Below are 288,358 nucleotides of genomic sequence, written 5' to 3'. Positions count from 1 at the left end.
GGACTCCTCAAGCACTCAGCCTTGACCCCTCATTACTGATGATAGCACAATGTTCGATACCATTCATGATTCCTCAGTTATAAAAGCAGTCCATGCCCAAATGCAACAAAACCTGGACAATATCCAGGTTTGGGCTGACAAATAACAAATAACATTTAAGCCACACAAGTGCCCAAAATGACCATCTCCAACAAGAGGGAATCTAACCATTGCCCTTTAACATTCATTGGCGTTAGCATTACAAATGCCCCACTGTCAACATTCTGTGGATTACCATTGATTAGAAACTGAAATGGGCTGGTCATGTAAGTAATGTAGCTACAAGAGCAGGTCAGGAGCTAGGAATCCTGCAGCGAATAACTCACCTCCTGGTTCCCCAAGACCTGTCCAGTATCGACAAGGCACAAGTCACAAGTGTGATGGAATACTCTCCACTTGCATGGATGGGTGCAGCTCCTATAGCACTCAAGAAGCTTGACACCATCCAGGACAAAGCAACAGGCTTGATTAGCACCACATCTACAAACGTTCAATCCCTCCACTACTGACGCTCAGTAGCAGCAGTGTGTACCATCGGCAATTCATTGCTGAAATTCACTAAAGCTCTTTAGATAGCTTTGAAACACTTTCAAGATAAGGGCAGCAAATAAAGGGGAATACCAGCCCCTGTAAATGCCCCACCCATCCACCTGACTTAGAAATATATTGCCATCCCTTCACTGTCACTGAGTCAAAATCCTGGAACTCCCTCCCAAATGGACTGATCATAGAATCCCTAGGGTGTGGAAACAGGCCATTTGGCCCAACAAGTCCACACCGACTTCCGAAGAGTAACCTACCCATTCCCCTACCCTATTACTCTACATTTACCCCTGACTAATGTACCTAACCTACACATCCCTGAACACTGTAGCAGTTCAAGAAGGCAGTTCAGCACCACGTTCTCCAGGGCAATTAAGAAAGGGTAATAATTGTATGCCCGGCCAACAATGTCCACATTCTACGATGAAATTAAAAACATTTCTGTGGGTCTGGAGTCACATATAGGCCAGGCCAAGTAGGGACAGCAGATTTACTTCGCTAAATGGGCCTTAGTCAACCAATGTTTTTGCAACAAATGATTATTGTTTCATGGTCACCATCACTGAGACAAACCTTCAATTTCAGATTAATTAACTGAATTCAAATCCCAACAACTGTCATGGATATGCACTCCAAAGTTCATCTGCTCCTCTACAGATCTGCATTGTGTTTTTGGTCACTCAAGGGATTTAGGCTTTGCTGGTTGGGCCAGCATTTATAGCCTGTTCCCTAGTTGCCCTTGAGGAGGTGGTGGTAAGCTGCCTTCTTGAATCGCTGCAGTCCACCTGCTGAAGGTAGATCCCACAATGCCCTTTGGGAGGGAATTCCAGGATTTTGACCTAGTGACATTGAAAGAACAGTGGTATATTTCCAAGGCAGGATGATGAGTGGCTTGGAGGGGAATGTGCAGGTGATGGTATTTGTTGCTCTTGTCCTTCTAGATGGAAGTGGTTGTGGGTTTGGAAGGTGCTGTCTGAGAGTCCTTGGTGAATTTCTGCAGTGCATCTTGTAGATAGTACACATTGCTGCTACTGAGCGTTGGCAGGGGAGGGAGTGGATGCTTGTGAATGTGGTGCCAGTTAAGTGCTTTGTCCTGGCTGGTTGGCGCTTTGAGTAGAATAGATAAGAATAGAATCCCTTGAGTGGGGATTAGGCCCAAATCAAGTCCACATCGACCCTCTGAAGAGTATCCCACACATACCTATTCCCACCCTATTACTCCACATTTCCCCTGAAAAATGCACCAAGCTTCTTCAGTCTTGCTGGAGATGCAGCCTTCCAGGCAAGTGGGGAGTATTCCATCACACTCCTGACTTGTGACTTGCTACCATATACTATCATTTATTATAGATTCACATGTCTTCTTAGCCTCCAGATAAATTATCTAACATCTCAGCTCAGAAACAGAGCATTTGGCCCAGCTTGTCCATGCTGGCGTCTATCCCTCCCAATGTCACCCCATCCAGATACACTCCTGCTCCTTTCTCCCTCGTGGAATTGTCCAGAATTTCCTTAAATGCATCTCCGCTGTTCACCGCTGAGTTCCACTCCCTACGTAAATCAGTTTCACTCAAAAGGTTAGCACAAGAGAAAGGCACACGAGATGGAGCTTTTCAATGAGAAACGCACTCAGTCAGTGCATTCATGAAAGGAAGCAAGAAAACAGTAACAAGTGAAGAAATATTCAAAATAGTCTCATGGAATTGTTAATTTGTTACAGCTTAGAAGTAGGCCATTTGACCCATCATGTCCATGCTGTCCTCCTAAGATGCGATTGTTGTACTGCTTCTTCACGACCTCTCACCACATCCCACACATTCAGATATTTACTCTTTCCAGGTATTTAGAAACTCAGGAACTTTCATGTCTCTGCTTTCAGATTAGGAAGAGAAGTCAAATTCTGCTTACCAACCTTGACAACACATCTGTCCACCATGGAATCCAGCCATTCAATGTAGGACTCAGTGGGTGATTGCTCCTCTAAAAGATGATCAAATTCCTGATACACTAGAGAGATGGAAAGGTGCAGAAAAGGCCAGTGAGCTACGGTGGTGACAAAGACACAGGAACATTACTGCAATCACACAGATTGGCAGACAACAAACACATTGCAGAAGGAGATCCAGCTTCACACCAGACGGAGATCAGTCTAGCTGCAGAGGGAGATCCAGCCTCACACCAGAGAGAGATCAGTCTAGCTGCAGAGGGAGATCCAGCCACAAACCAGAGGGAGATCAGTCTAGCTGCAGAGGGAGATCCAGCCTCACACCAGAGAGAGAGATCAGTCTAGCTGCAGAGGGAGATCCAGCCTCACACCAGAGGGAGATCAGTCTAGCTGCAGAGGGAGATCCAGTCTGACTGCTAATGGAAATCCAGTCTCTGCAGGGGGAGATCTAGTCTCTGCAGGGGTAGATATAGTATCTGCAGGGGGACATCCAACCTTTGGGAGGGGAAAATCCAGTCTCATTGCAGAAGGAGATCCAGTCTCAGCAGGGAGATCCAGTCACTGCATGGGAAGATCTAGCTTCTGCAAGGGGAGATCTAGTCTCAGTGCAGACAAAGGGGGCAGAACATTACCTGGACATGTCTTCAATATGGAGATGGTGATAACACGGCACCATAGCAGCTAGGCTTTAGGCTGCCCAGAAATGGGGCATTTCTTGTCACTGACAGACTTGACAGATCCCAGAACACAGTTTTGTAGGGACCAGGGCAGTTCTTTCTAGGTCTCTGGTCCAATATTTATCCCTCAGCTAACCTCACCGATACAGATTAATTGAACATCTACCTTTATGCAATTGTGATATCTTGCTATGTGCAGTTGAATCCTGCCTCTGTATTTCAGCAGGGGCCACATTTCAAAGACAACTTCAGGAAGATAACTGGACAGAGCATGGTAACATAAAGGAAGACCATTGAACCTCCATCATTTGTCTGCCAGATCCATCCAAGTTAAACACTTGTTTACTAATAACTAGGCATGGCTAAATAATTCAAAAACCTTTAAAATTTGTGACATTTTCTGTTGTGCGTTGGGAGAAATGATTGTGCGCAAGGGCTATTTGTTCTGGGAAGTCTTTTTGACAAGTCTTTAAAAGGGAAAGCTTAAGGCAGATGTCAGTGAGTGGAGAGACTAACTGTGAATATCTATCTTGTGACTAATTCATTCTTACATTTCACAATGAGTTTCCTGTGCTCCTCTCGGGAATTCTCCATGGTGTACAGGGTCTGTTTAGTGATGCTATTCAGATCCACATTTCTCCAGTCCTCCAACATTTGGAAAGTTATATCTGCACTGTGAATGACTGCCCGTGATGCCTACAGGGTTCAAATAACAGGCTTCTTTAATTATTTATGGTTATTTATCATTGTGTGATAGCAAAATAATCACGATTGATGTGCACATAAGAAATAAGTATACATGTTGAAAGTTTTTACCTTGCACTCATCAGGACAAATGCAAGAATACCAAATTTCAAACAACTGCAACAATTTATACTATAGAATAAAAGGGTGCTGATTGGTTGGCAAGCCAAGACTGATTGGCTGAGGCATCATCAGGTAAAATGTGAGTCCAGCCTCTGAGGTAATTAAAAAAAAGCACACAGCTTGAACATAATATTTTTGACACAGAGAATGGGTTCCTGTGCATGAGTGCTTGTCACTTCCGGCAAGCATACATGAGCCATATTATGGGCTAAACTGATTATTGTAAAGTAGTTGTTTGTGTAGCTATTAGTGTATTCAGGATTGTTCAGCCAAGCGTTACCCAATTGGAGAATCATAACTCTAACAGCAGACATTTTATTTTGGGGTTTGCAAGCATGGGCTGATTGAGTTCAGTCTTTACTCTACCTGTTATGAACAGCAGAAGGAACATTTTGTTTGATTCAATCAGCCATCTTTGGGATTTACACTGCATTGCACTGACACTGAAATTCATACAATACCTGGATCAATTGTGTGGTAGCAGCATCCAGTTAGTGGGAAATATCACTCGTGTTGCCATATTATTATAAGAACACGAAATGGCTTAAGCAACAATTTACAATATCCACTGTAATATGGGACTCCATGGTTGAGTAGCAGTTGCTGAATAATCCTGAGAGTGCTAATACCTTCATCAACAACCAATCACCCCAACTCAAACACCATTTTGACTTGTGTCATCACAATCATTCTCATTGCTAAATCCTCTACCCCATATTACCATCGGAACACTATCACTACATGGACTCCGGTGATGAACAAAGACCCAGCACTACTTTCTCATGGTAACTGGGGTGCCAGTGATAATCACATCCAGAGAATGAATCAAAGAGATGCTGAGTGTTATAAAACAAAAGTTTTTAATTCCACATCAAGGCAGAAGAAGCTATAATTTTGACAAAGTCATACCATTAGGATTATATAAAATATCTGGCACAAAAACAGGCCATTCAGCCCATAACGTCAATGCTGACATTTATGCTCCATTTGAGCTTACCCCATCCTTCCTCATAGAAATTGGTCAGTGTAACCATGTTGACTTCTCCCTCATCTGCTTGTTTACCTTCCTCTTGAAAGCATATTTAAAATTCATGTCAAATACACCCATTGGAATGAGTTTCCCAATCTCACCACTCTTTGGCTAAAGTAGCTTCTTCTGAATTTGATATCTTGGTGACTATCCCATATTGCGATTTCTAGTTATGCCTTCTCTCACAGGTGGCATTATTCTCTCTACCTCCACTCTATTGAAACCTTCCAGAATTTAAAGACATAAAAGGTCACCCCTTGGCCTTCCTTTCACTCTGCCAACCTTTTCTGATGTGTAAACCCTTGTAATCATAACTGCTCCTTCTCCTGAGGTTATAAGCCCCTATTACAATATGGAAGCCAGAATTGTGCACTGTGCTCTAAGCATTGCCTAATCAAGGTTTCCTTCAGACTGAACGTAACTCGCCTCCTTTCCTATTTGATCTTTCCAGAGATAAGCCCCAGGACTAGGTTTCCTTTTTTAGTTTATTGCCTTCTTAATCTGCAGAAACTGGGCAGCATGGTGGCTCAATGGTTAGCACTGCTGCCTCACACTGCCAAAGACCTGAGCTTGATTCCACCCTTGGGTGACTGGCCATGTGGAGTTTGCATGCTGTCCCCAAGTCTGTGTAGGTATCTGTTGGCTGCTCTGGTTTTCTCCCACAGTCCAAAGATATGCAAGTTAGGTGGATTGGCCATGCTAAATTATCCATAGTGACCCAATATATTCAGTCTCTCCTCATAAGACAGTCCCTACTCCATTCCGGATGTAGGTTTGCTCGCTGAGCTGGAAGGTTCATTTCCAGACGTTTCATTACCCTACTAGGTAACATCTTCAGTGGGCCTCTGGGTGAAGCACTGCTGATAATTCCTGCTTTCTATTTATATGTTTGGGTTTCCTTGGGTTGGTGGTGTCATTTCCTGTGATGATGTCATTTCCAGTTCTTTTTCTCAGGGGGTTGTAGATGGGGTCTAACTCAATTCCCTGTGAGAAAAATGCCAACAATCCTGGGCCTTCCCTTTTACTCATTGAATTTAGCTTGTTTGTAATTCATGGACTAGGACTCCCAAATCCCATTGTTCAATAGCTTTCTGCAGTCTTTCTCCATTTAAATAATATTCAGTTCCTCTATTCTTCCCAACAAAGTTTATAACCTCATACTTCCCCACCTTAGATTCCATCTATCCGTTTTGCCCACTCACTGAACTGTTTATTTGCCTCTGCAGACTGTGTGCCTTTCCACCACATTTTGTTGCGGAGCTGCCCGTATTAGACTGGGCTGGACAAGGCCAGAAGTCACACATCAAGTGTTGCTCCTTCATCAGGTGCTGTGACAAAGAGGTAGTGCTCCAAAATCTTGTGATTTCAAATAATCCTGCTGGACCAAAACCTTGTGTCGTGTGACTTCTGACCTAATTGCAAACTTGGCTGTAGTACATTCAGTTTCCTCATCCAAGTCATTAATAAATATTGTTAATACTTGTGCTTACAGCACTGATCCCTGTGGCATGCTATAGTTTTTTGCAGTATTATCCCGTTTATCTCTGAATAGTCTTATTCCCAGCATAGGCTTCCTTTTTCTATTAAGTTCCTGCAAAACATTTTACTATTTTGTTTAGTGTTTAAATTTAGTTTTATGTTTCATTTTTCTCTTTCTAATTGCTTTGTAAATTTTCTCATTATGTCTTCATTTCCCCGCTTATCCTGCACTCTGTTGCCTGTGTAAACCAGATCCTAAACCTTGATTGTTACTATCTCTTTTTATTCAACTCTGGAGTCTTACTCATGTTTAGATTGTTCTTTCTTCTTAGCAGTACATATTTCATTTCACTCTGTTGAACATTGTTTTAAATGTTTTCCACTGTTGAGTTACATCATTTTATGTCAATATTGTCACCTATTTTCTTTTCTCAAGTTCTGTTCTCAGGTGCTCAAAATAAATTTTTACCAATCTATTAACTGTTTTTTGTCATACTAATGTCCTTCTCTATCATCACCTTAAAATATTATGGTCACTACTATCTAGATGGTACAAATTGTTTAGTTCTCTTACCTGCTTTGTCTCATTTTCTAATACCAGATTCAACAGCATATTATTCCTTACAATTTTCATAATATATGGGTTGGAAGGGAGTCTTGTACACATTGTAGACAAATCATTGTCTCCTCCCTTTTACATACCTCTCCTGTCTAATTAATAAGAAGATAGTTGAAATTCCTCCAAACCTTCCCCCCATGATTATTATTCTTTTTTTAAATCTCAATTCCCTGTCTGCATACATCTTCCTCCAACACCCCCCCCCCCCAACCCCCAACCACCACCACCTTTCACAACTCAGTAGTCTGTAAACTCGATATAGGAGAAAGTGAGGACTGCAGATGGTGGAGATCAGAGCTGAAAATGTGTTGCTGGAAAAGCGCAGCAGGTCAGACAGCATCCAAGGAGCAGGAGAATCGATGTTTCGGGCATGAGCCCTTCTTCAGGAATGAGGAAAGTGTGCCAAGCAGGTTAAGATAAAAGGTAGGGAGGAGAGACTTGGGGGAGGGGCATCGGAAATGCGATAGGTGGAAGGAGGTTAAGGTGAGGGTGATAGGCCGGAGTGGGGGTGGGGGCGGAGAGGTCAGGAAGAAGATTGCAGGTGGTGCTGAGTTTGAGGGTTGGGACTGAGACAAGGTGGGGGGAGGGGAAATGAAGAAACTGGAGAAATCTGAGTTCATCCCCTGTGGTTGGAGGGTTCATAGGCAGAAGATGAGGCGCTCTTCCTCCAGCCGTCGTGTTGCTATGGTCTGGCGATGGAGGAGTCCAAGGACCTGCATGTCCTTGGTGGAGTGGGAGGGGGAGTTGAAGTGTTGAGCCACGGGGTGGTTGGGTTGGTTGGTCCGGGTGTCCCAGAGGTGTTCTCTGAAATGTTCCGCAAGTAGGCGGCCTGTCTCCCCAATATAGAGGAGGCCACATCGGGTGCAGCGGATGCAGTAAATGATGTGTGTGGAGGTGCAGGAGAATTTGTGGAGGATATGGAAGGATCCCTTGGGGCCTTGGAGGGAAGTAAGGGGGGAGGTGTGGGCGCAAGTTTTGTATTTCTTGCGGTTGCAGGGGAAGGTGACGGGAGTGGAGGTTGGGTTGGTGGGGGGTGTGGACCTGACGAGGGAGTCACAGAGGGAGTGGTCTTTATGGAACGCTGATAGGGGAGGGGAGGGAAATATGTCCCTGGTGGTGGGTCCATTTGGAGGTGGCGGAAATGACGACGGATGATACGATGTTTGGAGGTGCCGGAAATGACCACGTCATTTCCGCCACCTCCAAACGGACCCACCACCAGGGACATATTTCCCTCCCCTCTCCTATCAGCGTTCCGAAAAGACCACTCTCTCCGTGACTCCCTTGTCAGGTCCACACCCCCCACCAACCCAACCTCCACTCCTGGCATCTTCCCCTGCAACCGCAAGAAATGCAAAACCTGCACCCACACCTCCCCCCTTACTTTCCTCCAAGGCGAAAGTGAGGTCTGCAGATGCTGGAGATCAAAGTTGAAACTTTATTGCTGGAACAGCACAGCAGGTCAGGCAGCATCCAGGGAACAGGAGATTCGACGTTTCGGGCACAGGCCCTTCTTCAGGAATGAGCAGAGAGTGTTCAGCAGGAGAAGATAAAAGGTAGGGAGGAGGGACTTGGAGAAGGGGCGTTGGAAATGTGATAGGTGGAAAGAGGTCAAGGTGAGGGTGATAGGTCGGAGTAGGATGGAGGCGGAGAGGTCAAGAAGAAGACTGCAGGTCAGGAAGGCGGTGCCGGGCTGGAGGGATTCGGCTGAGACAAGGTGGGGGGAGGGGGGATGAAGAAACTGGTGAAGTCCAAGTTCATCCCCTGTGGTTGGAGGGTTCCCAGTCGGAAGATAAGACGCTCCTCCTCCGACCGTCACGTTGTTGTGGTTTGGCGGTGGATGAGTCCAATGACCTGCATATCCTCGGTGGAGTGGGAGGGGGAGTTGAAATGCTGTGCTACAGGGTGGTTGGGTTGGTTCGTCCGGGTGGCCCAGAGGTGCTCTCTGAATCGCTCCGCAAGTAGGCGGCCTGTCTCCCCAATATAGAGGAGGCCACACCGGCTGCAGCGGATGCAGTAGATGATGTGGGTGGAGGTGCAGGTGAATCTGTGGCGGATATGGAAGTTTCCTTTGGGGCCTTGGAGAGAAGTGAGGGGGGAGGTGTGGGCGCAAGTGTTGCACCTCCTACGGTTGCAAGGGAAGGTGCCGGGAGTGGAGGTTGGGTCGGTGGGGGGTGTGGATCTGACATCTCCTCCACTTCCCGCTCCTCCGCCCTTGAGCCCCGCCCCTCCAACCGCCACCAGGAAACACAGATGGCATCCTTCTTCAAGGACCGCAATTTCCCCCCCGACGTGGTCGACGGTGCCCTCCACCGCATCTCCTCCACTTCCCGCTCCTCCGCCCTTGAGCCCCGCCCCTCCAACCGCCACCAGGACAGAACCCCACTGGTCCTCACCTACCACCCCACCAATCTCCATGTACAGCGCATCATCCGCCGTCACTTCCGCCACCTCCAAACAGACCCCAGCACCAAGGATATATTTCCCTCCCCTCACCTATCAGCTTTCCGTAGAGACCACTCCCTCCGCGACTCCCTTGTCAGATCCACACCCCCCACCGACCCAACCTCCACTCCCGGCACCTTCCCTTGCAACCGCAGGAGGTGCAACACTTGCGCCCACACCTCCCCCCTCACTTCTCTCCAAGGCCCCAAAGGAAACTTCCATATCCGCCACAGATTCACCTGCACCTCCACCCACATCATCTACTGCATCCGCTGCAGCCGGTGTGGCCTCCTCTATATTGGGGAGACAGACCGCCTACTTGCGGAGCGATTCAGAGAGCACCTCTGGGCCACCCGGACGAACCAACCCAACCACCCTGTAGCACAGCATTTCAACTCCCCCTCCCACTCCACCGAGGATATGCAGGTCATTGGACTCATCCACCGCCAAACCACAACAACGTGACGGTCGGAGGAGGAGCGTCTTATCTTCCGACTGGGAACCCTCCAACCACAGGGGATGAACTTGGACTTCACCAGTTTCTTCATCCCCCCTCCCCCCACCTTGTCTCAGCCGAATCCCTCCAGCCCGGCACCGCCTTCCTGACCTGCAGTCTTCTTCTTGACCTCTCCGCCTCCATCCTACTCCGACCTATCACCCTCACCTTGACCTCTTTCCACCTATCACATTTCCAACGCCCCTCCTCCAAGTCCCTCCTCCCTACCTTTTATCTTCTCCTGCTGAACACTCTCTGCTCATTCCTGAAGAAGGGCCTGTGCCTGAAACGTCGAATCTCCTGTTCCCTGGATGCTGCCTGACCTGCTGTGCTGTTCCAGCAATAAAGTTTCAACTTTCCTCCAAGGCCCCAAGGGATCCTTCCATATCCTCCACAAATTCTCCTGCACCTCCACACACATCATTTACTGCATCCGCTGCACCCGATGTGGCCTCCTCTATATTGGGGAGACAGGCCGCCTACTTGCGGAACATTTCAGAGAACACCTCTGGGACACCCGGACCAACCAACCCAACCACCCCGTGGCTCAACACGTCAACTCCCCCTCCCACTCCACCAAGGACATGCAGGTCCTTGGACGCCTTCATCGGCAGACCATAGCAACACGAGGGCTGGAGGAAGAGCGCGTCATCTTCCGCCTAGGAACCCTCCAACCACAAGGGTTGGACTCAGATTTCTCCAGTTTCCTCATTTCCCCTCCCCCCACCTTGTCTCAGTCCCAACCCTCAAACTCAGCACCACCTTCCTAACCTGCAATCTTCTTCCTGACCTCTCCGCCCCCACCCCCACCCCCACTCCAGCTTATCACCCTCACCTTAACCTGCTTCCACCTATCGCATTTCCAACGCCCTTCCCCCAAGTCCCTCCTCCCTACCTTTTATCTTAGCCTGCTGGACACACTTTCCTCATTCCTGAAGAAGGGCTCATGCCCGAAACGTCGATTCTCCTGCTCCTTGGATGCTGCCTGACCTGCTGCGCTTTTCCAGCAACACATTTTCAGCTGTAAACTCTATATATCAGAGTCATAAGAGTCATAGAGATGTACAGCATGGAAACAGACCCTTCGGTCCAACTTTTCTATGCTGACCAGATATCCCAACCCAACCTGCCAGCACCTGCCCCATATCCCTCCAAACCCTTCCTATCCATATAAATGTTTTAAATGCTGCAATCTAGTATCTATTACCTTAATCCTGGGAACTGGGCGTTTTCAATATCGACAGGTAACAACCCTACAGCTGAGCCAGAGGCTCTTGGTTTGTCACATGTTGGCCATGAAAGGCACGTACATGACACAATTCAAACTGGTGGGCAATCAGCTTGCTAATCCTGCCAGCACTTCCCCGGAAAAGAAATGCATGTGAATATTTGTGACAAAGTTCTGTATGCATTGTGTGTTGTGTTACTGATAGCGGTGTCACTTTTTTCTACTGCCATTACTGTTCCTAATAATGACAGCTACATACCCTCCCTTTTTACCTTCTGTGTATTTTCTAAATATGTTATATTCTCCAATGTTTAACTCCCACCACTAATTTTTTTTGTGCGGTAATGTCGCAATAGTCCATTATATGGCTCCTCCCCAAATGACTGCCTTCAGCTCTCTGTTTTAGTACATTGTGCACATTGCTGTGTGGATATTTTAACTAATTTTGAATACAGCTGTCTTTTAGTTTATGTTAAACCATACTTTTAGGCCCTTGCTCTATAATTATTTATTCCCTTGATATCAAGTTCCTTCTGGGTTTGTTTTGATCAAATGGCTTTCTTAAATACTTGAGATCGTCTCACATTTTAAAAATGAATTCTAAAACAGATACAAATATCAAGGAGGCACACCATGACCCATAATATTCAACTTTCCCGTTGAGAGTACTTTAAACAATGTTAACAGTTCAAAAATGATTTGCAGAGCCACGCCAAGGCTTTGAACAATGGTGGGGAACTGATTAAACAGGTTGACTACCTCTCCTTTGGCAATACAGGTCTTTGAAATTATGAAAGAATCTGACGTAGTTGACATGGAGAAGATGTTTCTACCTTTTTTGGGGGGGGGCAGGTCTCCAAAACTAAAGGCCATAAATGTAAGATACTCACTATTACATTAAATATGAGAATCAGGAAAAATTTCCTTGGTGAAAATATGAATGGTTTGTTGGCAACCCAGAGCGATATCAAAAGCATGGGTTCAAATCCTGACTGAGGTTACTATAAAGTGCTCTCCTTCTAAATCTCTCCCCACACCTGAGGTGGCTCTCAGATTAAACCACCAGTCATCTCTCTAATGAGAGGGAGCATTCCTATGGCCCTGAAACACTACGGCAGCTTAACCTGTGAATTCAGTACTATAAAGAGTGACAGAGGCAAACGAGAGAAATATATTTCATGGGAAGCGACATATACACATGTGAGTGAGGAAAGTATAGGAGGATATGCTGCTAGGTGAGAATGACAAAGGCGGAAAAGGCAACCTAGACAGATTGGTCCAAATGGATTGTTTCTATTCTGTACAGACTATGGACCTCAGTGTAAGGTTTCTGCAACCAAAGTGAAGATTGCGAGGAAGTTAGTAAAGGTGGAAGAGGAGAGCGAGGACATTCTTTCAGTCTAGAGTCAAATGGCTAAAGACTGTGCAACCAAGCACAGAGTGAAGAATGGGTTTGGAAACAAAAGCATCCAGAGTGGGAATGTGGAGCATGTGCAGTACTTATGGGCTGGAACATGTTGCAAAGGGAAGTGGTGTGGCTGTGTTACTGAAAGGCAATATGGAGGCCTGGAACAATAATCCAGAGAACTTGGTTCAATCCCCTCATGAGCTTGAATTGTATTTTTTTAAAATGGGGAAATAGAAAGCTGGTGTCAGTTAGAGTGATCTTGAAGCTATCTGATATTGTAAAATCCAAAAGGGCTCATTAGTGTCCTTCAGGGAAGAAAGTGTGCCCTTCTTGGTACTCTGGACATATATTTGGGGTCAAACCCACACCCATGCGAATCTGAAGTGTCTTCTCAAGTGGCCTGCAAGGGCATGTTCTGAAGGGCAACTGGTGATGAGCAATAGCATTGGCATTGTCAGCAATGCCCACATCCAGATAATAAATGTGAAATAGCTCACAACTTAGAATTAGAATGTATAACCTGACACTTTGGTTAGGATGGGGGAGACATGGATTGTTGAGGAGAGGACATGTGAGTGGACGAGTTACATTTGATGTAACCTAAATGTCTACACAACCTGCATTGAAACAATTCATTTGAAAATGTCTTAGTTACAAATATTAAAAGAACATAAAAATAATGTATGCTGGAAAAGGATAGCAGTTCAGTCAGCCACAGAGAAGTATCAAGGTGGACTCATAACTAGCTGAATGATTTACCTGACAGAGGTGATTTAATGAGGTCTGACGTCTGAGAACCTGCGAAAATCTTCTTGCCACTAAAAGGAGAACAACAAGAGTTTTCAGATAAATAACAAATTAAAGCATGTAAAATTTTAATGGATTAAACTACTTGTCATTCTCTCTGGTCAACAGTTGCTGAATCATCTCAAAATAGCTCCTCCGTTGCCAGACCCTAAATACTCAGCAAAGTAAAATGACCAATTAGCCTCCAGCGATCACCCAGCACTGATACATACCCAACAGCGTTTCCCAGCGCCAAGAAAAATCAGGCAGTTTGACCATTTTCAGATATCCATTTCTTCCTTTTCACCAAAGTTGGCCCATGCTTACATGTTAAACGTTAAATAGAATATTATGAAAATGGAGAAAGAGATTGCAGAACTCCAAGATACGGAGATGTCTGGGTATTCTGGTGTGTGAATCACAAAAAGCTAGTGCATATGAGGTAAGTGAAATGTTGGAATTTATTGCAAAGAGAATCAAGCATAAAAGTAGGTGACTGTTGTAAATGGAATCAGGTGGCCCAGTGTCAATGTCACTGGACTCATAACCAAGAGTTCCAGTGTAATGTTTGAGGGGCAAGGATGAAATTTTAATTCATAAAATATCTAGCCACATAATGACCATGCCTAATATCATAAAAGCCCATCTGGTTCACTAATGTCTTGTAGAGAAGGAGATCCTTACCCAGAATGGCCTATATGTGAGTTGAGGCCCTCTTTGCAATTACTGATGGGAATGAAAACTGGCTTAGCCAGTGACGCCCTCATCCTGTTTATGAATGAAACTATGCAAGGCCATGTTGAGACCTTATCCGGAGTACTGTGTACAGTTCTGGACACCTTGTTTAAGAACATAATGGAATTAGAGGCAGTTCATAGAAGATTCACTTGACTGACTCTTGGGATGGAAGGATTAGTTTACTTGAAATTGAATTAGCAGATAGGGCCTATATCCACTGGAGTTTAGATGAATGAGAGGAGATCTCATTGAAACATGTAAGATCCTGAGCCGACTTGACAAAGATCACTGCTGAGATGATGTTTCCCTTTGAGGGGAAGTGGGTTTAGAATTAGTGGAAGTAGTTTAAGAATTAGGAGTTTCCCATTTAAAACTGAGATGAGGAGAAATCTTTTCTCTCAGAGGATCATGAATCTGTGGAATTCTCCTCCCACAAAAGCAAGGGAGAATGAATTATTGAATTTATTAAAGGTTCAGTTAGATACATTTTTGATGATCAAGGGTCTCAAAGGTTAGGAAGAGGGAAATGACAGGAAAGTATGGTGAAGGGAGAGGGGATGTGCTGAAGACAAGAAAGTGGATCTAAGGCCACAATCAGATCAGGCACAATAAAACAGAGAGGACTTAAGGAGCCAAATGGCCTACTTCACTCCCAAATCTTATGTTTTTCACTAGTTTAGGAGTGGAGAAAGTGAGGTCTGCAGATGCTGGAGATCAAAGTTGAAACTTTATTGCTGGAACAGCACAGCAGGTCAGGCAGCATCCAGGGAACAGGAGATTCGACGTTTCGGGCACAGGCCCTTCTTCAGGAATGAGTCATTCCTGAAGAAGGGCCTGTGCCCGAAACGTCGAATCTCCTGTTCCCTGGATGCTGCCTGACCTGCTGTGCTGTTCCAGCAATAAAGTTTCAACTAGTTTAGGAGTGGCACACTATAAATCAAAGTTAAAAATCACATAACACCAGGTTATAGTCCAACAGGTTTAATTGGAAGCACTAGTTTTCGGAGCGCCGCTCCTTCATCAGGTGATTATGGAGGACACGATTGTAAGACACAGAATTTATAGCAAAAGTTTACAGTGTGATGTAACTGAAATTATACATTGAAAAATACCTTGATTGTTTGTTAAGTCTCTCATCTGTTAGAATGACCATGATAGTTTCACTTCTTTCATATGTAAATCACAAACCTTTTTTTTAAAAGTTACATTCTCAGGTTAACTGTAACAATTGGTGTTAGCCAGATAACATGTTGAAGGTGTTAGCCCCCTGTGCTCCCTGTCTGTGCCATAATGTTTAGACTGATTCTAATCCAAAAAGTGAGTTAACAGAGTCTTACATGGATTCACTTTTTAGATTAGAATCAGTCTAAACATTATGGCACAGACAGGGAACACAGGGGACTAACACCTTCAACATATTATCTGGCTAACACCAATTGTTACAGTTAACCTGAGAATGTAACTTTTAAAAAAAAGGTTTGTGATTTACATATGAAAGAAGTGAAACTATCATGGTCATTCTAACAGATGAGAGACTTAACAAACAATCAAGGTATTTTTCAATGTATAATTTCAGTTACATCACACTGTAAACTTTTGCTATAAATTCTGTGTCTTACAATTGTGTCCTCCATAATCACCTGATGAAGGAGCGGTGTTCTGAAAGCTAGTGCTTCCAATTAAACCTGTTGGACTATAACCTGGTGTTGTGTGATTTTTAACTTTGTACACCCCAGTCCAACACAGACATCTCCAAATCATGACTATAAATCAATAATCTGTATTATTTCAATGTGGGTGGACATTGGTCATGACTAGAATCACCAGTAATTTTCAATTCCACAAAGTGGAACAAAGTGACCAATAGATTGCTTACCATTCATAGAAACACCCAGTATTTATCCCATTCAATTCAATGGGTTGAGAATCAAGGTTTCTAGAATGTTGGCAATCCCTTCAACCCCATTCATACTCCCCGACTACTTCAATCATTGCAGCAATTTTTATTTGCTTGATGATATAAAATTACATATATGCCACACTTTCCCAATTATGGCCTCAGTTTTAACTCTGCTTAGGTGAATGGATTTTGAGCGAATTAAAATCTCAACATTTCTTCCAGTTACCCTTTAGTGATTCGGACCTCTGAACCATGATGAAGGGCTTCTGTCCGAAACATCAATTCTCCTGCTCCTCGGATGCTGCCTGACCTGCTGTGCTTTTCCAGCACCACACTCTCGACTCTGATCTCCAGCATCTGCAGTCCTCACTTTCTACTACTCTGACCTCTGACCCCTGCTTCATCTTTAATGGTCATTACAGCCCCCTCAGCCTCCAGTTTCAAAAATCAAGCTTCGAGGGCTTTTCAATACAGTAGGTGTGGACTATTATTAACAAAAGAAGCGATTTTGGCTACTGACCACATTTAGTTCAAATGCCAGCTGTTTTACAAACTTATGGGAACTTTCTTCGATTTAACGTTATTCTGTCATGGGCCGTGGGTGTAGCTGGAAAGATTGGCATTTTTTGTCCATCCCTAATTGCACTTGAACTGAGTGGCTTACTAGTCCATTTCAGAGGTCAGTTAAGAGCCAACATCATGGCTTGGAAGTGATGTGTAGGCCAGACCAGGTAAGGATAGCAGATTTCCATCTCTAAAGGACATTAGTGAACCAAAAGGGTTTTTACATTACAGATTTATCAATCCCATCAGTTGCCTTGGTGGGACTTGAACCCATATCCCAAGAACATTAGCTTTAGTTTTGATTCATAAATCAGAGACTTGACCATTACACCACAATTGCCCCCCTTACTTAAAAAGGACCTGCAAAAGTTAATTTCCATTTCTAAACAATTTGTGAAAAAACAATCTTGAAATGTTATAAACTTTGATGTTTGTGCATTCACAATCCTGATAGAAGGTTCATCAAAATGTGCTTTTCCAGAGATATATAGCATAAAAACATAAGCAGTCAGAACAGGAGTAGGCCTTTCGGCCCTTCAAACCTGCTCCATCATTCAAACCTGCCCCATCATTCAAACCTGCTCCATCATTCAACATTGTTATTTCCAACCCCACAGGTCACAGAATTGTTATGGTGCAGAAGGAGGTCACTCAGCCCATCATGCCTGCACCAGCTCATTAAATGAGCATTATTACTCCCCCGCCTTCATTATTTCCATATCCCTTAATTGGCTTGGAAACCAAACATCTATCAAGTATTGCCTTGAAAATACTCATAATTAGTGGAACATTTGCAAAAAATTCCAAACATTCACAACTCTCTACGTGAAGTAATTTCTCCTCATCTCTGTCTGAAATTAGGCCGAATCAGACTGTGGCCCCATGTCTTACATCATCCAGCCAGAGCAAAAACATTTTTCAGTAATCTCAGGAACAACAATCTGGGGACTCAGAGCAGATCAAACTGTCCGTTAAAAAGGAGAAAGTGAGGACTGCAGATGCTGGAGATCAGAGCTGAAAAATGTGTTGCTGGAAAAGCGCAGCAGGTCAGGCAGCATCAAAGGAGTAGGAGAATCGACATTTCGGGCATAAGCCCTTCTTCAGTTAAAACACTGTATTTGAATTTTTCTATCTGGACTGAACTTATGAACAAAAACTTCAAACTGACATCTCCCCAACTCTTGTGAAAACATGGTGGAGTTACAGTTCAGTCAAGCAGTCTGAGTTGCTATGGGAACGTACACACTTCCATGCACAACTGGAGTTACTGCCGTGATGGTAAAGACTCCATTATGTGGTTGACCAAGAACCTCTCCTACTTTTGGAGACTGCCGTTGGAGGATTTGCAGGTTCACCCTCAACCTGTTTGGCCACGTTATGAACACACATTCCTTTGATATCAAATCCACGAATGAGACTTGAGCCCTAAACTTCAGCAGTGACACTACCAACTGCACCATTTTATATATATATATGTATATGAATGAATGAATTAGCTTTATTAATACTCCCCCACTAACCTCACTGACAAAGTAAGTCAGTTAATACTAAATATTTGAACAGAAATTAATTGTAGCTTGGAATTGGATGATTTACCACAGAGTCCTACGCCCCAAAAAGAATCAACTAATGAAAACTTGTAAAATATTATTTCATGCATCTTCAGGACATTGTTAGAGAGCGAGAAAAAAATAAGTTGAATTCAAATAGTGCCTTTCACAGCCTCAGAATGCCTTGCAGCCAATGAAACATTTTTGAACTTTTGCCACTGCTGTAATGTGGCAAATGCAACAGTAAGTAAACAGCAAGATCCCATAAACTGCCTTGTGATTGTGGTCAAATAATCTCAGTGCAGAATTCCTAACTGTTGACCTGTTCTTCTGGGCACAGTATTTATTCGACTGCTTCGATTAAGTTTCTGGTTAATGGTAGGTAAACACCTGCAGAAGACAACGCTGGACCCTTGAGGAGCTCAGATCAGTTACAATATAGTCCAGGAAAAGTTGCCAATACTTAGTTAGCACATTCTCTACTGCTCAGTGTTGCTACAGACAGATATTTAGCTGTGGGTCCAATCAAGGAATAGATGCAATGTGTGGGTATTTAGTGCTTCAGAGAATATGAGTGCAAATCTCACTGCAGTTGAACATGAATTGATATCAGAGAGCAGACACTGATGGAAATGACCACACGTCATTGGATTGTGATTAAAACCTAACCTGAGACAAAGAATTCGGTTATCTTTGCTCAGTCTGGCCTGATATGCGAGTTGAGCTTCATGTGTTGATAGTTAATTGGCTATTGAAATGAGTCAGCCACTCAGACTGGTCACCACCTTCCCAGGTTTTCCAGGATTGGGCCGTAAATGCCAGGCTGACATCTGAGGAGATAGTGCTTGATGAACCAGCTCAAATGACCAGTGTCTGTGAGCCTCATTTGTCAGAGTTCATGCAGCTAGTTCTGAATTGAATGTTATAATTGGCAAACACTGAACATAGGAATGGAATTTTACTTGCTGTACTGAACTGGAGGAGCCAGGGAGCAACACCCTGACCCTATCCTGCCCCTGGATACATTTCCACATGGGGTCACATTGGCTGCCTTTGGAATGGAGAGTGGCAGCTAATGTGAATAATAAGGAAAAGCTCAATAAGGAGTTTTCCCAGATCACCATCATTTTGCAAGTAGTTAAGGAGCTGCCCCTCCCTGTTGGCTGGGGTAGTCACCAGTCATATGCAGGGAGCCTCCCTGCTGTATCCGGGGGGTGGGCAGCATGTAACATTGTAGCCTGAGGCTTCCTGGCCCAGGCAGGCGAGACCAACATCAGAGTCTAGCTCCCCCACACATGAGGATGCCTCCATGCTGAGGCACCTGGTATTCCCCTTCCTGCCCTCAGCACAATTGCCCTGCAGCTCTCTTTGGTGGCTCCTACTGAGGCTTCAGAGCTGCTAGGCCTCTGATTGTGCTGGAAGCACGGTAGACCTGCAGCAACTCCACCCTGCCCCAATCCCTCCACACCCCTAGTTAGATACCTGACACCACCAGCTAGCTCTTAATTGCCACCTCCTGGGAAAACGATGGCCGAGTGGATTGTATCCAAAACAAGCAGATCTCCAATGTTTTGAGAAAACATTTGCCCCTATACTTGTTCCAACTGGCTTGCTTTTCATTAGGGAATTACATCGCTCTGCTTTGTTTTCATTTAGATAACTGGCATTTTTTTTCCAGCACAAAAGCATTAAAGATTAAGCATTGAAAGTGAGTTCATTTTAGTCTGCATTATCCGCCCATATGGTTATGACAGGTGAATGTGAAGATTATCAGACAGTGATACAGCACAAGGGAAAACTCAACATGTCTTCAAAAGAATGCTCCATTTTGACCATTCCTCTCCTCTGATCCCACAGACTTGCAATTGTTTCCTTCTCAAGTATTGATAAAATTATTATTGTGTTTTATTAGTGATTGTTAATTTTTTAAATTCATTTATGGGATGTGGATATCTCTGGCTATGTTCGCAGTTATTAACCATCCCTAACACTCAGAGAGCAGTTAGAGTCATTACTGTGGATCACATGTAGAACAGGTAAGCATCGCAAATTTCCTTCTTTAAAGGACATTATTTACAATAGTTTCTTGTTGGCATTCACTTTCAGATTTTTATTAATTAGTTCAAGAGAGATTTGAACTCATGGCCCCAGAGCATTAAATTAGAGTCAACTTGATTATAATCCACTGGTATTACCAGTGCAATCATCTTTCCAGGAAATGAGGATGTGATGTGGAGTGGTAGGTGCTGTTTGGTCTTCTAAATCTTATGAGAGGAAATTCCTCTTTCTTCCAGTGATGAGAACAGGTTGTGAGTTATCTGGTGCCCTTGTGCATGTTATTACATGCTGCATGATCTCTTACAGCGTAATGTTTGTCCAATCTGTTAATGTTTGATCAAATGGTACATATCATATGTTCTACCCTCTCCTCTAAAGTCATTCAAAAGTTTCTTCTCAAGAGCTTTACAATTGCCTCGAAACTGGAACTTTACTTTCTTCTATTGTGTATGGCTTTTGCCTTTGAACTTAAAACAGAATGGGATGATTTCAGCATTGCCATTTGCTTCCACCAGTACATTCTTTCTCCAGTAACATTTTTATTCCCACTTCCGATATCTTACTGTCCTGTCAGTCTGATTTTGTTTAGCAGGTCTTTGGAGGTGATATTATTTTCTTGGGCAGTCCCTTGGGACCGAGGCTGACTTTCTCTGACTCTGATGATCGGGATCCTGAGGTGATTAAACAGCCCAACCATTGGATCCACACACCGTCCCATCAGTGGGACAGATGATGTTTGAAGAATTAGGTGGGTTGGTGGGTGAGATACTCAGTGCTGCTTCCCCAGTCTAGACAGCCTTGGGCTACAGATTCCCACAGGTTGGTATGAGGATCGCATTTTTTCAGTGAGGCTCTGAGAACATTTTAAAAGCATTTTCTCTGCACTCCTGGTAACTGTTTGCCATGACAAAGGTTGCAGTAGAGAGCTTAGGGTATTTTATTTCGCATGTGGACTATGTAGCTTCCCAAAGGAGCTGGTTGATTGTGACCAATGCCTTGGTACTGGAGCTATTGGCCCAAGAGTGGGAGTATCTATCCTTCCAGTGAATTTGTCAGATTTGCAGAGTCATTGCTGGTGATGGCTCTCTCAGATTTTGATTTCCTTCATGTACATTGTTCAGAGGGTGATGTAACATGGATGATGCGCCTTCATGCACTGCGAATTTACTACAATGTTAAGACAATGCCCAACTCTACGTTCTTGCCTTTGGCCTAAAATCTTTAATAGTTTTGCTTTAACAACAAATTATCTATCTCAGATTTAAAATTATACACTGATCCAGCATCTACCACCCTTTGTGGATAGAAGTGCTTCTTAACATCTCTCCTAAACAGTCTGATCCTAATTCTCACACTATGCCCCCTAGTTCTAGAATCCTCAACCAGCGAAACCCCAAAGCAGTAGTTTATCTTTATCTATCTTGTCTTCTCCTGTTAATATCTTGAAGGTCACCCCTTAACATTCTAAATTCTAGAGAAAACAAGCCTGATTTATAAAATTTCTCCTCATAATTTAAACCCAAAGCCCAGGTATCATTCTTGTGAACTCCCTCCAAGGCCAATATATCCTTCCTCAGATGTGGTGCCCTGATCTGCTCACAGTACTCCAAGTGGTGTCTAACTAGAATTTTGCAGCAGAACTTCTGCATCCTTGTATTCAAGTCCTCTAGATATAAAGGCCAGCATTTCATTAGCTTTCTTGACTATTTCCTGTACCTGTTCATGACATTAAAGAGCTATGCACCTGAATAACCAATTTTCTTTGGGCATCCACTGTACTTAACTTCATACTATCTAAAAAGTTCCCTGATCTAACTTTCATTGGTCCAAAATTGATAACCTCAGCACTTGCTTACAGTGAACTCCATCTGCCACAGTTTTGCCCATTCACCTAATCTATCAATATCTCTTTGTAATTTTAGGCTATCATCTACACTACCTATAATGCCGCCTAGCTTTGTGCCATTACAAAATTTAGATATATGACTCTCTATGCCATTATCCAAGTCATTAATAACTGACTTGAATAACTGAAGCCTTAACACAAATTCTGGGGGACACCACTCCGGTCACATCCTGTCAATTAAAGTACCTACCCAAATTCCCTACTTTCTGTCACCTGCCGCTCAACCAATCTCCCAGCCATGTCAGTAATTTGCCCTCAATTCCATAGGCTTCCACCTTAGCTAACTGCCTCTCTATCAAAGGCCTTCTGGATTTCTATACAAACAACATTGATAAACATTCCCCTGTTCACCATCTTAGTCACTTCTTTAAGTGAAAACTCCATGATTTTTTCAGCATCCAGCCTATCAAAGTTCCCTTAAGTACAGTGAAGACCAGTTTTTACTTGGAACCTGACCAACATCTCTCAGAAATAGGCCCCAGATCATGGAAAGCGTGACAGTGATATTAAAGCAAAATACAGAAAATCCATTAGATCTGAAATATAAATGTTCGGAGAAACTAAGCAGGTCTGGCAGCATCTGTAGAGACAGAAACAGAGTTAACATTTCAAGTAGAGTATGACCATTCTCTGAGACAGTGACGGTGTATAATATTTCCTCGAAGATGTGCCGGCCTGTGTCACTCCAAGGTTCCACTCATGCTGAACAGTGAGAGATTCATTGATGTCCAGTTATGGAAACCACCGAGCACGGATCTCAGAAAAGTCTGCACATCTACAAGTAAAAAAAGATCGGGAATCTGATTTTCCACCCAGTGATTTCCTATGCTCGGCAAATTAATGAGCAACCAGTTAATGCACACTAGATTGTGGATTGAATATTCAGTCAGGGTCTGAGGGAAGAGCTTGTTACCATAAAGCTTAGCACATATTCACTAGAGCAAGAGGGTCTGGGTCTGAATATCAGCGCTTCTAACCACACTGCTCTCTTTCAGTACTACACTTCAGAGTCTGAAGTATTTGCTACAGTGGGGATTGAACTGAGAATGTCACTCTCCTACTTCAGGTGAACAATCACTTTTCTTGCTGCCTGCTGGAATATTGACACTCTTGAAGCAACATCACTTGCCAATTAAAAATATCACCCTGTTCACTCAATGCCAGCACTGGCAGAAATCTGTGGAACATTCTAATTGTGACAGGATGGATTTATCACCTTTAAGCCATGCAGCTATATTTCAATTTGATTAAATTGCTGTTTGTCCACTTGGGAGGATTAGGAGATAGTGAGGACTGCAGATGCTGGAGAGTCAGAGTCGATAAAATGTGGCACTGAAAAAGCACAGCAGGTCAGGCAGCATCCGAGGAGCAGGAAAATTGACGTTTCGGCCAAAAGCCTTTCATCAGGAATTGATCTGTCCGGTATCAACATCCCTACAGCACCACTTTCACTCTCTCCTCCCTCTTTCAGCAACTTGTCCTAGTCTACATAACCTTTAATCATTCTCCAAGCTTTTTTTCCCTGTATTCCAAAGGAAATGCTTACTATTATTACTGGGGTGATGATGATGAAGCAGTAATATCATTTGCCGAGTGAACCACGTGAATTCTGTGTGAGCCTGGGTTCAAGTCCCACTGAGGGAACTGCCATGGTGAGATTCAAACCCAGAACATTACCTTGATCACTGGATTAATAACCAATACCACTAGGCCGTCACCTTGCAATAAAAATTAAGAGTTAAAACTTCTACGGGTCTGGAGTGACAAATAGACCAAATTGGGTAAGGATATCAGATATTTACCACCGGAGAAAAGGGAGAATTATTTGTTGGCAAGTCAACATTGATTGGCCAGAATACTGCCAATCTTTATTGACCCAAAATACAGGTAAATTTCCCTCAGCAATGCACCACAATCTCTGCCTTGACTTTTAGGGTGATGTCATGGAGTGGCTACCCAAGGACAGTATTCAGTGAGCCACGACTAACAACAGAGCTCCCTTGTTAATGAGGAGACAGCTACATATAGCCAACAGTATAACTCAGGTTCCCCTACTGTACCTGTATCAGAGACTAGACAGTAACAGACAATTCATTATTTATTTCTTAGAGCACTTGTTTGTCCCCACACAGTGAGATGGGTGGGTCAAAGTGCAAGAGTATGTAAACACTTTATATGCATGTAAATGGTGTAGCTCTTGCCATTCAAGACAGAATAAAATTATTGAGTATTCTGTTTGCTGCAGTCAAATTTCACTCTAGTGAAGGTGATACACAGGTAAATAACATGGATGTCATTTCTCAGGTGCATATACATGCACATCTGAGGTGATATATTTATACTAATCCACAACTTACATTCGAATTTGATATTTCTTAAATTTTCAGGAAGCTCATGAAGTGCAACTTTGAGCCACTCGTCCAGCTGTTTCGCAAATTTACGAATCACTTGTGTCAGACTGAAATGACAGATAAAGGGAATGAATGAAACACATGTTGTTGGATATTGCCTCAGAAAAACAACAACTCGCATACATATAGCAGTTGTAGTGTACTGGGACAATGCAGCACACTCTAGATGTCACACTTTCCTATGAATGAACAATTATCTTCTCTTTGCAAAGGTGGAAGTAATTCAATCCTTGTTCTGAAACATCACATACAGAAAGATCTGGCTTTCTGCAACTGGGAACTTTACACAACCCCAATTATTCACATCTTCCACCAATATTGCAAATTATTGTACTTGGTGAATTGTTCACCTACCTCTTCTCTTTTCAGTTGCTGACTGACCAATAGAGTGTTTCCTACATTTTATGCACTCCTTACTCAATAAATTAGACTGTGCTAATGGCAAAGGACAAATAAAATTAGGTACCATTGTAGGGGAGTCAACTGTTGAACAACACCTCTGAATCCAGAATATTGTAGGCTCAAGTTCTGCTCCAGAGATCTGAACTCAAATTCTAAGTTGATGCTCCCAATGTTGTACTGAGGGAGTACTATCATAGGATCAGAATTGAGGGAGTATTCACTGTTGGAGGGGAATCACCAAGAGGGAGCTCTCAGAGAGACAGTACTGAGAGAGTGCCGCACTTAGAGAAGTACAGAGCAAGTACTGAACTGTTGGAGGGGCGGCATGAAGGGAGTGCCGGTTTGTCAAAGGAATAGTATCAAGGGAGCACCACAGGTTGAAGGGCAGCATCAAGGGATCACTGCTCTGTCAAAGAGTCAGTGCAAAGGGTGGAGTGCACTGTTAAACAAGCAGTACCAATGGAGTGGTGTTCTGTTCACAATGCCTTCTTTTCAATGAGACATTAAATTGAGACTGTATCTTCCTTCTCAGGTGGATTCAAGAGGAACTATTTTAAAGAACAGGGGGCATAGATTAACTTATACTATTTGTTTCAAGAGATGAATAGCCCAGGAGAAGGTAGTGGCGAGTTGCTTTCTTGAACCACTGCAGCCTATTTACTGTAGTAGACTCACAGCGCTGTTCGGGAGGAAGTTTCAGGATTTTGACTTAATGATACAAAGGAACGGCGATATATTTCCAAGTCAGGATGGTCAACCCTGCAGGTGGTGGAGTTCCTATTTATCTGCTACTCTTGTCCTTCTATATGGGAGAGGTCATGGATTTGGAAGACACTTTCTAAGGAGCTTTGGGAAGCTGTGGCAGTACATCTTGTAGATTCAATCATTGATTAATTTAATTAATATTAAGCAAATTAATTTGCATCTTTAGCAAAATGTGACAACTGGAGAGTATTAGAGCAATCACTGGTATACAAAAGCATTTAATTTGTAAACAATTATTTCCAGATTAGATTGGACTTGAAGCATTATCACAAACTGATCTGGAGGCACATTCTTCACTTGTTTAGATTCAGTAGATAATTGAATGGGACCTTCAATGAGACCAGGTCAGTCTGTTGGAGGGACTGGACACTCCAGACAATAACATTGCAGTATGTAGAAAAGGGTTTGTTAAATCATTGAAGTGTGTATGTATTCCTGCCCAATCGTGATTTAAGGAATTAACAAAGTTCAAAGCATTACCACATACTGGAGTTCCATTTCAGTTTACCCAAAGCTGTTCCCAATTCTGGTCATACATACTGAGACAAAAATAACTTTTTTTTCAAGTGTATAACTTCTGGGCAATGGATTTGGCTTTATTATTTTGTAGGATGTGAGCATCATTTTGCAAGGCCAGGATTTATTGCCCTAACCCTAGTTACCCTGAAGAAGGTAGTACTGAGGTGCCCTGCTTGAACTGCTGCAGTCCATAGGGTGCAGAGTCATCCACAATACTGTTAGGAATTGAATGCCAGGATTTTGACCCAACCACATTGCAGTCACAGTGATTAGATGCTTGTCGTGATTTTTCTGCCAACCAAAACTAATAAGGGATAGTTATTTAATGGGTTGGTGCACAATCTGACTGGTGGAGTGTGCAAAGAGTCACTGATCCTATATCGATTGAGTACCCTGGCTGGTATTGGACCTTTCCCATTGGAGTCTGGAACTGGGGATCCAATGCTGTTGGAGGTATGGACGATGGTTTGACCAACCTGTCTGGTAATGCCTGCAGCACAGTGGGCATCAAAACTCCGGAGATTGCCTTGTACAATATGGAGTCACAAACACCAACAATGTTCACAACAGTGGAGGAGCCCAGCACCGGGAGCATGTGGGGGGGCATTCCTTGCCAAAAGTGTAGAAGGAAGCTTTGAACCTGGGTCACACAAGGAAGAAAAAGAAAGCAGCTTCAAAATGTGGCTTTAGCCGCAAGTTACTGGAAATTGGCTTGAATCAAACAGAAGTGCTTACCTCATCGAAATTTGCCCTGATCACTGTGTCTAGGATTCTCTGACAATGAGTTCTATACATCATAATGAAGGTGGAAACCTAGGAACAAAAGGGCAGAAAAATCTGGTCATAACAAACACCAAACTTATATTGACATAACCTCATAGTGTGATGGTTTTTTTCCAGTTCTAAGGAATAATTTTACATCAAAACCTTGTGGATATTGAAGATCATCATGGATCATCACCTCATGGATCATTAGACAGCACCCTCACATCAGAGGAAGTACACTATCAAGTCCCAATCCAAAGATTCAAACCCATAATCCAGGTTTAACAGTGCTTGTGTAGAATTGAAGGAAGTGCTCTTGGTTTGTTTAAATCGATGTAGATAGCCCTTTGGCATTAAAGAGTCTTGCAGCACAGCAACAGTTTCCCTACCCGTCGGCCATGAAGTCTTGGATTCAATTTTGGAGACTTTGAAGAGTGTGCAGAAGAGGTTTACCAGGATGCTGCCTGAACTAGAGGGTATGAGCTGTGAGAGAAACTAGAAAAACGCGGCAGAGGCTGAGGGGAGACTTGATAGAAGTCTATAAAATTATGAGATGCATAGATAGGGTTGACAATCAGAATCTTTTTCCCAGAATTGAAAAGCCTAATTCTAGGGGGCATATATTTAAGGTTAGAGGAAAATATACAGGAGATGAGAGGGGCAAGTTTTTTACAGAGAGTGGTAGGAGTCTGGAGCGTGCTGCCAGGGGTGGTGATGGAGCCAGATATGATAGGGGTGTTTAGGAGACCTTTAGATAAGCACATGAATATGCAAGAAATGGAGGGGTATAGACCAAAGGCAGGCAGAAGAGATTAGTTTAATTTGGCATCATGCTCTGCACAACATCATGGGCCAAAGAGCCTGTACTCTTCTATGCTCCATGTAAATTCAAAGGCTGCAATGATCATGTAGGCATGTCATACCATCTCCAAACATCCATGGCATACTTAAAGAGCTGGAAATGACACGAGGGCCCTGGCCAACTCTCCTACTTCAATAGCCCTACATACGGATGGTTAGTGGAACTTCGACTATTGTTTCTGCTCACGAGAGCATTATCTGTCTCATTCTAATCTTTGCAATGACTGACAGCAGTAGGGGAGTTTAGGAGAAATTAAAAATGAAGTTTGCATGCTTCAGTCTCTTTAGTACAGGAGGTGGATTGGCACACATATGTGGAATGAACACAACACGCTTAATATGGGACAGTGGAAATCAAAGGGCGGAAAAGCCACTGGCAAAGATTGCCAAGAAAATGGCTCAAGATCAGGTATTAGCAGACAATGAGTCAAGGACCTATCTTGGGGGCAAATCACACACACCACATTATGTGATACCAACAAAACTATCTCTGTTTGGGTGACATTTCACAAAGAATTTATGTTTCGTCAGAACATCTGAGTCTTTCTACAGGTTAGTTGTGAATATGTTCCCTTCAAGTTGAGACCACGTCCCATGGTTCTGCTGTTTTGGAGAAAGTGAAGCAGCTCCTTATAGCCAACATTATCCAGTCCTTTTATGAACCTAAAAACAACAATCAAATCACTGCTCAACATTCACCTTTCCAGTGTGAAGATTTTATATTTTCTCCTCATAATCTAGTCTTCCATTTTCTCAACCAATCTGGTTTCTCCCTATATCCATGAGAGTACAATGAACCTTAAAGTTGAACAAGGGCAAAGGACAGGAGATGATTATATTTAGGAATTAGACAGGTGGATACAGATAACATTCGATGTTGCAAAATATTTTACATGGAAACAAAATGTCCAAGAAGGCACAGTTACTTAACTGGAGGGAAAAGAATGTGGATTGCGAATAAGAGATGGAATCTCGTCATTCTGACTGGCTATCGCTAAATAACTTTGCAGTGAGTGAAGCAAATCAGATATTAGATTGTATTGAAACAGTCAACATTAAGCTGAAATGGTGGGGCAAATCTGCCACTTTATAATCACTGGTGCAACCCAGTCAATGTACAGTTCTGCTCACTGCAATGCAAAAAGGATAACACAACTGCTGACAGGATATAGAGAATAACCAAATGATTCAGGGGACGGAAGAATTAGGTGATGAGGAGCAAACAAATAAACTAAGCATATTCTTACTAGAAAATAGCAGATTATAATGTGATTCAACTACTGCTTTCAGTTGTAAAGGGCTTGGCTTGACGAGCTGGTTTATCTTGTTCAGAGAATGGATCCAGAGGATACAGCCTACAATTGAAGGTGGGAAATTCAAACTAACCTTTGGAAGGACTGAGGGGACTGTGCTGTTGTTGATTCCCATGTTTTCTAATATGTAAAGTATTTAAATATATTAATAACTGTAATATATTAATTAAGTGCCTATCATCATGACCACAGATCATAATCCCAGATCACCTATGGACATATTGAACTTTTAATTGCAACAAATGATTTTTTCCTAAAAGAAGGAGATGTAACAAAAAAGTAATTGCAGATGTTAATTCAATGGATTTCTGGAGAGGGAGCCTAGACTGCCACACCTGAAAGTGTCAAGTACGTTTCAAATGGAGAAATACAATACAAACTGATCTGTAATCTCCTGTAAGTTATCTTAGACTGAGAGTATTGTGAGGGACATATTTTATCCCATCAAGTATACATAAGCTTAACCCTCATCTTGTGTGCACTAGTGAGCTGAAGTACTTCTGTGTGCCAGCACAGAGGTACTCATGTGCTAGCTTGCATTCTAGTGTTAGTGTGCTATAAAAGTCAAAGTCAAAGAACCATTCACGAGTCACCCCTACATTGCAGGTAAAACATTTTCCACACTGAGGCATGACAGTCAAAAGGAAATAAGAAAGAAAACTATCAGCTGGCCCTCAAAGCTAAGAAGTTTGGAACAATTGCCTTTAAAAAGTTGAAGGCATGTACTGTACCTTTAAGAGAGGGAGAATGCTGTTCTAAACTGAGAGATTACAAGCACCTGTGTATATGACTAGATGGCAATCCCAGAGTGTACTGGAAAATTGAAAATATGTAACATTTGGCTGTGAAATGGATAACTGAGTTTTGTTTTGACAGCAATTTGAATCTAACCAATCAGTTTAAATTATGCCCCAAGATACTAAAACCCAATCAAGTTTGAATTTATTATTTTGTCACTATCAAACCAATGAGACAATCTGATTTTGGGGGGTATAAGAATCACACTCCTATGAAGGGCTTATGTGATACACCGATTCTCCTGCTTTTCAGATGCTGACCTGCTGTGCTTTTCCAACACCACACTTTTCGATGCTGATCTCCAGCATCTGCAGTTCCCACTTTCTCTGGGAATAAAAATGCAGACATTTTGAGAATTGGTCAGAGAGCAACTGCCGTAGAGCCAGAGAGCTAACTGCCCATCTAATACCTTGCTCTCCAAGAAATTAGAAAACACTCTCTCCCAAATGAACCTTTTTATGTGAAACATACTCGCAATTAAAAGAAAGAAGACGATGCAGGGAGATCCACAGCAGGAAGAACGAAGACACAGAAGAAGACAGAGACTGTGTGATTTTCAAATTAAATTGATGTAATTTTAATAAGTGTCTTATTGGAACAGCATATTGTTCTGGAGTTGGAGGTAGATAATAAGTAGTTAAGAGAAAGGGGGCTTCAATCTGTGAATAGTTGTTGTTTAATGTTCACTGTCAGAGTTAGAAAAACAATTGATGTTATTTTCTTTAAATAGTGGAATTTGGGAGTTCTCTGTCACTCATTTTAACACGTTACAAGGTGAGGTGAGCTTTTCTGGGTATTTGGTTTTATTAACAGAGGGATTCACCTCTGTGTCGTAATACTGCTCATCTCTCAATGTTAAACTATTTGCTCTTCATGAGAGACCCAATGACTAATCCATATCTTTTAACTTTAATCTTCTTTTTGACTCGCTTCCCATGTGTGTCCTTTTATTACTTCACATGTTCAGTAATGAATAAAATCACTACTTGTTAGCTCATGAAAACCTGGTTAAATTGGCTTTAAAACATAAGTTCATTAGGATCTGGAGGCAAGCAATCCACAAAGGAAGGGATCCTATTTAAATTAACGCTGTTGCAACTAACCAAGTGGGTAGATGATTAAAGAGGCAGAGCTTTCCTGATGAACGGCTTATGCTTGAAGCGTCGATTCTCCTGCTCATCGGATGCTGCCTGACCTGCTGTGTGTTTCCAGCACCACACTTTTTCACAAAGAGGCAGAGCCAGTCCATCCCTCTTCTTCTGGGAGCCTGACAATTTGGACCATCTCACCTGCACCAGTGATCATTTGAGGGACCTTGCCTGGGGTCTTATACATTGACCAGAGATAAATACTTTGTTTAGGTACCTCTTCATGGATAAACCCACCAATATTCATTCTAAAAATCCATGCCCAATTTTTAATTGTTAGTTTGCAATCTGCAAACTGCTCTATTAAAACCTTTGCTATTGAGTTCAAAACTCAAGTGACCTCCTGACACTATTCTTCATGATCAATAAGGTAAGCTCATTCTGAAGCCTTCTTCTCATTGACCAGCACAGAAATAAGAGTTACACAAGTGAAGAGGTGTTGGGAATCTGAGAGGAGATGAACTACTGAGTGGAGTTGGGAACTAGGAATGCCCTGTTTGCTTCATGACAGCATGCAGAAAGGAATTCTTCAGGAAGTAGGAATCACATCCCTCACAAGATCTAAATCCCCAACCACCAACTTAGCAGTGACAAAGAAGGAATTCCCTCCATTCTTGATGGTTCAGAACCAGTCGGACCATACTGCATGACTTTCTGTGGCAAGTCACTTTGACACAGTCTCTACTAATTGCATCTCCTCAGCCTCTCAGTTCATGTAGATCTAGAAGGAGAACCCTTCATGATAACCTTAGCTAGTGTGGGGATTGAACCCATACTACTAGCATCACTCTGTATTACAAACTAACTATCCAGTCAATTGAGCTAAACCAATCCCATCCATGTAGCTCTATGTGGTGGGTAATTGAAAGGTAATTGAGTGATTTGCATTCTTCAGAAATGGCCGAACCTAGTCCCCCTTTCCAAGATCTCAATATAAAATCTTGGTTTCTTTTCTAAGACTTTTTTAATATCAGAACTATACTGCACCTTATCTAATCACTCTAGTTCATCAGCACTTTGACAGAACATAAAGCATTAATGCAAAATAATGATTACTTGTTGCACTAAATTAAGAGCAATAAGTAAAAGGTCGTCTAGTGTTAGTTGTTCTGTGTTTGATTAGGGGACCCTCTTTACAATTATTGTTCACTTTGCTCCATTAGTGAAGCCGGATTATGGATTCAAGGAACAGTAAACCAAGACGATGAAGAAACAGAAAGTCCGAACTAACATGTGAAGCAGATATTTAAAAACATTGCAAATAAAACCTGTTACACACATAGAAATTAGTGGCATCTCTGCACTGATGTAAACAGCGACATGGTTAGCATGTGAAACTTGCTGCCACATGGAGTTGTTTGGGGTGAATAGTGCAGATGTGTTTAGGGGAAGATAAAAAAAAACAGATGGTGGGAGCAAAGGAATTGAAGATATGCTGTAATGTGGGATGAAGTGCAGTGAGAGGTGGCTCACTTACAGCAACAAACAGGAGTGTGGCCGAAAGGCCTGTACCCATTCAGTGTCTACATTTAATATTTCCACTTCTTCCAATCTTTGTTTTGGATAGCTGGCAGTGGGCAGATGCTGAATTCTCATTAAAAGCTAAGCTGCACTGTTTGTAAAGAGGCTACATGGTTTTTATTATCCCTTCATTTTATCCGGGAGACAGGATGATCTACATTTAATTTGTGCACTGGCGTGAAACAGCACAGATAATGGATCAGTCACTCATTGTGTGTTTACCTTCTCCTCCGAGAGGCTTGCTGGCAGATTTAGATCTTTGACATTTGGAAACTCTGGCAGCAAGGTGCCCAGCTTGGATCGTGGTGAATACGCCACCGTCTGCTTCGCCACTTCTTTCTTCCCTGTTTCGTTTACCCAAGCTGCTCCTTTTTTGGAATACATCACATCGTAATAAGGTGAGCTCTCCTTCACTGCTATCCCATAATAATGGTATCTATTGGCGGCAAATTCACCGGGTTACAGTTACACAATTGAACAACGAATAAATTTGAAAAAAACTCAGAATAAATGAATCAGTCAGCTGGATGGCAGGCTCTACCAAAGAGCCAGGACAAAACACCATGGGCTGAATGGCCTTCTTCTGACTCTATTTGCACAGAACTCGGTGAGAGGGACTGAATGTATGCAAGATGAGGAAAGCAGAAGTTATTCATCAGTATTTTGCAAATTTATAAATGAAAGTCTCTGAGATGTCCACCATTACACATTACCCTGCCAAGCAGTTTAGCAGTGCACCGATGCTGCAGTTACAATTTAAGGTACAGCATCAATCTGGAACCAGGGATGACCCTGGACAGAATCCAGTTCAAGCATTGACAAAATACCCACACCATGTATTTAGTCACTTGGCAAAATAATGGCTGATATTAAACACTCTAACTCTGCAGCCCTCTATTTGTGAAACTCCTGGCCTTTGCTTTGGACAGTGTTAGGTTGGGACTGGGGACTCGCTGGATAAAGATATTGCCGGAGAAATCCTTGCACAATCTCCACGTGGAATGCTGTATTGCACTGAACTGGAATTTGCTGTCTTACTTGGGAAGAGCTCCCTTAATAGAACTGTCCATTAACAGTGAGACTGAAATGAATGAAGATGCAGCAAATTACAGGCTAACTGCAATGCTTGGGCTTTAACTCAGGACTAACGGTCTAAGTTTTGAATTGACATGACACAGATCATCATTGCATTAAAGCTCAGCAGGTCTGGCAGCATCTATATTATTCTGCGGAAGGATCACTGGACCTGAAACATTAACTCTGATTTCCCTGCACAGATGCTGCCGGACCTGCTGAGCTTTTCCAGCAATTTCAGTTTTTCTTTCCGAATTCTAGCATCGCCTTTTTTTCAGTTTTCACCATTGCATTAGGCAGGTTTGCAGTCATGATGCCACCTTTGACAGCCTTACACTGTACAATCTAAGTACAGTGTTCAGATCTAAATACAATTCATATCGAAACACAGTCTATATCTAAAAACCGTCCACACTTACGTACCATCCACATCGAAATATAATTCATATCCGAACACCGTCCACATCTAAACGGTGTCCACATCTAAATACTGTCCACATCTAAATACTGCCCACATCTAAATACAGTCCATTTCTAAACACCGTCCACAGCTACATACCATCCATATATAAATACAGTCCATATCTAAACACTGTTCACATCTACATACCATTCACATCTATAATCCAGATCTAAATACTATCCATATCCAAACACTGTGCATAGCTAAAAGCTGTCCACATATAAATACTGTCCACACCTAAATACTAGGTGGAAGTGAGGACTGTAGATGCTGGAGATTAGAGTCAAGGTTAGAGTGGTGCTGGAAAAGCACAGCAGATCAGGCAGCATCCAAGGATCAGTATTATCCACAGCTAAATACTGTCCATATCTAAACACTGTCCAAATCTAAACACTGTCCACATCTAAACGCCATCCACATCCAAACACCGTCCACATCCAAACACCGTCCACATCTAAACGCCATTTACATCTAAACGCCATCCACATCTAAACACCTTCCACATCTAAACACCTTCCACATTTAACAACTTCCACATCTAAACAATTTCCACATCTAAATGCCATCCACATCTAAACACCTTCCACATCTAAACACCTTCCACATCTAAACGCCATCCACATCGAAACACTGTCCACATCTAAACGGCATCCACATCCAAACACCATCCACATCTAAACGCCGTCCACATCTAAACGCCATCCACATCTAAACGCCTTCCACATCTAAACGCCATCCACATCTAAACACCATCCACATCTAAACGCCGTCCACATCTAAACGCCATCCACATCTAAACGCCATCCACATCTAAACGCCTTCCACATCTAAACGCCTTCCACATCTAAACGCCTTCCACATCTAAACGCCTTCCACATCCAAACAACTTCCACATCTAAATGCCATCCACATCCAAACACTGTCCACATCTAAACACCTTCCACATCTAAACAGCTTCCACATCTAAACACCTTCCACATCTAAACAACTTCCACATCTAAATAACTTCCACATCCAAACACCGTCCACATCCAAACACCATCCACATCCAAACACCGTCCACATCTAAACGCCGTCCACATCTACACGCCGTCCACATCTAAACACCGCCCACATCTAAACACCGTCCACATCTAAACAACTTCCACATCTAAACAACTTCTACATCTAAACGCCATCCACATCTAAACGCCATCCACATCCAAACACCGTCCACATCCAAACACCGTCCACATCTAAACAATTTCCACATCAAAATGCCATCCACATCTAAACATCTTCCACATCTAAACAACTTCCACATCTAAACAATTTCCACATCTAAATGCCATCCACATCTAAACACCTTCCACATCTAAACACCTTCCACATCTAAACACCTTCCACATCTAAACGCCTTCCACATCTAAACACCGTCCACATCTAAACGCCATCCACATCTAAACGCCGTCCACATCTAAACACCATCCACATCTAAACACCATCCACATCTAAACACCGTCCACATCCAAACACCGTCCACATCCAAACACCGTCCACATTTAAACGCCTTCCACATCTAAACACCGTCCACATCTAAACGCCATCCACATCTAAACGCCGTCCACATCTAAACACCATCCACATCTAAACACCATCCACATCTAAACACCGTCCACATCCAAACACCGTCCACATTTAAACGCCGTCCACATCCAAACACCATCCACATCTAAACGCCGTCCACATCTAAACGCCATCCACATCTAAGCGCCTTCGACATCCAAACAACTTCCACATCTAAACGCCATCCACATCCAAACACCGTCCACATCTAAACACCGTCCACATCTAAACACCGTCCACATCTAAACACCTTCCATATCTAAACACCTTCCACCTCTAAACACCTTCCACATCTAAACACCTTCCACATCTAAACAACTTCCACATCTAAACAACTTCCACATCTAAATGCCATCCACATCTAAATGTCATCCACATCCAAACATCGTCCACATCCAAACACCGTCCACATCTAAACACCATCCACATCTAAACGCCGTCCACATTTAAACACCACCCACATCTAGATATTGTCCACATCTCAATACTGTCCACAGCTAAACACCGTCCACAGCTAAATACTGTCCACACCTAAACACCGTCCATACCTAAACGCAACCCACAGCTAAACACCGTCCACATCTAAATGCCGTCCACATCTAAATGCGGTGCTCAGCTAAATGCTGTCCACATCTAAACACTGTGCAAATCTAAATGCTGTCAACATCTAAATGCCATCCATATCTAAGCACTGTTCACATCTAAACACTGTCCACATCTAAATGTCGTCCAAAGCAAAAAACTGCATATCTAAATACTGTGCACATCTAAACACCGTCCACATCTAACGCCATCCACATCTAAAAACTATCCACACCTAAACACAACCCACATCTAAAAGCCATCCACATCTAAATGCCATCCACATCTAAACACTGTCCATATCTAATTACAGTCCAGAATGAAGGATTGATCAACTTCTGACCTTCTCTCCTCAGTGCAAAACCCCACGATTGGCAAAACCCCGAACAACATAAGAATACGGGAACAGCAGGAGTCCATTTAGTCTCTTGAACCTGTTCTATCACTCAATGAGATTATGGCTTATCATTTTTCTAACTCCAATTAGTTCAAATGCAGTTGTATCTTTTCTTAAATAAACACTCCAAAACTGTGCACCATTCTCCAGATGAGGCTGTCCAGTCCCTCAATCATCTCAAATCTTATTTTCCTGTATTTCTGCACTTACCTATTCCTGTCCCTCCCAGGACCATGATAGGGTTAATCTTTTCCTCAATTTCCACCCTAACATCCTCAGTATTGAAAGGATCTTCCTCTGCCATTTCCACTATTTCCAGCCCGATGTGATCACCAAACGTCTCTTGCCCTCTCCACACCTGTCAATATTCCACAGCAACTGTTCCCTCTGCAACACCCTGTCCACTTATCTAACCATGACATCAATCTGAGGAAGTGTCACTCTATCTGAAATGTTAACTCTAATTTCTCTCCACAGATGCTGCCAGACCTGCTGAGTTTTTCCTGCAATTTCTGTTTTTGTTTCTGATTTACAGCATCCACAGTTCTTTCGGTTTTTATGACATTTTCCCATGCAATTTCAGGAGGTATAACACCTTTTTTTATCTTCCTTCCTCACTGTCCAAGGCCCCACATATTCTTTTCAGATATAGCAGAGACCGACTTGTACTTCTTTCACTTTAGTCCACTGTAATTGCTGCTCACGGTTGGGTCCCTTCTACACTGAAGATGAAATACAGACTGGGAGACCAATTTGCAGAACACCTTCTCTCAGTCCACAATCATGAGTCTGGTCATTAGTCATCTCAGATTACCATCTTGTTCTCATGCTCACATTTAATTTCTGTCCGAGGCTCACTGCAGTGATCCAGCCAAACCCAGTGCAAATTGGAGGAACAGTACCTCATTTTCACTTTATGTATTTTACCATCTCTTGGATTTAACATTGCGTTCAACAATTAAAGAGCATGAACATTGTCCTTTATTTTGTTATTTCTGGATCCTTGGTGTCTGTCTCTTGTTTTCATGTTTTTGTTTTCAGAGAGAACTGTCCTTTATTCTGCTATTAACACTTACTGTGGACCAACGTTTAATTTCTTCACTGCAACCATTACCAGTTCCTTTGCCTTTTGCTCCACAACAATGTTAATCTCTATCCTTCCTTGCCCTTTGGTTCCACTTGCCTCTCCTCATTTTTTAACATTAAGCCCATCACAGTTTTTCCTCTCTTCAGTTCTGAAGAAAAGGCATATTGGACTTATTAATTCTGTTACTTGTGCCCCACAGATGCTACGGCGGAAGTACAGAAGAACTTACTATTCTTATTCTGGATGTGGTTTTACTAACCGTAGCAAAAATCCCAACTTTTATATTCCATTCAGCTTGTGATAAACAATATTCTATTCATCCACATGATCACTTGCTGTACCTGTATGCTAATATTTCAAGATTCGTGTAACAGAACTCAGATCTCTTGGTAAACTTCTGCAACCTCTCTCCATCTAAACAATGCTTCTTTTATATCCTTCCAACAAAATGGGCAAGTTCACATTTTCCATATTATGTTCCATCTGGCAAAGTTTCATCCACTCATTTAACGAGAGTTAGAGACAAACAAAAACTGCAGATGCTGGAATCCAAGGTGGACAAGCAGGAGGCTGGAAGAGCACAGCAAGCCAGGCAGCATCAGGAGGTGGAGAACTCGTTTAGCCTATCTGTATTGTTGGGAATACATATATTTATGGATTATGCAAAATGGACATTTGGATATTACTATGTTGCAAAGCATTTATTGTTTGGAGCTGCAAAATGAAAAGATTAAAGGAAACAAAGAAACAAGGGACTTTGGAAAACAATGCCCACCAAAGTTTGACGAGAAATAAGGGCAGAATTTAATTGCTTTAATTGTTTATATTCATTTGTGGGCTGGGAGTGTTGCTGGCCACAATTAGACTCAGCGTTTATTGTGACATGCGCTCGAATGAGTGCAGTGAAAAGTTTGTAATGTCACCTTTCAGTGCCATCTTAGGGACAGAGTACCTATGTACAGATACTTCTAAGTATAGTTACAGAGCAAAAAAAAAGATTAGAATGGAGTTGTTGAAAAAGTCCAGAATGAACATAAGTGACCCTAGGTACTTATATTCCAGTCTGTGCCTGCCGACTCCAGAATACAAGGCCTCCAGATGCTGGCCTCCATTCAGGAATTCACTCGGCTACCGCTCTGGGAATTGGTCCCTTCACTCCGCTGCTGCAGGACTTGGCCTGTGCTCACTCTGTCACCATGGGACTCAGTTTGTCCATCGCTAACTGGCCTTGAGAAAGTGGTGGTGACCTGCCTTCTTGAACCGCTGCCGTCCACTTGCTGAAGATTGACCCACAATGCCCTTGGGGAGAGAATTCCAGGATTTTGACTCAGCAACAGTGTCCAATTCAGGATGTTGAGGGGCTTGGAGGGCAACTTGCGGGTAGTGGTGTTTCCATGTATCTGCAGTATTTGTCCTTCTAGATGGAAGTAGTCATGGATTTGGAAGGTGCTGTCTAAGGATCTTTGGTGAATTTTTGCAGAATGCCTTGGAGATTTTTCACATTGGTGCTACTGAGCATTGCTGCCGAAGGAAGTGGACCCTTGTGAACGTGATGCCAGTCAAGCAAGCTGCTTTGTCCTGGATGGTGTCACGCTTTGCCAGAGTTGTTGGAGCTGTACCCATCCAGGCAAATGGGGAGTATTCCATCACATTTCTGGTATGTGCCTTGTATATGATGGATAAGCTTTGGTCAGTCAAGAGGTCAGTTACTAACTTCTGGCCTGATCTTGCAGCCATTGATTTTATGTAGCATGTTCAATTAGGTTTCTGGTCAATGGTAACCCCCCCAGGATGTTGATAGTGGGGGATTCAGTAACTCTGTGTGAAAAAGTTGCCCCTTAGGACCTTTTACCCTTTCATCTTAAACCTATGCCCTCCAGTTTTGGACTCCACTACCCTGGGAAAATGACCTTGGCTAGTCACCCTATTCATGCCCCTCATGATTTTATAAACCTCCATAAGGTCACCCCTCAGCCTCCGATGCTTCAGGCAAAATAGCCCCAGCCAATTCAGCCTCTCCCTATAGCTCAAACTCTCCAATCCCGGCAACATCCTTGTAAATCTTTTCTGAACCCTTTCAAGTTGAACAACATCTTTCCTATAGCAGGAAAACCAGAATTGAATGCAATATTCTAAAAGTGGCTTCACCAATGTCCTGTACAGTCACAATATGATGTCCTAACTCACATACTCAATGCACTCACCAATAAGACAACCATGCCAAATGCCTTCTTCACTACCCTGTCTACCTGTTACACTAGTTTCAAGGAACTGTGAACCTGCTCCTCTAAGTATATTTTTTAGCAACACTATCATTAACTGTATAAGTCTTGCCCTGACTTGCCTTACCAAAATGCAACAACATCTGCCAGAGCAAGGGAGTCCAAAACTAGAGGGCATCGGATTAAGGCGTGTGGGGAAAGAATTAAAAGGGACCTAAGGGGCAACCTTTTCATGCAGAGGGTGGTACCTATATGGAATGAGCTGCCAGAGGAAGTGGTGGAGACTGATACAATTACAACATTTAAAAAGCAGGTGGATGGATATGTGAATAGGAAAGGTTTAGAGGGATATGAGCCAAATGTTAGCAATGGGACTAGATTAATATGGGATATCTGATCATCATGAATGAGTTGAACTGATAGGTCTGTTTCTGTGCTGTATGTCTCTATGGCCATATGCCAATCCTTGGCCCAATGGCCCACCTGATCAAGTCCTGTTATACACTGAGGTAATCTGCTTCACTGTCCACTACACCTCTAATTTTGGTGTCATCTGCAAACTTATAAACCAAACCTCCCATATTCACATCCAACTTATTTATATAATTGATGAAAAGCAGCGGACCCAGCACAAATCCTTGTGTGGCACACCCCTGGCCATAGCCCTCCATTCCGAAAAACAATCCTCTACTACCACTCTCTATCTCCTACCTTCAAGCTACCTTTGTATCCAATTGGCTAGCTCCCCGTGTACTCCATGTGATCTAACCTTACCAATCAGTCTACCATGCGGAACCTTAAGGACTGAGTGGTATTGGTGGAACCCAAGCTGGGCGTCACTGAGCAGGGTTATTGCTGAGCAAGTGCTGCCCAACAGCACCGTTGTTGATGCCTTCCATCCCTTTACTGATGGTTGAGAGTAGACTGATGGCGTGATAACTTGTCAGGTTGGATTTGGCCTGAGATACTTAGAAGCTACGGACTATTGCAGGAGAAGTTTGCAAGAGAGTAATATTAACTATTTCAGTCTGTAAAAGGTAGAGCTTGGAGCTGAAGACAGCACTCTTTATGTATCTCAATACATCTATGAAGTAATTTGAAAATAAAAGCTGAAAATAAAATCTAAATCTGAAATCTAATTTGGAGATTTCCTATCATTTTGTGATTCGCAAGCAAATGAGCTCATTAGCAAGAAACCAAAGGGTCTGTAAGTTCATCTCATTCTCCTATTTCAGCTTGAAATCTGGATCCACAGTCTTTGCCCGATTCATTTTAGCTCTGCCAAGTTTGCCTTTGTCCTGTCTGCTCATGCATCTGTGCATGTTTGGGATCGAGGGGAATGTAGTTTCATTCACTTATTAGTTTCTAACCAGTTTGCCATTTGTTTGAAAAATAAGTTTCCTGTAACAGTCTATATCTGAGGGACACAGTTTAAGGATACAGGGTCGAGCATTTAGGATTGAAATGAGGAGAAACTCCTTCCCTGTGACAGAGGTGAGCCTGTGGAATTCTTTGCTACAGAAAGTAGTTGAGACCAAAAGTTTGAATGTTTTCGAGAAGGAGTAAGGTACAGCTCTTAGGCTAAAGGGATCAAATGGGGAGAGATGGGGATTAGGGTACTGAGTTGGATGAGCAGCTATGATTATACTAAATGATGGAGCAGGCTGAATTGTCTATTTCTGCTCCTATTTTCTATATCTATATGTTTGTACCTGCCTTTTTTGTGAGTGCCTATCCACTTATGTGTGTATGTCTGTTTGTGTCCTTGTGTATCTGCTTGTCCATGTGTTCTCTGGTTGGCTGGCCAGCTGGCTTGTGGTGCAGAGTGACTCCAACAGTGCAGGTTCAATTCCTCCACCAGCTGAGGTCACCATGACGATCCACCCTTCTGATCCCTGTCCCTCACCTGAGGTTTGGTCACCCTCAGATTGAACTCACCACCAGTCATCTGTCTGTAATGAGAGAGCAGTCCTCTGGGACTATGGCAACTTTATCCTGTCTTGTTGTACATTGTCAGGTCTAGAACAGCCTGTTCTCTGATTGAGTCTGGTAGTTGCTGCTCTGATAAACTGTCCTGAAGGCACGTTACAAACCAATGTACCTTTGGCAATCTATATTTTATTAAAATTACCATATCATCATGACTTGCATTATTTCCTCACTTATACCCTGTCTAACAGTGACAGTAGTCAAGAGTGTGGTGCTGGAAAAGCACTGCAGGTCGGGCAGCATCCGAGGAGCAGGAGAATTGATGTTTCAGCCATAAGCCCTTCATCAGGCTGCCTGACCTGCTGTGTTTTTCCAGCATCACACTCAACTCTGATCTCCACACTATGAATGCTACATGGATTCAAGTGCAGAGTCTATTGTTCAGCCTTTTCACTATTTTTTCCACCTCTACCTTTATCTTCAGTTGTACTGTGAAGTTTTTATTCTTTATTCCTTCCTGCCATGTTCTGATTAACATTTCCCTTATTTCTACTTTGCTCACTTGCTTTATCCTCTTCCCTTAATTGATCACACCCCCCCTCACTTGATGCCTCACCCCACTGTTTAGTTTAAAGTAATATAACCATTGGGGGTGACTGTCTGTGTGGAGTTTACACAGTCTCCCCGTGTCTGCATGGCTTTCCTCCAGGTGCTCTGGTTTCCTCCCACAATCCAAAGATGTGCAGATTAGGTGAATTGGCCAAGCTAAATTGCCCATAGTGTTAGGTGCATTTGTCAGAGGGAAGTGGGTCTGGGTGGGTTACTCTTCGGAGGGTCGGAGTGGACTTGTTGGGCCGAAGGGCCTGTTTCTACACTGTAAGAAATCTATCTAATCTATCTATCTATCTCCAATGTACTCCCTCCAAGGGCAATATTATTTATATGAGATGTGGGGTCTTGAACTGCACATAGTGACTCTAGTTGTGGTCTAATCAGAATTTTATAAAGCTAGGAGATGATTTCTATCCCTTTGTATCCTCATCTTCTAAACATACAGACCAACACTGTATGAGTTGGGTCATCCTGTTCCCAGAATTCACTTCTCCTTTGTCCAAAATGTTTGTCCAAACACAAAGAGAACTCTTCAAGCCCAACACAGCTAGAGAGGTGGCTGCACCTTTTGGATACTGGAGCTTATCACCACTTTTCCCATATGGGCTTGGGGGTTGGGGGAGCAAATGTTGGCCTAGCCAGCAACACCGATATCCTCTAAAAGTTTAAAAACATTGGACGAAAGGTACCATTGATGTGTTGCTGCATGTATTTCCAATCACCAACAGAACTCAGGTGGTTAAGGGGTCACTGACTATACTTCAGCCTATTTACACCACATGGCTGAAATCCATTTACTGTCACTGGTTGTCTTGAAGAACCTTGCTGTCAAAAGGTGTTTGAGAATTTGAACATCACTGTCCCATTAGATGCTCTGACCTGGTCCGACAAAGAATGGGCACGCACATCGTCCTCTTCCAACACTTGGGATCTTTAAGTCTTACTGGAAGTGAAGAAGGAGACAATTGATACTCTTTAACTATTTAACCTGAATGAGGATACAAGCTCAGCGGACTTTATAAACCAGGTACAACTCTGCAACGATACCCAAAAGAACTGCAGATGCTGAAAATCAGAAACAAAAGCAGAAACTGCTGGAAAAGTTCAGCAGGTCTGGCAGCATCTGTGAAGAGAAAATAGAGTTCAGGCTGAAACGTTAACTCTGATTTCTCTCTGCAGATGCTGCCAGACCTGATGACTCTGCACTGGATTGACATTCTAAACCGATCCTCCTCCTTTGAGAATGTATCAACAAATTTCACTGCAGGCGCAGTTCAGCCGATTGCTTGCCTTTAGTAGTAAACGTGCAGCATAAATTCACAAGCCACAGTGGTTGGGGTGGCACAGCAGTTAGCACTGTTACCTCATAGTGCCAGGGACCCGGGTTCAATCCCAGCCTTGGGTAACTGTCTGTGTAGAATTTGCACATTCTCCCCATGTCTGTGTGAGTGTGCTCTGGTTTCCTCCCACAGTCCAACGATATGCAGGTTAGGTGAATTGGTCATGCTTATAGTGTCCAGGAATGTGTTGGTTATAGAGTCATAGAGATGTACAGCATGGAAACAGATCCTTCGGTCCAACCCGTCCATGCCGACCAGATATCCCAACCCAATCTAGACCCACCTGCCAGCACCCGGCCTATATCCCTCCAAACCCTTCCTATTCATATACCCATCCAAATGCCTCTTAAATGCTGCAATTGTACCAACCTCCACCACTTCCTCTGGCAGCTCATTCCATAAACGTACCACCCTCTGCGTGAAAAAGTTGCCCCTTAGGACTCTTTTATATCTTTCCCCTCTCACCCTAAACCTATGCCCTCTAGTTCTGGACTCCCCAACCCCAGGGAAAAGACTTTGTCTATTTAGGTGCATTAGTCAGGGGTAAATGTTAAATAATAGGGTAGGGGAATGGGTTTGGGTGAGTTGCTCTTTGGAGGGTCAGTGTAGACTTGTTGGGCCAAATGGTCTGTTTCCACATTGTGGGGATTCTATGATCTGTGTTGACATTATAGTTTTACTACCTGTGTAACAGCAAGTACACCCAAACTGACCCTGGTACTGGCAAATGACTTTTCTTACCAGAGGATCTTAATGCAGGAGTGGAGGTGGCTTACTGCAATTATACAGAGCCCTGCTGAGCCCTGGAGTAATGTGTGCAGTTTTGGTCATTTTACCTACTTCACATAAAGGGAGTGCAATGAACATTTGTCAACTAACTCCTAGGACAGAGGGACTGTCTTATGAGGAGATATTCAGGAAAATAGCTCAGTATTCTCTAGAGTTTCAACGAATGAAAGGTGATCTCATTTGATTACAAATTGCTTTACAGGGTAGATACAGGAAGGACATTTCCCTGGCTTGAGGGGGTGGGAGTAGGGGGACACAACCTCAGAATAAAGAGTTTATGACTCTTTATGATTGGCATGAGGAGGAATTTCTTCACTTAGAGGGTAGTGAACCTTTGGAATTCTCTATTAAAGGGCTATGGAGTTATTCAGTATGTCCGAGCCCTGGACAGGTAGATTGCTACATATTGAAAACATCAAGGGATGGCATGGACTGGTTGGACCGAAGGCTCTGTTTCTGTGCTGTCTGATTCTATGACTCTAGACTGGGATAGTGCAGGGAAATGGTGTTGAAGGAGAAGGTCAGCAATGATCTCATCAGCAGGGCTGAATGGCCTCATCCAGCTACAATTTCTTACATTCTAATGATATGACAGACCACAGAGATATCACCCCCAGACTGGTTGTACACCAAGATTGTTAGATTGATTACATCATGCCAAGATCACTAGATTAGTTACCATGCCTATGTGGACCTACATTAGCATCACTTCAAAGTTATGCCAAGCTAGAGGCTTGCTCAAAACAGCATCAGGACATTGTGACTATGAAGCTTCAAGTTCTTTGTTCATTCCGTGTCACTTGAATCAAGTCAAGCAAAGACAAGATTGACTCCATTTGTACACAATTGTATATTTTAATCAGTTTCACCATGATTCTAATTCCTAACTTTTAACACTGAGCATTCAAGACTTTTTATTATGTTTGATATTTCTCCTCAGAGATCTTTAAAGAGAGACACCTAAATCACAAGATTTTTGGTGACTGAGGTCTCCCTTGAAAGTAAACCTGTTTGTTGTCTATTTCTGTTAGAGATGTCTCGATCACCAACTGGATTATACCAAACATCATCAATCGCTGACATGTAATTTGACAAAATTGTTTGCAAATTTAAATATTTTACATTAAGTGTCTTCCCTCACATTCACCCCTCTCATCAGCATCTGGGTGTTACTATTGATCAAACCCTACAGAATATGGTTTTTCAAATAGTGCAGCTGTAGCGTTTACACTGTGAAAATGGTTCATCTCTTAGGTATTCAAAACGCCCTCTCCACCAGCTGTAAAACTCAAGTCAGGAACATGATACATACTCCTCATTAGATAGATGGGTTGAGACAGAACAACAGTCAAGAAGTTCAACAACAGCCAGGACAGAAACAGTACATTTCACCAGTGTGCCCCTACCTATACACTGGCCATCTAGTTTATTTCAAAGTGCCAATAATATGCAATTGGTTACATCATCCTGACATTACTAGATTGATTACAATGAAGAAACAGAGTCATTTAATAACGTGGTGGGTGATTGGCCCTTTAGCCCATCTTGTCCATGCCATTCATCAAACATCCATTTATTCCATTCACTATCCAGCTCTTGGCCCATAGTCTTGCATGCTTAGGCCTTTCAAGCATTCATATAAATAGGTGTTAAATGTTTTGAGGGAACTGTCTTTACAACGCTTTTAGGCAGTGAGTTACAAATACGCACAACCCTCTGGGTTACAAAGGTTTTTCCCTAGATCCCCTGAAAACCTCTTGTTCCAACATGAAACCCTCATGTTCTCTGGTTATTGACCTGTCTACTAAGGGGAAAGGTTTCTCCTTATCTATCCCCCTCAGAACTTTGTACACTTCAATCAGATCCCTCCCTCAGCATTCTCTGCTCTAAGGAAAACAACCCCAATGTATCTTGTCTCTCTTCATAACTAAATCACTCCAGCCCAAGCAACATCCGAGTGAATTTCTTCTGCACCCTCTCCAGGGTAATCTCATCCTTCCGATAGTGTGGTGACCAGACCTGCACACACGACTCCAGCTGTGGCCTGAGTGATGTTATGTACAGCTCCATCAGAATCTCTTATGGCATGTCACTAGACACAGGCTTCCAGTCGCAAAAATATTCCTCAACCATTAGCTTCTGCTTCTGCCATCAGGCCAATTTTCAGTCCAATTTGCCAAGCTGATCTGGATCCCATAGGCTTTTATATTCTTATCCAGAGTGTCAAAGGCCTCACTGAAGTCCATGGAGATTACATCAACACACCACCCTCATCTACACATCTTGTCATCTCCTTCAAAAATGCAATCAAATTTGTTGGATATGATCTCCCCTTCACAATGGCATGCTTTGATTATCCTTGATAAATCCTTGCCTCTCCAAATGGAGATTAATTCTGTTCCCCAGAATGTTTCCAATGATTTCTCTTTTGTTAATGTTAAACTCTCTGGCCTTTAGTTTCCTTGTTTATCCCTACTTTAGGTGACCTCTAGCAGCCTTCCTGTCTCCAGAAAGGATTTCAAAATGAATGTTAGAACTTCTGCAATCTCCTCTGTTGCCTATGACAGCAGCCTTGGATACATCTCGTCTGGTCCTGGGGAGTTTTCTATTTTCAAGTCTGCTAGAACTATGTATTCAGGAATGTAGTTTCCTGAAAGTTACATCACAGGTCGACAGGGTGGTAAGGAAGGTGTTTGGCATGCTTGCCTTCATTACTGAATCCGTTGAGTATAGGAATTGGGACGTTATGTTGAGGTTGTACAGGACGTTGGTGAGGCCATTTTTGGAGACTGTTCTGATTGCCCAGCTATAGGAAGGTTCTTATTAAACTGGAAAGGGTGAGACAAGATTTACAAGGATGTTACTGGGACTGGAGGGTTTGAGTTATAAGGAGAGGCTGGATAGGCTAGGACCTTTTTTCACTGGTGCGTAGAAGGTTGGGGAGTGACCTTATAGAGGTTTATAAAATCATGAGGGGTATAGATAAGGTAAATAGCAAAGGTCGTTTCCCTAGGATAGGCAAGTTCAAAACTTTAGGGCGTAATTTTAAGGTGAGAGAAGAAAGATTTAAAAGAGACCTGAGCAGCAACTTTTTCACGCAGAGGGTAGTTTGTATGTGGAATGAACTGCCAAAGGAAATAGTAAATGCAGGTACATTTACAACATTTGAAAGACATTTGGACAGGTACAAGAATAGGAAAGGTTTAGGGGAATATGGGCCAAATGCAGACAAATGGGACTGGTTTAGTTTGGGAAACCTGATTGACATGAATGAGTTGGTCTGGGGTCTGTTTCCACACTGTATGACTCTATGACACTATTCATACCTCCTCTGCCTTAATGTTAATTTATTCAAACGTGTTACAGTTCCCCTCCCTGATTTCTACACCTTCTATACATTGTCCTTTTATATGGTGAAAACTGATACAAGTACTCATTTAAAACCTCAGACCTCCGATGCATCGGGGAAGGTGGTACATAATGGAAATGTCACTGGATTGATAATCTCGTGCCTCAGGCAATTTGGATTCAAATGGGTTCACGTCCCATTATTACAGCCAGTACTCTTTGAATTCAATTAATAAATCTAGAATTTAAATCTAGCCTCAGTAATGGTGACTATTATCAATTATTGCAAAAACAAGGCCCATCTGTTTCACTAATGTCTTTTAGGGAAAGAAATCTGTTCCCCTTACCTGGTCTGGCCCATATATGACCCTGGGAGAAATGTGGTTGACTTTTACCTGCCTTCTGCAATGGTCCTGACTCAGCTAGTATGCCCACATCCCATGAATGCCTTAAAAGAAAGGCTAAATATATTTGTTTCAGGTCTCCATGAGAGCATTTTATCGAGACCTGGTCGTCCCCTTTCTTTCCCTGCAAATGTGTTTCTGTTCAGTTAATTTTCTGAATTACATTTGAAAGCTATGTCCAGCACACATTCAGGAGATACATTTTAATTCCCAGCCACTCTCTGTGGAATATTGTTTTTCCTCATGTCACTTTTAGTTCTTTTATTGATCACCTTAAATAAGTGTCCTTTGTTTCTCCATCCTACCACCATTGACACAATTTCTCCTCATCCAACCTGTCCAGACCCCTCATGGTTTTTAACATTTCAATCAAATCTCCATCTCAATCTTCTCTTCTCTGAGGACATCTTCAGTATGAGACACATGGGAGCAGTGATGGGCTCGGAACACGTCAATTTCAAATTCTCCTCCAAGTTGTACCTTATCCTGACTTCGAAATATACTTAAGGTATCAATGTATTTCCAACATCACTGGATCAAAATCTTGGAACTCCTGATTTGGTGATATTGTAGGATCAGCTTCGTCATGTCCATTCTAGTCACTTACTTGGAATTACTTGGAAGATACATCACGGAAACAGGCCATTCAGCCCAACCAATCCATGCTTCAATCAATCCTCCTCCCATCTTCCCCGGTCTAAATCTATAATTATAACTCTAGTCCTTTCTCCCTCATCTAATAGACTGGCTTCCTCTAAATGCAGTTATACCCCTTGATTCAACCACTTTCTGTCATAACAAATTCCACATCCCAACCATTCTCCAGTAAAAATGTTTTTTATTCTGAATGCCTTATTTGGATTTCTTGGGAACCTTTTGACATTGATGGCCTCTAGTTATCATTTCTATTTTCTCACAAGTGGAAGCATTGAGCTGGCTTTTACAGGATGCTATGTTCTCCATACCTCTAGGGCTAAAATGTTGACAGGAATAACTGGGTACAGTATTACCTGCTTCAGGGATGACTTTATCCCAGTCCTGGATGGAGAACCTGTCCTTCAGCAGCTGTCAGCCAGTCAGAAGTGCTGTAAACCCACCAGCCCCACCATGGGCCATTGCTGGGATTATGGGTGGTCCTTTCACCCAGGAGAGTCCAAATAAGTCAGGGGTCTCAGCAGGGGAGGGTGAGGGTTGTATGTAGTGAGGAGGAAGGGGCTATGTTCAAGTGACTGAGTTGGGGATGGATGATCTTTGCTGGAGGATCTCTAATGGGACCAAGGAGCTTGCAACAAACTATATAAGGCATTTTTCAACCATAGCTGCAATACTGGGAACATTTTGGGTCCCTTATCAAACGAAAGATATACTGACACTGGAGACAGTCCAGAGAAGGTTCATTAGTTTGCTATCAAGAATGGAGACAGACAGTTATGAGGAGAGGTTAAGTGGGTTGGGCCTGCACTCATTGGAATTCAGAACAAGAGGAGACTTGATTGAAACATACAAGATTCTTGGAAGACTTGACAGGTCAAAAAGATTGTCTCCCCTTGTGGGAGAGTCTAACACCAGAATAAAGGGTTATATATTAAGACAGAGATGAGGGGAAATTTCTTCTCTCTGAGGGTAGTGAATCTGTGGAATTCATTATCACCGAGAGCTGTTGAGGCTGAGATTTAAGTATTTTTAAGGTTGAGATAGACAGATTTTCAATCAGAAAGGGAATGAATAGTTGTAGTTAAAAGACAGCAAGCTGGAGTTGAGGATTGTCACATCAACGACGATCTCATGGAACAGCGGAGCAGACTTGAGAGACAGAATGGCATGCTCCTGTTCCTAGAAATACTAGTCTAATGGTCTTATGATTGTCACCATTTCAGCTGAAGGTAGTTGCCTCAGTTGTGAGCTGAAGGGATGTCCTCTTGCAGGGGCAATGATGGTTGGGTTCTGCCTCTCAGGTCCTTATTGATGTGGCAAAGGATTTCTCTAGGTGTGAGAGGCACTTGCCGGGCACTTAGTGGACCATTTGACAAGCCAAGGTGTTCACCAGATAAGATGGGTAACTGATTACACCATGTACATGCTGTACACTAATGGGTTATTATTAGGAGATACTGCCATCTTACTGCCCGGTGGTCACAATCCAGTCACTACAGGATGATAGCTAGAACCTAAACTTGATTTGGAGATGCTGGTGTTGGACTGGGGTGTACAAAGTTAAAAATCACACAACACCAGGTTATAGTCCAACAGGTTTAATTGGAAGTACACTAGCTCCAGGTGGTAGACTACCACCTGATAAAGGAGTGTCGCTCCCGAAAGTTAGTGTGCTTCCAATTAAACCTATTGGACTATAACCTGGTGTTGTGTGATTTTTAACTTAGAACCTAAACTGGTAGCAAATTTGGGCAACAGCACATTGTACTGTAGACAGAGTCAGAAACTCCAACTGGGGGATTTCCAAGTGGGGATACACCCCACTGTGTGGACATTTATATTGATGGATCAAGCTAAACAGGTTACAGTGAGAGAAAGATGGCAATGGGATCCATGATCCTGAGAGACAGGTGGGGTAAAGTTAAAGTTGAAACTTTATTGCTGGAACAGCACAGCAGGTCAGGCAGCATCCAGGGAACAGGAGATTCGACGTTTCAGGCACAGGCCCTTCTTCAGAAATGAGCTGAGAGTGTTCAGCAGGAGAAGATAAAAGGTAGGGAGGAGGGACTTGGAGGAGGGGCGTTGGAAATGTGATAGGTGGAAAGAGGTCAAGGTGAAGGTGATAGGTCGGAGTAGGATGGAGGCGGAGAGGTCAAGAAGAAGACTGCAGGTCAGGAAGGCGGTGCCGGGCTGGAGGGATTCGGCTGAGACAAGGTGGGGGGAGGGGGGATGAAGAAACTGGTGAAGTCCAAGTTCATCCCCTGTGGTTGGAGGGTTCCCAGTCGGAAGATAAGACGCTCCTCCTCCGACCGTCGCGTTGTTGTGGTTTGGCGGTGGATGAGTCCAATGACCTGCATATCCTCGGTGGAGTTGGAGGGGGAGTTGAAATGCTGTGCTACAGGGTGGTTGGGTTGGTTCGTCCGGGTGGCCCAGAGGTGCTCTCTGAATCGCTCCGCAAGTAGGCGGCCTGTCTCCCCAATATAGAGGAGGCCACACCGGCTGCAGCGGATGCAGTAGATGATGTGGGTGGAGGTGCAGGTGAATCTTACCTTTGGGTATGAGTGCTCAACAAATAAATTAGTGGGACTCGGATTTGTAGTAACTTATCCGAATGAATTACCAAAGCCAGACTCAATGTCCTCACGCAACTCCTGAACTAAGTACCTGGCAAAATGGGCCAGGCAGTGATTCTGGAGTGGGGGAATCTATTCACTGTCGCACCCTTTTGCATAACAGCCATTAGTCACCAATGGCACTCGCCAAGACAACAGGTAGTTCTTCTATAACGTGATGATTGTGTTCTTGTGTGACCCCCGCATTTATAAAAGAACCGTGCTTTAGAAACGTCATTTAAGGTGTTGGCAATGTAACCATGTTACAGCCAACACACACTTTAAAAGTTTGCACGATAGAAACTTTGTCCCCGATTCATCAAATCATGTTCCAGCAAATTTGCGTTAACGAAACACGCGTTGTAGCAGAACAACCTGTATTACATCCACAAGGTCAAGACACACTCAATGACAGAACTCTGCAGGGAAGAAATAAAGAGGACAGGCAAGATGGAAAAAGAGAGCTGGTGGATGGGATCATATGGGATTCCCTGGAAATCTGGAGTAGTGATGGCTCTTGAGAAACAGCACCCTCTTTTAAAGAATGAAGAGATGAGTGATTCTAAGGGCAGTGATAAAAGTGAAAGGTAGAAAGGCCCTTATAGACGTCAATCTAAAGGATAGGATGTGGCTTAAGGAGGATTGTGGTTAGTGCCATTAGGCAGCAGGGAGGGATTTTACAGCTAATGCAGGGGAGAATCAGGAGTAGGATTTGGGCAAGTTGAGTATTCAAGTGGGGAGTGGAGGAGGTGGTCTTTGAGGAAGTGGATTCTCTGCACCCTCTTCCTTGCTCAACACCAGCCTGTGTATCTAACGTTGCTGGGCTTGGTGGCGAGGTGGTAGCAGGAAGGTAACCCACTGGACTTTATGCACTTTGCTCACCACAAACCCCCATACCTGTAGCCCCACCCCTAGCCTTCAAACTTTGTCAGCAGGGTCGGTTAAAATCAACCCCAACCTCTCCACCAATATGGTTAGGGCAACATCAATAAATGTCACCTTGCCAGGGGTGCCCACACCTTGAGAGGAAATGAAGCTGCCCTCAGCTTATTGATTCCTGTTCATTAGACTCCCTGATCAAACAATCCAGCTAATCAACTCTCGGAAATAAAAGTGCCAAAATTGGGTATAATTTCACATCATGCTTCAATCATGAGGGCTGGGGAAATGGGCTTTGGCTGCAGAATGTACTTTTTAAAAATGTATCATGGTGTGTGAGTGTTGTTTGCTGGGCCAAGATTTATCGCCTATTCCCAATTGCCTCGATCCAAGAGGTCTGTAAGGGCCATTTGAGAGGACAGTTAAGAGTCAAACACATTGCCATGGGCCTAGAATCACATGTAGCCACAACAAATTTCCTTCCCTAAGGGACATTAGTGAATCAGATGGGTTTTTACAACAATGGTTACATGGTCACCATTAGGCTAGTTTTTAATTCCAGATTGTTTTTTTCCCTATTGAACTCACATTTCACCATCTGCCCTGGGGAATTCAAAGCAATGTTCCCAGAGGATTCCTCTGGATTTCTCGATTACCAGTTCATGGACATTAACATTATGCCACTGCCTCCTCATGAATGCTGTTCTGACCTGAAACCCGTCCTCGAATCTCAGCTTTTCTGTTTTTATTAATGAATCACTCGGTAATATTGAACTTAAAGATTGAAAAGAGAGACATGTTGTCAAAACTTTTCATCTTCAGGACAAATGCATGAATGCCAAATTTCAAATGATCACACTAATTTATACTAAAGGAGGAAAGGGAGTTAATTGGCTGACAAGTCAACTCTGACTAGCTGTTGCTTTCTCCACGATAATGCCTCAACCAATCACAGTCAACTTGCCCACCAATCAGCTTCTTTGTTTTGTGTGCTATAAATGGTCATAATTGTTTGAAATTTGGCATTCTTGTGTTTATCCTGACAAGTGCACAATGAAAATATTTGACAATATGTCTATCTTTTCAGCATGTTTTTTTAATGCTTTGAATGAAGAGATAGAGGGTCATGCAGACGATGCTAAGTTAGAAGATGCGGCATTTTGTGAATAGGAAGTTGGAAAAGGACATGGACAAACTTTAAGGACATAGTATTTACATGTAGGCAAATAAAAGGGGTTTCAAGCCCATGTTAAGCAATATTTGCTGACTCCTAAGAGACTTGAAACACAGAGCAGTTATGGCATTTTTAGATACAGGTCCACAAATGACCCAGCAAAAGTACAGTGCTCCAACATGGACAGCATAAGTCACAGTTCACAGCATGTAATATATCTCCATTAATAAAAATAATACACAAAGGCCAAAGTCATAAATAGAGATTGTTAATTGACTCTACAGAATGATACCTATTCTATTGCTAGCTTTTTAGAAGTTTCAACTTGTAGCAAATTAATTTTAATAAGTATCTTCATTCACTTAGAGGACAGTTTTGAGCAGCATTCTGATTTTACCTCAAGGTATCTCTTCCCAGGTTTCCCCCATCTTTGTCACAAGTTTGATAGAAATCTTGTTTCCACATAGAGTTAAGTTGCCACCCAAGTTCCATAGGCACAAGCAAAATGAGGAACACTTTGGTGTTTTCGGAACACAAATTATCAAGATGTAGACTCCCATCCTTACATGAGTAAATGTATCTGTTGTTCACAATCTGCTGAATAGAACTGCTGCTCAAATCTTTGTTACAATCTGAAATGCCATTCTCTGTGGGATCTGGTTGACATGCAGTCACTTATTTCTGTAAAATATTTCCTGTTTTATGTACTTTTTGTATTTAAACTGAGGAGGCCCTCTGTTTGAGCATGTAGTGCCTTCACTTCTGAGTCAGAAACTCCAGGTTTAAATCCCAACCCAGGATTTGATGGCTAAGGAAGATGTATTTATATCTCAGTCACACAGGATCAATTTGAAAACCCTTCCGACACATACACACACAAAGCTAGTGAGATCGGGAGGGATTCCTGGACAACTGTGTAATGGATAGAAATTAGAGCCTGCACCATCACTAGTTCTAGGTAACAACATACCTGTAAAAGTGCATGTTGTGACAGCAACTCACACCCGTGGAGGGGTCAGTTGGCTTGAATGACTAGTGTGGATCAGACATATACAGTTTGACCCCTGTTCCAGCTGACGTTGGGTACCATACCTATCTGTGGGTAAAGTCATAGGTTATTAGAGTCAACGAATTGCTGCAGCACGGAAACAGACGCTTTGGTCCAACTCATCCATGCTGATCAGGTATCCAAAATTAATCTAGTTCCATTTGCCAGCATTTGGCCCATATGTCTCTCAACCCTTCCTATTCATATACCCATCCACATGCCTTTTAAATGCTGTAATTGTACCGGCCTCCACCAATTTCTCTGGCAGCTCGTTCCATATACCCACCATCATCTGCATGAAAAAGACCCTTTAGAAATCTTTTCCTCTCACCTTAAACTTATGCCCTCTTGTTTTGGACTCCACCACCCTGGGGAAAAGACATTGTCTATTTACCCTATCCATGCTCCTCATGATTTTATAAACCTCTATAAGGTCATGTAGGACCGACCTTTCAGTAGAAGAGCCAAGGAGAAAAGGAGATTGCAGTGTCCAAAATCATTTCATCCAAATTATATTTTATTCAAGTTCTTCCTATTATAGAACAAAGAACAAAGAAAGTTTACAGCCCAGAAATAGGCTCTTCGGCCCTCCAAGCCTGAATCTATCGAAATGTATTGTCTAAACCTGTCGGTCAATTCCTAAGCATCTGTATCCCTCTGTTCACCATCTGTCCAGATGCATCTTAAATTAATCTACTGTGCCTGCCTCTACCACCTCTGCTGGCAACGCGTTCCAAACGTCCACCACCCTCTGTGTGAAGTACTTGCCGCGTGTATCCCCCTTAAACTTTCCACCTCTCACCTTGAAGGTGTGACCTCTCGTTATTGAATCCTTCACCCTGGGAAAACGTTTGTCTCTATCCACCCTGTCTATACCCTTCATGATTTTGTAAATCTCAATCAGGTCCCCCCTCAATCTCCTTTTTCTAATGAAAATAAACCTAACCTACTCAACCTCTCTTCATAGCTAGCACCTTCCATATCAGGCAACAGCCTCGTAAACCTTCTCTGCACACTCTCCAAAGCGTCCACATCCTTTCGGTAATGTGGTGACCAGAACTGTACACAGTATTCTAAATGCAGTCGAACCAATGTCTTGTACAATTTTAATATGACTTGCTAGCTCTTGTATTCAATACCCCGGCCAATGAAGGCAAGCATACTATATGCCTGCTTGACCACTCTATCCACCTGTACAGCAACCTTCAGGATACAATGGACCTACACTCCCAAATCTCTCTGGCCATCAACTTCTCCCAAGGCTCTTCCATTCATTGTATAATTCGCTTTAGAATTAGTCTTGCCTAAATGCATCACCTCACAGTTGTCTGGATTGAAAACCATCTGCCACTTTTCCACCCAACTCTCCAGTCTATCTATATCCTCCTGTATTCTTTGACAGTCCCTTATGCTTTCTGCTACTCCACCAATCTTCATGTCATCTGCAAACTTGCTGATCAAACCACCAGTGCCCTCTTCTAGATCATTTATGTATATTACAAACAACAGTGGCCCCAGCACTGACCCTGTGGAACACCACTGGTCACCTTTCTCCATTTCGAGAAACTCCCTTCAACTACTACTCTCTGTCTCCTGATGCTCAACCAGTTCTTTGTCCACCTAGCTAGAACACCTGCGCACTATATGACTTCACTTTCTCCATTAGTCTACCACAGGGAACCTTATCAAATGCCTTACTAAAGTCCATGTATGTGGCATCAACAGCCCTTCCTTCATCTATCAACTTGGTCACTTCCTCGAAGAACTCTATTAAGTTGGTAAGGCACAATCTCTCCCGCACAAAACCAAGTTGCCTATCACTGATAAGCCCATTCTTTTTTAAATAGAAATAGATCCTATCCCTCAGTACCTTCTCAAGCAACCTTCCCACCACTAATGTCAGGCTCACTGGTCTGTAGTTACCCAGAATATCCCTACTACCCTTCTTGTACAGGGGACAGCATGAGCAACTCTCCTGTCCTCCGGCACCTCACCTGTATTTAAGGATGCCACAAAGAATCTGTCAGGGCCCCAACTATTTCCTCTCTCACCTTATTCAGACTCTCACCCATTCACTCAAGTTCGACACACAGCCTTCCTTCATTATCCTTTAGTGGACCAATCCTTTCTCTAGTTACCCACTTGCTTCTTATATAAGAATAAAATACTTTGGGATTCTCCTTAATTCTGCTCACTAAAGCTATTTCATGACCCCTTCCAGCCCGCTTGATTACTCGTTTAAGACTTGTCCTACTCTTCCGATATTCCTCCAGGACCCGTTCTGTTCTTAGTTGCCTAGACCTTATGTAAGCTTCCCTTTTCCTCTTGGCTCGTCGTACAATTTCTCCTGTCATCCACGGTTCACGAATCTTGCCCTTCCTATCCTTCGCCTTTCAACATGACACGCCTATCCTGCACTATCTTGGACCTATCTTTGAAAGCCTCCCACATATTAAATGTGGACTTACCTTCAAATAGCTGTGTCCAATCCAAGCTCCTGCTTAATTTTGATATAATTGGCCTTGGCCCAGTTTAGTACTCTTCCCTTAGGACCACTCTCTTCTTTATCTACGAGTATTCTAAAACTTACAGAATTGTGGTCACTGTTCCCAAAGAAATCCCAACTGCAACTTCCACCACCTGTCCTGGCTCGTTCCCCAGTACCAGGTCCAATATGGCCCCTTCCCTCGTCGGACTATTGACATACTGCTCTAGAAAACTCTCCTGGACGCTTCTTACAAATTCTACTCCATCCAGACCTCTAACGCTAAGTGTATCCCAGTCAATGTTGGGAAAGTTAAAATCTCCCATCACCACTACCCTATTGCCTCTATATCTTTCCATAATCTGTTTACCTATTTGTTCTTCTACCTCACGGTCACTGTTGGGAGGCCTGTAATACGGTCCCAGCAATGTAACTGCACCTTCTTATTTCTCAGCTCCACCCATAATGCCTCACTACTCAACATCTCCATAGTGTCCTCCTTTAGCCCAGCCGTGATATCGTCCCTGACCAGCAATGCAACTCCACCCCCTCTTTTACTTCCCTCCCTCTCCTGTCTGAAGCGTCCATATCCTGGAAAATTTAGTTGCCAACCATCATGCCCTTCCTCCAACCAAGTCTCTTGATTGCAATAACGTCATACTCCCAGGCACCAATCTCTGGCTACTTATTCTACTATCTTGCAATTTGATTGGTTTTTGCCAAAATAGACTGAATTTGCTGCAGCAGCAGATGCTTCATTTAGATTGAAATTTTTAAAACTGCTTCCATGATCAAATCGCTGCTACAATATAATGGTGACCAGAGAGATAGATGCCTGCCCGTCTTTTCTCCTATCCTTATTTGTGAGGGTTGGGCCCTGGGTTTCCAATGAATGGCTCCATGCTGTGGTTTTCCATTGCCTCTTAGAGGATAGCTGACCAGGAAACTCCTCTTCTTGTAGCCCACCATCACAATGTATTGGAAAGATTTTTACAAAGGTTAATCAAGCTATACAGCCACAGCACAAACACATCTCCCTTTACTGACAAGTCCTGGAGTGGGACATGAGTCCAGATTTTCTTACCCAGATGTAGTGACACAACCCGTTGTACCACGATGTATCCTGTATATCTCTAAAGATTCCATACTGTGTGCAGCCACAAGTAAAATCCCAGTTAAATGCAAATGTAAAGTTGGTTACTCACTTTGACTGGCCTCTTGTTCCCAATCTTCTCGTTGTTAATTGTGGAAATTGCTGTCGAATTATCTAAATAAAAATCAGAAAAGCCCATCAGAATGGTTTTAATTCGCCATCCCTTGTAAGATTTTGTGATGAAATGTACAAATGGATGTGAGTCAGTTCTGTGGATATTTTTTTCAAAAGCCAGAAAATCAATTTGGAGCAGTGACCTAAGCGTATCAGTTCTAAAAAGGTGTGTGATCACAGTCAAATGCCTGGGAGAAGTGCTGTAGTGTCAATGGATAAAGGTCATTAATTTAATATCAGAACAGAAGGTTTTAAGTTTTAGTTGAGAAACCCTTAGCATTCATTTCTGAGTGGAACACTTTTCTCCCAACTGGAGAATCAAGTCAATCCAGGGGAAACAGTCACTTCAGTAGAAGTGGTTTCTGGCCTGATTTAAGGTCCTGGCATCTTGGTTAGGGGGGTGTTGAGAGCTATCCATCCCCAGCTCTTGCTGATGAATTCCCTCCTCTGCAAATCCCAAGCTGGGAACACTTCCTCCTATCACACACCTTTGCAGGTCTCCATCAACAATACTAGGCCTCAGTCAGGTACAATGAAGAGCCTGCTAACTTCTGATTGGTCAGAAGCTCTTGGAGGGAGAGACATCTGGCTCCAGGGTCCTCAATTCTGGGGAAGGGCCATGACTGCTTGACGGGCCTTATATTAAAAGAGGCAACTGTGGGCTATTGCTGGCTTTCCAGCTGGTGGATAAGGCCCCACTACCTCCTTATCTACATAAACATATCTTACAAATTTAAGAATTAGGAACAGAAGTATTCAGCCCTTTGAGCCTATTCCACAATTCAATAAGACTGTGGTCAATCTGTTTGTTCTCTGAATTCCACATTCCCATTTACATCTGATAACTTTTCATTCCCCTTCTGAGACAGAGTTTGAAAGTCACACCGCCACTCTGACAGAAAATAAAATTCTTCTGATCTCTGTCTTAAAAAGGCAACAACTAATTTTAGAACAGTGCACTCTAATTCTGGACCGACTCACAAGAGGACACATCCTTTCCATGTCCACTTTGTCAAAACCATTCAGGATCTTGTATACTTCAATCAAGTCAGTCCTCACTCTTCTAAGTACTAATGGAAACAAGCCCAGTCTCTCCAACCTTTCCTCATAAGACAACAATAAGTCACATTGTAATTACAGTCTCCCATCGGCAGTGGTACAGCAATGTCTTTACTGGAAGGAGAGGTCAGTGCAGTGTAACATGTTAAAATTAAAAATCCTACAACACCAGGTTATAGTTCAACAAGTTTATTTGGAAGTGCAAGGTTTCAGAACTCTGCTCCTTTGTCAGGTAGCTTGTACTGCCAAATAAACCTGTCGGACCATAACCTGATGTTGTGCGATTTTTCACTTTGTCCACCCCAGTCCAACACTGGCACCTCCACATCATGTTTAAATTAGACTGTTTCTGTTACAAACATGGATTGGAGAATTTTCATTGAAAATATAAAAGACAGGTCAGAATTTCTGGCTTTAAAATAGTGACTGAGGTAAGGATTGACTATTCTTGACTCTCTAAACCTGCTTTCCTCTCGGTTATATTTTACCTTGATTTTCTAGATTCAGTTCCCAGGGAGATTGACATACATTTGGACTCCTCTTGTTTTTTTAATCTGCAGACTGTATCCCAGCGACAGCATGAGAAAGTACAGTATTAGTTTTCCCTCTATCCAGCTTTCCCTCACGCCCATCTCTCTCTTGCTTTCCCTCTCTCTATAGTTTGCAGATTGTCAGATTGCTTATTTGACATCCAGCAGAAATTTCCTCCAAGCTACATTATGGGAAGGCTGAAGCCTCTTTGGCCCCTGTCACAAACTCCATTCCCTTTCTACCCAACCTGCCCTCCCACCAACACACAGCCTCACTGGACACAGCCTGAGGATGAAACCGGACTATTCGCAAACCTTGCTTCATAGAATCCCTACAGTGTGGAAACAGGCCATTTGGCCCAACAAATCCACACCGACTCTCAAAGAGTAACCCATTCCCCATCCTATTATTTTATATTTACCCCTGAGTAATGCACCTAACCTACACATCCCTGAACATTATGGGCAATTTTGCATGGCCAATTCACCTAACCTGCACGTCTTTAGATTGTGGGAGGAAACCGGAGCACCCAAAGGGACCCACACAGACACGGGGAGAACATGCAAACTCCACACAGACAGTTGCCTGAGGTTGGAATCGAACCTGGGTACCTGGCACTGTGAGGCAGCAGTGTTAACCACTGAGCCACTGTGCCACCTCATAAAGTTTGACGTAATTTACCTTGGTCACATAACTGCAGCATCACTCAGACCATCCATTTTGACAGCTTTGTCTTTGTGACTTCTAAGCTTGAATATTCCAGTCTACCCCATGCCAGCCTCTCGTATTTTACTCTTCGGAAACCTGAGGCCCAAAAAGTGCTGCCCATATCCTTACTTGCACCAAGCTCCATTCACCTGTCATGTTGTGATCGCTGACCTACACTGGATTCCATTTCAACCTGCCCATGATTGTTTTCCAATCCCTTCATAGCCTCATACATAACCAGATCTGTAATCTCCATCCACCCTACAACCCTCCAAAATTTCCGTATTCCTCCAATTCTGACTTCTTCAGCAATCTCAATTTTATCTGTTTAACCATTGGCGTTCAGCTACCAAGGCACTAAGCTCTGTACTTACTTTCCTTAAACCTCTCTCCATTATCTCTCTTTCTTCCTTTAACAAACTTTTTAAAAGTTATCTTTAATACAGGACACTGATAAGATCACATAAGACCATAAGACATAGGAGCAGAAATTAGGCCATTCAGCCCATTGAGTCTGCTCCTCCATTCAATCATGGCTGGTAATTTCCTCAATCCCATTCTCCTGCTTTCTCTCCGTAACCCTTGATACTCAAGAACCTATCTATCTCTGTCTTAAATATACTCAATGACCTGGCCCCCACAGCCTTCTGTGGCAATGAGTTCCATAGATTCGCCGCTCTCTGGCTGAAGAAGTTCCTCATCATCTCCATTCTAAAAGGTCTTCCACATGGACTACTGTGTTCAGTTTTGATTTCCTTATTCAAAAAAGGATATCATTACATTAGCAGCAGTCCTAAGACCCAGGGGTTGACATTTTCACCTATGAACAGTTTGGGAGTGTTTCCATCTCACTGAAACATTCATGATCTTGAGTGGATTTGACAGGATAGATCATAAGGAAAAATTGCATTGTAGAGCAGATTACAACCAGGGAGCACAGTTTAAATGTAGCGGACCTGTCATTTAAGACAGAGATGATGAGAATTCTCTTTCTCTCAGAGGGTTGCAAATTTGGGAAATTTTCTTCCCCAGAAATTGGTGGAAGCAGAGTCATAGAATCCCTACAGCACAGGTAGAGGTTGTTCAGTCCATCTGTACTGAACCTCTGAAGGGTGTCCTACCCTATCCTTGCATTAACCATGGTCAATCCACCTGCACATCCCTGGACACTACAGGGAAAGTGAGCATGGCCAATCCATGTAACCTGTACATCTTTGGGAGGAAACCGGAGCACCGAAATGAAACTGACACAGACAGTCACCCAAGACTGGAATCAAACCCAGGTGTCCGGTGCTGTGAGGCAGCAGTGCCAACCACTGAGTCACTGTGCAGCCCTGAATATTTTTTAAGCAGCAATAAATACATTTGTGACTAACAAGAGAGTTAATGGTTACCAGGGATAGATGGGAATGTGGATTTGAGGTTACAGGTCTGGGAGGCAATGTTGCAGTGCCTCTGTTACGGTAATCCAGTTTATGATCAAGGAGACATGGACTCAAGTCACAACATGGCAAATAGTGACATTTTAATTCTGTAAAATCTGGAATAAGGAACTGACCTAATGGTGACCATGTAAGCTGCTGTTGTTTGTTGTGAAAACTCATCTGGCTCCTTAATGTCCTTAAGGAAAGTAAACCTGCTGCCCGTCCCTAGCCTACATGTGACTCCAAACCTACAGCAATGTGGTTAACCTTTAACTGTCTTCTGAGAGTTAGGGATCGGAATAAATGTTGTATTAGCCAGCAATGCACACATCCCGTGAATGAATGAAAAACAATCAGATCTACCACAATCTTGTCGAATGTTGCAGCAGGATTGGGGGCCAAATGGCCTACTCCTAATTTGTAAATATACATGTTCTCAATCAATACCTCCCTTAACGGACATCTGCTTGAGTCAAATCATGCTTTATAACACACCTATTGGCATGTAGCAATATATTAAAAGCACTAATTAATGTAAGTTGCTGCAAGTATTCAATGCAGCCCAGACCAGTGGAGTGGTCCACTCTGAGTGAGTCTGTCAGGGTGAAACACTTTGACTGAACAAAGGATCTACACCGGATACGTTAATGTGTCCAGTTTCCCCCACACATACTGCCTGGCTATGTCCAGCATTTCCCTTTTTGATTTCAATTTTCAAGCATCTGTCAATTATTTTTACAAAAAGAATACTCCATCCACCTTTATATTTCTCTGTTGCTCTTGACATATTATTAAGTGTGAGAAAGTTTCCGATTCAAACAATGGAAAAGCTAGAGTCAAGACCTGAAACCTTCCAGTAAATACATGCTGAGAGATTAAAAGGGATATTGCTTATTTGCATATCTTCCACAAGTAAACTTATTCCAGGAATAATTTCACTTATGTAAATTTATGTAAATGCACTGCCTTGCTGGAGTAACAAAGGCTGGAAATTATATTGCGTGAGAGACAGAAAGAGAGAGAAGCCCCGTTTACTTGGCTTGCAATAAAATCTATGGGCAGGCAATGAAAGTGTTTTCTCTGGGAAACTGTGTGTGCGTGAAAATGTTCCCTAGTGAAAATCAGGTTTGCTCTGAACTGGCAGAGCAGCTAGTTTTAATTTCATCGCTGAAAGTTTCGCAAATAGAAGATGGGAGTTTGAAAGTTGCTGCAGTTTGCCTGGCTGTGTGATAAATGAGCAGACACAGACACAGCCCTTGCTTTTTGTATGAATTCAATGAAGCTTGGCTAAAGGACACCCCTGCTGTTCCAGCTACTGATCTAACATTCCAGAACATCACTGCCTTCTGCTGCCTCTTTAATTGCACATTAATCCCTCCCCCTATCCTTTAAGATCCACATGTACGGTCTTAGTGAACTGCCCAAAGCTGTGGGAAAACACAACCTACTCTGGCCAACTTTGCAGACAAAGAACTTTCTCTCACATCCCGCATCCCTGGGTTTTGCTTCAACGGGAGGGACTGAAACTGAAAATTCTGTTCTGCAGCTGACTTCACAATTTCACTGAGTCAGTGTGCCACCACAATGCCTTCTCTTGAAAGCATTTTCAGGTTAGAAATGAGCCTAGATCTGGTGTTTCAGTTGTTGAAGTGTGTAGGGAGTAGTCGTAATTTAAGGATGGCAACCTACAAGGATCTGTCTGGGATTTGTGGGCAGGTGGGTGAGACAGGTTCACTATATTGATGACTTAAAGCTACTCCAAAGACTTGACCCTGCTACCATCAATTCCTCTTTATGTCCTGGCATTCTACTTTGGTTGAAAGAATATAAAGTTGTGTGGCTCTGATTTGAATGTAATCTAAACTCTAAAACACCGAAGAGATGGAGATATCTTTAGATGATTTGGTTTGTCCAAGAAAACTGTCAAAAGTCTCATTAATAAAGCAGGCTGTGATTCTGTTTTGTACACGAGTTGTGGTTTCCATAACAATTGGAACCTGAACCTGAATCCACGTCACAAAGAGAGACAGCATCACAGAAAGAGACATGCAGAGAATCAAAGCATGTGCATTTGAGAGACAAATATACAGTATTACAGAGCCTGAGAAATATTGAGAATGTGCAGGTAGCACAAACACACAATCACACACTCACATAGACACATGCTCTCACACGCATGCACACACAGAACCACACAGGGGAAGAAATAAACATTTAAGAATGTGAGAGAGAAAGAAGCACAGGAGACATGTTTCAAGGAGAAAAGAAACACAAATATAGATAAAGACACAGGAAAAGAGAGTGAGACATAGATACACAAAGGTAAAGACACTGGGAAGAGAGAGCTGGATTCAGACAGAGACACATAGAGCTAAAGACACAAGGAAAGAGAGACAGGCAGACAGACAGGTACAGTGAGACAGAGTCACACACAGGGACAGAGAGAGAGAGATTGAGACAGAGGGACACATAGAGCTAAAGAAAGACAGACGGACAGACAAAGTGAGACAGAGATACACACAGATATGGATACGGAAAGAGAGAGACATTGAGATTGAGACAGAGACACGCATAGAGATACAGACACACACATAGGCGCACACAGACACACACAGAGGCACCCACAGAAACACACAGAGGCGCACACAGACACACACAGAGGCGCACACAGACACACACAGAGGCGCACACAGACACACACAGAGACACCCACAGACACACACAGAGGCGCACACAGACACACAGAGAGGCGCACACAGACACACACAGAGGCGCACACAGACACACACAGAGACACCCACAGACACACACAGAGGCGCACACAGACACACAGAGATCAAGACAGAGACACACACAGAGACACCCACAGACACACACAGAGATTGAGAAAGCCTGGATTGAAGCAGTGGGAGTGTCTTGTAATGTTGGTAATCTGGCTAAATACCCCTTGGCTGGAAGATGAGACAGAATTCACTGATCCATTTAAATGCTTTACAGTTTATTAGCCTAACTTTGGAGAGGATTTTGTGATAATTATTTGAAAATACTGCAAGGATTTCAACAAAAGGTTGTTCCTTTCGGATATTTCCTGGTGCACTTTCAACTTTTTGGCATGAAACATTGCAGCTTAGAAAATTGTTTCTTAAATTTCAGAATGTCACAAGCAGAAGCTTTCAAAAGATGGCTCGCTCCCAGTTCCAAAGCCGGACTCACTCCCCACCCGGCTTCCCAAGGCCGGTTAACTCTTGGCTACCAAGCAAGCTCATTCTTCAACCCTTGCTCTTTCCACACTGCCCCAGGAACCAAGCCAACTCTACTACTCCACAGCCACTGAGCTAACTCACTCCCAGTCACTATCCCAGTGCACGTCCAACCTTACAGGCTACCAGGCTGGTTCACCTCTGGTTACCAAATGTGCCCTGCCCCGGTTACTGAGCCAACTGCTCACCTTGCCGAAGCTTGCTGCATTAACTGGCTGTGTGTCATTCTTCTCACAGAAGTCCAGGTAGTGCATGTACAGAGCACTGCGAGGTATACAGACTCCTTCTGCAATCTCATAGTTCTCCTCAAGCCTGAATGGAACAGAAATGAGGTTAATCAATTATCCAGTGTAGCCTTCCTTCAGAGCGGGAACATCAATGATTTTCTATACGATAGAAATCCTGTTATTAAACTGTTGATTATGCTATTTTAAGGAATTGCTTCCTCTATATCATTACAGACAGAGTAAATTAAAACACACTGCTCTGAACAAACAGCAAATCTCAGATTGTTCAGGATCCAAGGAGAGGTCAGCAGTGTTTATATTAAAACCACAAAATGTTACTGATAATTACCGTACAACTTGTATAACTGATGTTCTGTTAATGGTGGAAGGAGGGAGTGTGCAGAGAAAGAGATTGAAGAAAGACAAAGGCGGATAGGAGGAAGTAGAGGGTGAAAAGAGATCGGGGTGGGTAAAAACTGAGGGGCAGATTGGCCTCGTTCACTTATGAACTCACCATTGCAGGGTGGCCGGGGTTGAGTGTGGTTTCGAGGCTCGGTTGTTTTCCTTCTCTTCATCTGTTAATTCAGAAACAAATAGAACTGAGTTGTCCCAACTTTTCAGTGATGAACTCTACACAATGCCTCTCATCAACACCCACCTAGACTCTCACAAAAACATGCAGCCCACTTTCACACTATCAAATATCCACCCTTATATACCAACACACACCCACCCTCTCACACCATTACACACCCACCCTCTCACAACATCACACATCGCCTTCTCACACCATCACACACCCACCCTCTCACACCATCGCACACCCCCTTCTCACACCATCACACACCTACCCTCACACCATCGCACATCCACCCTCTCACATCATCACACACCCACCTTCTCACACGATAACACACCCACCTTTATACACCAACACACACCCACCCTTCTCACACCATCACACACCCACCCTCTCACACCATCGCACACCCCCTTCTCACACCATCACACACCCACCCTCTCACACCATCGCACACCCCCTTCTCACACCATCACACACCCACCCTCTCACACCATCGCACACCCACCCTCTCACACCATCGCACACCCACCTTTATACACCAACACACACCCACCCTCCCACACAATTGCACACCCACCCTCTCACACCATCACACACCCACCTTCTCCCAACATCACACACCCACCTTTATACACCAACACACACCCACCCTCTCACACCATTGCACACCCACCTTTGTAACACCAACACACACACCCTCTCACACCATTGCACACCCACCCTCTCACACCAACACATACCCACCCTCTCCCAACATCACACACCCACCCTCTCCCAACATCACACACCCATCTTCTCACACCAAAACACACCCACCCTCTCACACTAACACATACCCACCCTCTCACAACATCACACACCCACCTTTATATACTACACACACACACCCTCTCCCAACATCACACACCCACCCTCTCACACCAAAACACACCCACCCTCCCACAACATTGCACACCCACCTTTATACTCCAACACACACCCACCCTCTCACAACATTGCACACCCACCCTCTCACACCATCGCACACCCACCTTTGTACTCCAACACACACCCACCCTCTCACACCATCACACACACACCCTCTCACACCAACACATACCCACCCTCTCACACCATCACACACCCACCCTCTCACACCAACACACACACACCCTCTCACACCATCGCACACCCACCCTCTCACACCATCGCACACCCACCCTCTCAAACTAATACACCCATCCTCACACACCAATACACAATCCCATTCTCTGAATTCTGCAAGAACGCCTTTCATTTGCATCATGTTATAGCATTCGCAATGCTTATCATGTCATGCTTGCACTGATTTAGGGAATTACCTTTTTGAGAGTGAGTACGACGCCCACATTATTCGTGTTCATATGCTTCTCTCATCATTGGTGTGATGTGAGCATCACTGGCTCGGCCAGTATTCATGGTCCAACCCTAATTGCACTTGAGAAGATAGTGGTGAGCTACGTTTATGAACCGCTGCAGAACATGCAGGGCAGTTGACCCACAATGTCACAAGGGAGAGCATTCCAGGATTTTGACCCAGTGACATGAAGGGAGGGAATTCCATGATTTTGACCAAGTGACAATGAAGGAACAGTGATATATATCCAAGTCAGGGTGGTGAGTAACTTGAAGGGGAACTTGAAGGTGGTGGTGTTCCCATGTATCTGCTGGCCCTGTCCTTCTAGATTGTAGTGATTGTTGTTTTGGAAGGTGCTTTTGGAAGAATTTTAGCAAATTGCTGTAGTGCATCTTGTAGATGGTACACACTGTGGCCACTGTGTGCTATGATATTTCATAATGCCCTTGGACTGTTCTCTTTCTGGGCTTGTTTGTTATCGAAGTCCTGTTCCCAGTCAAAGCACCCACCCAGTACTCACGTTCCTCACCAATGGACACGTTCCCCAATGAGGTGTGGTTTGGAAACCTTTTGCTTTCACTCTCGCTGAGGCACCTTTCAATCCAACTCTCTGTAACAGAAAATAAATCCATCAACGCTCAGTCTTCACCAATTGAAATGGCTCTCTTCTAAGTCAGTGTAATTATCAACATGCACAGACCTCAGTAGTACTGACTCTCTGGGTCACACCAGTCTGGACAGATTTGGATGGCGAAACTCAATGCGCCCACCGTATAATTTACTCCAGCTCCTATTTCATGTGTTTTTATGCAATCTACAATCCTGCTTAACCTTCTAGTCAATTCTTGAATTTATATCCACATTTACAGAAGGCACAGTCCCTAGGAGAGAGGAGTTGAGTGTCAATGGGTTTGCCATTTATATTGCAGAGGTACACTTGTGAAAGTCATTGCTTAATTAAGTACCTAGAGCACTTATAAAGAGACTAATGTACAGTGAACTCTCGGCTGGTAGCATCTCCTGTTATCAGGAAGACAGGGGTTTAGACTTCCAATTGTGAACAATTCTCCCTTTCACGTTATCCAGGGTCAGTTTATACTTAAGGCTTGAGTTACCATTTGGGGCTGGAATGCAACACCACCTTCTAAGGTCCAATCCAAATGTTCAATGTTTCCTTTCAAAATCTGGTTTTGCTGTAGTCCACCCTTTAAGAGGTGGTTATTGAGTAATTCAGTTCATTTGGTTTTTCAAAAGTTTGCAAGGCCAGACTGCAAGGAAGCAGAAAGGTTTAATAGTGGGGGCTAACGTATCTCATACTCTCTTATGAAATGTCATCAAACTGAAACATTGGTTACTCTCTCCACAGGTTGCTGCCAAATCTCTGGATTATTTCCAGCACTTTGTTCTTATTTCAGATTTCCAGCAATGTAGCATTTTGCTTTTGAATATGTAATGCTGCAATCTGTTAATAAACCTATTATCATGCAAAGTGTTAATGTCTAATTTCATTCTTCCCCTAATTGGCTTGGGATAAGACCATAAAGCCAAAAGAAATAGACACAGGAGGAGGCCATTCAGCCCCTCATACCTGCTCCACCATTCAATGGGATCATGGCTGATCCCCTTTCCTCACTTTCCTGCCCTTTCCCCATAACTCTTGGTTCATCGACTGATCCAGAATCTTCCTATGTCAGCCTTAAATGTACACAAGGACTCTGCCCCCATAGCTTTCTGCGGCAAGGAGTTCTAAAGACTCACAACCATCTAAGAAAAGAAATGCCACCTCATCTAGGCTTAAATTGGTATCCCTTTATTCTGAGACTGTGCCCTCTGGTCCTAGACTCTTCCATGAGGGGGAACTTCTCTCAGCATTTACCCTGTCCAGCCTCTTAAGAATTCTCTATGTTTCAATGAAATCCTGTCTCATTCTTCTAAACTCCAGAGTTCCAACCTGTTTAGCTCTGGTCACAAGACAATCCCTCTAAACCAGAGATCATCCAAATGAACCTTCTCTGATAAGCCTCTAAAGAAATGACATATTTCATTAAATAAGGAAACCAAAACTGCTCACAGTATTCCAGATGTGGTCTCACCAGCACCTTGTACAGTTGCAATGATACTTCCCTACTCTTATACCCCTTGAGCTAAAGGCCAACATTCCATTAGCCTTCCTGATTACCTACTGCACCTGTGTGCTGGCTTTCTGTATTTCTAGCTCAAGTACTCCCAAGTGTTTCGGTGTTGCAGTTTTTTCTTCAAGTAAATAATATTCTGTTCTTTTGTTCTCCTTTCCAACATGAACAACTTCCCATTTTCCCATGCAATGCTCCATTTGCCAACTTTTTGCCCACTTACTTAACCGATCAATGTCTCTCTGTAAACCATTTGTACCCCTCTCACAGTTTGCCTGTTTTGGTGTTGTCTCCAAATTTGGCTACAGTACATTCACGTCCTTCCTCCCTGTCATTAATACCAATTGTATACAGTAGTGGTCCCAGCTATGATCCCTGTGGAACCCCACTGGTAAACGGGTCACCAAACTGAAAAAGAACACCTTAACCCCTCTTGCTGTTTCCTGCCCATGAGCCAATTCTCTGTCTATATTACTATATAATCTCCAACACCGTGGGCTCTGATCTTATTAGTTAACCTTTTGTGAGGAGCTTGTCTGGAATTGCAAATACAACACTTCTGCTGGTTCCCCTCTATCCATTCTGATTGCGACTTCCTTTAGAAACTCGAATGAATCAGTTAGACACTGATTTCCCTTTCATGAAGCCATGCTGACTCTGCTCGATTTAATTATGATTTTCCAAAGGTTGTGCTATTGCTTCCTTAATAATTGATTCTAATACTTCTCCAGCAATAGATGTTAGGCTAATCGGCCTGTAGTCACATGCTGTTAGCCTTCCTCCCCTTTTGAATAGGAATATAACATTAGCAATTTTCCAATCCTCTGGTACTTCCCCAGAATCCAACATTTTTGGGATCAAGATATTAGTAGGGCCATAAGCTCCTGGAAGAGTCAGCTATCTCTACATCTACAATGTGGTCACATAGTGTAGAAATGACTTCAGTTCTGTATTAGCATGGGCTGTATAATGACAGTGATCTCCCAATCCTGACCCCCCCCCCCCCCCCAAAGACTTGACATTGAGCATAATGAAAGACAAATCATCATTTAAAAGTTCTTAAGACTTCATGGGAAATTCATCATTTAAATATGGACTGGTGTGAATAGGAGAGAGAGAAGACTTCATCCCATCACCATTCAGTGCATAAGTCTGAGCAAGATCAGAGAGGCCCCTGGTTTCAAGTGAGCCTTTTAATGAAGAAGAGGCTCACATTTTCTCTCTGTCCCTCTATCTCCTACTTTCTCTACCTCACTCTCTCCCTCTCTCTCGCTCCCAGTCACACTTTCACTCACTCGCTCTCATTTTCTACCACTGTGACATTCTCTCAGACACTCTCTCTCACTCTCACACACTCTCATACACACACACTATCTCTCTCACACATACTCTCTCTCTCTCACACACATACATGCACACACATTTTTGGTGATAGCAAACATACTTCAGTAAGATTTAAGGATATGGATAAGGACAGAGATTGACAGAATAAAAAGGTTCTGAATTGGAGAAGATGGGACACGATTTGGCAACAGTGGACTGGGAGCAGCCATTCGAAGGAAAATCTACATCAAAGCAGGGGGAGATTTTACAACAGGTAATAGTGAGAGTACAGGGCCAACATGTTCCCAGCAAGGGGAATAGCGAGACCAAAATTTCCATGGAATCTTGGATATCAAGGGCTGTGCAGGATTGGATAAGAAAAGAAAAAAATAAGCTGATGATAATTACTGAAGGCTCAAATCAACCCATGTCCTAGAGGAATAAAGAAAGTGCAGGGGGTAATTAAAAAAAAGTTAGGACAATAAAGGGGAACATGAAAAAGCATTGGTGTGTAACATTAAGGAAAATCCCAAGGCATTTTTTAAGTATAATAGGGGCAAAAGAATAACCAGGAAAAGAGCAGGGTCCAATGTATATGTGGAGCTGGAAGAAACAACTGAAGTTTCAAATGTATTTTGCATCTGTATGTATAGTAGAGCAGGACAATATAGGCATAGAAATCACGGTGTTATGTTTGAATGATTTAGCATTGAGATAGAAGAGATATTAATAGTTTTAGTCAGCTTGAAAGTGGATAAATTCCCAGGCCCAGGTGAGTGCATCCAAGGCTGCTGTGGGAGATTAGGGACAAAATTTCAGGGTTCTAACATTCATTGTCAAATTCTCTCTGGACTCAGGAGGACAGCTAGTGTATGAAAGGTGATAGAGATAAACAAGGAAATTACATACCGGTGAGTCTAACATTTATACTGGAAAACTATTTGGAAAAAAAATCTGAGGGACAGAATTAATCTCCAAATGGACCAGGCAAGGATTGATTAATTAGGATAACGTGGTTTTATAAGGGGGAGATCATGTCTAACCAGTAGATTGAATTTTTTGAGGAAATGAATAGGCATATATAAGTGAGGGTAGTCAAGTTAGTTTAGTCTACACAGACTTAATAAGGTTTCTGATGAGGTCGCATATGACAGACTAGTTAAGATGCTAAGAGTCCATGGGACCCAGCGCAGTTTGGCAAATTGGATCCGAAATTTGCTTAGTGGAAGGAAGCCGAGGATAATGGTCCAAGGACATTTTTGTGATTGGAAGCCTGTGTTCAATGGGTTGATGCTGGATTCATTCCTTGTTGTTGGTTGTGTACATTAATAATCTAGACACGAGTGTAGGAGATATGATCAGGAAGTTTGCAGATGATACAAGAATTGGTGATGTGGGAAATAGTGAGGGGGAAAGCTGTGGAAGACAAAATGATATAAACAGGCTGGTCAGATTGGCTGAACAGTGGCAATTAGAATTTGATCCTGAATGATGTGAGGTGATGTTTGGGAAGGCTAACAAGACAAGGAAGTACTTAACGAATAGTAGAACCTGAGGAAGTTCAGAGAATCAGAAGGACCTTCGTATGCATGTCCATAGATGCTTGAAGGACAGCTAAAAACAAAAGGAATCTGGGTGTACAAGTACCTAGTTCCCTCAAAGTTGCCACCCAAGTGGATAAGGTTGTTAAGAAAGCATATGGTGTTTTGGCTTTCATTAACAGGGGGATCAAGTTTAAGAGCCGCGAAGTTTTGCTGTAGCTCTACAAGTCCCTGGTGAGACCACACTTGGAATATTGTGTCCAGTTCTGGTCGCCTTACTATAGGAAAGATACAGAGGCTTTGGAGAGGGTGCAAAGAAGGTTTACCAGGATGCTGCCTGGACTGGAGGGCTTGCCTTACGAAGAAAGGTTGAATAAGCCCGGACTTTTCTCTCTGGAGAGGAGGAGGAAGAGAGGAAACCTGATCGAGGTGTACAAAATAATGAGTGGAATAGATAGAGTCAATAGCCAAAGACGTTTCCCCAGGGCAGGACTGACTGATATGAGGAGTTATAGTTTGAAGATATTTGGTGGAAGGTATAAAGGAAACGTCAGAGGTAGGTTCTTTACACAGAGTTGTGAATGCATGGAATGCGTTGCAAGCTGTGGTGGTGGAAGCAGAGTCATTAGGGTCATTTAAGCAACTGCTGGACATGCACATGGATAGCAGTGAGTTGAGGGGTGCATAGGTTAAGTTACTGTATCTTACATTAGGATTAAACCTCGGCACAACATCGTGGGCCAAAGGGCCTGTTCTGTGCTGTACTTTTCTATGTTCTATGTCCTGTGTTCTAACAGATGGTTAAGAAGGCATATGAGATACTTGCCTGGGTTAGGCAAGACAGTGAATGTAAGAGTTAGGTGGTTATGTTGGAACTGTACATAACACTAGTTAAACCATAGCGAGAGGACTGTGTGCAGTGCTTATTGCTACACTATAGGGAGGATGTGATTGCACCAGAGTAACAGGAGATTCACCAGGATATTGCCTGGGTTATGAAAAGAGACTGGATGAGTTGGGTTGTTTTTCTAAGAGCATAGAAGGCTGAAGGCGGAATCTGATTGAGGTGTACAAAGTTCTGAGGGACATACCCAGGGTAGGTGGGGAGAAACTTGTGCTGTTGGTAGAAGAATCAATAAACAGGTGACACAGTTTTAAAATAAGAAGCAGAAGGTTTAGATGGGATTTGTGGATTTATTTTCACCCAGAGGGTGGTGGGTATCTAGAACTCACTGTCTAAAGAGGTGGCCGAAGCAGGAATCTTCAAGACCGTTTGTGAAGAATTTTGATGAGTATTTGAATTGCAAACAAGGCTAAGGGCCAAGTGTTGGAAAACAGGATTAGAGTAGACAGATGTTTAATGACCAGCATGGACATGTTGGGATGATCGACCTCTTTGCATGACGTCAAAACTTAATGGCTCTAAAATAACTAACCCGCGGAGTTAATCAATCCCTGATGCATGATTGATCATTAGGCCATTAACATTAACATGACACGGTGAGCAGCAGGGCAAAACATCATGCGAGGAGCAGGAAAATCGACGTTTTGGGAAAAATCCCTTCATCAGGAATGTCCAAAACATCGATTTTCCTGCTCCTCGGATGCTGCCTGACCTGCTGTGCTTTTCCAGCATGTATAAGCAAGGGTAGTCAAGCTAGTGTAGTCTACACAGACTTCGACCACACTGTCAAACTTGTGGAAAACATCAATGACGTCAAGTTGTCTAAAGTGCTTGTAAACATTCAGATTATCAGTCCTCGGAAAAGAGATGATAATTTTGTTATTTGCTAAGATTGACAAAGGAAAAGGTATCAATATACTATCTCATGAATTCTAAAAACCTGTACCCACAGACATCGGAAGAAATGGTGAAATCTATGTATGCAAAACTGCTAACATACAATGCTTCACCAATTGCACATGCAGGATCAAATATGATGAAGTGCAAGTACAAACAATCAGCCTGGACATTGCAGATGTTCTGCATTGTAGACATTGCTAGTTCAACAATTGCAGATGTACCTGTGTGCTATGCCCTTGCACTATTCACAATCCATCGAATGAGTCAAACATCAGAGAGATTCAAGAAACACATGAATATGAAAAAAGAATGGAGACACATCACTTTCCTCCAAATTAGTGGAGTTAAAATCTCAGCTGTCTGAGGGACAGAGAAAAATATGAAGCACAAGAGGAAACGGTTGACCAACTAGTTCAGCATAAATTCAGAGCAGAAGTTACCATCTCTGAGGTTACAAAATCTTTAGGAGGTACCTCACTAGGACGAGTTAACAGCTGAAAAAGGAAGGAAGCAGGATGAACTACAATCTCATGACCAATGAAAATATGACCCATTTACAGCTGGAAAAATTCAGTAAAATAGATCAGACTCAGCAGATCCAGCTACAGAAACATCAGCTTGAGCTCAAAGCACTGCTAAAGAAAATGACAGAGACAAAAAAACTGCAGATGCTCAAATCCAAGGTAGACAGGTAGGAGGCTGGAAGAACACAGCAAGCCAGGCAGCATCAGGAGGTGGAGAGGTGTAATTGACAGAACAGGTGGAAGTGCACAACACATACAATAAGGAGCTGCAAATCATTAATGAGAGTCTTTTTGAAAATAAATGCCAGCAAAAATGCTGTCATGGAACAACTAATGCAAAACATCAAGGATACCAAACAATCTCTGAAGCAGTTTGTGAAAAAAATATTGGTGTTAAAGAAAACCAAACAGAAAGAAACATTGAAGAGGCTGGACAGCTAATGGAGCAGATTATCAACATAATAAACTATACTGCACCAACAGAAGGATAAAACTTTGATAAAATTAGAAGGATCCATGGGAATATTGCATGCATTTCTGGTCTCCTTCCTATCGGAACGATGTTGTGAACCTTAAAAGGGTTCAGAAAAGATTTACAAGGATGTTGTCAGGGTTGGAAGATTTGATCTATAGGGAGAGGCTGAACAGGCTGGGGACTGTTTTCCCTGGAGCGTGGTAGGCTGAGGGGTGACCTTATAGAAGTTTATAAAATCATGAGGGGTATGGATAGGATAAATAGACAAAGTCTTTTCCCTGGGGTCGGGGAGTCCAGAACTATAGGGCATAGGTTTAGGGTGAGAATGGGAAAATATAAAAGAGACCTTCGGGGCAACTTTTTCACACAGAGGTTGTACGTGTACGGAATGAGCTGCCAGAGGATGTGGTGGAAGCTGGTACAATTGCAGCATTTAAAAGGCATTTTTGAATGCCTTTTATATGAATAGGAAGGGTTTGGAGGGATATGGGCCGGGTGCTGCAGGTGGGATTAGATTGGGTTGGGATATCTGGTCGGCATGGACCAAAGGATCTGTTTCCATGCTGTACATCTCTATGTCTCTATGACTCTAAAAACTTCAAAACAAATTTGAAACTCTTAAGGAACAAAACAATAAGTTCTTGAAACGGCTGAGATACATTTCAATTATAGAGTCATAGAGTCATAGAAATATACAACACGAAAACACACCCTTCGGTCCAATTTGGAGAAAGTGAGGTCTGCAGATGTTGGAGATCAGAGTCGAGAGTGTGGTGCTGGAAAAGCACAGCAGGTCAGGCAGCATCCAAGGAGCAGAAGAACCGACGTTTCAGGCCAGAGCTCTTCATCAGGAATTTCCACTAAACCCTTCCTAATCATATGCCTTTTAAATGTTATATTGTACCAGCCTCCATCACTTCCTCTGGCAGCTCATTCCATAAATGCACCACCCTCTGTGTGGAAAAGTTGTCCCTTAGGTCTTTTTTATATCTTTCCCCTTTCACTCAACCTATGCCCTCTAATTCTGGACTCCCCACCCAAGGGAAAAGATCTTGTCTGTCTATCCTATCCATGCCCCTCATGATCTTATAAACCTCTATAAGGTCACCCCTCAGCCTCCAATGTTCCAGGGAAAACAGCCCCAGCCTGTTCAGCTCAAAACCTATAGCTCAAAACCTCCAACCCATTGAGTCATACAGCATGGAAACAGGCCCTTTGGTCGAACACTCATTGCTAATCTGATATAAAACCTGGCTGTACTCCATCAGGATAAGGAAATTCTGGAACTGCAACTGGAGCAGTAGTCCAAGAAAGGAAAACTAGATGATACAAATTAGATGAACAGACCACACCACTGATGATTGCTGACTCCAGCCAAATCATCATCGCGTGATCAGGACATATTAGCAAATTACCTATGCATAAGAGACTGATGGTTATTATAGCAAATGCTTTTTTGCAAGTGCTTAAACTTAATGTTTGGAAAGGAGGGGCTGTTGCATATATATTTTGCCTTTAAGAGAGTTCACTGTAAGAACTCCATGTGTTGTGTATATGCAATGCTGTGACTTTGCCTGTCATTATTCTGCAAGCTGCACACTCAAAAATCTGTTAGTTTGCTGTAATTTCTGCTTCATAACTTCTAATGTGCTTTACTGTTTAAAATAAACTAACCCACAGAGTTAATCGATCCCTGATTGGTTATCAGATCATTACAACTAATATGTCCTGATCACGCGATCATCTTTCTGTTGTTGTCTCACTTACTCTCTCCTTGTCTTTCTATCCCTCTTTCCCTGTCTCAGTCTCCTTTTCTCCTTTTACCACACACTCTCTCTTTCCATCTTCTACACTTTCACCTTTCCTGCCTCTCTCTGTCACTGTCTTCCCCCCTCCTCCCTCCCTCTCTCTTTCTCTCATCCTGTCTTTCAGTCTCACCTTGTGGTAAAATGTGACACATGAAATCATGAGCAATCTAACTGCTCATATAACCCTGACATCCATAACGGAAAGGCAACAGTCTGGAATGAGCATGTGCATAGAGAGGTCTTAGACACTACACTAGACAACTGTGTCTCAGAATCACGTGTGTTCAGATGTAAATAAAGGAATGCTACATAAGGACTAGAAGAGTTTTATTCAGTGATAAGGAGCAAGCAGCCTTAGGGACAATGTAGATGTGGAGCCCTGGAGCCCGAGATGCTCCAGACTGGGATGTGAATCTGGCTTGAAGCAAAAGATGAATAACCACAGTAGTTAAGAAAAAAACTTTCTGAGCCAGGATCTGAAATTAAATCAGGGACACAGCTAAAAAAGGAAGACTCTGAAAGCAAGACTTCGGAATTTTTACGGTGTGTTATGAAATATCTATGACTGCTCAGCCACTGACACTCCACTTATTCCTTAATAATCCCGATCCTCTTCAGTCAACTCTTTCTTCAAATCTCTGTGGTTGCTCTAATTTAAGTTGATGAAACTGGTTTGAGACCTGCTTTGATCTCTCTCAGACTAAATTTGAAATTCTACCATGTTATAATTGCTACCCCCTACAGAACCCTTGACTAGGATATCTCTTGTTAATCCTACTTCTTTATAACCTTAATAGATCTGTTCTCGAGTACATTCTGCAATGTACTGCTCTAAGAAATAATCCCTGATGCACTCTACAAATTTGTCTTCCATTTTACCCTTGATTGTCCAGTTGATAAGCACATTAAAATCACACATGACCATTATGGTACCCTTCTTACACACCTCCATTATTTCCTGATTTATAATTTATCCTGTAGTTGACAAATCTTTAGGGGCCCACAGATGACTCCTAACTGTGACTTTGTTCCCTCCCTATTCCTTATTTCCATCCAAACCAGTTCTACATCATAGTATAAACACAAAGAACTGCAGATGCTGAAAATCTGAAACAATAACAGAGTGCTTGACAAACACAGCAGATCTGGCAGCATCTGTTGAGAGAGAAATGGAGTTAACGTTTCCAGTAACCCTTTCTCAGAACATTGGACTTAAAACATTTACTCTATTTTTCTCTAAAGAGATGCGGCCAGACCTGTTTCACATCACGACCTATTGTTCCTGTATCACTACTCATCACCACACTAATATCTTCCTATATTAATGATACTACCCCATTCCCCTTCCTTTTCCAGAACTTCAAATGGCCTTGAATACTGAGATTCCAGTGCTGGCCACCTTGCAACCACATCTCTATAATAGCTATCAAGTTATATTCACTTATTTCCATTTGTGCCTTCAATTCACCTATTGTGTCACACATTCAGATAAAGCTTTCATTTTTTTTATTACTTACTGTGGTTATAATTTCTGTTGCACTCTTCTGCTTATACTTTTTCTACTTGCCTGTCACATTTAATTATTATTTGCCTCTTCACTACCCTAGGAGGAGAAAGTGAGGTCTGCAGATGCTGGAGATCAGAGCTGAAAATGTGTTGCTGGAAAAGCGCAGCAGGTCAGGCAGCATCCAGGGAACAGGAGAATCGACGTTTCGGCCGAAACGTCGATTCTCCTGTTCCCTGGATGCTGCCTGACCTGCTGCGCTTTTCCAGCAACACATTTTCAGCTCTTCACTACCCTAGACTTCTGCTCTCTCATTTTTTGTTAATCTCTTTAACTTCCCTTTAATTGAACCCCCTCCCCACCTAATTCATTTCAAACTTTATCTACAATTATTGTTAAATACCTCACCAGGATACAAATCCCTGCATGACTCACAAGAAGCTCATCCCAGCAGAACAATTCTCTTTTTTCCCATTACTGGGGCCAGTGCCACATGAAAAGCATCTTTGGCAATACATGACATTTTGTATAAGACAACATCCTTCTAGATTCAGTCTGATAAATTAGTTCAAATGAGGGAAGGCATTAAACTCATGATGAACAATAACATTATTGAGCAGACTCATAGCATCTAGAGCTCACCTCTGATGGTTCTGAAACTGTCGGTCATAAAGATTTTGCATTGATTATCACAAAGTCAATGAACATTCAAATCCATAAGAAGAAGTAAGAATTAGATGAGCAGAATTTGTCGCTAAGATTGACTTGCTTAAAAGATATTGGCGAGTTCCATTGACTGATAGAGCCAAAGAAATTGCAGCTTTTGTAACACTGGATAGACTTTATTATTGTAAAGTCATACAATTTGGGATCAAAAAGACATCAACTACTTTCTAAACATTAACCAACAAAGTTATTGGAGGATTATATAACCTATATCTAATCTAATGTCTAATCTCTATATAATCTATATATTGTATGTCATCATAGAGTCATAGAGTCATAGAGATGTACAGCATGGAAATAGACCCTTCAGTCCAACTCATCCATGCCGACCAGATATCCCAACCCAATCTAATCCAACCTGCCAGCACCTGGCTCATATCCCTCCAAACCCTTCCTATTCATATACCCATCCAAGTGCCTCTTAAATGTTGCAATTGTACCAGCTCCCACTACTTCCTCTGGCAGCTCATTCCATACACGTACCATCCTCTGCGTGAAACCAGGAAACCAGAATTGCATGCAATATTCCAACATTGGTCTAACCAATGTCCTGTACAGCTGCAACATGACCTCCCAACTCCTGTACTCAATACTCTGACCAATAAAGGAAAGCATACCAAACGCCTTCTTCACTATCCTATCTACCTGCAACTCCACTTTCAAGGAGCTATGAACCTGTCTTGATCATCAACTTGATTGTGATCAGCCAAACCTGGGACAAACATTAATATTACTTAGTTCACCTATTTGATCAGTTACAAAGAACCGCGTGATCATAAATTTAGCTAGAACCACATTTGCCAAAGCAAAAGTAACATACTTGAGCCACACTGTGAGACAGGTCAATTTTTACATAGTGAAGCGAAAAGGTTTATTTTGGATTTTCCCACACCTAAGACAAAATATGAAATGCTCTGATATATTGGCATGTATGGATTTATTGGAAGTTTATTCTGAACTGCAGTATTGTAATGACACCTTGTCAAATTTATTGAAAGAAAACAGAAGAATTGAATGGATGGAGACTTTTAGAGTGCGTTTGACAATTTTAAAGCTGTTCTAACAACTATACTGGGTTTTGTCAGCCTTGATTTATGAGGAACCATTCAAACTGGCTGTCGATACCAATAGAATCAGCATTGTTGTGATTCTACCCCAAAAAGACAAGGTGGGGTTAAAACGGTCCTATCAGTTACTTTTCCCAAAAACTATTGTCTGTCAATAGAAATATTCGCTGGGATAGATTCTATATCAATATGTAACACACAAATCCAATAACTCTGAAGAGACTACTATTTATACAGTCTACAATCTGTTAGTTTTTTTTTAAAACAAAGACTGTATTGTTGCATTTAATGATACAACCATACAATTTAAAAATTTGTGTATCTGGCAAGGACAATGCTATAAGAATGCTTTCTCAACAGCAAACATGAAGAAAACTGAATGCAGTGATCAGTATGTATTTAATGTAAATATGTTACTACTTGTAATGCAGCATAGAAATAGCAATAGTAAATGTTGACAGAAAATCAACATGCCTACTAAGGATTTTATATTACTGGGGGAGATGTGATGCGAAGTTTGTATTATATATATTAAAGTTTGAACACTTAAAGTAGAGGCAGATAGTTGTGGGTTTGCTCTGTGATAGTAACTTTTCTTATAGAGGTCAGATAATCACTTGGAACAGTGATCTAAATGCATCAATTCCAAAACGATATGTGAGTTCAATCAAGTGCTTGGAAGAATCTCTGTGGCATTAATGGTTGGGATACCAGCATTGCTGTGTTTGTAGCAAACCAGAAAAACAACAATTTAGTTTGGACTTCAATACAGAAGGTTCAAGGTCTCAGGTCAGAAGGGAGCGCAATCTCTCGGCGCAGAGAAATGAGTCACCCGAGTCAAAGTGTTTCAGTTGGTGGAGCTTCTAAGATTGGAGAGTTTGGTTATAAATGCTGAAGTTTATTAGAACTGAAAAAGTTTAGGCCATCAGAATTGTGAAAGGCTAGTGCAAACAGTCTCAAAAAAGATTTGTAAATCTGTCTCCACAGTCCATGGAAAAGGAACTGGGAAGACCCAATTAAAGCATTGAGAAAGGAGTGAAATGTCTCTGGAATGGTGTATCTGTAAAAGCATAGAGTTGAAGAACAGATTGAGACACTGTATTGCTGTTTAGATTAAGATATTCTTAACTGTGTTTTGTATACATAGTTTTGTTTGATTTTTGTGTCAAACTTACATCCAGTTATTAAAGAGCATCTGCAGACTCATGTGAATATGATTCAGTGGCAAAGCAAGTGCAAAAGTGAAATGTATCAAGCCCAGGTTCTCATTTGGGAGTGACGAGTCACAAGTGGATTTGTGCTGATAAAGTACCCCGAGCTGAAACAGTGTTTGACAATAGGAGAAGGTTTATTGGTGTGAAAAAAGAATGGACAAACCAATGTTGGTGTGAAGAGAAATCCTATAGAAATGACACAGGGAACACGTAGGTATCAGGAAGTGCAGAGCACAATCAGTGTGAGGGCTAGACGATTTGAAAGGTGTAAAGGATTACATTTTGACAAACCAAATATGTGCCGTACATGTCCAGTGTCTCCTGAGTCAATGATATCCTCAAGATTTCCAGAGAAGTCATGGGCAAGGCGAACAATGGATTTGTTTCATTTTAGAGGAAAGATGTATTTATTCTTTATCGATATTTATTCAGGATGGGTTGATGTATCAAGATTCTGGATCAGTGGTGCTGGAAGAGCACAGCAATTCAGGCAGCATCCAAGGACAGGCAAAATCGACGTTTCGGGCAAAAGCCCTTCATCAGCATGAAGGGCTTTTGCCCGAAACGTCGATTTTGCCTGTCCTCGGATGCTGCCTGAATTGCTGTGCTCTTCCAGCACCACTGATCCAGAATCTGGTTTCCAGCATCTGCAGTCATTGTTTTTACCTCTCTGATGTATCAAGATGTCATGTAACTACAGCAGAACACTGTAAAGGAACTTTACAATACACTGCTTCCTTTTTTTTAATCAATTCACAGGATGTGGACTTTACTGGTTAGGCCAGCATTTATTACCCATCCCTAAGTGCCCAGCGGGCAGCTAATTGCTGTGGGTCTGCAGTCACATCGAGGCCAGACCAAGTAAGGATGGCAGAGTTCCTTCTCTTAGGACATTAACGAACCAGGTGGGTTTTTTCCTGACAACTGACAATGGTTTCATGGTCATCATTAGACCCTTAACTCCAGATATTCATTGAAGTCAAATTCCAATATCTGCCATGACCCCGGTCCTGAGCACATTACATAGGTCTCTGGATTAACACGAATGAATTAGTATCAAACAATAGGTGTCAGTTTATGAATGAGGATTTGAGTGATCTCACTTTGATCAAGGGATCAATCAAGTGACACATTCTCAATTCTCCATTCCTCAGTTGACAAAGAGATACAAAGTGCAGTCAAATCTGCAAAGTCGTTGATGAAGAGGTATCCGGTCTGAGAATTAGCCGTCCTGAGCTCCAGAACAACACCATTGAATAATAACCACTCGCCGGCAGAATTATTAATGGGGTGGAGGTTATAAATGGGTGTACCAGTTTTACAACACAACCTCCAACTAATCATCACCTTCCTAGAACATGGAAAGATGATACAACTGGAGAAAAATCATATCAAAATGTGACAGAATTGATAACAGTCTGGACTCAATGCAAACATTCTTTCAACAGGACAGAAAGTCAAGTCAAGAGACAGGCAGCCAGAAACTGGGAAATCAGAAAAACAAAGCAGTTGAATCTTAGGTTCTCAGAAGGAAGAGTAAGGCATTCATTTTACTTGAGTCCTTATGGGACAATCATCCCTATAGCACATTCCCAAATATCAAGATCGTGGGGGTTACTATTAACAAGAAAATTAACTGGACCAGCCGTATAAATAGTGTCAACAAGAGATGATCAGAGGCTAGGAATCCTGCAGCAAGTTACTCACCTCCTGACTCTCCAAAGTCTATTCACCAGCTTTAAAGCAGGAGTGTGATGGAATACTCTCCGTTTGCCTTGAGGGGTGCAGCTCCAACAACAATCAAGGAGCTCAACATCATCTAGGACAACTTCACTAGCAACCCCATCTACCACCTTCTGCATTCACACCCTTGACACATAGTAGCAGCCGTGTGTACCAATTGCAAGATGCATTGAAATAACCCACTAAGTGTCCTCGGACAGCACCTTCCAAACCTGCAATATTGGTCATCTAGAAGGACAAGGGCAGGTGGGAATGCCATCACCTGTGAGTTCCCCTGTAAGTCACACACCATTCTAACCTGGAAATATATCAGCATCCATTCACTGCTGCTGAGAGAAAATGCTGTAACTCTAACCCCTAGAACACTGTGTGCGTATGTTATAAAGGCCTGATGACATGGCCTGTGGTGGGGAGTCAGGGAGAATCATTTGAGAAGTCCAGTGAGGCCTTTCTCAACATCAGAAGCAACTGGTTACTTTTTATTTAAACTCAGTTCTGGACATTGGGACGAGAATCTCACTAGGAAGGGATGAGTTGTCTAATATGAGGAACTGCTCCTTGTTAATGACCTTATTAACTGCACAGCTCCTCTCCTAATATGCAGCTTTCTATCCTAGTAACTGCCATAAGAAAACTAGATATCAATAATTCATAGCAAAAGTCAGAATGGCTCGCTGAGTTTGAACTATCTCGATGCTCACTGTGTCCCTGCCTTGTCTCTTACACCTTGCCCCTCAGACAGAGATACCAGGGTCCCAGGATTACTGTATCGCAAGCACAGTCACAGAATCATAGAGATGTACAGCATGGAAACAGACCCTTCGGTCCAACTTGTCCATGTCAACCAGATATCCTAAATTTATCTCGTCCCATTTGCCAGCACGTATCCCTCTAAACCCTTCCTATTCATGTACCCACCCAGATGCCTTTTCAATTCACAATGTCCTCTGGCAGCTCATCCCATACACACACCACCCTCTGCATGAAAACATTGCCCTTTAGGTCCATTTTGTCATAGTTGTCAGCAATCCTCAGTCAGGCCAAGGGAGATAGCCTCTGACATTGGTCCAGGGGCTTAGACACAGTCAGTCAGCCACAGCTGTATTGACTCTGCCTTATTGTGGGGCTGTATTCCTTCAGGCATGAGAAAGAGGAATGTGTTAAGGGTGGTGAAATTGGGCGGCACAGCACTTACTTTTGGTGCAGGTTGGAAGGTGTCCCAAGCGAGTCAGTGGGCAGCAGAGGGTATGCAGGGTTAGTGGTAATGGGGGTTTGGGTGGGTGACAGAAGTGAAGGAAGATATTGCAGGCAATGTAGAGAGTGTGGGAGGCTGGTACATACAGTTACAGAGATACAGTGAGTGTATGGTCTCAGAGAGAAGAGAGTGGCACTCATGTTGGCAGAATTTAGAAGGACATTGACCTTCTTCCTCAGGGTGGGCATCCCTCCAGACAACTGAAACTGCAGTGACCCAGGTGGTAATTTCCAACCAGCCTGGCCCAGTCTGGTGTTGTGGCCTCCACTGCTGGTCCTGAGGGAACAGGAAGCCCCATTACAATCCACCTGCAAGCAAAGTAGGGCATTAATTTTCTCTGCTCTAGCATGTCCAGGAAAAATGTCAGGAACCCATACAGAGCAGCTCCAGACCGACAGAGCACATCCAATTGCATGGCAACAGTAGCAAGTTGTTCAGGGTACAACGAGTGGGGCTAGAATCGGACAAGAAGAGTGTCATGAAGTGGGGTGGGTAGATAACGAGGCAAGTGGTGAGAGATCTTGCTCGGTCTCATGGAGAGAAACCCTCCAAAAAACTCAAATAACTGTTAGTTATCCAAAACAAAAGTGAGAGTCAGCCTTAGGTTAAGATAACAAGGAGCTAACCAGCTACCTGGAAATTAGTTGATTAACTCATTATGTTGGTCGATGTAAAGAGGGAAGGGGTGGGACTGGTGTGCAAAAAGAGCTGTAGAACTGAGAAATTAATGAACTCTATCCACAAAGAAAGCTGTCTTGGTATTCTACCTCAACAACTGGTCAGATCCAAGAAAACACTGGTCACAGAGGATGGATGTCTAAAGGTGAAGATTGAAACCGAGAGTTCTTTTGAGACAGAGGGTGTAATTCGAATACTTCTGAGAAGAATAGATGAACCAAGCGCAAATAGGAAATGTTTTGTTCCGTATATGATTTCCTAGCAACATTTGGTGAAGCTGAACCCTACAATGAATGGTAAATGCAGAGGACATGTGAACATGGTCCCACCTTTAATAAAGAAAAAACCCAAAGTTTGTCCTTAGCACTATCCCTATCAGAGAAAGGCCAAACAGAAAATACTATAAGAGCTCGAATCGCAACAATTTGATACTGAACAAAGTTTGGAAATTCCATTAAATAGTTGTGGACTAAATTTATAAGAAAATATTAAATACACATAAAATATGGTCAGAGCTTGATACATCTAGAAAACATGATAAATGATGAAATTTCAAAGCAAAATATGTCAGAGCTGGAAGTCTGTAATAAACACAGAAAATCTGGAGAAACACTACAGGTCTGGCAGCATCAATGGAGAGAGACAAACAGAGTTAACAACTTGAATCAGAATTGATGAAGAGTCCTACCAGATTCGAAATGTTAACTCTGTTTCTTACTGCACAGATGATGCCAGACCTGCTGAGCTTCTCCAGCATTGTGCGTGTAATGGAATTTAACAGATTACGTGCAAGATTTCTACTTTGAGATTCCTAATTCAGTGCTTGCCTTTAAATTGTTGCACTGCGCTAAGGTGTTAAGTATGATAGACCTCTAGTATTAACCAGGTTTGGGTTTTCAGAAAGCCAAAGGATTTTGGAACAAAGGTCAGGAGCCTTAATATATCCTTGGAGAAACATTCATTCCCAGCAGTTTTCATAGCCCAAACTCGGATATTCAGCAGTTCCACAAAGAATGGAACAGTCAAATGCTTTATGAGACCACCCAAATATTGAGAGGGGTAGAGAGGAAATCTTTGCAGTGTATGCCAAAAGGTACCTGAAGGTGGCAAAGCAAGTAGATAAATTGATAAAGAAGGCATTTGAGATAGCTTCCTTCATAGTGCAAGGTATTGAATATACAAGCAAGATCTAATACTAGAACCATACAAGACACTTGATTAAGCCATTGCAGAGGTTTTGTGTACAGTCTGATCATCACATTAGAGGAAGGATGTCTATGTCTCTGGATAGAAAATAGAGGAGATTTTTAAGAATGTAGCAGGGCTTGAAAATAGCAGCTGAGGAATGAAAACTGAAAGAAGTGCAAATGCTGAAAATCAGAAACAAAAATAGAAATTGCTGGAAAAAGCAATCAGGCAGCATCAGGGTTCTGAGGAAGAGTCACTGGACCCAAAACGTTAACTTTGATTCCTCTCCACAGATGCTGCCAGACCTGCTGAGCTTTTCCAGCAATTTCTGTTTTTCTAGCTATGAGCAATGATTGGGTAGGCTAGGTTGGTTAACATAGGAGAGAGGAAGCTCAGGGGTGAATTACTGAGGTGTGCAAATAATGAGGGGCTTGGATAGAGTGAAGAGGTTATCAAGGGCACAAATTTAAAGTAAGTGGCAGAAGGTTTAAATGGGGACATGAGTAAAAAATATTCTCATCCAGAGGATGGCGAGTGTCTGAAATTCATTGTCCTGTTTCGTGGGTGAGATGGAAACCCTTAACTCATTTTAATAGGAACCTGGAACTGAATCTGCAAGGCTACAGAGTAGGTGTGGGAAGGAATTTTTAGAGCGGTAGCTAGTATATTCTGTTAGTGCAAATATAATGGACTGAATTGCCTTTTATGTGCATTAACTTTTCTATGGCTGTATGATTCTCCAAACAAAATATTAATGTGGTGTTATTGGCATCAGGGGATATGGGCTGAAAGGAAAAAAATGTTAATTATCCTAAAACTGCATCAGCAACCTGCCCACCCATCTTCACATAGGTTAAGGTTAAAAAATGTACAAAGCAGGCCAGTTAAGTTTGCCAATGACGAACTTAAAAACGGATGAAACTAAGGACATTGTGGGAATGAGAAAAGTAATAGTTCTAAAGACTTAGAAAGCTTCGTAATTTGGAGTGTGTGAAAGTAATTGACTGCTAATAGATAAGATGCTTCATAAAATCTTAATAGAAATGTAAATTAATATCTGCCAATGGGCAGTCCAGAGGAGAACTCACTGCAAATGGTTGGGGGCTATAGCCAATTAGTTTTCAGGATAAATCCAAAAATTCCTTTGTAGTGAGTGATCATCTCAAACTTGGACATTTTTGAGCACTTAAATAGCTTGCAAACAGGGAAAAGGGCATTCATTAAAGGCTGATATTTGACAGAAAATTCGCCAAGCCTTGTAGCATTGTATGAAGCCATCAGAAATAAATTTTAGTCCAGAGAAAATGGTGTATTACAGAAGGGAACAGCGATAAGGTTATATCGATAGTAACGCGGCAATAGTAATTTTATAGCTGGCAACAACAGCGTGGACACAATCCTCAAGGTAAAACGTTCCTGATTACACACTGACGGAATCTGATCAAGTGATAGAAAGTGATGTGGCACCATCCTCTTCTCGTGAACAATTGTGAGAACAAGATTGTAGCAGATGAAGAACTGATGGAATATGGACAAAGTTTCACAGAGACTCAGGACAAGGCTACTTGTCCCAGAGGAGTCATGATTTGGAGATGCCGATGTTGGACTGGGGTTACAAAGTTAAAAAATCACACAACGCCAGGTTGTAGTCCAACAGGTTTAGTTGGAAGCACTAGCTTTCGGAACGATGCTCCATCAGGTAGTTGTGGAGGACACAATTGTAAGGCAAGAATTTATAGCAAAAGTTTACAGTGTGATGTAACTCAAATTATACATTGAAAAATACCTTGATTGTACAATCAATGTATCATTTCAGTTACATCACACTGTAAACTTTTGCTATAAATTCTTGCCTTACAATTGTGACCTCCACAACCACCTGAAGGAGTGGTGCTCCGAAAGCTAGTGTGCTTCCATTTAAATCTGTTGGACTATACCCTGGTGTTGTGTGATTTTTAACTTTGTCCTACAGGAGAACAACTGAAAGTCGATATAAAAAGTAACAATTTCCTGAAGGGGCTAGTGAATGGAAAGGTACCAGCTTTGTAAGAACAGCAGGGAAAGCTACTGACAAATACATTTATGCTCCAAATACACAAGACCAGGGACAGAAGGTAAGATCTCGGGATTGTCAAAATCTAACAAAAATATGGAACCCCAGAATCTGCACTAGAAGTTCTGAAAGTGGACCTGAAAGTAAACATGACCCTCAGAAAAGAAAATTATGAAAGGAATTCCAATCATAGCAGAGAGAGAGAGACCTGGTAGTAGTATCCAGAACATGATGGAAAGATGGGTAGAGATTCTGAAGAAAGGTCACTGCACCTTCAACATTAATTCTGTTTTCTCTCCACAGATATGTCAAGACCTGCTGAGTTTCTCTAGCAATTTCTGCTTTTGTTTCTGATTTCCAGCATCCACACTTCTTTGATTTTTTGTTGGGCTGAAGTTGAACAAATAACAATGATAATGGAACAGGCTAGGAATATCACAAAAAGTAGAAGCCATTAAGATCAAGAACATATGTATTAAAAGCTGAAGTAGGCCATTTGGCCCATCAAACCTGCTCCACCTTTCAATAAGGTCATACTTAATCTGTTTGAGTTCCAAACCCCACATTTCCATCTACTCCCAATAATCTTTGATTCCCTGCCTAAAAAGGAGCTATCTGCCTCCATCTTAAAAATATTCAGTGACTCCTTCCTCCATTGCCTTCTGTGGCAAAAAGTCCCAAAATTATACAGCTTCCCGGAATATAAAAAAACATTATTTTCATCTCTGTGCTAAGAGGGTGACTCCTGATTAATTTAAAACAAAGAACTAATACAAAAAAAACAAAACAAAGAACTAAGGACTCTTGTGGAACAGTGATTGTGTCTCATGATGATAAGCCAGAGGCCCTCGTTCAAATCCCATCTACTCCAGCGGTATGTCATAACATCTCTGAAGAAATTATTGGGAAAATATGATAACAAAGAATTATGGTTTACATTGCTTTTAACAGGCTTTGCATGTAAATATTCAATTGGCCACACGGGTGATTTTTTGGGGTTAATAGTTAAAAACAAAAAAGGTCCTGGTGATTTGAAGAAGGGGAAAAAATTTTCAGTAGTGTGTGATAGCATTTCAGATATATAGAAAAACAAGGAACTGTAGTTTGCATTACCCATTATGGCATTTGCATGTAAATTATTCAGTTGGTAAACACAGGTCATTTTCTGGTTGTGGTTAATAGATCAAAAAAAACAAAGGTGATTTGATAATGGGAATAAAAATATCCAGTTGAGTGGATGAGAATTTTTGGATTAAGAAAAAACACAAATATAAAGGGAGAAAAGGTGGGATAGGTTTATAGAAAGTGCTGCAAAACTGAATAGTTAATCAATTGTATTTGTTTCTGTCTCATCAAGTGGCCATGGATCTAAATTGATGACTGCTTCAGAGAGCTAAGGAGCATATAGCTTCTAGGATAGTTAATTTTTTAATTCATTTTTTGTGGGATGCAGGTGTCACTGGCTGGCCAGAATTTATTGCCCATCCCTCGGTGCCTTTGTGTGGACACCAACATCCTGAGCTACTCTGGACCAGTATGGACCAGGTAGCAGTATTGGCTCAAAAGTACAAGATCAAGCAACTCTCTCTACCTGTCTCTCTCTCTCTCTCTTTCACTGACCCTGTATCCTCACTCCTCTCTTCCTGCATCTTTCAATCCCTGTGTCATTCTCTCTCTCTTTCTCTCTCTCTAAGTATTTTCTCATTTCCTCCACTACCATCTGTTCCTCTCCCTCCCTGTCTTACTGGTAATTTTCCCTGTCCCTCTGTCTTGTCCAGTCTCTCTCTCTCTACATAGTACTGTTTCTGTCTCAGCTCCTGTGTCTCATTCAGTTTCTCTGCCTCCTTCTCTCCTTCCATCTCTCTCACTCCCCACCTCTCTCTCTCTCTCTCTCCACCAGTCTCTTCCCCCATCCCCATCTCTCTCCGCTTGTCCCTTTCTCTAGTTTCCCCTTTGTCCTGGCTTTTTTTCCCTACTTCAATCTGTCACTTTCTCTGTCTCCTTCCCTCTCTCCCCAGGGCCATTTCAGAAGGCAGTTATGAGACACCCCAGTTGCTGTGGGACTGGAGTCACATGTAGATCAGCTGGGTAAAGATGGATGCTGCCTGACCTGTTGTGCTTTTCCAGCACTATTCTAATCTCGACTCTGACTTCCAGCATCTGCAGTCCTCACTTTTGCTGCAAAGATGGCAGATGCCCCTGCCTAAAGAACATGGTTGAATCAGATGTACTTTTACGAGAATAGATTATAGTTTACCGTTCATGAATCTCTGAGGCTGGCATTCCATTGCAGATTTATATATTCACTGACTTAAACTCCACATGGATCGGGACTGTGGCGGTGGGGGCGGGGTGGAATCGGGAGGAGGTGAGTTTAACCCTGGGTATCTGGATTTCCAGTGCACATTGCTATGACACCAACATCTCCCCTGAGTTAACATGGAGCTGCAGCGGTGTGTGCTGGAGCGTGGAACTCCCCATTCTCTGTCTCAACCCCAGCTCAGGGATTGCTCGAGTGTCCCCAAAGATCTGACCCGCACACCCTCATGAACATGTCCCCAACACTCAGGCCCTTTCCTGCAGCCCACAATGGAAACGCCCCTGAAATCTGTTTGGTTTCCAGGCCGAACAGTAACTAAGGCAGAGGGAATCTATACTGGTGATCCCAGCCAGAGACCCTGGATACGGCGGGGTCTTTCTCAACTTCTTAGTGGCTTAACAAACTGAAGATCACTCTTGGGTCAGTCTCCCCTCGCTGACCAGGGTTTGGGACAATATTTGCCGAACTTTTAAGTTCAAGGGCGAGCCTGAAAGAGTTGTAAGAAACTAAAGCAAGCTTCACTTTGTCAGCGGTACTCGACAGCAGGAGAAAAGATTAACAAATTCAAACACGGCCGGGAAACTAATGAATGTTTAATTTCTACTTTTCCTTTTTTTAAAAAAACGAAATTATTGACCAATTCGTTTGACAGTAAGTTAGGATGGCTGAGAGTTCGGAATGATTTATCCCAGTTGCAAAAAATAAATGGTTTGTTGCAATTCAGAAGCACCGGGGTAGATTTAAATGAGAAATGTTTAAAGTTGGTCTAAATTCAACATCGAGCAAGCAGATAACCCAAATAAACATAAAAACTATAAAATTAAATCACTGTTAAGTTTCCCAAATCTCGCTGCAACTATAATCATTTGTTAATTAGAGGAAAGAAAATCTGGGAGACAGTTGGGGGGGGGGGGGGAGAAAAAAACGACAGATCCTGAATGGTCAGTCAGAATTAAACTTTAATTATTAATTTGGGGGTGGGTTCGACCAGTTCAGCAGTTTCTAATCCCTTTGGAATATTGCTTTTCTCTCGGCCTTACTTTGTTTCGGTATTTAGCGCTGACACGCTACAAGATTTGATGAAAAGTCCATTTCGGAACAATTATTGGGAGAAATCAAAATTGCAGAAAGAATCCGTAAGGGGGGGTGTTCAAAATAAACACTAAATTCGAACCTCAGACCACAGGAAGACTTGGAAATTCATTTCGTCGAACTTGGGAGAAGTTTAAAGTTTTTTTAAAATCCAGTTTACTATTTACGCCGTTTCAATCACAAAACAACCAATTCGAGCAATCTTCCCCCACCTCCCCACATTGTAGCACTCCCCTGAGTGACTGTTCGCAGGCAATTCAATGCAATCGTTTCTGCCCTGTGCAGAAGTCAAAATTGTGCCGAAATACCATTGCACCGCGATAAGGTAACATCTCAGGCTGATCCAGATAACTTAAAATCTTCTTCAAATAACTGTTTCGATAATATCCCGGAGTTTTAATCAGCCATGAAGGGGGTTTATTCATTTAGCGAAATAAACCTAAATTAGTTGATGGTTTGCAAATAGCTCATGGATTTACATATTACAGTTAATTATAATGTTTAGTTTATTACTCTTGAGGCAAATGTACTTATCGATCTATTATTGTTCCTTACTGTATTCATTTGCAGTTTTGCTCCTGAAATTAAAATATTTAATCGTTGTATTACTCCTGAAATTGAATATTTATTTTGTTTATCGTTCATGAAATTGAAATTATTTAATGCGTTACTCCTGAAATTGAAGCATTTGTTTAGTCTGATACTCCTGAAATTGAAGTATTTATTTGGTGCGTTACTCCTGAAACGACTTAGAATGTATTACTTTTGGAAGAGTAAGTTATGAGTATATTGGCCTGGAAGATGTATTTACTGAAGTATTAGTTCGGATGCTAACGCATTCATTTTGGGGCTCTCTTGCTGAACTTAGTCCTCAACCAATACCTCAAAAAATGAACAAATAATTGTGTACATCTCTCTATTGACTCCAGACCGGCAGGTTCCCGGAAGCGAGCAGCTTCTACCCCGTTTAGGAATCGCGTCGGTTTTACGGCAAATCACATTTTGGAACCTTGGACAGTCACTGCACCATTCCCCCAACACACACAAACACACACACACACAGACACTAACAGACAGACAGACACATACACACCAACACACACACACAGACACACACACAGACACATAGCCACACACACACAAAACACGGATACTTCTCAAAACAAAAGAGGCAATATTTGTGTGAAGGCTGTTTAAGCTGCGGGTTACACAGGGATCAATAGACAATTGCCTGTCACTGTCACTGTCTCCTGAAGATGAGAGACATGTAGAAACAGAGAAAGACTTTTGTACAATCACCAGTTACAGCAAGTCTCTTACATCCATTCTCAAAGATATACTGGGAGAGTAAAGCAACCACGACTTCAGGGAGATTCTGTAATATTTGAGGAACCAGTGGGAAGGTATAATTCCACACTGTTCCTGAGAACCAGACTCCAACAGCGGGGGAACTGGTTGGGGACACTGGGGTTTACTGTGAAACCTTTTCCCCAACAGTTGCTCTGTTTTCCCGCTGCAGTTCACCACTAGAGTTGTTCTCCTTAGAACAGAGAAAGCGCTGGAGAGAGGTGTATAAAATTAACCAGAGAGATAGAATTAATCAGTGCAACCGTTTACCAACCAGGCAGGAGGATTAGGAATCGGAGGACTGACACATTGTAGATCATTGCCACAAAAAAGTAGTTGGGGAGAGGGAAGAAATTCGTTTACTTAAAATACACAGCCAGTTCCTATGATCTGCAATACTCTGCCTGAAAGGGTGGTGCAAGCAGACTTGGCAGCAACTTTCAAAAAGGAATTGAAACCAAAGTTCTGAACAAGATCATACAAGGTGAGGAGGGAAGAACGGGGGTGAGGGGAGACGGGTGGAGGAGGGGAAGAGAGGAGGAGGGACACGGGGCTGGGGGGGGATGAGGTGGAAGAGAGGAGAGAGAAAGCAAGAGAGGGAGGGGAAGGGCACAGTGGGAAATTTAACAGGTGGGAAAGAGGGAGGAGAGGGTGAAGTGGAAGGATGGAGAAGGGGTGAGGGGGAGGAGAAGGGGTGAGGGGGAGGGGGAGAGTGAGGGTAAGAGTGAGGGTGAGGGTCAGGGTGAGGGGGAGGGGGAGAGGGGGAGGGGGAGGGGGAGGGGGGAGAGGGGAGAGGGGAAAGGGGAAGGGGAGAGGGGGAATGAGAAGGGGAAGGGGGTGAAGGGGAAGGGGAAGGGGAACGAGAAGGGGAAGAGGGGGTGGGGGGAGGGAAGAGGGGAGGGGACGGGGAAGAGGGAGAGAGGGGGAGAGGGGGAGGGGGGAGGGTTGGAGGGGGGGAGGGGGGGAGGAGGAGAGGGGGAGGGGCGGAGGTGGAGAGGGAGAGGGGGGAGAGGGGGAGGGGGAGGGGGAGGGGGGAGGGGAAGAGGGGGAGGGGGATGGGGAGAGGGGGAGAGGGGGAGGGGGAGAGGGGAGAGGGGGAGGGGGGAGGGGAAGAGGGGGAGGGGGATGGGGAGAGGGGGAGAGGGGGAGGGGGAGAGGGGGAGAGGGGGAGGGGGGAGGGGGAGAGGGGGAGGGGGGAGAGTGGGAGAGGGGGAGGGGGGAGAGGGGGAGGGGGAGAGTAGGAGGGGGGAGAGGGGGAGGGGGAGAGGGGGAGGGGGAGATGGGGAGAGGGGGAGGGGGGAGGGGGAGAGGGGGAGAGGGGGAGAGGGAGAGGGAGAGGGAGAGAGGGAGGGGGAGAGGGAGAGGGGGAGGGGGGAGAGGGGAGAGGGGAAGGAGGGGGGAAGAGGGGGAGGGGGAGGAGGGGAAGAGGGGGAGGGGAAGAGGGGGAGGGGGAAGAGGGGGAGGGGGAGGGGGAAGGGGGGAGGGTGAAAGAGGGGGAGGGGGAAGAGGGGGAGGGGGTGGGGAAGAGGGGGAGGGGGAGGGGAAGGGGGGAGGGGGAGGGGAAGAGGGGCGGGGGAGGGGGAGGGGAAGTGGGGGAGGGGAGGGGGAGGGGAAGAGGGAGAGAGGGGAGGGGAAGAGAGGGAGGGGAGAGGGAGGGGGAGGGGAAGGGGAGGGCAAGGGAAGAGGGAGAGGGGAGGGGGAAAGGGGAGGGGGAGAGGGGAGGGGGAGAGGGAGAGGGGAAGGGGAGGGGAGAGGGGGAGAGGGGGAGGGGAGGGGAAGTGGGGAAGGGGAGGGGGAGGGGGAGTGGGGGAGGGGAAGAGTGGGGGAGCGGAAGATTGGGGGAGGGGGAAGAGGGATGGGGGAGAAGGGGAAGGGGGAGGGGAAGTGAGGGGCAGCAGCAGCATCCCGCTGGGCGTGGGGGGTAATTGGACAGGGGGCGGGGGCAAAGGCAATGAGCAGGCTGGAGCTGGAGAGTCCCATCTCTCAATTCCCTCACCCGAACTCCCCAAGTCTCACGCCCTAACCCGCACCCCCAAGGCCGACAAAGCCCAGCAGCCGCACCAGTACCCCAGCAGAGCCTGTAGGGACAGGGGGCTGTGTTACTGGGAGAGAGTGAGAGAGAGACTGCGTCTGAGTGTGTGTGAGACAGTGTGTGTATGTCTGTGTGTGAGAGAGGGTGTCTGTGTGTGTGTATGTGTAAGAGTGTGTCTGTGTGTGCCTGTGTGTGTCTGTGTGTGAGAGAGGGTGTGTGTGCTGTGTGTTCGTGTGTGTGTCTGTGTGTTAGTGTGCCTGTGTGAGTGTGTGCCTGTGTGTTAGTGTGTCTGTGAATGTGAGTGTCTGTGTGTGTCTGTGTCTGTGTGTCTGTGTGTGTGTGTGCGTATGTGCCTGTGTCTGTGTTTGTGTGTGAGTATGTGTGTGTGTGTGTGTGTGTGTGTCTGAGTGAGTGTGTGTGGGAGGGTATACCCCTTACCTCCACAACACTCCCCACCCCTCCGCAGCCCAACTGTTCAGGAGAGAGGAGGGGGACCCTGGGATGTTGTTTCTGAAAAAGAAACCAGCCAGGAGGAGATTGTGTGCATCAAAAAGAAAGTTTAACAAAGGCAGAGGTACCGGCAAAACTGCAAACAACTTCAACCCATTGCAAACAGGGAGGGAGTGGGGGTGTGGGAACTTTACCCTCCAGAAGAAGAACTCATTCCACACTGACTCTCTCCCTCCTTTCCAATGGAGATTTGGATTCTGTCGAGGCGGATACAGATACCCCAACCCCCCCTTCATCCTCAAGAAAACACCAACCTGTTGAATCCATGTCTGAATCTTCCAATAATTCACAATGCATGCTCATCTAGTGGAGTCGGCTGGCTGCAGATAGATCTCTCTCTCTCTGGGATAACTCGGGGTGTGTGTCTGTATCTGTGTGTGTGTGTGATCCGTCAGAATGTTTGCTGATGTTGCAATGAAGAGAGAAGGGTCGATCAGAGCGGTGTCATTGATAGGCCGGGAACGTGATGACTGGCAGCTTGCCTCTATGGGCCAATGTGACCAGGCGTTACTGTGGGCCATTGTGATGGTAGTTTGAATAAGAAAAGATTTTTTTTGGGAGAAAAAAAGAGGGTGGGGGGGGGGGGGGGGGGGTGGGCTTAGATATACGCAAGTCTCGCATTTCACCCTCCCTTTCCATTATATCCGAGAAAGTGCCTTTCTTCCTTCTTGATTTAAACTCCCGGGAGCTGCTCTCGCTTCTCATTATGGGGTCTTAATGAAAACTGGCTGGCTTCTGAATGCAGTTTAATGCCACTGTGCTTATTGGCAGTGCACTAGCCAGTTATTCCCCCCTCTCTCTCTCTCTCTCTCTCTCTGTCCCTTGCCACTTGTTTGACCAGATTTTGTGCGTTTCCTTTGTATCCTTTTTTGTGTCTGGTTGTTTTCAATCTTATTTTAACCCCTCTCCCCAAAACGCAGGGTGAACATTCACCGCACAAGCTTGTTATATCGTTGGCAGGGAACTGTCACAGAAAGAGGCTGTTAACTCTCCGGACTGTTCCCTTTTGCGAGTCCCGAAGTGTTGCTGGAAAACGCTTAATACACAGCGTGTTCACCAGGAGCTGGCAGTGATTAGAATATGAATGAAGCTTAGAGAGAGAGAGTGAGTGAGTGAGATGGGCCAGATTCCTCCTGAAGTTTAAACAGCATGTTAGGAATGAGTGCCTGACAGCAAAACCCCGTCTGATATTGTCACATTTTATGCATTTTCTACACACGGGAGAGAGAGAGAGAGACTGAGATTCTTGGGTACCAGCTGCAAAGTTGTGCCACTACTCAGAGTGAAACCCCCAGTCACAGGAACTCGGCTTCTTCAAATAACACACAAGCTGGCGTTTCATGTCCAGATATTGCACAGAGCCAAGACAGGATTCTCGCTTCTGAGAGAGTTCTGACATCCCCAAGATGTACAAAGTGAGGAAAAAGCAAACTTGCCCAGTGCAGAATCAATTCACACCGTTAAATGTAACTCTGGGGCTGTGCATTTAGACAGAATTTTATTCTTACTCCACGTCGGAGTCTCTCTCTTTTGTCTTAAACAGCCACACACATGTGAAAGATGCCCAGGGTTAGCTCCCCCTGTGTACCGAGCTGGATTTTTTTTTCTTTGGCTAAATTGCATTGTCTTCCCGTAGCCAGGGTCCTATCACTTTCATTCTAATTGGATGGTTAAATGAGCTGCTGATTCTACAGGCCGTCCACCTCATTAAAACGAGATTAGTATTGACAGGTTTAATCTGTATCCAACATTACACCTTACACAAATAATCCATCTCTCCGGGCTCAAACCAACCAGAGCCTGGAGGCCATTTCTAGTCATCTCAGTCACAACGTTACACCGTGCTCGATCCCTCTGGACCCTCAGAGATCTGCATTGATACAGCGACTTTCAGCGTCACTGGTAAGGGCACTGCATGATCCCACTAAGAGCATGGTGATAGGGATCAGACTGACCTGAGACTGATTGAGACATCTTTTCTCATTCAAACAGGATGGGTTACTTTGATCTGCGAAGTCATGATGTGGAGGTGCCGGTGTTGGACTGGGGTGGACAAAGTTCAAAATCACACAACACCAGGTTATAGTCCAACAGGTTTTTATTTGGAAGCACTAGCTTTCTGGCACAACCACCTGATGAAGGAGCAGTGCTCCGAAAGCTAGTGCTTCCAAATAAACCTGTTGGACTATAACCTGGTGTTGTGTGATTTTTAACTTTATCTGAGAAGGCGAGAGAGAGTCGTGGTTTTAGGTTTTAATGTGAAAGAATTCCTCCATCAGGGCCTCCCTCCCTCAGCATTGCATTGGAAATGCCAGCTGAGCTTAACAGTAATAAGTAAGGATAGCTCAGGCACAAACCTTCTCTCTCAAAAGCATGAGCATTATCCACAAAGACAAAATGTTCCCCATGGATCTTAACCCTGCAATGCCTGGTTATCAACCCTCCAACTACTGGAAGCAGGAACATTCCTTTTCCATATGCTGCAAAACAATGTATGGAACGTTATATTCACACCATACAGGTGTCCAGCAATAACTATCTCTAACAACTAATTGTTTCATTTGTCATTTATATAAACAATTTACATAATAGTATAGAAGGCATGGTTATTAAGCTTGCAGATGAAACCAAAATTGGTGATGTAGCGGACATTGATCAATTGGGTCAATGGGCTGACAGCGGCAGATGGAGTTTAATTTGGTTAAATGCAAGGTATTGCATTTTGGCAAAACAAACAAGGGCAGGACTTATTCAGTTAAAAGTAGGGCCTTAGGTAGCACTGTAGAAGAGAGAGACACAGGGGTTGATGTACATATTTCTTTGAAGTTTGTGTCACATATATACAGGGTGGTTGAGAGGGCTTTTACCATGCTTGCCTTCATTGCTCAGACCTTAAGTATAGGAGTTGGGTTTGAATTGTACAGGACAATGGTGAGACATCTTGTGGAGTACTGCGCCCAGTTTTGGTCACCTTGTTATATGAAGGATATTATTAAACTGGAATGGGTTCAGAAAAGATTTACCAGGATGTTGCCAGGAATGGAGGGTTTAATTTATAAGGAGAGGTTGGATAGGCTGGGAAATTTTTCACTGGAGCATAAAAGGTTGAGGAATGACCTTATAGAGATTTATAAAATCATGAGGGGACAGATAAGGTGAATGGTAGGAATCGTTTCACTAGGGTTGGAGATTTCAAGATTTCAAGATTAGGGAGCACATTTTTCAGGTGAGGGGGGGAAAGATTTTAAAAAGTGACATGACAGGATTTTTTTTTTACACAGAGAGTGGTTTGTATGTGGAATGAACTTCCAGAGGAAGTGATGGATGTGGTTACAGTTACAGCATTTTAAAGAATTTGGATAAGTACATGAATAAGAAATGGTTGGAAGGATATGGACCAAGCGCATGGAAGGTTGGACTAGTTTAGTTTGGGATTATGGTTGGTATGCACTGGTTAGATCGAAGGGTCTGCTTCCATGCTGTATGACTCTATCTCTTCATAACATTCAATGGCATTATCTTTTTGAGTACTGAACTATCTTGATCTCGGGGTTTGCCATTGAACAGAAACTGAACTGCAGTAGCTATATAAATTAAAGCAAAATACTGTGAATACCAAAATCTGAAATAAAAATTGAAAGTGTTGAAGAAACTCAGCAGGTCTAAGAACATTTGTGGAGAGAGAAAAACGGCGTTAATATTTTAACTCCAATTATTCTTCTTCAGAGCTCAACGTTCCTCAGGTTATGAAACCAAAATGTCATTGGACTCAAAAGGTTAATTCTGTCTCTTTCTCTACAGATGCTGTCAGATCTGCTGAGTTTCTCATGTGTTTTCTGTTTTTAATAGTCATATAAATACTCAGAGGAAGGAATACTGGAGTAACTCATCTTCTGACTCCTCAAATTCTGCCCACCATCTATAAGTTACAAGTCAGGAATGTGGCAAAATACAAGGCTTTGGGTCAAGTTCTTGAAAATACAATTACAATAGTTAGGTGGTTGTTTTTTATTCTATGCTGGCGATCTCTAAGAGTCATCTGCCTGGACAGGTGCAGCTCCATCAACATTTGAAGTTTGAAACCATCCAGAACAAAGCAGCCTGCTTGACTGGCACCACATCCACCACCTGCAACATTCACTCTCTCACTACTCTCACAAAGTGACAGCATAGTGTACCATCCACAAGATGCATTGGAGCAACTCACCAAGGCTCCTCCAAGAGCACTTTCCAAACACATGAGCTCTAACACTGACCGGGACAAGAGCAGCAGATGGATGGTGCGCCATAATCTGCAAATCCCCTCCAAATCACATACCATCGCAATCTGGAAAATATCATAGTTCCTTCACTGTCACTGGGGCAAAATCCTGGAACTTCTTTCCTAACAGAACTGTGGGGATGTCCCTTTCCACATGGACTGCAGTGATTCAAGGCAGTGGCTCAGCACCACTTTCGCCAGGGCAGCTAGATAGAGTATTATACTGGAGCAGCCAACATTATGCATATCCCTTGAATGAATAACAACATACAAAAGTATGCTTCTATTTCCAGAATTTTAGGCACACTCAACTCATTTACTTAATGAAATCTAGGTGTCACAAGCAAGAACAGCATTAATAGTCCATCCCTAATTGCAATATGTTATCTGCAGTTGGTAGGTTGAGAAACATTTCAAACAAACTAAAATGGAACAGCAAGGGGGAGATATCCAGTTTTGTGATCCATTTTGGGACTAACAAAGGCAGGAAGATCCGTCTTGGTGAGCATATCCTGAACAAGGAGCTGGAGAACAGAACCTCAAGAGTTATAATCTCTAGATTATTACCTGAGCTACGTGCAAAGTGCTGTGGTGAGAAGCAGAGGGCAGAGGTAAATGCACAGCTGAAAGACTGGTGTAGGACATGGGTGCAGGTACTGGGGAAGGAGGGAATGGTACCATAATGGCAGTCTCCACCAGGTCTTTTGAAAAGGAGAAATAGGATAGTCATAAGGAGCTTAAACTAGTCAAGGCTGGCAGATGGGGAAAGGGTTCAGGTGGAAAAGGTATTTACTGTATTCAGATATAAGCAGATACAAGAAAAGTGTTGAGCACCAGTGAGAAATAATAGCTTAGACACTATACAGAACAGGGAATATAAAATATGTAGAGATTCAACCAGGAGAGAGAAATGAGAAACATAGGAACAAAATGTTAAAGGAAAAGGATAAATTAGTTGTAGTTCCAGCACCCCATCCTAGGAAGGGCAGTTATTTTTAATCCACCTATTGGACAACAATGACATACTTCTCCTAGGATGGGTGGGACTTGAACACAGACCTTCTCGCTCAGAGACAGGGCACAACCATTGTATCACAAGACCCTTCCCTCGACAGGATATATCGAGCCTAGAGAAAAGGCAGTGAAGATTTACCAGAATTCTACTTAGATGCTACGTGAAGTTAGGAGAAGTTAAGCAACTTAGGGTTGCATTCCCTGGAGTTAAGGAGACTAATAAACATCTGGCTAAAAATCCCACATCAGGTTCTAGTCCAACAGGTTTATTCAGAAGCGCTAGCTTTCAGAGCACTGCTCCTTCATCAGGTGGTATAGGATCATAAGACACAGAATTTATAGCAAAAGATCACAGTGACCTGCAACTGAAACGATATTTTGAACAAACCTGGATTATTGTTAAGTCTTTCATCTTTTAGAATGGGTTGCAGGTTTCAGTTCATTAACATGTAAATCCCAGAACTTTAAGTGAGATTCTTGAGATAACTTCAGGTTTTATTTTAAAAAGGTGACATCTCTGGAGGCCTGTGACCAGTGGTGTGCCACAAGGATTGATTCTGGGTCCACTACTTTTTGTCATTTATATAAATGATTTGAATGTGAGCATAAGAGGTACAGTTAGTAAGTTTGCAGATGACACCAAAGTTGGAGGTGTAATGGACAGCGAAGAATGTTAGGGTCTAGGTTAGAGTGGTGCTGGAAAAGCACAGCAGGTCAGGCAGCATCCAAGGGAGCAGGAAAATCAACGTTTTGGGCAAAAGCCTTTCTTCAGGAACGTCGATTTTCCTGCTACCTCGGATACTGCCTGACCTGCTGTGCTTTTCCAGCACCACTCTAATCTAGACTCTGATCTCCAGCATCTGCAGCCCTCATTTTTGCCGAGTGAAGAAAGTTACCCAAGATTATAACAGGATCTGGACCAGATGGGCCAATGGGCTGAGAAGTGGCAGATGGAGTTTAATTCAGATAAATGTGAGGTGCTGCATTTTGGGAAAGCAAATCTTAGCAGGACTTATATACTTAATGGTAAGGTCCGAGGGAGTGTTGCTGAACAAAGAGACCTTAGAGCGCAGGTTCATAGCTCCTTGAAAGTGGAGTCACAGGTAGATAGGATAGTGAAGAAGGCATTTGGTATGTTTTCCTTTATTGGTCAGAGTATTGAGTACAGGAGTTGGGAGGTCATGTTTCGGCTGTACAGGACATTGGTTAGACCACTTTTGGAATATTGCGTGCAATTCTGGTCTCCTTCCTATCGGAAGGATGCTGTGAAAATTGAAAGGGTTCAGAAAAGATTGGCAAGGATGTTGCCAGGGTTGGAAGATTTGAGCTATAGGGAGAGGTTGAATAGGCTGGGGCTATTTTCGCTGGAGCTTCGGTGAGTGGTGACCTTATACAGGTTTATAAATCATGAGGGGTATGGATAGGATAAATAGACAAACTTTCTTCCCTGGGGTGGAGCCCAGAACTAGAGGGCATAGGTTTAGGGTGAGAGGGGAATAAAATAGACCCAAGGGGCAACTTTTTCACGCAGCGGGTGGTAATTGTATGGAATGGGCTGCCAGAGGAAGTGGTGGAGGCTGGTACAATTGCAACATTTAAAAGTCATCTGGATCGGTATATGAATAGGAAGGGTTTAGAGAGATATGGGCCAAGTGCTGGCAGGTCGTCGGACTAGATTGGTTTGGGATATCTGGTCAGCAATGGATGAGTTGGAGTGAAAGGTCTGTGTCCGTGCTGTATATCTCTATGACTCTATGATTCTATCTCAGCTCAAGCAATGTATTAAAGGTGTGAGGTTAGAGTCTATCTGTATCTCAATCATGAGTCAAATTGGTTCTATTTCCATAGTAAGAATTTATAAAATATTACATGGATTGACTGCCTGCCTGCAGGTTGTGCACTTTTTGAGCAAAATAGAATGTGTTTACAAACGCAAATTCACCCATTGGACTTATATGTGTGTGTGCGTTCATGACAGAGAGAGTGAGTGAATGCGTGCATGTGAGTGTGAGTGTGCATGAAAGAGTGTTTGTGTGTGTGTATGCTTGGTAAAGTGCGTGTGTGAGTGTGATGGAGTATAAGCCTGTAAGAAGGTGTGCGCATGGGTGAGAATGTGGGGGCTGTGTGTGGGTGTATGAGAAAAAGCGTGTATGAGAGAGGGCCTGCGTGAGTGCGTGAGTATGTAAGAGTGCGTGTATGAGAGAGTGTATAGTGCAATGGGGTCACCTGTAGTGTGACATGAACCCAAGGACCCAGTTGAAGCCATTCTCATGGGTACCAAACTTTGCTATTAGCGTCTGCTTGGCCACTTTTCGCTGTTGCCTTCCACCCTGGAGGACGGTCACCCGAAGATCCGAGGCCAAATGTCACTGCCCGCTGAAATGGGAGGGAACACCCCATCTGACGATTGTTGTGCAGTGTCCATTCATCCGTTGTTGTAGCGCCTACATGGTCTCGCCAATGTACCATGCTTTGGGGTATCCTTGCCTACAGCATATGAGATAAACAATGTTGGCCGGGTTACATGAGTACCTACCAGGTACATGGAGGGTGGTGTCCCCATGTGTAACGGTGGTATCTATGTCAATACTCTGACATGTCTTGTAGTGGTTGCCGTGACAGGGCTGTATGGTGTTGTGGTCCATGTTGTCCTGAAGGCTGGGCAGATTGCTGCGAACAATGATCTGTTTAAGGTTTGTCAGTTGTTTAGAGGTGAGAAGTGGAGGTGTAGTGAAGGTCTTGGCGAGGATTTATATATTAATGAACCGAAACCTGCAACACATTCTATAAGATGAAAGACTTAACAGCAATCTAGGTTTTCTCAATATATCATTAATCTTTTGTTGTAAATTGCATCTTATGATCCTGTCCCACAGCTACCTGATGAAGGAGCGGTGCTCTGAAAGCTAGTGCTTCCAAATATACCAGTTGGACTAGAACCTGGAGTTGTGTGGTTTTTAACTTTGTCCACCCCAGTTCAACACCAGCTCCTCCACATCAATAAAGATCTGATTAACATTTTCATATTACGGTGATAGCTAGGGTAGAGAGCGATGTTTTCTGCTGCTTGGAGAATCTGGAATAAGGTGGCATAATATATATTTTAGAGTCAATTCTTTCAGGTGTGAAATTAGAAATCTTTTCTCCACAAATACTTGATTGAAATTTAGAACTCTTCTGCAAATGATGATTGATGTTACATCAAATGTTAATGTTTAATTATTGACAATTGTTTGTTATTCAAAGGGATATGAGGCAAAATGGATTTAGGTTGCAGGTTGGCCACTATTTCATTGAACAATAGACTATACTCTAGGGGCTAAATTATTGCATTCTGTTGCTTTGTTCTATGTTCACATAACTCTGAAAGCACTGAAAATATCACTGAATGTCAAAGGCAGATTGTAAGATTTTCTTGCTGAAGGATGGTCATTGCCTGGTCTCTTTCAGCCAAGCCTGAATGTTGTCCAGACTTTGCTACTCATTGTCACAAACTATTTCAATATCTGAGGAGACATGAATGACGCTGAACATTGTGCATTCATTAATGAACATCCCACTTCTGATCTTACGATGGAGGGAAGAACATCTGAAGAGATCTCAATCTATAACACTATCACAGGGAACTCTTCTAGTGCCCTCCAACAATAACAACCATCTTCCTTTGTGCCACATATGACTCCAGCCAGTACAGAGTTTTCCCTGGATTCTCACTGATTTCAATTTTGCCAGGCTCCTCAATGCTCTGCTTGGTCAGATACTGTTTCATGTCAAGGGCAGTCACTCTCACCTTACCTCTTGAAATTAGCTCTTTACTCGTTGTTTGAACAAAGGCTGTAATGATATCGGAAGTTGAGTGGTTCTGGCAGAACAGAAACTGAGAGTCAGTGAGTAGGTCATTGATGAATAAGTGCCACTTGACTGTCGACAACCTCTTAAATCACATTGCTGATGATCAAGAGTGGACTGATGGGGTTGTAATTAGCCAGGTTGGATTTGTCCTACTTTTTGTGAACAGGACAATACTGGACAATTTTCCACATTGCCAGGTAGGTGACAGCATTGTAGCTGTAATGGAACAACTTGGGTAGGAGCATGGTATGTTCTTGAGCACAAGTCTTCATTCCTACAACTGAGATGCTTTCAGGACTAGAACCTATGCAATATCGAGTGCCTTTATCCATTCCTTGATGGCATGCGGAGTGATGCATATTATTTTGAAGACTGCTATCTGTGATGCTGGGAACCTTAGGCAAAGGCCAAGATGGATCATGGCACCTTTGACAAGAGGGTGACAAACACTCTGGCAGCCTTCTGTGCCATAATAGTGTTGCAATCAGCAAACTTGGTCCTTGTTAATTCTCTGTACAGAAACTCAATTACTGTGCAAGCTATTTCCTTCAAGTTCGCAATCCAATTACTTTTTGAAATAATTTATTGTCTTTAACACCCTCTTGGACAGCAAGTTCCAGTTCACTGCCGCTCATGATGTAAAACTGTTCTTCCTCACTTCCCCTTTGCATCCCTTGCCCAAACCCTTCAAGTCTATTTTCTCCCACTCCCTGTAACATCAGCTATCAGCAAGTTTTTCTTTATCTAAAACTATGATCTTGAACACCTTTCTCAAGGAGAAACATCCCCAGCTTCTCCATCCTAACCTTGTAGCTGGGATCTCTCATCCAGTAAGTCTCCTCTGCACTTTCTCAAGGACCACATTCTTCCTAAAGTACAGGAACCAGAACTGTACAAAATGTTCCAGTTGTGGCCTAAGCAAAGTTTCATGAAATTCGGCAGAACCTCCCTGCATTTGTACTCAATATCTCCACTCATGGAGCTCAATATACAATGTGCTGGTGACCAGTTTTCCAGTATGCACTGCTTAAAATTTATTCAGCTATGATTTAGTGAATGGAGCACAGCCTAGAAGGGCTGAGTGGCCTACTCTTGCTTGTAGACTTCTCTAACTGATGTGAGAGGCTCCCTCATTATTGAGGATAGGGGATTTGATTAGATTAGATTACAGTGTGGAAACAGGCCCTTCGGCCCAACAAGTCCACACCGACCTGTCGAAGCGCAACCCACCCAGACCCCTACATTTACCCCTTACCTAACACTACGGGCAATTTAGCATGGCCAATTCACCTGACCTGCACATCTTTGGACTGTGGGAGGAAACCGGAGCACCCGGAGGAAACCCACGCAGAAGTCACTTCCTGTTCCTTTTCTCAGGGGATGGTAGATAGTCTCAAAACTTGCTAAGTTATTTCTATAGAAAGCTGCTTCTGCTGTCTGGTTTGCTTTAAGCCCTCTATTGTAGTTGCAGCAGGTTGGCACCTATATTGAATACACCTATGTGCTTAATTCTGCTCCTAGCAGACGTTCCTTTACTCCCCACACACTGCTGAGATTGTTCAAGTAAGCAACATGCCAATGAGGCTACATACAATTGTTGAAGGCTCACAGTACCTCAGGAATGGCAGATTTTGAACCTCTATATCTATAGTGAACCAATTGCAATTAGCACATGACCATGCCCCACTGGGCAAGTGCTGATGTAGCGGCAATACCCACCATGGCAAATGGTGAAATCGGAATTAAATGTATTCTGGATTTTCAAAGGTAGCTTAATGGTGACCGTGTTAACACTGTCAATTATTGTACACTGATTCACTAATGCCCCTTAAAGTCTGCCATCCTTACCGAGACATGACTCTGGACCAACAGCAATGTGGTTGAGTATTCACTACGCGCTGGGCAGCTCAGGACAGGCTGGCCTAGCCAGTGATACCCTCATTCTATCAATCAATTTAAAAAAAAACTCCAGCTCTCAATTTCAATACAGGATTACTTTTATTGCTTCATGGGATGACAGTACCACTATTGAGACCAGCATTTTGTTGCCTAAAGGTCCTTAAACCGATTAGGTCTCTGGGCCATTTCAGAGGGCAGTTGAGAGTCAACCACATTGGCCAGATTAGATAAGGGTAGCATACTTCCCTCATCATCAGACTAGATTTAACTTCAGATATGTATTGCTGTGGTGGATTTGAACCAACGTTCCCCAAAATATAGCTGGGCCTTGGAATTATTAGACATTAAATTAAGGGAGGTAGTGTGATGTTGTAATGATGGGGAAAGATGTAAAACTTTTATAGAGGAAGAGATTGTTCCTGTTCAGATACAATATTTTATGAGTAATCCAACTTTGAAATACCAGAATAAATAAAGTATAAGAAGAAATTGAATAAAATGCAATTTGTATGGGAGCTTCCTGCTGGAAGCACTCAGTAGATGAGACACACCACAGAGAGCTTTGTTTTTGTGATCCTTCGAGAATTTTGTGGACAGCTTATAAATGAGTTAATTTACCTTCATTGCTCAGACCTTGGAGTATAGGAGTTGGGATGTCATGTTGAGATTGAACAGGATGTTAGTGGGGCCTCTTCTCGAATATTGTGTCCAGTATTGGTTGCTCTGTTATTAGGATATTATTTAGCTGGAGAGGGCTCAGAAAAGATTTACCAGGACTTTGCCGGGAAAGGAGGGTTTGAGTTATAAAGGCGACGCTGGGACTTTATTTTTTCCACAGAGCGGAAGAGATTAAGGTTATAATCTCTTATAAAAGTTATTAAAATCATGAAGGGTATAGGTTAGGTGAATGGCATCTTTTCTGTGGTGTGGGATTTCAAGATTAGGAGGTATATTTCTAAGGATAAGAGGAGAAAGATTTAAAAAGGACATTAGAGCCAACTTTTTTTTAAACCAAGTGGTTTGCGTGTCAAATGCGGAAGTGGTGGATGTGGATACAGTTACAATTTTTAAGAGACGTTTGGATAAATACATGAATAAGAAAGGTTTGGCGGGATATGGGCCTAGCGCAGGCAGGTGAGACTAGTTTAGTTTGGGATTGGTTGGCATGGACTGGTTGGACTGAAAGGTTGGTTTCCATGCTGTGTGACTCTATGACTGAGATTGTTTCCTCTAGTACTCTCCCTGATTATCCATTTTAGAGCAGAGCTTTGAGATGCACAGGGATCTGGGTGTCCTTGTGCATGAATCACAAAAGGTTAGAATGCAGGTAAAGCAAGTCATAAGGAAAGCTAGAAGATTTTTTATCAGATCTCAAAAGAGGAATTAACCACAAGAGGGTGGAATGCTTCAGTCATACAGGTCACTACAGGAGATTGCATATATATTGTGTACCATATTGGTCCCCTTATTTAAGGAAGATGTAAACACATTAGAAGCAACTTAGTTATAGAGATGTACAGCATGGAAACAGACCCTTCGGTCCAACTCATTTATGCCGACCAGATAGTCTAATCTAATCTAGTCCCATTTGCTAGCATTTGGCCCATATCTCTCTAAACCCTTCCTATTCATATACCCAACCAGATGCTGGTTAAATGTTGAATTGTACCAGCCTCCACCACTTTCTCTGGCAGCTCATTCCATACATGCACTACCCTCTGCATGAACAAGCTGCCCCTTAGTTCTCTTAAATTTTTCCCCTCTCACCGTAAACCTATGCCCTCTAGTTCTGGACTCCCCCAGCCCAGGGAAAAGACCTTGTCTATTTACCCTATCCATGCTCCTCATGATCTTATAAACCTTTATAAAGGTCACCCCTCAGCCTCCAACACTCCAGGGAAAATAGCCCCAGCCTATTCAGCATCTCCCTACAGCTCAAATCCTCCAACCCTGGCAACATCCTTGTAAATCTTTTCTGAACCCTTTCAATTTTACACCAACTTAGAGGTTTATTAGAAATACCCAGAATGAGAAGGTTGTTTTATGAGAAGAGGTTGAACAGGCAAAGCTTGTATCCATTGGAGTTCAGAAGATTAAAAGACAACTTGACTGAACAATCTTGAGGGGCCTTGACAAGGTAACTAGAGAAAAGATGTTTCCTCTAATGGGACAATCTCAAGATATAAGGGTTTAAGAATCTGTTAGGATAAAGCGAGGACTGCAAATGCTGGAGATCAGAGTCGATTGGGGTGCTGGAAAAGCACAGCAGGTCAGGCAGCATCCGAGGAGGAATTCCTGATGAAGGGCTTATGCCCAAAACGTCTATTCTCCTGCTCCTCGGACATTGCCTGACCTGCTGTGCTTTTCCAGCACCACACTCTTGACTCTGATCTCCAGCATCTGCAGTCCTCTCTTTCTACAAACAAGCCATTAGCAGTGTGGGTTCCAACAGAGCCTTTCTTGTTGGATTTTATGTTTCCATCTTTAAAGACTCGTGCTGTTTTGTGGATTTGGAATGGTCAAGAGCCCAGTTGGTCTTGATGAAGGACATGCTCAGGTAAAACCTGTGACTGCTCATACCTGCCCAGATGTGGATAAATGCTTTTAGTGATGTTAGTCAAGCTGGGGCAGTCATCAGACCTGTCCACTGGTGACAAGGTCACAATAACCAACTTAAATGAGCCTTTTGTATGAGAAGCCATGTGCTCATTTATAAGAGGCAATATGTCAGTTAAAAAGCCTGGCTAACTTTGGAAAGTAAACATGCAAAAATCTCTCTCTGATCCTTACAAGGCGAGCCAACTTAATCAGCAGCTGACATGGAGAGTACTTTAGTGCAGATCATGACTCTAATATTTAGCCTATTCAGGGCAGAAGTCATCAGTAAATTGGACCAATAATAGAACTTATCACTCATGGAAATAAGATGGTCATAAATTCAGCCATGATCAATCCCACTGGTTGTCACCTCCTTGCATGCACAAAATAGTGCACAAATTACTGGGCAGATTAACCTCCTGACAGGCCAGGAAATGAAGTGAACATTTCTTCCTTGCCTGCTTTCTCCTGGTTGACAGGATTTTAAAAGTTCTGTACAGTGCGAGGGCATGTTAGCCTTGACAGCTTCTGTATGATGAGCATGGAATTCTCCCACAGCTGTTTGATCAAAAAGTCCTCACTGGATGTCACCACAGAAATTTCCAAAATCCTCTATCTCAGGAGGACCACTGGTACTCGGTTATCGATTCTTTTCAGTGCAGAAATTGTGGGATTTTTGGTCACTAAGGGAATTGATGAATATTAGGATAATGCAGGAAGGTAAAGTTGGGTAAAAGATCACCATTATCTTGCTGATTAGCACTGAAAGGCTTCCCTCAAAATCCTTTCTTTTTAAAAGTACAGATAACAGGTTCACAGTTTCAAAATTAGTGCAAGGCCAACTCAAGTCTCACCCTCATTTTTAAAATAAAATTTTTAATTGATGCACTAACAGTTTACAGAATAAAATATGATGAGTAGCCACCTTCCAACATTTTCAAAACTTAAATTAAATCAAATAAACCAATTCTTCTTCAAGGCTATGTCTGCCACTCAGCTACTCCCAGCTGTGGCGGTTATAAGTGAATGATGTTGGGTGGTTTAGTGAACAAACACAAGGCTCTGCATTAACTCTGCTCCCTCAGTTCGAGAACCGGCCAGACCTTTATGAAGGCAGCTACAGTCAGTTTTGCTGTATTGTCTCAGCCCATCAATCACCAGCAAATTAATTCCTCTCCTTGCCAACGTGAGCTGAACAGGGAGCATAAAACAGATATATCGCAGTTTTCAATCACTCCTCTACAGCCAGTTGATACTCAGGAGAAAGTCTCTGTGCCGCAAGAATTCTTGCTTTTCTGCTTAAACACTTTCCTCATGTTCCAGAACAGATCATTCGTTGTACCTGGCCAGCTTCAGTCTGGGCACAATGTTCATGGACTGCAGTTCCTGAAATAGTAGTTTACAGGCATACGGGATCCGCAGAGAGGAGACATGACACGATGACTTGCAATAATGACACCTAAAAAGACAAAACATCCTCAAACCACATGCATTAAATGCGGTAGTGTAAAACAATCTTACTAATTCCAATTTTTAAAAAAAAAAATCAGTCACCTCCCAGGAATGCAGAAGGAAGTATTGTTTTTCACATGGCAATATCATACAGAGATAAATCCAACTGTGTTTGTAAAATGTAAAAGAGAAAACTATGCAAACCATTACAGCTCTAATTCACTAGTACAGAATCTTTTTGCCTGAGGCGGCGAGATTTGATTGAGGTGCACAAGGTCATGAGGGGTCTGGATAGAGTGGATGGGAGGATCGGGGGGGGGGGGGGGGGGAAGAACATGAGAAAACCACTTTTTCTTCAGAGTTTGGTGAAGGTCTGGAACTCACTGCCTGAGAGGGTAGTGGCACAAAACCCAGTCCTTTAAAATTACAAACAGCAGGTTCACAGTTTCAACATTAGTGCAAGACAAACTCAAGTTGTCTCACCCTCATTTTCAAATTAAATTTTTAATTGATGCATTAAAATGCAACTGATGCCATGTACAAAATAGACTGGAGTACTGGAAAAAGGGAGGAGGCTAGGTAGCTTGTTCTTTGCCCAGTGTAATCAGTGGGAATAGGGGTCATGGTTTACTCTTGTGAAGTAAAATTTTCTACATTTTCTATGTATTCAGGACAAGAAAGATGTCCAGGGACATTGGGAGAGGCAGAATGGTCATAAATGGGTCAAATGGCCTTTTTCCTTTGCTGTAATAATTCTATGAGCTGTGATTAATTATACTTATTGAGTGATGTATCCTGAATATTATTGTGAAGATTAAAACCATACTCCAGAAAACTCAAGCATTTACTATTTTCTGAACACACTACAGATAAACTGTACCACACAACCAAGTAACAAGAAAATCTAAGATCTCTGCACATAGGATAAACATTAAATGCAGTTAAAATGTTTAGAACACACATTCTCAAAGAACCAGGATAGTGACAGCAAATAGGTTATGGTAGTGTAGCAACCTTGACACAAACTTCACCGTCAGGTTAAGTCCATCCTGTCATGTGATGAAGTTAATAACCAATAAATCTGGCAATCTGTGGGAAAGATTAATTTGTCTGGCCCCAAGGCCTAACAAAAGAAAGGCTTGCATTTCAATAGCACCTGCCACAATGGAAAGTGCTCCCAGCTTTCAATGTAGAAAATATACCAGCCAATTCGGACACAGCTACCTCCCAGAAACAATAGTGTGATAGTGATCCGATCATCTGTTTAATGCAGAGAGGGATATTTATCTGCCACACTATACTGGAGAGATTTTCCCTGATCATCTTCGAAAATGTGGTGTGGGATCAGTCATACCCACCCATTAGACAGGAGGGCGATTTAATAATTCCTCTGAATGGCTGACCCTCTCTCAGCACTGGCCCACCAAAAGCGCGGCACTCCCTCAGCGCTGGCCCACCGAAGCTCAGCCCTGCTTCTGTGTGGTCCCTCTGATAGTGCTGGCCTTCTGAAAATGTGGCATACTCTTACTCCTTTTCTCCCTCCTTTAGAAGAGTAGCACCCTCTTAGCATTGCATTGATTTGGCAGAACAGAGTGATTTGGACCCAATTCTTTGAACAAGAACTTTATATCTTAACCTAAGATGCGACTTCAACCATGAGCAATGCTTTATGGGGTGAAGATAGCTAATGCTCTCAGGGCACTTCTTAGCAACAAGTGGATGGAAGTAGATGTATTTACCAGCCAGAGTATCCCAGCAGACCACACTGTCCACAGACATCCACCTCAAAAGCATCACTGGAGATCATTAACCTCTCCAACAGCATCATGCTGGCTCCATAACCAATCAGGCAATCTCGTTCCATCTCACCAAGACGCAAACCTCCGTCTCGTGATCGTCCTTCAGTCGGTTGCCTGGCAGGTCAAATTGAGAGAATCATCATGAAATTAAGATAACGAAGCTTGCAAACTGCAAAATTACATACACAGTACAAACACAGGTATCTATACAATGGGATCTTACTGATGTAGACAGATTTTTAAATCAGTAGAGATTCAACATATAGAAGATAAGAACTTCATCCCAGGAATGACTTGACTGTACCTTCTCTGAACTGCTTCTAAAACAATTTCCAGGAAATGGCAGGAAAGTAGATTTGAGGATCAGTGATCAAACAAATGGTCAAACAAGTTTAATGAGCTGAATATCCTTCTGCAGTTTATCTCAAAACCTTTTAGTCCAATCCCCAACGTTGTCCCTTTTACTTTAAATTTTAGTACATTATCATAGAATCATATAACCCCTACAGCATGGAAACAAGCTCTTTGGCCCAACAAGCCCACACCAATTCCCTCTGAAGAGTAACCCACCCAGACCCACTCCCCTCCCCCTCCCCTATTACCCTAGATTTACCCCTGACTTATGCACCTAGCCTACATATCAGTGAGTAATTTAGCAACTATGGGCACTTTACCCAACTTGAACACCTACATACTTCACTGAAACTTCAATGAATGCCAAATTAAGTTGTTGTTTGATAGTACACAACTTCAGTGCTGCTAAAGAAAAGGATTTACTGTCAAAGCTTTTCATCTTGCACACATCAGGACAGAATTGCAAGAATACCAAATTTCAAAAGGAATACAGGAGCAAGAGCTTGTTCCACCATTCGATGGGCTGATTTGGTTATGGTCTAATCTACACTTTCCTGCGTGACCCAGTAACTCCTGATTCACCAGTCTATCAAATGTCTATTTAAGTCAGCCTTGAATAAATACAGGCCCAACCTGTACTCACCTCTGGAGGAGCAAAATTACACAGTCGAACAATTTTCTGTGAGGAGAAACTTCTCATCTCTGTTTCAAACCATGTCCCTAGTTTTAGTTTCTCCCTGAAGAAACACCCTCCTGGTATCCATCTTATCCTGTAGCCTTGAATATTTCATTAAGATCACCTCTCACTCTATTAAATTCCACTGGATATAGATCCAACTTGTTCAAACTTGGATTCAATCAGATCCGCAGCGTGACTCACTCACGTGCCCTGTGTGAAACTTCTAACATACGTCAGTGAGTAACACTGTAAGCCTGACTAACAATCTTTAAACATTTGTAAGTGTAATTCTTAGCAGAATCAGGATTGCTTAAAGTGGTTCCCAGTTGTGGAATCACATCTAATATTGGACTTGATGATAATGAGGTAATATCCAATGTTCTGCCTGCTGTGGAGAGCCATAGGGACAGGCTGCCTGTGAAGATCTGCCACTGGAGCCTTGGGATGTGTGCCTTACATACCTGCAATCACACTTGCACTAAAGTCTGGGAAGCTTTGACTGCTGGTTTCTTTTTCAACAGTAGCTAAATTATATCCAAAGATTCAATTTCAGATCCCTATCTCTAACCATATACAATGGGAACGGTTCCAGTCAGCTGACCAACTGAAGATCTCCATGACCTGCAGCTGGACTATTAAGCAATGAGACAATATTAATTCAACACTGATGAGAGCTCACCTGGTGAGGACGGCCCGGGGACCTCGCGCTCGTGCATGCATCTTATCCAGCACCATGTGTTTCAGCTTCTGATAGTACACAGGACCAAAGTAGATGTATGCTTCCAATGGCTCACTGGCAAAGACAAGGGAAGGTGATAGGAGGAAGTGGATTACAAGGCACCCCTGAGCACAAAACTAACAGCATGTGGGTGAGAGACTTGTTGTACATTACCACATGGACTGTAGTGGAACAAAGTGGCATACAATCACAGCTTTATCGAGGATGACTATTAGTGATACCGCTATCCAGAGAATGAATGAATAAAAATAATTTTTGAAGCCCAACTGTAACAAATTCAGCATAATCTGTCTCATTATACTCAATAAACATTTTAAGGATCTTAGTACTTATTAACTGCCTAGATCTCTGCTTTCATAATTAGATTTTTTTTTTTAAATCAAACACAAGAATATTTCGAAACATTAACACAAAATATGGATTAATCACTTTTACTACGGTTCTTAACTTCCTTGAGCGTTCAGCAAATTTGTACTCTATACTTTTAATCTTCACTTTTTTAAAATGTCAGACATGGCACTTGGATGTTTATGTGCTTATGACACTACAGTCAACACGTGCAATGAAGTGCTTTATGAAGTCCACTTTTTATTGCAGTGTAGACATCAAGAGCATTAAATTGGAATACAGCAGTAAGATCAATGACTAAGTGATCAGTTTTTGATAAGTATCGATTGGGACACTAGGAGAACCTTCCTCCAGACAGCATATGCGCTATGGGATAAATCAAATCTAAATAAATGGACAAACGGAGCTTTTGTTTTGTCTTGTCCAAAAGACCTGCTATTCTGACAGTGTGGCATTTCCTCAGAACTGCACAGTGCTGAAAGAGTTTAAGGATTCAAGATCTAAGCTGACTTTGAAGAGGCAGCTCCCACTGCTGTAATGTCTCAGTTTAGACACATTGATAAAACTGTATACTTTGCAGCAAAGGTTATATATACTTTCATTGCTAACAGCCAGTTATATTGACTGTTACTATTACATATTATTGTACAGAGTATCTAGGTCAAATCAGAGAATAATGCAGCACTGAATGAGGCCTTTCAGTCCATCAGGTTGGCATTGGCTCTTTTCAGAGAAGTTGAATTAGCCATACTCCTTCCCTGCACATTTCCCTCTTCATTAAACATACAGGCACTTTGGCCCACTATGTTGTGCTTCAGCATTTACCTTAATGTATGATCAACCTAACCTACACATCCCTCAATGTACTGTCGTCCAGCAGTTACTTAAACGTCCCTAATGTCTCCGATTCTACTACCTCTGCTGGCTGTGCAATCCATGGACCCACCATATTCTGCATAAAGAACCTACCTCTGACATCTCCCCTATACCTTCCTCCGATCACCTTAAAATTATGACCCCTTGTGACTGCCATTTCTACACCGGGGAAAAGTATCTGGCTATCTACTCTATGCTTCTGTTTACCTTGTATACCTCTATCAAGTCACCTCTCTTCCTTCTTCTTCCCAGTGGGAAAAGCCCAAGCTCATTTAACCTCTCTTCATAACAGAAGCTCTCCAATCCAGGCAGAATCTTGGTAAATCTCCTCTGCACCCTCTCAAAAGCACCTACATCCTTCCTATAATGAGGTGACCAGAACTGGACACAATATTCTAGTGCAGTCTAACCAGGGTTTAGAATCATAGAATCCCTACTGTGTGGAAACAGGCCCTTCGGCCCAACTAGTTCACATTGACCGTCTATAGAGTAACCCACCCAAACCCACTCCCCTAACCTATTACTCTACACTTACCCCTGATTAATGTACCTAACTTACACATCCCTTAACACTATGTGCAATTTAGCACGGACAATTCACCCAATCCGCACATCTTTGGATGGTGGAAGGAAACCAGAGCACTCAGAGGAAATCCACACAGACACAGGGAGAATGTGGAAATTCCACACAGCCAGTCGCCAGAGGCTGGAATCAAACCCAGGTCCATGGTGCTGTGAGGCAGCAGTGCTAACCACTGAGTGACTGTGCCACCCCATTTTATTGAATTGCATTTACTGGGTTTTATAGAGTTGCAGCAAAACCTTGTGGCTCTTAAACTCAATCCCCTTGTTAATGAAAGGCATTCAAGTATTTAAGCAATTCCCTTTTGAAAGATACTGTCCCTATCAGATACACATTTCTTTCAGACAGCTTGGATGGAACAAAAATGTAATTCTCCCCCCAGTTTTGCTTGCAAAACTTTCAACCTGTCTCCTCTGGTTACCAATCCTTCCATCACTGGTAACAGTTTCTCCTTGGTTACCGTGTTTAAGGGTTTCATGATTTTGAACCTCTGTCAAATCTCTCCACAACTTCTCTCTTCAGAAATACTATCCGATATCTCTATTCTCACCATAAAAGTCTAGAATGGCATTAGTGGTGTTAATATACAGTACGAGGAGAAATATTGCTGATGAAGGGCTTATGCCTGAAACATCAATTCTCCTGCTCCTCAGATGCTGCCTGACCTGCTGTGCATTGCCAGCACCACACTCTCTAGTTAAAATACAGGACATCAAGATCAATATTTATGAAACAGACTTACCCAGTGATTCCAGAGGTTACATAATCCTTGCCAAGATAATTGTAACCATAATGTATCAAATCCTCACAAACATCCTTTACTTTGCTGCCACCAAAGGCAGTGCCATAGTGGAACCTGCCATCCAGGAGACCAGCTTTCCCTGCCAACAGTTCAATCAACTTACCAACCTAGAGACAAGGAAATGACAGGAAGTAACATATTCACAAATCCTGGAAAGCCCCAGAATTCAGAAATGATTACTATTTCCCCAATTCTCAAGCCTAGCTTTCAATTACAGCTATTGCATGGTTTCACTCTACGTTAGTGACACACTCCCAACCACTCCAAAGTTACTCCCTCATCCCAGAACCTCTCCCATCCCATCAAAAGGACACTGGATTATTATTATTATTCAGATAGAAATGGTGAGCAGGGTATTGGGAAAAAGGCAAGAAATTTGCACCAGTGTAAACAAGATGGCCCAATGCATCCTCCTGACTGTGAAATCTCTGTATCTATATTATTCAGCTACCCCACCCATCCATTGGAATTCACTTTCCATGGCACTTCCCATCTTCTCTCTCGCCCTTCCGAATGTATTTTTCCCAGCAACCGTCCCTTTCCTTTCTGACTGACTGTAACACATTCACCAACATTAAAAACAGACACGAATTTATACTTTCGCTTGATCCCAGCAAATCGTACCCCTTTGTTTCAGTTTTATGCAAGGTAAGAGATGAGTGTTCATTAAGTTGATTACAAGAGATTCTGGTCTCTTTTGTCCCAATGGATGGACAACAAATGTTAGCCTTGTCAGTGTCACGTTTGACAACAACAATTTTTTAAAAATCCTGGCATGCCTTCAAAAAAGTATAAATAATTTAACTATTTTAATCATACTCATTTCTGCCAGCGGGAAGTGGGGGGGGGGAAAGAGAAAGAGGCAACACATTTGCTCATTAGTTGTATACACTGGGCAAGAATTCAGCAAAACACAGTACACACAGACATGGAATGTCTCAGTGGGCTTACGTCTCATCAAAAACTGTGGATCCAGATCTTGGAACTTTTTTTTTTAAGAAGGGTCCATCAACAATGGAAAATGGGTAAATCGATTTGTTTTTAGAGCACTGTGCATTGATTTATTGAGAATATTGTTGACTGTGTCAGCTGTCATACTAGAATTTGTTACAGCTGTCAAAATATATGACCTGAGCTTTCATACTAGGTTGCTGGATACAAATTGACTTTAAAGCAGAGATGAAACCACTTAATTAGAAATCTTTATTTTCGCAACTTTGTGGCTACAGGGATGGGAAAAAGCCTCACTTAAAAACTGTGCATCCGCAAGAACGCTGAATTAATACAGTGTGGTGGAGGCATGCACTCCAATGAATGCTCTTGTGACTTTATTTTTTAAGATTAAATGGCAGGTGACATTATTAACAAAAAGTCCATACATCAGGTCTACAGTTTGACAGCACAAATAGATAGTTCCGATAACCAATGATGCTTTGAAACAAGAACAGGTCTTTCAACACCTCAAACACACAAACTGGACCATCATTGATCTGTACCTCAAATCTATTTATTCTCCTTAAACTGTATATTCTTTGATAGTCTTACCTAACACAAATCTATTCATTTGAATATTGAAAGTCCCAACTTACCTCTAGAATCAACATTCTCTTTGGGAAGAAAGTTTCAGAATTTTGTAAACTGGGGTGCGAACAGGCTTTTTTGCAATTAAAAGCCAACCACGTATCTTCAGAGTTGAGGATGCAGGGAAAATCTTTCAGCCAATTTCTCCCACTAAACTCTCATTAACGTTGAGACAGAATGTGTTGCAAGTCTTTCAGTGCATATCTACCATGATGCTGGTCATCCCAGCTGCTGCCTGAGCTATACTAGAAAAGTGCCCTGTTTGCATTGCTTCTTTATTGACTGGCTGGAAAATCTAACTACTCTGTCAAGGAGTGCCTCAATACACACTTCGTTAGAGACCTTTTCCAATATTAAACATTTAGAATATGGCGAATGCAGAACTCCTATTTGTTTAATGCGAAAGGGAACCCAAGGAAGGTTAAAAATGTCCAAGTATTTAAACTGAACCCGAAGGGTTTTGAAAACTGGTGAATCGGACTTACAATATCATTTTGGAGTGCTAAAATAATCCTCATATCAATGCAAGTTGAGCCCCATTTTAGATTTAAATTATAAATTCAGTGTTAAGGCATATAGCAGAATAGGTACTGAAGTAGCAGTGTAACCGGCTCCTTGGTGATCCAACTTTCAAAAAGTGCCATACAAAGAGAATCCCTTCACAGATGTTTCTTATTCCAGTTAAAACTTTGGCCTCTGTTCCATTTACTTATGGGAAATCTGTTCCAATACACCTGCAGTAAACGGTTGTTGCACAGAATACGGCGGTCCATACTCACTGTCATTCGGGAGGGGTAACCGTGAGGATTCATGATGATGTCTGGACAGATTCCACTGTCACAGAATGGCATGTCTTCCTGAGGCACAATCAAACCACAGACACCTAAGGGAGCGAGAGAGAGCTTTACCAGCAACAGTTTTTTAGTATCTTTTGCAATTAGTCACAAATGCACCATCCAATCATTGGCATGCTACAAAGACTCTGTAAACACAGATATATTTCCAAACCACACTGCTCATTTCCACATGATCACTTGCATATCAGATTCTGAAAGGTAATACACTTAAAAAAATTCCTCAAATGTTTTGACTATTCTTGCTCATACCATCCCTGGATGATAAAATCTTAATTCTATGGTTAAATGGTTACGTTACTTTGACCAAGGTCAGGGATTAAAATCGGGAGAATGGGAGTTCATGACAATTTCAATTGTCGAACTCAGTTTAAACCAATCTGGAAATAAAGAGCTGGCATCAGTGAAAACAAAAAGTGATTTCTATCCCATACCAATGCCATGAATTCCTGACAAAGTCACTTATTTGTAGCAGAACAGTTCATGATGGGCACACAAGAATTTGAAACAGGCGGCCATTTGGCCCATTGAGCCCTGCTCTATAATAAGTATCAGTCTCTGCAAGGTCAGTCACAATCTGAGAATTAATATTTTCATAAGGGGAAAAGACATAAAAGGAACCTAAGGGGAAACTTCTTCACGCAGAGAGTTGTGCGTGTATGGAATGAGCTACCAGAGGAAGTGCTGGAGGCTGGTACAATTGCAGCATTTAAGATATCTGGATGCTTAGATGAATAGGAAGGGTTTGGAGGGATATGGCCAAAGTGCTGGAGAATGGGACTAGATTAGGTTGGGATCTCTGGTCGGCATAGACGAGTTGGACCGAAGGGTCTGTTTCCATGCTGTACATTTCTATGACTCTCTAACTCGAAGAATGGAAAAGTTGGATTGAGTGTGAATTTTTTCCACTCTTAAGTAGAATGTACCCAGCATCTAAGCAAATTAATTGCTGCAACATCGCAGCAGTTGTTTAAAACCAGCGGCACGGTGGCTCAGTGGTTAGCACTGCTGCCTCACAGCACCAGTGTTCCAGGTTCGATTCCAGCCTCGGGCGACTGTCTGTGTGGAGATTGCATATTTTCTGCGTCTGCATGGGTTTCCTCCCACAGTCCAAAGATGTGCAGGTCAGGTGAATTGGCCATGCTAAGTTGCCTATGGTGCATTAGTCAAAGGGAAATGGGTCTGGGTGGGTTACTCTTCAGAGGGTTGGTGTGGACTGGTTGGGCCGAAGGGCCTGTTTCCACTCTGTAGGGAATCTAATCAAAACAAAGAATCTATCAAAGAATAGAAAAAATTACTTGAATCACAGGTGATACCTACAGTTAGCCAGGAAGATCTAGTGGCCATTCACAAAATTATGAATTCCCATGTGTGGGACTGGATGGGGTGAAATGGGAAGGCCACACAATGAACACCCAGCAAAGGGGGTTAGAACCAAGACCCTACAGTCCCCTAACCAATGCTTCTGGGCTAACAGGTGAATAGGCATCTTTGGGAAAACTTCACACAACCTTCTTGTATGGTGAAATAAGCACAACTGTGAATAGCAGCAGACTGTGGAAAATGTAGACTGCTAAGGCTACAGAGGGCCAGTGTGTGTTGTTTGTTTTGTGTGAAAGGGAATGATAAAAGATGCATGAAATTGACACAGAAAGGCAGGAAAACAGAAAGAAGCGAGGCTGCTCCATCAGAGGCAGCGTGTAGCCTTTGGAGAGCTGCATAACAATGGGATCCACACATCCAAGCACAGATCCAACACAGCTGTGGGTTTCATTAGATGAAGAGACTGGTGACTAAAGTAAATAATTAACCTATTGTGGTCCAGTGAAAGTGCTTGACAGGGCTAACCATATCTAAGGGATTTTAATAACATTTCCCCAATTTAATTGCACAAGTCTATTTTATTGCCTTCGCAGATTGGATACACCACTTATTAAAAACAAATGCTGCAACAATATTTTAAGAAAAGCAATAGGATTTTCAGTGGACGGTCAGGAAATTACACATTTTAAAAAAACATTTGAGAATGACTGAAATCACAGCTGCGAGATCTTGTCAAAAAACCTTAAAAAAAAGGCCATTACCAAATGCGGTGAAAGTCAAAATTATTACCAGAATCTCAGGCTACTTTGATTTCTGTATATTGTTGCACTCTGGTAAAATGTTTCTATTTTAACAATTTCATTTTTGCTATAAAAGTTCTACCTTAGGCTCAGCTGTGTTTTCTATCTACATAAAGCAGCGCAAGGTAGCAAATCCTAATTAATACAAAAAGATTGAAATACTTTTGTGGACAGCTATTATAAAACAATTAGCACAGAACCTTTTCAACGCTGCAAATGGAGAGAATGGGTTAAGGGCTGCTTTGTAACCCAGTTTGCATTTACTATTTCACTGGAGATTGTATTTGTGGGAGGCAATTATGTGCCATAAAATGGTAATGTAACTGTTTTGCATACTTAATTGGGAGGTCACAAGGTTACCAGTTCAGGACTTGTATCTGAAAACATGCACTGCAGGGCATTTTATAACTGTTCGTGCTTTTCACGTTTCACAGCAAAGTCACAATGACCAATGAGAGTTTAAAAAGCAGGGTCTTCTTAGAAAAAAAAAGTTGCATTCTAGTAGGAGCATTTGTCAAATTTGCAGCAACGTTTTGTTTTTTAAAAAGTAAACTTGGTGAAGCCAATCAAGCCAAAAGACGTGAAGATAATTTGTTCCCACACTTTGAACTGGGCATATTCTGATTACTTAGACATGAGAATTCTCAAGATTCTCACCGAAGCAAGTAATTTGGAAATAATTATCAAATTAAATGTAAAAGTTTAAACAGCATTAAACAATAGGATTAGGCCAGTTATAAACCAGAGGTACATGTAATTAGGATAATATTGCAAGTCATGTTGGCATTGCAATCTTCACGCAGATTGGGTAAACAAATTTGCTATAAATAGGTAGAGGATGGATTCATAGAATGCTTACAAAATAGTTTTCTAGATCAGTAGGAGCCAACCATGTTACACTTCATCCATTGTGCAATGAAAAGGATTAATTAACAATCTTGTAATAAAGAGGCCTTTAGGAAAGAGCAACTATAATATGATGGAATTTCGTATCATGTACGAGTGATTTAGTTAAGCCTGAAACTAGGGTCTTCAAGCTTACATTATTTAGATATGTAGGGATGAGGGCAAGTTGGGAAAGATAGATTGAGAAACTAGATTAAAACATATGATAATGGACAAGCGATGGCTAGTATTTAAAGCAATTATACATAATTACAAAATATATTCACTTAAAGGACAAAAACCCCTTGGAAAAATTGGGTAAAAACAATGACTGCAGATGCTGGAAACTGGACCCACCCTCGCAACCTTCGCATAAACCAAATCATCCGCCGACATTTCTGCCACCTCCAAACAGACCTCACCACCAGGGATATATTTCCCTCCCCACCTTCCGCAAAGACCGTTCCCTCCGTGACTACCTGGTCAGGTCCACGCCCCCCCCCCCCCCACAACCCACCCTCCCATTCTGGCACCTCCCCCTGCCACCGCAGGAATTGCAAAACCTGCGCCCACACCTCCTCCCTCACCTCCATCCAAGGTCCTAAAGGAGCCTTCCACATCCAAAGTTTTACCTGCACATCCACCAATATCATTTATTGTATCTGTTGCTCCCGATGTGGTCTCCTCTACATTGGGGAGACTGGACCCCTCCTAGCAGAACGCTTTAGGGAACATCTCCGGGACACCCGCACCAATCAAACACACCGCCCTGTGGTCCAATATTTCAACTCCCCCTCCCACTCTGCCGAGGACATGAGGGTCTCGGGCCTCCTTCACTGCCGCTCCCTCACCACCAGACGCCTGGAGGAAGAACGCCTCATCTTCCACCTCGGAACACTTCAACCCCAGGGCATCAATGTGGACTTCAACAGTTTCCTCATTTCCCCTTCCTCCACTTCACCCCAGTTCCAAACTTCCAACTCAGCACTGTCCCCATAACTTGTCCTACCTGCCTATCTTCTTTTCCACCTCTCCACTCCACCCTCTTCCCCCCCTCCCAACCTATCACCTTCATCTCTTCCCCCCACTCACCTATTGTACTCTATGCTACTTTCTCCCCACCCCCACCCTCCTCTCACTTTATCTCTCCACCCTTCAGGCTCTCTGCCTGTATTCCTGATGAAGGGCTTTTGCCTGAAACGTCGATTTTACTGCTCTTCGGATGCTGCCTGAACTGCTGTGGTCTTCCAGCAACACTAATCCAGAACCTTGGAAAAATTGGCCCAACCATGTCTAACAAGAGCCAGAGATAATATTGGTCCAAAGAAAGAAGCTGATAACATTGTCAAAAAGAAAAAAGAAAGAGTAGTTAGCTTCAGGATTGAGAGAATTTGAGAATTTAACAAGAAATTAATAAGGAAAATGGAAAAATTAATGAGTAGACTAGAAACAGACTGAAACAATGCAAATGTATAAAAAGGAAGAATACAAACAGGAGGAGATTTGTGAAGTAAATACAGGCCCATTTGAGACAAAAACAGGTGAAATTATAATAGGGAGTAAAGAAATGGAATACACATTAAACAAATATTTTTTATGTATTTCTGTAGCAGAGGAACAAACAGAAATTTGCAACCAAGGGTCTGACAATATTGAAAATGCTCAGCAGATCTGGAAGACTCATTGGAAAGAGAAAGAAAGTTAGCGTTTCAACTCAATGACCTAACAAAGAACTCCTGGAAATTAGCATAAGTGAAGAAATAGCATTGGTAAAATTAATTAACTAAGCAATAAAAATATCCTCCAGACATGTCAACCTAAGCAACAGCAAAGGGATATCAACAAAAAAAAAAGGCAGAAAGAAGAGGACAAAAAAAAAGCCAACTTGTAGAGTAAAAATAGATAGTAAGAATTTCTACAAGTAATTGAATCATAAAAGAGTAACTAAAGCTAGCTTTAGTTTTCTAGAGAACGTATCTAGGCATTGATAATGTAAAACAAAGAAATGGTGGAGTTTTTGAACAGGTATTTTGTGCTTATCTGGGCAACTTCACAAGCTAACTGAAAATTAAGTAGTAATAGGGACGAATGAACTTGAAACATTTGCAATAATCAGGGAAAAGGTGCTAGAAAAGTTACCACATCTAAAGTCAAGACTAAATACCCTGCATCACAAAAGACTTAAAAGAGTGACCGCACAGATAATTAAACATCTTTATTAGTGACAGGAGGGAAGCAAAAAGCAAGAAACTGTAGGGTCATTAGCCTAACATCTATCATAGGAAAGGTACTAAGACACATTATTAAAGGTGGTGATACAACAGGATACTTAGAAAATCACAATTTGATCAGGCAAAGTCAATTATAGGTTTACAAAAAGTCTAGCGCAGCAGGTCAGGCAGCATCCAAGGAGCAGGAGAATCGACGTTTCGGGCATAAGCCCTTCTTCAGGAATGAGAAAGGTGTGCCAAGCAGGCTAAGATAAAAGGTAGGGAGGAGGGACTTGGGGGAGGGGCATTGGGAATGCGATAGGTGGAAGGAGGTTAAGGTGAAGGTGATAGGCCGGAGAGGGGGTGGGGGCGGAGAGGTCAGGAAGAAGATTGCAGGTCAAGAAGGCGGTGGTGAGTCCAACGGTTGGGACTGAGATAAGAGACTGGAGGTTGGTGGGGTGGTAGGTGAGGACCAGTAGGGTTCTGTCCTGGTGGCGATTGGAGGGGCGGGGTTCAAGGGCGGAGGAGATGCGGTGGAGAGCATCGTCAACCACGTCTGAGGGGAAATTGCGGTCTTTGAAGAAGGAGGCCATCTGGGTTGTTCGGTATTGAAATTGGTCCTCCTGGGAGCAGATGCGGCGGAGGCGAAGGAATTGGGAATATGGGATGGCATTTTTACAGGGGGCAGGGTGGGAGGAGGTGTAATCTAGGTAGCTGTGGGAGTCGGTCGGTTTATAGTAAATGCCCGTGTTGAGTCGGTCACCACTCCCGGCACCCTCCCCTGCAACCGCAAGAAATGCAAAACTTGCACCCACACCTCCCCCCTCATTTCCCTCCAAGGCCCCAAGGGATCCTTCCATATCTGCCACAAATTCACCTGCACCTCCACACACATCATTTACTGCATCCGCTGCACCCGATGTGGCCTCCTCTACATTGGGGAGACAGGCCGCCTACTTGCGGAACGTTTCAGAGAACATCTCTGGGACACCCGCACCAACCAACCCAACCCATCCCGTGGCTGAACACTAACTCCCCCTCCCACTCCGCCATGGACATGCAGGTCCTTGGCCTCCTCCATCGCCAGACCATGGCAACACGACGCCTGGAGGAAAAGTGCCTCATCTTCCGCCGAGAAACCCTCCAACCACAAGGGATGAATGCAGATTTCTCCAGCTTCCTCATTTCCCCTCCCCCCACCTTATCTCAGCCCCAACCCTCGGACTCAGCACCACCTTCTTGACCTGCAATCTTCTTCCCGACCTCTCCGCCCCCACCCCCACTCCAGCCTATCACCCTCACCTTAACCTCCTTCCACCTATCGCATTACCAACGCTCCTCCCCCAAGTCCCTCCTCCCTACCTTTTATCTTAGCCTGCTTGGCACACCTTCCTCATTCCTGAAGAAGGGCTTATGCCCGAAACGTCGATTCTCCTGTTCCTTGGATGCTGCTTGACCTTCTGCGCTTTTCCAGCAACACATTTTTCAGTTCTGATCTCCAGCATCTGCAGTCCTCGCTTTCTCCTTACAAAAGGTCTAACCAATTTTTTGTTGGTGAAGTAATATTACGGTGGGTAGAGGAGAACTGATGTAATGTATTTTCAAAATGATATCAAAAAGCATTCGATAAAGGTGTCACAAGAACACATGGTGCAAAGGTCACATTTTCGCATTCGGCTCATCTATTTTCTGTTATAACCAATTGAGGTATCATCTCCACCACCTTTCACAAGTCAAAATTATTTTCATTGGTTAGTTCAGCTAATGGGCAAACAAACAAATGCTAGTTTTTTTTGGTCATCATATTTTCCATCTGTCATAATCCATACAACACCAGCTTGGATTTATTTTTTGTTGGAATGTACCTAGCCTGCACTAAAACTGAACAAACAAAAGAGAAAGAAAAATGCATTAGAAGATTATAATAGCCATTAAAATCTGAAAGAATGAGGCTGCATACTTATTAAAAAGTTAATTTCCAGTGCCTGAGATGTTGTCTGAGAATAATTAGGATTCAAAGTTTGTGAGAAGATTTGTAGCTCGGGTGCTCATTGTTGTGGTTCTGTTCACCGAGCTGGGAATTTGTGTTGCAGACGTTTCGTCCCCTGTCTAGGTGACATCCTCAGTGCTTGGGAGCCTCCTGTGAAGCGCTCCGGCATTTGTAGTGGTTTGAATCTGCCGCTTCCGGTTGTCAGTTCCAGCTGTCCGTTGCAGTGGTCGGTTATATTGGGTCCAGGTCGATGTGCTTATTGATTGAATCTGTGGATGAGTGCCATGCCTCTATGAATTCCCTGGCTGTTCTCCGTTTGGCTTGTCCTATAATAGTAGTGTTGTCCCAATCAAATTCACGTTGCTTGTCATCTGCGTGTGTGGCTACTAAGGATAGCTGGTCATGTCGTTTCGTGGCTATTTGGTGTTCATGGATGCAGATCGTTAGCTGTCTTTCTGTTTGTCCTATGTAGTGTTTTGTGCAGTCCTTGCATGGGATTTTGGTTTTACTCATGCTGGGTATCAGGTGTGTTGTGGCCCTTCTGAATAGTGTCTTGATGCAACTTCTTTTGTGTGTGTTGTGGTGGTTACAATGGCACACCCTTGGGCTCACCCATCTCTGGACTCATAGCAGAAGCGGCAATGCAAAGATTAGAACAAACAGTCTTACCACAAATTCAACCCAAACTCTGGTCAGATATGTGATTTTGGTTTTGCTCACCAAACGGAGAATTCACCACAAAGGTATACAGGAAAGCCACACACACAGACCAAGTCCTGAACTACGAAAGCAACCACCCCAACACACACAAAAGAAGTTGCATCAAGACACTATTCAAAAGGGCCACAACACACTGCAGTACACCAGAACTGCAAAAAGAGGAAGAAGAACACCTATACAATGTATTCGCCAAAAACGGATACCCGCGCAATTTCATCAACAGACGCCTAAGGGAAAGACAACGGAACGAGGAAATGCCACAACCCAAAGGACTAGCCACACTACCATACATCAAAAACATTTCCGAACTGACAGCCAGACTACTGCGACCACTAGGACTCCTAACAGCACACAAACCAACAGCCACTCTCAGACAACAACACACCAGGGTGAAGGACCAGATGCCCAGCATGAGGAAAACCAATGTAGTGTACAAAATCCCATGCAAGGACTGCACAAAACACTACATAGGACAAACAGGAAGACAGCTGGAACTGATAACCGGAAGCGGCAGATTCAAACCACTACAAATGCCGGAGGAAAGATCACAGAAGTGCTTCACAGGATTCTCCCAAGCACTGAGGATGTCACCGAGACAGGGGACGAAACGTCTGCAACACAAATTCCCAGCTCGGCGAACAGAACCACAACAATAAATAGGATTTAAAATTCTATCCATTTGAAAGGATACTGAGACTGAAATTGACAAGCTCTAACTTTCTATGGTAAATTTAATCTGTATCCACTTGTAGATATAGGAACTTCATGGCCTTTAATGCATTTCAAAAGAGAGCAGTCAGCAAGACTTTTTTTTGTAGAGCTTATGGAGGAGACATTTCGAGAATAAGCTCTTCATCAGGAATGAAGTGATGATACCCAGAGCTGTTTTCTCTTGTAGAGGTGAATAAAATTATGGGATGTTGTTTAACAAGAGGTTTCCCTTTTAACACAGTGATTAGGAGAATTTGGTTTTCTCAGAGGGTGGTAAGTGTGTGGAAATTGCTTCCCCAAATGGTAGTGGAGGCAAGGTTTTCACATTTACTCAAGGCTGAGTTGGGCAGAATTTTGATGATCAAAGGTAAACATTTGATTAAGGGGATGGGGGCACAGACCAGCCATAATCTTATTGAATGGTGCATCAGACATGAAGCGCCAAATGGCATACATAGGTGTTAGGAACAGCAGTATCTGAACAATTTTATAAAGATGGTACGTTACAGAGATGCATTGGTTTCAATCCGGTGAATAGGTCCACATCTATTTTCCATCCCCAATAGTCCCTAAAATGGTGGTCATCCAATTTCTTAAACCACTGCAGTCCTATGCTGGGGGGAGGAAATTCAGGATTCTGACTGAAACAGTGAAGCATAGGCACACAGTTCCAAGTTATGATGGTGTTGGTTTGGGACCTTGGGTGTCCACGAATCTGCTTGTCCGTCTAAGTGGTCGAAATGCCGTTTTGGACGACGCTGTAGGTGGACCTTCAAAGAGTTGCTGCAGTGCATCTTGTAAATGGCACACAAGGTACTTTGCGAATAGCACATCATGAACTGCATGCAGTTCGAAAGATGAAATGGCCTAATGTTGCTTCCTAGTCATATGTATCCTTTCCAAAACATAGCTGCAATGATTTAAATGCATTGATGTGATCTTTGTTAATTCTTTAAGTTCTTAATGAGTTGAAGTTGCAAACCTAAACTAATTAAAAAAACGAAGGAGACAGAAAATTGATCACTCTTGGATAGTTTGCTACAATCAGCAGTAGACAAATGCTAGAGACTATTCTTAGAGAAGAAACGGAGGACTTTCCAAAGCAAATCTGTTGCATTGGTTTTCTTGTAAGGGGGAAGTTTTTGCAACAATTAAATCTTAAAATGGATGTGGAAACCAGTGATGGGCTTAATAGCCTCCTTCAGCCCTTTCATAATTCTGTGATTGATTCAACAAATGTAGAACATTGGATTGTCAAAAGCATTCAATAAGATTTCACACAAACAACAAGTGCACAAAATTGGGACTCATGGGACCAGCTAAATCAAAAGATTGCTTTCGGTACAACAGTTTGAACAGAGCGGCGAGGAGAGAGGGCAGAGAGAAGCGAGGGCTGCCGAGAAGGTTTTAAGTGGGTGAGATCTAAACCAGAGGCCTCTCTCCCACCCACTTCCTCTAACCTTAGTAAGAGTCTGTAAACTTGGTAAGTTTTTAGGTTTTCTCATTTTTTTCTTTTCTTCTCTTCCTTGTTTAGTCTTGTGCAGGCTTTCAGATTAGAGGGGTATGGCTGTTAGGGCAGTTGCATGTTCCTCCTGCAGAATGTGGCAGGTGAGAGACATTACCACATCTGCAGGAAGTGCACCCAACTCCAGCTCCTCGAAAACCAAGTCAAGGAACTGGAGCTGGATGAACTGGGGATCATCCAGGAGGCTGAGGGGGAAATTGAGAGGATGTACAGCTGGGTTACAGTCAGGGGGAGGAAAGGGAACGGATGGACAGAGCAGGGATCCCCTGTGTCCATTCCCCTCAGCAATAAGTATACTGTTTGGATACTGCTGGTGGGGATGGCCTAGCAGGGGAATGCCATAGTTGTCTGGTCTCTGTCACTGAGGCTCAGAAGGGAAGGGGGGGGGGGGGGGGGGAGAAAGAGGGGAGAGAACTGAAAAGCACTAGTGGTAGGGAACTCATCAGTTAGATGGATTGACAGGAGATTTTGTGGTCAGGAATGGGACTCCCAGAAGATATGTTGCCTCCCCAGTGCCAGGGGCCAGGATGTCGCCAATTGGGTTTACAGGATTCTGAAGGGGAGGATAAGCAGCCAGAAATCGTGGTACATAAGGGCACCAATGATATAGCCAGGAAAGGGATTACAGAGCACTAGGTTGGAAGCTGAAGAGCAGGACGAGTAGTGATTTCAGGTTTGTTACCAGTGCCACAAGATAGTGAGGTGAGGAACAGTCACCTGTCACAGTTAAATGCAGCTTAACACGTGGCTGCGAGGTTGGTGCAAGAGGGAGGGCTTCAGATACTTAGACCATTGGATGCCTTCTGGGGAAGGTGGGACCTGTACATGAATCACAGGTTGCACCTGAACTGGAGGGGCACCAATGTCCTGAGTGGGAGATTTGCTAGTGTGGTTCAGAAGGGTTTCAACTAGTTTGGCAGGGGAGTGGGAACCAGAGTTACATATCTGAGGTAGGGGGGGTAGTTGTAGATGGGGCAGTGACAGGATGTAGTGAATCTATTGGGAAGGTTTTTCAAGTAATGAAACAAAGGGATCGGTTAAAGTGTGTCTGCTTTAATGCAGGAGGAACATGCAACTGCCCTAACAGCCATACCCCTCTAATCTGAAAGCCTGCACAAGACTTAGAGCATGGATCAGTACTTGGGACTATGATGTTATGGCCATAACAGAGACATGGTTTTCACAGGGGCAGGAATAGTTGCTAGATGTTCCAGGGTTTAGAACATTTAAAAAGAACAGGGAGGGTGGAAAAAAAAGAGAGGTGGGGTGTAGCATTGCTAATCAGAGAGTGCATCACAGCTACAGAAAAGAAGATTGTCAAGGAAGATTTGTCTACTCAGTCAGTATGGGTGGAAGTTAGGAACAGCAAAGGAGCAGCCACCCAATTGGGGGTTTACTACAGACCCCCTAATAGCAATAGAGAGATTGAAGAACACATAGGTCGGCAGATTTTGGAAAAATGCAGATGTAGCAGGGTTGTTATGGGTGACTTCAACTTTCCTAATATTGACTGGAAAATCCTTAGTGCAGATGGTTTGGATGGAACAGTTTTTGTCAGGTGTTCAGAAGGGTTTCCTTACTCAGTACGTACACAGGGGAACCTCGATTATCTGAACGTGATGGGCAGACACTATTTTGTTTGGATAATCGATTATTCGGTAAATCGATTAAATGCCTTTCCTCTGGGCTCGGAGATTTTAAAGTCTGCTCCTCGTTCAGGATAATGCAGCAGCACACAGCACTCAAGCCCCAACCCCCAACCCCACCCAACACCGTCCGCCCTCTCGCCCCAACCCCGTCCAACATCACCCCTGCCCCATAAACCCGTCCAACGCTGTGCCCCGCATGCCCCTGCCCCCACTCTGGGACACCATCAAGAGTGCTGCTGCAGCTGCTTTTGCGGGCTAAGTCTCCAAATTGCACTTACACACACACACAGTACTGCAACCTTTTGGCAGGTCCCATGTTTGCCCTGTACAGGACAATGTTGGAGAGATTATCTGGGGCACAGGGGTTTAGGGTACACACCTCTGTAGAACTCCAGGGAAAGTGTGGGGAGAGAGCACAGGCAGGAGATCAGTCATTTGCAGACAACGCCTGTTTAGTCACTGTAAACGAAAGACGCGATCACTGTTGGAAACACGTCTTTGATGTAATGCTTCTATTGGGACCTCAAGATCTCCTTCGTATAATCCGATTTTCGGATAATTGGTATTCGGATAATCGAGGTTTCTTTGTAGACAGACTGAAAAGGGGAGAGGCTTTTTTGGATTTGGTGCTCAGCAATGAGCCAGGACAGGTATCAGATCTCGCAGTGGGAGAACACTTTGGTGACAGTGACTACAACTATCTCACATTTACCATAACCTTGCAGAGGAAAAGGAGCAGTTACCAAGGAAAGATATTTAATTGGGGAAAAGGAAATTATGACGCTATCAGACTGGGAGCAATTGACATGTGGAGACTATTTAAGGAGCAGTTGTTGTGAGTGACACACAAACTTGTTCCTCTGAGACAGGCAAGGAGGAGTAAAATTAAGGAGCCTTGAGAACAGAAGAGCTTCTCGTCAAAAGGAAGGAGGCAGCTTATGTAAGGTGGAGAAAGCAAGGGTCTAGCAAGGGTCATAGCTTTAAGAGGATTACAGGCTTGCTAGAAAGGAGCTCAGAAATGGGCTGAGGATAGCCAGGTGGGGGCATGAAAAAGGCTTGGCAAGAAGGAGTAAGGAGAATCCAAAGGCATTTTACTCATATGTGAGGAACAAGAGAATGATCAGGGAGAAGGTAGGGCCGGACAGGGGTAGTGTAGGGAACTTGGGGGTGGAATCTGAACAGATACGGGAAGCACTAAATTAGTTTTTTGCTTTGGTTTTCACTAAGGAAAGGGACTTCATTGTGAATGAGAACTTTGAGGAGCTGGGAAATAGGCCTGAACAGATCAAGTTTGATGAAGTTGATGTGCTAGAAATTAAGATTGAGGAGTCCCCAGGGCCAGACCAGATTTATCCTAGTTTGCTCCAGGAAGCGAGAAAGGGGGTTACTAAGTCACTGGTGAAGATTTTTGCTTCCTCACTCTCCATGGGAGTCGTACCAGAGGATTGGAGGGAGGCAAATTTTGTTCCTCTTTTCAAGAAGGGTAATAGGGAAATCCTTGGCAATTATAGGTCAGTCAGTCAAAGTCAGTCAAAGTCAGTCAAAGTCAGTCAGTCTTACATCTGTGGTCAGCAAGGTTTTGGAAAGAATCCGGAGGGATAGGATTTATGACTATTTGGAAAAGCATAGTGTGAGTAAAGGCAGTCAGCATAGCTTTGAGGGGGATAGGTCATGCCTTACAAATATTATCGAGTTCTTTGAGGAGGTGACGAGACAGGTCGAAGGTTGAGCAGTGGACGTGATGTAAATGGACTTCAGCAAGGCATTTGATAAAGTTCCCCACAGTAGGCTCATTCATAAAGTCAGAAGGAATGGGATACAGGGAGATTTGACTTTCTGGATTCAGAATTGGTTGGCTGACGGAAGGCAGAGAGTGGTTGTAGATGGAAAGTATTCTGCCTGGAATCAGTGGTGAGTGGTGCCCACAGGGCTCTTCTTGGAGCTCGCTCTTTGTAGTTTTTATAAATGACTTGGATGAGGAGGCTGAGAGGTGGGTTAGTAAATTTGCCGAAGACACAAAGGTTGGAGGTATAGTTGATAGTATCGAGGGCTATTGCAGGCTGCAGTGCGACATAGATGTGATGCAGAGCTGGGCTGAGAAATGACAGACAGAGTTCAATCTCGATAAATACGAAGTGATGCATTTTGGAAAATTGAAACCGAATGATAAATATAGGATTAACGACAGGATTCTTGGCAGTGTGGAGGAAGAGCAGGATCTTGGTGTTCAAGTGCATAGATCCCTCAAAGTTGCCACCCAAGTGGATAGGGCTGTTAAGAAAGCATATGGTGTTTTGGCTTTCATAAACAGGGGGATAGAGTTTAAGAGCCACGAGGTTTTCCTGCAGCTCTACAAGCCCCTGGTGAGACCACACTTGAAATACTGTGTGCAGTTCTGGTCGCCCTATTGTAAGAAAGATTCAGAAGCTTTGGAAAGGGTGAAGGTGGTTTACCAGGATGCTGCCTGGACTGGAAGACTTGTCTTACGAACAGAAGGTTGACGAAGCTCGGACTTTTCTCTCTGGAGAGGAGGAGGAAGAGAGGTGACCTGATCGAGGTATACAAGGTAATGAGAGGCATGGATAGAGTCAATAGCCAGAGACTTTTCCCCAGGGCAGGATTGACTGGCACGAGGAGTCATAGTTTTAAGATGTTAGGTGGAGATGACAGAGGTAGGTTCATTACACAGAGTTGTGAATGCATGGAATGCGTTGCCAGCTGTGGTGGTGGAAACAGAGTCATTAGAGTCACTGCTGGACATGCACATGGACAGCAGTGAATCAAGGGGTGCGCAGGTTAGGTTATTTTATTTTAGATTAGGAATAATCCTTGGAACAACATAGTGGTCTGAAGGACCTGTTCTGTGCTTTACTTTTCTATGTTCTAAACACAGAATGTAATCTGATGCATTTAAATTGCAGTAATAACTTACCTTTCTGGCCATGTCGGCTGCTGAATTTGTCACCAATCTCAGGACGTCTTGTCTGTCTCAGCAGAATTTTAATTAAAAATGCGTCTTCTGAGTTTGAAGAGATCATCACCTTCTCAATATATGAATCTGTTGCTCCTTTGTAGCTGTTAATGTAAGCAACATTAATATAAAAGAGACATTTATAAGTACCAAAATAGAAATTAGGAGAAGTAGATCATTTAGTCCCTTAAGCTTGCTCCACCATTCAACATCGTGGTTTATTGGATTGCAGCCTCAAATCCGCATTTCCACCTATGCCTGAACCTTTCAAACCCTTGCTTAGTAAATCTTAAAAACATTCAACTCTGGAACTCTCTTGCTGAAAGGGTGAAGGAAACAAAAGACCTATGGTTGTCAAAGAAATGTTTATGTCTAAACTCTTTAAAACTGAGAAAGCCTAATTTTTTAAAACACTGACCCACCCCCCTGCACCACTTAATTCTAGACTCTCTATCAAGAGGAAATATCCTTTCCTCAGGCTCTTTACCAAGACCATTTCAGGTCTTATATATTTCAATCAAGTCACCTCTTACTGTCCTCATATCTAGTAGTATCAGTCTCAGCTGAACCAAAGTATCAGTGGTTAAAGTTCCACGACAGATATGAACAGGTTGATAATTCCAGTGTAGTACTGAGGGAGTGCTACACTGACAGAAGGGCCAAACTTGGCAGATGTGACATTGAACTGAGGACCCACCTGCCTGTTTTTGGGCAACATTAGAAGAGCAAGTCAGTTCTTAGTGGCCAGCACTTATCACTAAATCAGCAGCAAAGGTTAAATTATACGAGGAAATTGGCTTCTTGTAACTTGCATTTAGCTGATTGAGAGGCAATCCGATCAAAGTATTTATAACATTAAAAGGGATCGTTGAAATGGCTATCCCTAGAGGTTGAAGATGATGGCCCTTGTTCCGTTGATCTATTTATGGGCTCTCAGGTGCCTTATGAGACCAATCTTGGCTTTGAACATTCTTCCGCACTGAGGACAAGTAATACCAGATGGCAGATTGGCCTTTGGTTGTTGCTGCCTCACTTTCCATTTTCTTCTCTTTTCTTCTAGTTCTGCACATCTGTTGGCTTCAAAAGTTGCTGTTCCTTCTCGGATGATGGTTTGCCAGAGTTTCCGGTCCTTGGCATTGGTTTCCCAATTGTTGACGTCGATGTTACATTTCTTCATGTTGGCTCTTAAAACGTCTTTGAATCTCTTATTATCTGCCTCTTTTACATTTGCCTTTTTTAAAAAATTAGACACTATTTATTTCACACTAATGATCTTCTCAGTAGGAATAGTTTGAGTGAAAATACACTGGTTGCTGTTTCGCATCTGCCCATCCATAGTGGAGCCACTCATCCTGAAGACAAAGGCACAAATTAAGAGAGGGAGGGAGGGAGGGAGGAGTTGGTGGGGTAGAAATTGACACTTTTTAATCCTAAAACTCAAACATAAGTGCTGCTGTTCCTCTCCAGTGGAATTTCAGGTCAGGAATCAGTGAAACGTTCAAAGCTGATGAGATAATCTGCTCCATTACTTGCTGTAAAGCTTCACTATATGGACTTCCTCCACTGGCTCCCACGTCTGGTTAATGATTATCAGCTTCTGGAGTTTCTTGGGGTCCACATTTTCTCAGGGAGTAGGAGTTCCCGTCTTTTTGAGTGTGAGATATCAGGTTCGATGAGGAGGAAGTAAATGGAGACGGTGCTAGCCCTGGACGCAGTGAGAGCCATCAGACCGACAATAGGGATCAGCTTTTTCCTTTAACACATCATACTGAAGAAACTCACCATATTCACTCGGTGCAGTGTCCTAGCTCCTACTGAAAAATGAAAGCCCAGGCTGGGTTGAAGTTGTCTGAGTTGCAGCACATGGCAGGGCCACATTTAAGCTGGGAGTAGCAGATTTATTTTGGCAAACGTTAGTCTTTCATCCGAGCAACATGACCACTCCATCTTAGTTGGTTTGTGATAACGTAGGCTTCAATGCTTGTTGTTTTGTTTCATTCAGCATGCTGATGTTGGTTCTTCTTCTACCTTCCCAGCTGATATTCAAGCTGTTTCAAAGGCAGCATTGATGGAACTTTTCAAGTGCCTTCAGATGTCATCGGTATGTTGTCCAAGCTTCTGATGCATACAAGAGCATTGGAATCACCACTGCTTTGTATACTAACATTTTGTCCACATGTCACAATCATGAAAGACTCTTGTTTGGAGAAATCCAAAAACTGTTCCAGTGCATTTAAGACAATGTTGGATCTCGTCATTAAGGTCGACATGGGATGAGAGGTGACTTCCAAGATATGGAAAGCGGTCCACGTTTTCCAGAATTGTTTTGCCAAGTTGAATTGATGGTTCAACTGATTGGTCTCAGTTGGTGACAGTTGATAGATGATCTGAGTCTTCTTGGAATTGAAAAGTGTTAGTGTACAAAGCAGTGGTGATCCCAACGCTCCTGTATGCATCAGAAACTTGGACAACATACCGACGACATCTGAAGGCACTTGAAAAGTTCCATCAACACTGCCTTCGAAACATCTTGAATATCAACTGGGAAGATAGAACGTCAACGTGCTGAATGAAGCAAAATACAACAAACACTGAAGTATACATCATCGAGAACCAACTAAGCAGTCATGTGGTTCGGATGAAAGATGAATGTCTGCCAAAACAAATCTTCTACTCCCAGCTTAAAGGAGGCAAATGTAAAAGAGGCAAACAACAGAAGAGGCTCAAAGACGTTTTAAAAGCCAACATGAAGAAATGTATCAACATCAACAAAAGGGATACAGCAGGCTAGATAAAGAGAAACTATTTTCTCTGGCTTGGGGATAAAACAAGAACAAGGGGACAGAACTTTAAAATCAGAACAAGGCCACCGGAACAGAAATCAAGAAGAATTTGTTCACAAAGAGTAGATGGAATCAGGAATTCTTACACGCACCCCATATCCCCAGATGCAGTTGATACGGAGGATCAATTGGATATTTAAAGTTGACAGATTTTTGTTGAGTTAGACTATAAAGATATTGACGCAGATAAATGGATTGATAGACCAGTCTCAATCTGATTAAATTGTGGAACAAGCTCAATGTGCTGAATGCCCTCTTTTTGTTCCCAAAGTTGATTTCCTTTTTTATCTCATTGTTATTTTTGGAACCTTATCATGAGCAAACTGATTACACAATCTTTAATAATGACAATTGCACTGCAAAACAATTCACTGGCTTTGAAGCGACCTGGATAATATTCTGAGGGGGTGAAGTGTTCTAGGCATGATCTTTTCTTCAATATGATGATTTCTCCACCAATAGAATGATGCTTGTCAACCAAATTCCTCTCAATTTTCCCCCAAACATCCCACCCCACCCTGACAATCCCAGAGATGCAGTTCCACAAGTGACAGAGATCTGCATTTAAACATACGTGATTGGGACATCGCGAAACTGTGGCTGTTGAGATTGTGCGGCTCCCTCTAATGGAGTCTGCGTAACTGTCGGCATTGATTTGTTCACCAGCACTTGTCTGTTTTCCACTTTCTCACCTAGCCATAAACAAAAAGCAAAATTGGAGAGGGTTTCTCACCAGAAACTTACACTGCAATGGAGTAAAAGATTGAAACTATTGCACCAATTCCAATTTGTCGTGCGATTCACTGCAGGTGGCAAGAGTGAGGGTTTTTCTGATCTATAGAAAAGGACCAACTGGGGATCTAAGATGGCGGCGATCTGAGAAGATCACACTGCAGAGCTTCGCATCGCAGCAAGAGCAGGATGGTCCTTTAACCCGCCCAACCCAGGTCATCAGGATTTCTTGGGGTGTTGGAAAGATTGTGGAGCCCCAAGAAACATTTTAAAATGGACTTACCTGTATTTTCAGCTGTCCAGAAATGCCTAAAAAGGGAGGAGGAGCATCAGAGGCCAGGTCTGCAGCAGCCTCGGAGCCGATTACTCTCCAGAACCTGGTGAGCAAGCTCTCGAAATCTCGCGAGATGTTGGGGAAACAGATTGAAGAGAAGCTGGTTCCAGTCTCTCTCATGCTGCAGAAGCATAAGCAGCAGCTGGGAGACCTGGAGAAGATGACGGATGAGGTGGAGCACAGGGTCACAGTGGTGGAAGCTGATGCCAGTTCATTCAAGGATGAGATCCAAGCCCTGAAGACGCAGGTTCGTAATTTGCGTGACCAAGTGGATGATCTTGAAAACAGGGGCAGGAGAAAAAAAACATTTGGATCATCGGTCTGCCTGAGGGTAAGGAAGGTGAGCGGCCTGCGGAATTTGTTGAAGATTGGCTTCCGAAATTCCTTCATTTGGAGACTGGCATGAGAGGATTGAAGATAGAGAGGGCTCACCAGGTCGCAGCACGGAGGTCGGGTCTGGGTCAACGCCCTCGGCCTTTCCTGGTGCGGTTCCATCATTACCGGGATAAGGAGAGAGTCACGGAGGCTTCCAGACTCCAGGGGGAGGATCCAAAGGCCCTAATTTACGAGGGGTCTAAGATCATGTTTTTTCAGGACTTTTCAGCAGCGGTGATCCAGAAACGATAATCTATTGATGGTGTCAAGAGAAGACTGAAGGAGCTTGGGATTCAGTATTCCGAGATATCCGGCAGTGCTTTGGATCACCTTAGATGGATCCATGCATCTCTTTGACACGTCGGAGAAGGCAAGAGACTGTGGACAAACTAACCTAATTTAAACAATTGAATATATGTATAAATATTGTTGCTTGGGTATGCGTTTATCATTCTGCAAAAGAAATGCAGGAAATCCGGTTGGAGCTTTGTTTTTCCCCTTTATTTTCCTCTATTGATAATAATTTGATTCAAACTATATCTGGCGGTGGTTAGGATATACATTTTAAATTTTAAGTTAGGACATACCAAAGGATGGGTGGGGTATTTATTCCCCCTTTGTTTTTATAAAAGAATGTTTTTTTAATTCTTATTGATATTCTATGAAGTGTTTATTCTTTTTAGCTTGTGCTTGCGATGCGGCTCTAGCTGGGAGAAGTGAAGGTGGTTGAGATGGTTAGGTGCCTATTTATGGGCAGTTTGGGACGGGTAGTTGCCCCCTCTGGGCAGGGGGCGAGTTCCCCTACTCAGCACTATTGGCGTTTTATATGTTGGTTTGTTTTCTGGTTTTTGTTGTATTTTATTTTTAATAATTTTGTATGTTTGTTAAATGTAGTGGTTTTAGTTTATGTAGTTTTTATATTTGGTGGACCATGCGACACAAAGGCTCAGCAATTTGTGGCTCCGATTCCTCCTCTCTGGAATTTAAATGTAATTGCAGAAGATTATGGCTAATGATTTGATTAAATGGTGTACCTGGAATATCAAGAGAAGTCACTCACCAATTAAGAGGAAGAAGGTACTCTTGAGTCTTAGAAAGGAGGTGGATATTGCTTTGTTACAGGAGACACATTTGGATGACAAGGAGCATCTGAAATTACAGCAGAATGGCTTTGACCGAGTTTATTTTTCATCATTTAATACCAGAAGTAGGGGAGTGGCTATACTGGTTAGGAAAAATCTCTCATTTAAATTGTTGGAATGTGTTAAAGACACATACGGGAGGTTTGTAATTCTTAAAGCCTTGATAAATGGGGAAGAATATGGCATTTTAAATGTTTATTGTCCACCAGCTCATCCTCTTAAATTCTTGGTAAATGCTTTTTCTAAACTGATAAGTCTCAAGTCTTGGCACATCATTAAAGGGGGAGATTTTAACTGCCTCATGGACCCCACAGTTGACAGGCTGCCTAAAGGTCCCTCGAAACCCTCTGCACAAACTAAACAGTTATTGGGTTTGTGTGGGGAATTAGGGTTGGTGGATGTCTGGAGGTGTCTCCACCCTACAGGTAGGGATTTCACGTTTTTCTCCAATCCGCACAGATGTCACACGAGGATTGATTTTTTTCTGATCCCTGCGGTAACCCTGGATCTGGTAGCATCCTGTACGATTGGAGCATGATCAGAGATGACAATATTACCAGTGTGCCTCATGGTTAAAATTAAGGATGTTACAGTGGATTCAAGGTACTGGAGAAGGGACCCCTTTATTCTCATGGACAGTAAGTTTGTGGAGTATTTCCCTAGGGAATTTTGGGCATTCCTAGACATCAACATAGGCTCGGTTGATAGCTCATCTGTTCTCTGGGAAACTGCCAAAGCTTATACCAGAGGGGGTTAGTTATTTCATATTCCACCAGTAGGAAGTGGCAGAAGGGTGAGCAGCAACGTCTCCTTGAAGGACGGTTGAAGGCAGCTGAGAAAGCCTATTTTGACAGACCCTTGTTGGTCAAACTACAGAGGATTACGGCACTGCGGTCTGCACTAAATTCTGTGCTCACGCAGGCGGCAAAGAAGGAGCTGGCTTTTGCAAAGCAAAGGTTATATGAGCAAGGTGACAAGCCAGGCAAATACTTAGCATACCTTGCCAGAAAGAGAAGTGCCCCACAAACCATTACAGCGATTAGGGAAGGGTCTGGGAACCTAACATGTGATTCTAAAAAGATTAATGTGGCGTTCCAGAGATTCTACTCTAAGTTATATCAGTCTGAGAATTGTGAGGAGGGGCAGGCCAAAATGGAATCCTTTTTAGAGACCTGAAGCTCCCAGGTGTGACTCCCGAACAACAGTCCTTTCTCAATGCCCTATTATCAGAGCAAGAAGTGCAGGAAGCTATGAGGCAGCTTCAGAGTGGAAAGGCGCCCAGTCCTGACAGACTTCCCAGTGAATTCTATAAGGAATTTATCAGTATACTGTCAGGCCCGATGCTGAATATGTTTAATGATTCATACAGTCATGATTGTATCCCATCTCTAAGGGAGGCCATTATTACACTTATCCTTAAAAAAGGGAAGGATCTGGAAGACTGTGCTTCGTACAGGCCCATCTCGCTCTTAAATGTGGACTTTAAGATCCTCTCTAAGACTCTCGCATTAAGGCTGGAGACTGTGTTACCCTCTATTATTAAAGAGAATCAGACGGGCTTCACAAAGGGTCGCAGATCCTCCAATAATGTTAGGAGGCTGCTTAACGTAATTCAAGCATGCCCACAGCAGTCAATACAGGGATTGGTGATTTCTTTAGATGCAGAGAAGGCATTTGACCGAGTTGAGTGGCCGTACCTTTTCTATACTCTAGACCGGTTTGGCCTGGGCGAAGTTTTCATAAGATGGGTAAAGGTTCTCTACAGTGTACCTCTCGCCGCAGTCATTACCAACAGGGTACGATCAAGCAATTTTAATATTTCTAGGGGCAGCCGGCAGGGCTGTCCCTTTTCACCATTACTTTTTACGTTGGTGATTGAACAGTTGGCAGAGGCCATTCGTGGGGATCTCAATATATCGGCTCCAGAAGTGGGGTCAAAATTACATAAGATCTCGCTGTATGCAGACGATGTTCTAATTTTCTTGACAAATCCAGCAGTTTCAGTGCCTTGACTGATACAATGTATTCACATGTTTGGCGCTTTTTCCAGGGTAGAAGATTAATTTTGCTAAATCAGAGGCTATGCCTATGGGTGGTCTTACGAAAGAATTGGCTCTTGAGTGACTATAGATTCCCATTTAGGTGGTCACAGGGGGGGTTGTGTGTATTTGGGCATATTCATTACTCCAGTTCTGGATTGGCTGTTCAAAGCCAATTTTACTCAATTATTTGAAAAAATATAACAAGATCCTTAAAGATGGGAGGCACTTCCAGTCTCATGGTTGGGTCGGATAGCGCTTAAGATCAATATTCTCCTTGTTTGCTACATCCTATACAGATACTCCCCCTGATTTTCAATAAACAAACAAACACTCAGGAGACTGAACGGTTGGTTCAGCTCCTTTATCTGGCACCGTAAACGGCCCCTCATTAAATTAGCCAAACTGCAGTTGCCACACAGATTGGTGGGTGGGTTGGGGGAGACAGGGGACCTTCCGGACATCAAAAATTACGAATTAAGCTCACTTTTGCCCTACGTGAGTGATTGAGTATGTGGGGACCCTCTTTCAATATGGCTAGATATCGAAGCCTCCCAGGCAAGATGCCCCCTTACCAGTTTGCTGTTTTTGGACAAGGTGAGGACAGTTAGGGAATATTGCCATAACCCAATAGTCATCAATACTGTTAAAGCATGGAGGGCAATTTGGCAGAGGGAAGGTAATATTGGCAAAACATCTTTGTTTACACCTTTAGTGAGTATTCCGGGTTTTCAACCAGGTATGATAGATTCAGGATTTAAACGTTGGGCAGCTAGAGGTATATCTTGCATGGGTGATTTATTTGAGGGAGATATAAATGATGTCCTTCGATCAGTTAGTACGGAAGTACAAGTTACCTAATAGAGATCTCTTTCGTTTTTTTCAAGTTAGGGATTTTATTAAAAAAAAAACACTTTTGACTGATCCCTACAAATCTGACATAGAAAAAGGGGTACTAAGGGCTAAGAGTACACTCTCTGTCAGTACTTTATATCACCAATTGGGGGGTGCCATCTCAGATTAGTCTGATCGACTCTGCAAGATGTAGGAAAGAGCTGGGTGTTGAAGTTTCTTCAGAGGCATGGGAGGATATTTGGGAGAATGCAAGGAAGATATCAATTTGCAATAGGACCCATGCTTTACAGTTGAAGATTCTCCACAGGGTCCACTTAGCCCCAGACCGTTTGTCAAAATTTAAACCAGGGGTATCTTCAGCATGTCCCAAGTGCAAGGTCTGCACAGGCACTGTTTCGCATTGTCTTTGGTCTTGTTACAGGCTTCAAACATATTGGAGCGCTGTCGCGAGTGCAATGGAGAGGAATTTAGGTGTAGAGGTGGAGAAGGACCCTATTTCTCTCCTTTTGGGCCTACCATTTGTACTTCCTGCAGACGCACATAAGAAAAAACTTTTCAATATTCTTACCTTCTGTGCAAGGAAGAATATGTTGCTAGGATGGATATCCAAAAAAAACCCCAGGCCTGTCGGGTTGGCGGAAGATTGTTATGGAGTATATTCCCCTGGATTTTCTCTCAAATATGGTACACAACAAAACTGAGAATTTTTACAAGACATGGCAACCCTTTTCGAAATACCTGGACACAGATTTATCTGCCACACTAACAAGGGCTTTTATATAGCCGTAACGATTGTGTTTCATGAGTCCAATATCCAGGGAGGAGGAACTGTGAATGTATGAGTGTTTTGTTGGTTGGGCTGAGTTATTACTATTTATTTGTTTGTTGTTAGGTATTTATTTAGTTAGTTAAATAGCTAGTTTAGGTTTATTTTTTTTTAAATTTTATACTTCTCTATATATGTTTATACATTCGTATAGGAGGGTGGGTTGGGGAATATTTTTTATTATTTGGGTTTAGTTTTGTACTGTTTTGAATTGCATTGTTTTGTATTTGTTGTAATATTTAAAAATCTATTTTTTCTGAATAAAATTATATTATAAAGAAAAGGACCAGCTGCTTGTTTAAATTTTAATACCACTGGAACTATCTAGAGAGAGAGAAAAATATAGTTTCTTCAATATAAACATCCAATGACTGACCAGTGATAGATTGCCTCCTTTATATTGTACTAACTGGACAAGTTAAAATCAAAGCTAAATGTTCGCCCTTCTAACTTCTAAGCTTCATCGGCAGTTTTAAAAGCCAGGAAGCAGTGCTGAGAAAGGTCCCATGGCGACTGGAAGTCGACTAATACTTCCCGGGCCATTTATTTTATTCACGTTTGGATTGGAGGTAACTAATGCAAGTTGACTTCAACTGCAAGTGACAGCATAGTAATAACTGTTTCTGTTTTCACAATACTGGAGACTTCTTTATTTAAACCCAATTTAGAAAAGAAGAGTAACCTGACAGAAGTCTTCAGGAAAATGAAAGGGTTGACAGGGTATATGTGGTGAAAACACTTAATTGAATAAAATGCAAGTTTGATCATCCTTTGATTTAACCCAACATCATCTTCTCTTACCTGGCGAGCAAATACCATCCGCGTCTAAAATTTCATGCCGCCAAATTGGCTTCCGTGTAGCTGCATCAAGCATTGGACCCATGACTTTATCGAAAGTCTGATTTGTATAACGTTTAAGTGTACATTTAGCATTTTTATACACCAGACATCTTCCAAAACCTTGGAGGAAAGATAAAAGCAACGATTAGCACTCAGTAGTGCTTAATTGTGCGCCAGTTTCTGAAGTTCTTACTGGTACTTAAAATCCCTTGGAGCATTTAGTTCCCATGGCACTGATAAACTGAGAAACAAAAGCAGAAGCGTTGGGAGAAGTGGGGTGGGGGCAGTGCCATGAGATCAGGGTAGGAACTGCAGACGGTCCGTAGAATAAATGGCATTTCCAAGCACCAGCTTTAGAAATTCTTATTGCTGTATCAAAAACCTTTCACAAACCAGTGTTTGCAAAGCACATTCAGGATGGAAATGCAATCTGAGGGCTTTACTAAATCTGATCTCCAGCATCTGCAGTCCTCACTTTCTCCTGCTTTACTAAATCCAACAATTCTATGTTGTTGGGTGTTAACTGTATATTAACGGTGCTTACTTGTATGGAAGTGATAGGCATTAACTTGGAATTTACTTGTGCCCCTGTAAATCGGCAGGCTGAAACTGCAATTATTGGGTTAGGAGGCGCTTGCTTATAACTTGAGTGCATCACTGTAAACAAATGCTTATGTAAGAAGGAAAGATGAGCTCAAGTTCTATTCTACATCATCTGGTTTTCAGTATTATAACATGGTTGACAACAGAGATTATGGATGCAATGGAAATGAACAGCTATTCCCCAGTTAGCATTTCACCAAGTTAACAATGTTACGTCACTGACCAGAGGAGAAATCTTTATACTAACTGTTTCTGATGTAAACTAATAACTTAAGGGACAGGCAACATCCTTCTCACAAACATTCATAGATGTTTAAATATTTCAGCGCAGTGGGATGCAAGAGGAAATTAGATTAAACTGTCTCAAGCATAAAAAGTGTGCTGAGAGTTCGTTTGGAGCCCTGGTGGAACAGGAACTAATGTAGCTTAAATGGGCACAGAGCAATGGGTGAGCCAAAGTGTAAAATAGGAATCACGCAAAGATTTGGATGAGTTCAAGTTTATAGAGGATGCAGATTCAGAAGGCAGGCTAAGTCAGCTCAGCCTAATCTAGGAGCACCAAAGATAAAGACAAGAGGTAGATGAGACAGAGACATTACAGAGATGGGAATAGGCAGTATTGCTGATGGCAGCATTCCTGAAGAAGGGCTCATGCCCGAAACGTCGATTCTCCTGCTCCTTGATGCTGCCTGACCTGCTGCGTTTTTCCAGCAACACATTTTCAATATTGCTGATGGAGCAGACGTGGTCAGAAGCCTATTCCTGGGTCAAATATGACATCTAATTCTAGAACTATCCAAGATTTCTGCACTTTGAATTTTGCACTATTTTACATCCCCAATTTTAAATTGTTTTACAATAAACCTCAATGGAATCAATTTATGTAAAGGGGCAGTACAGAGAGATCTGGGTGTTCTTGTACACCAGTCAATGAAGGCAAGCAGCAGGTAGTGAAGAAGGCTAATAGCATGCTGGCCTTCATAACAAGAGGAATTGAGTATAGAAGCAAAGAGGTGCTTCTGCAGCTGTACAGGGCCCTGGTGAGACCACACCTGGAGTACTGTGTGCAGTTCTGGTCTCCAAATTTGAGAAAAGACATTCTGGCTATTGAGGGAGTGCAGTGTAGGTTCACGGGGTCAATTCCTGGAATGGCAGGATTACCTTACACTGAAAGACTGAAGCGACTGGGCTTGTATACCCTTGAGTTTCGAAGATTGAGAGGGGATCTAATTGAGACGTATACGTTTATGAAAGGATTGGACACTCTGGCAGTAGGAAACATATTTCCACTGATGGGCGAGTGCTGAACCAGAGGACACAGCTTAAAAATACGGGGTAGACCATTTAGGACAGAGATGAGGAGAAACTTCTTCACCCAGAGAGTGGTGGCTGTGTGGAATGCTCTGCCCCAGAGGGCAGTGGAGGCCCACTCTCTGGATTCATTTAAGAAAGAGTTGGATAGAGCTCTCAAATATAGTGGAATCAAGGGTTATGGAGATAAGGCAGGAACAGGATACTGATTAGGAATGATAAGCCATGATTATATTGAATGGCGGTGCAGGCTCGAAGGGCTGAATGGCCTACTCCTGCACTTATTGTCTATTGCCAGTTTTGTTTTTTGCAATCAGAGCTCACAGCACTGGAGTTCCTTTTATGAAACCCTCAGCCTCTAAACTCCTCTCGCCATTTGTCTGAATATCACCTCCTGACAACAGTATCTTTCAAACATTGCTTACCCCATTTTGGAGGTTTCAAAATTGTTACCAATCACACTGAGTACTGTGAAGGAGTGGTGCAGATATTCTTGATTAGGAAGACCTTTCAGAGCATGGAAGGGGTACCCTGAGAGAATGAGGGACCCAGCTGGAGCAGGGCTTTGCTTCTATAACTGGGTCAGAGATCCATAGTGGCCATTACTACCTGGGAGCCTGCAGCTCCACTTGAGGGTCTCGACCCCACTTTGGGAAGCCCTGCCTCAAGATGGACATTTTGTTTGATTACATCTGAAATGCCTTCAACATTTTACTGCATTAAAGGGTGCAACAGAAAAACAAGCTGCTGTTGTAATGGTGACTAATACCCACAATTCGTAACTGCCTAATCGTTCCAACTTACGGTGATTATAAACAAGAGCAGATGCTCTGTTGCTGTTTGTTTTGAATTTGTCGGGTTCAAGGCTGCAAAGAAATATAATACCTACTGATTTTCGTCTAGATGGTGTGCCCGAGAGATTAATCTTTCATACTAGCAATCTCTAGGTCAAAGGAAGTGTGATGGACATCACAGATTAACAATGCAGTGCAGTTTCATACGGAGTACACGAGGTTCCAACATCTGAGGAGTTAACAAGGACTTGGGTAGGTCCTTGGCTCAAGAGCTAACGGTGGTCAAAATGTGAGCCTCCAATTCAGACTTCACAGTTGGAGTTCAGTGGTTGCAATGGCAGGCCAATCCAAAGATGCTTTGCAATGGCCATTTTCAAAAGTTTTGTTAAGATTAAAGCCCAATTAGGCAATCCATTGACTGCTGACATTGAGTCTCTACTTTCTGGTGGGGTGGGAGCACATATCCTATCTGTGAGGGGTACCAGATAATCAGAGGCTGACTGCACTCTGGCATAAATCAGTTGCAGTGGCCACTGTTCACCTTGCAGCAGGTCCCAGAGGTTGGGGCATCAACACTGGAGCCCTCTCTCACAGAAGAAAGTGAATGGAGCAGGAACACCGAGAAGGCCCTAGCAAGGGGGAGCAGTGATAAAGATCAGAGTTGCGTCCTTCCTGCAAGTGGTCCTTCTGTTGGACATAGGAAGAGCATACATCTTGTATCCAACCCACTAACAAGTTTATAGGCACTGGCTGTTTGCCCACATGGCGCAGTTTAACACCAGTGGCACCACCATGAGACCCTTAAAGGTGAGTTTCCCAAATAATGGGTTACAACTGCCAGTGAGGTACAGAGAGGATTTTGTGGACACGAGCATTAACAGCAGTAAGGCCCCCGTCCTGTAAATCCTTATTTTCTTTTAAATGGTGGTCTAGGCTTAATGGGCCCGTAATGTTTGACCCCAACTTCTACTTCAAAAAAGGCCAATGGAAATGTTGGTGCATAAAAAATCCCCAAAGATCAAACACTTTTCTGGTTTGCACATCCCATCCCCAGGCTCACCCTCTCTCCCCACTGACCCCTCACACCAACTTCCTTTAGACCTCACTGTGGGATGGGGGTGAGTCACAACCGTTGTCAAGAATGCTGCAACAGTGGAAAACGTTTCAGGAAGCACGGACTCTGGGACATCCAGGCGAAGCCAATGCCTTCCCAAAAGGGTACACAAGGTGGTCTTCACCCAAACCCCTCATCAAATTCCACCCCACGTTTGTAACAAATGGAATTTGGACAGTTGTCCTGCTTTGTAGTATTTAATATGGAAGCTTTGGAGTCCATTGCCTGGAACACACAAGGAATGACCAGCGACACTGTACCCTACACCAGGAAGAGAGTGTTAATTTGCTGAGTTCACATTTCCATGGTAAATTGAATGTCATTCTGATGATTGTGACTAGGTAAATCTCAGGTTGCTGGTGTTACTGGTGAAGCCAACAAGCCTATGCCAGCCATAGCTCAGTGAACAGCACTCCTCTGAACAGAAGGTTGCAGGTTCAAGTCCACTCCATAAGAATTGAACAAAAACCTGGGGTGACACATACTGAAAGAGTGCTGCACTGCCAAGTGCCATCACTTGGCTGAGATGTTATTCTTGCCTCTAACACAAATTGTGAAAACTTCAATTTTATTATTCGAAAGTACACAAGTGAAGTTCACCCAAAAAGTGTCCTGGCCAACATTTATCTCACAACCAACATCACCAAATCAAATTATTTGGTCATTATCACCTTGATTTTTTTGTTGTAGAACATGCTATTTGCAAATTATCTGTGTTTCCTAAATAACGAGGACAATTTCACTACCAAAAGCATTTCATTTTCAAATGTCTTGAGGAGATGACAGGCAAGTTCTTTCCTCCTCCTTAGTGGTTAACAAAAAACACACAATTCTGCAAATTAAGAGAATAAATTGAAAAGGTTAAGGAATTAAATAATTTGGCCTACATCACCTCTGTCCAAAGAAGCCTTATTTAGGACGAGAGCATCTTCAATATCATAACCGCTGTAGCTCATCACAGCCACTGTGGCATTCTGCCCCGCTGGGAGCTTTTCAAAGTCAATCAGCTCTATGGATTTGGTTTTCACCATGGGTTTCTGAGGATAGGCGAGCAGGTACATGAGGGTGTCAATCCGATTCCGCTGGTTGTAGCCTATGGTACCTGCAGAGACACAAGACAGAATTCATCAGCTGCAAGATGAAAATAATCTTATAGCAACTGGGTGATTTCATCTTTATGTATAAATCAAATTTAAAATCAAAATCACGTGAAAGAAAGCAAAATTCCAACCTGAAACAGGTGCAATAAGAACAGATAACCTCCCCTTAATTAAATTTGAATCATTTTTTTTTTAGTTGGGGCTTCATTAGGTTCTTGGTTACAATATAAAAATTCATGGATTGCCTTTAGAATCACTCCTGATGAAGGGCTTATGCCTGAAATGTCGACACTCCTGCTCCTCGGATGCTGCCTGACCTGCTCTCCTTTTCCAGCGCCACACTTCAACTTTAGGATCATTTACCCTTGGAAAAGGCAAGACCTTGAATAATCCAGTTTTTGTCACAACTAGGAATATATTAGTTCAGCAGGACATTGGGAAATTGCTGTTTAGTAAATTCATATGTTATTAGCAAATGCAGAAACAAACAATTTCATTGCTCTGACAAATAGTATCGGCTTAGTGATCTATTTTCCAAACAGAATAGAATCCATAGAATCCCAACAGTGTGGAAGGAGGCCATTTGGCTCATCCAGTCCATAATGACCCTCCAAAGAGATCCCACTCAGATGCACCTCCCTACCCTATCCCCATACCCTACATTTCCCATGGCTAATCTACCTAACCTACACATTCCTGGATACTATGGACAATTTAGCAAGGCCAATCCACCTAACCTGCATATCTTTGGATTATGGGAGGAAACTGAACCACCGAAAGGAAACCCACGTGGACACAGGGAGAATGTGCAAACTCTACACAGAGAGTCACCCGAGGGTGAAATCGAACTCAAGTCCCTGGTGCTGTGAGGCACTAGTACTAACCAGTATGCCATACTGCCCCAAACATAACCTGCTGAGGAGCAAGCATATGAGTTTCTGTAGTGTAAACTTGGTAATTATTTAAATATTTGAAATAAACTCTGTAAGGACCTCTGCTTTGGTTTTGTTCCTGGCTTGACCCTGCTTGGTGCACAACTTCTTAAACCGCTGAGAGCAAGGGATTGTTACCGCAGCTCAATCTTGATCAAAAAGGAGGGAAACTTAGAAAATTGCAGGCACACAAATTTACACAATATATAAAAAGAGTATAAACTGAAAATACAGATGTTGCATGGACTACTTTAAGCAATTTCTTTAATATGTCTTTTACTGTTTCATTTAAACGTAATCAGTTAAAAAAGGAAGGCAATGGGAAAAGGGCAGAGGAATGGGACTAACTGATATATTTTTTAAACAAATGGCCTCCTTCTGTGATATTTAATTCTAACAGAAAGTTGGTTCTCAAAGTCATCACATCAGTCTCACACCCTCCTCATCTTTCCTTTAAGATTTTTTCATACTTTTTTTTGCAAGTTATTATTGAATCTATGTCCATTGCTTTTTGTAAGGTCAATGCAATATCCTACTAAAAACAATTTCCCATCTTCTTTTTGGTTCTTTTGTTAGTTATCTTAAATCTCATTACTCACACCATCGAAACCTCTTGTAATTTTAAACACCTCTTATAAAATCTCCCCTTAACCTTCCTCGGTCCAGTCTTTCCTCATAACTGAAGTCCCTCATCCCAAATATCCTTAAGTAAATCTGATTGTGTGGGAAGTTGGTTCAGCCAATAGTCCTCAGTTAAAAGCAATTCGTTTTTTTTCACAAAGGCTGCACAGTGTCACGATGGTGCCATTAATCATGGCTATGCATTCAACCTGCTCAACATTTACATCCATGTTTCGACAGTCACCTCGCTTTCTAACGTCAGAAGTGACGACCAGTCACTGTATCCAGGGAGCTGATTGTACAAGCTCAGGTCTGGGCAGCTGAATACACCAGCCACACAGGGAAAAAAAAACAGACAATGAATTGCAAATGACACTCCAAAACAAAAACACAAAAAGCTTCACACACAAAACCAACAATGGGACTCTGCATATATATCGATTTGCAGTTCTGTATGCACTGATCCTACTTAACTGTGTGTGGCAACAAACTGTTCACTTTGAAAATGATGTCAAACGGGTACAAACACAGAAAGCAATTAGGAGAAATCTTTAGTGCTGGTCTTGCACCACTGACCCACTCCCAGTAAAGAGCAGTGACAGGAACAACGCACAACGAAACAAATGCTCAGAAAATCAGTACAGGAACAGAGTGATAAATAATGTCCTTCACAATATAATCAAGAATTATTGAATTTACCACAGGGAAAGTGGTCGCTCAACTTTGCTTTAAACTGATCCAATCTCATCAAATCATATTTCCCTTCCTTTCTTCCCCTCTTATTTTATAAGCTGGCTTTCAAATCTTTGTCAAATTTCCTTTAAATAAATTGCATGCCCTGTATCTCTGGCTCCTTAGGATAAAGCATTCCCTGTTTGAATAACAGCTTTGTGAACAAAAATTACTCTAATCACCCCTTCACTTCAGCCAATGACAATTCTCAGTCTGGCTCTCTTGTGACCCATTCACCAACCAGTTGGAACAAACTCACTCTTTGATTATTCAGTTTCTCTTTCCTTCAGAAATAGGCTGTTTAAGCAGAAGTTGCATGAACGTTTCACAAGGTAAGTAACTCTTACCCATGGCTTGCTTCCCCATGGCACACTGGTAGGTGTTCCTTGGAGACTGATTGTGGTGAGGGTAGGGAATTAGCCCTGCACATACACCAAGAAGCGTAAATGGCTCAATTTCCAAGTGGGTCGTAAATCTGTAATAATCAGCGAGAGAAAATTTCAAATCACTTTAAACAGGAAAACAATACAGAAATATCAATATTCGCACATCGGAAATGCCAGCAGGAAAGTAGAACGGAGCGACCTGCTTACTTAATTCTAGCTCATCCATTACAATAATTCTGAAAATAAAAGAGTTCTAGAATGGGAATTAAGTGTATTAGAAGCAGTTTTTTTTTCCATAGAACAACATTGCCTCCACAGAAGAAACAAGTTGAGAGAGAAATTTGATACAGATGTTCAAAACAATAAAGTAAATAAGGAGAAAATGCTTCCAGTGGTAGAAGGGTTTGTAACCAGAAGTGACAGAATTAAAATAATTGGTAAAACAGCCAGAGGGGAGACGGGAATGTGCTTTAAGCAACTGGAATGCACGACTCAAAAGGAGCAACTGAAGCAGATTCAACAGCAATTTTCAAAAAGGAATTGCAAATATATGCAAACAGAAAACATCTCAAAGGCTACGTAGAAAGAGGACAGCGGAACTACTTCAGTAAGGTCTAAGCATAAGCTGGTCAAACAGGTTGAACAGAAGAACCCTCAGCTGTTCCACACAATTCAGAGAATACTGTTGTTGATAAAGTGCCTTTGATATGAAGAGAAAATCTAATGTGTTTCACAAATAGCCACACAACCAAAACTAAAACTGTAGCTCTACAATTAATCAATAATATTCACATTCGAGCCCACAGCAGCTGCAAGAACTTGCTAACAAGTATGAACGACCATACAGTCATGGAGATGCATCTCTGGTCCTGGGTTCTGTGGGTGCTTGCCTGGCAAAGGAGCCTGATGCTAGCGCAGCAAATTTTGCATGTTAATGGGAGGTGGAGATGTTCCTTGGCTTGGAGATCATCCACATAATATCACATTATGGACGTAGATTTGCTTGCTGAGCTGAAAGATTCATTTCCAGACGTTTCGTTACCTTTCTAGGTAACATCTTCAGTGGATCTCATGTGAAGCAATGCTGAAAACTCATTTCTATTTATATGTTTGGGTTTTGTTGGATTGGTGGTGTCATTTCCTGTGAAGTCACTTCCTGTTCTTTTTCCCAGGGGGTGGTAGATGGAATTTAACTCGATGTGTTTGTTGACAGAGTTCCGGTTGGAATGCCATGCTTCTAGAAATTCTCGTGACACGTGAGAAGTGGATGGTGCCAACACTCACATTTGGATAAAACTCGAGATGATAATATAAGGGGAAAAGCTGCCAGGAGCCCTGGCCAGATTTGTTCTGCAGTATATGTGCTCAGCTCTGTATACCTACTTTTGTGGCCCCTGTATTTACATGGTAAATCCAATTGAGTTTTCAGTCATAGTTGGACTTCGCGTGGCCTTAGCTCCACATATCTGCTATCTCACCATCACTCTTGATTCCTTTACTGTGCACTAAATTATCTGTCTGAGCTTTAAAAACGTTCAATGAGGAAGCCTCAACCATTTCACTAGACAGGGAATTCCATAGATTCACAATCCTCTAGGTTAGTTCCTTCTCAATTCAGTCCTAAATCTGCTCCCGCCAATTTTGAGACTATGCCCTGTTATTCTAGTCTCACCAGAAGGTGGAAACATCCTCTCTATTTGTACCTTACATATTCCCCGAATAATTTTATATATTTCTACAAGATCCCCCTCAGTCTTCTAAATTCCAATGAATATAATCCCAGTCTACTCAGTCTCCCCTCATAAACCAAACCCCTCAACTCCAGAATCAACCTCCTCTGCACTCCTTTTAATGCCAGTACATCCTTTCTCAAGTAAGGAAACCAAAACTGCACTGAGTACTCCAGGTGTGACCTTGCATTACCCTATACAGCGATAATATAACCTTTCTGCTTTTAAACTCAATCCCTTTAGCAATGAAGGACAAAATTCCATTTGCCTTGCTTAATTACCTGTTACACCTGCAGACCAACATTGTGATTCCTGCACAAGGACACCCAGGTCTCTCTGCATAACAACACACTGCAACTTCTGACCATTCAAGTAATAGTCTTTTTACTGCTATTTCTACCAAAATGGATGACTTCACATTTATTAACATTGTATTCCATGTGAAAGACCTTTGCCCACTCACTTAAACTATGTCCTTTTGCAAATTTTCTCAGTCGTCTACACACTTTGGTCTACCACTCACCTTAATCATTTGCAAACTTTGACACACTACACATGGTCCCCAACTCCAAATCATCTATGTAAATTGTGAATAATTGTGATCCCAACACTGATCCCTGAGGTACACTACTAATTACTGTCAAAAATGTGTGGCACTGGAAAGGCACAGCAGGTCAGACAGCATCTGGAGGAGCAGGAGTCAACATTTTGGGCATAAGCCCTTCATCAGTCCTCTCCTGCTCCTTGGATGCTGCTGCTGTGCATTTCCAGCGCCACACTCTTCAACCCCAACTCCCAAGCATCAGCAGTCCTCACCTCTCTTACACCACAGATTGCCAACCAGAATAGCACTCGTTTATTTTTAGTCTTTGCTTCCTGATGGTTAAGAAATCCTCTATCCATGCTAATACATTGCCCATAATGCCATGCACCTTTATCTTATGCAGCAGCCTTTTGTGTGGCACCTTGTCAAATGCCTTTTGGAAATCTAGATACACCACATGTACTTGTCCCCGTTGTCCACACAGTGTTCATAGCGTCTTCATAGAATTCCAGAAGATTAGTTAAGCATGACCTGCCCTTCATGAACCCATGCTGTGTCTACCCAACAGGACAATTTCTATCAAGATCCCACACAATGTAAACTAAAGTAAAAATCTGGAGATTCTCCACTCCAAATGACTTTTGTTAAATTGGAGTTTAACGAGGTGGAAAGAATTTTGCTGCATTAGGGGATCAAAGATATGGAGGAAAGAGAGAGAAATGGAAGTTTAGATACAGATTCACCATGATCTGATGGATAACAGAACAGAATTGAGGGATTGAATGGTTTCTTCCAAGTTGCGTATTTATAACATTTTATATCCAGGCATCATTACCCTACACATGGACTTTTTAAAGTTAAAACGAAAAATATTTTCTGTGTGCAGAATTATTTTTATATAAAATCATTCCTGTAATTATAAGTTTCTAAACTTACTTGTTGATCATATGCTCATAAAGTGCAATATAGCAATCATTTTCTTCATTGACATCAAGGTATTCCACTAATCCTTCATGCAGGAAGTCTTCAAAGGACCTGGTCAGGAATCATAAAAATTAAACCAACCTTCACATTAATACACAAGAAAATGCTAAGGATGCTGGAAATCTGAAATGTTTCCTTTCATTGCTTGTTCCATTCCCAGTTTCTTTTGTCTGGCATCATCACTCCCTTTAGACATGTAATTTGCTTTTCACCTCACCCATTCCCTGACCTGCTGAGTTCTTCCAGGATTGTGTTCATTACAGCGGAGGTATCTTCAACCCCTAAACTGTATCTTTATTTCCTTAAATGCCGTTTATCCAACTCCTCCCTAATTTTTTAAATTAAATCAGCATTCGTAGCCTCAGACAGAAGGTTTTCAATATTTATCGACCAAGCAAGAAAGATCAGCAGGGGAAAGTCCAAAAAAAACCACTGAGCATGTGCAGTAACCATGATTAAAAAGAATGCACTTTATTCAGAGAACCTCATTATTTTTGAAACCATGCCAAAATGAAGTAGTACTATTAAAACACATCCTAAATGCGGGAATACCTGCACATAACTAAAGGTTTTACGAAGCAAGTAAAATAAGTGGTTGTGTCAATCATGGCTCAGTTGGTAGTATACGCATTCGTCTCTGAGTCACAAGATTTCAGACTGAATTCCCACCCAAGACTTGATGACACGAGAATGGTTCGTGTGCACAGTCCCAGAAATGAAAAGCTTAACATAAGGAACATTTGAGGACTCTAGGTCTATACTCAAAGTTCAGAAGGATGAGGGGAGGTCAAATCGAAACTTACAGAATACTGAATGGCCTGGACAGAGATGGTGGGAAGTCGTTTCCATTGGTAAGAGAGAATAGGACCAGAGGGCACAGCCTTACATTAAAGGGAAGACCTTTTAGAATGGTGATAAGTAGAAATTTCTTCAGCTAGAGAGTGGTGAATCTATGGAATTCACTGCCACAGAAGTCTGTGGAGGCCAGGTCACTAAGTGTATTTAAGATGGAGATAGATAAGTTCTTGATTGTCAAGGGGATCAAGGGCTTCGGAGAGAAAGCAGGAGATTGGGATTCAGAAACATAATTAGCCCAAGATTGAATGGCGGAGCAGACTCAACAGGCTGAATGGCCTAATTTCTGCTCCTATGTCTTATGGACAAAGATTATAGCTGTTGCAGCAGCAGTAATGCAGTGCTGCACTGTTATACCTGCTGTCACATGAGACGTTAAACAGAGGCAGAATCTGCTTTCAGGTGGGCAAGATAGATCCCATGGCAATTTTACAAAGTTGAGTTATTCCCAGTGTCAATACTTATTCCTTAAATCAACGTCACACCTTAGATTAGATTAGATTAGATTACTTTAGTGTGGAAACAGGCCCTCGGCCCAACAAGTCCACAGTGACTCTCCAAAGAGCAACCCACCCAGATCCATTCCCCAACATTTACCCTTTCACCTAACACTGCGGGCAATTTAGCATGGCCAATTCACCTAACCTACACATTTTTTGACTGTGGGAGGAAACCGGAGCACCCGGAGGAAACCCACGCAGACACGGAGAATGTGCAAACTCCAGACAGTTGCCCGAGATGGGAATTGAACCCGGTCTCTGGCGCTGTGAGGCAGCAGTTCTAACCACTGGATTGTATGATTATTTCCGCATTGTTGTTTGTTAAGAGTTTGCTGTAGCCAATCTGGCTGTCTTGTTTAGAGTCATAGAGCTGTACAGCATGGAAACAGACGCTTTAGTCCAACTCATCTATGCCTTATAACAATAACTACACTTCAAAGTACACTTAATTGTCTGTAAAATGCTTCATGTCTGGTTGTGACAGGTGCTATATAAATGAAAAATTTTCTCTCAAAAGGAAAAAGGCCAATGAGTTTCATCACTGGCCTTGGAGAAAGTACAATATAGGTTTACAAGAATGATACCCTGGATTCAAGGGTTATATGGACAGATTAAACAAATTAGGCCTGTTTTCTCCAGAATTTAGAGGGTTAATAGGCAATCTGATCAAAGTCTTCAAGATATTAACAGGAAATGACAGGGTAGATAAAGATAACTGTTTTCTCTGGTTGGGGGATCCTAGAACTAAGGGCATAGTCTAAAACATTAAGGCCAGATCATTCAGGAGGGACGTTAGGAAGCACTTCTACACACAGAGGGTGGTAGAGGTTTGGAATTCTCTTCCACAAACAGCAGTCGATGCTACATCAGTCATTAGCTTTAACGCTGAGACGGATATATTTTTGTTAAACAAAAGGTATGAAGTAGTATGGGCCAAAGACAGGGATATGGGCCAAAGGCAGGTATATGGAGTTAGGCCACAGATCAGCCACAATTTCAATGAATGGTAGAACAGGCTAGAGGGGCTGAATGGCCTACTCTTATTCCTAGGCTTTGTGTTCTGTATCCCAAGGTCTCATTTATCCACACAAATGTTTCATTTTCCCCTCATCTGCACTTCTGTTTCTGAAGGTAGAAATTTATGTGTACCTGGACACACAAATCCACTGGGAATGTCACTCTTTGGGGTCTATTTCCATTCTAATGGAGCTTTTCTACACTTTGTGACAAATTGCAAATCAAAAGGCACATACTGCACAGCAGATTTTACAGCATTCAGTCAAACCCAACAAGGTTATTGAGTGCACACCTTTGTTAATTTTGCTGCTTTTCTCTGAGACACAAATGCTGTTTTGTTCTGGCAGCCTGTCCTTTGAATTCACCAACGGTTTAAAGAAAAACCACCAGTCTTAATGGTCACGCATGTTACAGTGTTAGTCCTCGCTGCTTCCATAGTAACAGGGAAAGCACACACATGAAATCTGTGGAATGAGTGATGCGTTCAGGTACAGGTATGACAACTTGCTTTGAAGGTCGCTAACATCCATGAAATTCTACCAAACTTCAACAGCCAAATGAACATCAAAGGAACGAAAAGAAGGGGATTAGTACCGAGCATTTCATTGATAGACCAGCTAGCTCAAAAGTTAAGCAAAAGGAAATGTTTATAAAATTCAATTGAATATTCAAGATTGCAGAGACATCCTGAAGACACAGAAATAATTCTTTTGGATTAAAAGTAATTGTGAGGCATAATTTTTAGCTCATGTTCCCTGGGGGCTGAGAACACATCAGCCATGATCGAATGGCAGAGCAAACTCAGTGGATGAATTGGCCTAATTCTGCTCCCATATCTTATGGTCAGCATTTTACTGACATGTTTTTTTAAAAATCTGAGTAGTAAGGCTAGTGAAAACACTGGCAGGGATTTGGGACCTAATCCGGATTCATAATATAGGGAGCAAAATATTTCAGACTAAAACGAAGGCATCAAACTGACCTGCTGTGATCTCCAGCATTTGTTGTTTTCATCAATATCAGTTTTCCTCATCTTGTGCCCTTCTACATGTCATGCACATTTAAAACAGTCAGCAGTTGGGCAATCAGCTGAAAACTACTCAATAGCTAGCTACTAGGCAGAAACTGGGCAGCAAAAAGAACAGGCCAGAAATTTGCTCGCTCTGTAAGGAAATTCTGATTCTCCACCTAACAGAATCACCCAGTGCCCTGGACTGACCCACTGTGGGATTGCAAGGGAAGGAATAAACTGCTACCACAGTGTACATTAAGCCACCTATTTCAACAAAAATAAAACACGTTGATGTTCGTAAATTAATATTGAGGTCACCTGTAGCCCTGAGATAGCTCTTCAATATGCTTATTTGTCACTGCTGGTTGTCTGTTCTTCACAATAATGTAGGGCCTAAACAAAATTAAGCAAAGAATTTTTCATTAGAGCGGCAAATATTCTCAAGCTCAATGATTTTTTCAGGGAAAAGCATTTGGAGAACAAAACTAAATTATTCAAATTCTATTTTAAATCGTAATAATCAGGTAAAGCGCAAATCTTCATTTTTAGAGCACAAATGCAAGAAGCATGCATACACTAAATTTCAGGCAGCATTATCCAATTTGTACTATCTCAAATGGATTTTACATTTAAGCACACAGTTCAGTCTACAACACGTTTCTTCAATACAAATTGACTTTAACACGAGTGAAGAATTTAGACCTATATTTGTAGAACACAAACTTTCTTTACCTGTATTGGCTATAACGCCAATTCCGACCCCATTAGTTTAAACGGTACGGCTATGCGCAATTTTCTTACAATGAGAGATTGCATGAGATTGGAACTATCACGTTACATCAGAACCAACTGTACAAAAACTAACAGTGATGTACATCGGTCTGGTTATCTTAACCAAGGAGACAACGACAGCCAGGAAAGGTGGAAAAAAGAGGATCAGATCATTAGTGATTGCAACTATAATTCTGGACAGGCCAGCAACGCAGAACTTAATTTATTCTTTCATAAGATGTCCCTAAACACCCTTGAACTGAGTGGGTTCAAAGGTTATTTCAGAGGGTAGTTAAACGTCAACCACGTTGCTGTGTGCCAGGGGTTGCACATAGGGCACACCTGGTAAGGATGGCAGGTTTTCTACCTGATAAAAGGACATTAACTAACTAGAGTGTCTCCTGACACTCCCAAAGGATTCACATTGCTCACATGGAAAAGTTCTGTGCATGCATACTCTGAGAAATGCTTTGCCAGTTTAAAAAAAAATCATTGTAGGTGCCCAAGTAAGCACAAAGCAAACAAGACAGAATGATGTTGCAGGCAGGGATCCTATCCATGGTGAGACTTGAAACTATGGCCATATCCTTAGCCTGAGCCTCTAGATAACTGGCAGAAGTGGGTACTGCAGATGCTGGAGATTACAGTCAAGATTAGTGTGGTGTTGGAAAAGCACAGCAGGTCAGGCAGCATCCGAGGAGCAGGAAAATCGATGTTTCGGGTAAAAGCCCTTCATTAGGAACCCTTTCCTGATGAATGGCTTTTGCCCAAAACGTCGATTTTCCTGGTGCTTGGATGCTGTCTGACCTGCTGTGCTTTTCCAACACCACATTAATCTTGACTCTAGATTACTGGTCCAGTGACATCACCATCTCACTTTAATCACATGCTGCTACTTTCACAACTTCTCATACAGTTGCTTGGTAATAATAATCATTAAACCTTCTGGGGTCAAGTGAGTGACTGAATGGCAGGGTAGATGGGACTGAACAGAACATATTTTTCCTTTACATCTCCACAAAAATAAATCCACAATGCAGGAAGAATTCACTTCTGTGTGAATTCTACCAAGGCAAAGTGAAGGTGTCCCCCACCAGAAGAAAACAGATGTCAGTGGTAGTTATCCCCAATCCCTTATCTCAGCCTTGGTTCCCATTCCTGTCTCTGCTAATGAGGACTTACAACCTTGTCCTTTTCTCTCTCCAGCTCTGCTTCTTAACCAAAAGGCAAAAAAAAATTTTTAGTAGTTAGCTCTGTTACTTGACACTTTTTAAATGGTCAATTTTATTAGATATTCATTTAAATTAACCACTTTTTGCTTTGGATTATTTTTTCCCTGAAATTCATATTTACTGTTAGGGCAAACTTTACTTTCTTAAAACATTTTACCAGCTGCCCCCATCACCCATCGAGTGAGAGAAACATTGAAATGTGGCCACCCAAGCTAAAAAGATTGAACAATCCTGTGTTAAAACCAAGTTCAAATCCTTGTTCTAATCTGCATTATACCTTCAAAATTTCAACATCGCCAGTGCAACTTTCATAATCTTCAAATATTTCCAACCTTTTATTTTTAAAAATAGATTGGCTGATGTTCCCAACCCCAAAATGCAATTTTATATTTACTGCTCAAAACCAGATCAGGTAAATGCAAGGGAGACCACAGCCCATCTTTCAGTCAATAGAGAGCACCAGTGAAAATGAGCATACTTGGAAAGGCTTAATGAAAATGAGCAGATTTATGAAAGCGTTTCGGATCTCTGTTTGCAGCGCCTGACATGGGGACATGTATCCCTGCACGCTGTACCACTATCACCGGAGCAACCCTACAAGACAAAGAACGGCATGCAACATCTGATCATCAGCAAGCTCACTATTTGCACAGCGAGTACCAGTACAGAGCAGAAAATAAACAGTAGGTACTCGTATAAAAATAAAGCACAAACACTTCCTCAAGTTTCAATGGGCACATCTTAAAAAGTTAAGTACTGTATCAGAATAATGCAATCCAAGTATAGCATTACAGGATAGGGCAAACAGAAATTCCATTACCTCGCCAACTGTGGAACAAAGTCACAAAACAGAAAGGAATGAGATTTTTCTTTATGAAATAACTTAATAGTATTGAATAGGACTGATAATGCAAATGCAGCATGACGAGTGGGGAAGACATCAAGAATTTAATATTGTCTCTTGCACTTTTATCCATGAAAGAATAAAACAAATAAGTTGTAATGCTCTTGGACACTTCTGAAAAATTAGTCCTGCGTTTGCAATCTAGTTTAGTCTTATTTATATTGTCTCTGGATGCAAGATGTGTAACAATTATTAGGGCCAAAACTTAATTAATGTAGCTTACTGATGCTTTAAACACAAAGTCACAAAGTATCAAGGTCGGAACTACTTATCACCCAGAGCTTTAGCTTGATGAACTGTGAAATGTCAGTAGATGTCCCCAAATGAACAGGTGCTATACATCAAGTAACATTCACAGCATTGAAACAGGCTGTTTATGATGTTGTGTTTCAGATAAGCCTCTTCCTACTGTTCTTTACCTCATCCAAACTGCTCATCTTTCACTTCTTGTCTCTTGAATATATCCAATTTTAACAGTTTCAGTTGTCAATGATGCGAGTTCAGCTACTTATGCTCTAAGCTCGAGAATTCCCATTCTGATCCTGCCTGCCACTCTACACTCTCTCCTTCTTTAAGAGGCTTTTTAAAACATACCCCACTGACCAAACTTTGGATCGCTTGTCTTATACTGCCTCACACAAATCAGAATCTAACTTTTGTTTGCATTATTCACTTCTTGGAGAGAAATGTCTTGGAGTTCCATTTTTTATTATTATGGAATCACATGATAAAGGAGAAGGATATTTGGCTCATTGTGCCTGGAATGGCTCTCGCAAAGGATGATCCAATCAGTCCCACTCACTTTCTTTTTGACCATAGCCCTTCAATTTTTTATTTGGTACCTTAATTAAGTACAAATGCATACGAAAACACAAATAAGTTACCACTGAATCTGCTCTCATCTCAAGCAGTGCATTCCAGATGACCATTTGCCAAGAATAGTAAGAATTTTTCCATTTCTTGATTTCAGATTATTAATACACCAAAAGCATAAATTGCCCAACACAAGCTGCTGCCCCTCTCACACTCTGCACTGCACTTCCTGTGTCCCCAATCCATGGAACAATCACCGCACTTCTATTCTCAAATTCCCTCTTCATGGAAACTCTCCGCGACCTCTCTCTCAATCTTGTCTTGTTTCTCCTTAAATCCGGTGTTATTATTAAAAGCTTTATTAAATAAAATGGGGCAGATTCACACATTGTCGTTGTCTTAGATGAACTGTACGGAATTTGAAGATGCTCTACATGCTACCAACAGGATTAACAGAGCTTTGCCATAAGTTGCTCAAGTGATTAACCAGTGCTTTTAATACCTGCAAAGTCTGCCTCCATCAGAGGAAATATAAACACAGCGATCTGTCAGATTTGTAGAGATAGAAACAAATTCATTGATGTATCCTGCTCGGCGCATCAAACGGAACGTCTTCACCAGTTTCTGATGATCGTGTATCACACCCAAGATGTTACCTTTTGAGGTCAGCACAGAGAGGGAGAGAATACATTAAGATTGTAGGCGTTGAATATAATTACAAAATAGATGCAGGCCATTCAGCCCACTGCAGGTGTGACAACTCTTTGAAAAATCTACTTAACTTAATCCCACTATACCCTCCCCATAATTCTAAAAATTAGCCCCGTTCCATACATGCTCAATCATGGAAGTTCCTACAAAGTCAAATTCAACTACTTTCAAGGATTTCCAACCCTAACAAACCTCTGTGCCAAAAAAAAAGACTTCCCATTTCCTTTCTCATTCTTTTTTCAATTATTTTAGACGCCAAATATTTTAGATCAAGTCCCTCTGGTTACTGATCCAGCTGACAAAGGAATAACAAATTGCTTTTTCACACTATCAGAATCCCTCAATTTTCAGTTCCACAATCAGATCTCTATCTAATCTTTTCTACTGAAAGGAGAACAGCTCTAGCTGCTCCGATCTCCCCACATAACTGAAGTTTTTCAACCCCGATATCACCATGGTAAAATTCCCCAACCTATGAGACCCTGACCTCCTCCCTAAAGTGTCATGCTCAGAGATGTTTAAAATATTTCAGCTGAGGCCTCACGAGTAATTCTTAAAACCTTTGCAATTATTTTTATTCAAAATCTCTATTCACAATGCCAGGTATCCCAAAGGCTTTCTTAAGCACCTGATCAGTTTGCCCAGTCGCCTTCAAGGATTTGTAACTTTGTATTTCCTTCTGGCCCTAACATCCCGACCCCTCGGGACAGATGTTCCCTCTACTCTTTCCACTATTCAGAGACTTGGCCAAGATGTTGACAGAGACGTGAAAGGAAATTATCCCGTTGGCCTGAGCACTGTTTTTGTGTTACAGTCATCAACGCCCATGATACGGTAACAGTGGAAGAAATTAAGTCAACACAGAGCGTTCCACTTTCAAAATTATGCAAGATGCCCACGGACGAGGGTGATGTGGTGTAAAGCTCTACCCCTTTTGCAATTGGAGAGGTTTGATGTTCAACAGAGTTATTTCTTTTCATATCTTCTGAATTTCTTCAGACTTTCAAACAAGGAATTTGTTTAACAACTTTAGTCACATTCATGGTCATACAGCATGGAAACAGACCCTTCGGTCCAAACAGTCCATGCCAAACATAATCCCAAACTAAAACTAGTCCCACCTGCTTGCGCTTGGCCCACATCCCTCCAAACATTTCTTATTCACGTACTTATCTAAATGTCCTTTAAACATTCTAATTGTTCATGCATCTACTACTCGAAGTTCATTCCACAGAAAGTTAATTCCAGACACAAACCACTCTGTAAAAAGAATTGCCCCTTGTGTCTTTTTTAAGTCTTTCTCCTCTCACATTAAAAATATGCCCCCTAGTCTTGAAATCCCCCACCCTAGGGAAAACACACTGGCTATTCACCTTAGCTACACCTCTCATGATTTTATAAACCTCAATAAAAGGTCACCTCTCAACCTCCTACAATCCAGTGAAAGTAGTCCCAGCCTATCCAGGCTCTCCTTATAATTCAAACCCTCCATATTCCCGGCAACACCCTGGTAAATCTCTTCTGAACCCTCTCCAGCTTAATAATATCCTTCCTATAACTTTGCTAAAATTTTTGGCTCCTCTTGTTATTTACACAAAAGGAGCAGGAAAACAAAACAAAAAGAGCATTTAACATTAAAAGATCACAATCTGCATAAAATGATTGTTGCCTACTCAATGCAGAAAAAACTCCCCCTACCACAAGCCAAGAAATGCAAAGACAATGAAGGACACTTATCTGTAAAACATTCACATTAAAACAAGCTTTTAATACTAAATACTACGAATAGGCAATAAATGCCCAGATAGAGTGTGTCCAAAGCCATTAGTGAATAAAATACCAGAAGAGCTTATTCTCTCAAACAGCAATCCACTTCCCAAAAACAACATACCATAATAGATGCAAATGTTAACTGAGCTGCCAGAATAATTATTATCACTTTAAAAGAGGAGGGCGTTTAACATCAAAATTTATAGTGGGACTTGGGGAGGCTGCCCTGTCCAGCCCTCATCCTGATGTCAAGCTGCACCTCAGGGAAATATAGCAAAGATATTGGAAATTCAGTCCAGATCCTTACAAAGTTTGAGAAGAGTCACATGCAATGAGTTTGGGACAAATTCGAACTGAAGATCATAAACCATAAAAGTACAATGTTCAGAACAGTCTGGGTAACATTTGTGGATACGTTAGGTGTTCTATGGCATAAGCCATGTGTTAGCCTTTTTAGTAAGTCCCCTATGAACTCATACTGATTGTAAATATATTCAGCTTGAATGAACAGAACCAAGTTAAGAGTTGCTTACCATTTAGAAATACAATGAACACACTTGGATATGACAGTTCTTCCCCACAGAGCAGATTTACATCTTCGACACCAAGATTAAAGGCGAGTTTAATTATGGGGCCATCTTCCATATCTGTTGTGATGTGGGTCATCAAAGCCAGATTTTTCACCAAACCGCAAGCCTGCATTTACAGCAGAAACAAAGGCCATGATGTTACAACGGAAACTACAAATTGTTCACTTGCACTGTGAAGAGAGGCAGGCCTGATCCAGGATAAAAATATTTTACCACTTGGACTATAGCAGAGTTCAGGAAAATTCAAGCCCCTCACACCTCTAAGTGAGTAGTCTTGATGGTTAAATTTAAAATCCCATTCTTAAAAACGGAGTAGGTCTCAAAATGAAGAACTGTTATAGGGATGGGTTGAATGTTGAATCATTATTGGATTCTGTAATGAGGGGAGTTAAAAATGTGGATACCTGTTGTAGGAAAACAAATCAGAGCAAAAATTATGAATTCAGGTGACAGGCCACAGTTTTCCAATGAGGATGGAATTTAGTTAAGTACGTAATGGAAAGATATGTTAATAAGGTGACAAAGCTGCTGAGAGTGATGTTTCTTGGTCTGGTGGTAATACAAAACTGTGAGCAGGACTCAGGTTGCAAAGTGATATAGATAGGACAACTGAAAATTGAATGGGCAACACAGTGGCAGTTGGAATATAATGTCGGGCAGTAAAAGGTTATTCACCTTAGTTGTTAGAAATCGAAAATTACAATGTTTTAAGATGTGAAATTTGGAACAGTTGTTTTTTGGAGGGATGTAGATGTACTTGTACAAGGAACATAAAACAGGCATGCAGGTGTAGCAAGCAATGAAGAAGCTAAATGACACATTAGCCTTTAATTGCAAGGGGACTGGAGTACAATTGGGTATATGGTGAAAAACAAGATTCTTAGGGGCTTGACAGGATGCAAGTCACGCGGACAAGTGTTTCCCCACATGGGAATGTCTAGGACCAGATGGCATGTTCTGAAAGTAAAGGGTTACCCATTTTAAGAGAGTTGAAAAGGAATTTCTTCTTTCAAATTCTTTACCACACAGAGGGGTGAAGAGCTGGGTTGATATGTATATTAAGGGTTGAAATTGACAGTTTTAATCAGTAAGGGAATCAAAGGTTAAAGGGGAAATGGCAGCAAAGTGAATTAAAAATCAGATCAGCTATGACAGCTTTGATGAGCAGAGCAAAATCAATGGGCCGAATGGCCTACTTTCTGCTCCTGAGTCTTATGGTCTAAAAATAAGAAATCTTAAAATCACCACAAAGGTGGTGTCACAGAGGATTATCATGTTTGGACTGTTCTTCCTCAGAGAGCGCTGGATAAATTCAATATTCGTTCATTGAACAAATTCAAGGCAGAGTCCGGCAGATACACGACTGACAAGCGAGTTAAGGGTTGTGGGGCTAGATCGGAAAGTGTAGTTAAAGGTCAAAATCAGATCAACCAAGATCTATTGAATGAGTCAGCAGGCTTCAGAGAGCAAGTGTCATATTCATGTTGCTAATTTTCAGGATCTTGTGTTTTTATGATGACACAGTGTACAGTTTTGATTTCAATATCCAAGGAAGGAGATTTTTATATTGAAGACCCTAAGAGAACAGGGATGTATTTTGTTGAAAGGCTGACTAAATTGGATCTTTATTCCTCTAAACCCCAGCAAGTAAGAGGCAATTGTACTGGAAAACATAAGCTTCTGAAGGGGTTTTACAGAATTTACACTGAATCACTGGTTGACTTTGGAGAATCTAGAACACAGCATAGATTTATACAACACAGGAACAGACTCTTTAGTCTAACTCATCAGACATCCTAAAATGATCTAGTCTCATTTGCCAGCATTTGGCATATTATCCCTCTAAACCCCCCATGTGTCTGTCCAGATGCTTTTTAAATGTTGTAATTGTACCTGCCTCCATCATCATCTCTTTCCATACGTGCAACACCCCCTGCATGAAGAAGTTTCCCCCAGGTTCCCTTAAGTTTTTCCCCTAACATCTTAAACCTCTGCCCTCTAGCTTCGGATTCCCCTACCCTGGGAAAAAAACCTTGGCTATTCACCCTATCCATGCTCCTCATGATTAATTAAACCTCAGTAAAGGTCACCCCTCAGCCTCAGAGGCTCCAGGGGAAAAAAAAAGCCCCAGCCTATTTAGCCTTTGACTTGGCCCAAACTCTCAGACCTCAGCACCATCCTGTAAGTCTTTCCTGAACCCTTGCAAGGTTGACAACATCTTTCCTATAGCAAGGAGATCAGAATTGAATGCAGTATTCCAAAAGTGGCCTCACCAAGCAGCACAGTCTCAAAAGAAGGTCAATGTCAAAGGTGAAGAGATATTTCTGAACCCAAAAAGGTAGTGAATCTTTGGAATTCTTTACCCTATGGATTGTGGATGTTTCATTGCTGGAAATATTTAAGGCTGCTTTTAAATCTGTCTGGGATTCAAGGGATAAACTGGGAAGGTGGAGTTTAAGCTAATGGCCAGTCAAATCCGCCAGGGTATTTTTAAGGATGTTCCTTGTAACAAAGGAAAACACTGGATGTGGCTTATATGGATTTTCAGTAGGTTTTTGCTGAGGACCTGTGCAGAAATTTAGAACATATGGGAGTGGGGTTAAGAGAGTGAGAGAGACAGAGGGTGAGAGAGAGACACACACAGAGGGTGAGAGAGAGAGATACAGAGGGTGAGAGAGATAGTGTTTTTAAAAAATTGATTTGAGATGTATGAATCACTGCCAGTCCATGTGCTGTAGGCAGACCCACAAATGCCATTAGAGATGGAATTCCAGGATTTTGATCTAATGACACTGAAGGAATGGCAACGTCAAACTGGGAAGGTGGAGTTTAAGCTAATGGCCAGTCAAATCTGCCAGGGTATTTTTAAGGATGTTTCTTGTAACGAAGGAAAACACTGGATGTGGCTTATATGAATTTTCAGTAGGTTCAAGTCAGGACGGTGAATGGCTTTGAGATCTGGTTATGGTGTTCCCATGAAACTAGTGCCTTTGTCCTTCTAGATAGCAATGATCATGGGTTTAGAAGGTGCTGCCTAAGGGTCTTTGATGAATTTCTGCAGTGCATTTTGCAAATCTCATTCCCAGGATGGCAGGGTATTTACAGCAGAGTACTGCAAGGGTCAAAGCTGGTCACAATCTATATCAATGATTTGGATGTGGGGAACATTTGCAATATTTCCAAATTTTGGATGTAGGTTTGCTCACTGAGCTGGAAGGTTCGTTTTCAGACGTTTTGTCACCATAATAGGTAACATCTTCAGTGAGCCTCCAAGTGAAGCACTGGTGGTGGAGCCCTCTTTCTATTTATATGTTTGAGTTTCCTTGGGTTGGTGATGTCATTTCCTATGGTGATGTCATTTCCTGTTCTGCCAGGGAGTGGTACATGGGATCCAAGTCAGTGTTTGTTGATAGAGTTCCGGTTGGAATGCCATGCTTCTAGGAATTCTTGTGCGTGTCTCAGTTTGGCTTGTCTTAGGATGGATGTGTCATCCCAGTTGAAGTAGTGTCCTTCCTCAACTGTATCTATCAACAAACACATTGACTTGGATTCCATCTACCACCCTCTGAGAAAAAGAACAGGAAGTGATATCACCATAGGAAATGATGTCACCACAGGAAATGATATTACCAACCCAAGGAAACTCAAACATACAAACAGAAAGCGGGCTACACCACCAATGCTTCATTCAGAGGCTCACTGAAGATTTTACCTAGTATGGTGACGAAACCTCTGAAAACAAACCTTCCAGCTCAGCGAGCAAACCTACATCCAGACTTAACCTGAGCTATAAATCTTCTCAAAAACTAGTTATTTCCAAAATTTGCTGCTGCCACTAAACTAGGTGAGAATGGGAATTGTGAAGACCACCACAAGCAAGTTCCAAGCAAAACTCATTGGACAGGCTAAGTGAAAGGACAAGAACATGGCTGAAGGAATCAGTGTGAAGTTATCCACTTTGATAGGAAAAGCAATGTTGTGGGTCTACCTGCAGCAAATGGACTGAAGCAATTCAAGAAAACAGCTCATTATCACTTTCTCAAGGGCATCTAGGTACGGATAATAAATGTATACAGTCCATGTAATCATTGAATTTTAACTCTCAGCAGGTGACCATTTGATCCAGTGTGCTTGTGCCAGCTCACTGAAAGGGCACGATACAACGATTCACATACCCCTACTCTTTCCCCTGTAAATTGCTACCCTGTAAGCATTGTTGATAATATTGCATTCACAATTTCAGTTGAATGGGAATTTTTCATATAACACAGGTTTAAAAATCTCAAAGATGGAATATTTACCTCTCCTTCAGGTGTGTCTGATGGGCACAGCATCCCCCATTGTGATGGCTGAAGCGATCTGGGACCACTCACTTTTCTCGTCTTTTCAAACTGAGAGGAGATCCTGGTCATCATACCCAGGGCAGCAATATAAGACAAACGAGACAGCACCTGAGTAACACCCTGACGGTCCATTTTGAATCTTTTGAGAGACCAATTCCCCTACAAGAAATTAAATAGTGGGAACACTTCGAGAATTGTACCATTTAGGCAAAATTCCTAAACAAGGCACCAGTTAGGGAAGAAGCAAGAAAATTTTATTCAAATATAAAAAGACAATGTAATGTTGCATGAAACAGCTCTTTCAATAATCGTAGATAATTGCTCAGGAAAAGAATAGTGCATGTAAAAAGATCCAGAACACATTCAAGCTTATGTTTCAGGGCCCACTAGCAAGTCTGCTGTCACTCTTACCCTCTCTCCCAGAATTACAACAGGGCTCCCCTTGTCTTCATTTTCTGCCATTTTCCCTACCTCCAAGGTTTTTAATGTATGTTCAATTTAATATACTCTTTGCTGCTTACAACGGGGTCTCCTCAATAGTGGGAGACCGCTTTGCAGAACACTCCCATTCAATCCGCAAGCATGACCCTGACTTTCCTTTTAGTACCATTTTAATTCATTACCTTACTCTGACACTAACATTTCAGTCCTTAGTCTTTTGCATTGTTCTAGGGAAGTTCAATGAAAGCTTGAAGAACAGCATCTCACCTTTCAATTAGTCACTTTATAGCCTTTCAATCTCAACATTACACTTCACAACTAAGCTGTAAAGTTCCTCTGCCCATTTGGTTTGATTTTCATTGCACATTCTGCTTTCTATCTTAATTTATTTGAGAAATAAAACAAAACTGAAAGAATTACAGGTCAACCGCAAAGGAACACAAATGCTTACGGTTGATATGGCATTAACCATGCCATTAGTGATCTGGTCTTGCCGCATGTGCTTCACAACATCAAACTGGGCTGCCCGCTGCTTGGGAATAATCTGGTCAGCAATCTTCTTCAGCTCAGAATTGAACTTTTTGAACAAATCTTCAAAAAGCAGAGACAGAAGCTGTAGAACAGAAGAGGAAGGAATGAAAGCAGAGCTAGAGCTTTTTAGGAGAGGGGGAATGAAGAGTCCACGATAACATTCATATTAGGTTTACTTTTGGTTTCCATAAATCTGGTACGCTTTAGAAATAATTAGTTCATCTGCAAACAGCTAGTCAATGGTATTAACATACATGAAAAACAATTACATATTTAATATAGAAATTAAAATATCCATCGCTAATTAGCTTAATGTCAGGGAATTCTAATTAGGTACCTCGAGATCCTCTATTTATCTTTGAAACCTTCCGAGTGCCAATTCTCTTTTCACATAACCTAGTTGTGAATTTAAAGACAGGAGGGCAGATTTAATTACATTAGTGGAGTGGGGAGGATTAGACAATCTCCAAAGTCAACGTTTTATTCTTTTGTCACTGGGGAAATCCCTTGCTTTCCAGGGTGCCCTGATTTTGGGACCATTCCATATCTCTCACCAACAAAGCGAGCAGCATTAAGACAAAAACTGCTGGCAAAGAATAGGGAAATGCTGAGGAAATAATGAACACATTAAAAAAACACAGAATATTAAGGTGAAAGATTAAGCCAGAAAACTGGCAGGTTCTACAAACATCTCCACTGGCTCCAAGCCTATCAAATCTCTAGTGGTGAAGGACTTAAGGCAGGACTATGGAATTAGGCTCACTGTTAGCTGCCCTACTCTTATCTACAAGCTAATGCAGATTCTGATTTGCTCCATCCCATGTGGTCTGGAATTAAAACTCATTGTCTCTATAATTTTGAACACAGCATCCTTTATTCCATTACATTCCCAATATAGAAGCAATGCCTCCCTCTTTGGGTTATTCAGTATCATCTCACAACCCAATTTTCTCAAATGCACTTCTGTAATCTAACTTCAAAATGACAACGTCTAGATATTTTAAAATCCACTGTCACACTGAAAATCATTAAGAGTTTAAACAGAGATATAATTCAGAAGTTGCACCAGTGTACATAGGAATGAAACATCGAGCAGACTAGGTTTTTGGGGGGGGGGGGGGGGGGTTACATTTTAAACAGGGGTCTCCCTCTGAGAAGGTCATGACTCTTTGGATTTTCCTTCCCCAGAGAGCAGTGGAGAAAGTCAATGAATATTTTTAAGACAGAGACAGATATATTCTCAGCCAACATGGGAGTCAGAAGCTATCACGGGTAAATGGAAACACGGAGTCGAGGCCACAGTCAGATCAAATATGGTCTAGTTGAACAACAGAGCAGGTTTGAGGGATTAAATGGCTATTTCTGCTTCTAATTTGTGTGTTCCTATTTAGCCAAACTGAATTCAAATAAACTACAGCCAAAGAATTCTTAGTGTGACTATTTTATATTTATTGACAAAACACATGTAAAATCCCATTACCTTCAACATCTGATTTGATTGTCACAACATTACATCTTAATTATTGTATTCCACCTTCTTTTTTATATTATATGGTTTTGTTAGGTCGATTGAGAAATGGAAGTTGGCCATGGTACCAGGAATAATTCTCCTGCTCCTATGCAATGGCTCTATTAGATCTTAAACAGAGCCTCAGTTTAATATCTCATCCAAAGACAGCACTACCAAAGTGCAGTGCTCCCTCAGTCTCACACTGGAGTCTTAGTCTTGATTATCACATGCTTAAGTCCAAGAATAGGACTTGAACCTGGGACTTTGTGGTTCAGAGGGAAGAGTACTATCCACTGAGCCGTAGCTGACACACTTCTCTCAGGGTTTGATTTCTTTTGGGTATATACCTTACATGGTCGAGCATGAAGAGACAGGGGGTGAGGCAGAAATGAGAGAGAGGAGCAGACTTGAAATCTTACACTCTAATCTCTGCCAGGGAGACAGGTGACTGTTTCTCAACAGGACTAAGAAGTCCGATTCCTTAATATTTACATTTTCAATGTTTCTATTTCACTGAAACTGGTGATCACACAATAGAGGTGCTGGCAAGGTAGGGAAGCAGGGGAGAGAAGTGATGAGAATCAGACTGGAGTGTGTCAGGTCAACAGAAAATGGCCTGGTGATAAATCAGGTTTGGAGTGTAATGGGGTGGGGGGAGGAACAAAATTGTGGCCTACTGGGAAGGGGAATACAACATTGGCTTGTTGCAGAGGATTATGGATTCTGTTGAGGGATTCTGTGTGGCTACACCAGGTTGTTCGGCAGAACATTTATATAGTGCGCAAAATAAAATGACTCTTTTCCCTTACATAGTATTTACACTACAGAAACGGGCTATTCAGCCCATTGGGTCCATACTAGCATACTGAGGAAAAACAGGAGAAAATATGACAATTTTGAAGAACAGGACTTTTATCTCAACCCAAGGCCATAATGTAAAAGTGACCTGATATAAATTGATGCAGTGTAACAAACTGATACCTCAAGACTTTCTCAACATGGCTCAAACCCGACTTGAAGAACAAGTGTAACGCTTCTACCTTTTACACTGCTTGGCCCCAAATGGAGCTGTCAATTCATGCAGAGCATTAGCACACTGAGCTCGGCCCTCATCTTGAACCCCCAGTTTATGGGACCAATTGGACTAGAGGAATCAATGGTTGCATTACACAAAAGATTATCCAAACAGGAATGGGAGAATAATGGTTACTTGATAGAAAAAGGTTAAAGGGAAGAGAGATGAGGAATCAAACTCACCTGCCCAGCCAGCTCCAAACGCTTGTTACCGTAATAATCTCTGTCATCGACTTTGTTAGCCCCTTGGGCTAGAATCACCCTGCGTACCATCACGGCAGTATAAATACACTTTGCACGGAAGTTGAATTCTTTGACCTACAGGAGAAGAACAAGCTTTTGTTTTAAGGTACCCTCTGTAAGCTTCAAACACTTTAGAACCAACGAGTTGCATGTGAAGTGCCATCCGTGTTGAAAACCAATTGAAAGACAGCAGGTAGAATGAATCATGAAGGAAGCCATTTAGTGTATGCGTGTGCGCTAGCCTTTTAAACACGTGATCAATTAGTCCCATTCCTCTTTTCCTCTTAACCTTGGAAATTATTCCCCTGGATTCATTTATGAATTTCCTCTTAAAAACTACTGAATCTGCTTCCACTGCCCATTCTGAAGGATCATAGGTCATGGGGTAAATAGAAACTCCTGTCGCTCTGGGCTGGTCCTCTCACCAACTGCTTTTAAAGGAGTCTCCTCTGATTACCAATCCCAGCAACCACTGGAAACAATACCTCCCCATTTACTTTATAAGAAGCTCTGTTTTTATTTAGAGGTGGAATGCTAATTAGGATGGCTGACAGCACTCTTATACTGAGGCACAGCCTCTGATAATTTAGAACGGCTCACTACACACTGGCAAACTTCACCATGGGTCTTTCAAGCAATGGTCAGGGACAAAAAAAAATTCTACAGAGCTGCATATAGGGTCAACAGCAATATTTACAACTCATTGTAGAGAGCTCTACACATCCCTCATCCCATGAAATGTATCTGCGTGGAATCTGACTGCATCTAACAGTTTGTCAAAAGTTTGCTTGCCAAAGGCCTGGTTAGGTTCTGACCAGCACTTTTGATGTCAGCACTTAGCACTAAGGAAATACAAGTTGTTTTAAGAATCCCCACAAATGACTTTCAGACAGTATGAAACAGAACGCTGGAGAAAATCAGCAGGTATGGCAGCCTCTGTGGAGAAAAACAGTTAACATTTTAAACCTGGTATGACTTCTTCGGAACTGAATTTGAACATGAAATTTGACACCAAGCCACTTAAGTACATATGAGTCCAGGTGACCAAAAGCTTTGTTAAAGAGGTAGATTTTAAGGGCAAATTAAAGGAGGAAAAAGGTTTATGAGAAGGAAATAATACCAGGGTCAGCAATGATAGTCAAGAACGTACAAGACGTCAGAATTAGACACATGCAGAGATCTCAGGGTTGTAGGGCTGAAAGGAATGAGAGAGATAGGGGGAAAGCCAAGGAGAGATTTGCATATGAAGATTTAGGTGGCATGGTAGCTCAATGGTTAGCACTGTGGCCTCACAGTGCCAGGAACCCGGATTCAATTCCAGCCTCGGGCGACTATGCAGAGTTTGCCTATTCTCCACATGTTTGCAGGGTGCTCCAGTTTCCTCCCAAAAATACGCAAGTCAGGTGGACTGGCCATGCTAAATTGCTTGTAGTGTTAGGTGCATTAGTCAGAGGGAAATGGGTAGGTAGGTTACTCTCTGGAGGGTCGGTGTGCAACTGTTGGGCCAAATGGCCCGTTTCCATACTGTAGGAAATCTAGTCTTTAAAAAAAACCACTCAAATCAGGATACTTCCAGAGGGAGAACCAACGTAGGTCAGCAAGCTGATGGTGAACCTGATTTGACGCAAGTTAGAAAAGGGCAACAGAGCTTTGGATTGTCACATTTAGGAGGTAGAAGGTAGCAGGTCAATCAAGAACATATTAAAATAACCAAGTCTATCAAAACACGGCTGAAGGTCTCAGTAGACGATCTAAAACCAACTGTTGACTGACGCTATCAGCTGCAGAATGGCTGTTTTATACTACAGCTGCCCTTTGCTGTGGAAAAAAAAGGGCACTACAGACAACTGTGTGCCTGCTTCTGACTGCTGACCTTGGCAGGTACTCATCAACAAAAGGACATTCAGCATTATTAATGATACACCAAAGGAATACCATCAGAATTTGAGGGCTAGATCATCCGAAGAGATTACTGTGGGAATGGAAGGGCTGCATTGACTCCAAAGTCTTTTATCCAGCCTGAAATTTGCTTTCGGGTTACTATACATTCATGTAAGCAAATGAAGCAGTGATAAAAACGATCCACCAACTAAGATGCTGCTGACCTCATGAAGTTTAAGACAATATAAGCTCATTTCAAAAGGTCTTTTAAAAAAAGAGTTCTTCCTTTACTTAAGTTGCAATGAGTAAGTGCAGGATCATTTTAATTGGTTAACTAGAGTCTGCTGTTGATTGTTAATAGAATGGGTAACTATAGGAACATTTGTTACATTACAGAACTGCCCGCAATGTGAAAGGAAACAGCTTCAGCACTAGAATCATTCAAATAGCTTTTGTTTCACTGACTCCAAATAAAAACAGCTGTACGCACTGTTATAAGAGATTAAAACGTCGACACAAATATATATATATAATACATATTGAGAGAGAGTGAGAGAGAGAGTGAGAGAGAGAGTGAGAGAGAGAGTGAGAGAGAGAGTGAGAGAGAGAGTGAGAGAGAGAGTGAGAGAGAGAGTGAGAGAGAGTGAGAGAGAGTGAGAGAGAGTGAGAGAGAGGAGTGAGAGAGAGAGTGAGAGAGAGAGTGAGAGAGAGAGTGAGAGAGAGTGAGAGAGAGAGTGAGAGAGAGAGTGAGAGAGTGAGGAGAGAGGAGAGTGAGAGAGAGAGTGAGAGTGAGAGAGAGAGAGTGAGAGAGAGAGAGTGAGAGAGAGAGGAGTGAGAGAGAGAGAGTGAGAGAGAGAGTGAGAGAGAGAGTGAGAGAGAGAGTGAGAGAGAGTGAAGAGAGTGAGAGAGAGAGAGAAGAGAGAGTGAGAGAGAGAGAGAGAGAGAGAGGGAGAGAGAGAGAGTGTGAGAGAGAGTGAGAGAGAGAGTGAGAGAGAGAGAGTGAGAGAGTGAGAGAGTGAGAGAGAGAGAGTGAGAGAGAGAGAGTGAGAGAGAGAGAGTGAGAGAGAGAGTGAGAGGTGAGAGTGAGAGAGTGAGAGAGAGAGAGTGGAGAGAGAGAGAGTGAGAGAGAGAGAGTGAGAGAGAGAGAGTGAGAGAGAGAGAGAGAGAAGAGAGAGGAGAGAGAGAGAGGAGAGTAGAGAGAGTGAGAAGAGAGTGAGAGAGAGAGAGAGAGGGTGAGAGAGATGGTGAGAGAGTGAGGAGAGAGAGAGAGTGAGAGAGAGAGAGAGTGAGAGAGAGTATTGTGAGAGAGAGTGTGAGAGAGAGTGTGAGAGAGAGTATGAGAGAGAGTGTGAGAGAGAGTATGAGAGAGAGTATGAGAGAGAGTATGAGAGAGAGTATGAGAGAGAGTATGAGAGAGAGTATGAGAGAGAGTATGAGAGAGAGTATGAGAGAGAGTATGAGAGAGAGTGTGAGAGTGTGTGAGAGTGTGTGAGAGTGTGTGAGAGTGAGAGTGAGGGGAGAGTGAGGGGAGAGTGAGGGGAGAGTGAGGGGAGAGTGAGGGGAGAGTGAGGGGAGAGTGAGGGGAGAGTGAGGGGAGAGTGAGGGGAGAGTGAGGGGAGAGTGAGGGGAGAGTGAGGGGAGAGTGAGGTGAGAGTGAGGTGAGAGTGAGGTGAGAGTGAGGTGAGAGTGAGGTGAGAGTGAGGTGAGAGTGAGGTGAGAGTGAGGTGAGAGTGAGGTGAGAGTGAGGTGAGAGTGAGGTGAGAGTGAGGTGAGAGTGAGGTGAGAGTGAGGTGAGAGTGAGAGTGAGGTGAGAGTGAGTGAGTGAGGTGAGAGTGAGAGAGCGAAAAAAAAGAATTTTATCAAATTAAATCTGTAAAACAGAAATATTTTCTCTAATCAGTTTCTTTCAACTGCTAAGTTTGACTTTTCTACTAAAATAAATGGTAAAATAAAAGTTCCAAAGTGCTTTAAATATCTGTTTCTGAATATTAACATGCTTAGAAATAAGCTTTATTCTTAATTTAAATTCACATTAAGAGAATATCCCAATGACAGAAAGCAAGAGAAAGTATTAACATCAGAGATGATCTAAACCAAAAACAGGAAATTCTACAAACACAGCAGGCAATAAATGAATGCTTCATCCATCCTGAAAAAAGATTTCTCTAATCTTGTCCATACATCCTACAGATGCTTAAAGTTTAAGCATCAAACTGTAAGAAAAAATGCACTTATATGGAACCTTTCACAAGTACTGGATATTTTAAATCACTTCACATGTCACTAATAATTTAAAAAAAGTGTAGCCAATACACTCACGTAGGAAATATTGTGAACGGTGGGGGGGGGGGGGGGGGGGGGGAGATGGCCGAGTGGTATTTTCATTGGACCATTAATCCAAAGGTGCAGGTAATGTTCTGAGAATCTAGGTGTGAAGCCTGCCATAGAATATGAATTCAATAAAAGAAAATTCTGAAATAAATCTAATAAATCTGAAAAATCTGATCTAATTATGACCATGAACCAGTCTACTGATATCTTCCCATGATTCACTGCTACAATCCTTACTATTTACCACCCTACCAATTTTAGTGTTATCTGTAAACTTCTATTTGTGCCCCCTACATTTAAGACCAAATGATTAAATCAACACCACAAATAGCAAGGGCCCCAGCACAAAGTCCTTGCAGAACTCCACTGGAAATAAACTGAGTCACAGAATGATCCCTCTACAGTCACCGAATGATCCCTCTACTGTCACCCTTTGCTTTCTGCATCTCAGTCAATTTTGGATCCCATATGGTTCTTTGCCTTGAATCCCATGGGTTCTTACATTCCTGACCATGACAGACATCATCAAAGCCTTGCAAATGTAATACCTTCATCAACATTCCTGGTTACCTCCTCAAACAAAATTGATCAAATTTGTCAAACACAACCTGCCATTAACAAATCCATGCTGAATACAAATAAAAAGGAATGGCGGATGCTGGAATTCAGAAACAAAAAAAAATCAGAAATTACAGGAAAAACTCAGCAGTTCAAAAACTGATCTGAAGAAGGGTCATTGGACCTGAAATGTTAACTCTGCTTTCTCTCCACAGACACTGCCTGACCTGCTGTATTTCCAGCAATATCTGATTTTTTTTTCCATCCTGAATATCCTCGATTATTACATGTCTCTCCAAGGGCAGATATACTCTATCCCTCAACATTCTAATAACTTACTCACTGAGGTTAGACTGACTGATCTGCAATTTCCTGGTCTATTTGTTCCTCCCTTTTTTAATAATAGGACAATGCTCACAGTCCTCTTGTCCTCTGGCACCTCACATATGGCAAGAGATTTCAAAATTACTCGGAGACCAGGCTTCCTCCCTTGCCTCCCTCAACAGCCTGGGATATTCACTGGATTAAAATCCTGGAAATCAGGTCATTGTGGGTCTACAGCATATAGATTGCAGCTGTTCAAGAAGAGAGCTCACCACCACTTTCTCACAGACAATTCAGGACAAACAATAAATGCTGACCCAAACAAGGACACCCACATCCCACAAGTGAAATTAAAAAAAATAGTGGAACCAACTCCAGCCTCACATGATGCTTACAGGCACGTGGGTAAGTACAGTCGATGCAAGCAGCTCCCGGGCCTCCTCCATCTTGGTTTTTTTCGGTCCTCCCCACATTCGCTGTCTGCGCACTTTGTTTCCAATATACTTTAATGCCTGCATGTCAAAAAGGGAAAAAGAATCATAGAGTCAGAGATGTACAGCATGGAAACAGAGCTTTCAGCCCAACCTGTCCATGCCAATCAGATATCCTAAATTAATCTAGGCCCATCTGCTAGCCTTTGGTCCATGTCTCTCTAAACCCTTCCTATTCATACACCCACCTAGATGTCTTTTAAATATTGCAACTGTATCTGCCTCCACCATTTCCTCTGACAGTTTGTCCCACACACACACACACCACCCTCTGTGTGAGCAAGTTGCCCCCTAGGTCCCTTTTAAATCTGCCAAATGTAATCATATTTCACAGTCACTTCTAGATTAAGAAAACAAGAAATGTCTTTCCATTAATACTTATAAGAGCAAGCACATCACTTGTTTATTGAACTTTAACCTCAAACTTTCATTTTACATATTCTAAGAATACTATAGTGTAAGTTCAGTGCTGTCACTATAGAGTTGCAACACATTATGTGGTGGAAATGTGGAACTTTTTCAAAGAGCAGATACGACGTGTCCATGATATGTATGTACCTATCAGGCAGGAAAGAAATGGTCATGTGAGGGAGCCTTGGTTGACGAGAGAGGTTGAATGTCTGGTAAAGAGGAAGAAGGAGGCTTACATAAGGTTGAGGAAACAGGATTCAGACAGAGCAGTGGAGGGATACAGGATAGCCAAAAGGGACCTGAAGAAAGGGATTAGGAGAGCTAAGAGAGGGCATGAAAAATCGTTGGCGGATAGGATCAAGGATAACCCCAAGGCATTTTATGCGTATGTGAGAAACCTGAGAATGACAAGAACGAGGGTAGGTCCGATCAAGGACAGTAGTGGGAGACTGTGTATTGAGTCGGAAGAGATAGGAGAGGTCTTGAACAAGTACTTCTCTTCAGTATTTACGAACGAGAGGGACCGTATTGTAGAAGAGGAGAGTGTGAAATGGACTGGTAAGCTAGAAGAGATACCCGTTAGGAAGGAAGATGTGTTGGACATTTTGAACAACTTGAGGATAGACAAGTCCCCCGGGCCTGACGGGATATATCCTAGGATTATGTGGGAAGCAAGAGAGGAAATTGCAGTACCGTTGGCAATGATCTTCTCGTCTTCACTGGCAACGGGGGTGGTACCAGGGGACTGGAGAGTAGCGAATGTTGTGCCCCTGTTCAAAAAAGGGAATAGGGATAACCCCGGGAATTACAGGCCTGTTAGTCTTACTTCTGTGGTAAGCAAAGTAATGGAAAGGGTACTGAGGGATAGGATTTATGAGTATCTGGAAAGACACTGCTTGATTAGGGACAGCCAGCACGGATTTGTGAAGGGTAGGTCTTGCCTTACAAGTCTTATTGAATTCTTCGAGGAGGTGACCAAGCATGTGGATGAGGGAAGAGCAGTGGATGTAGTGTACATGGATTTTAGTAAGGCATTTGATAAGGTTCCCCATGGTAGGCTTATGCGGAAAGTCAGGAGGCATGGGATAGAGGGAAATTTGGCCAATTGGATAGAAAACTGGCTAACCGGTCGAAGGCAGAGAGTGGTGGTAGATGGTAAATATTCAGCCTGGAGCCCAGTTACAAGTGGAGTTCCGCAGGGATCAGTTCTGGGTCCTCTGCTGTTTGTAATTTTTATTAATGACTTAGATGAGGGAGTCGAAGGGTGGGTCAGTAAATTTGCAGATGATACGAAGATAGGTGGAGTTGTGGACAGTGAGGAGGGCTGTTGTCGGCTGCAGAGGGACTTAGATATGATGCAGAGCTGGGCTGAGGAGTGGCAGATGGAGTTCAACCCTGCCAAGTGTGAGGTTGTCCATTTTGGAAGAACAAATAAGAATGCGGAATACAGGGTTAATGGTAGGGTTCTTAGTCAGGTGGAGGAACAGAGGGATCTTGGGGTCTATGTACATAGATCTTTGAAGGTTGCCACTCAGGTGGATAGAGTTTGTAAGAAGGCCTATGGAGTATTATCGTTCATTAGCAGAGGGATTGAATTCAAGAGTCGTGAAGTGATGTTGCAGCTGTACAGGACTTTGGTTAGGCCACAGTTGGAGTACTGTGTGCAGTTCTGGTCGCCTCACTTTAGGAAAGATGTGGAAGCTTTGGAGAGGGTGCAGAGAAGATTTACCAGGATGTTGCCTGGAATGGAGAGGAAGTCGTACGAGGATAGGTTGAGAGTTCTCGGCCTTTTCTCGTTGGAACGGCGAAGGATGAGGGGTGACTTGATAGAGGTTTATAAGATGATCAGAGGAATAGATAGAGTAGACAGTCAGAAACTTTTTCCCCGGGTACAACAGAGTGTTACAAGGGGACATAAATTTAAGGTGAAGGGTGGAAGGTATAGGGGAGATGTCAGGGGTGGGTTCTTTACCCAGAGAGTGGTGGGGGCATGGAATGCGCTGCCTGTGGGTGTGGTAGAGTCGGAATCATTGGCGACCTTTAAGCGGCATTTGGATAGGTACATGGATGGGTACTTAATCTAGGTTAGAAGTTCGGCACAACATCGTGGGCCGAAGGGCCTGTTCTGTGCTGTATTGTTCTATGTTCTAGTTCTATGTTCTATGTTCTATTAGACAATTCGAGGTTTGGTTTTGCTCGCTTTTGTTAAATCATTGTTAAAATATCTAAACAGCAAATATCACAAACCAGGCATTCTTGCCTTAAGACTTTATTAAGGTCTAGGAGTCTCTTTTTACCCCCACTGTGTTTAAACAGCTGACTATATAGCCAAGCCCATGAGGCTGCAGTTAAACATCCACATTGAAAGAGCTGAAATTTATAAAAGGCACACCTGCATCTGGGTGAAGATCTGAGCTTTCTGACACTCTTCCAGGCTTGGAGCAAAGGCAGACATCACTGGGTCCTCTGTACCAATCATCTGTACAATCTCTTGATCACTCTCTACACCCATTGCCTACAATAGGAATGACAGACACCAGCAATATTAGCATTTTCCATCGGCAGGGTAACATTTGCTTATGGTAATGAAGCATTGTTGGTGGCTTGAATTCAGAGCAGAGATTGGTGTTTCTCTTACACTCCATGCCATCTGGCTTTGGCAAGTAACTGTACTGGACTCAGCACCAATTGCCTTTAAAAGGTATCCACGAATTAATAAAGGAGCATATGTATCCTACACAAGGTTCAAAATTCACTGTTCGGATATTGCGTTTCAATTTTGGTCATTAAATTAAAGTCCTGTAAAACCCAAGAATAGGACAAAAAGCACAAATCAACTGCGATTGAATTGTAAGCAACTGAGTTCAACTCAACTTCAGAACTTAAAACTCATAATTTAGAAGATTTTTCTTAAGATGATGAGAGTTTTGACAAAGAAGACATTATTCCATCTGGCAAGTGAATCAGAGGTCAGAGATTCAAATCATTGACAAAATATCTAATTAGGAGATGAGAAGATTTTCACTTGGATTTGCCAGAATCTGGAATGCTTGACTTGAGAGGGTGTGAAAACTGATTCCATGAATTATTTTCAAAGGGAGTTGGACAGAAACACGAGGATGAGGAGCTTACTGAGTAACAGAACAAAATGCAACATCTGGGAGAAACCGCAAGTAAAAATGGTCTCCTTATGTGCTGAAGTTACAATGATTCTATACAACTACTATCTACTACACTGTTTTTGGCATTGTTCCTCAATTTTATAAAAGGATGTTTCCTGTGCTGTCTGAAACAAGCAATTGGGAAAACTGCATTTTCTAAATTTGGGTTTTTGTCAATTGTACAAAAGAAATAAAATTGAATTTTGACTAATTTTCCAGTTATTCAGGGAATAAACTCAATATATTTTAACATACATCCACTTTCTCTAAATGAGCAAGGAGGTGAAAATCATTTCTGAGCAACCAGTGCCTTTTCTTCTCAACCACATAGTGCAATAGCTCTGACTTTCAGCAGCAATAGGTTCGAATTGTTCATTTAGCCACAACGTGAAGAAAGATAACACAAAAACTAGGAGCGGAAGTAGGTCATTCAGCCCTTCAAGCCTGCTCATCATTCAATATGATCACAGCTCTAAACACTACCTTTCTGCTTTCTTTCCATACACCTTGAAGGTGGTCAGATGAACTAGATTGATATCAGGACTAAAAGGCTTAAATTAGGAGATGAGATCGACACAAGTAGGCTACTCATCCCCATAAAGCTGCTCTGCCATTCAGTTAAGAAGTTGGTTGATCTGACAGCAACCTTAACTACACTTTCCGACCTGTTCCCCATAGCTTTAAAAACACTATCAAAAATTTATCAAACTCAGTCTGAAATATATTCAGCAACTCATTTTACAGTGGTATCTGAGAAAGGGAATTCCAAAGATTCACAACCCACAGTTTAAAAAAAACTCCTCTGCCTCACTATGGGAGACCCCTTATTCTTAAGGCATCCTCTAGTTTTGGATCCACATGAGAAGAATCATCCTCTGACTCTATCCTATCAAGCCCCTCTTTATGTCTTATTTGTTTCATTCTTCAAAACTTTAATAAGCATAAGCCCCACTTTCTCAATGTTTCCAAGGACAATACCGTCATTACAGGAATCAGCCAAATGGTTGCATAAACTTGAAATCTTATGTTTTTGAGTTTAGAAGGTTGAGCGACAATTTAATTGAAATGTCAAAATGATTTGATTGGATAGAAACATTTTCCACAGTTGGGAGAACTCAGAACAAGACTGTAAAAAAGGAGAGCTTTAAAATTAAAGTGCCTTGGGATATGTATTAGTGTGAAGGTCATATATAAATGCAAGTTGTCATTGTATAGTTTGATGACTCTGGAATGAAATAGGGAAGCACTTTACCCATACAATGGCTTGTAGAAATAATCAGAATTCTGATGGTACAGAAGGAGGCCATTCGGCCCATTGTGCACCCACCAGCTACATTCTCTTCCCCCAGAGGAGATGGATGCCAAATTGTTGAATATATTTAGTGCTGCAACAATCTTGGGGAAAATCAAGGGATATGGGTACTCTGCAAAAATGTGCAGTGAATGCTGAGAACCAGCCGTGATCGGCCTAAATGGTACAGCAGGCTTAAAGGGCCAGGTAGTCTACTCCTGTTCCTATTTACAATGTAATTAAAACAGACCTATACCTCAAAATCTAGTCTGAACGTGAGAAAATAGTAATCTATTTTATGCAGTGTGATGATCAAAAGTTTAATTACTTTTTCAATATTTAACTTTATGCAGTGCAATTGATAGTTGTCCATTTACTATAGTGCCAAATGTGAACTGTTTTAAAACTTCTCACCTAGTGCCAGGCTGTTTAACAATAACAAAGAACATGTTTTCAAAGCCAGCACGAAAACAAGAAAATGCTAAACTGGTTTCCTGCTGCTTTCACAGAAGCTGGCCCCGCACGGTGGTAGTCAGTGGGGGCAACTCACTGTGGTATCCAGATGGTCCTGAAACGTTTTTGTACTAGTTTATCTGGAACTCTGCCACATTAATACAAGTGAGGAGAAAGTCCCACCAAGGCTTCTAACACCAAAACAAGGATGGATTACCCTGACTGAGCGCACTTCATGTAACTAAGACAGGTGTACAGAGGTCAAAATTTCTTAGGAATGAATAGAGAACTTTGCATTACTATGGAGCCATGCCAGACATTTTCATAAGTTACATGATCACATCAAACTCTATTCAATAACGACAATAACTTTATTTTTTCTGAACAAAGCTTTCACTTAAACAGGCTATCAAAGGTTTTTGCTGGCAGAAATAGCAAAGCTGCTGAAAAGACACTGACTGACGGATGGAACATGACACTGCACTGAAGGTGTTCACCTCTGACTGATTGGTTAGCACTGTTGCTCCATGTCAGAAGTGTATGGACTCAAGTCCTCGCTCCATAGTGGAAAAAGAAAACAAATTCAAATGAAGTAAGAGAGTGCTGCATACTCAGGGATGTCATCTTGTAGCTGAGACCTTAAACCTTTTCTTTCTCTCTAAGTGGATCCAATGGCCAAGGTAGGGAGTTTTCCCCAAGTACCAGCCAATATTTGTCCCTCAATTGAAAGCTCTCAGCTCAGCTTCACCAGATCCCAGAAAAGGCAATCTCCTACTCTTCGTATTACTTTTAAACTTATTTTATTTCAGGCTTCATGAGAGAACGAATGGTACTTGTGCCTGCTTTACTGTGCAATAAATTGTTATCCAAACTGTGGGAGAAGCAGGTTACATAGATTACCGAACTACACAAGAAAGTGCTGTACAAGAGGATGATGATTTTAATTGAAGTTCAGCAAACTAACAGCAAATCACTTTCTCAAGTCTCTAAGTGCACATCAAGCAAAAGAATAGAAGGGTTTGACAGGCAATTCAGTACATCGTCATGATCTATTGCTTTGAGCCATACAGTCTTCCCACACAGACGTTAATATTCACTTGCAGCACCACGGTCCATCATATCATGGGGAACCACTGCCCTCTCCTGGTAACTGACCGAATGAAACATCCATATCATGATAAAAGATTTTTTTCAAATCAAGTCAAACAAGAATTTTATTAAGCTAGTTAAAGGAATTGAATAGCTCAAGCAATAGGATCGAACGTTATGTTCCCAAATTAGACTGTTGTTGGTTTCACAAGTACAGAAATCAGTACTTCATTGAAGCAATCAGCCTTTCAACGTTAAGTCTGGCAGCATCCGTGGAAAGAGAAAGAAAAAGAATGAATGTTGAGTCCAATTCTCAGAAGGGAAGAAAAGTCACTCTGAACTCAAAACATTAACTGTTTCTTCTCCACAGATGCTACCTCATCTGCTGAGGTTCGCCAACACTCTATTTATTCTAAACCTCTCATCATCTGCAGTATTTTTTGATTGTATTTTTGATTTTTAAATTTAATTTCCTTTTTGAGATGATAGATTTAAAATTATTAATTGAGCTGTGATAAATAGATTTGGAAACACAGAGGGGAGGAACAGCAATTGACTTTTTCACACTTTGTGTTGAATGTTGAGCAGGTTCAATCATGACTGATCATCCAACTCAGGACGATCTTTCCGCTTTCTCCATACACCTTTGATCCCTTTAGTCCTCTGAACTATACCTAACCCCTTCATGAAAACATTCAATATTTTGGCCTCTACTTTGTGGTAGAGAATTCCACAGGCTCCCAACTCTCTGGGTGAAGAAATTTCTCATCTTAGTCCTTAATGGCCTACACTGTGTCCTTAGACTGTGACCATTGTTCCGGACTCCCCAGTCATTGAGAACATCCTTCTTATGTTTTTCCTGTACAAACCAGTTAGAACTTTCTTGGTTTTTATTAGAATCCCCCTCATTCTAAACTCCACTGAATATAGTCCTAACCAATCCAGTCTCTCTTCAGTAAATATTCCTGGGATGGCAGGACTCAATCTGTAAACCTTCATTGCACTCTCTCCAGAGTCAGAACAGCCTTCTTCAGATAAGGAGACAAAATCTACACACAGTATGCCAGGTATGGTCTCACCAAGGCCCTGTACAGCTGCAGCATGACATCCGTCCTCTGTATTAGAATTCTCTTCCTATAAAGGCCAACACATAATTCGCTGTTTTCAGCGTCCGCTACACCTGCATGCTTACTTTCAATGACTGGTGTACACAAGGTCAAACTTACTGCCACTCAGATAATCATCTGCTTTTCTGTTTTTGTTACCAAAGTGGATAAGCTCATATTTGTCCACATTACACTTCGTCTGCCATGCAGGTGTCCATTCACTCAACTTGTTCAATTCACATTGAAGCTTCTCCACATCCTCAGTTCATCCTCCCACCCAGCCAGATTTGAGTCACCTGCAAACTTGGGAAATATTATATTATATTTAGTTCCCTCATCTAAAGGATTAATACATATTGTGAATAGCTGGGGTCCAAGCACTGATCCTGGCAGTACCCCACGAGTCAGTGGCTGCCAATTAAAAAAGGATCTTTTCTCCCCCCACTCTTTGTTGTCTATCTGCCAATCAATTCTTCATTCCTGTCATTACATTACCCTAAATCCCAGGCTAATCTCTTATGTGGGATCTGATCAAAAGCCAGAGGTTCAAGTAAACTACAGGCTGCCTTTAATAAACTCTGGTGGTTACATCCTTGAAAAAAAAAATCCAGTAGATTTGTCAAGTGTGTTTTTACTAGACAAAGTAGAACAGGACATTAGTTTAAGGCAGTTTTTTTTATTCATTGACAGGATGTGGATGTCACTGGCTGGTCCAACATTCATTACTCATCTCTAATTGCCCAGGAGGCAGTTGAGAGTCAACCACATTGCTGTGCATTTAGAGTCACATGTAGGCCAGGCTAGTTAAGGATGGCAGTTTCCTTCTCTAAAGACCGTAGTTTTTCCTGACAATTAAATTACCATCACTAGACTTTTAATTCCATCTACCATGGCAGGACTTGAACCCAGGTCCCCAGAACATTACCTCAGTCTGGAAATGAACCTTTCAGCTCAGCGAGCAAACCTACATTCAAAACATTACCGGAGTCTCCAGATTAACAGTTGAATGATAATATCACAGGTCATTGCCTCCCTGTGAATGGAGTCAAGCCACAGGTCAGTCACATTTTCAGCGAATGATGGAACAGGCTCACAAGTCTGAATGGCTTCCCCCAAACTGAAGTTCTGAAGTCTTGGAGGTGGGCAGGTATAAAGCTACATATTCACTTGCTGCATAATTGCTCATATACTTGCACACTTTTTGATGGAGTGAACACATGAGCCACAGCATTATTTCCAACCCGAACTCTTAAATCTCTACTCCAGCACACTTCAACTGAGTGTTTCAAACAAATGAAAACAGAGAACTGTGGGAAAGACACAGCATATTAGTCCGTACCTAGAAAGAGAAAAGCAGTTTTGCCAAGCTCCCTTCATCATTCATCACAAACTTGGCACCTTCTCATCATAATTAGAGTGGAGCATCGTTTAGCCCCATAGCCTGTTCCATCATGTACGTGGCAGGTACTCATGCAACTCAACCAACGTTGCCTATCGCATACGTGGCAGACAAGGATGCCCTGAGGCATGGTACTTTGGCGAGACCAAGCAGAGGCTATGGCAACGGATGAATGGACACCGCTCAACAATCAAGAGTGCTCCCTCTCAGTGGGAGGGCACTTCAGCGTTCCAGGACATTCAACCTCGGACCTTCGGGTGACCGTCCACCAAGGCGGGCTTCAGGACAAGCAACAACACAAAGTGGCCGAGCTGAGGCTGCTGACCAAGTTTGGTACGCATGGGAATGGCCTCAACCGGGACCTTGGGTTCATGTCACACTATAGGTGACCCTATTGCACCCCACACACAAGTTTGTGGGGTGAATTTGTACTTGCAGAATTGCATTTTATTTTGCTCAAAAACTGCATGAATCCATGCAAGATTCTGTAAATCCATTTTTTAGATTGGAATCAGCCTGACCAGTCTCACACAGAGCAGCGCTCACTTTAAATGCATTATCTGGGTTAACATGACGGTAGGTAAAAACAATGACTGCAGATGCTGGAAACCAGATTTTGGATTAGTGGTGCTGGAAGAGCACAGCAGTTCAGGCAGCATCCGAGGAGCAGTAAAATCGACGTTTCGGGCAAAAGTCCTTCATCAGGAATAAAGGCAGAGAGCCTGAAGGGTGGAGAGATAAGTGAGAGGAGGGTGGGGGTGGGGAGAAAGTAGCATTGAGTACAATAGGTGAGTGGGGGAAGGGATGAAGGTGATAGGTCAGGGAGGAGGGTGGAGTGGATAGGTGGAAAAGAAGATAGGCAGGTAGGACAAGTCATGGGGACAGTGCTGAGCTGGAAAGTTTGGAACTAGGGTGAGGTGGGGGAAGGGGAAATGAGAAAACTGTTGAAGTCCACATTGATGCCCTGGGGTTGAAGTGTTCCGAAGCGGAAGATGTGGCGTTCTTCCTCCAGGCGTCTGGTGGTGATGGAGCGGCGGTGAAGGAGGCCCAGCACCTCCATGTCCTCGGCAGAGTGGGAGGGGGAGTTGAAATATTGGGCCACGGGGCGGTGTGGTCGATTGGTGCCGGTGTCCCAGAGATGTTCCCTAAAGCGCTCTGCTAGGAGGCGTCCAGTCTCCCCAATGTAGAGGAGATCGCATCGGGAGCAACGGATGCAATAAATGATATTAGTAGATGTGCAGGTAAAACTTTGATGGATGTGGATGGCTCCTTTAGGGCCTTGGATGGAGGTGAGGGAGGAGGTGTGGGCGCAGGTTTTGCAGTTCCTGCGGTGGCAGGGTAAGGTGCCAGGATGGGAGGGTGGGTTGTAGGGGGCCGTGGACCTGACCGGGTAGTCACGGAGGGAACGGTCTTTGCGAAAGGTGGAAAGGGGTGGGGAGGGAAATATATCCCTGGTGGTGGGGTCTTTTTGGAGGTGGCGGAAATGTCGGCAGATGATTTGGTTTATGCAAAGGTTGGTAGGGTGGAAGGTGAGCACCAGGGGCGTTCTGTCCTTGTTACGGTTGGAGGGGTGGGGTCTGAGGGTGGAGGTGCGGGATGTAGACGAGATGCGTTGGAGGGCATCTTTAACCACGTGGGAAGGGAAATTGCGGTCTCTAAAGGAGGCCATATGGTGTGTTCTGTGGTAGAACTGGTCCTCCTGGGAGCAGATACGGCGGAGGCGGAGGAATTGGGAGTATGGGATGGCATTTTTGCAAGAGGTAGGGTGGGAAGAGGTGTAATCCAGGTAGCTGTGGGAGTCGGTGGGTTTGTAAAAAATGTCAGTGTCAAGTCGGTCGTCATTAATGGAGATGGAGAGGTCCAGGAAGGGGAGGGAGGTGTCAGAGATGGTCCAGGTAAATTTAAGGTCAGGGTGGAATGTGTTGGTGAAGTTGATGAATTGCTCAACCTCCTCGCGGGAGCACGAGGTGGCGCCAATGCAGTCATCAATGTAGCGGAGGAAGAGGTGGGGAGTGGTGCCGGTGTAATTACGGAAGATCGACTGTTCTATGTAGCCAACAAAGAGACAGGCATAGCTGGGGTCCATACGTTTTCCCCTGGCTACCCCTTTAGTCTGGAGGAAGTGGGAGGATTCGAAGGAGAAATTGTTACGGGTGAGGACCAGTTCGACCAAATGAATGAGTGTGTCGGTGGAGGGGTACTGTTGGGGACGTCGGGAGAGGAAAAAACGGAGGGCTTGGAGGCCCTGGAGTTGTAGAGGGATTGGATATCCATGGTGAAGATGAGGCGTTGGGGGAAACGGAAGTCTTGGAGGAGGTGGAGGGCGTGGGTGGTGTCTCAAACGTATGTGGGGAGTACCCGGACTAGAGTGGCTAGGACAGTGTTGAGGTAGGTAGAGATGAGTTCAGTGGGCAGGAGCATGCTGAGACAATGGGTCGGCCAGGGTGGTCAGGCTTGTGGATCTTGGGAAGGAGGTAGAACCGGGCAGTGCGGGGTTCCCGGACTATGAGGTTCTGTATGGTCTGGGAGATGATGGTTTGATGATGGAGGGTGGGGTCATGGTCGAGGGGGCAGTAGGAAGAGGTGTCCTCGAGTTGGCGTTTGGCTTCAGCGGTTAGAGGTCAGTGCGCCAGAGTACCACTGCGCCCCCTTTATCTGCTGGCTTGATGGTGAGGTTGGGATTGGAGCAGAGAGATTGGAGGGCTGCGCGTTGTGAGGGTGAGAGGTTGGAGTGGGGGAGGGGGGTAGACAGGTTGAGGCGGTTAATGTCCTGGCGGCAGTTGGAAATGAAGAGATCGAGGGCAGGTGATAGGCCAGCGCGTGGTGTCCAGGTGGATGCAGTGTGTTGGAGGTGGGCGAAGGGGTCCTCGGAAGGTGGGCGGGAGTCCTGATTACGAAAGTAAGCTCGGAGTCGGAGGCGACGGAAGAAGTGTTCGACGTCATGGCGTGTATTAAATTCATTGATGCCTGGACGGAGGGAGATGAAGGGGAGTCCTTTGCTGAGGACAGATCATTCGTCTGGAGGGATGGGGAAAACCCGGCAGGTCTGGGAGCTGGGGTCTGGTGTGGGTGTGGAGCTGGGAGTGGGGGCGGAGCCAGTAACTGGAGTTGGTGTGATGGTGGGGGAAATGGGGGTGGAGTCATGAGCGGGGTGGTGTTCCCCTCAGGGTTCTGGGGGCCAGGAATGGTGACAGTGGGATATGTGGGGGGGGCGCGTCAGCAGAATGCAGGCGAGTGGCATTGGTGGAGGCGGAAGTGGTGGCAGACACGGCAGTAGGGGTGGCGGAAGTCACTGAGCGTGTGACATCAGCGATGATGTGAGGGGTGGAAGTGATGTCACGTGTGATGTATGAGAAATTGTGAGGGGCAGAAGTGGTTGTGGGGGCGGAAGTGACATCATTAATCAACGTGGGGGTGGCAGCTGCATGGCTAATGGAGTCCATGTAGTTCCAGAGGACGGGGGAATCTTCTGGAATGTTTGAGGAGCGCTGGTTATGGAGGTGGTTAGATAAAAGTTTGTTGTAACAGTTTTTGATGTTTGAGATGGAGTTGAAATACTGTTTGTTGAGAGTATGAATTCTCCTGAGGACGTAGTACAGAGTGGGTCCTTTGCAATTCTGAGAGAGTGTGGCCCTCAGCTGAGGCAGGGCTGACTGTAGAGAGGTTAGGTGCCGGCGCATTGCTGCAAGCATGGAGCGGAGGATCTTGAAGGAGAACTGTTGCTGGTGTTTTTGAATCTGTAGTCTGTGCTGTTTGTCCTGTTCGGGTCCAAACTCTGCTGGTTTAAAGGTGGTCTGGAGTCCGTGTGGGATGAGTTGGTTACGGAGGCAGGCATTGAGGAAGCAAATGTGGCTGTAGTAGCGGGTTTGTTTCAGGACATGGTTGAAGAGCTTCAGGGCAGAGGAAATGACCTGGGAGTTGCAGTGGGAGAGAGACTCCCTGAGAGATTCTTGTAGAGAGAGGAGGAAAACTTCTTCAAGGCAGGCATCCTTGCAAGAGGATTCGCAGTAGGGTTAAAATCAACTCGATAAAAACAATGACTGCTGATGCTGGAAACCAGATTTTGAATCAGTGGTGCTGGAAGAGCACAGCAGTTCAGGCAGCACACCAATTGTTAAAGTTCACTTGAGAATGTAACTTTTAAACGTTCTGCGATTTACATATGAAAGAACTGAAACCAACATTTTAATTCTAAAAGACAAGCGACTCAACAAACAATCCAGGTCTTTTACAATATATAATTTCAGTTACATCACACTGTAAACTTTTACTATAAATTCTGTGTCTTATGATCTTATACTCCACCTCCACCTGATGAAAGAGCAGTGCTCCAAAAGCTAGTGCTTCCCAATAAACCTGTTGGACTATAACCTGGTGTTGTGTGATTTTTAACTTTGTACACCCCAGTCCAACACTGACATCTTCTTACAAGTGACCCATTGTGTATTAATAGCTTATTTTCACTTAAATCCAACAAATTTGAGCAGATAACGTTCAAATCGCTCCTCCAACGTCCATTCAATCAACCAGAAATACAGCTCCCAGAAAATCATTTAGTTAAGGTAGAAGTTTAATGAGGTCAGGATCTAAAGATCAAATATATAGAAAACCGGTTGCTGTAGAATGAATTGATCCACATGTGCGAATTCAAACTCAAGCTATTTATTTCCAAACACAGAGTTCTTTGCGAAGAACCCAATTTACATTTACTTACTTTCACTAAATACAAAAATGTACGATTTCAAATGACCACATATAGTGATAGCAGAGCAAACTTTTAAATCATTACCTTGAATATTATTGCAATCGGGATGTCCTCTGACAGAGTATTGTGTCTCAGGTAGTACCTCCCTTGCTTCACAACCAGGTTTGTTCTACTTTTCTTCTCATGAGTAGAGCTGCAAATTGAGTAGAGTTCGGTTACTAATTGTTAGGTGTTATATAAGCTAGCAGAGAAGATGAAGGCTGTACAATAACGAACTTTACTTGGATGGTCAACAATTGGTTTTAACATTTTCATCTATAGATCAGTATTCTGACATACGAGGTGAAAAACGTCAGCTGAGAGTCCATCACTCTTAAAGTGCCTCGACAAGGTAAAAGTATCTACTCAAGACAGTTGTTCTTTTAAACAGTCCACACGTTCCATTGTGCATAATCAATGATTAAAAAATATGCATTTGCACTAAAAAGGCACAAGACTCCCAAATGTAATCATTTGACTCAATTCTGGCTTTATTTGAAATAAGCCCAAAATCTATTTCATCTTAAAGATGTTTTCCCTCAATTATGTTCAAACTGGAGTTTATTGCATTTAGAACAACCAAACCCACACTGAGTGCCCAAAATCCTCAACAAAGATAAAAGCATCTCAAAACATGCATGATGAACATCAAACCTTGGCGATATCTGCATTTTATATTATTGTGGCGACAAAGGAAATGAACTGCTTTCTGTTTGGGAAATCAGCATTAAGGATCAAACATTCCTGGGTCAGAATTGTACATCGCAAGACACAAAATAAACCTCCCACTTACTCGACCCCAAAATACATCTTGTCGCACTCCTGCTATACAATGTGGGAGAAGTCGACCATCTGCTTTTCAGACCCGCTCCGCCATTCAATAAAATCAGAGCTGATCTGTTTGTGTTCAAGATTCCACATTCCCACCTGTTAACCTCACTACTTTAGCACATTGGAAATCAAATCCAACTATTCCCAGAATCACTACAAATGTTAAAAGGTTTTTACAAAGTACACAAAATTCCCCATTTTAACTGTCTTTTATACCCAGGTTTATGCATAAACAGACACTACTACTTATTACAAATAGGGTTTTGTTGCAGCTAAACGTTTATGACCCATCAACACATACCTCTACTAGTCAAAATTCTAACTCACACATACAACTCCCTTTGCACATATAAAAAGAAAACAACTTAGGATATGGGTGAAAGGAAAATGAGGAAATAGTTCAGGTTTGATCAAAAACACAAATTCTTTTTATTTTTAATCAGTTTCACTGCTGGGTTAGATGGTCTCATTTTCCTTGATCGATATTTTACTTATTTTAAAGAAGTTTTTATCTATGGATGGAACTACAAAACCAATCAGGCAGGTTAATAGTGATAATATATTATGTAAGATGGAATAAGTAATTTGAAAGAATATTTACATTGTGCTGCAAAGCTGTCCTCAATTCAGTTTATATGCAGTCTTCAGTTTTAATTCAGTTTTACTATTTCACATTAAATAAGCTTGCACTTATAAATGTTGTGAACTATTGTAGAAATTGTGCATGGTTGAAGTTTTAAATCCAAAACAAGAATGGCTTGACTATGTTAGAAAAGGATTAGGTAAATATACGGTATCCATAGTTCTAACAGTGCACACTACTTAAGTGTGCTTAAACGTAAGCATCAACATTTCTAACAAATTAATTCTGGAATACTGTAAATTGTCAAAATCCCATGCTTCAAAGACTCCAGATTTAGTCAGCATTCACCTGTGAATGTGGCTCTGAATTCTATGTTAATAATTTCATTCATTTTGCTGTACCTGGTCACAGAGGCACCAACAGTTCCTTTTCTGTCTGCATCCACAATTATTCTGTTTTTTGAAAGTTGTTCCTGGATAAGAATTACTTTTTCAACACCTTTAACAATGAAATAGCCACCTACAAGAGACAAAGGTTTAACTACAATGTTATACTGCATGGGAAATTATTCTAATAAAGGTACCAATTATCTCCAAACCGATATATTCCTTTCTTCATTTATCAGTGTATTCAGTATCTACTGTCACACCTCACTGGGATAGCATGCTCGGAATCATCATAAAGTTTAAAGATTTTACAAACTTTGCATAATTCTCTAATTTACCCATCTTTTAGATCCTGGTCAGCTTTTTACACCTAACAAGGGTTACTGTTTATTATAAAAAAATTACAATCTAACTACAGACAATGAATTGTCAACATATAACTGCTAGTTTTAAAATTCTAAGTTCCCAGACAGATAGACAGAAAAGAAGAATGGGTGGAGGGAAAGACTGGGGAAGTTCAGTGATCCCTGTTCAAAGAGTTTGCCAAGATGATTCTTGTGCTGATTTGAATACTACCTCTCAATCTTCCTTCACTTGTTTGCTTGAGACAGAGAGTGACTGATTCACACTTATGAAGCTCTTTGACCTATCAAAGGTCATAGCTGACAAGGGAAATTAAACTAGCTTCCTTCAGGCTTGTGGGGCTTTTTACTGCACAGCCAAAGCAGTTCCTTCTCTTCAGAGGTTTGACAGTGTCTCCCTCAAACATTCACACCCCTAAGTTGTTCAGTTGGCCGGGAGTCAATAACAGTTGTTGACAGGGTAGAAGGCCTTGATCATCAATAACTGGTCACTCATCCGCAGACCAATCAGCTTTTTTGTTGCCACTCAAAGCTCCATTCATATACACCCCCTTGGATTCAGCTCATCTGAAACAAGGTTTCAACTTCTTACACAACAGCTGTGCAAACAGCACTTTGCAATGCATCAGGTAACTTGCTTTTTTAAAAAAAAAATCCTTGGATGGTTTTTTTTAAAAAGACAGTTTTTCCCCATTTCAGTCCACAAGAAACAGCCAAGTCACAACCTTTAACTATTGCCGTCTTTAAGAACAGGGAATTCTCTCAGTTTACAGACCAACAGCACCAAAAGCAGACTGACGACCGCTCATTCTACTGCTGGAACCTTGTTTGCCATCTTGGCCTAAACAAATGAAAATAATTCATTGATTTAGTTCACTAACACCTTTAATATCCGTGATTAGTTTCACAATTACATGAAATTTCTGCATGGTTCTGAAAAATGTGTCAAAGCAAGCGATGATTTTCTGTTGATTAGTATTTTTGAGGTAGCAAAAGCAAATAATTTATTCACAAATTTAACTTCAGTCACATTTATCAAAACCCTCTTCAGTTCCTCTTCACTTTCAGGACACTCATCTCTACATATAATCTGTTTTCCTTTAGATCTTCAGTACGTTGTTAGTCACAGAAACATAGAAAATAGGTGCAGCAGTAGACCATTTGACCCTTCGAGCCTGCATCACCATTTGACATGATCAGGCTGATCATACAATTTCAGTGACCCATTCCCACTTTCTCTCCATTGCAAGGGCCACATCCAGCTCCCTCTTGAACATATCTAATTAACTGACCCCAACAGCTTCCAGAGGGAAAATTCCACAGGTTCACAATGGAGTAAAGAAATTCTTTCTTATCTCAGTCCTGAATGGCTTCCCGCTTACTCAGACTAAATCTAGCTCATTGCTGACTTAATATTTCTCTCCCCAAGTCCATCATTTTTCAAACTACAATCTCTAACCTTCTCAGACTCCCTGTCCTCCTGAAAATTCACCAGTCATAGTATTTGATCACCACTACTAACATCACCTTTTTTGGTTTTGGTCCATTTTTCTCATCTCTGTAAAAGCCTCAAGACATTTTCCAGGTAAAGGGCATTGAAGAAACACAAGTTATTGTTGTTTATATATTTTGGCCTGATTCAATTGGATAGTAATTAACAGCTACTACTTTGTAAAAAAAAACACAAACACAGATAAATGTTTGAATTTCAGATTTCTGGGATTAAGCAGTTACTTACAGTATGACAAGGACCCAAAGGAGTAACTGTTATAGATTAGATTAGATTATTTACAGTGTGGAAACAGGATCTTCGGCCCAACAAGTCCACACCGACCCGCCGAAGCGCAACCCACCCATTCCCCTACATTTACCCCTTTACCTAACACTACGGGCAATTTAGCATGGCCAATTCACCTGACCTGCACATCTTTGTGACTGTGGGAGGAAACCGGAGCACCCGGAGGAAACCCACGCAGACACGGGGAGAATGTGCAAACCCCACACAGTCAGTCTCCTGAGGCAGGAATTGAACCTGGGTCTCTGGCGCTGTGAGGCAGCAGTGCTAACCACTGTGCCACCCACATCGTTGGCCACTTGAACTTGTGCCAGTCTCAGACTTTTGTTAGAGCTAATTAGTTAGCTTTTTTTAATAAATTCACTCATGGGACATGAGCATCACTAGCCAGCATTTATTGCCCATCTTTAGTTGCCTTTGCTGTTTCCAATTGCCCTGCAAAACATCCAAGTGTATATCAAAGTCCATTCTGAAGGTTGCTAATGAAGGAGGCAACCCAGAGAAGGCTCAGGAGGTTGATCCCAGATATGGAGGGATATTCTTATGAGGAAAGGTTAAATAGATTGGACCCGTACTTGTTGTGGTTTAGACAAGCTTGGAGAGGAAATCTTATTGAAACATACAAGATTCTCATGGGGTTGATAGGGTAGATGTTTCCTCAATGTTGGGAATTGGAGGACCAGAGAATATAGTAATCCCAGAATAAGGCGTCACCCTGTTAAAATAAAGAGGAATTTCATCGGAGAGTGGTAAATCTGTGGAATTCTTTACCACAGAGGGTTGCAGAGACTGAGTCATTATGCATATTGAGGTCTGGGATGGAAACATTTTTAATCAGAAAGGGAAACAGAGGTAAATGGTAAAAGGCACGAGATGGAGTTGAGGATTTTCAGATCAGCTGTGATTTCATTGAATGGCAGCGCAGCCTCAGCGGACCAATGGCTTACCTCGGAGTTACCTTCCAACATTTTATGATCTTAATGAATCTATTTTCACCAGCTCTTCAAGCATGGCATTTCAGATTATAACTACTTGCAGCATAAAGGAAACCTCCTTATTTGTTCATGATTCTGAACATCTCTATAAAATCTCTTAACTTTCTCTGCTGGAAGGAAAATAATTGAAACCTTCATCCTTGGTAAATTTCCATTCATTATCTCCAAAGCCTTAATATTCTCAAAATGTGATGTTCAAGTGTTGAATACAGTACTCCAGTTTACAAGAGATCCTCAAAACATCCTTCACCTTCTACATAATGACTCAATATGAAGCCAAGTACCTTTGTACTGAACTGACAGGCAGGCAGCAGTAACCCAAACATGGTTCATCTTCTACCTTAACTCCTCTTTGCCACACAGTCCCCTCTTCCCTGAGAGCCCAAACCAGAGCGCGGACAGCTGGAACTGACAACCGGAAGTGGCAGAGACAAACCACTATAAATGCCGGAGAAAACAACACAGAAGCGCTTCACAGGAGGCTCCCAAGCACCGAGGATGTCACCTAGACAGGGGACGAAACGCCTGCAACACAAATTCCCACCTCGGGAAACAGAACATAATGAGCACCCGAGCTACAAATCTTCTCACAAACTTTGAGCGCCGAAAAACCTATTGCCCTCTGTCCTGAACATAAGCAACAACAGCACCCACAACTAAGGTAGAGAGTGTTCCCAAAGTTCACAGTCCATTAAATGAGACTTTCTCAGCTCATCCTCAAATAGTTGACCCCTCATTCTGAGATTGCAGTCTTGTGCTCTAGATTTCCCAGTGAAAGGAAATATTTTCTTAGCCTCTAGCCTGTCAATCTCTAAGAAATTCATATTTTTCAATCACTTCTATTTCTTCTACAATCGTAGGAACCTATTATAAATGAATGGGATTCAGAGTTTCAGAATCTCAAATGAAAGGTCCAGTTATACAGGTCATCACTAATTACCTGGGTCCAGAGGACATTCATTTAGTTTTGCAAATTCTGCAGGGGTCTTCCCAGTAAGCACACAGTTAGAGCTGCGCAACATTATAGGCATTCTGGGAGTGAAAAAGATTAAATATTAGCACAAGACAATAAAGAAAAAAATCCAAAACAGATAAAGCTTTAAATTGACTTGCTTATTACCTGCCAATGGGTAACGCATTGCGTATTATTCGCTGGCTTCCTCTAGTGTATTCAATGTCCACTGTAATTGGGGCGGAGTAAGTCATATCTCTCAGGCGACACTAAACATAGAAATTACATATACTCATCAATTACTCATTTATTTGTTTTAAGAAAACAGTTAACAACTGGCTACAAATCAAAGTAATACTTGAAGTGTAGAAACAGATTTGTGTGATAATTGTTCGTTATATTAACACTTGTTAATTGCAATGATACTGCTGAACTGAACAGAACAGAATGGTTAATCAAAACAAACTGTCAAAATCAGTGCCAGTTGATTAACAGAACATCTCCTGTGGCTAAGCCAATGGAAGATAACTTGGGAATATATTAACTAATCGGACCAAGCACCCAAATAAACAATCCGCATTGAAAAGATGACTGCATTTTAGTGCTTTCAAACATTGGGATTTACAGAGAATGCAAAAAAAGCCCAACACAATGCTCAGGAAAGGTGACAGCAGACATTTGTCAATGGGAACTGCTCAAGGAAAATACTTATTGACAGAAGAAGTCTCAGTGAACCAAATAAGATCTCAGTCAAAGACTCCTTAAAAAAAACTACAGTTGACCACCTGAGAGGTAACAGGATGATTTAATTGATACAGATTTCATTAAAATTCTCAATACAGTAGGATTTAGAGCAAGATTTTGATTGAACTTGGGCTATATAGGTCTTCACACACAAACTTCTTTTCCCCCTTTGAAGAACAGTTGGGAAGCAGTAATAGGATTCAAGGCTGATAATCAGCCTGTTGAACAACTTCATGAAAGCTCCTTTCCGAGCCATCACGTCCTGGAGTGGGACTTGAACACAGAGCTGCTAATCCAGAGGTAGGAATGCTATCCACTACACCACAAGAGTTCCTACATTATAAGCAATAAGAAATCACAACACTCTCATTGAGAAGAATTTTGGAGGGTACCTCATGTGGAGCAACAGGTCTGGTTACGTTGAAACTTTCTTCAACATCTGGCACTCCAACATAAATATTCAGGTATCTGCAACAAACAAATCCTTATTCAAAGAAGCATACCAGTAATGAAGCTAAACTTGTGACAAGCCTATTCTGTCATCCCAGGTGGATGCAAACGGTCTTATGGCCCCATTTTGACAACAATAGGACTTATTGTGTGTCCACCGCAGATTATCTGAACAAGTTATATAATTACAGATATAGGAGCTCATAGAACACAAACTGACTGTTCCAGTCCTGACAACGACATTTCAAGGAGTAATTAAGACATGTACTCAAAGTGCTTTTCACAACCACCAGACAACTGTTTTACAGCCACTGAAATACTCTTGAACTACTCCGAGTTGACCATAATCCATACTGAGGTCACGAGAGTCATTACATAAATGCAATTTCATGTTAAAACAATGATTAATACGATCCTGTAAGAGGCAATAAGAAAATATTCTTACACAGTATTTTTTGAAAACACTGACAGGCAAGTGGCAAAACTGATCAAACGAGTGACTCTATACTGTGAAACCTGACTTGAAATGTTACAGCATTCCACCCTTGTTAACTTGCACATTCTAAAAATGCCTAGCATGAATGTCTCTTTTTTTTCTAAATAGAACAAACTGGTTCTCAAACTGGAGCCCACTGAGCTTTTCCACAATGGGAGGGTATGAAATGATTGTTCCAGGAGCGACAGACAGGTAAAATCAGGGGTAGTGGGGGTACAAAGAAAGGCAAATTGTCTGCTTTGTGCAACTTCATGACAGTTGGGAGGCATCCTGCACATGTAGCTGGCACAATGTTTCTCATAATTCCCAAATATTCAGCCTCCTGATGGTGATGGCTTCCTGGTCCATTGTGCTTTTCAGCAATGGGTTTCATATTTCTTTTAAGCAGGAGCAAGCAGAGTGATTGGACTAGTGATCCAGAGTCCTAGGCTAATGCTGGGTTTAAATCCCATCATGTTTGCTGGTGGAGTTTACATTAAATGAGCAGGTCTGGAACAAAAAGCTAGCCTCAATAACCGTGACCATGGAATTGTCAAAACAATAAAATCTGGTTTTATGCACATTCTGTCGAGAAAACAATCTTCCACTCTTATCTGGTTTGGCTTACATGTGTCTCCAGACCCACAAAAACAGTTCTGAAGTGGAGTCATATCAGACTCAAAATGTTAGCTCTGTTTCTCTCCACAGATGCTGCCAGATTTGCTGAGCTTTTCCAGCACTTTATTTTTATTTACCACAAAGGAGTGATGGACTTTTAATTGCTGTCTGAAATGGCCAGAGCAAACCACTCTGTTAAAGGGCAGTTAAAGATGAGCAACAAACGCTGGTGTTGCGTTGATGCTCATATTCCATGAAAAAACAGAAAGCTATTGCTGTGAAGTCAGAGTGCATTTAATTTAGCCCCAGTGATATGTGCTCTTATGACACTGCATGGTCTGTTCAATATTTGCAGCATTTTTGTTTATATTAATTTCATGTTCATCTGAATCATAGAATGATGACAGCACAACACGAGGTCTTCAGCTTAGTGAGATTTGTTGACTCTCTGCAGGAGCAGCTCACAAGGAGAACTCCCCTGCTCTCTCTCTGAAAAGTGAAGTGCAATCTTATCCATTCACTTTAGATAGCAGATGGGATTTGGGTTTAATATCTCGAATGAAAGATGGGATCTCCAATACCACATCACTGTACATGACAGCCTGAATATTGCACCCAAACTATCCAACTTAGAGGTGACAATGTTGCCCATTGAGAAACTGCTGACACTTTGACACAGGACTGAGGTGGAAAAGCTCAGCATGGCAATGATAAGCTGATTAACCCAACTAACCAAGAGTGTTGGTGGTTCAGTGATTCTGTCACTGGATCAGTATTCCAGAGATCCAGAGGGAAGCCTGTAAAACCAGCCACATTGCTGGGATGGATTTAAGATAGCTGGGGGTGGATCTGGAGAGAAATAGATCTGGAATACAGACTCAAATAAATTAATGTGAAGGCACTGGGGAAAGTGCAGAAGGGATTTAGGATGAGGAAATTCAGTCATGAAGACCAATTGCAGTGGGCAGCTGGGTGTTAAGTGGTGAGCATCACAGCGCCAGGAACCGAGGTTCGAGTCCAGCCTTGGCTGGCTGACTGTGTGGAATTTGCATATTCGCCCCATATCTGTGCGAGTTTCCACCTGGTGCTCCGGTTTCCTCCTACAGTTCAAAGATGTGCCAGTTAGGTGGATTGGCCATACTAAATTGCCCTATAAGGTTCAGAGCTGTGCAGGTTAGATGTTTCATTAAGGCTATTCAAGGCAGAGATAGATATATTTCTAACAGTTAAGGGAATCAAGGATTATAGGGATAAGGCTGGAAAGTGGAGTTGAGGGTCATCGCGTAAGCCATAATCTCATTGAATGGTAGTGTAGACTCAATGGACCCAATGACTTACTTCTGCTCCTACGTCTTATGGATTTCAAAGGAGAAAATGTTCTTACTTGAGAAAGGATCAGAACAAGATGTCTAACATTTAAAGTAATTTGTAAAAGTAATGACACTGATACAAAGAAAAGCTATTTCATGCAGTTGTTAGTGTCCAGACTGCAATGTCAAAGAATGTGGTGGTGGTAGGTACAATGGCGACCTTTAAAAGTCAACTAGAGGTTAATTTGAAAAGAAACGATATGCATGGTTACTGGGAGATGGTAAGACAATAGTTCCAAGTGATGATCACTGAAAGAGCTGGTGGCGACATGATGAACTGAACAGACCTTTCCTCCCTGTATTAGTTCTGTGAAAATCTTTCAGGACATCAAACTCTCATCTAATTCACTACAACCTATGACAAAAGGAATCAGCTGTCCCACATGCAGCAATGCAACTGACCTTTAACAACTCATTCTACAAGTAAAAGTCACCATCGTTGGAGAAAAGAGAAAGAAAATCAGCCCTCAGCACTTACTTTAAATACCACATAGGATCAGCATCACTGGTCACCTTCTCATTGGCTTTCATAATCTTCTTAATCTATGGAGAAAGCAGACTAGACAGTGAACAGAACAAGTGGCACAGTATGAGGCAGAGGAGCAGAATTAAACTGAGCATCACTAACATTCCTACCTCGACATTTATGAAGTAGTTGAATGAGTCAATGTGCTGCTTCACCAGGCCTTTGACCTGCAAGGAACAAAGAAACATACGTAATACTCATTTACCACAGAAACCCATGAAGTAATTAAAATAGTAAATCAAGCACACCAAGTGGGTCAACATAGGCAGAAAGCTTCCAAAGTAAAGTGAAGGAGTTATTAGAACGTCAAATGAATTGCCACAAGGGACTGTTTAGGCAGACAATACTTAATTTAAAAAGAGAATTAGATAAGAATGACAGAAGAATACAGGAAAAATCCCATGAAGGGAATAGGCAAGTCTGTGTAGAGAACTAGCACAGGGACAATGGGCTGAATGGCTTCCTTCTGCATTGTGGACCTGCACCTCAACTCATCAGACAATTAGCAATTTTTTAAAAAGTAAGTTTACTTTATAAACAGAAGGCTATTCGGCCCGAAAAACCATTTCTATCGGATCATGACCGATCTGCACCTTTACTCCATGTACCTGGCTTTGACTCACGTTCTAACAATAAACTTCAACTCATTTCAATTTTGAAAATCTCCCTGTAATACATGGTATCCATCTCTAATTTTTTTTTGAAGGGAGAAGAAGAGAAGAGAAAAAAGGAAGGAAAAAGGAGTTTCAGATTTCCACTACCCTTCGTCACAGCTTACTGGCATAGCACAAGTCACACAAGTTAATGATTTTGAATAATTACACAAAATTCCCCAATCTACCCGATTTTCAAACATAGATCAAGAGAAAGCTCAGACTAGGTTTCTGTACTTAAGAGTTACTATTTACTACAAGCAATTAGACTCTAGCTACAGGCAGTTATAACTATTGTCATACAACACTACAATTTAACCTCCCCCTATCTCTCTCAGACATACAAATGGGAAAAAATAGATAATGAGTGAAGGAAAGCTAGAAGGCAGGTCAGTAGTTTTTAATTCAAGGATTACTGAGATGATCCTTATGATTCTATGTTGTTCAGAAAGATACTTTCAGTCACCTTTCTCTTGATGCTTCCAACGGTTTGTAAGAGACACAAGATGGCTAATTCACTTACAAAAGGTTTCTGACACATCAGTTAAAAGTCACAGCTTAAGACAACTGCTGATGTAAAGATGAACTGATTTTATCCAGGTTTAAAATGGGTTTGACTGCAGAGAACAGAGAGACAGTTTCTGAGCTAATTGAGATCAGAACATTTCCCTCTATCTTGGTCCCAGGCCCAAGTTGTCCAGTTACCTGAGAACGTATCACACAGTGTTGACAAGCAAAAGGCTTTTGTGATCAATAACTGGTTGTTAGCCCACAGACCAACCAACTTCTTGTTGACACCTAGGTGGATCTGTACACAGAACCTCTCCAAATCATCTGCAACCACTTCAATTACTGCTTGTTCAAACAGCTATTTATATGCTGCTTGCTGTAAGTGGGTCATTTGTTTTTCAAAACATGCAGAAATCCTTTAAACTCTGCTTTTAATACAGTTCTCATTCCAGTCCATCGTTTTAACAGCACCAAATCAAACACTCTTGTACGGCCCAGCTAATTCTGAAGGTTACACCTCCATTAAAAGAATGGGCTCTCTCTGCCAAAAGCATTTTAAACAACTTGATCAGATCATCTTTCATCTTCTAAACTTGTGGAAATACAAGGATCTTCAAGCAATCCTCTCAACTTTCAGCTGATAGTGTTCTGGTGGATCTCCACCTCAACATGAACAAGAGGCCACAGTTTGCTCAGCTGTTCAGTTATACCCAAAAGCCCAGTTACATTTGCATCTGAACTCCGATAGCAACTTCGGCGACACACCAATTTGCATTGTAAGTTTGACCTTTGATCTGTGGGCTGAATAGAATTGCTCATTTCCATAAAAGTAAACATTGCAAGTGCGATCATTCCCCTGACCAAAACATGAAAACAAATGAGAAAAACTCCATTACCTTCAGAAAAGCAGGAAGCAGCTTCCATTTTTCCTATTAGTAAAGCAAAAAATAAACATCAGTATTTTAACATTGAATACATAATCCAACAGGCTATCTAGCATAACCAGTCTATATCAGCATAATTGTTATTATCAAGCCTTTTCCCATTGCTTCTCATCTAAATCTGCCACAATAACACTCTTGATTCCTTTTACTTATGTATACTTAGTCTCCTCATAAATGCATCTATACAATTTGTTTTACCGGTGATCTCCAGTTCCACTTTTTCACCACTTTCTCTAAACGAGAAGCTGTCATATATTCCTCTCAAGTCTTGGATCTATACTGAGTCTGGAACATTGAGAGATGGAACACCTTGCACCATATAAAATTCTGAAGGTCCCTCTCAGGGTGGGCATGTGGGAATCTAGAATGAGGGGGTCGCAGTTAAAGATTAGAAGTCTCCCAGTTAAGACATGGATGAGAAGTTTGACTGCTCACCATCTCACATGCACAGGGTTGCTAATCAGAAGAAATATCCTCCACAGAGCAGAGGATCATTGAATGCACTCAAGGCTGAGTTAGACTGATTGCCCATTGACCAGAGAGTCTGATGAGACAGACAGGAAGGGAGATGGGGGACACAGCCAGGTCATGAATTTATTGAATGCTGCACAAGCTATTTTGGGAGGGAAGCGGGAGACTTGATGAATAACCTACCCCCATTCTTCTGAATCTCATGTATTTTTGGTGACTACTTTGTTTCGATTGCTGCTGGTTACGCTCTTCTCCACCAGATGAGACATTTTCTCTGCATCTACTTTATCAAGACATTACACAAGAACCCCTCAGCCGAACACACATTTCCAGCATCATCCCTGTGAACGTCCCCTACACCCTGTCCAGTGCTTTCTAGAGATTTTCCGACCAATCTATTCCGAGATGCTGTAACCTCGGGGTCTGGAACACGGGTCCTCCTGGGCCAGAGGTGGGGACACTATCCTTGCACCAGAAGAGACCATAATGCTGCCTCCCCTCCCCTCCCCCGTGCCTCCCTCACCCAGGTCTCATCTCCTGCCTCACCTCCACCTCCCGGACCGGTGCCGCCAACGATTCCGGATCCAAATCCCCAAATTCAGCCGCCACCATCTCCATAGTCTCCCTCATGTCCGCCGCCAACCCCTGTCCGGGAGGAACCCGCGTCCCGAGATATGAGAGTCCGGGCGGAACTCCGCGAAGCCGCGGAAAGGTTCCGGCCCTGCCCCCTTTTCAAGGCTCCCGCCCGAGTGTGCAGTCTATTGTCTGGCATCACTATAAAGTAGCTGCTGCTGGTGCTGCTGTGTGGGGCTTCAATGTTGTTGCAGGATCTGATCAATTGGAATTGCTCACTTCAAATGATTCATCTCTCTTCTCATTTTTACACATCCTTGTTTTTTAACCCATTATTTTCTTGCTGTTCCCCCCACCACACACACAGACTTCAATCTTTTTAAACTGGATTGAAGAAGTTGTCAAAAGTGAAATCTGGACGCTCTGATGACATCTTCCGTCACGATGCCAACAGATTCTCCCTTGCAGTTTCACAACTGTAGAACTTTCTTTATTTTTATCATTATGCTGGCCAGGAACAAGTGAAGCAGCCATAAATTTGGTGCTTTTTCTCTTTAAAATCAACTTCTCACCAAGTTCTGAACACCTCCATCAAATCTTTCCATAATTTCCTCTTCTCTGCTCAAAGAAGAACAACCTAACTTCTACAAGACCAAAGTTCCTCATCCCTGATGTCATTTGAGTAAATCTCTTCTGCACCCTCTCCAAGGCCTTAACATCCTTCCCATAGCAATGTTTCCAAGATGGAACAGCATCCTCCAACTTCACCACATTTATTAAACCATCAGTGTATTATGACTGCTGGGCATTTACCACACACCTGTTATAAGAGAAAGCCATTTACACAACTGCTTGTTGTACACTCCATCTAACTTCTTTTTCCAATTTAATCCATCACTTAACTGTTGAGATTAATTGAGGATTGCACACCACAATGAAGATTGCACACCACAAGACAAGAATCAATCATTGTTCTTCTGAAGAAGTCATACCAAATTTGAAACATTAATTCTGTTTTTGTCTCCAGGTCTGCTGGGATTCTCCAACATTGTCAGCCTTTTGCTCACTGTCTGTCGATGGTACATTTAGAGATCAGGCAGTTTGAGTCAATGCTGATTTACCATTACCTTCCACTAACAGGGACAGGGCAAGGAGGCAGCTCCCAAGTCTATCACAGCTAGAACAGAAATTGTTCTGCATTGTTGGTGTCATTCATTCGCTAGCTATTTAGCCAACAGAAACAGCTGGCCTCCCACATGGGACTGTAATTCTGAACCTGACCATTTCAATGTTCTCCTGTCAACCTCCTGCTAGACTCTGCATAAAGCTAAGATTAGTGTTGTGCTGGAAAAGCACAGTAGGGCAGGCAGATCCGTGGAGCAGGAAAATTGACATTTCGGGCAGGAGCCCTTCAGGCAGCATCCGAAGAGCAGGAAAATTGATGTTTCGGGCAGGAGCCCTTCAGGCAGCATCCGAAGAGCAGGAAAATCGATGTTTCGGGCAGGGGCCCTGCCTGATGATTCCTGATGAAGGGGTCCTGCCCAAAACATCGATTTTCCTGCTCCTCGGATGCTGCCTGACCTGCTGTGCTTATCCAGCACCACTCTAATCTTGACTCTGATCTCCAGCATCTACAGTCCTCACCTCTGCATAAAATTAAGCTCACCTGAAGCACTACTATCTGTATCCTAAATCATGTTCCATTCCTTCATCACCCCTGGTGCTCGTTAACCTGATGTTGATTCCCATTGCCTGGGTTTTGAAATATTCATCCTTGCTCTCAAATTAGTTCATGATTTCACCCTTTATATCTATATAAAGTTACCTCACTCCACAAACCTACCATTTTTAAAAAATCAATGTCATTACACACCTCTGGAACAGATGGGACTTGATTCTGGGACTCTTGGCTCGGAGATGGGAATTCTATTACAGTGTCATAGAGTCCAAGCAAACTTTTCAGATTTTTATTTTAAATCAACCTATTCAGATACGTTAGGACAAATGTCTGGGGCAGGTGAGGCTTGAATCTGAACCTTCTGACCCAGAGGTGGAGACCACAACCACTGCGTCAAAGAGCCCTATTAAACTGTCCACATATTTTCTAGACTTTCCAGATAGATGCTTTTAATCAACTTGTTCAGAGATGTTATTACATACTTCTAGAGCAGCTGATATTTGAACCTTTGTCTTCTGGCTGAGTGGTAGAGACACTAAATCTACACAACACAAGGCCTCCCAAACATATCAGACATCGTTTACCACACCATCATGCTGTTGTCACATTACAAAACTTTCCGGATATATGGATTTCTTTATTTCTGGCCTCCTGTGCGTCCTTAATTTTAATTGTTCCATGATTGGAAGCCTTGCCTTCAGCAATTTGGATCTCCTAAATATTCAATTCCTTCAGCTATAAAAAGCCTCTCAAAATCTATTCTTTTGATTAAATCAACTGACCTATATAATAAACGGCTTGGTATGAAGCACTTGAGTCTACCTCATTGAATGCTCTTAAGGCAAAAATGGATTTTTAAACAGTAAAGGAATTAAGGGTTATGGTGAGCGGGCGAGTAAGTGGAGCTGAGACCATGTATAGCTCAATTCCTGATGAAGGGCTCTTACCCAAAGTGTCGATTCTACTGCTCCTCAGATGCTGCCTGACCTGCTGTGCTTTTCCAGCACCACACTGTTGACTCTGATCTCCAGCATTTGTCGTCCTCACTTTCTCCACCATGAAAAGATCAGCCATGGTCTGACTGAATAGCAGAGCAGGCTTGAGGGACCAGATGGCCTACTGTTGCTCCTATTTCTTATATTCTTATCGTGTCAAACTGTGTTTGGTAATGCTCTTGTTAAGGATCTTGGGGTGTTCCATGCTGCTAAAATTGGTGTAGTTGTAGTAATGCACAGGAGTCACCATGTGAGAGGAGGATAATAAAACTTTAAAAGGGGGAGAGAAAAACAAGTTGGTGGATTGGGCAGACAGCTGATAGGTGAAATTCAATACAGAGAAATATGACGTGATTAATTTTGATCAGAAGGATTTAGAGAGGACATGCAAAGAATGTGTATTGTGACAATGTTGTATCTTTAAGATGTGTTTTGACCTTTTGTTTTAGAGAGTGAGAGAGAGATTGGAGGACAGATGCCAAATAGTCGATGAGAAGATTAACAACTTATGAAGCCTTAGGTGTTTTTTCTGAAAGCTGGAAAAATAGAAGCAGCCTGAGTGGGTGTGATCAAGCTCCCACCCACAAAACCTGGAATTTTTAGTTTTCAGCAGCAGTTGCTGTTGGGGTCTTGAAGAATTGGAAGTTTTCTTTCCCTCTGTTAATTATAGTCAAGAGATGGAGTTCTCTTCCTGGGCTACTGATTGTATGTGAGACAATCTGTTTGCTGAATTTGCTTTTTGGTCTGTTTATGGGATATTACTATATAGAAACAGTTAATTAGAAATAGTTTGTGTATCTATTATTCTGTTAAATTTCTCAGTAGAGTTACATTATTCTAAGTTCTCTTTTTGTTGCATTTTAACTATAGCGTTTGAATAAATTATGTTTTGTTTAATATCGAGTAGATTGACCAATCAAATTGCATCTGGAATTCAGTACCTGACATTTGCCTTTAAAATAAGAAAAAAATAAGGTCTAGGCTACCTTCTCAATATATTTTGAGGGGATCTGGTCTGGTCTGATCCATAACAGTGAGAACAGAAAGACCATAAGTCATTGAAAGTAGCAGAACATATTGAGAGTGTGGCTGATTAAGTATCCAGTTGAACACAAACAAGGAAGTTATGTTGAATTTGACCATAATTCAGCCTCAGCTGGAGGGTTGCGCCTAGCTCTGGGCACCACACTTTAGGAAGGATGTGAATGCATTGGCAGAGAGAACAGAAATACATCAAGAGAATGGTTCCAGGAATTGGAACACCAGATGTGAAGATAGACTGGGAAGGTTTGGATGATTTTCCTGACAAAGAAGGGAATCTGATCAAAAGTAAATGGTTTCATGTTTTCAAAATTATCAGGAATCCGGACAGAGCAGATAGAGAGAAATACTCTCCACTCTGTCAAGGGTCAAGATCAGGAAAGCATGGATTAAAAGAAATCAGCGAAAGAAGCAAAGATCATGCAAGGAAAATCCTTTTTGTGCAATGAGTGGTTGGGACCGGGAATGCATCCCCTGAGAGTGTGGTGAAGGCAGCTTCACTTCAGCCTTCCAAAACGGAATGAGATTGTTGTCAGCAGATGAAGAATGTGTAGGGTTAGGGGGAGAAGGTGTGAGAATGGCAGTAGGCAAATGGCTCTTTCGCAGTGCCAGAACAATCACGATGGGCCCAGTAACCTCCTTCTACACGGTAACAACTCTGTGATTTTCTGTTTTTGACCCATCACCAACGAAGGAGTGGCAAATTAAAGACTGCCTCCCCAAGCAAAATATCTTTGAAGAAATCACAAAATCCTGACTAAAATCAGAGTATAAAATCAACGAAGTTATGGTCAACTATTCATAAAACGCTGTTCCTTGCCTCAAATGGAATATTGTATTCCTTCTTGGTACTTCACTGTCACTGGTTAAGTGATAAAATTGGAAGAGTTGTAATTGGCTTTGGTGAAAAAGGATCTGCTCAAAATCGTGAGGGGTCTAGACTCAATAAATAGGGAGAAATGGCTCCCATTGGCAGAAGCGTTGGGAACCAGAGGACATCGACGTGGTCAGCAAAAGAAATATAAGCAGAATGAAGAAAACCATTTATGCGATGAGTGGTTAAGACCTGTAGAGTGCTGCCCGGTGGCAGGTTCCATTGTAGTTATCAAAATTAAATTGGACAAGAACCTGAAAATAAATTTCTGGGACTACGAGAAAAGGACAGGAGAGTGGGAGTGTCTGGATTGCTGCTGCAAGAGTTGAAATGACAACAAGCCAAATGGCATCTATTCTATCATCAATGACAAGTTGCAGAATGCCAGGGGTGCAGTGTCACCTGCCCCAACAGTCCCGGACACACTTGTTCCGTCTGTCACTGCTGCAGACTTCAGGTCAGTTGTCCTGAGAGTAAGCCTGAGGAAAGCAACTGGCCCTGAGGGAGTCCTACACTGTCAGAGGGACAGTACTGAGGAAACCCTCCACTGTCAGAGGGTCAACACTGAGAGAGCCCCACACTCTCAAGAGGGTCAGTGCTGAGAGAGCCCCTCAGTGTTTGAGGGTCAGCACCGAGGGAGCCTCACACTGTCAGAGGGACAGTACTGAGGGAGCCCCAGACTGTTAATGGTCAGCACTGAGGGAGCCCCACACTTTCAGAGGGACAGTACAGAGGGATCACAGCAACATCGGAGGGTCAGGACTTCGGGAACCCAACAATGTCAGATGGTCAGCACTGAGGGAGCCCCAGACTGTTAGAGTCAGCACTGAGGCAGCACAGCAACATCAGACGGTTAGCACTGAGGGAGCCCCACACTGTTAGAGAGACAGTACTGAGGGAGAACAGCAGCATCAGACGGTCAGCACTGAAGGAGGCTCACACTGTCAAAGGGACAGTTCTAACACACTTTTAGAAGGACAGTACTGAGGGAACCCCACAATGTCAGACGGTCAGCACTGAGGGAGCCGCAGAGTGTGAGATTTGGCACTGAGACAACATAGCAACATCAGATGGTTAGCACTGAGGGAGCCCCACATTGTTAGAGGGTCAGCACTGAGGGAGTGCTGCAATGTCAGAGGATCAGTAGTGAAGGATCACTGCAGTGTCAAACAGTCAATACTAAAGGAGAGGTCCACTGTAGGAGGGTCAGTGCTAGGGGAGTTCAACATTGTTGGAGAGTCAGAACTGAGGGAGTGATACACTGTGGGAGGATCAAATCAGAGGGTCAGAATGAAGTGAGTGCTGTGCTGTTGAAAGTGCCACTTCTTTCAGCTGGGTTGTTGTACCAAAACTCAACTTGCTCAGCCTTTCGGACATAAAACCAAGAAACTCATTCAAGCAGGAAAGAGTCTGAATGCTGTGGCCAAACTTCCCAACTGACTCCACCAACAATGCAAGAACTAGTTAGTCAGCACATTTGTTGGATCATGCTGCTTGAAAATTGGTTGCACTATTTGTCTGTATAATTGTCAGCAGTTCAGCATTATTTGTGCAGGACTGAGCTGAGTCAAATTGAGTCACTGAGCCACAACAATGTGAGGCAAATGCAGAAAGGTATGACCACTTTAGATAGTCATGGCCAATAATCTTGAAATAATTGTGCTGAAATAAAATAAAGCAAGACTCACTTCTTTATAATGAACTTTATTTCAAAATTATTAAAAAGGTGAACATGCATTGCAGGAACTGAACTATATGTCCAAAGAATGAACTTTGGTCAAATACATATTCCATGGTTCTGCTGAACTTTGAGAAATTAAGGCAAGGTGTTAACAAGCAGCAAAACTCGACCAATATTGTTTCCACTTGGAGGGGGAGGAAATAGAAATTTCTAATCAGCAAACTGTATTTACCAACATGTAGCTCTTTTCAGTACAGGTACACAATCCTTTATCCGAAATTCAGAAAGCTGAAACTTTTTCGTGGAGTGTGGAGTGTCATTTTGGTGTGACCCAACACCACACACACACTCGAACCACAACACTCAGGTGTGACATGCCAGCCTGGCCCCAGCACTGGCAGGCATTAATTCTGTCTCAGCGTTCGCACTATTCACACATGCGTCTGCTGTACGGTATTTTTTTTTTTAACTTCACCGTGAAAATGCCATTTATTCTGAAATCAGAAAAATTCGGAATCCTGAAAAGCAACTGGCCCCAAGGATTTTGGATAAAGGATTGAGTACCAGATTAGTGCTGGTCTACAAATAGAATAAGCTGCAAAACACAGCAGGTAGGTTAAGGATTTGGTTGGGATAAACGTGCAAATTGTCATAAAATCAGTTCCTTTGTAAAAACAAAGACTGAACCTTTACAGGAGTAGAGTTTCCATAATGACCATGTGATGAATTATGAAAACTGCAAAACACGTTTTGATGAAAATTGAAAATTCAGGAGTGTAAAAAGTGAGAGCAGTTTTGAAACAGGTTTAGACGAACTTTGAAATGTTTTGATGCAGTTCAGGTCAGGAGTGAAGATCAGTGAGGCCTGAGATTGCAGCAGAAGCAATGTGGTTTCTGCAGAATTAAATTGCTCACGATCTTTCAAAATCCCAATAAGTTTTGGGCCGGAGAAAGGTAAACCCAGTTTCAGGTAAACCCCAAACACCTTTAAGCATGGGTTTTCTTCTCTTCATCAAACTATCTAAAATTAAACTTCATAGATTGATTCAAACCTCAGTTATCCTTGGAAAGATGGCATTGAAAGTCATTAGTTACTGAAACCTGCGACAGTCAAACCTTCGCCATGTTTAAACACAAAGGGGTCTTTGAGCTGCTGTCACCTAAACCCCCTCCAATTTCAATTCTTGGAAACAGCTCCGTGAGAAACAAAAGTTTCTTCCACAATTTTGGCACTTCAGAGACCGAGAAAAAGCCTAACCAAAGTTTAATTGAAAATATTTTACCTGGAAACTGAAAACATAAATAAAATGCAAGTTATTTTTAAAAGCAAATTGAAATATCAATAAATTGTGCATTATAAAAACTTTAACAATTCAAACAATTTTTGTATAATAAAAAGTTCAATCTAACAAGCTGATATAGTTCCATTAATACAGGCTATGAAGCAGAGAAACACACAAGTATAATGCAGGGCTAACCCTTAAATCACTGACTAATTGTCATCAAAGCAGATACAGAATTTCAAGCTATGAAACAAATGCTCATCCATAGCAGAAAAAAGAAACTGCTGGCTGTAGGTTTACTTAAATGGATGAAGCTTCAATGATGGAATGAAAAGTGAACAACGTTTTCCTCCCAGTTTAAAATCACGCAGGAGTTTTACATCAGATTGATGTGAAAATGTGCAGCTGTTAGGTCATGTGGTGCAGTGAGGGTTAAAATGCACCAATTTCACTTCAAATGAAACAAATATTTCTGATCCCACTGGTCATGGAGAGATTGGTTGGTTTTCTAAGAGATATTAAGTGTGATGGCTTGTTACAGTAGGATTTAATTAACAAGGCAGGTAGGTGACACTTCTTTATTAGGAGGTCACAACGATTTTACTGTTTTAGACAGTTTGGATATTTGAGGACTGCAGCATTATCAGATCAAAAATTATCAAACTAAAATCCTGCAACAACATATTAAATTTAAAAAGCCAACCCCAACATGTAGAGATCTTGTGTGAAATGTGTTGATTTATGGGGACAGTTGCTGAAATGAATTCTGTGCTGAACGTTAAACTGAATTTTTTTTAAAAATCACCCGAATTTTGACTCAGAGATGGTCTCCTTTAGCACAGCATCAAATCCACTGAGTTCATATGGGAGTGCATTAATTGATGATTCTGAACAAGAAGACGTTGCAAAATGTGCATTTTATACAATACAATGTTGCAACGACTTTGAGAAGATCTAACCAGAAAAAAAGACACTGAGCATCGACTATAATCTGCTTGTTGGACGGATGTTAATTCTGCAGACATTTGAGCAAACTGTAGACGACACTGAGGATTCCTGAGACTGCCACAGGTTCAGTCCAGGGGTATATTGTTGTTGCTGAGCAGCACCGGGTAGGAACTTCCAATGTACTTCCCGTGACGATACACGACAATTTGCAAATGGTATTCGTCCACCATTACCAGCTCCCGCGAGACTTTGGCCTGCGACAGGAGGAAGCAGATGGTGTAGACAGCGACCTCAAACTCAGGGCTCACTCCAATAAAGGAGCTGCCCACAGGTTTCACCATTGTCTTCCAGCTGAACTGCAGGTTCAAGACGTGATCATCTTCATCAGGCTGTAAGAAACCAGCAAACGAAAAACAAATATCAGTTAGATTCCACTGGTCGACAGACATATACCCAAATCCATGATAATATAAACCTTAGTAAAATTCAAAATATTCATTCACTCACTGCTGGCATTGCTGAGGGAGTTCAGTCTGAATCAAATCAAGAGCTCAACATGTCTAATTGGAGTAATATGCTATAAATCAAGCCCTGCTATTCCTGGAGACATTGCAAGAGTTACAAATTTCCCCATCCTCTCCACAGTACTTGACTTCTACATCAGTCCTTTCCTTTCTTCAGTCCACAAGAAAAAAAGAAAGTTTTGCAAGTATGAAGGGTAAGCAAACAGAAATTAGTTTGTTTTACCATCAACTCAAGTTGAGGCAAGAGAAAGGTTGAGGCAATATCAATGTAGGGAAAGGCAACTCAGAGGAGCAATAAGGGACAGCACAGTAATATTACAGAGGGTAAAGGTCCATGCAAGGAATAATAATTTTAAAAAGTATGAAATCACTGAAAATGCAGAGCGTCCACAATACAATTGATGAACTCATGTCACAGATAGAGAGCCTTGGTTTAAATCTAAACACCACCACAGGGACATGGTTACAAAGTGTCCACAATTTGCAAATGGCATTCGTTGGGAAATACATGTTCCAGAGTACACCCCATTTTGAAAAGACAGGCAGATTGAAAAATGAGGGATAGCCATTATAATAAAGGATGATTTCTGAATCATTTGTGAGAAATGATCTTTTCATAGAAAAATTAGATGTGGAAACCATGAGGGTATAGGTTAGGAATAACAAGAGTTAGAAACAACTGATGGGAGTAGGCTCCCTAACAACAATTAAGCTGTGGGACAGAGCATTAAAAGAATAAATTATTGCAGTTTATAAAAGGCAACATAATAGTTGCAGTGGACAGCAATCCCCATACAAATTAGACCAAGCAAATTGGTAAAGGCTACCTTAAAGATGAGTTTGTCGAATGTTTGTGGGACATTTGTTTGAAGAAGCCAGTCAAGAATTTAAGCTACTTTAATGAGTCCGGATTTTTGGAATATTATAGTAAATGATCCATCAGGTAATAGTGATCACAATAAATGCATTTCACAATAATTTTCAAAACAAAATATTCTAATTACAAACTAGAATCTTAAATAAAACTGTAAGGTTTATTGGGTAAACAAATGAAAATGTTTGCTGGTTAACAAACACTAAGAAACTTAAAGAAACAATTCAGAATGATCAAGAAACATACATTCCATTGAAAACCTGAAACTCCGAGAAAAAGATGCATCCATGGTCACTAAGGAGGTTAAGGATATCATTAGATTAAAATAACATGCTTATAAAGGTTGCAAGAGTAAATCCGAGGATGACTGTTTTAGAAACCTAACAAAATACTACTAAAAACTAAATTAAGAAGGAACAACAATAGAATGAGAATAAATTAAGAATTTGTTCCTTTGCCAACAATGTTAGGACATCAAGTGTAACTGCTCGCACCTTATTCTTGTCCTTCCTGGCCACAAAGCCTTTATAATCAATGTGATTGCGCTTCTCCTGCAGGTAGAATTGGACCCAGTTGTGTAGGCCCATAATCTCTCTCCCTCGTTTGGTCTCTCCCACAAACACATGCTCAAACCCTGAAGAATCTCGCCTGGAGGAACCAAATACACCAATAAAGCAGTCAAATGGTAATCTGTCACAGAAGTCATTTTTGACATTTCACAAAACCACAGTATTGTTTTAACATATAAGTAGTCCATTCGGCCCATTGTGTCTGCACCAGCTTTCCATCATGATTTAGTGCCATTCTCATGGCTTTTTTCCATGTCCTCTTATCAAATTTAAATTGAAATAATCATCCAATGCCTCTTGAATGCCTTAATTGAATCTGCCTTTAGAACATTTCCAAGCAATGTGTTCTAAAAAAGTCACAAAGCTGATCCTTTTCTTTCGAATAAGCTGTTCCTTTTCCCAAGGATACTGTGTCATTGTTTTTTTCAGAAGGATCATAAACAGCTCTTGGCTCTGAGATGGCTAGTTTGCTACAGACATGAGAAAGGATTTTGACAGACCTTCTGTTAAATATAAAAACAGATGAGACTTCAGACCAAAGTGGTCATGTTTTAGAAGTGACCTGTACAATGAAAGGGAAATGGTCAGTTCTGAAAGCTGAGCAGTTCAGTCCAGAACTAATTAGGCAGTTCAGCTGTGTGGAAACAGGCTGCTAGACTCTCTCTACTTCTGTCCTTCTAACTTTAACCTGCAAGCATTTGTTTCATTTTTACTGTGTTTCAGTGGGTTTGCTTATTAGGACTATTGTGTATATTCAGAACAACATAATTAAGTCTAGTCTGGATAGACTGTGTTCCATAGGGGTTCTTTATTATTTTCTTTGTGTTTCATTGTGTAATTTTGTGAATAAATTTTTGTCTGTTTTTAAACCTGGCAGTCAACCTCCTAACTTACTCTGGGTAATTTTCACGATACACTTACCGAAACAAATTGCAAAATTATGGTCTGGGCTGCCTGCTTAAGATTGCTTTGAGTGGTCTAGCCTAGTCCATAACAACCTCAATTACTCACTGTGTGAAAACGTCTTTTCTCACAGCACATTTGCTTATGTTCCAAATCACTATACAGCTGTGCCCTCTCATTCTTGATTCTCATATGAGCAGGAACAGTTTCTCCTTATCTACTCTACCCAGACCGAGTTTGAAAACTTCTATTAGACCTCCTCTTAACCTTCTTCTCTCCAATATATCCTCATAACTGCAGTTTCTCATCCATGGAACCATTTTTATTAACTGTTTCTGTACTTTCACTAGTGCATATGCATCCTTCCTATCAGGTGGCACCCAGAATTGTACACAACACTCCAGCTGAGGTCTAGCACGTATGTTGTGGTTCTGTTCGCCGAGCTGGGAATTTGTGTTGCAGACGTTTCGTCCCCTGTCTAGGTGACATCCTCAGTGCTTGGGAGCCTCCTGTGAAGCGCTTCTGTGATGTTTTCTCCGGCATTTATAGTGATTTGTATCTGCCGCTTCCGGTTGTCAGTTCCAGCTGTCCGCTGCAGTGGCCGGTATATTGGGTCCAGGTCGATGTGCTTATTGATTGAATCTGTGGATGAATGCCATGCCTCTAGGAATTCCCTGGCTGTTCTCTGTTTGGCTTGTCCTATAATAGTAGTGTTGTCCCAGTCGAACTCATGTTGCTTGTCATCTGAGTGTGTGGCTACTAAGGATAGCTGGTCGTGTCGTTTCGTGGCTAGTTGGTGTTCATGGATGCGAATTGTTAGCTGTCTTCCTGTTTGTCCTATGTAGTGTTTTGTGCAGTCCTTGCATGGGATTTTGTACACTACATTGGTTTTGCTCATGCTGGGTATCGGGTCCTTCATCCTGGTGAGTTGTTGTCCGAGAGTGGCTGTTGGTTTGTGTGCTGTTATGAGTCCTAGTGGTCGCAGTAGTCTGGCTGTCAGTTCAGAAATGTTTTTGATGTATGGTAGTGTGGCTAGTCCTTTGGGTTGCAGCATGTCCTCGTTCCGTTGTCTTTCCCTTAGGCGTCCGTTGGTGAAATTGCGCGGGTATCCGTTTTTGGCGAATACATTGTATAGGTGTTCTTCTTCCTCCTCTTTTTGCAGTTCTGGTGTACTGCAGTGTGTTGTGGCCCTTTTGAATAGTGTCTTGATGCAACTTCTTTTGTGTGTGTTGGGGTGGTTGCTTTCGTAGTTCAGGACTTGGTCTGTGTGTGTGGCTTTCCTGTATACCTTTGTGGTGAATTCTCCATTAGGTGTTCTCTGTACCATCACGTCTAGGAATGGGAGTTGGTTGTCCTTTTCTTCCTCTCTAGTGAATCGGATTCCTGTGAGTGTGGCATTGAAGATCCAGTGTGTGTTATCTATTTCTGTGTTTTTAATGATGGTACAGAGAACACCCGAGTTACAAATCTTCTCACAAACTTTGTCTAACATGTATCCTATACAAGTTCAATATCATGTCTTTGCTTCTGTACTCTACGTCCCTATTAACAAAGCTGGGGACACTCTATGCTTTACTAACTGATCTTACTACCTGTCTTGTCACCTTCAATGATCTGTGCACATATAAAGTCAGGTTGTTCTACTCCTTCACCCCCTTTAGTATTGTACCCCTTATTTTATATTGTCTGTCCATGTTCTTCCCACCAAAATACATCACCTTATCCTTCTCTGCACCGAACTTCATCTACCACCTATCTGCCAAACCATCAAGTTATTTATATCCTTTTAAAATTCTACACTGTCAACTAACAGCTAACAATGCTTCCACATATCATCCACAAACATCCAGATCACTCATGTGTGTCAGGGAAAGGAAGCGTCCCTGAACCAAACCCTGGGGAACTCCCACCACAAATTTTCCACCAGCCCAAAAAAAATCCATTAACCACTATGACTAGGATGGTAGGTGCCTGGAACACGTTGCCAGCACAGGTAGTAGAGGCAGGCACTGTAGATTCATTTAAGATGCATCTGGTCAGATGCACGAGTAGGTGGGGAGCAGAGGGATACAGATGCTTCGGAATTGGGTGACAGGTTTGGACAGTGGATTTGGGTCAGTTCAGGCTTGGAGGGCTGAAGGGCCTGTTCCTGGTTGTAAATTTTCTTTGTGTTTTTGTTCTATTTGTACTCAGTCTTGTGACTCAGCTAATTCTGTATCCATTTGATACAAGCAATCTGCTGGAAGTCACAGGAGAAGAACTTTCCAGCTCTTGTGCTCTACCAGTGACAATAAAAAAAATCATCTAATGTATGTAACGAGGTCAGCCAGGTGGACCTCATAGATTACGAGATCACTGATTGGGCTGTTAGTCTGGTCCAGTTAGGGAGCCCTGGCTGACAGATATAAATAGGAGGGTCAGAAGTTCGTGTTCATTCTGAGTGCTGGCTCTGGGGAAGCTGGATCAGTGTTGAGGACTTGCTACATGGACATAAAGGGTGAGTTGGCATCAGGATACTGGGCTCTGAGGAGTTATTTCAGTGGCGACAAGAGAAAAGCATGCTCCTGAAGTAATTTGCTCGCAATAGTCATCTTTGAGTTGGGGTAAATACTTTTGGCATCCTGTTTGGAAAGCTTGACTCATTCAATCCTGTTGTTGAAGACTGGGCCCAGTGTGTGAAAAGAATGAGTTGTTTTTCGGGCAAATGACTTTGGGGCAGATGAAAGGCAATGATTAATTCTCCTGACAGCTTATGGACCCGTAGCTTTCTCAGTTATTAGGAGCCTAACTTTCTCTGAGGCACCAGATACTAAAGCCTTTCAAGAGTTGTCCAATTTAGTTAAATAGTATTATGACCCCAAGCCTTCTCCGATTCTGAGATGCTACCAATTTTACTTGACAATTTGAGAATCGAGGAATACACATTGGGAGTTTTGATGAGTGTAAGAGGATTGGCAGGAGTATGAGACTTTGGTTTAACCCTTTCTTAGTTGCTAAGAGACCATGTGGCATGTGGGGTTAACGATGCAAACATACGTAAGTGCCTCCAGCTGAAGCCAAAGTGCATTTCAAACAAACACTACATCTGGCTTTGTCATTGGAAAATGTAGTCAAGATTAGAGTGGTGCTGAAAAAGCACAGCAGGTCAGGCAGCATCCAAGGAGCAGGAAAATCAACATTTCGGACAAAAGCCCTTAATCAGGAATGCCCAAAACATTGATTTTCCTGCTCCTCGGATGCTGCCTGACCTGCTGTGCTTTTCCAGCACCACTCTAATCTTGACTCTAATCTCCAGCATCTGCAGTACCCACCTCCACCATTGGAAAATGCAGCAAAGTGAAGCACATGAGTTGCAGGATATTCTGATGGAAGTGGACACCCTCACCAATCTGGGGTGAGTTGGCTTCTGGACAGGGAAAGAGTTCAGCATGAGAGGTGAAAATTGATGGTTATGCTAAACTATAGCTTTGCAATAAAACCCTTGTAGATCTCTAAGTCTTCCAACAAAAACAAAAATTGCTGGAGAAACTCAGCAGGTCTGGCAGCATCTGTGGAAGGAAATCAGAGTTAACATTTCGGGTCCGGTGACCCTTCTTCAGAATTGTATTTTGCTGCCTATTTCAATATTTTGCTCTCAAAGCAAAAAAAACATACCCTCGATTCCCTCCTCTGGAATACAGTTGAAACCAGACGTCATAAAGATGTTGCTTGAACCGTTGTGGGTCAGTTGATGTGAGATTTTTACTGGCAAGGTATTGATGAGTTAACTGAAAAGAGGATAATTATCAGAATTATTGTCAACATATTGGATGTCACAATCACTGCTCAGCTTAATTCACTGTTATTAAGGTCTTCTAACTTCATTGCAACTCAGACACAAGAGAGGGTATGGGGGCTATCTTTAAGCTAAATCAAGAACACAGAAGCCTTTGTCAGGAATAGATAAGACCTGTTCTGATTGTACAGGATTTTGGTGACACTACATCTGGAGTAAGTGTATAAGATTCTGGTCTCCTCTCCTCGGAAAGGATAGATTGTGTTGAAGGTGTCACAAAAAAGGGTTCACCAAATTAGTCACTGGGATCAGGGTGTTGTCCTATGATAAGGGGTGGAGCAAACTGACTATGTTCTCTGGGATTAAAAATAACAACAGGTCATCTGATTGAAAGGTACAAGGTTCTGAAGAAGCTTTAGGATAGTTGCTGGGAGGCATTTTACTCTGGAGGGGGATTTTGGAGTCTCTATTGCTGAATACATTGTAGCCTGGGTTAGACAGACCTTCAGTCTCTGAGGAGATCGAGGGATATAAGGAAAGGGTAGTTTAGTGGAGTTGAAGCATATTCAATATCATATTGAATGATGCAACAGGCTCAATGGGCTGAATGGTCTACTCCTGTTCCTATTTCTTGTCTTGAATAATGCTCTATGTGAAACAGGCATCCGATCGCATTAGCTTCCTGCCGTGTGGGTCAGAGTAACATTCACTGCTCCCCCTGCCAGTCAATCATTAAAAGGTCATTGAACTTCAAAGTCCTGGTTATGAGAAAATGGACAAGCTTGGGTTGTTGTGTTTAACCAGCAAAAAAAGCTCCAAAATAAACTAACTTTAACATTATTCAAATGGTGCTTCCACACAGTGTCAGGTTAGGGAAGTGATCACAGCAAGAACTGTCAAAGAATTAAAAACAGAAACTCTGATAATTGTTTGGTCAGGAAGGTGAGTGAAGTTGCTAAGTACTGAAACACAAACACACAACACAGATAGCACCCTTGAAAATGCTAGGACACTAGACTTGTGAAACCAAAGAATGTGACTAAAAAGAAACCCAAGTTGTAGTGCTATATAAACATTCTGGAGTTCATATGATTAGTTTTGGCAACATGGAGAGACTTGGCAGATTTTGCTTCAGGAAATTAAGTTGGATGTAGTCCATGACGAGACACATTGTGCATAGCTTGTGAAAGCAGGAATTGGCAAAAGTTCTGAAGTTTACATCCCGGAATTACTCCTTCGACAAGCAGTGATTCCATTCGTGACTAAAGTCTGGAATTTTCATCTTTTTCACCTGATGGGAAGAGATTGAAGTCCCTTACAGCTAGAGGTCACCCACTTGTAAGCTTCATTGTTCCTCAAGCAGTATGTAACATGGGCCCATTGATATCCCTTGGTTGCAAAGTTCTCATAACAATTTTCACAACAGTTGTCAGCCCTGGTTTGCTTGGTAGACCCCTTATGTAATGAGTCAGAAGGTTGTACATTCTTTACCAATCCAAAGACTTCATCATTCAGGTTGATACTCCCATTGCAATACTGAGATAGTATTACACTGTCAGAGATGTTGTATGATGGATGAGATGGTAAATGATTCAAAGTTACACGAATAGACCCTGGGCCTATTTTCAGAGAGGAGCTATCCCCAGTGCCCTGCTGAATATTTCTCTCTCAATCAATATAACTAAAACAGGTGATCTAATCAATATCACATTGCTGTTTATGGGAGTTTGTTGCATGCAAACTGGCTGCTGCAATTCTTACAATACAACAGTCACTTACTTTAAAAGGAATATACTTTGTGCAATTCTGATCTCCCTGTTATAGGGAGGATGTTGAGAAACTTGAAAGGGTTGAGAATAGATCTACAAGGATGTTGCCAGTGTGGGAGCGTTTGAGCTATAGGGAGAGGCTGAACAGACTGGGGCTATTTTCTCTGGAACATCAGAGACTGAGGGGTGACCTTATAGAGGTTTAAACTTCATGAGGGGCCATGGATAAGGCAAATAAACAAGGTCTTTTCGCAGGGTGGGAGAGTCCAAAACTAGAGGGCATAGGATTAAGATGAAAAGGGAAAGATTTAAAAGGAACCTAAAGGCAACTTTTTCGTGCAGAGTGGAAAATGACTAATCCCTTTCAAAACTCATGGTAGAATTGGATATTAAGATCCCAAATGTCTGAGGCTTATGGTTTTATCATGCAGTGATGCAGAATATGTCAATCCTTTGACAGATTATTGGCAGCTCCAAAGGGGTTACTATAATGGACTACTGACAAGGGGTACTGCTGGGACCCAGAACCCGGTATATCTATATTTTCTACAACATTCTAAGTTGTCCCTAACCTTCTGGACAGCAATGATCACCCTTTTGGTTTATACTGCCTTCATGTGACTGCTCAAGATTGTTTTAAACATAATAAGGCTTGTTTTGCTTTTTCTTGACACAACAGAACCTTCTGGAAATTCACATTTCAGCATCAACTGATTTCACCACGCACTCCCCTCAGAAAAATCTAATACTAAAATGAAAGACCCAGCTGGATTAAGTAAATGAACCAAAACCAAAGGAAATGATTGTTCATAAGCCTCCCCTGGCGTAATACTGAAGATCTTGGCCATAAAAATACTGATCAGGCCAAAATTTACACTGGGGAAATAGCACAGGTGCTCGAGAGTTACATAAAAATAAAACAAAGAACTGTGGATGTTGGAGATCTCAAATAAAAACAGGAACATCAACAGTTTCTCCAGCAATTTCTCTTTTTGCACCGAGAGTTACATGATGGGCTTAGCATGAAATTGATGGGCTGAATTGCCTCCTTCTGTCCAGTAATGAAGCTGTAATTACGCCACATGCATCGTAAAGCTACAATCTCATAAAATCATACAATACAGCAGGATGCTATTCTGCACCTCAAAGTACGTCTCATCAATTAGATCCACGCTCCTGATCTTTCCCTGTAGTTTTGCAATTATTTTCCTTTCAAGTATTTATCTAACTTGCTTGGAAAGCTTCCCATCTGATTCTCTTCCACTGTCCTTTCAGGTGGTTCCCTCTGATAATAACAACCCAGTGTATACATTTGTTATCTCTCATGTCATTTCTCGTTGTGTTAAACCTGCATCGTTATTAAATTTTCTAGAATTACATTTGGTCCATGCTTTTTCCTTTCTTTTATCCACCATACCCCTAACCCCCAAAAGTTATGTTTCAACTTTCTCCCCAGAAACACTGCTGTTGTATGTAGGAAATTTGGAATATCCAGGCAACTTTCAAAACAGCTAAATAAAGCAAAAAGGCCATTATCAGTCTTTGGCCCAATAATTAGATTAATAAGCAAAAGAATATCACTGTCCTCAGGTACTTGTACATATTTCAGGATGACTACGCTCCTTTGAACGATGAACACATTGCTCCAAATTCCAACCAAATCTTGGATTTTTCCACATCTAACCTCAATTGCTCTGACTTGTGTCTTTACTTTGCATTTTCCCAGCTCTTCACCCCACCTGTAGTGGCTGTGTCTTCAGTCCTACCCAAGTTGTCACACCCTTTGACCTCTTTCAAGGTGCTTTTTAAAACCTAACATTCTAATCAAGATTTTGAGGATTCCTTCAAACATAAAATCCATTTTCATTTATGTCCCGATGAAGCCTCCTGAAACATGTTTCCACATGGAATCAATCTTCCGACTAAATTCAGGGATCAGCGACTCTGCAAGATGAGAACCATGGTACTATCGTACCAATGCAACATATTATTCTTCAGCTAAAGTTGACTCTTTGATGCTACAAAGTCAAATTCATGAAAAGCAAACAAACAGTCATTGATAGTACCGAACTTGAGTATTGCTGAAAAACAAGACTTTCTTTTCAAATCGTTCCATTGTGCATTCATTAGGACAGTCACGAGAATACTAGAGTAGAGGGGAACAACATTTGCTGAAACAGCCTGTTAATTGGTTAGCAATTGTACTGCGATTGGTACAGGCGATCCCAGGGAGAATGCATTGGTTATATGATTGTTTAAATTTAAACTAAACTTGGCAGGTAACTGGTGGTCATCACCTATGAACCTATGAAGAGTCACCAGACTCAAAACATTAAGTCTACTTTCTTCCCACAGATGTTACCAGACCTGCTGAATTTCTGCTTTTGTTTCAGATCCCCAGCATTGGCAGTTGTTTTGTTTTATTTTGGTACATAATTGTTGCTCTACTCACATGGTGAATGTCCTGATGAAATGCAAAATGAAAATTTTTGACTAAGTGTGTCTTTTGTCAATGGTAACAAATTTCTACCTGGGTAAGAGGTTGCAGATATTCTGCCTCTGGCAGTGCATGTTCCTGAAAAGATCTTTTACTTCACTGACAAGAAAATCCAAATGTGAGCCAAAGTGTGAGGTGTGTTGAATGCACTATTGACACCATTCAAGTCACTGGAGTCTTTGTAAATACAATTGACAGCTTCTACTACAGTAATGCTTATGGCTTTTAGAAATCCGATGCTTTCTCAAGTCCATTGGCTGATATCACCCACCTGCATGACTTTTGTTTCAAGAACTGCGTCCAGAAAGCGATTGTTTTCAGCCCTTTCTTCTGGGGTTACCACCTCAGCAATTCCAGTGGACATTTCATAGTTGTCCAAGAGGGAAATGAAGGCTATTTAAATGAATGATTAAATATTAAATTATGCAACCACAGTGAATTACAAAAAAAAAATTTGAACGGTCTTCAAAATTTATATACTGTCGCATTTCTCTGGGACTGCTTAAAGTAAGTTGAGTGATTAAAAAAAAATGTTAAAAACACGAATGTTATACTATATATTACACTATGCATTATTCTGCTAAAGTAGAGCAAATGGTCTGTCCCTTAATAACAGAAGGTCAATAAAAGGTTAAATGTTGTTGGTGGGCAGCTAACAGCCCTACATACAATCCCAAATCAGAACTAGGCATAAAGCAGAAAGAATACAATGAACAGAACACACCAGATCTACAGAATAAGATTCAATTATCATACTGAATAGACTTGAATTCCTGTAGTCAGCAGGGTCAGTGACTAAATATGATGTAACAGACTTCAGAACGTACCAGCAAAGGTTTTAATTGAGCGCAAACGTTCTTCATTTACATAGGAGAACAGTGGCCTACGAGCATTGTCCTTTGCATTGTTACTTCCTGCAGGGACATACCCTGCTTTACCCTGCAGAGAAACAGAGACTCCAATTACCACTAACAACACCATAATGATTACTCAATACAGACAATCCTCACTTAAAGTTGTAACTGTATTTTTAAAAAATCACAACGCTAAGTGAAACAGCAATGAGTGTATCATAAGTTCCTATACAGAGATCAATATTGAGCCAGAAGTGGGTTCCTTCAGACACTTTCTTACTCAGAAAAGTCAACCTAAGGGTACATTCCTGGCTGAGTTACAAAGCAAAATAGATCACTGTGCAGTATTTCTGTTATATTCAAACTAAAATTGAGTAACACATCAGTCTTGATGGGTTATGCATCTTACCCACAGCACTCCTGAAACTCACCTCTGTTTGTCTCACTCTGTCGCTGCCTCATGTTTAAAGTGATTACAAACTCTGAGTAGTACAAACTTACTCCCTTTGATCTATCTGTCCATCTCCTTGCCCACCTGCTTCTTTTCCTCCTTTACAATCAGGTCCTGACATCGGATGACTCAGACACATGACGAAGCAAAATGCAACAGTGCACGATGCACATGACACGACGTTAACCCAAAAATACTAATGTCATTTGAAGAAATAAGTCTTTAAAATAAACCATGCAAATGAAATAACAATACCTGGGACAGTGTAAAAGAAAAATTCTAGTTAAAAAAAGGATTACATGTTTCCCCTGCTATCCGAAAGTTGAACATTCCTATGAAACCTGGCATCAGCTGAAATGGCGTAAAACGAAACTGCAATTAGTTTCTTCATAAAAGCTAAAATCCTCTTCGGATTTCTTTCAGTTAGCAATAACAGGTACTAATGCAGGTCTTTTGTAAATGTTAAGTGGCATAAAGCAAACTTTTTAAAAGCCAGGGATACCTGCATCTATACTGCACCTTCAACTTCACCTCCAAGTCTATAGACACTCTAATTTGGCACTATGTCATCTTCCTTCGCTGGTCAAAATCCTGGAACTCTGGATCTACCGACACCACGTGAACTACAGAGGTTCAAGAAGGCTGCTCACTACCATCTTCTTCAAGGCAATTATGGATGGGCAATAAATGGTGGCTTCCAAAAAATGGTCACTTCTTATGAATTAACATGTAGGCTAGCATTTATTGTATTAAACAAAACGCTCTGTATAATTCCCTATAAAACCAACACTGTCCAATACTATTCTCCTAAGACAACCCAATACAGCACCAGACAACCTTTCAAGCATATTTCTAAAGCTGGTAATATGAAGATACTGACCTGTACAGAAATCTGATAGTCTTTTCCAGGCACCAGTCGGTTTTCGTCTGCTTTCCATAGCTCATTCAGGATGCTGGAAAGCTCCTGGTTCATTACCATTCTGAAAGGAAGAAAACAGCAAAATCTGAAAAACCCTACTTGATCAGGGCTGGGGGAAATCTTTCTTTGGTGCTAGTCGGAGCGTTCAACTCTAGCCCTTCCAGAAACAACCGAACAGTGAGACTTGTACTACAATTAAACTCAGGATATCTACAGCCAATGAAGTGCCTTTTGAAATTATAATTACTTGCAATGTAGGCAAGCAAAATTACAAGTCAGTAACTAATTACAGAGGGAAGTAATAGAGTACAGAAACCATTCCAAATGCAAGGCAGGCCGGTCAAAACATCGGTTTTATGGATACAGTGTCATCCCGAGGGAGCGAAAGACATCTCTGGCCAAAACTCAATTCTTTCTTGGTACATAATCATTGGGACAATTTTGTCATGTATTGAGAATCCTTCACTTCATTCAATTCCAGACTCTAACCCTGCTACCCAATTTTTTCCCCAATTCCCACAGCGATTCTTGAGATTCTGTCCAACGCTGGGCTCTGAAGTGGGTTGAGGTGGGGGAGTGGTTTTGGCTGCTGGAGTCATATTCGGGAAGTTCTGCCCTGAATAAAAGACACTGGAGGAGACTGTTCAGCTCATTGGCTAATCAGGTCCTTCTTTAGGATTCTTGCACTCTATTTGAAGTTCTCATGGCTATTTATTAGGAACCTCTTCACTTGGAATATTTGAACAAAGCTGTGGGTTACTGAAATGAGTAAGGCCAATTCCTGTGGGGCCGAAAGATTTGTTCCTTAAACTGATCATTTCCCAACCAGGGATGGGTAAAAAAAAATCAGACTGGATTGTCAACATCCTGAGAACAATTTTCTTTTTAAGAAAAAATCCAATTACCCTAACTTGTGATTTGGTTCTTAGATTTCTACTCCAGGCTCCACTTGGAAATTATCACAGTTACTTTCAACAGCTTAAAAGAACATGAATCAAACCACATGAAAAATCATCATCTGTTCACCAATTTCTGCTCATCCCTAGTCTGACCCTAATGGTTTTACTTGTTCATCCCAGAATCCATGTATTTCCTGAATCAACTACAGAATGGGAAAAATATTCCAAAGCTTCTGAACTCAGGAATGTTCTTTATGTCGCAGAGTATTGAAGGAGGTGCCATAAATATTGTGGGTGTATTGATGGCTACCATGCAAAGTTGGATAAATTCTGGAAATAAGGAAATGTAACCCTACTACTTAAGAGGGGAAGGAGAGAAAAATTACAGACCTGCTATTTTCACATCAGTAGCAGTGAAAATGCTAGAATACATTAAAAAAGGATGGGACAACTGCGAGCTAACAGAAATTGCTGGAGAAAGTCAGCAGGTCTTGCAGCATTTATGAAGGGACAGCAGAGTTAATGTTTTGGGTCAAGTGAAGGAAGACCCGAAACATTGACTCTGCTTTCTCTTCACAGATGCAGCAAGACCTGCTGAGTTTCTCCAGCAATTTTTGTTTTGGTTTTGACTTCCAGCATCCACGATTTTCTTTTGGATGCTAAGAAAATCTGATTGAGCAGGATCAACATGGATCTGATTAGATTAGATTCTCTACAGTATGGAAACAGGCCCTTCGGCCCAACAAGTCCACTTCGACCCTCCGAAGAGTAACCCACTCAGACCCATTCCCCTACCCTGTATTTACCCCTAACTAATGCACCTAACACTATGGGCAAGTTAGCATGGCCAATTCACCTGACCTGCACATCTTTGGACTATGGGAGGAAACCGGAGCACCCGGAGGAAACCCACGCAGACATGGAGAGAATGTGCAAACTCCACACAAAGAGTCGCCCGAGGCTGGAATCAAACTCGGGTCCCTGGTGCTGTGAGGCAGCAGTGCTAACCACTGAGCCACCGTGCCACCCCATTTATGAAAGGAAAGTCAGGCTTGACAAACTTAGAGGTTTTTTTTGAGGATAATACCTGTAGCATAGATAAAGGAAGACCAGTGGATATAGCATATTTGGATTTTAACTGCCCAATCCTACCACTAAGTGTCCTCCTTTATTATAGATTCAAAAATTCCTCTGTAACTAATAACTAATAACTGATAACAGGTGCTTCCTCTCCCTCCATTCTTGGAGAAAGTGGAGACTGCAGATGCTGGAGATCAGAGTCCAAGTTGTGTGCTGGAAATGCACAGCAGATCAGGCAGCATCCGAGGAGCAGGAGAATCGACGTTTCGAGGATAAGCCCTGATGAAGGCCACACTCTTCGACTCTCCCTCCATACCTGAATAGTGGGGTTATATTCGCCACCTACAAAACTGCAGTTAGCAGAACTTTGAAAGACTACCAACAATGAACCTAATGCTTTCCGTTTTAACACTCCGTGACTGATCACCAAGTCCAGAACACCTGACCACCTTAAGTCCCATTAATTTCTTTCTTGTTATTTTAAAACCTAATATTAATACCTTGAAGTTTTTTTGCTTGATTGACTGTCAATTATTTCTGGGAGGGTTTTGGTATTTTTCTCCATGAAACTATACATGGCAGTACTTCCACCTACAAGTTCTCCTCCAATTCAATCCAATCCATTCTGACTTTGAACTACATTGCTGTTCTGTCATTGTCTCTGGTTAAAGATATTGTAACTTCCCTCACTAATAGCACTGTGAGGGTACCTATGCCGAATGGACAGCAGAGGTTGAAGAAGATAGCTCACTATCACCTTCTCCAGGACAATTTAGGAGACAGAATAAATACTAACCTAACCAGCAATGCTCACATCCCTGTGAACGATTGAAAAAAAAACTTGACAGCTGAAGGACAATCAAATCTGACAGTCGTCTATTAGACTGGTTGAGCTATTAATAGGTGAAACAGACTAATTGGATCAGACTACACTGGAGAACTACACTGGTGCAATTGGGAAGGGGAATTGAAAGGGGAAACATCCTTGCAGAATCCATCTTGTCAAGTCCCCTCAGGATCTCAGATGTGTCAATAAAATAATCTTTAACTCATCTAAACTGCAGCGATCGTAGACCCAATTTGTCCAACGTTTCCTCAAAGGTCTTACCCACCCCCAATTCCAGCTATCAGTTAAATGAACCTTCCCTTCATACATGTACACCCTTTTTCACATTAACAAATCTTCAGATACTTGCAAACGTCCATGTCATTATCAGTCTTAAAGTTGCAGCATTTTAAATTACATGGCACTCAAAATTGTGTTGTGATGAAGGTTGGTTTGAGATTTCATTTTTAAAAAAATGCTATTCTAGTCAAGAGGAAGTCATTAATTACTCAAAACAGGGATGGGGTCAATCATAAGCACTCCCACCACAAAGTACGCAACATCAGGAGAACCTTCAATGCAATCTTTAGAAAAATGCTGTTGAGGCAGCTTGCAGTAAGCCAAATCAAAGCAGAAACTGTAGGCTGTTTGCAAATTCAATACATTTAAAATAGCTGCACAGAAGAGCAGCTATTGAAAAAAAACCAAAGTGGAGAGCAGTAAACAGTGGGCTGACTTAGGCATTGTCGGATGATGGATATCGGGGAACATTTGCAGACCAGATAAGCTACAGCGGGTGTGAGAGGACAGACAAGATGAACATTCCGTGACAGCTGATCTCACGGCAGAGTATCTGCCAGCAACAGTTGCTCTGAGAAAAGAATGTGTTTGATTTTGATATGAAGTCAAGGATGTGTTTGAATTACTGAATAAATAGAATTTATACTGCTCTATACATAGCCAACAACATTCAGAGTCATTAATTTCAGCTGAAAGATCAATTATCGATGTGCATAGAGGTCCTTTGGAGTTTAATCCCCAGTAAATCTGTGATTACTGAAATAGACACTTTGAATGGGGATAGCAGTTACATTCAGTGGGTGTCCAAAGATTTGCATCACCAAGTGGACAAGACCCCAGATGTTCCATGTGAGGACAGTCACTCACAGGGTGTGCCTATCAGGAAATTGGGGGATCCTTACATACATATTCCCACCCGAACGACAGGGTAGAGGTTTCACATTGAGCACAGTCGTGAAATTGGGTTTATTGGATCGATTCTAGGATAAAAGAACAGACCAATGAGGTGAGGTTGATTGGAGCTGAGGGTCATTTATAAGTATTAGACCTGATCCTGAGTATTACTGACAGAGTCATCTTGTTGAAGCTTTTCATCTTACTGCATCAATGCAATTCACATGAATATCAGGAAGTTAACTGTCCCAGAGGGCAGTGGAGGCCCAGTCTCTGGATTCATTTAAGAAAGAGTTGGATAGAGCTCTCAAGGCTAGTGGAATCAAGGGTTATGGAGATAAGGCAGGAACAGGATATTGATTAAGGATGATCAGCCATGATCATATTGAATGGTGGTGCAGGCTCGAAGGGCAGAATGGCCTATTCCTGCACCTATTGTCTGTTGTCTATTGTCTAATCATCATTAACTGGTGCAATGCCCATGGAAACACTTCTACCAGTCTACTTGCCAACGAATAAGCACTTTTCCCTTAAATTGGCATTCTTCAGAATTGTCCTGAGGAGTACAAAATTAAAATCTTGTCAAATTGTGTCTTTTACCAGCAATATTTGCATTCTGTGCTAACAAATGACTATGCACATCCCAGATGTGATCTCACGAAAAGATAAAAAGCCAGAGAAGGTTTGATGTTAGGTGCTGGAAGGACGTCATCCCTGGCTGGGAAATTTGTAAATGGTTTTACAGCCTGAAAATAAGAGGCAGAACATTTATTTTGAGTTAATGAGGAAGGGTGTCTTCCTCACCTCTAACAGCACTGTGGATGTGACAGCATCACATTGGCTCTCGTGGTTCAAGAAAGTGGCACACTACAGCCCTCTGAAAGGGCAATTAGGGATCAGTAACAAATGCTAACTCAGATAACGACACTTTATTCTGCTAAAGACTAAATCGTTTACCCCATACATTCCTCGTGAATTTAAAATGTAATTTCTACTTACACAGCAACTTGCAGAATGATTCACACAGTTATCATGGCTTTACTTACTCTCCAGATTAAACTACTGGAAGATATTGTGATCAGCCAAGGACATTTCTCAGCCGCTTGTACTCCCTGTACACCCATGACTGTGCAGCCAAATTCTGAACAACCTCCATCTACAAGTTTGCTGATGACACTGCCGTAGTAGGAAGGATATCAAAACAATGATGAGTCAGAATCAGGAAGGAGAGAGAGGGCTTGGTGTCTTGGTGCAATGATAACAACCTTTCTCTCAATGTTGGCAAAACAAAAGAACTAATCATTGACTTCAGGAAGAAAGGAAGAGGTCATGCCCCCATCTACATTAACAAAACTGAGGTTGAAAGGGTGGAGTGTGTCAAGTTCCTCGGAGTGATGATAACCGATAATCTGTCCTGAACTTCCCACATAGATGCGATGGTCAAAAAGGCACAACAATGCTCTTCTTCCTCAGGAGGCTTAGAAAATTTTGGCATGTCCACAAGGACCCTCACCCCAACCTTTACAAATGCACCAGAGAGAACATTTTATCCAAATGCATAACTGCTTGGCATGGCAACTGTTCTGCCCAGGACCATAAGAAACTGCAGAAAGTTGTGTGCACAACCCAGATCATCATGGAAGCCAATCTCCCAACCATGGATTCCATTACAGTTCTTGTTGCTGCGGAAAGGCTACCAATATCAAAGTACCCTCCGACCTCGGTAATGCTATTTTCCTACCTCTTTCATTAAAAGCTTGAACATACATACTAATAGGTTCATGAACAGCTTCTTCTTACTGTTATTAGACTGCTGAATGGACTCTCTAATTTCACATGATTCTGAACTTAGTGTCATAAAGATGTACAGCATGGAAACAGACCCTTCGGTCCAACCCGTCCATGCCGACCAGATATCCCAACCCAATCTAGTCCTACCTGCCAGCACCTGGCCCATATCCCTCCAAACCCTTCCTATTCATATACCCATCCAAATGCCTTTTAAATGTTGCAATTGTACCAGCCTCCTTCACTTCCTCTGGCAGCTCATTCCATACACGTACCACCCTCTGCGTGAAAATGTTGCCCATTAGGTCTCTTTTATATCTTTCCCCTCTCTCCCTAAACCTATGCCCTCTAGTTTTGGACTCCCCGACCCCAGGTAAAAGACTTTGCCTATTTATCCTATCCAAGTCCCTCATAATTTTGTAAACCTCTATAAGGTCACCCCTCAGCCTCCGATGCTCCAGGGAAAAGAGCTCCAGCCTGTTCAGCCTTTCCCTGTAGCTCAAACCGTCCAACCCTGGCAACATCCTTGTAAATCTTTTCTGAACCCTTTCAAGTTTCACAACATTTATCTTGCTAATGTTGATGTCACTTTATCCATCTCCTGTGCCGTTGTAACCTTGTATGCTTCACTCTATGTCCTTGTTTACTATGATCTGCCTGTACTCCTTGCAAAGTAAAGCTTTTCACTGTGCTTAGGTACATGTGACTACAATAATTCAAACAAAATATAGCTTTCACATACCCTCGAGTGACAGAATGAGTGTGATGAATTAGTCTTGAAAGTTACTTAGGTGACAGTACCAATTGGGAGTCCAGCTAAGAGAGTCTGAAAGGGCCGAAGAGTCTGCCAGTTCCTGAAGCAGGCTGGGCCAAAAGCCTGTCTGGGTGCTCAGACTCTAGCACTGCATTTAAAAGATCGAAATATAAAACATCCTTCCCACGCATTCTCCCTCACCTCTACCTAACAAATTAAGTGTAGCATTTTGATACAACTGAGTAGTTTGTTATGCCATTTCAGAGAGCAGTTAAACTCACTAATATTTGCTGTGGATCTGAAGTCACATGTAAACCACATCAGATAAGGGCAAAAGATTTTTCTTCCTTAAAAATGTACTGTTGAACCAGATGGGTTTTTACAGCATCAACAGGATGCTCAGCATTAGACTAATTTTAAATTCCAGATTCATTAAGTGTTTCATATTTCATCATCTGTCAGTGATGGGATTTCAACCCATTCCCCAAAACATTAACCTACGTGTTAAGGTTTAGCTCAGTTAGCTGGATGGTTGGTTTACAAAGCAGTGTAATGCCAACAGTATGGGTTCAATTCCATCACCAATTTGAAGTTACCATGAAGGACTCTCCTCCTCAACCTCTTCCCTCACCTGAGGTCTGATGGCCCTCAGATTAAATCACCAGCAGTCGCTACTCTCTAATGAGAGAGAGCAGCCCCTATGGTCTGGTAAAGACTACGGCAACACAACCTACATATGACTCCAAGTCCATCATTTTAAGTGTAGTAATATTGCTGGTCTAAATAATAGAGGGTCAACCGATGTTCGAGGAACCAGGGTTCAAACTGCACCATTGTAGCTGATGGAAATTAAGTTCAATTAAATCTGAAATTGAAAGACAATCTTAGTTATCTGGAGTTTTATGTTGGCCAGGCTAGATAAGGACATCAGTATCTTCCATAAAGAGCATTAGTGAGTCAGATAGGTTTTTATGGCATGCAAGTCCATAATGTTGTCTACTCTTAACTGTGCTCCAAAATGTTCTAGCAAGCCACTGAATTCAAGGGAAATTAGGGAGGGACAATAAATGCCAGCCTTGCCAGCGACACCTACACCTCATGAGAAAATTTTAAAAATTAAGTGTTGCCTTTTGTCATTGCGCAACATTTCCCTAAGTTACAGACCCAGGAAGCAAAAGGACCAGCCGTTCAAAAATAGATTGTCCAAAAATCTATAGGGCATGTGGATAAGCCAATCAGCTTCCCTGCCTGGTCTCTCAGTCAGGCGTGGTGGTCTTCCAGCAGCCCACGGCAGACTTTTGGATCAGCATGGCCTCAGCGTGGACTTCTGGTCTCAAGATGATTCTAGAGCAGTGTCCCAGCTTCGAAAACCTCGAGCTGAAGCCTGCATGGTCTGGAGTCATGGGTGGGGGCGGACTGGAGGGTAGGTGCCAGCATGAACTGGGTTAGGACAGTTGTTCTGAACTTTTTATTTCTCTACTTTCTAAGTTATTCCTGCTATCTGTAATGCTGGACATTTTATTTCCTTATTTTGTAATGTTTTACCTTAGAACTTGTACTGAAAAATCTGTGTACCTAGGTGCCTTTGTATTTAAGATGGTGACCTAAGTGGCAGCTTATAAACTTTTCACTATACTCATCATGTGACAATAAAGCTAATTGAGATGTCTGTAAAATGTAAACTTCATTTTACAAGAACGGCTTTAGGGCTCAGAGACTCCACTTACAAGGACTAATTGACAGAACTTTGCTTTTTTTTCAGGAAGTGAAAACTGAGAAGAGGATAGTTCAAAATCATGAAAGGGCTGGACAGAGTAAAGAGAGGAGAAATTGTTCTCAGTGGTCAGAAGAGTCAACAACCACATGACAAATGATTTAATACGAATGGTAAAAGAAAGGAATGTGAGATGAGGAAAAACTTTCTTTAAAAACTCAGCAAGTGGTTAGGATCTGGATTGTGCCGGAGTGTGTGATGGTGCCTGGTCAACAGATAATTTAATAGATAGTTGGATAACTAACTTAAAAGAATAAATTTTGCAGATTTATAGAGAAAAGGCATGGGCGAGGGACTGGCTGAGTTGATATTGTATACAGCCAGCACAGACACATGGAATTGAATGGCCTCATTCTGTACTCAGACATAATCTGCTGTAATTTCATGTAATTATGGTACCTCCCAAAGCACATGCCAATTTCATAATTTGTGCATAAAAACAGTTGTATCTCACACAAAGAAAGCAAATGTGTTCCTGGGAGAATCCAACTAAGAAGTCATCTGAGGTTAGTGAAGTTTGCTTGATTCACATGAGGAAAGAGTCATAATAACAGGCCAGGTATCAAAAACAGTTCTCAGCTTCACAAAATCCAGCACTGCTAACGTACCCCTGGCTGTTCACCAAAAAAATGGCAAAAAAAGAACTAAGTGTGACGTTTCGTGGTTACATGAAAATGCACTAAATTAGATAGAAAAGAAGCAAATCGACAAGGTACTCAAAATAGCTAGCCCAAAGGACATGAACATTAATTGGCCAGATGTTCAGAAAATACAAGAAAAATGCTTTCAATATTTGAAAGTATTTAGAATAGAAATTTCTTGTCACGTGTACTTCTACATGAAAAGTACAGTGAAGTTTCATAAGTTGCCCCACAGTGCCTACATCAACAATAGAAGTCACACAATAATAATAATGAAATAAAATTAAGACAAAATACACCACAGTTCAGCTCACAGCTCCTAGGCTTGGGGAAAGACGATTTAAGAAGGATGGAATACCCTGAAGATGCAGCTGGGATGAGACTACCATTGCTTGATGAGAATGCCACGCCGGCACCAGACTGCTGTGCTGGGTTACTGGAACACTGGGCTGAATGCCTCCACCAAGGAAGACTGCTGTGCTAGGCTGAGATCGCCACTCCTGAAGGAGACCGCCTGCCAGGCTACTGGATTACTTGGAAGATGAATCAGTCTTCCACATGGGGACGAGACCTCCACACCAGGGCAAAACCGCTACATCGGAACAAGACCACGCACAGGAGCCACCACGCTGGGCTGAGACTTCCATTTCTCCTCCGTCAGACACCTGGGCCTAGCTGTAGACCTGGAGCCTCAGCCTAGCCTGCAAGGCTAGGCTAGTGGAGTCAGCCCAGGGCCTGCTCCTCACTCACGGGGAAACTCCAGGCTGGGATGGAGTCTTGTCCGGCTAGTCAAGGCGTTACTGCCAAATGCCTCCTCCCTTATCTATCACTCCAGGATTAAAAATTTGCAAAAAGAAAACAAAGAAAAAAAAAGGAGCAAAAGTAAAATGAAGATAAGATAGAGAAAGACAGCCACGCACAGAGCCCTTGGCTCAGTCCCTGCACTACTGCCATCTTGGGAAGGTGCTTAAAATATTCCCAGTCGTTAACGGAAATGGTGTTGCATTCAATACTATTTCAACAATCTCAATATGCATGAATGGAGAGACAGCACGCTACGATTCCTCTAAAAGTCATCCAGACTTGAAACATTAGCTTTCTCTCTCTCCCTCTCTCTCTCTATGGATACTGTCTGACCCACTGTGGTCCCCAGCATTTGTTGTTTTCGGTCTAGATTCCAGCATTTGCAGTAATATGTCCCTATGATGTTCGGGGGACCCAGGTTCAAAATCCACCACAACAGATGATGGAATCTGAATTCAGTTTAAGAAAAAATCTGAATTAAGAATCTAATGATGACCATGAATCCATTGTCGATTGTCAAGAAAAACCCATCTGGGTTACTATTGTCCTTTAGGGAAGGAAACTGGTCTGTTCTTACCTGATCTGGCCCAACGTGTCACTCCAAACCCACAGCAGACTGGTGGATCCTTAACTGCCCTCTGGGCAATTAGAAATGGACAATATATGCTAGCCTAGCCAGAGACACCCATAACCCGTGAATGAATAAAACAATAGTCAGACAGTTCTCCTGGTTCTGACTTATCCCTTAATTAAATTAACTAAAGCAGAAATAAAAACAGAAAATGCTGAAGAAACTCTTAAGTCTTGCAGCATCTGTGGTAATAGGAATGGCATTAACATTTTCCTTTTATTTAACTAAAACAGCATATGCATTACACATTATTACAATTTGTGGGAGCTTGCTGTCCCCAATTGTGTTGTTGCATTTGCATATCATTGCAACTGAGACTATATTCAAGCAGTAGAGATGTCAAACAGTTCACCTAAACTATTTAAATCATTAAATTCAAAGTTAAATGCAGTCATTCTGCTTTAACAAGTCTCATGCAGGAACTATTTCTGCCACATCACTCTTCCTCAAGATCACTTTTTCATAACCAATCTGTTCCAAATAGCAAACGTATCTCAGAACTAAAAGACACAAGAAAATTGTAAGCAAAAAACATGCTGGCATTCACATCTGATGAACTTATTTTAAGAAAGGTTTTTCAATGGATGCTAGTCAAGGCAAATAGGCTTACGTTCGTCTTTGAAGTTTTATTTTGTCATCAAACTGAAAACTACTTTAGGTGCAAAAGCAGCTTTGATTTGACCAGTTTGCATTGTCCTCTGTACTCAGGAAGAATGTGGGCAGCGTCTGCAATACGTCCTGGTACATGTGGTGTAAGTTGGAAAGCCTGCACACTCTTGTTACTAATTCCTGTCCTCCCAAGTGCCTGGATTCCTGCTCCTTACAGATCCAGTTAGATATTTCCTTTACTACCCGGTTAGGGAAATTAAATGTGAGCAGCCTATGTTACACACAGTGGAGACATTCTTTTTACTCTGCTGAATGATTGAGCCTGATAGATGTCAGTTTACAGCAAATGCTCAGGACAGAACTGTTGCCTTTTAATGGTTTTTAGAAAATAACATGACACTTAGCAGAAATGATCCTGCTGAAAACAAGTTGTTTTGGTGATGTAAGTGGTGCAGCTGTTATTTGCTCTTCAAGGCATTAAACTGAGGGAATATCAAAGACTCCACAAACAGAAAACGTTATAACAGTTGGCAATCAAGCGGAAGGCTGCTAAAAATGAACTTGAGCTTCCTGTTTCAGTATAGCCTGTCTCCTGGCCACAAATTCAAAACAGATTTACAGCTCAATTCTTTTGTGGCTAGCCATTTAGGAGACAGGGAATGAGTTTATCTGGTCATCTCTCAGTGGAAGGGCACCACACTTTCTCATGTGGAGTTCACCTTGTAAGAGGTTGAGGCAGAGGTGCAATGTAATTTAGACTTCCAGCTAACTTAATCTGCTTCCGGTGACAGAGCGTTTATAACCGATGAAACATACTCGGGGGAAATAGTAACAAAACATAGAGGCAACATGAGGAAATGTTCAATTTTTACACAACGAATGGTTGTGAGCTAGGACGTGCTGCCTAAAAGGCAGGTAGGAACAGATTCAGTGCTAACTTTCAAAAGGGAATGGAATAAATGCTCAACGGGGGAGTATTAAAGTAGGTGACAGGAAAAGAACAGGTGAGGGGGATTAATTAGATCACTCTTTTAAAAAGACTATGTGAGCATGATGACTCAAATGGCACTATATGTGCTGTACCATACTATGTATAGGCATATTGTGGACAGCTACCCAGTTTGCACAGCATCTGCCAGCTGCTCCATAATAATGTTATATGACGACAGATGCAACTCAGATGTTGCTTATTTACAGAACATTCATTGCCAAATTCACCAAAAATGGCCGCGAGATGGGAAAAGACTCAGTGGAAACAGCAGTAAACACCAGCAACAGTTCCCCCTGCCAATCCTGCCTCCAAATTGGTATGATTTGTCCTGACAATTCACAAAGAGTGATTCAAAGACAGACTTCTCAAAACAACCCTTAGGAAACAGATCAGCACAATTCATACAGAGCAACACAGGAGAAAATGGATCACAGAGCAATGATAAAGTATAAAGAGAGGCAGTTAGGAGGTGGAGATGATTTTCATTAATTCCTTCACTGCAGAAAACATTGTCCATTAGCTAGCTTGGTCTTCAATAGTGCTTGATGTGAATTATGTAGAGCAAAGTGTGCATGACTATGAAAGTTTGCAGAGTAACATAGATAGTTTAAGAGAATGGGCAAAGGTCTGGCAGAGGGAGTACAATGTTAATAAATGTGAAGTTATCCGTTTCGGTAGGAATAACAGTAAAAAGGACTATGACTTGAATGGCAAGAAATTGCAGCAAGGTGTTGTGCAGAAGGACCTGGGTGCCCTTGTGCATAGATCACAGGAGGTCGGTCTGCGAGGTGCAGCAGGTAATTAAGAAGACAAATGGAATTTTGTCCTTCATTGCTAGAGGGATTGAGTTTAAAAGCCGGGAGATTATATTGCAGCTGTACAGTGCATTGGTGATGCCACGCCTGGAGTAGTGTGTGTAGGTTTGGTCTCCTTACTTGAGAAAGGATGTACTGGCACTAGAGGGAGTGCAGAGGAGATTCACTAGGTTGATTCAGGATCTGAGGGAGTTGGCCTATGAGGAGAGACTGCGTTTATATTCATTGGAATGTAGAAGAATATGGGGGGAATCTTATAGAAACATATAACATTATGAAGGGAATAGACAGGAAAGAAGTAGAGGAGGTTTCCACTGGCAGGTGAAACTAGAACGAGAGGGCATAGCCTCAAAAATTAAGAGGAGCAGATTTAGAACTGAATTGAGGAGGCACTTCTTCACCCACAGGGTTGTGAATTTGTGGAATCCCTTGTCCAGTGGAGTAGTTGAGGCTTCCTCATTCAATGTTTTTAAAGCTAAGATTGATAAATTTTGAACAGTAAAGGAATTAAGGGTTATGGTGAGTGGGCGGGTAAGTGAAGCTGAGGCCTCAAAAAGATCAGCCATGATCTTATCGAATGGCAGGGCAGGCTCGATGGGCCTTATGGCCTACTCCTGCTTCTGGTTCTTATATTCCTATGCTAGTAACAAATGAAAATCTCAAGGATAAGCTCAATGAAAACTTAAGTGCAAGGACAAACACGGACTAGAGATAGTCAGAGATAACCATTAGTTTTTCTCACAGGTTCTGATTCAATTCCCTTTTCAGGAATAATCCACTCTTCCTGCATAATGGAAATGTAGCAAGCCAACCAGTAACAAAGTATCAAAAAGGCAATTGAAATATTTGGGAATATATATATAAAATGAGTCTAAACAGAGATTAAAGGCAAAAACAACATTTTGTCTGACTCACATTTCTTAACTGACTGCTGACACCTTCTCTTAAAGTAATCAGGTTTTATATCTCATAGCACAATGATAAGGAAACAGCTGCTCATGTCAACATAAAGATTTTACTCAAATGTTTTTTAGCAGTAATTCTGCACAAATCAGAGGCAGATGTAAAATGCTGTCCACTTTCTGGTTTTCATGGTTCCTAACTTGCCACTTCTAGGATAGAATATACATCGATTAGGATGAAATTATTTCACATTTTCTGTATCATGCTCTTAAAGAGGAGCTCCAGGTTAAAACCATAGCAATTTAGCGCAGTTGGCCTTTCAGCCAGGAGACCATGCCAACTCTCCATCCAGTAATTTATTCAGTCCCAATCCCCCAGTATGTCTATGTAGTGCTTGCAAGTTTATTTCCCTCAAGCATTTGGACATGTTTGATGTTATATTTTTATTATTTTCCTGCATTACTAGGTAATAAAATTCTTTCCTTCACTCCATAAAGTTTTGTAATTGGCTCATTAGTTTTGACAAATATGACATTTTAATTGAAGTGTGTGCTAAAAAGAAATGTTTGTTGCAGTCAACTGAGGGGGAATTTGAATGGCTAACAACATCACCTAACTATATTTTGTGTTGCTACCCCCTTCATCTGCCCAGACATTACTAAACATCTCCAGGCAACAGTTAGATTAACTTGAGGCTCACACTATTGATGTATCAAATAATTTGTGACTAAGAGACTGAGTATACAGCACCAAATCATTTTAGGATAGCTCAAAGGTTTGAAGAAAGGCAGTCAGTACTAAAATACCAGGAAGATTCTAATTAGTGCAGTGCAGTGCTAGTAATTTAAGCTGACGACAACAGGCTTGATGTGTTCTATAAAAACCACAGTAAACAGCCACTTCCTAAAATCAATCAACAATTTCAGGATTCTCAATTAGATGTCTAAAACCCATTTAATTGATTAATTAACCTCCACTTCCTTCATGACCACACCCTTCTGTGGGAAGCCAGTTTCAGATCAAAGTTCTTCCTCACATTCCCCTGCATCTCTTTCCCAAAACCTTAGAACTGTCTCCCTTAACACTTGTGACATTTTATCTTTAGCTAATGGAACAGCTTTCTCTATCTAACTTATCATCTTCTACACCTCTACTAAATCTCACCTCAATCTCCTTTGCAGCAATGTGAACAATTCCAGCTTCTCTGACCCAAACTGGGAGCTAAAATCCTCCTGAAACCACACTGACAAATCTTCACCACACTTTCTCAAGGGCCCTTCCTTTAGGATTAGATTAGATTAGATTAGATTAGATTACTTACAGTGTGGAAACAGGCCCTTCGGCCCAACAAGTCCACACCGACCCGCCGAAGCGCAACCCACCCATACCCCTACATTTACCCCTTTAACCTAACACTACGGGCAATTTAGCATAGCCAATTCACCTGACCCGCACATCTTTGTGACTGTGGGAGGAAACCGGAGCACCCGGAGGTAACCCACACAGACACGGGGAGAACGTGCAAACTCCACACAGTCAGTCGCCTGAGTCGGGAATTGAACCCGGGTCTCTGGCGCTGTGAGGCAGCAGTGCTAACCACTGTGCCACCGTGCCGCCCACCACGGGTGGACATAATACTGTAGGTGAGGCCTAACAAGGTTCAGAATAATTGCTCTGCTTTTGTATTCAATTCCACACACACCAAACAATCCGATCACTCTATGGCCAACCACTTCACCAACCCCTCCCACTCCGCCAAGAAAATGCAAGTCCTGGAACTCCTCCACCACCAAATCCTCGCCACCCGATACCTGGAGGAAGAACGCCTCCTCTTCTGCCTTGGGACCCTCCAACCACATGGCACTAATGTTAATTTCACCTGTTTCCTCACCTCTCTTCCCCCCACCTTATCCAAGGTCCAACCCTCCAACTCGGTACCGCTCTCGTGAACTGTCTGTTCTGTCCATCTTCCTTCCCACCTATCCACTCCACCCTATTACCATCACCCCCCCAACCTTCATCTACCTATTACTTTCCCTCAGCCTCCCCCCCCCCCCACTTATTTATCTCTCAGCCCCCTTGGGACCGTGCCCCCACCCCCCCATTCCTGATGAAGGGCTTATGCCCGAAACATTGACTCTCCTACTCCTCGGCTGCTGCTTGACCTGTTGTGCTTTTCCAGCATCTGCAGTCCTCGCTTTCTCCTCTATTTGAGTCCAAAGATCTCATATGCTTTGTTGTCTTCCCCCTATGTAATGCCACTTTCAAAGATCAATGCATGCAGGCCCCACTTGCTTCAGAACTGTACCATTAAATCCACATTGACTTTCTGCTGAAATAATATAACTTTACATTTCTTTATATTCAGATTTGTCTGTCCTTTATACAAGCTGATCCAGGTTCAAACTCCAATCTAGAGGGACCCAACCCTAGTGAGATCTTCTGGGCAGATTTAAAGATAATCAAAAGGAAATTCATGATTCCAGAGGGCCTGATGCATGTTAACCACATAACAAACAGTCCAGGCTGCAAGTCAGACTCCAAGACAATTAAAAAAGAAAGAACTGCGAAGGTTGGAAATCTGAAACAAAATCAGAAATGGCTGGAGAAACTCAGCGAGTCTGGAGAAAGAGATTGAATTAATGTTTAGGTGCAGTGCCCCTTCTGCAGAACTCCTGGACCTCAGACGTTATCTCTGCTTTCTCTCCATAGATGCTATCAAATCTGCCAAGTTTCTCTTTTTGTTCCTAAATAATATGTTCTTATCCAATCAAACGCGCCCGAAGAGCGGGGTTTTGCTGTGTAAATGGAGACGGAATTGACATCACCGACAAACAACTCAGCAAGGAGTCCCAGCAAGCAAACAGAAAGAAATCAACTGCAAATTCCGACCAGTTCAGTAACTGTTCGCAGGAAGACATTGCAAACCCGGCTCACAAACTAAAGGGAGTCAATCCGGAGTTGGGGAGGGAACGGGTAACGTAGTCAATCTGGAGTTGGGGGGATGAAAAACGGAGTAAATTTGGAGTTGGACAGGAAATGGATAACGGAGTAAGTTTGGAGATGGAGAGGAAACTCGTAATGAGGTTATAGCAGGATTGAATAACGGAGAAAAGTGAATCTAGAGGGAGCTAGATTACGGAGTTAACCGTAATTACAGAGTTAAACAGGGGAGTTGCGGAGTGGATAAGGAGTGAGCGAGGGTCAGAAGAGATGCCGAGTGAAGGTGGATTGGGGAGGTGTAGGGGAGATGCAGAGTTGATCTGGAGTGAAGTTGGATTGGGAAACGGGGGAGATGTGGAGTGCATCTGGAGTGAAGGTGGATTGGGGGTGTAGGGGAGATGCAGAGTGGATCTGGAGTGAAGGTGGATTGGAGGGACAGGGGAGATGCAGAGTGGATCTGGAGTGAAGGTGGATTGGGGGTGTAGGGGAAATGTGGAGTGGATTTGGAGTGAAGGTGGATTGGAGGGACAGGGGAGATGTGGAGTGGATCTGGATTGGGGGGTGTAGGGGAGATGTGGAGTTGGTGTCACTCACCCTGATGCCATACTCCTGCCCGGGCTGTGCCGCCTCTGATACAAAGTACCTCCGCAGCTCGGGATCGCTCACTGCGACCGGGGCGGCAACGCACCCTCCTATTGGTCGGTTTTTTGTTACTCTTCTACATCTGACAAGGCAGTAATCCAATCAAAGTGCGGCACTAGTGCGATATAAACCAATAGGAACCCGGCTGAACGGGGCGGGGCAACCAATCAGAATAAGGAGGGTGGGCGGGGCTTGGGTGTGGTTACTTTGTGTCTGGATTCCAGGAGGTGAAACAATGTGGAGCCAAGTGATCGGGGTAAGAGGAGAAGGGGACACAGGGACGAGAAGGGGAGCTAGGGTGGAGAGGGGTAGGAAAGGAGGATGGGAGGGAAGGAATAGGGAAAAAAAATTAAAGAGGGAGGGGAATCGTTGCGGCGGGGGGGGGAAGGGATCAAGGAAAGAATGAGAGAATTGGGGGAAGAGTGGGATTGATTGGGGTAAGGGAAGAAATGGTGTAAGTAAACTAGCTGAAGGCAAGCGATTGGGTTACAGAAGAGGGACTGCAGGAATTGAAGAAACAGAGCAAAGGGAGGGTGAAAAATGAGGGACATTTAAAACGTTTGAGCTATGCATCATTTGAGAAGGTAAATTCAAATATAGAGGAGGTGTTTCATAGTCATTCCAAGGCCAGCATTTACTGACCATCCTGAAATGTGCACGAAAGGGAGGTGAAGAGGATAAAGTAAAATTGGGTTGAAATTGATGAGTAATGTGGGTGATTCGGTGCATTATTATCTCTGGCTGTGCAATGTCTGGGCTTGTTCACTGACAAATCAGTAAAGGACGGGGAACTGCGGCTGGTCGTTTAGTTTTCTGGCATTATGATTAAACCGGTCTGAAACAGATTTCTGATCCCCAACTTTGTGTGAAGTTGTCACTCTCAACTGGGTTAAACTGGTGCCCCAGTTTAAGTGACAGGTTGGCTGAATGGGTGTAGCTAGAAGAGACTCCACCTATCCTGGGCTCTGGCGTTGGAAAGTCTGACTAAAACCATTGGCCCAGAGCCCGGAAGCATTGATCAAACAAAGTAACAGGACTGGCTGCTTATAGCTTCCTGACTCACGTTTTTGTAACGCCTTTTTGACAAATGTATGTAGCCTTCTCAGCTGTGAGTTAGAAAGTTATCTTCAATTCGCACTCTCGGGCTTGAACACACAAGCAGAGACTGACACACCAGTGTACAATTGAAATCCCTCTTGGGACATAAAAGATCCCCTGGCTGCGTTTGAAAGAAGAGCAGAAGTATTCTCTTGGCCCACTGGATAATGTTTATCCCTCAAATGTCACAGAACAATTAGTTATCTGGCTATATATCATTTTCCTGTCTATAGGATTTGCAAATTGCCAACTGGCAAAACAGGTCCACAGCGGATGCCATTTCCCCATCCCTACACTCATCCCTGGAACATCGAGATAACAAGGATATCTACGTCAGGCTCCTACTCATCGATTACAGTTCTGCCTTCAATACCATAATCCCGACCAGGCTCATCTCAAACCTGTGACCTAGGTCTCAGTTCTGTCCTCTGCAACAGGATCCTCAGCTTTCTGACCCACAGACTGCAATCAATGAAGATGGATAATATTACCTCCTCCATGATAATCCTCAACACCAGCATCCCACAAGATGAGTACACAGCCCCCGACTGTTCTGCCTGTACACCCATGATTGTAGTCAAACTTTGTACGAACACTATCTACAAGTTTGCTGATTATACCACTGTTTTGGGCCAGATATCAAACATTGACAAGTCAGAATACCAGAAGGAGAGTATGTGCTTGGTGTGGTGGTGCAATGATAACAATCTCTGTGTTAGCAAAACAAAAGAACTGATCATTGACTTCAGGAAGAAAAGAGAAGGACATGCTCACATCTGCATCAGCAGAGTTGAGGCGTCAAGCTTCTAAAAGTGACGACAACCAACAATCTGCCCTGGACCTCCCATTTAGATGCAATGGTCAAGAAGGCACAACAACACCTTTTTCTTCCTCATGAAGCTTAGTGAATTCAGCATGTCCATATGGACCGTCTCCAACTTTTACAGATGCACCATATAAAGCATTCTACCTGAGAGTGTAATGGCTTGGTACAGCAACTGTTCTGCCCAGACTAATAGAAACTACAGAAAGTTGTGTGCACAGCCCAGGTCATCACAGAAACCAGCCTCCCATTCGTGGACTCCATTGACAGCTAATATCATCAAAGACCCTTACCACCCCTAATGCTCTCTTACAACCTCTTCTGTCAGGAAGAAGATAGAAGCTTGAACACACATCAGCAGGTACAAGAACCGCTTATTCCCTGCTGCTATCAGATTGCCAAATGGACCTCTCGGATTTCAAATCCACTGTTGATCTTACTTTTGTGCACCTTCTTTGCAGCTGTAACCTTGTATGCCTCGCTCTGTGTAAACATCCTACTATCTGTACGTCCTTGTTTGCTATGATCTGCCTGTACTGATTGCAAAACTAAATTTTTCATTGTACTTAGGTACATGTGACTACAACAAAACACGTGACAATCAAATCAAAAGGATCTTATGGTGCACACAGTTGGCGGCTGGATTTCCTACAAGTGTGACACTTTAACCATGTGATTTTTGTTGTATTTTTTAATATAAAAAGTATTTTTGGTGTCTAGCCATGAAATGGGCTGTATAGAACATAGGAAAGGGAGTGGGCCCTTCTAAGTGTATTCCACCATTTAATTAGATCTTGGCTGATCATCTATCTCAACATCACTTTCCCATGCCTCTATTTATCATTCATTTCCATAAATCTATTGATCTCAGTCTTGAGCATACTCAATGGTTAAGCTTCCACAGTTCTCAGGGAAAGAATTCCAAAAATTCACTACTCGCTGAATGAAAGTGCGGGAAAGTATTCATGCAAGCCTCTTTTTCTTTTAGATGTCCCTAAAACCTTGTGATAGCAAATGCAGTTTTTATTTTGAAGTGCAGTGATCACTTGGAATGAAGGAAACACAGCAACCAATTTGTGCGCAACAAGCTCCCAAAATGGCTATTTGCAAGTAAGATTGATTGAGAGAGATGTACTGAAGAAGACATTAGGAAGAGCTCCTCCTCACTCAGTGCTATCTTGAATGTTTTACATTAACTTGTGAAGGAAGGAAGTACGTACCCTGGTTCAATGTTTCAATAAAAAGATGAAAACTTGAGAATGCTTTTCTCCGTCCTGTTCTTTGCAGAATGCAACCCGGCCATCCTATATTTCAATAGGACATTGTGGCACTCCCCTCAGTAGCCACCCTCTGGGTGGTACAGTGCTTCCCTCAGTACCGTTCCTTGGAAGGTGCAGCACTCCCTTCTATATTCTTTCTTGGACTGTACAGCACTACCTTTGGGACTGCCCCTCGGACAGTCTGGTATTCTCTCAGTGGAGTGTCCACTGAACTTTTGAGCTCAAGTGTAGAACTTAAATCCACAAACTTCGGACTTGGGTCACTGGTTCTTTTCTGACTCAACAAAGGCTGAATCTGTTTAAACATGGTGAAGTGTAAAGTATTTTGAGAGGACATGGAAAGGGGAGTACACATTGTACTTTCGAGGATCTTACCGTTCAGAGGGACCTCTGTCCAAAGATTGTTGAAGGCAACGTAACTGGTGATTAAAGCATAAGAGGTATTTACTTTAATAGTCAAGACATTGAATACAAGGTCTGGGAGGATATGATGGAGCTATATGTAATGTTAGGCCACAGCTGGAGTAGTGTGTACAGTTCTGGTCACCACACTATGGAAGAATGTGATTGCACTGGAGAGGGTGCAGAGGAGATTCACCAGGATATTGCCTGGGCTGAAGCAATTCCATTACATAGAGAGAGGCTTGGGGTAGCTTTCCTTACAGTAGAGCAAGCTAAGGTGGTAGAGGTGTACAAAACTGAGGGACATTGACATGGTATAGAGAGAGAGAGAGAGAGAGAGAGAAATGTTTCCCTTTAATGGGGTAAACATCCAGGGGATGCAATTTTAAATTAAGGATAGAAGGTTAAGTGGGAATTTGAGGAAGAAGTTTGAGTGTCTGGAACTCATTGCTTAAAATGGTAGAGGCAGGAACCATGACAATATTTAAGGAATATTTGGATGAACAATTAAAATGCTACAACTAAACAAGCCTACAGGCCAAGTGCTAGGGAAAAAAGGAGCGGAGTAGCTAAGTGCATGATGACCATGCAGAAGTGATGGGTTAGTGGGTCTCCTTTTGTGTTGTAAAGACATTTTTGACTCCGAGGCAAAGAATGTTACCCAGTGGCTGGGGAAAGGAAAAAAAGTGGGTTGGTTGGGAAAATATTTAAAATAATTGGCAGAATTATAGGGAAGAAATTTCCTCAGGAGGTAGATTATTAAAATCTGGAAGGCACAGCGTGAAAGGTGGATAGAATGAGATTCCTTGGGAATTTTCCATGGGAGAATGTGAGGACTGCAGATGTTGGAGATCAGAGTTGAAGAGTGCAGTGCTGGAAAATCACAGTTGGTCAGGCAGCATCCGAGGAGCAAGAGAGTCAACGTTTCGACCATAAGCTCTTCAGCTCGAAGCATCGACTCTCCTCCTCGGATGCTGTCTGGCTGTGCTTTTCCAGCACCACACCCAATGTGGTTCCCATGGAAAGTTGAAAGAACTAATATGCAAGGATATTTGGAAAAGACTTGGAAATAGGGTTAAATTGGATAGCTCATTCAAAGAGTCAGGTAATGCCTGTGTCCTTGAAGGGTTGTCAATGTCTGTCTATATTAGAGAGAGACAATTGGTTATGTGTAGCTTGATTGGCAGAATTCCACAAGCAAGGTGAGGAGGCAGGATTTCTGCAAACTATCACAGGTATTGAACATGTGCTCTGTATTTTACTGAGTCATTCTGTAACCATCCAAACAAACTGACCAAATGCAGAAAGCGATCTGAATTACCTCTTCCTGTGCTGTAAGATATCTCTGACAATATCCATCTCCATTCTGCAGGCAATTGGCTCCATTCTGAGGTCATTGCTTGACTTCATTTTGAACCTGTTTCAGCTTAAAGTTAAGGGTCCGCCAATCACACTTGAGGATCCAAATACCAAGTATCCGTTGAGGTTGATTGATAAAGAGGTGAGTGAACTTGTTCTGAATTAAACCATGTCAATAAACAATGATTCAAATGACCTGATGTCATTTTCTCAAATCCGTTTAACTTCAGTCACCATTTAAGCTGGACACCTTGATGGGTTGAGGGTTAATAATCGAACTATTTTTTGTCTCTCAGAAGAAGAGGATTTTCAAGTACATACTGGGTAGCAGTGCAACACTATAGAGAAATTATTACTGTCCTTCTGCAAAACTGAGTAATTACCAGCCAGATACATTGAGCAAGAAAATAAGTGACCGGGACAGCTTCAGTCATGAGTGATTAAATTATAACTCTTATTAATGTCACATAAGCACAGGGAAATGGGATCAATGTTCTATAGGATAGGAGAATAAGTAAGAAAGCTTACTCTTTAAATAATTCAAGAATGAGCAAAACAGGAAGTCTTGATTTGAGAGAACAGCTTTGCAGTAAACATTTACAACCATTTATGCAAACAGATGGTTTTCAAAGGATTTAAGATCAGATGCACCATGGAGTTTTATCTAAGTTAGTTGTAGAGTCATACAGCATGGAAACAGACCCTTCGGTCCAACCAGTCCATGCTGACCATAATTCCAGACTAAACTTGTCCCACCTGCCTGCACTTGATCCATATCTTTCCAGACATTATTTATTCATGTATATCTCTAAATGCCTTCTAAACACTGTAACTGTACCCGCATCCACCACTTCCTCTGGATGTTCATTCCACACACAAACCACTCTATTTAAAAAAAAAAAATGCCACTCACATTATCTATACCCCTCATTTTATAAACCTATAAGATCACCCCTCAACCTCCTATGCTCCAGTTGGAAAATAAAAGTCCCAGCCTATCCAGCTTTTCCATATAACTCAAACCCAACATTCCTGACAACATCCTGGCAAATGTCTTCTGAACCCTCTCCAGCTTAATATCCTATATACCCAAGTCATAATCGATCTCATGTAAAAGTCGACAGCTGAAAATGTGTTGCTGGAAAAGCGCAGCAGGTCAGGCAGCATCCAAGGAGCAGGAGAATCGACGTTTCGGGCATGAGCCCTTCAAAAACACTTCGAAACGTCGATTCTCCTGCTCCTTGGATGCTGCCTGACCTGCTGCGCTTTTCCAGCAACACATTTTCAGCTCTGATCTCCAGCATCTGCAGTCCTCACTTTCTCCTGTAAAAGTTGACACCCTGGTTTTTGGCCAAACAATCTGGAATTTTCTATATATATCGGGTAAAGGTCGACCCTAGTTCTTCACAGATAACAGATCAATGTTTGAGTCAGAATGCCGGCCGTCACATCCCGCTTCAGCTTTGAAATCTGCCGGTTATTCCCCACCGCTCCTGGACTTCCAGTTCACTGGCTGTAGTGATCTGCTCCGGGTTTTCAGAATTATGATAATTCATTTTTTTTCTTCCTTTACAGATCAATTGGGCTTCCAATAATGATACTGTATGAATTTCAGCCCCTCAAAAATAGTATCCATGTAATAGTCAACCCCATAAATTTAATCTTAAAAGGTAGTTTAAAAAACAACTATTACTCGAGTATATATGGGTAATACCTTTCCCATAACAGAGATCAGAACTGAACCCCAGATGGTCTAACCAATGTCCCAACTCCTGTATTCAAAGGTCTCAGCAATAAAGACAAGCGTGCTAAACACCTTAACTGCCCCACCTATATGTGATGCAAACTTTAAAGAATTATGTACCTGAACCCCTAGGTGTGTCTCATTATCCAAAGCTCTACTTTTAATTGTATAAGCCTTGCCTTTGTTTTACCAAAATACAATACAGTTGGTTCTGCCATAACGTGTGTTTCTTCAATGCCAATTGGCTTAAATGCAATTTGAAGAATTTAGAATATTATTTGTAGAACGTGAACTCTCCTTACATGTATCAGCTATAACACAATTCTGGTTCCATTAGGTTAAATGGCGCAGATATTGTGCAATTTTCTTATAACGCAAGATCGCACGAGAACGGAACTATCACGTTATATCAGAACCGACTGTATCTCGCATTTATCCAAATTGAACTCCATCTCCCACTCTTCAGCCCATTGGCCCAAAATATCAAGATCTCTTTATAATCTTAGATAGTCATCTTCACTGTTCTATATAAACAAAGTGAGACGTATAATAGAGTTTTGAGTTCAACATTTGTTTGAAGGGTTTATAAGAGAAAATGACTATATAAATTTTAAAAAGTCATTGTGTGCGCAAAGTAGATCAATTATGTGTAGTATGTATCATTTTTTAAAAAAAAGAGGGTCTGGACGGAGTAGGAAAGGATAAATCCCTCTCCTTGCTGAAATATTGAGAACCCATGGTATATATTGAAGAAAATTTTCAATCGATCTATTAGTGAAAGGAGGAAAACATTCTATATACAGTGAATGGTTAAGATCCGGAATGAACTGCCTCTGTGCAGTGAAGGTACGTTCACTCATGCCTTCAAAATGGTATTGAATAATTATCCAATTGAAAATATTTTCATGTCTGTAGTGCAAACAGAGGCGTGGGATGAACGGTATTGTTCTTGCAGATGCAGTGTGTTGAGTGCTTCATTCTGCACTGTTCTGTGATTTTAACAGTGTCTTAAATGTCAAGAAGTGCCTTGCCAACATAGTCAAGTGTGACCCACATGAAAAATATTTGCACCCAATGCATGAATATAAAATGAACAAATAAAAGCTATCATCAGTCTGTCATATTCTTGTACAGTTGTATAAAGGTGAAGTTTACTTTGAACTTGGCTTTGTTACTGAAGCTGCTTATCACTGTCCAAAGTATTTGATCCAAAGTAAATGATTAATGCTTTACTGCAATTTATACACAACCTTGCTGTTACAGATAGTGAAGCATTAAATTAACTCGGCTTAGAATCAGTCAGGGATATGGTTCATCTGTGTAGCAGCAGCATGGCTGATGTTTATTGTAACATTATCTTATTACAAATAAACCAATAGCATATCATTGACTTTTGGCTTAGTGATGTTCAAAATATTTTTTTCTTGGCTCCAGGCAGCCAAGGTTATCATGTCCCACTTTGAAGCCCAAATTATTTGGGGTAGTGCGGAGGTGGTTAAAAGCCTGGGAACTGTATTTTTTAGATTTATTATTCACTACTACTGAGAATGCTCTTTTTTTTTCTTCTTTCCTGTCTTCCTCCTGATCTGTATTTCTCAAAATATGGTTTGTTGAATGTGTGATAAAGGTCAATGTTGACTCATTGAGAAATTTGAGTTAGGCTGCATTTCTACAGCATTTTGCATTCTCCCTTTGGCAGCGAGGGGAGATGAGTGGAATTTCTTGGATTATAGAGTTGCACAGCCTGGAAATAAACCCTTTGGTTCAACTTATCAATGCTGGTCTGATATACAAAACCAACCTAGTCCCATTTGCCAACATTTGACCCATATCACCCTAAACCCTTCCTATTCATATACCCATCCAGATGCCTTTTGAATGATGGAGTTGTACCAGCCTCCTCCACTTCCGCTGGCTGCTCATTCCATACACACACCACCCTCTGCTCTTTAGGTGGATCACTGATTAGTTAGTAACTCCATTCGCATTGCATCGTATGCTAGCAGCATTTTGGTTTGTTTTTAACTAATAATCTCTAATGTTTATAATGTTAATCAGATCTAATCTGGCTTCCTGAATTGGATCAATACTATGGAAACTTTACACAGTTGCAAATGTATATGACAGTACTTCGAGGATTGTGTTTGCTCTTCTCAGGTTGTTTCCCGTGACACTCGGAGATTCCGCTTTGCCCTCCCTTCTCCAGATCATGTCTTGGGCCTCCCAGTTGGTGAGTCTGTATCTAATTGCTGATATATTTTGGAAATCGGAACTTGTGTTTACTGTAAGTTAAGATTTACTGCAGTCACAAGTTCCGTTCCCCATGTTTGCATAAATTTCTACCTTTTCCTTGGGAAAAGTATTACATCTTGAATTGCTCCGTTATTCCATATCATTGTTGGTTATCTTCAACACCATTTTGATATGATCTCCAATCCCTTGCTGTCATTAGTATTTACGAAGCTTTCAATTTCTGTGATCATTCAAATGGTTGAGTTTCCACAGCTCTCTGGGGTAGAGAACTCTGCAGATTCACCACCCTCTGAGCAAAGGCATTTCTCCTCATCTTTTGGCCTAAATGACCTACCCTTATCCTGAGACTATTTCCCTGGTTCTAGCCAGGGAAGTGTCCTTTCTGCATCCACATCTAACAATTTTGTAAGTTTCAGTGAAATCATTTTTCATTCACCTAAACTCTAGAGAATACAAGTGCAGTCTCTGCAGACACTTCTCATCAGATAGCCTGCCTTCCCAGGAATTAGTCTGAACCTTTGCTGCACTCTATGACAATGACACTTGTCCTGAGGTAGAGATACTAAAGCTGTACACAGTACTCCATGTGTGATCTCACTATGGCTTTGTGCCGTTGCAGTAAGATATCTTTACCGTTATACTGAATCTCCTGGCGATAAAGGTGAACGTTTACCTTGCTAAATGCTTGCTGCATCTTTGTTAGCTTTGTTAACTTCTGAACTAGAATACCCAGATGTCTTTGGACATCAACAATTCCCAATTTTCCCCCTCATTTTAAGAAAGTCACTTTCACTTCCATTCCTCCTGTCAAGACAGGAGACCCTTTGGACCTATGGTATATCTTTGAAAGAGCTTTGAGATTGGTCCATATCCCCCCCCATCTCCTTTCCCCATTGTCATGTTGAAGCTTTCCTGTAAAATTGTTCAATCGATTCCCTTCTGAAAGTTAGTATTGAATCTGCTTCCACTATCCTCTCAGTGAATTCCTGATAACAGCAACTCAAACGGTATTTTAAAATTCTCCGAAATGCCCTTTGGTGCTTTACAATCTTAATGTTCCAGTCCGTTTCCGTTACACCTTTTTAGATTCTAAAGGAGTTTAAAAACTACCTACTTGAAATTTTTCTGGGTAAGGTCTCTTATTGTTGATCCATTTTGCAATCTCATAGTGAGCTAATTGGAACTATTTCAGATGAAATTTAACTTCAGTGCAGAATGATGTGGTGTTAGGATGGAGAGAAAGACAAGAGAGTGTGAACATTAGAATTGGTCAGCCTTTTCAGTCCCATCAGTGAAATTGGTTTAGATTAATGTTAAAGTGACCCCTTTTAAACATCAGAAGTTAAGTGTTTGTTAACCCGGAGTACGCTTCTAGAGTTTTTTAGGCCACCTCACATCTCGCATGTTTATGGGGAATCAGTAATTATTTTTCATCAAACTGTTCAGACATATGTCTGCGGCAGATATGATTTGATTCAGGACCTTCAGGCTCAGAGGTAGGAACATTACCACTGCAGTATAAGAGCTGTTGTAGAACATTAGACTGTGACGCTGGATTGTGTGTCACCACTACCTTAACATTGAATTATCCCTTCATTAACATATGAGCATCACACATTCCCTAGTTCTGTTGGCCTTGAGCATCCCTGCCTGACCCCAATAGATGGACATAGAACATTAAGCGCAGCACAGGCCCTTCGGCCCTCTATGTTCTGCCGAACTGTGAAACCAGTCTGAAGCCATTCTAACCTACACTATTCGATTAACATCCATAAATTTATCCAATGACCATTTAAATGCTCTTAAAGTTGGCAAGCCTACGACTGTTGCAGGCAGGGCACTCCACGCCCCTACTAGTCTGAGTAAAGAGCCTGTAGATAATACAATTTCTGATAAATTGCTGGGTAAATGGACAGATTGTGACTGATGGAATTTCACAACCGTCAATCCAGCCATGCTGTAATTGTCAAGATTAGGGTGGTGCTGAAAAAGCACAGCAGGTCAGGCAGCAACGGAGGAGTAGGAAAATCACCATTTCAGGCATTCGGAACGTCTACTTTCCTGCTCCCCGGATGCTTCCTGACCTGCTGTGCGTTTCCAGCACCACACTAATCTTGACTCTAATCTCCAGCATCTGCAGTGCCCACTTCCACCATGCTGTAATAGTGTCTGGGCAAAGTTATGATAGATCCCAACTGTTCTTCATGCTGGTAACTTGATATGTCAGATTTATTGCTACTTGTTGAAATCAAGCATGGTTTTCAATGGCATTCAACAGCCGTGACTTGGCACATCCGCTTTTGGGCTACTGGCTTCCAGCCACTCCCTATATATATATTGACTCTTCTTCACATGGTTATTGTTTGAAATAAATTCAGTTGCATTGCAAAACAGTTAGGCACTCAGTGACTCATGCTACTTTTTTAACCTCATCGCAAGTCTGGGTGTCAGTGGTTGGGCCAGCATTTATTACCCACTCCTTCATTGTCCTGGAGAGCTGCCTCCTTGAACTGCTGCAGTCCGTGTGGTGGACATAAAAACACAGTGAATCTAAGGAGAGAGTTCCAGGATTTTTATTAAGCAACGTTAAAGGGGTTACAAGTGGTCGTGTGACAGGAGTCTGCATTTTGTATCTCTAGGTGGGTTTGGGAAGAGCTGCTGAAGGAGCCTTGGTGAATACTGCAGTACATCTTTTAGTTGGGTATACTGCTAATTACCAACTTCTCGCCAGAGTAAATGATTGGCCCCTTTGATAATGACTGAAACTCTTTTGAAACTTTGGCCAATTATGTAATCAGTGGAATGTTTTGTAGCAATCTTATCAGGGATCCAAGGCTAAGTTACAACATTGTAGAATTTTAAAATCCAGATGTTCTTGTTTAGTGATCCTGTGCAACGTATCTGTGCATTTATCTCAATGATTCAAGTATACTTTTTCTGTTGTAGGTGCCACATGAATGCAAGCTCTTGTTAAAAAAAAGTTTTTCACGTGTCCCACTGATGAGCTAAATTGTTCAGTAGTTGTTTGGAGCGTGTCTGTTTTTATAGAGATTTTTTTAATCCATTGCCTGACTCAAAATATGTTGTAATAAATGTAAACAAAATCTGTTTACAACTTGAGAAGTGTTGACCCTATCATATAGGGAAAAAGTGAGGACTGCAGATGCTGGAGATCAGAGCTGAAAATGTGTTGCTGGAAAAGTGCAGCAGGTCAGGCAGCATCCAAGGAGCAGGAGAATCAACGTTTCGGGCATGAGCCCTTCTTCAGGAATGAGGAAAGTGTGCCAAGCGGGCTAAGATAAAAGGTAAGGAGGAGGGACTTGGGGGAGGGGCGTTGGAAATGCGATAGGTGGAAATGCGAAGGTGAGGGTGATAGGCCGAGTGGGGGTGGAGAGGTCAGGAAGAAGATTGCAAGTTAGGAAGGTGGTGCTGAGTTCGAGGGTTGGGACTGAGACAAGGTGGGGAGAGGGGAAATGAGGAAATTGGAGAAGTCTGAGTTCATCCCTTGTGGTTGGAGGGTTCTTAGGCGGAAGATGAGGCGCTCTTCCTCCAGCCGTCTTGTTGCTATGGTCTGGCAATGGAGGAGTCCAAGGACCTGCATGTCCTTGGTGGAGTGGGAGGGGGAGTTGAAGTGTTGAGCCACGGGGTGGTTGGGTTGGTTGGTCCGGGTGTCCCAGAGGTGTTCTCTGAAACGTTCCGCAAGTAGGCAGCCTGTCTCCCCAATATAGAGGAGGCCACATTGGGTGCAGCGGATGCAGTAAATGATGTGTGTGGAGGTGCAGGTGAATTTGTGGTGGATATGGAATGATCCCTTGGGGCTTTGGAGGGAAGTAAGGGGGGAGGTGTGGGTGCAAGTTTTGCATTTCTTGCGGTTGCAGGGGAAGGTGCCGGGAGTGGAGGTTGGGTTGGTGGGGGGTGTGGACCTGACAAGGGAATCACGGGGGGAGTGGTCTTTTCTCCTGCTCCTTGGATGCTGCCTGACCTGCACTTTTCCAGCAACACATTTTTAGTCCTATCATATAGGGTTCCATTATTGTTAACAGACAAACCAGCAGAAATCACAATCTTCAATTACCTGTCTAAGTGGCAAGAATTTGAGGATACTGAGCTACCTGAGAATTTATACTTTTTAAAACCAGTGATGCAGGTGATCACTGAGCTAATTTAAGATTGGATGTTTCAAAATTAATCCATGGCAAATGCCTGTCACTGGCTAGGCCAACATTTATTTCCAAGATTTAGTGACCATAATATTGTCCCAGTCAGGATGGTGTGTGGTTTGGAGGAGCGCTTGTAGATGGTGTTCCCATGTATCTGCTGCCCTCATCCTTGTAGGTGGCAAAGAGCGGGTTTGGAAGGTGCTGTTGGAAGATCCTTGGTGCAGTGCACTTTGTAGATGGTGTGTTCTGCTGTTGCCATGTACCGATGGTTAATTGAACATCATAAATCTGCGATGGCATGTCCAATGGCAAACTGCTTTGTCCCGGGTGGTGTCGAGCTTCTTGTGCTGATGCTGCACCCATCCAGGCAAATGAGTATTGTAGTATTCCATCACAATCCTGGCTTGTCTTTGACAGACTTTGAGGAGAAAGTGAGGTCTGCAGATGCTGGAGATCAAAGTTGAAACTTTATTGCTGGAACAGCACAGCAGGTCAGGCAGCATCCAGGGAACAGGAGATTCGACGTTTCGGGCACAGGCCCTTCTTCAGGAATGAGCAGAGAGTGTTCAGCAGGAGAAGATAAAAGGTAGGGAGGAGGGACTTGGAGGAGGGGAGTTGGAAATGTGATAGGTGGAAAGAGGTCAAGGTGAGGGTGATAGGTCGGAGTAGGATGGAGGCGGAGAGGTCAAGAAGAAGACTGCAGGTCAGGAAGGCGGTGCCGGGCTGGAAGGATCCGGCTGAGACAAGGTGGGGGGAGGGGGGATGAAGAAACTGGTGAAGTCCAAGTTCATCCCCTGCGGTTGGAGGGTTCCCAGTCGGAAGATAAGACGCTCCTCCTCCGACCGTCGGGTTGTTGTGGTTTGGCGGTGGATGAGTCCAATGACCTGCATATCCTCGGTGGAGTGGGAGGGGGAGTTGAAATGCTGTGCCACAGGTTGGTTGGGTTGGTTCGTCTGGGTGGCCCAGAGGTGCTCTCTGAATCGCTCCGCAAGTAGGCGGCCTGTCTCCCCAATATAGAGGAGGCCACACCGGCTGCAGCGGATGCAGTAGATGATGTGGGTGGAGGTGCAGGTGAATCTGTGGCGGATATGGAAGTTTCCCTTGGGGCCTTGGAGAGAAGTGAGGGGGGAGGTGTGGGCGCACGTGTTGCACCTCCTGCGGTTGCAAGGGAAGGTGCCGGGAGTGGTGGTTGGGTCGGTGGGGGGTGTGGATCTGACAAGGGAGTCGCGGAGGGAGTGGTCTCTACGGAAAGCTGATAGGGGAGGGGAGGGAAATATATCCTTGGTGCTGGGGTCTGTTTGGAGGTGGCGGAAGTGACGGCGGATGATGCGCTGTACATGGAGATTGGTGGGGTGGTAGGTGAGGACCAGTGGGGTTCTGTCCTGGTGGTTGGAGGGGCGGGGCTCAAGGGCGGAGGAGCGGGAAGTGGAGGAGATGCGGTGGAGGGCACCGTCGACCACGTCGGGGGGGAAATTGCGGTCCTTGAAGAAGGAGGCCATCTGTGTTGTACGTATTTTGAACTGGTCCTCCTGGGAGCAGATGCGGCGGAGACGAAGGAATTGGGAGAATGGGATGGCGTTTTTACAGGGGGCAGGATGGGAGGAGGTGTAGTCCAGGTAGCTGTGGGAGTCGGTAGGTTTGTAGTAGATGTCCGTGTTGATTCGGTCGCCTGAGATAGAAACAGAAAGGTCTAGGAAGGGGAGGGAGGAGTCCGAGACTGTCCAGGTGAATTTGAGGTCGGGGTGGAAGGTGTTAGTGTAGTGGATGAACTGTTCAACCTCCTCGTGGGAGCCACTTCCGCCACCTCCAAACAGACCCCAGCACCAAGGATATATTTCCCTCCCCTCCCCTATCAGCTTTCCGTAGAGACCACTCCCTCCGCGACTCCCTTGTCAGATCCACACCCCCCACCGACCCAACCACCACTCCCGGCACCTTCCCTTGCAACCGCAGGAGGTGCAACACGTGCGCCCACACCTCCCCCCTCACTTCTCTCCAAGGCCCCAAGGGAAACTTCCATATCCGCCACAGATTCACCTGCACCTCCACCCACATCATCTACTGCATCCGCTGCAGCCGGTGTGGCCTCCTCTATATTGGGGAGACAGGCCGCCTACTTGCGGAGCGATTCAGAGAGCACCTCTGGGCCACCCAGACGAACCAACCCAACCAACCTGTGGCACAGCATTTCAACTCCCCCTCCCACTCCACCGAGGATATGCAGGTCATTGGACTCATCCACCGCCAAACCACAACAACCCGACGGTCGGAGGAGGAGCGTCTTATCTTCCGACTGGGAACCCTCCAACCGCAGGGGATGAACTTGGACTTCACCAGTTTCTTCATCCCCCCTCCCCCCACCTTGTCTCAGCCGGATCCTTCCAGCCCGGCACCGCCTTCCTGACCTGCAGTCTTCTTCTTGACCTCTCCGCCTCCATCCTACTCCGACCTATCACCCTCACCTTGACCTCTTTCCACCTATCACATTTCCAACTCCCCTCCTCCAAGTCCCTCCTCCCTACCTTTTATCTTCTCCTGCTGAACACTCTCTGCTCATTCCTGAAGAAGGGCCTGTGCCCGAAACGTCGAATCTCCTGTTCCCTGGATGCTGCCTGACCTGCTGTGCTGTTCCAGCAATAAAGTTTCAACTTTGACAGACTTTGACACATGTTGGAATAGCTTTCTTTTCATAGGAGAGTCTTCTGGGTTTTTTCTTTCCTTGTTGGGATACAGCATCACTGGAAAGTATCAGTTCCTTTTGAACTGATTGACACTGTCATTTCAGAGGGCAGTTGACTCTAGCTTTGAGTCTGGAGTCCTATGTAAATCAGTCTCCTCCTAAGACTTTCCCCAAAGGATATCAATGAACCAGATTTTTTTTTACTACAATTGATACTTGCTTGCCACTTGTTTTTAATTCTACAGTTTATCTGCCATGGTTGGATTTGAACCCATGCCTTCAGAACTTTGGCCTGGATTAATAATCCAGTGTCGTCATTTTTAAAGTAAAAGGTAAAGTCACCATAGTTGTACCAGGGCTGCTCTTTCAAACAACTGGTGGTTTAACCTGAGAGTCACTGTGCTTCTGGCAAGGGTAGAGGTAGAGAGTCAAGCCCTTCATGGTAACATCAGCTGGTGCGGGAATTGGACCCATGCTGTTGGCATCACTGCATAACAAACCAGTTGATCAGCCAACTAACCTAAATGATCCCTTGATAAAACTGTCATCGTCCCAGAGGACAATAAGACTGCTCCCTGATTAGAGAGACATGATTGGTTAGTGAGTTTTGAGAAGATTTGTAGCTCAGGTTGAGGTTCTGGCTGTAGCTTTGCTCACTGAGCTGGAAAGTTTGTTTTCAGACGTTTCATCACCAACATCAGCAAGCAAACCTCCATACAGACATGACTGGTAGTGAGTTTAACCTGAGGGTCACCATGCCTCAGGCAAGTGATCAGGTTGAGAAGGTGTCAACTTCCTAGTGAACTCAGCAAGTGCGGGACCTGAACCCATGCCATTGGCACCACTCTGCATCACAACCCAGTCTTCCAGCCAACTGGTTAACCAACCCAGCTACACTGCCACTAAACTCGGCTCGATTTGGTCTATGTGCCATGTGCAGTAGCAGACCAGTGCTTATTGTTCCATTTTAGATGTACTCATTACAATTGGGTCATTGCCCAATGTTAAGGTGATGTTTTTATATCAGCTGTGAAACTATATAACATTCTGTCTATGAGTTGAAGAACTCATTGATATATTTAAGATAAAGAAATGGAGATGTTTGTATATTTTAGCAGTGCGGGTGTATTTGATTTAAATGCTCACAAATTAATATTTTAGTTTGAGACTTTTTGTGCCCAGTTTTGGTATCCATTTCGAAAGAGGGATATACTCACTTTTGAAGGTGGGGTATTGAATATTCTCTAGATTGAGTAAAATGGGCCGATAATCTCTGGAGTTTAGAAGAATGAGAAGTGAAACAGAAGACTCTGAAGGGGCTTGAGAGGGTCTTCCCACCCACCCACCTCACATGTCTCTGGAGTCTAAAATACAGGGTATGTCTCAGGATAGAAGTCAATTTGTTTAGGACTGAGATGAGAAGAAATTTCTTTGATAGAGGTTGTGAATCTTGTAGATTCTCTACCCCAATGGATGCATACTTAAGGCAAAGATGACTTTTGTAGTCTCTGAATAAGGGAATTGGAACAGGAAAGTGGAGTTGAGGTATAAGATAATGAATAATCATGTTGAATAGCAGAACAGGCCTGAGGGGCTGATTGACCTCCTGTGGATCCGGCATGATTTGAAGTTTGAATGTGCCCCTCTCACCAATTGTCTATACTGTGTCAAAATGAAATCTGCTTCAATAGTTTCTCACCTAAACATCTTTTTACCTTTTATTAATTTGTATTTAATTATTGGAACAAAATGTCCAGATTATTTGTCTTTTAGAAACTGATGAAAACAAATGGCTTTGCCAATGACTTTTTTATTGGTTTGATTCTTTGAGTGTGTTGGAGAGGGGCATTTCTCAAAACAAAATTAGAACCTTAAATTAAATTCAATCAATTAGAACATTATAACAATAACTTATTCGGTTGTTTGTAATGGAGCAAACATTATCCCAGGCTAGTAACTTCCTAATGTCAGCTGTGACTCAGTTTGTGATTTAAGTGGTAAGTGTTTTACAAAGGTGTGGAAATAAGTCCCACTCCAGGCTGTGAACTCTATAAAATCCAAGCTAACTCTTTAGTTCCTTTCTGAGTGTGCTGCACTGTCAGAAATGCTATTCCAGGTGAAACGTTAAACCAAGACACACTCTGCCTGTTGGGTGGATACAGATTACTCCATAGGAGGATGTTGAAGAACAGGATTGTCATTCCTGTTTCTGGATTAGTGTTGCTGGAAGAGCACAGCAGTTCAGGCAGCATCCGAGAGGCAGTAAAATCGACGTTTCGGGCAAAAGCCCTTCATCAGGAATAAAGGCAGAGAGCCTGAAGCATGGAGAGATAAGCGAGAGGACGGTGGGGGTGGGGAGAAAGGAGCATAGAGTACAATAGGTGAGTGGGGGAGGGGATGAAGGTGATAGGGCGGGGGTAGGGTGGAGTGGATCGGTGGAAAAGAAGATAGGCAGGTAGGACAAGTCATGGGGACAGTGCTGAGCTGGAAGTTTGGAACGAGGGTGAGGTGGGGGAAGGGGAAATGAGGAAACTGTTGAAGTCCAGTGGGCGCAACGGTGGCATAGTTGTTAGCACTGATGCCTCACAGCGCAGGGACCCGGGTTCAATTCCCGCCTCAGGCGACTGACTGTGTGGAGTCTGCACATTCTCCCCGTGTCTGCGTGGGTTTCCTCCGGGTGCTCCGGTTTCCTCCCACAGTCCAAAGATGTGCAGGTCAGGTGAATTGGCCATGCTAAATTGCCCGTAGTGTTAGGTAAGGGGTAGATGTGTAGGGGTATGGGTGGGTTGCGCTTCGGCGGGTCGGTGTGGACTTGTTGGGCCGAAGGGCCTGTTTCCACACTGTAAGTAATCTAATCTAATCCACATTGATGCCCTGGGGTTGAAGTGTTCTGAGGCGGAAGATGAGGCGTTCTTCCTCCAGGCATTCTGGTGATGAGGGAGCGGCAGTGAAGGAAGCCCAGGACCTCCATGTCCTCGGCAGAGTGGGAGGGGGAGTTGAAATGTTGGGCCACAGGGCGGTGTGGTTGGTTGGTGCGGGTGTCCCGGAGATGTTCCCTAAAGTGCTCTGCTAGGAGGCGTCCAGTCTCCCCAATGTAGAGGAGACCGCATCGAGAGCAACGGATACAATAAATGATATTAGTGGATGTGTAGGTAAACTTTGGATGTGGAAGGCTCCTTTAGGGCCTTGTATGGAGGTGAGGGAGGAGGTGTGGGCACAGGTTTTGCAGTTCCTGCAGTGGGAGGGTGGGTTGTAGGGGGGGGGCGTGGATCTGACCAGGTAGTCACGGAGGGAACGGTCTTTGCGGAAGGTGGGAGGCAGAAAGGGGTGGGGAGGGAAATATATCCCTGGTGGTGGGGTCTGTTTGGAGGTGGCGGAAATGTCGGTGGATGATTTAGTTTATGCGAAGGTTGGTAGGGTGGAAGGTGAGCACCAGGGGCATTCTGTCCTTGTTACGGTTGGAGGGGTGGGGTCTGAGGGCGGAGGTGCGGAATGTGGACGAGATGCGTTGGAGGGCATCTTTAACCATGTGGGAAGGGAAATTGCAGTCTCTAAAGAAGGCCATCTGGTGTGTTCTGTGGTGGAACTGGTCCTCCTGGGAGCAGATACGGCGGAGGCGGAGGATTTGGGAATACGGGATGGCATTTTTGCAAGAGATAGGGTAGGAAGAGGTGTAATCCAGGTAGCTGTGGGAGTCGGGTTTGTAAAAAATGTCAATGTCAAGTTGGTCGTCATTAATGGAGATGGAGAGGTCCAGGAAGGGGAGGAAGGTGTCAGAGATGGTCCAGGTAAATTTAAGGTCAAGGTGGAATGTGTTGGTGAAGTTGATGAATTGCTCAACCTCCTCGCGGGAGCACGAGGTGGTGCCAATGCAGTCATCAATGTAGTGGAGGAAGAGGTGGGGAGTGGTGCTGGTGTAATTGCGGAAGATCGACTGTTCTATGTAGCCAACAAAGAGACAGGCATAGCTGGGGCCCATACGGGTTCCCATGGCTACCCCTTTGGTCTGGAGGAAGTGGGAGGATTCGAAGGAGAAATTAAGGGTGAGGACCAGTTCGGCCGAACGAATGAGAGTGTCAGTGGAAGGGTACTGTTGGGGCCGTCGGGAGAGGAAAAAACGGAGGGCTTGGAGGCCCTGGTCATGGTGGATGGAGGTGTAGAGGGATTGGATATCCATGGTGAAGATAAGGCATTGGGGGCCGGCAAAACAGAAGTCTTGGAGGAGGTGGAGGGCATGGGTGGTGTCTCGAACGTATATGGGGAGTTCCTGGACTAGGGGGGATAGGACAGTGTCACTGTAGGTAGAGATGAGTCCATTGGGGCAGGAGGATGCTGAGACAATGGGTCGGCCAGGGTGGTCAGGCTTGTGGATCTTGGGAAGGAGGTAGAACCGGGCAGTGCGGGGTTCCCGGACTGAGGTTGGAAGCTGTGGGTGGGAGATCTCCTGAGGTGATGTCTGGATTAGTGGTGCTGGAAGAGCACAGCAGTTCAGGCATGACCAGGGCCTCCAAGCCCTCCGTTTTTCCCTCTCCCGACATCCCAAACAGTACCCTTCCACCGACACTCTCATTCATTTGGCCGAACTGGTCCTCACCCTTAACAATTTCACCTTCGAATCCTCCCACTTCCTCCAGACCAAAGGGGTAGCCATGGGCAGACGTATGGGCCCCAGCTATGCCTGTCTCTTTGTTGGCAACGTAGAACAGTCGATCTTCCGTAATTACACCGGCACCACTCCCCACCTCTTCGACCACTACGTTGATGACTGCATTGGCACCACCTCGTGCTCCCGTGAGGAGGTTGAGCAATTCATCAACTTCACCGACACATTCCACCCTGACCTTAAATTTACCTGGACCGTCTCTGACACCTCCCTCCCCATCCTGGACCTCTCCATCTCCATTAATGACAACTGACTTGACACTGACATTTTTTACAAACACACCGACTCCCACAACTACCTGGATTACACCTCTTCCCATCTAAAGAAGAAGATGGCCTCCTTTTTTAAAGACCGCAATTCCCCTCCCACGTGGTTAAAGATGCCCTCCGACGCATTTCATCCACATCCCACACCTCCGCCCTCAGACTCCACCCCTCCAACTGTAACAAGGACAGAACGTCCCTGGTGCTCACCTTCCACCCTACCAACCTTCGCATAAACTAAATCATCTGCCGACATTTCCGCCACCTCCAAAAAGACCCCACCACCAGGGATATATTTCCCTCCCCACCCCTTTCCACTTTCCGCCTTCCGCAAAGACTGTTCCCTCCGTGACTACCTGGTCAGGTCCACGTCCCCCTACAACCCACCCTCCCATCCTGGCACCTTATCCTGCCACCACAGGAACTGCAAAACCTGCGCACACATCACCTCCCTCACCTCCATCCAAGGCCCTAAAAGAGCCTTCCACATTCATCAAAGTTTTACCTGCACATCCACTAATATCATTTATTGTATCCGTCGCTCCCGATGCAGTCTCCCCTACATTGGGGAGACTGGACCCCTCCTAGCAGAGCGCTTTAGGGAATATCTCCGGGACACCCGCACCAGTCCACCACACCACCCTGTGGTCGAACATTTCAACTCCCCCTCCCACTCTGCCGAGGACATGGGCCTCCTTCACCACCGCTCCCTCACCTGGAGGAAGAACGCCTCATCTTCCACCTCGGAACACTTCAACCCCAGGGCATCAATGTGGACTTCAACAGTTTCCTCATTTCCCCTTCCCCCACCTCACCCTAGTTCCAAACTTCCAGCTCAGCACTGTCCCCATGACTTGTCCTACCTGCCTATCTTCTTTTCCACCTATCGACTCCAGCCTCCCCCCGCCCCTGCCCCGACCTATCACTTTCATCCCCTCCCCCACTCACCTATTGTACTCTGTGCTACTTTCTCCCCACCCCACCCTCCTCTCACTTATCTCTCCACGCTTCAGGCTCTCTGCCTTTATTCCTGATGAAGGGCTTTTGCCCGAAACGTCGATTTTACTGCTCCTCGGATGCTGCCTGAACTGCTGTGCTCTTCCAGCACCACTAATCCAGAATCTGGTTTCCAGCATCTGTAGTCATTGTTTTTACCTTATCATTCCTGGTGCTGAGTTCTCAAGGTCATTCAAGCAGCCTTTATCTGGTCGTCATCACCTTGCTGTTTGCAGAATCTTGATGTGTGGGTCATTGCCACATTTCCTACATCATATCAGTGTCGTTTTACCTCAGCAGTCACTCAGTGGCTGCAAAGCATTCAGTGTTTTCTAAAGTTTTGAGGTGTGTGCGCGCGCACGCATGTTACTCAAGGGTTAAGTTTCACTAATTTGTTTTTAATACTTTCTAAATGGTGGCAAGGTCACCAGCTTGTCTTAAAGATATGTTAATACCGAGTAGTCTGCAATGATACACACTGGCCATTGGCCACCAGTAAATCAGAACTTAAAGAACAACGCTGGGTTCTCAATCAAATGTGACAATGAGAAAAGTCTACTTTCTTTTTAAATAGGGCAACATATCTATTTATCAGCAAAGATTAATGGAGAACTTGTGGTCAGGCCATACACCCCTGTCTCCAGTGACGATGATAAAGGCTACGTGGATTTGGTGGTCAAGGTAAACAAATGGGAATGGAGTTTGGTTTGTCTCTGCCTTGTTCATTTATCACCCACTCTCCCACATGCTCTCTAACACACACCCAGACATCATACGTGCATACTATAAGGTATGGACACTGCAAACTAGAAGAGGAACATAAGAGCAAGAGTAGGCCATTTGGCCTTTTTTGAGCCTGTTCCTGCATTCAGTAATTTCCTGGCTAATCAGCTGCATTTTCCCATCTGATCCCCATATCCTTTTACTCCTATGTCTATCAAAACATCTATCCAACCCAACCTTAAATAAATGTAAAGACCCACCTCCACTGTTTTCTGGAGGAAGAGGATTCCACACCCAAACAGTCGACTAAGAAAAGAAATTTCTCCCCATCTGTCTTAATGCCTTATTAAATTATGTCCCCTCGTTTTAGACACCCCGACAGAAGGATATGACCTTCACTCTATCCAGTCCCTATGGTCTAACTCGTGCCTTGTATAATTTTACCAAGACTTCGTTATTTTAACGTTCTATTCCCTTTGAAATACAAGTCAACATTCACTTTGCCTTCTTTATTACCTGCTCAACCTGAATGTTAGCTTTGTGATTCACGGACGACAACCCCAAAATCCCTGTACTGCAGCTTTCTGCCGTCTTCCTCCATTTAGATAACACAGGCTCCAACTTGTTCCTGCCAAAGTGTATAATATTACGTTTTTCTACGTTATATTCCATCTGTTAAGTTTTTGCTCACTCGCTTAACCTGTCTAGATGCCTCTGCATGTTCCTGGTGTCATCCTCACACTTGCCTTTCCATCCTTTCTGTATCATCTAGGTTCCAGTACATTTGCTTGCCCAAGTCAATAATGTATATTGTAAATAATTGAAGCTCCAGGACTGATCCCTGTGGCACTCCAATATTTACAGTTTGCCATCCTGTAAATGTCTCACCTTATCCCAACTCATCATCCTCTACCCATAAGCCAATCCTCTACCTTTTCAAATATACTTCATCCCACATCATTGGCTATTATCTTCAGGACCCTCATGTGGCCTCATTGAATGTTTTTTGGAAGTCCAAATATGTCACATCTACTGGTTCAGTTTTATTTATCCTGTTACATGTGAAATTATTCTAGTAAATTAGTCAGGCATTGATTTCCCCTTTACTAAGCTATGCTGACTATGCTTGATCATGTTATGTATGTCTAAATGCTCTGCTATTAGATCCTTTTATTATACACAGTTGGTTAGCAAACTGGCTGATAGTTTCCTGACTTTTGTCTGTGTCCCTTTTGAGTAAGGGGTTAACATTAATGGTTTTCCAAACTTCCCGGAGTTTCCACAATCTCAGGATTCTTGGAACAATACTACCAGTTCATCCACTTTCTCAATAGCCATTTCCTTTTAATATTCTAGGATGCAACCCACCAGGTCCACAGTACGTATTGGTCCTTAGCCCCAATAGTTTCCCTAGTACTTATTCCCTAGGATAGTTATTGCATTTATTTCCTCCACACCTTTTGCCCCCAGATTATTTTGTATTTTTGGAATGTTATTAGTGTCATTTACCCTAAAGGACTAATCTAAAGTCTTCATTCAATTCTTCATTTCCTCATTCCCCTTTGTTATGAATGATTATTCATTGCCACTTCTGCTCTACAATAGCAACACTGTAAAATACAGTGGAAATATTTTAACTGTTGCCATAATCCAATGCAATTTGAATAGTTCACGAATAAAAAGATGAAGCTGAAGAAAACTCCATCTTTGCTCCATCACTCCCCCCATGAGCCCTGAGCCAATCAATGACACCTGTTACCATTCTTCAGGTGCCATCTCTTCTTGGCCGGACCCACCCTGCCAATAGGCTGCCATTACTGACCCACACTCATCCTGCAGCCAGGAGGCCCCAACTCCGGGCCCACCGCAACCAGGAGCTGTCGTCACTGCCGCCATCTCACCAATGTCTGCAGTCCCCCCCTCCACAATCTGGAATCCTTGGCTCTGCTGAAGCTGTCACCTCGCCAATGGCAGGAGACCCTGCTGTGGGCCCATCACAACCAGGAGTCCCTGGCTCCGCTGCCAGCTAAACCGCTGCCTAGCCAAGAGACCCGCTCCAACTGCTCCCCTCCGCAATGTCACTCCTACAGGTTGTTATTGAATCCTGGGTTCCGGATTGGTTGATATCCAAACAGCTGACAGGACGCCAAAGCAAAACAGCACATCAAGTTGACCACCATGTCTGCTGCCATGTTATGTCCCCAGCCTCATTCTCTAAGGGGCTTGTGTTCACTTTGACTCTCCCTCTTATGCATTTACAGAACATCTTAGAATCTTTTTTATATTACTTATTAGTTTACCCTCTGCTTATTTTCTCACTTTTTTCTTTCATAAATGTTTTTTTTAAACTTTCACAATCCTCTATTATACCACTAACCTTTTCCACATTGCATGTGTTTTCTTTCTTTCAATTTGATATAATCCTTAACCAACCGTGGATAGCCAAAGAAATTTATCTTCTTCCTGAAATCCTCCTTCACTGGGATAGATCTCTGTTATGAATCATGAATTATTTCCTTAAATGTCTGCCATTGTTTCTCAACTACGTTTTCTGCTAAATTCCCTTATCCAGTCCATTTTAACCATCTCTGCTCTGATTTCCTCAGTAATTACCCTTATTTAAGTTTAGCACAGTAGTTTCCAGTCCAGGTTTCTCACCCTTGCTTTGAATGCTACATATAACCATGTTATAGTTGCTGTTTCCTAGGGAATCTTTTACTCAAAGACCTGCCTCATTACACACACACATCTGAAGTAGCCTGATCCCTGGTTCTTGGAAACTGTCAGGAATACACGCTCTGAATTCTGTATTGCCTCTACATTTAGTTTAAATCCCTCTCTTCTACTCTAGTTACTCCATTTACCTGGACACTGGCCCCAAAATGGTTCAAGCAAACCCAGTCCCACAAGAACTGCTCCCTCCCAGCCTTGTGCCAGTGCCCTGTGGACTGAAACCCATTCCTCCCACACCAATGAAAACAAAAATGCTGGAGGTCGCAGTGGGTCAGGCAGCATCCAAGGAGAGAGAGCAAGCTGATGAAGAGTTGCCTAGACTCAAAATGTTAGACTCTCTCTCCTTGGATGCTGCCTGACCTGCTGGGATCTTCAGCATTTCTTTTTGTTTTCAGATCAGATTCCAGCATTTGCAGTAATTTGCTCCTTCTCACCCTCAATCTTTTGAGGCACACATTAACTCCTTGACTGTATTTACCTAATGACAAGACACCTGTGACTCAGGTGGTAATCCTGAGATTATCGTCTTGGTTGTACTGCTATCTAATTTTGGCTCCTAACTGTTTAGAGTATTTGAGGATAGCATCTTTGCTGTTCTACAAATGTTGGTTCCAATTTGGAGGATGACAACGGAATCACTTCACTCCCACTCCAAGTTCTTTAATCTTGGTTCTGGGTAGGCAATACAGCCTTTGGGACTTGCACACTTGTGGCTGCAGAGAATGGTATCTACCATCTTAATTACAATCCCCCTACCATTCTAATCTATTTCCTCTCTGCACCCTGTATGGGCATGGCCCCCTGTACCATGTTGCAGTGGTCAGATTGTTTAGCCTCCTGGTAGTCTCCGTTCTCATCCGCAGCATGCAAAAACTCCACATCTGTGCCACAGTTACAGGGACTAAGACTGCAGGTCCCCATATCTGCCTGACCTACAGCCACACCTTCCTGTCCCTGATCACAGATCACATTTGTATTACATTCTGTGAGGGGTGTGCTCATCTCCTGGAGCAAATTGTCCAGGTAATGTCCCCTTCCCTGATTCTAGCTCCTCAACTCAGATCCTCCACCTACAAACACTTAGTCCACAGCAGCACCCACTTACTACAGCAGCAATACATCATCCATCCTGCCATCTCTATCCTATTTCATTTAATCTATGAATTGATTAATCTATACTGTTAAAGCACTTGAATCCTCACACTTAATGTACCTGAGTCACATTGTGGTTTACTACATCACTTTGCCAATAGTCTCCTCTCTGACCCCTTGATCCAAGCTTTTTATCCTGCCCTGCTCCCTTCCCAATCAAAACATACTATTTTGAGCCTTAATAAAATAAATGTTGAGCATTTACCAGATACTTCCTAATTAAATAACAACATCTTTTCCCATAGCAGAGCAAAAATCAAGTGCTTAGAGCTGAAAAACACCTCTTTCTCTTTCTCCCCAGAACAGCCTGAATCACTTAACTCTGGCACTCTCATACATTTGCTCTATGTCAGCTAGTTATATATGCTCTTGACACGCAGGTCTATCTGAGTCATGTAATGGGGATCCACCTTCTGCTGCTGCTTAAGCTACTTTTACACTGGAAACTTCGGAAAAGTCCCTGTGTAATGCTGGTGACTACAGAAATTCAACAGTAGCTTTCAGTTTAATACCAACTGCAAACTAAATTGGATACTAATTGTAAACTAAATTTATATGAAGTAAACATTTACACTTTCTTAACCAGCAATGCAGACACACAGTTCCAGCCCTGCAATGCATGAGCTCAGTTTTTGCTTGGCTCCTCTGTCAAATCTCTCCTAATGTATTTTCTGTGATCTCACCGCCTTAAAATCAGAGAGGGGTTGAATCAGTGCAGGTGGAGGCCATTTGGCCCACGGTGCTTGTACTTTGATTTTAAGACCTCTCCAGTGAGTCTCACTAACTCCTGCTCTTTCCCCATGGCCATACAAATGTTTGTTTGAGCTCTGTGGTTCTTGGTAGAGTTTGTGTCAGTTCCGGTGCTAAATTGGGTTGGATTTGAACTGATCTGTGATTTAACCAGCATGAGCCCAGTATTGCTGCTGAAATCTGCATGTTATGAAAGCAGCAGTTTCACGTTAAAGGCAAGCATGTGGAGGATGAGTTAACAATTGATTTTTCTACTTCTAACGTTGTCACTAGGAATTGCTCTCAACAGTTCTGTTTTCCGGTCTCAGATTTATTTTAAAGGTGTTCACCCCAAGTTCCCTGAAGGGGGTAAGATGTCCCAGTACCTGGAGAGTTTGAGAATGCAAGATGTGATCGATTTCAGAGGGCCCAGTGGCTTGCTTGTCTACAAGGGGAAAGGTAAACGAGAGGCTCCATTTTGTTCTCCTAGTTTCTCCGTCTTTGTCGCTTGGGTTCCGATAATGCTACCTTCCTCGAGGGGCCTCAGAAATATCCACCGTTCTCTTCAACTGAGCTCACCCTGCCACCGTAGTTGACAGGGTCCTCAGCCATGTCTGCCCCCTTCCTGTACTACTTCACAATGATAAGATCCTCCTTGTCCTCACCTACCATCCCCAGCATCCACATCTAAAGGATCATTAGCCACCGTTTCTGCCATTTCCAGCAGGATGCCACCACCAGACACACATTCCCCTTCCCTCCCTTGACAGTATTCCACAGGAACTGTTCCTTCTGGGACAGCCTGGTTCACTCTTTTCCCCCATTCCTACACGTCCACAGCACCTTCTTCTACAATTGCAGAAGGTGCAACACCTGCCCGTTTAAGTCCTCCCTTCTCACTACACAAGGTTCCAGACACACCTTCCAGTGATTTACCTGCACTTCGCTCAATCTAGTCTACTGTACTGGCTGCTTACAACGCGGTCTCCCCCACGCTGAGACAAGGGCTCCCATTTTGCGGGACATCTACGTTCTGTCCGTGTGAAAGATCCCAAGCTTCTGGTTGCCTGCTGCTTCAACACACCACCCTGTTCCCTGGCCAACATCTCAGTCCCGCGCTTCCTGCAGTGCTCCAGCGAGGCTCAAAGTCCAAAGATGTGCTGGTTAGGTGAATTGGCCACGCTAAATAGCCCGTAGTGTTAGGTGGATTAGTCAGGGGTAAATGAAGGGGAATGAATCTGGGTGGATTGCTCTTCAGAGGGTCGGTGTGGACTTGTTGGGCCGAGGGGCCTGTTTCCACACCGTAGGGAATCTAATCTAATAACTTCAGGGCATGTGTACCTTCTACCTTTACCCACTCCCACACTCCAGGCCCTACCATCATTGTCATCCACGAATGGATGCCATTAGCAGCCTAACTCTCTCCCTCTGTACTCTATCCATTGTTTACTCCTTTACTCCCCATCCCCAGTCTTCAGCACTTTCTTCACACCCATCAGTTCTGAAGAGGAGTCCCTGGACTTGAAACAGTAACTCTGCTTTTTCTCCACAGGTGCTGCTGGACCTGATGAGATTCTCCTCTGCTTTGTTGTATAATGAAAGTAAACATCTGGCCCAGCTAACGAGCAGAAAAATCCGTGAGATAAAGTGGTAACACTATTACTTTGCTTTAACTGACTGTGTGTTACCTTTTCTTTTAAAGGTCAGTTTGCCATTCGTCCTGATAAAAAATCTGAGGCCAAGGTTCAAGTGGTTAAACAAGTGGGAATGATTGCTGGTGGAACTGGTGAGCTTTTAATTGTATATTCATTGTGTTCATGTGGTGGGGAGAATCCAGAGGGAAAAATGTGTGTATGAATAGACTGAGGTTATGGTTGTTGGGTCAAATGGTACTCTCTTGTGTGGGATCACTGCTGGGGTAAACCCTTCAACCGCTGCTATGTACTCTAATCCATTTATATTCTATTTCAAATCTTTATCCAGTTCATTTCTGAATGTGCTAGTTTCTGCCTCATTCCCTAGCTTCCAAGTTCTAACTGCCCATACAAATATTTGTTCCAACTCCTATTATCCATCCTTACAGTTAATCAGATTTCAGAATTGTGAGCGAACTAGATTGTTTTCTGTATTGTAAGAAAGCCAGGGACCTCAGAACTTAGAATCATGGAGTGGTAGAATCCCTATCGCGTGGAAGGAGGAGATCTCTGGAGTCCATACTGATTGTATGAACAGCATCCCATCCAGACCCACTATCCAATCCCTGTAATCTAATATTTCCCTTGGCTAATCCACTTAGCCTGGACACTATGGGGAAATTTAGCATGGCCAATCTAGCTACCCTGCCCATCTTTGGAATGTAGCAGGGGGGAAACCGGAGCACCGAGAGGAAACCCACGCAGACAGGGGAAGAATGTGCAAACTCCACACAGACAGTCGCTGAGGATGGAATCGAACTCAGGTCCTTGGCACTGTGAGGCAGCAGTGCTAGCCACCCAACCTGTCTTATTCAACCTTCTTTTGTGCCACTTGTGGCTGTCTTCCCTCCAAGTCAGATGACTCCAGAGCTCTAAACCAAGTCAGCATATGCTGTGCGGTAACGGAGGAATGCTGCACTGTTGCTGGAGCTATCTTCTAGACGAAACAAATCGAGGCTCCCTTCCCCGTGTGGGCATGAAAATACCCACTGGCTCAATGCTGAACAACAGCAGAAGAATTTGTTCCCTGAACTGCACTTGGTGCAAAAACGCTGAGTTGCTGTGTGTGTATGTTTTCTCATACTCCAATGGCAACTATGCCCCAAAAATACGTGAAGGACTTGGGGACATGTTGAGGATTTGGAAAAGGCTATAGAAAGGCAGCTGTTTCTGTGTGTCTGCATTTTAAGGCTGATGAGTGTGATTTTTCTTTAACCTTTTTCAGGTATCACTCCCATGCTGCAACTGATCAGGGCGATTGTGAAGGATCCAGAAGATCAGACGATCTGTCACCTGTTGTTTGCCAACCAGGTATGGCTGGTTTTCTTTGCTGGTCAGATGAGATGTTGGACGGTTTGATAATCGATGAGGATTTCTGCTGGTTTGCAAGGGTTCTCTGAATTTCCACAAAACAGTTTTCCTCCAACACTTACTCCTCTGTCAACATTGACTCAAATAGATGATCATCCTTTTGGATGTTTGAGGAAGCTTATTGTTTGAAAGTCGATTGCCACATTTCCTGGATTACAGCTTTAGCACTTGGGAGTACGTTGTTAGTGTAAAACATTTTGGAGATATGTTGAGGTAATGAAAGGCACTATATAAATGCAACTAATTATTTTCAAGTGCTTCGTGACTTCCCTGCTCTTTTAGTCTCTTGGTCACATGTTGTAGGTTTTGTGTTTGGTGTAAAATTTTCAAAGCTGATTAACGTGGAACAGAAACAAAACTCCCCCCTTCGAGAGGATCACAATGTAATATTCCCTGGTTTGGTGTTGGAATTTTGTCCTGAACTTACCAAGTGAATTACTTATGTTGGCAAAAGTGAGGACTGCAGATGCTGGAAACCAGAGTTTAGATTAGCACTGAAAAGCACAGCAGGTCAGGCAGCATCCGAGGAGCAGGAAAATCAATGTTTTGGGCAAAAGCCCTTCATCAGGAATGTGAATTACGTTGTCCTATTCCCGTCAGTGTTCTTCTTGGGGGGGATTGACTTTGTCATTTTTGTTTCTTTCAGACTGAGAAAGACATTCTGTTGCAGTCAGAGTTGGAGGAAATCGAAGCTGAGTACCCTCACCGTGTTATAATATGGTACACCTTGGACAGAGCTCCTGAAGGTTAGAATTAGCATTAACAAAGGTCATGCCCCTTCCACTCACTGAGCTGCATTGGGTCCCAGTCCATCAACAGCAGGTTTTTAAAATCTTTATTAGCTGTAAAGCACTTTTATTTTTTTTAAAAAGAAAGTTAGTTTGCTCTTTGTTTTGAACGTTGAGCTGTTGTATAAAACGGAGGAGATTTAATCAAACACAAATTGATGAAATGCACTCTGCAGAGCAATGGAGCATTGTGAAAACTAACAGGAAGTGCAGCTTGTTTGATCTGATTTTTCTCTTCCTGCCTATTTGCTAGCCAATTGGAAGCTCTTGTTGATGACAAAATCGGCCAATAACTTAACAAAATGATTTAGCTCTCTTAGGAATTCACCTCCCTGAGAGACCCCATGCAAATTTGCCTACAGTGCAGTATGTTGAACCATGATATAATGAACTTTCACTGCAATGAATTTTCCGTTTTGTCTCCTAGAGAGTTTAAATGCCCAACCTGTGTTTGGCTGGGGGCAGGCATAATGAGGAAGAGTTTATCTTCCTCTTCTCTCACTTTTCCTTTATTTCTCTTTTTTTTTTAGGCTGGAAATACAGTGAGGGATTTGTGAATGAGCAGATGATTAAGGAACACCTTCCCCCAGCTGCTGACGATGTGCTTATTCTGCTGTGTGGCCCTCCACCAATGATACAGTTTGCTTGCAACCCAAACCTTGACAAGCTGGGTTATAGTCAGAGTTCTCGGTTTGTGTACTGAGAGTGAGAAAGTCTGGCTTATCCAATACAAACATACAGAAGTGAAAGGAAAGATTAACAGTCAGGATTCCTTTTCATCTAGGGTCCCACTTTATGCAAGATACCTAATTGATCTTAAATTGAGTTGTATCGTGCCAACATTATGCTCTATATTACAGCTGTAAAACTGTGCTTTTGAATAATGAGGCAGCCACATGGTAAAATGTCCTTGGACCTGCTCCTACCCCTTTACTGTAACTTAATGGAACAGATTTGGACACAGTTCTGGCATAGGTGCACTGAATAGGAGCATTTCTGAACAAATCTGGTGCCTTGCTTTTGCTCTGAGCTTGAGGTGTTTTGACTTTTGCATAACATTTATACTTGCAATGCCACAGCAATGAAGCAGAAGTTAGTGACATGGGTGACATTTAAAGGGGGTAGAGTTCTGGATTTGTATAGAAGACCCACACACTTTTTTGTTTCCCAGAAAGCAATGTTGGGGTTGACAAATCTAAATGAGTGGTGTATATAAAGAGAGTGACACCAGCTACCACATGACATAGGAAGGCACAACACTTTAAATTCCAAAAGTAATGGTCAATTCAGGTGAACACAATGCAGAGGAGAAGGGAACGTTGAATAGTTTTAATCTCCATATCAGTCATTAAGTTATTTCTGTTTTGTGTAAACAACCTGGGAGAAATTTTAAATAAACCCCACTTAATCTTCAGCTATTTGGCAGCTTTGAGTACTTGCTGTAGTTTTTTTTAAGATATGAAAGTGTAAGGAGAACGTGGGCTCTGTTCCCTGGTCAGTACTGTGCAATTTTGCAACATGTTAAATTGCTTAGGAAGTGAAACCTTTTTTAAAAGAAAAAAGATTTTTCTGTCCTGAGGTTATCAATTGTAAAATATGAATGGACAAGGCAATATCTGTGCTGGTCCAACCTTCTGAAGTTTGAGAACTGTTACAAGCAAGGGTATGCTTTTGTTGGTGCTGAAAATGTGTTGCTGGAAAAGCACAGCAGGTCAGGCAGCATCCAGGGAACAGGAGAATCGACGTTTCGGGCATAAGCCCTTTGTTGGTGAACATTTCAGTCAATAACTTGTTCAACCGCCTCAAGTGAATCAAATTTAGGTTTGCTGAGTGCTGCTTAATTCTAGGAAGCACCTGCACTGTGCCTCCATGTTGTCACTTCACCTCAGTCAGAGTGACTGATAATGGTTGATATATTTACCATAGAGTTATTTAGACAATTTTTGATGGTACAGATGAAGTAGAAAAGAGAAACTTACTCTGTGGAGTCACCTTCTGGACACAGCCTGCAACTGCACCGCAATAGTTGAACAAAATTCAATGGGCAATGTTGACACAGCAGCTCTGCATGAAGTTTTGCAGAAAGAAGTTAGCAAACTATCTTGACAAGGAAAAGTTTGAGGATAGGGAGCAGATACCACACGTAAGGCTTGCTGAATGAAGGAAGGATCACTGGACCCAAAATGTTAACTTTGTTTTCTCTCCTTAAGGGTTGAGAAGAGGTTGGAAAAACTCAGTGTTCACCGGAAGGGAGGAGGCCGGGGTGTGGGGGATAACTTGATAGAAGTCTACAAAAGTACGAGAGGCATGGATAAGGTGGATTATCAGCGGCTTTTTCCCAGGGTGGAAAGGTCAACTACAAGAGGGCACAGGTTCAATTGAGAGAGGGAAGGTTTAGGGGAAAATGTTTCAGAGGTGGGTGTTTGGAATGCACTGCTAGCAGAGCTAATGGAAGTAGTCACATTACCAACATTTAAGTATCTTGATAGACATGTGAACGGGAAGCAAACAAAGGTGTAGAAACCACTTATGGACCGTAAGCAGTGCATCTAAATAAGGACTAGGGACTAGTGTAGACTTGATGGGCCAAAGGACTTGTTCTTGTGATGTATTGTATTAGATTAGATTCCCTACAATGTGGAAACAGGCCCTTCGGCCCAACAAGTCAACACTGACCCTCTGAAGAGTAACCCACCCAGACCCATTTCCCTCTGACTAACCCACCTAATACTATGGGTAATTTAGCATGGCCAGTTCACCTGACCGGCACATCTTTGGATTGTGGGAGGAAACCGAAGCACCCAGAGGAAACCCACGCAGACACTGGGAGAATGTGCAAACTCCACACAGTCACCCAAGGAATGATCTGCCAGACTTAGTCATACAGCATGAAAACAGACCCTTCGGCCCAACCGGTCCATACTGACCATAATTCCAAACTAAACCAATCCCCCCATGCTGCACTTGGCCTATATTCCTCCAAACTATTCTTATTCACGTACTTGTCCAAAAGTCTCTGAAACCTTGTAACTGTACCCAAATTCACCACTTCCTCTGAAAGTTCACTCCACATGAACCACTTTGCATCTTTTAAAAAAAAGCCTCCCATGTCTTTTGAATCTTTCTCCTCCTCCCACCTTAAAATATGCCTTCCAGTCTTGAAATCCCTCACCTTAGGGAAAAGACACCTGCCGTTCACCTTATCTATACCCTTCATGATTTTATAAATCTTTGTAAGGTCACTTAGTGAGTTTGAGTTTGCCCAGCAGTTTGTTTTGGAAGGATTTTGTAGAATCGGTCCTATTCATCATTTGGGCTTTCCTGATTGAATTGTTGTGCTGCAATAAACTAGCTGATTGGACAAATGTCTCCCTTAACTACAGGAAACTAAGGTCCACCTTTGATTAAAGACTGTACAAAATTTAAAGGTCCTGAAAAGACTCTTATTTTTTTATTTCAATGTAATTTAAACATGGTTCGTAAAAATGCTGTTTCAGCTAATACTTGTCACAATAGGCTCGACCCTTTTTGCCATGAAGTGTCGGACGCTGAGGGGTTATAGAGGTTTATAAAATCATGAGGGACATGGATAGCGTGAATGGCTAAGGTCTTGTTCTCAGGGTAAGGGAGTCCAAAACTAAAGGGTACAGATTTGAAGTGAAATGGGAAAGATTTAAAACTGAAGTACAGGGCAACTTTATCACACACAGGGTGATGTGTATGTGTGGGACAAGCTGCCAGAGGAAGTGATGGAGGCTGGTACAATCGCGACATTTAAAAGGCATCTAGATGGGTATATGAATAAGAAGGGTTGAGAGGGATATGGGCCAAGTGCTAGCAGGTGGGACCAGATTAATATAGGATATCTGATCAGTGCGCATGAGTTGGACTGAAGTGTCGATTTTACACACTGTCTTATTCTGACTCTAATAACATTTTCCTGTATACTAGTTGATTTTATTTCAGTTAAGCTCTTCTTAGTTGAAAAAGCCTTTCCTGCAAGGGATCAGAACACCAAGAAACCACTGGATATTTTAATCTCAAATGATACTCCTTAGGCATTACCCAGTTATGTGCTGGTTTCACTTGAGACATTAAACTAAGGTCCTGCGTACCTTCTTGGGTGAATGTGGAAGAGGATTAGTGTTCTTTGAAAGTTCTCTGCATGAGGTAATGGTTTTGAAAGGGTTCATGTTGAAGACAGTATTGAGCTCCAGCAAATTCCATGAGGTCATACAATCTTGGATGGCATAAAGAGGAATGGAGCTGAAAATCATGTTTGAAGATGCTGATGTGTCGTCACTATCCCATCAGACTCAATATTACCTGTTACTCTCTCCACAGATGTTGAGTTTCTCACTATTTCTGATTTCTGCAGTAATTTGCTTTTAGTTTTGTTATAAGTACTGATTGACTAGTTAGTCTTTAATTGTCTATGTAACTTGCACCTGTTGCTATCATGTCATAAACTACACCGTGTTACTAAGACAAGTGCCTCTTCTTAAGACTCACTCATGTTTCAATCTCTAACATTGTTAGCCGACAGACTTTTAAATGCAATATAGAAAGGTGAATTTGAGCACTCCAGGGTTGGAGTGCATCATCATTTGGAGTAATGTAATTTTGATTTATGTTTTTGTCTACCTGTTTATAAGTTTCCGTTAATTAGGTTATATTTTTATTATAGTGCACCCATCAAGGGCTATCAAAATAATTTTGCTTTCAAAAGAGTAGAAATGTGGATTGGGGATATTGTGACACAAGGCAGAAGTGAGGACTGCAGATGCTGGAAATTAGTCTAGACTAGAGTGGTGCTGAAAAAGCACAGCAGGTCAGGCAGCATCCGAGGAGCAAGAAAAAAACAAAAAAAAACTATGTTTCGGGCAAAAGCCGTTCATCAGGAATGAACTTCATTCCTGATGAAGGGGTTTTGCCCGAAACGTCATTTTTCTTTTTTTGTTTTTTCCTGCTCCTCGGATGCTGCCTGACCTGCTGTGCTTTTCCAGCACCACTCTAATATAGATATTGTGATACAGTATAGTGTCCCTATCTCTGGGGCCAGGAGGTCAATGTTCAAGTCCCACCTTTCCTAGACACGTTGTAACATGTCTGAATGGGCGGAATAAAATTCTCTAGAAAGCTGGATTGAGTCCCCCATCAAGAGTTGTCTAAACGTTTATTGTTATTTTAAGAGTAGGAAGATGGATTGCATCATCAACTCTGGGAATAATACTTCAGTGTTAGTTTGATAAATTTCTGTAAATGTTTTGATTTTTGTCAGTGCTCCACTAGGGACTGTTTGGAATGTAGTTGGTTTATATTAAGATTACAAAAAGGAATAGGTGATAGCTTGCAGCCCAAACATTAGCTGATAGTGATTAGTTCCTCAATGTATACAACATTCTGGTAGCTCTTTATCCCTCACTCAATATAAATTATCTGATCATTATTTCATGATGTTTGGGCAAACTTGCTGAATACAAATTAATTTGTGAGAGTTTCCTACAACAGTATCAACACAAAGTACTTCACTAGTTGTAAGGCATTTTTATAACATTTGGAAAGTCAATATATTAAGCTTAGCTCGTATTCTTCTAGACTTTGTAACCTTTAACTTGCAGCAAAACATATACTTTGTGTGTTACATTTTTACAGGAGATGAGGGAGACATGGCCTAACATTATATTGTACATACTTTAATGGAATGAAATAAAATTAATCAATGGCAAATTTATTGGTAATTGTTGTTCTTTCTGCTGCTAAAAGCAGAACAGGAGAGCTAGGTAGCACAGGGTATGGATAAAAATGGGCAACCAAAGGATGTTTCCTCTTGCGTGAGAGACTAAAACTAAAGGACACAGTTAAGGAAAAAGAATTCTCCTTTTCAAGACCCAGATGAGCTGAAAATTCTCTGTAGGTGGCCATTCGAGTGTGGAATTTCTTCGACAGAAAGTAGTGGAAGCTCTATCTTTAAATGTACTTGGAAAGTGGAGCTGAGCTCAGTCTTGATCCTGTTGCGTTCTGGGCCAGACTCAATGGGCTAAAAGACTTATTCATGCTCCCAAGTAGGTTGGGAGGGGGCTGTGATGCAGTGCAATGGGCTGAGTAGGCATTGCTGATTGGGGGTGGGGGTGGGGAGGGGAGTGCAGGTCAAATGCACACATGCTGCTGCTGACATCACTGTTTCCATTGCTGGGTCTACTAATGTCAGAGCCCTATCTGTGCAGGCATGGGGTCAGAGGTTTACAACATGGATATGGGCCCTATGGCCCAACATATCCACGATGCCCAGTTTGCACAATTTATCTGGCCCCATTTGCCTACATTTGGTCCATATCCCTCCATACTTGTCCCATCCATGTACCTGTTAAAATGTTTTTTAAATGACAAAATTGTATTCTCCTCCACCACCACCTCTGGCAGCCTGTTCCAGACATTCACCGCCCTCTGTGTGAAAAAGCTGCCTCTATGAATCCTTTGAGACATCTCCACTCTCACCTTAAAATTATGCCCTCTAGTTTTAGACTCCCCTACCATGTGGAAAAGCTGTTGCCTATCTACGCCTCTCATGGATAATCACTAACAACAAAGGATTAGATTAGATTTCCCTACAGTATGGAAACAGGCCCTTCAGCCCAACAAGTCCACACCGACCCTCCAAAGAGTAACCCACCCAAACCCATTTCCCTCTGCCTAATGCACCTAACCCTATTGGCAATTTAGCATGACCAATTCGCCTAACCTGCATATCTTTGGATTGTGGGAGGAAACCCACACGAACAGAGGGAGGATTTGCAAACTCCACACAGACAGTCGCACAAGGCTGGAACTGAACCCGGGTCTCTGGTGCTGTGAGGCAGCAGTACGAGCCACCATGCGGTATTCTTTCATCAGTGAAGCAGTATGAATATTTTCTCTACTCTTAGTTTGTCTTCGAACTGGCTTGCAAATGGGTTTCGTTCTGCAATGGGTTTCGTTCTGCAATCGGTTTGCAAGTCAGAACACCATGCAGAACACTGGTAAGCAGCCATTTGTAAGTACAGGAACTGTCCACATATCAGGTCTTTAAAGTTTTACTCCTGTATGGGATCACGCTTGTAAGTATGAGTGTGCGTACATCGGGTGTTCATAACTGGGAGACCCCCTGTATTTATAGTCTGTGCAGTTAGTTTTGAAATGAACTGCAATGGTCCAAGAACATTCCTGACCAGCATCACCTCTGGAACTACTTACATGTCTCCGAGTGCCACAAGACACTAGATCGTGAGATTTAAGGAGAATCGGATTAAGTTGCACCACTGAAAATAACTCATTATTTCATGTAGCACTTGCTTAATCCTGAAGATGTTGTGACCTACTGAGAGAGTGCACTAGATAGTGGGCGGCACGGTGGCACAGTGGTTAGCACTGCTGCCTCACAGCGCCATGAGACCCGGGTTCAATTCCCGACTCAGGCGACTGACTGTGTGGAGTTTGCACATTCTCCCCGTGTCTGCGTGGGTTTCCTCCGGGTGCTCCGGTTTCCTCCCACAGTCCAAAGATGTGCAGGTCAGGTGAATTGGCCATGCTAAATTGCCAGTAGTGTTAGGTAAGGGGTAAATGTCGGGGTATGGGTGGGTGTCGCTTCGGCGGGTCGGTGTGGACTTGTTGGGCCGAAGGGCCTGTTTCCACACTGTAAGTAATCTAATCTAATCTAATATGAAACACCACTATTCCCAGAGTCTTTATTATTGAAACATCTACCAAAAATCTCAATTTGCTTCTGACAACAGGATGAAAACAAATCACACCCAGGATTCTTCTACGACAATCTGAAAAAAAACTATATTCATTGTATCACTTGAATAAAAATGGATTTCTAAATTATGCAACTTAAGCTTTATCCCTATGTAAAGCTCTCTGAAGGTACAGGCACACAAAGGATAAAAGCAATGATAACACAAAATGTATGGAGGAGGAAAAAAAGGTCAGAGAAACAGTTTTGTATTGCCAGTCCAAAATCTCGGGCATAAGCCCTTCCTGAAGAAGGGCTTATGCTCGAAATGTTCCTTGGATGCTGCCTGACCTTCTGTGCTTTTCCAGCAACACATTTTCAGTCCAAAATCTCTCAATTGGTTCCACAATCCTCCTCCATTGAATTTCTTCAACGATGCTTCTGTCTTATCTGTAGAACCACAGTGAGTTTGTAATTCACTGGTTGCTTAGTTGGACTCAGATATTTCTGATTGGCTTTGAGTATTAGAAATAGTTCTTTCAGCATCTTTGAATATTTTATGCTCTGGAGTTCAGCATGCTAGGAAAATGCAGTACATTCTCTCTGTCCTGCTAGCCCATCCCTAGAATAATCAAAACCTCACCATCAGCAGATTTATCACCTTCTCCACTATGGACCTGGTGAAGAATGAGCTGCCCTTATCTGCCAGTCACCATTCTTTGTAAGGCACCTTGCCCTTCGCATACTCCTCCATACTGTCGGACATAGAGGACTCCATTGAGGGCTACAGATTGCTTCCAGATTGTAAATGCTGTATGATTACTAATACCTTGTCATGCATAGCAGAGTGAGTCACAGACTTAGCCTGGTATTCAGGGGCAGGGGTAGCCCCATGGATCTCCAACCTGAACACACTCCCACACACCTCACTGAATTGCAATTGTATCTCCCAACTTTACCCACTGCACCTCAACCCTATGACTTAACCATGTCAACCATCATTCTGGAGTAAGGCTCTCCAATGCATTCTTATCTCAACCCCACTTATATCACTATTGTTCCCTGTGCCTCCCATTCCCAGTATGAGCTTCCCAAACTCCCCTACATCTGATAAGCCCCTTTGACTTACACTGTGCTGATTCTCAGTACAGTGGTGTAACCCCTGACTGACCTGGCTAGATAAGCCTGACTGATGAGTGACCAGACCCCTGACTAATCTTTTTATAGCTTCTTGACCGACCTGTCATGACTCCCCAAACTGAGTGCACAGGAACCTGCAAAATTGACTGTGGCCGACTCCCTGAACTGTAATGATATAGGCCTCCTGTTGCCAAGTGACTGATGACTGTGTCTCAGCCCCTGGACTGATATCAGACACTCCCCTTGACCTACCGTGCCAGGGTCCCTGACTAAAGGCTATCTTCCTTGGCCTGACTGAGGACTGCTCCCCATTTGGTTGATGAACATGTAGTGTGTGATATAGCACTCTGCACATAGTAACATATCCACCCCCTTGATTGATGACCACCGACAACCAATGACTTAGAGGCAAACAAAAACTGCTGATGCTGGAATCCAAAGTAGACAAGTAGGAAGCTGGAAGAACACAGAAAGGGTGCCTGAAGAAGGAAACATTGACTTCTCCATCTCCCACTGCAGCCTGGCTTGCTGTGTTCTTCCAGCCTCGTGCTTGACAACCAATGACTAGCTGCTGATATTCATAGAATCATAGAATCCTTACAGTGTGGAAACAGGCCCTTTGGCCCGACAAGGAGAAAATGACCATACATGCTGAAGATCAGTGTTGAGAGTGTAATGCTGGAAAAGCACGGCAGGCCAGGCAGCCTCCAAGGAGTGGGAGAATTGATATTTTGGGCAAGAGCCCTTCATCAGGAATGGCTTATGAAGGGTTTATGCCCGTAACATTGATTTTTCTGCTCCTCGGATGCTGCCTGGCCTGTTGTGCTTTTCCAGCACCACACTCTTGCTCCTTTGGCCCAACAAGTCCACACTGACTCTCTGAAGAGTATCCCACCCAAATCCATTCCCCTAACCAATTAGAATCAAAGAGTCATAGAGATGTACAGCAAGGAAACATACCCTTCAGTCCAACTCATTCATGCTGATCAGATATCCCAACCCAATCTAGTTCCATTTTACAGCACTTGGCCCATATCCCTCCAAACCCTTCCAATTCATATACCCATCCAAATGCCTTTAAAATGTTGCAATTGTACCACCAATTCCTCTGGCAGCTCATTCCATACACGCACCACCCTATGTGTGAAAGCGTTGCCCCTCAGGTCCCTTTTATATCTTTCCCCTCTCAACCTAAACTTATGCCCTCTAGTTATGGACTCCCTCACCCTAGGGAAAAGACTTTGTCTATTTATACTATCCATGCCCTCATGATTTTATAAACCTCTATAAGGTCACCCCTCTGACGTTCCAGGGAAAAGAGTCCCAGCCTATTCAGCCTCTCCCTATAGCTCAAATCCTCCAACTCCGACAACATCCTTGTAAATCTTTTCTGAAGTCTTTCAAGTTTCATAACATCCTTCTGATAGGAAGGACACCAGAACTGCACGCAATATTCCAACAGTGGAAATTAAATCAACTCAACTCAAATGTTTGCAAGAGCAAAGAAAAAGTTTATTTCAGACCTTTGCAAAGGGACCCAATACATTGGCAAGACGCCTCATGTAGGGGGCGCTTGATAGCTTTCACATATTCCCTTTATACTATAATTCGCTTCTTCTTATCAACACCTGCAAGGTTAGGGGCCTGGAACATTTGAGTTCCTTTCCATATATGGAGTTGTTTTTCTCATTCCTTGGCTGTTGATATGGTAGTTTAACTGGCCTTGTAAGTCTGCTGTTAGGTCGGTTTGCCTTTACATTTTCCTGTTTATTTGCCCTTATTTCTTTGTTTCCCTCTGCCTTTATAGATTTCACAATACATATTAATTTTCTGTTACAGTGGGCTAACCAACATCTTGTACAGCCGCAACATGACCACCCAGCTCCTATACTCAATGATCTGACCAATAAAGGAAAGCATACCAAACTCCTTCCTCACTATCCTATCTACCTACGATTTTCAAGGAGCTATGAACCTGCACTCCAAGGTCTATTCGTTCAGCAACTAGGACCTTACCATTAAGTGTATAAGTCCTGCTAAGATTTGCTTTCCCAAAATGCAACACTTCGCATTTATATAAATTAAACTCAATCTGCCACGCCTCAGCCCATTGTCCATCTAAGGCAACCTTCTTCACTGTCCACTACACCTCCAATTTTGGTGTCATCTGCAAATACACCAACTATACTTCCTATGTTCAAATCCATATCGTTTATGTAAATGAAAAAAAGTAGTGGATCCAGCACCAATCCTTGTGGCACTCCACTGGTCACAGGCCTCGAGTCTGAAAAACAACCCTCCACCACCAACCTCTGTCTTTGACCTTTGAGCCAGTTCTGTATCCAAATGGCTAGTTTTCACTGTATTCCATGAGATCTAACCTTGCTAATCAGTCTCCCATGGGGAACCTTGTCGAACGCCTTACTGAGGTCCATATGATGACATCTACTGCTCTGCCCTCATCAATCCTCTTTGTTACTTGTTCAAAAAACTCAATCAAGTTTGTGAGACATGATTTCCCACACACAAAGCCATGTTGACTATCCCTACTCAGTCCTTGCCTTTCCAAATACGTGTAATTCCTGTCCCTCAGGATTCCTTCCAACAACTTGCCCATCACCGATGTCAGGCGCACCTGGCTTGTTCTTACCACCTTTCTTAAATAATGATACCACGTTTGCCAACCTCCAGTCTTCCAGCACTTCACCTGTGATATCATTGATGCAAACATATCAGCAAATGGCCCAGCAATCACTTCCCTAGCTTTCCACAGAGTTCTAGGGTACACCTGATCAGGCCCTGGGGATTATCCACCTTTATGCGCTTCAAGACATCCAACGCTTTCTCCTCTGCAATATGGATATTTTTCAAGATGTCACTGCCTACTTCCCTGCATTCTACATCTTCCATGTCCTTCTCTAAAGTAAACACTGATGCAAAATACTCATTTAGTATCTCCCCCATCTCCTGCAGCTCCACACAAAGGCTGCCTTGCTGATCTTTGAGGAGCCATATTCTCTCCCCAGTTACTCTTTTGTCCTTAATGTATTTGTAAAATTCCTTTGGATTCTCCTTAATTCTATTTGCCTAAGCTATTTCATGTTCCCTTTTTGCCCTCCTGATTTCCCTCTTAAGTATACTCCTACTGCCTTTATACTCTTCTAAAGATTCACTCGATCTATCCTGTCTATACCTGATATATACTTCCTTCTTTTTCTTAACTAAACCGTCAATTTCTTTAGTCATCCAGCATTCTATACATCCACCAGTCTTTCCTTTCACCTTAACAGGAATATACTGTCT

The 288,358-nt window shown here is 42.6% G+C and overlaps 5 protein-coding genes across 9 annotated transcripts in view; 1 reads left to right on the top strand and 4 right to left on the bottom strand.

The window, feature by feature from the left end:
* Positions 1-96,645, bottom strand: part of rfx4 (regulatory factor X, 4) — a 145,208-nt gene extending 48,563 nt beyond the window's left edge. For 3 of the 4 annotated variants that reach the window (XM_043708850.2, XM_043708851.2, XM_087996892.1), the window contains exons 1-12: positions 96,510-96,645; positions 68,440-68,529; positions 66,476-66,536; positions 65,923-66,046; positions 58,691-58,752; positions 33,004-33,217; positions 27,111-27,188; positions 26,852-27,015; positions 24,636-24,736; positions 13,536-13,594; positions 3,756-3,900; positions 2,495-2,589 (exon numbers count right to left, since the gene is read on the bottom strand). In XM_043708850.2, the coding sequence (XP_043564785.1) occupies positions 2,495-2,589; positions 3,756-3,900; positions 13,536-13,594; positions 24,636-24,736; positions 26,852-27,015; positions 27,111-27,188; positions 33,004-33,217; positions 58,691-58,752; positions 65,923-66,046; positions 66,476-66,536; positions 68,440-68,529; positions 96,510-96,558 (1,242 nt within the window). In that variant the 5' untranslated portion in view covers positions 96,559-96,645. The remainder of the gene's footprint in view (positions 1-2,494; positions 2,590-3,755; positions 3,901-13,535; positions 13,595-24,635; positions 24,737-26,851; positions 27,016-27,110; positions 27,189-33,003; positions 33,218-58,690; positions 58,753-65,922; positions 66,047-66,475; positions 66,537-68,439; positions 68,530-96,509) is intronic. The other variant, XM_043708852.2, reaches the window with a different exon arrangement.
* A 14,077-nt stretch (positions 96,646-110,722) lies between these two features.
* polr3b (polymerase (RNA) III (DNA directed) polypeptide B) lies at positions 110,723-206,432 on the bottom strand. Of its 2 annotated transcripts, XM_043709862.2 has the most exons (28): positions 206,335-206,432; positions 205,270-205,302; positions 203,321-203,377; positions 203,163-203,227; positions 200,164-200,239; positions 199,196-199,296; positions 199,016-199,107; positions 194,939-195,056; positions 193,169-193,277; positions 182,273-182,395; positions 179,374-179,490; positions 173,825-173,959; positions 170,978-171,139; positions 170,044-170,244; positions 165,686-165,848; positions 163,174-163,327; positions 159,270-159,344; positions 155,520-155,618; positions 152,271-152,398; positions 149,431-149,640; positions 144,678-144,836; positions 138,148-138,265; positions 134,692-134,834; positions 119,872-119,975; positions 117,452-117,618; positions 114,843-114,956; positions 113,071-113,244; positions 110,723-111,338 (listed from the first exon to the last, which is right to left on the bottom strand). In XM_043709862.2, exons 1-28 carry the CDS (start codon positions 206,416-206,418, stop codon positions 111,209-111,211), a joined length of 3,411 nt encoding a protein of 1,136 aa, XP_043565797.1. In that variant the 5' UTR covers positions 206,419-206,432; the 3' UTR covers positions 110,723-111,208. The 2 variants fall into 2 exon arrangements, with proteins under 2 accessions (XP_043565797.1, XP_087853200.1); XM_087997074.1 differs by lacking the exon at positions 155,520-155,618.
* On the bottom strand, positions 134,843-136,515 carry coxfa4l3 (cytochrome c oxidase associated subunit FA4L3). The gene is given in 2 exon segments (XM_087997075.1): positions 134,843-136,387; positions 136,390-136,515. Coding segments are annotated over 2 exon segments (258 nt in total). The 3' UTR covers positions 134,843-136,255.
* Positions 206,433-212,637: 6,205 nt separating the features above from the next.
* Positions 212,638-245,294, bottom strand: endouc (endonuclease, polyU-specific C). Its single transcript, XM_043709863.2, has 7 exons — positions 245,243-245,294; positions 227,958-228,057; positions 226,600-226,711; positions 226,044-226,165; positions 221,386-221,498; positions 216,754-216,907; positions 212,638-215,250 (listed from the first exon to the last, which is right to left on the bottom strand). The coding sequence occupies exons 1-7, from the start codon at positions 245,251-245,253 to the stop codon at positions 214,987-214,989; spliced, it is 876 nt and encodes a 291-aa protein (XP_043565798.1). The 5' UTR covers positions 245,254-245,294; the 3' UTR covers positions 212,638-214,986.
* Positions 245,295-245,496: 202 nt separating this feature from the next.
* On the top strand, positions 245,497-281,055 carry LOC122559443 (NADH-cytochrome b5 reductase 3-like). The gene is made up of 9 exons (XM_087997073.1): positions 245,497-245,546; positions 250,266-250,394; positions 254,154-254,226; positions 267,586-267,692; positions 272,678-272,807; positions 274,051-274,134; positions 275,268-275,353; positions 276,060-276,159; positions 276,732-281,055. The coding sequence occupies exons 1-9, from the start codon at positions 245,526-245,528 to the stop codon at positions 276,902-276,904; spliced, it is 903 nt and encodes a 300-aa protein (XP_087853199.1). The 5' UTR covers positions 245,497-245,525; the 3' UTR covers positions 276,905-281,055.
* Positions 281,056-288,358: the final 7,303 nt, after the last annotated feature.

The sequence above is a fragment of the Chiloscyllium plagiosum genome, unplaced genomic scaffold (genome assembly GCF_037043375.1).
Source record: "Chiloscyllium plagiosum isolate Xiang-an unplaced genomic scaffold, Cpla_swu_hap1 HiC_scaffold_19, whole genome shotgun sequence".
Lineage (NCBI taxonomy): Eukaryota > Metazoa > Chordata > Chondrichthyes > Orectolobiformes > Hemiscylliidae > Chiloscyllium > Chiloscyllium plagiosum.
The sequence above is the reverse complement of the archived record's forward strand: the minus strand, read 5'-3'. Positions and strand labels throughout refer to the sequence as shown.

Bases quoted from the DNA above. Each gene is read 5' to 3' on its own strand.
- polr3b (XM_043709862.2), bottom strand. From the start codon at position 206,418: ATGAGGGAGACTATGGAGATGGTGGCGGCTGAATTTGGGGATTTGGAT. The intron at 182,396-193,168 runs GTAATGATTTAA...TTCCTATTGTAG, and splicing joins CGATTGCAATAATATTCAAG to GCAATGGGTGTAGAGAGTGA. The intron at 165,849-170,043 runs GTAAATATTCCA...CTGTAAATGCAG, and splicing joins CAGACACACCTGAAGGAGAG to GCTTGCGGTTTGGTGAAAAA.
- endouc (XM_043709863.2), bottom strand. The intron at 226,166-226,599 runs GTACGTTCTGAA...TCATTTAAATAG, and splicing joins CTCAATTAAAACCTTTGCTG to CCTTCATTTCCCTCTTGGAC. The intron at 221,499-226,043 runs GTGGGTGATATC...TCCTCTTTTCAG, and splicing joins TTGAAACAAAAGTCATGCAG to TTAACTCATCAATACCTTGC.
- LOC122559443 (XM_087997073.1), top strand. From the start codon at position 245,526: ATGTGGAGCCAAGTGATCGGG. The intron at 267,693-272,677 runs GTAAACAAATGG...TTCCGGTCTCAG, and splicing joins ACGTGGATTTGGTGGTCAAG to ATTTATTTTAAAGGTGTTCA. The intron at 276,160-276,731 runs GTTAGAATTAGC...TTTTTTTTTTAG, and splicing joins CTTGGACAGAGCTCCTGAAG to GCTGGAAATACAGTGAGGGA.